At 41.7% G+C, this 286,856-nt stretch overlaps 3 protein-coding genes and 1 long non-coding RNA gene across 7 annotated transcripts; 1 reads left to right on the top strand and 3 right to left on the bottom strand.

Moving 5' to 3' along the window:
• Positions 1–16,968: 16,968 nt before the first annotated feature.
• Positions 16,969–29,658, bottom strand: rpl26 (ribosomal protein L26). The gene is made up of 4 exons (XM_063053551.1): positions 29,508–29,658; positions 28,980–29,152; positions 23,209–23,349; positions 16,969–17,140 (listed from the first exon to the last, which is right to left on the bottom strand). The coding sequence occupies exons 2-4, from the start codon at positions 29,145–29,147 to the stop codon at positions 17,012–17,014; spliced, it is 438 nt and encodes a 145-aa protein (XP_062909621.1). The 5' UTR covers positions 29,148–29,152; positions 29,508–29,658; the 3' UTR covers positions 16,969–17,011.
• Positions 29,659–32,465: 2,807 nt separating this feature from the next.
• LOC134348936 (securin-like) lies at positions 32,466–40,569 on the bottom strand. Of its 2 annotated transcripts, none has more exons than XM_063052742.1 (6): positions 40,420–40,569; positions 39,179–39,281; positions 34,927–35,117; positions 33,462–33,561; positions 32,769–32,927; positions 32,466–32,690 (listed from the first exon to the last, which is right to left on the bottom strand). In XM_063052742.1, the coding sequence occupies exons 2-6, from the start codon at positions 39,255–39,257 to the stop codon at positions 32,605–32,607; spliced, it is 615 nt and encodes a 204-aa protein (XP_062908812.1). In that variant the 5' UTR covers positions 39,258–39,281; positions 40,420–40,569; the 3' UTR covers positions 32,466–32,604. The 2 variants fall into 2 exon arrangements, with proteins under 2 accessions (XP_062908812.1, XP_062908811.1); XM_063052741.1 differs by having other exon boundaries at positions 34,927–35,120; positions 40,420–40,568.
• A 44,430-nt stretch (positions 40,570–84,999) lies between these two features.
• Positions 85,000–187,070, top strand: nsg2 (neuronal vesicle trafficking associated 2). 3 transcript variants are annotated; one of them, XM_063053548.1, is made up of 5 exons: positions 85,000–85,169; positions 86,198–86,363; positions 86,808–86,927; positions 175,984–176,094; positions 185,873–187,070. In XM_063053548.1, the coding sequence occupies exons 2-5, from the start codon at positions 86,235–86,237 to the stop codon at positions 186,074–186,076; spliced, it is 564 nt and encodes a 187-aa protein (XP_062909618.1). In that variant the 5' UTR covers positions 85,000–85,169; positions 86,198–86,234; the 3' UTR covers positions 186,077–187,070. The 3 variants fall into 3 exon arrangements, with proteins under 3 accessions (XP_062909618.1, XP_062909617.1, XP_062909619.1); XM_063053547.1 differs by having other exon boundaries at positions 85,002–85,187; XM_063053549.1 differs by lacking the exon at positions 85,000–85,169 and adding an exon at positions 85,411–85,526.
• Positions 87,123–282,862, bottom strand: LOC134349358 (uncharacterized). The gene is made up of 5 exons (XR_010018651.1): positions 282,639–282,862; positions 184,214–184,259; positions 136,472–136,555; positions 89,062–89,113; positions 87,123–88,676 (listed from the first exon to the last, which is right to left on the bottom strand). It is a non-coding gene; the product is annotated as an uncharacterized LOC134349358 (long non-coding RNA).
• Positions 282,863–286,856: the final 3,994 nt, after the last annotated feature.

Raw genomic sequence — 286,856 nt, 5'->3', positions numbered from 1 at the left:
GCTGGACAGTGTGCAAATACAAAAAGAAAAAATAACGAAAAGAAATAAGCAATAAATATCGAGAACATGAGATGAAGAGTCCTTGAAAGTGAGTCCACAGGTTGTGGGAACTTTTTGATGATGGGGGCAAGTGAAGTTGAGTGAAGTAATCTCCTTCAGTTCATGAGCCTAATGGTTGAGGTATAATGACTGTTCCCGTACCTGGTGGTGTGAGTCCTGAGGCTCCTGTACCTTCTTCCTGATGGCAGCAGCGAGAAGAAAGCATGACCTCAGAGGTGGGGGTCCCTGATGATGGATGCTGCTTTCTCGCAACAATGCTTCATGTTGACATATTCAATGGTTGGGAGGGCTTTAACCATGATGGTCTGGGCCGTATCCATTACTTTTTTGTAGAGGTACCGCTGTGCCTTCTTCATAATTGCACTTACGTGCTGGGCCCAGGACAGGTCCTCTTTAATGATAACACTGAGGAATTTAAAGTTGCTGACCACCTTCAGCTCAGATCCTCTGATGAGGACCTCCGGTTTCCTCTTTCTCAAGTCAATAACCAACTCCTTGGTCTTGGTGACATTGTTGCTCTGGCACCACTCAGCCAGATTTCCAATCTCCTCCCAATATGCCGATTTGCCACCACCTTTGATTCGGCCAACGACAGTGGTGTCATCAGCGAACTTGAATACGGTATTGGAGCTGTGCTTCTCCACACGGTCATAAGTGTAAAGCAATAGATCAGGGGGATAAGCACACAGCCTTGTGGTCACCTGTGTTGATGGAGATGTGGAGGAGATGTTGCCAATCCAAATTGACTGGGGTCTGCAAGTGAGGAAATTGAAGATCCAATTGCACGAGGAGTTATTGAGGCCAGGGCATTGAAGCTTATCGATTAGTTTTGAGAGGCTGATCCTATTGAACGCCAAGCTGTAGTTGATAAAGAGGCAGGTAGGGAAATTAGAATGGATCAAAGTTGCTTCTCGGGCTTGAGTTGATATGCTTTATAGGGCACTACAACACAGAAACAGGCCCTTCAGCCCATCTAGTCCATGTGTTACATTCACTGACTGATTCGCAGCTTGTTTACCTTTAAACCAAGGACACAGACAGTCAGAGATGAGAGAGAGAGAGAGGGAGATGGTGGGAGAGAGAGAGAGAGAGAGAGAAAGAGAGAGAGAGAGAGAGAGAGAGAGGAGCGAACCTGGAAAAGGGTAGCAGCTCCAGCTTGTTGAAGCTGGGGATTACTATTATTCTGCCTAGTCCTATTGAACTGCACATGGGCCATAGCCTTCAATGCTCCTCCCATCCATATACTTATCAAACTTCTCTTAAGTGTTGAAATCAAATCCACATCCACCACTTCCTCTGGCAGTTCTGTCCACAGTTCCTCTGAATGAAGTTCACCCTTATGTTCCTCTTAAACATTTCACTTATCATCCTTAACCCATGGCCTCTGGTTCTAATTTCATCCAACCTCAGAGGAAAAAGCTTACCTGGATTTACTCTTTCCATAATTTTGTTGACCTCTATCAAATCCTCTCTCATTCTCATACATTCCAGTAAATAAAGTCCTAACATATTCAAGTTTTCCCAATAACATTGCTGCTCAAGTCCCTACAAATGTCACTCCACACTTCAAGAAGGGAGAGAGGTAGAAGAAAGGAGACTATAGGCCAGTTAGTCTGACCTCAGTGGTTGGGAAGATGTTGGAGTCAATTGTTAAGGATGAGGTCTCAGGGTACTTGGAGGCACATGATAATTTAGACTGTAGTCAGGATTGTTTCCTCAAGGGAAAATCTTGCCTGACTAATCTGTTGGAATTCATTGAAGAAATAACAAGCAGGATGGACAAAGGAGAACTGGTTGATGTTTTGCACTTGGATTTTCAAAGGCACCTTCGACAAGTTGCCACACATGGGGCTGCTTGACAAGATACGAGCCCATGGTATTTCAGGAAAGATTCCAGCATAAATAAAGCAGTGGCTGATAGGTAGTAGGCAAAGAGAGGGAATAGAGGAAGCCTTTTCTGGTTGGCTGCTGGTGACTAGTGGTATTCCATGGGGGTCTGTGTTGGGACCCATTCTTTTTACATTATATGTCAATGATTTGGATGATGGAATTGAAGGCTTTGTTGCATAGTTTGCAGATGATATGAAGATAGCTGGAGGAGCAGGTAGTTTTGAGGAAGTAGAGAGCCACAGAAGGACTTGGGCGGATCTGGTGTTACGTACCCCGTAACTGGGTTGCCAAACCAGCAGAAATGGATCACTCAGTTGGAGTCTGGATTACTAGAACTAAGAAAGTTTTATTAAAGAAACAAGCAACACAGTAATCGAAAGGATAATAAATGCAACAGTTCAGCAATGATAAACACACATGTGCACTGAATTAAGATAACAGCAGCAATCAAGCTCTATCGTTGTCTAGGGATAAATGACCAATTTCAAAATGACACAAAAGTTCAGTCCAATTTAGTTCAGTTCGCAGTAATTGTTGCCATGGCGATGGACAACATGGGGGGAGGGAGAGAGAGAACGGGAACGACTGATCATTCAAACACGGCTTCCACTCACAGACCGACGATAATTGCTCACAAGCAGCTTTTGGGCAGGTCCTTGGTGATGTCACCTGAGGTCACCAACTGTGACCCCTCCTCCAGATGCGGTCGATCCTCTGCAGTGAACCCGGCACCCAAGCAAGGGTGGACACACACCGGGTTCCTGCTGATCGTACCTTTCCACCCTGTGCGTTGTCCGATACTTCCCACCGACTCGTGAGAGGCGCACCGCTTCCAGGGTCTCGTTACCTCGGGTGTCATGTGTGTCCTGCCTTAGCGAACCGGTCCCTTTTTATCCCCCTGCTGGGTTATCACCTGTCCATCACTTCAAACAGTTCAGGGTTCAAAGGGGGAGCCGCTCCAGACAGCTCTCTCTCTCCCATCCCTTCATTACACATCTCCAGATGCTGTTTCATTGTGTCCCTTATCTCTCTCTTGAAGACAGGTGGCAGACCAACTGCTGATCACACAGGACAGCTAACATCTTATCTATGTGTATTCTTGTCACACTGGATAATGGGCAAAGAAGTGGCAGATGGAATACAGTGTCGGGAAGTGAAAGGTCATGCACTTGAAGAAATAAAAGGGTTGACTATTTTCTAAATGGAGAGAAAATACAAAAGCTGAGGTGCAGAGTGACTTGGGAGTCCTTGTGTAGGATACCCTGAAGGATAATTTGCAGGTTGAGTCTGTAGTGAGGAAGGCAAATACAATGTTAGCATTCGTTTCAAGGGGACTAGAATGTAAAAGCCAGGGTGTAATGTTGAAACTTCATAAAGCCATGGTGAGGCCTCACTTGGAGTATTGTGAGCAGGATTGGGCCCCTCATCTTAGAAAGGATGTGCTGAAACTGGAGAGGGTTCAAAGGAGGTTCACGAAAATGATTCCAGGATTGAATGGCTTGTCATATGAAGAGCGTCTGATGGCTCTGGGCCTGTATTCACTAGAATTCAGAAGAATGAGGGGTGACCTCATTGAAACCTATCAAGTGGTGAAAGGCCTTGATAGAGTGGATGTAGAGAGGATGTTTCCTATGGTAGGAATAGAGGGATGTCCTTTTAGAACAGAGATGAGAAGGAGCAAGAGGGTGGTGAATCTGTGGAATTCTGTCACAGGCAGCTGTGGAGCCCAAGTTTTTATGTATATTTAAGGTAGGGGTTGATAGATTCTTGATTGGTGAGGGCATAAAGGGATATGGGAGAAGGCAGGAGACTGGGACTGAGAAGAAAATTGGATCAGCCATGATGTAATGGTGGAGCAAACTCAATGGACCAAATGTCTCCTACATCTTATGATCTTATGAACATCATTGTAAGTTTTAACTACTCTCTTTCAATCTTATTGATATCTTTCCTGTAGGTAGGCGACCAGAACTGCATACAATTAGGCCTCACCAACATCGTATACAACTTCAAAATAATATCCCATCTCTTGTACTCAGTAGTTTGATTTATGAAGTCCAATATGCCAAAAGCTCTCTTTATGACCCTATCTACCTGTGATGCCACTTTCAAGGAATTATGGATCTGTATTCCCAGATCCCTCTGCTCTACCATTCAATGTAGGTCCTATTCTAGTTAGTTCTCCCAGTGTTCAAAGTTCAGAGTGCAACATCGATTACTTTACTTGTCTGCATTAAATTCTGTCTGCCATTTTTCAAGCTCATTTTTCCAGCTAATCCAGATCCCACTGCAAGGTTTGATAGCCTTCCTTACTGTCTACTACACCTTCAATCTTGGTGTTATATGCATATCCACTAATAAGACTCTTGCATATTTCTATTGGTGTACTGTGGAGAGCAGTCTGACTGGTTGCATCACCACATGGTGTGGAGTCTCCAATGCACAGGGTCAAAAAATGCTGCATAGGGGTGTAAACTCAGCCAGCTCCATCGGGGCACTAGCCTCACCAACAATGAGAACATCTGCAAAAGGTGGTGCATCAAGATGATGTGATGAGAGTCCTTAATGATATATTTTCACCACACATGTCAGTGATAATAGAGCTGATTCCTATTTTCATGTATTTGTGATATGGGAGGAAATCATGTGGTGACAGGGAGAACATGCAAACTCCACACAAAACTGCCAAGAATAAGGATTGAAACTGAGTCGTACTAGCTGTGAGGCAGCGGCCTTGGAGCATTGCACGACTTGTAGAGGTTACAGAGATTGAAGAGTAAAACCACTGTGCAATTTGAAAGCAACGTTAAAAATTTTAACCAACAGTGTACTGCATCAGGAAACAATGTAGAACAAGGGCGTTGATAGTGTTGAATGTTTGAGTTTATGATAGGAAAATGTTGAATGCAGTGTTGAAATAGTCAAGTTTTAAGGTAACAGTGTATGTAATATTCATCGGCAAATGGCTGAGGCAAATGAAGCCACTATTGTAATTTGATAAAAGATGTTGATTTTTGAATATTTATTGATGAGTTATTTATTTGTTTAGTATAATCTTCAATAATTTAAGATCCTTTGGACCTTGCCAGTTCCCTGCAGAGGTTGAGCAACATTTAACTACGAAACAATGTTGGGATTTTCCATAACCTTGCTTGCCTATGAAATTTCACGCCTCTTGTTTGCCTTCTAATTGCTAGTTTAAGTAGCCTCCTCCTACACCCTGTACGCCCCTGCCATAAGATTCTATTTTCATCAAACCCTCAGTTCCCTTGAGAATAAAAAAAATACTAAAAATCTGAAATGGAAACAGAAAATGCTCAACACAGGTCAAACTCTGTGGAAAGAAATACACAAGAGAACAGACGTTATTCTCCAACTTATAAAACACTGGTCAGACTACAGCTGGTGTATAGTGTCCATTTCTGGTTATGCCCTGCATCTGGAAAGGTGTGGTAGTGCTGGAGAGGGTAGCGAGAAGAATGACGAAGATATTGCCTATGATAGAGTGGTTCAGTTATGAAGAGAGACCAGAGAAGCTAGGTCTATTCTGGAGGGGAGGGGGTTAAGAGGGAAGATGTTTGAAGTATATAAAATTATGAGAGGTATAGATAAGAAAGACTGCAGTAAACTATTCCCCAATCAAAGGTAGATAAAACTACAGGACTTGGGGTAAGGGGTAAGAGCTTTAGAGAGGATCTGAGGGGTGCCATTTTCATCCATTTGCTGTGATGAGAATGGGAGTATGATATTTTTACCATCAAGGTGAAAAGAAGGTAGAAGTGCAAGACAGTCCACTCATCGTTGCAGGGTATAGAATTGACAGGCAATACCAGTGTAAAACAGAAGGTACATTCCAGATTAATCTGAGTCTCCCACTATGGCAGAAGGCAGAGTGACCAGAACCTTTGCTTGTGTTGCATTTGTTTCATATTGCTCTTGTCCCACACCCTCTCCTGAATCAGACCAGATCAGAGTTGTCCTTCCATTTCATTGGTCTTTACATTCAGCAGGTCATCTTTCACAATTTCCACAAACACCAGTAAGATTCCACCTGGTTCTCCTTACCTTCCTATATTTCTAGGCTGTCTAGTCCACTCCTCCACCTACCACTCCTTGTTTCATAGCACTTTCCCATGCAGTCACAGGGGGTGTAACATGGCCCCATCACCACTTCCTTCCCATCGTCCAAGGATCCAAGTAGTTTTCTCATGTGATTCATTTTCAGTTCTGCCACTTTAGCATTGATGTTCACTTTGTGGTTCCTTTTGGAGTAGAGAAACCAAATGCAGACTCGGTGGTTGCTCTATGGGGAACTTGTGTTCTGCCTCCAGAATTATAGACACAATGAATTCAAATGGAGTCCAAGGTTTACACTTACAACAAACTTTCAAGTTGTCATCAATGGGAGAGTCACTCATCCTAGAACAAAGCTTCAACCTACTTTATTAGGTACACCTCGTTAATGCAAATATCTGATCAACGAATCATGTGGCAGCAACTCATTGCATAGAAGCACGCAGACATGGTCAAGAGGTTCAGTTGTCTTGTGGTTGGTGAGAAGGTATCTGGTCATTTACAGCAGCAGTATTTTTCCTTCTTGCCTGTCTTGACAGATGGTTCTAAAGACACAGTTAGTAATCTGATAGGCTCTGGGATATTCATCCACTGGTTTAATTTTTAGGTGAGGAAAAGGCTGACAGATGGGTTGTCTGTTTATACAGTACAGTAAAATTTATGGCCATTATCATTAATCTGCAATGGGTCGAACAAGTTAAGCCAAATAGAGTCATGATCTATTTAGATTCTGCCTCGGCACTGCAGAGTTTGGAATCGAGGTGTTGAAAGAGACCTGATCTGTTGATTGAAGTGTGTACTATAGTTTATATGTTCTGGCTGACAGTGGTGCGGGTCGTGAGGAGGCTGCTCGCATGATGATGGAGGCCCTGCGCACTGTCAGAGATGGAGGAAACTTCATTACTGCCCTAAGTGGCAGCAGTAAGTGACAGCACATGTGTGTGGCATGGTAGTGTAGCAGTTAGCATCTCGCTTTACCGTGCCAGTGACCAGTGTACAATTCTTGCTGCTATCTATAAGGAGTTTGTACGTTCTCTCTGTGACCATGTGAGTTTCCTCCAGTTGCTCTGCTTTCCTCCCACATTCTAAAGAACTAACCCAACCTCGTAAGTTAGGGTTAGTAAGTTGTGAGCATGCTATTGTTAGGGCGTATTCTGGAGTTAGGGTATATAATAAATATTACTTCACCAGCCAACCAATCTTCAGATCTGAACATGGATTGTAAATGTAGGGCTCTCAGTATATGAGGTGGACTGTTAACTGTTGATCACTTATTACCAAAATGTCTTCTCTGAAGTGTTATATTAAAATGGCTTCTCATAATGTTAACTGCTGAGCAAGGGGTTCTCTGTAAGTGCAATATTTGGGTTATACAGGGAGATAATGGAAATTGTATTCATTTGTTAGCCAATGGAAGTCATGTTCTGTTATCTTGTATATGTGTGCTGAGTTGAGGAGCGCGGGTTTTTTCGGGAGGCGAGCAGAGAGACAGACATGTGAGGAACAGACAGCGGTTCCTGGGCAGCGGACAGCGGACCTTGGGGGTTTGGAGGGTGGCCGGAGTCTCAGAAGGACGTTGTGGATGGAATCGGAGGCGTGAGCTCCAACGTGTTAAAATATTATGTGCACAAGACTGATAAGTTACTTATGTGGTGCCTTTTCTTGTAGTTGTTTCCACTAATCCAACATCAAAAATTTGCTATAAAGTATAATTCTTTACTCACACTTTGTATATTGTTTCATATTTGTGTCGTGGCTGATCATTGGGTGACTCACACCTTATCCGCAGCAAAGCAATTGCACTGTTTGGCGGAGTTGACTGCTATTCACCCTAGGCAATGGGGGGGGTGGTCAGTGGGGGCAAAGACCCTTACATAAATTAAATATAAAATGCAACCCTGAACAATTGTTTTTCTGGAGCTGCAGACTGGAGTTGATTGCCAACCAGACAATGCTGATTAACATTCATTTTGGGTGTCTGGAGTATGGTTATGCAGAAGGAGGTACGTGAAGACTATATGTAATTCAAAGGAAGCATTGTATAAAAACGTCATGTAATATTAGGTCGGGAGGCCTCTTCCTCTGAGAGGGTCTCATTCTGTTGAATAAAACTTTTCTGTATCCACTAGCTTCAGTGTTTCTCTGGTGACTTTGTTTATGTGACAACTCTATGTTGGCACTGGAAACATGGTGAAACTTGTGGGCTGCCCCCAGCATATCTCTGGACTGTGTTGGTGACTGACACAAGTGATGTATTTCGCTGTGTATTTGATGCTTATATGACACATAAAGCTCATCTAATCAACCAAGAGTGGTTGATCAGATTAACTGCCTAGGGGAAGAAACTTATAAGATGATGTGAAGTTTTTTGTTTTAGCTGACTTTAGGTGTTTTCCAGAAGGGAGTTGTTGGAAAAAGTCACTGGATTTATCTACTTGTTCTCAATGGCAAAAGTATTTAGATTAGATGACAACTCCTCACTCGATGTCAGCAAAACCAGGGATGATTGTTGACTATAGGAGGAAGTAGCTAGAGATCCATGAGCCAGTCCTCATTAGGGGATCTGAGGAGAAAAGGGTCATAATTTTAAACTCCTTGGCATTATCATATCAGCGAATCTGTTCTGAGATCAGCATGTAATTGTCATTACAAAGAAGTCACAACAACACTTCTGCCTTTTCATAAGTGTGCAGATTTGACATGTCACCTAAAACTTTTGACAAAGTTCTATAATAGACGACAGAGAGTATCTTGATTGGTTGCATGCCTAGTATGGAAACACCAATGCCCAAGAACAGAAAAGTGGACAAGAAGTGGTGGTTACAGCCCAGTCTATCATAGGCAAAGCCCTCCCTATGACCAACTACATCTACGAGGAGCACTGCCACGAGAAAGCAGCATTCATCATCAAGAATCCCGACATCCAGGTCATGCTCTCTTCTCACTGCTGCCATCGGGAAGGAGGTGCAGGAGCCTTAGATCCTGCAAGACCATGTTCGGGAAGTTATTACCCTTTAACCATCAGGCTTATGAACCAATGTGAATATCTGTGAACTTATTCCACAACCTATGGATTCACTTTTAAGGACTGTACAACTTAAGTTTTTTTTTTGTATTTGCATAGTTTGTTTTCTTTTTCACATTGGTTGTCAGTCTTCGTGTGTAGTTGTTTTATTCTATTATATTTCTCTATCCTATTGCAAATGTTTGTAAAAACTCAATCTTTCTTTTTAAATCTTTTTAGTAATTTTTCCAAAGTTATAAACAAAATAACAATGTTGATACAAAGAGATTGGAATAATTTTATTGTTAATAAACATATACAGAAAAGATTTCAGATAACAGAGGTATAATAGACTTCCAAATTCATGATGTAATTAATCATAGAGAAAAAAGAAATAAAAAGAAAAAAAATACAAAGAAAACCCCCCAAAAAGAACAAAATTAGTCTCATGGTAACATATATATGTACTTTGATAATATAATTACTTTGAACTTTAAAAAAACAGAAAAGCCATTGTCTGAGGTGATAAGATTTAGAAAAAAAGGTGTAACAAGAACCCAATGTCCTTGTCCATCACTCAAATAAGCATTGGATACAGCATACAGTTAAGAAGGCAAATGGTATACAGTATTGACCTTCATAATGAGGGAATTGAACACATAAACAGCAATGTTGTATTGCTATTGCACAGGACTTGATGAGGACACACGATTGAGTATTTTATGGAGCTTTGGTCTCCTTATTTGAGGAGTGATATACGTTTGTACATGTTGTGAAGAGGGGGCAGAGAAGTTTCATCCGACCAATTGGATTTACAATAGCATGTGTTTAATAGAATTAGAGCAGCCCTCAATGAATCTTACAAAATCTGGACTGGACAGACACAATACAGCAAAATTGTGGCTAATGATGGAGCTCAGGATTTGACAAGTGGGTCACAGCCTAAGGATATAGAGTAAGCCCTTTCAAACTAAAGGCTGAACTTACAGAATTCTCCACCGGGCCAAACCATTATAGTGACACAAGGTAAACATAGTTCTTCAAGCTCAGGAATATGGGGAGGAAGCAGAAACAAGTTTATTGAATTTGTATGGTCAGCCATAATTGTACAGAATAAGCTCATACGGCTGAATGATCTCTTTCTACTTTCATAATTTACCATAAATTTTAAGATTTTTTCATCGTGTTCCCAGAACTACTTTACAGTTCTCCTGATTCAGTATCGATAATGTGAATAGGCATAACAGTGACTGTGGAAAACATTATTGTATTGCAGAATCTAAAGCCTCAGCATACAGAATACCTCAAGAAAGCTTTCAAACTTTTATCTTTATTATGTCAAACATTAAATGCTTATGCTATTTTTAAAAACTTGTCTTTAAATGATCCAAATGTATCCTTCGCAATTTTCTTACATCATGCTTACATCATAATACCGTGGTCCGCATCATAATATCACATTCCATCAATTTCAATCAGCTGGATTTTTCATTCTTAGTCCTGACATGGAGGTGGAGGATAAGAATCAAGTTCAGCCACTACCCCAAGGGTCCCTGAAGCCACATAGGGAGTCACCAGGGAGCAAATCTGAGGCAAGTGCCAGCTGCAGTTCAGTCTCACCCAAAAGTGATGAGAGCCTGATTCGGGCATTGGTTGACTTAGTGACCACAGCAGCAACAACAGCTCAAAAAGCAAGAGAAAGTGAGAAGAAAGCGCAGCTTGCACTTAAATATTCTGAAGAAGTGCTTTCTTTTGCCAGTGATGTGACAGATAAAGCTGAGCAGACATTGTTAACGGCCAAAACTTTATCAGAGAGACTGGTCAGACATACTTCATATCTGGATTACCAACAGGTTTTCCGTTCTGTCACAGATCTTTCTATGGATTATGCAACATTTGCACAACTCCTGCATTTATCAAATGCTGGTGATGACGTTGGGAACTCACGTTTATTAAAGAAAGGGAAAGGACCCAGATATGGGAGAAGTGAATTAAAAAAGGACAGACCATGCTTTCTCTGTCACTCATTATCTCGCCGTGAAAATGATACTTTCTCTCAGAAACGACCCCAGATTGCATCACAGTTGGGCGATAATTACGAGGGTACTATTGAAGCAGATGATGAAAACACAGATGAAGAACTAGAACTTGGGAAGGATATATCTTGCAAACTTCAAAGCGGCATCAGTGCTGGGATAAATAGTTCTCATCACAAACAAGTGGAGGCAGTTCGAAAAGAGGAACACATGGGTGGGGCCTTTGTAATCAGAAGACGTAGATCACCACGCAGGTCACCTTCTGGTGGCCTTGATGGTCTTGTGTCACCATTAATTACTGAAGATGAACTAACAACATTAAAGCCATTGAGTCATTCCCCCTTACGCCAAGGATCAGTAAAGGTTGTTTACAAGATGATTCACCGAGACAAACCACAAGAGATTTCAGACAGTGATATTGAACACTTGGAGGAACCTGCTCAGGTTCATTTTTCCTGTGCAGAAAATAAAGGCTTAGATCCTACCAAAAACTCTTAGTAGTGACATCCCAATAGTATTTCTGTAAAAGTGATAAACCTTAAATAAAATACATTTTTGTATAGTTGAATTTTGATTAATGGGGATGGTTCTTTATTATTAACAATGTGCAATGTATCAACCACTGGTTACTGGTAGAAATGAAAATTCAAATATGGCAAATTTCAGGTTTATAAAGTAAAATTGAGTAAAGCATAAAATTGTACTTGTTTGTTGATCAAATACCAAAACTGAGAGAAAGCAAATTTATTTTTGATCATGTCGTGTGGATATTTTCCTAAATTAGTTGTTATCTGCGAATGTGAAAAATGTATGAACTTACAACATTATAGGGAAACCCCAGCTGGTGAGGCTGTGAGAAGCTAAGCAATTAAACAAACCCAATTAACAAGCATTAATAGGGGCAGAAGAATATACACTTATGGAAACAGAAGGAATAGGTTTAGCAGATTTTGAGTAGATCATCCTATTTAGGAGTTATGCTGCTCTATGTTTGCACACTAATCTCCTGTGTGGGACCTTGTCAAAAGCCTTTTAAAAATCCAAATGTACCACATCCACTGGTTCTCCCCTATCCACTCTGCTAGTTGCATCCTCAAAAAATTCTATGAGATTCGTCAGACATGATTTTCCTTTCACACATCCATGCTGACTTTGTCCGATGATTTCACCGCTTTCCAAATGTGCTGTTATCACATCTTTGATAACTGACTCTACCATTTTCCCCACCACCAATGTCAGGCTTACCGGTCTATAATTCCCCAGTTTCTCTCTTCCTCCTTTTTTAAAAAGTGGGGTTACATTAGCCACCCTCTAATCCTTAGGAACTAATCCAGAATCTAAAGAGTTTTGAAAAATTATCACTAATGCATCCACTATTTCTTGGGCTACTTCCTTAAGCACTCTGGGATGCAGACCATCTGGCCCTGGGGATTTATCTGTCTTCAATTTACCTAACACCACTTCCCTACTAACATGTGTTTCCCTCAGTTCCTCCATCTCACTAGACCCTCGGTCCCCTATTTCCGGAAGATTATTTATGTCCTCCTTAGTGAAGACAGAACCTAAGTAGTTATTCAATTGGTCAACCATGATCAATTCACCTGTTTCTGACTGTAAGGGACCTGCATTTGTCTTAACCAATCTTTTTCTTTTCACATATCTATAAAAGCTTTTATAAGCTTTTAAAAGCATCTGCTCTCAGGATGAGGCTTTTCATTCTAGGACGAGGGAGACTTCTTCCTTTTTTAAAGAAAGGGGCTTCCCTTCCTCCACTATCAACTCTGCTCTTAAACGCATCTCCCCCATTTCACGTACTTCTGCACTCACTCCATCCTCCCGCCACCCCACTAGGAATAGGGTTCCCCTAGTCCTCACCTACCACCCCACCAGCCTCCGGGTCCAACATATTATTCTCCGTAACTTCCGCCACCTCCAACGGGATCCTACCACTAAGCATATCTTTCCCTCCCCCCCCCGCCCTGCATTCCGCAGGGATCGCTCCCTACGCGACTCCCTTGTCCATTTGTCCCCCCCATCCCTCCCCACTGATCTCCCTCCTGGCACTTATCCTTGTAAGCGGAACAAGTGCTACACATGCCCTTACACTTCCTCCCTTACCACCATTCAGGGCCCCAAACAGTCCTTCCAGGTGAGGCAACACTTCACCTGTGAGTCGGCTGGGGTGATATACTGCGTCTGGTGCTCCCGATGTTGCCTTTTATATATTGGGGAGACCCGACGCAGACTGGGAGACCGCTTTGCTGAACACCTATGCTCTGTCCGCCGGAGAAAACAGGATCTCCCAGTGGCCACACATTTTAATTCCACAATTCATTCCCATTCTGACATGTCTATCTACGGCCTCCTCTACTGTAAAGATGAAGCCACACTCAAGTTGGAGGAACAACACCTTATATTCCGTCTGGGTAGCCTCCAACCTGATGGCATGAACATCGACTTCTCCAACTTCCGCTAATGCCCCACCTCCCCCTCATACCCCGTCTGTTACTTATTTTTATACACACATTCTTTCTCTCACTCTCCTTTTTCTCCCTCTGTCCCTCTGACCATACCCCTTGCCCATCCTCTGGGTCCCCCCCCCCTTGTCTTTCTTCCTGGACCTCCTGTCCCATGATCCTCTCGTATCCCCTTTTGCCTATCACCTGTCCAGCTCTTGGCTCCATCCCTCCGCCTCCTGTCTTCTCCTATCATTTTGGATCTCCCCCTCCAACTTGTAAATCCCTTACTCACTCTTCCTTCAGTTAGTCCTGACGAAGGGTCTCGGCCTGAAACGTCGACTGTACCTCTTTCTAGAGATGCTGCCTGGCCTGCTGCGTTCAGCAACTTTTATGTGTGTTGCTATAAAAGCTTTTAGTCAGTTTTTATGTTCCCTGCCAGCTTTCTCTCATAATCTTTTTCCCTTCCTAATTAAGCCCTTTGTCCTCCTCTGCTGGATTCTGAATTTCTCCATCCTCAGGTATGCTGCTTTTTCTGGCTAATTTATATGTTTCTTCTTCGTGCAGGTCAATGGGAGTAGGCAGTTTAAATGGCTCTGTATGGACTAAAGGGCCTGTTTCTTTCAAGTACATTTCTGTTGCTCTCCAAGTACAGTAATGTCTTTACCATATTAGCACATTAACTAGTGCATTGTGTTTTTTTAAAATGTTAGTTGCATGTTATAAGTTTTAATAGAACATCCAGCAGTGCAACCCTGGGCAGGCCATTTGGTCCACAGTATTGTGTAATTTTGCTGGCAAATTTATATTAATACAATCCTCCTGTGTACCAGCCGTGTCCCTCCATTCCCTTTATGTGTGTCTATATAAAAGCTTCCAGACTGGTTGCTTCTATTACTACCCCGAGTAACCTATTCCAGGGTAAATGCCACTTCCTACATTAAAAAAAAATTCATGTCATAAGACTTCCATTCTCTAGCCTTGAAGGTATGTTATCTGGTGCCTGATCTTTCTGTCCTGGGGAAACTATGCAGTGTACACAATCACTTTCTGAATCGCATTACAAAGTTCTTGCATTTTCACACAAATTCCACCCTTTGAGATCTCAGGGTAACTTCACATCTGTACCTTCTGCAAATTATGTCGGATAGCCAGTCTCCATTACTTGGCTCTGCCTTCACTTGCCTTGATGAATGGACTGCAGACAGGGTGGTGAAGGCAGTGTTTGGCACGCTGGGCCTTCATCAGTCTGCAGTTGGGATGTAATGTTAGTTACACACCGCTGAGGCTGCATTTGGAATATTGCACTTAGTATTGATCACCCCACTATGGAAGAGATGGCATGAAGCTGGAAAGAGTGCAGATGAGATTTAACAGGATGCTGCTTGACATATGGACAGAGGTCAAGGTTATTCCTATTCATTTTTGTACAATTTATGTATTTTGTAATCTATAACAATTTTATGTTTTTGCACTATACTGATGTCATAAAACAAACTTTATGTCATAAAGCAATGATGGAACATTTTTCATTGGTGCACAGGCGACCATATGTTAGTGTATATAATGTGGGGAACAGTTAGGGTGAATGCAATTTTCCAGTGCATTTCTCGCAGTGCTAGGGAAATCAAGAACTAGAGGACTTTGATTTAAGAGAGTAGAGACATTTAATTGAAACCTGCTGGGCAACATCTTCACCCAATGTTCAGCATATGGAAAGTTTTAGAAGCAGAAATTATAGCAAGGTTTCACAAGAAATTTCACAGCTACATGGCAGGCAAAGAACGTAGGGATACAGATCATGAATAGGAAGATGGTGAAAATTTAATTCGGCATCAAGGGCAACAGACATTTTGGGCCAAAGGGCCTTTTCTACTTTATGCATCTCTTAAATTTATTTTCCATAAATGGAAGTGTAATTAGTCTCATAGGCAATATTCAAGTCATCTTATCTGTGGTTAAGATTGACTGTCATGTTTGCCTTTTTATCATTACCATTCAATATAGAAAAACTGGCATGTATTGTAAATGATAACATTTTCTGTAATTGCTCATGTCCTACAAACATAAAATAAAAGCAGCTGTAAAAAGTGTGCAGATTTATCCCAGTCATACAGTACTTTTCAAGCCTTCAGGACATATACAGTATATAGCTAGGGTGCCTAAGACTTTCACTGTATCTTGAGTAGATTATTAGTAAGTGGAATGTTAGTGAGTACTGTTCATTTTTGTACATTCTCATTGTGGACCAAGTCATATTTAAAGTGGAGGTTAAAAAGTTCCAGGTTAGCCATAGTGCCGAAGGTTATGATGAAAAGGCAGGAGAATGGGGTTGAGAAGGATAATAAACCAGCCATGATGGAATTATGGAGGAAAACTGATGGACTGAATTCTACACCAAATGTCTTGTGCTCTGTTTTTGGCATACAAGATTTCCACTGTGAACTGATTTCAATGCTCAAGGGGCTATCTAGTTTTGCCTTCATCAACATCAATTGTCATGGTGGCAGTATGTTCAGATTTGTAAAATGGCATCATCTATAAACGCATCTAGGTCATCTGCATTACGCATTACTGCTAAGTACAGTATTCTAAAACACCAATACCAAAATACTCACTACACTAAACTTTAGAGAAGTGAATGCAAAGTAATTCACTTACTTGAAAAAGTAATGTTAGATAAATTTGTAGCTGATCTCAAAATAGGAGTCCAGAAGAACTCATCTAATCAGGATCAGCATGAAGAATCACATCTTAAACTTTTAATAATTTATGCACCATAGCATTCAATCTGAATGTGACCCGGAGACAGCATATTAAAAGAACTTTGTGTGAATCTAATTCTATACCAGAATACATCATTAAAGCACATTGTAATCAGAATTTGGGATTACATTAATAAATGGCAGATTTCAGTGAATACTTTGGTAATGAACACCAAACAGCACATGGGTTAATTACATGCAATTCTTAAACAATCTATTGACGTTTTTAGAAACCCAAGGCTTTCCCACAGATGGGAATGCCAACTTACTCACAATAGACAATAGGTGCAGGAGTAGGCCATTCGGCCCTTCGAGCCAGCACCGCCATTCACTGTGATCACGGCTGATCATCCACAATCAGTATTCAGTTCCTGCCTCATCCCCATAACCTTTGATTTCGCTATCTTTAAGAGCTCTATCCATCTCTTTCTTGAAAGCATCCAGAGACTTGGCCTCCACAGCCTGCTGGGCAGAGCATTCCATATATCCACCACTCACAGTTCATTAGTTGGGCTCATTATTTTACACACTGATGAGAATTCTTGATAAATTTCACACAAGAGAAATGGTACAAATATTTTCAATGGAAGATAAACCAAAACTGAATGTATGGTTTCTCAACACGTTATGTAAGATAGGGATTTTCTTTGTGTGCACCAAAAACAAAACAAATAGCTCAAAAATTTCCCTATATGTCTTTATTTAAAGTAGAAGCAGAACATAAGATTACTCCTGCATTTTTTCAATGGTCTCTTCCTTATATTTCCCCTTATCCTTGCCAACTTGGCGAGATTTGGCTTTGCGTTCCAGGATCTTCTTCCGATCCTTATCCAGCTTTAGCCTGGTAATCACCACCTGCAAGAGATAATAGATTGCAGGTAATTCTTCAGCATTGTTTAAAGATTAAATCACATACAAAGAAATTAAATCAGCAGCTGTTAAAAAAGTCATTATGACATTCAATGCACAAATTCATGTCAGTGCCAAGATGTCAGAAACCATTTCTTTCATCAGGAGTAAAAGTAGTACTTCATTGACAGAGCAGAGTCCTCAAAAGGGTAAGGGAAACCACACATTTCAAGGCAAATACAATGGATAAATGAGGTTGGAAAGAACATTTACGGAAAATAGTATATATACTAGCTATATACAACTATATTTGTGCCAACTGACTAATTATTGCAAACTTTGAATCAATTATTCTAGATCAATCTAATGAACATTCAGAAGTTCATCTTATTGTGAAGACGAACTAGATTTGGGGCCAAGTAATGTTAGTTATTGTTTTAAAGGAAGTGGCAAGTAGTTTCTGATACCAGAGTGATGAGAGGTGAACATGAAGAGCAGGGCAAATGCATGATATGTATTAGTCAACAGGGCAGCAAAAAACTGTAAACCAGGATATGTTGAGATATTTTTCTATTGGAACAGAAAGGCCCAAATGTGTTTTTTTTTCCAAATTAGACAGGGTTTTATCAACTTAAGGTGATTAAGTCCCAAGGGCCTGACAAAGTGACCCCTTGGACCTTGCAGGCTGGTGCAGAAAGTTCAGGGGTACTGGCAGACATATTTAAAATGTCTTTAACCACAGGCCAGAGGACTGGAGGATAGCTAATTTGTTCCATTGTTCAAGAACGGCTCTAAGAATAAGCCAGGAAATCAGCAGCAAATTATTGGAAAATACTCTAAGGGACAGGATATATACGTATTTGGATAGAACATAGATCAATATAGCACAGTACAGGCCGCGTGGTTACAATGTTGTGCTGACCTTTAACCTATTCGAAGATCAAACTAATGCTTCCCTCCCACATAGCCAACCATTTTTCTATCATCCACATGCCTATCTAAGTGCCTCTTAAATGCTAATGGATCTGCTTCTACCATTCACTCTTGGTAGTGCATTCCATGCACCCACCACTCAAGTAAAACCTTACCTCTGACACCTCACTACACTTTCCTCGAACCCTAAAATTAAGCCCCTTGTATTAGCCATTTCCATCCTCGGGAAAAGTCTCTGGCATCTACTTGATCTATTCCTCATATCATCTTGTAACAAACTGCTAAGAGTCCTGCCTTTTCACTAGGTATTCTACAAACAAAATTCAACTCCACACTTCTCCAGGTTGAACTCCAAATGCCACTTTACAGCCCAGCTTTGCATCTTATCAATGTCCCGTTGTAACCCTCAACCAACCTGTGTGTCACCTGCAAACTTACTAACCCACCTCATCCAAGTCAGTTTTAAGAATCAAAACAAGCAGGAGTCCCAGAACAGATGCTTGCAGAACTCCAACCAGACAGAAAATGCTCCATCTACAAACACCTTCTACGGGTAAGCCAATTCTGAATCCATTTTCCCTGAATCCCATGCCTCCTGACTTTCTGAATGAGCCTACCATGTCAAACACCTCCACATTTCCATTGTACGTTTCTGAATAGATATGTTCCCAAGTTCCTGCCTAATAGCTTAATTCCCCCTCCTCCAATTAAATACTTTCCAATACCACCTGAACCTCGCCTCTCCAAGGCTACGGTAATGATGTTGTGGCCACTGTTTCTGAAATGCTCACACACAGAGAAATCTGACACCTGACCAGGTTCTTTGGTTAGTATCAGATCCATTATGGCCTCGTCTAGTTGACCTGTCTACATAATGAGGCAGGAATCCATGTGGACACACCCAACAAATTCCACCCCATCTAAACTTTTTGCACTAAGGAAATGTCAATCAATATTATTAAAGCTGAAATCATCCATAACAACCGTTTTTTGCACCTTTCCAAAACCTGCCTCCCAATCTGTTCTTCAGTGTCTCTGTTGCTATTCAGGTGTGTGCGTGCGCGCGGGGCGGGGGTCTAAAAAATACCCCAAAAAGGGCCTCCTCCTGTTTGATTTCCATCCATTCTGACTCATTAGGCAACCCCCCAGGACGTCATCCCTTTCCGTAGCTGTGACATCACCCATGATTAACAATTCCACTTGCCCACTTCTTTTACCCCCCGTCCCTTTTGAACATTTAGTAGCCGTTTCTACCTTTGTTACAGCCAAATCTCTGTAATGGCCATAATGTCGTAGTTCCATGTACTGATCCATACCCAAAGCTCATCACCTTTGTTCCCGATACTTCTCATTAAAATAGACTGAAATATTCAAAGCATCCAACTGACTGCAATTTTGTCCCATCTTGTGCCTGTTCACCCTCACATTCTCTCTACACACAACAACTAACTGTACACCAACTGCTCCACTCTCTGACCTATCACCCAAGTTCCCATTCATCTGCCAAGCTAGATTACATCTTCCCAAACAACTCCTGCAAACTTGGCCACAAAGATAGGACCAGATTAGTGATATTTAATATGGCTTTGTGCCTGGTAGGTCATGTCGAACCAATCCCATAGACTTTTTGAGAATACCAGAAAAGTTGATGATGGAAAGGTAGTAAACTAGATGAGATATTGGTTTTGCAGAAACCAGTCGCAGTAAACAGTAGCTTCTCTGACTGGAGGCCTGCGACTAATGGTGTGCCGCAGGGATTGGTGCAAATCAATGATCTGGACGATAGGGTGATAAACTGGATCAGCAAATTTGCACATGACATCAAGATGAGGATGGGGGAAATAGAGGACAGCAAAACTGGACCAGTTGGAAAAATGGACAGGTGGAATTTAATGCAGACAAGCATGAGGTGTTAACAGTTTGAGAGGACAACAGGGTAGGAATTGTAGCGATCAGTAAGGCACTGAGAAGTGCAGTACAACAAAAGGATCTGGGAACACAGGTAGAAAGAATGAAAAAAAGTTTTTGCACATTTTTAATCAAGAATATTGAGTTGGGATATTATGTTGAAATTGTGTAAGATGTTGGTACGGCCAAATTTGGAGTATTGTGTTCAATTCTAGTCACCTACCCACAGGAACAATATCAATAAAATTAAGAGTACAGAGATAATTTGCAAGAATGCTGACAGGACTTCAGGACCTGAGTTATAGGGAAAGGCTAGACTTTTTTTTGGAGTATAGACAACTCCAGGGGGAGATCTGATAGGATGCAAAATTATGAGTGAGAAGTATAGACAGGGTAAATGCAAACAGGCATTTTCCACTGAGGTCATGAAGGATTGAAGCTGAAATATTTAAGAGGAACCTGAGGAAGAATTTCTTCACTTAGAGAATGGCGTGAATGTGGAATGAGCTGCCAGTAAAGTGGTGGACACAGGTTCAAGAGAAGTCTGGGTAAGTACATTAATGGGAGGGTATGGAGGGCTATGGTCTAGGTATGGGTCAATGGCACTGGGCAGTACAATTAGATGGCCAAAGGGCCTGTTTCTGTGCTGTACTGCTCTATGACACAGTGACCATGCTGATCAAAAGGGCATATTTCTCTATGCCCCTGAAAATATCAATTGTTATCAAAGTTAAAAACTATGCTTTATAATCTTTCTGTTGAGGTAATTAAGAAGTCATTGTGCGTAGAACCTTGAACAGCTGAAACAATACAAGCTCCAGGAATAGAATAGTATTAAATGTAATTAACCACCAGTCTCTACATTACTACAGCCTTTGGCCAAACTGCCCAAGCAGAACTCAATCCAATGTTTGTTAAAATCCAAAGTGGCAAGAATTACACAAAAACTAAACTAACTATAATAATATGCAGATATTAGTTTCAGAATTGCCTCATGGTATCAAAGCAGTGTTTATAGTCAGTAAACACAGTCAGCAGTTAATTTACAAGCAAAGCTCCATTAATGGCAATAGCATCTTATTCATGAGATAGTGACCAAAATTCCAACCTTGCTCCAACAGTACTATCTTTCTTGCTAATATCTACCCGAGACCCAAGTTTTATATTGCATTCATCAAAGTTGCTGGTGAACGCAGGTCAGGCAGCATCTCTAGGAAGAGGTACAGTCGACGTTTCAGACCGGGACCCTTCGTCAGGACTAACTGAAGGAAGAGTGAGTAAGGGATTTGAAAGTTGGAGGGGGAGGGGGAGATCCAAAATGATAGAAGACAGGAGGGGGAGGGATGGAGCCAAGAGCTGGACGGGTGATTGGCAAAGCGGATACGAGAGGATCATGGGACAGGAGGCCCAGGGAGAAGGAAAAGTGGGGGGGGGGGGGTAGAACCCAGAGGATGGGCAAGGGGTTTCATGAGGGGGACAGAGGGAGAAAAAGGAGAGTGAGAGAAAGTATGTGTGTATATAAATAACCGATGGGGTATGAGGGGGAGGTGGGGCATTAGCAGAAGTTAGAGAAGTCAATGTTCATGCCATCAGGTTGGAGGCTACCCAGACAGATAAGGTGTTGTTCCTCCAACCTGAGTGTGGCTTCATCTTTATAGTAGAGGAGACCGTGGATAGACATGTCAGAATGGGAATGGGAAGTGGAATTAAAATGTGTGGCCACTGGGAGATCCTGCTTTCTCTGGCGGACAGAGCATAGGTGTTCAGCAAAACGATCTCCCAGTCTGCGTCGGGTCTCGCCAATATATAGAAGGCCACATCGGGAGCACCGGATGCAGTATATCACCCCAGCTGACTCACAGGTGAAGTGTCGTCTCACCTGGAAGGACTTCTGGGGCCCTGAATGGTGGTAAGGGAGGAAGCGTAAGGGCAGGTGTAGCACTTGTTCCGCTTACAAGGATAAGTGCCAGGAGGGAGATCAGTGGGGAGGGATGGGGATGAATGGACAAGGGAGTTGCGTAGGGAGCGATCCCTGCGGAAAGCGGGGGGGGGGGGGGAGGGAAAGATGTGCTTAGTGGTGGGATCCTGTTGGAGGTGGCGGAAGTTACGGAGAATATGTTGGACCCGGAGGCTGATGGGGTGATAAGTGTGGACCGGGAAACCCTATTCCTAGTGGGGTGGCAGGAGGATGGAGTGAGAGCAGATGTGCGTGAAATGGGGGAGATGCATTTGAGAGCAGAGTTTAAAGCCTCTTCCTTTAAAAAAGGAGGACATCTCCCTCGTCCTGGAATGAAAAGCCCCATCCTGAGAGCAGATGCGGCGGAGACGGAGGAATTGCGAGGCGATGTGGCCTTCTATATATTGGCGAGACCTGACACAGACTGGGAGATCGTTTTGCTGAACACCTACGCTCTGTCCGTCAGAGAAAGCAGGATCTCCCAGTGGCCACACATTTTAATTCCACATCCCATTCTGACATGTCTATCCATGGCCTCCTCTACTGTAAAGATGAAGCCACACTCAGGTTGGAGGAACAACACCTTATATTCCGTCTGGGTAGCCTCCAACCTGATGGATTGAACATTTGACTTCTCTAACTTCCGCTAATGCCCCACCCCCCTCGTACCCCATCCGTTATTTATATACACACATTCTTTCTCCCACTCTTTTTCTCCCTGTTCCTTTGACTATACCACTTGCCCAGCCTCTGGGTTCCCCCCTCCCCCTTTTTCCTTCTCCTTGGGCCTTCTGTCCCACGATCCTCTCATATCCCTTTTGCCAATCACCTGTCCAGTTCTTGGCTCCATCCCTCCCCCTCCTGTCTTCTCCTATCATTTTGGATCTCCCCCTCCCCCTTTCAAATCTCTTACTAGCTCTTCCTTCAGTTAGTCCTGACGAAGGGTCCCGGCCTGAAACGTCGACTGTACCTCTTCCTAGAGGTGCTGCCTGACCTGCTGCGTTCACCAGCAACTTTGATGTGTGTTGCTTGAATTTCCAGCATCTGCAGAATTCCTCATGTTTGCGTCTTATATTGCATTAGAAGCTGGGTACTGGTGGCATAATAAACACTCAGCGATCTTGAAAAGTTAGTTTAAATGCTCCAATCTTTTACAGTTTGCTTAACCAAACTAGGAAGATGTTGGTTTAATGGTAGGAAGCCATCTCAAGTCATTCCAGTACCCATGTTACACCAAGACACGCTAAAATAAACCAGATTCTGTTGTAGTCCCTACCTTGCTGGGGTGAATGCCAACATGAACTGTGGTACCATTGGCTTTCTCACGCTGCACACGCTCAATATAGATTACATACTTCTTTCTGTACACTTGGACAACTTTGCCGATCTGCTGGCCCTTATAATGACCTCTGACGACCTGCATGCAAAAGAGCAAATATAAAATTCTTAAATTTAATATGAGTGCAACAAAAGTATCCTATACACATCGCATTGGTATTTGGATCCAGTAGCTTTTGACACACACCTTCTTCAAAAACCTGGCAATCGCACGCAGTAGCACTCTCCTCAAACATGAACATATCACAATAAAACCGAACCGCTGCACAATAAAATTGATTGGGAAAAAAACAATCAGTCTCAAAGTTCCAGTCACAGCATCCCCTTCATTTGCTGCCTGGCCTACTGCGTTCACCAGCAACTTTTATGTGTGTTGCTTGAATTTCCAGCATCTGCAGAATTCCTGTTGTTTCCTTACTCTTAATAATTTCTCCTTTGGCTCCTCCCATTTCCTCCAAACTAAAGGTGTAGCTATGGGCACCCGTATGGGTCCTAGCTATGCCTGCCTTTTTGTTGGGTTTGTGGAACAATCTATGTTCCGTGCCTATTCTGGTATCTGTCCCCCACTTTTCCTTCGCTACATCGACGACTGCATTGGCGCTGCTTCCTGCACGCATGCAGAACTCGTTGACTTTATTAACTTTGCGTCCAACTTTCACCCTGCCCTCAAGTTTATGGTCCATTTCCGACACCTCCCTCCCCTTTCTAGATCTTTCTGTCTCTGTCTCTGGAGACAGCTTATCCACTGATGTCTCCTATAAGCCTACTGACTCTCACAGCTATCTGGACTATTCCTCTTCTCACCCTGTCTCTTGCAAAAACGCCATCCCCTTCTCGCAATTCCTCCGTCTCCGCCGCATCTGCTCTCAGGATGAGGCTTTTCATTCTAGGACGAGGGAGATGTCTTCCTTTTTTAAAGAAAGGGGCTTCCCTTCCTCCACTATCAACTCTGCTCTTAAACGTATCTCCCCCATTTCACGTACATCTGCTCTCACTCCATCCTCCCACCACCCCACTAGGAATAGGGTTCCCCTGGTCCTCACCTACCACCCCACCAGCCTCCGGTCCAACATATTATTCTCCTTAACTTCCGCCACCTCCAACGGGATCCCACCACTAAGCACATCCTTTCCTTCCCTCCCCCGCCTCTGCATTCCGCAGGGATCGCTCCCTACACAACTCCCTTGTCCATTCGTCCCCCCCATCCCTTCCCACTGATCTCCCTCCTGGCACTTATCCGTGTAAGTGGAACAAGTGCTACACATGCCCTTACACTTCCTCCCTTACCACCATTCAGAGCCCCAAACAGTCCTTCCAGGTGAGGCATCACTTCACCTGTGAGTCGACTGGGGTGATATACTGCGTCCGGTGCTCCCGATGTGGCCTTTTATATATTGGTGAGACCCGACGCAGACTGGGAGACCGCTTTGCTGAACATCTACGCTCTGTCTGCCAGAGAAAGCAGGATCTCCCAGTGGCCACACATTTTAATTCCACATCCCATTCCCATTCTGACATGTCTGTCCACGGCCTCCTCTACTGTGGAGATGAAGCCACACTCAGGTTGGAGGAACAACACCTTATATTCCGTCTGGGTAGCCTCCAACCTGATGGCATGAACATCGACTTCTCTAACTTCCGCTAAGGCCCCATATCCCCCTCGTACCCCATCTGTTACTCATTTTTATGCACACATTCTTTCTCTCACTCTCCTTTTTCTCCCTCTGAATATACCTCTTGCCCATCCTCTGGGTCACCCCCCCCCCTTGTCTTTCTTCCCGGACCTCCTGTCCCATGATCCTCTCGTATCCCCTTTTGCCAATCACCTGTCCAGCTCTTGGCTCTATCCCTCCCCCTCCTGTCTTCTCCTATCATTTTGGATCTCCCCCTCCCACTTTCAAATCCCTTACTCACTCTTCCTTCAGTTAGTCCTGACGAAGGGTCTCGGCCTGAAACGTCGACTGCACCTCTTTCTATAGATGCTGCTTGGCCTGCTGCGTTCACCAGCAACTTTGATGTATGTTGCTTGAATTTCCAGCATCTGCAGAATTCCTGTTGTTTGCATTGAAACTATCCCCTTCACCTTAAATGCATGCCCTTTGGTATTAAGACATTTTCAACCCTGGGAAAGATACTGCCTCTCATAATCTTGTATACCTCTATCATATCTCCCCTCAGCCACTCCACTCCAGAGCAAACTACCCAAATTTGTCCAAACTCTTGTTCTAGTACACACCCTCCAATCCAGGCAAAATCCTGGTAAATCTCTTCCACATCCTCTCCAAAGCCTCGGCATCCTTCCTGTAATGGGACAACTTAACTGTAACTGTATGCACTACACAAATGCAGCCCAGCTAGCTTTATACAGCTGCAACATAACCTCCTGACTTTTGAAGGCAAATATGCCTTATGCCTTCCTAACTACCCTATTGAGCTGTATAACCACACATAGGAAATCATTTCAAAATACCTAAAAGAGAAGAAACCAATAGCTAAGAAAAATAACTAAAATCTTGGCTAAAGTTACTGAAGAATCAGAAAAGATAGAAAAAGAGGTGCCTTAAGATAAAATTCCTAAGTGTCCAACTACATGACTAATTTCACTGCCACAAATAGTGGTGAATGCCTACAGACCAGAAGAACTCCGATGTCAGAAGACTGTAGGAAAGGGGCAGTTTGGAATCCAATGCAATTTTAATCATAGTTCACGTCAGCTATTTGGGAATGAAGCTGACTTAAATTTAGGGCCTATGTGAGTCATAAAGTGGTAATGGACAAAGCAATTAAAATAGCAAAATGTAACTACTTTAAGCAAAGATGTACAATGACCAATGAAAATCCAGGAGTTTGGACCTATTGTCCTTAACAAGAGAAAATCAGCAGACGCTGGAAATCTGAGCAACACACACAAAATGCTGGAGGAACTCAGCAGGTAAGGCAGCATCAATGGAAAAAAAAAAGCAGTCAATGTTTTGGGCCAAAACACTTTGGCAGGACTGTGGGAAAAATGCTGAGGGGTAGATTGAAAAGGTGATGGTAGAGGGGGAGAGAAACATCAGGCGATAGGTGAAACCTGCAGGGGGAGGGACGAAGTAAATAGCTGGGAAGTTGATTGGTGAAAGAGACAGAAGGCCATGGAAGAAAGAGAAACAGGGGAGAAGCACCAGAGGTAGGCGATGGCAGGCGGAGAAAAGGTGAGAGGGAAAAGGGGATGTAAATTGGTGTGGGGGGGGGGGGGGGAGGAGTTACCGTAAGTTTGAGAAATCAATGTTCATGCCATCAGGTTGGAGGCTACCTAAACAGAAGATGTTCCTCCAACCTAAGTGTGGCCTCATCACAACAGAATAAGAACGGGAAGTAGAATTAAAATGGGTGGCCACTGGGAGAGCGCTTGTTTTGGCAGACAGAGTGTACATGCTCATCTCCCAACCTATGCTGGGTCCCACCGATATACAGGAGGCCACACCGTGAGTACCGAACACAATAAATGACCCCAACAAACTCACAGGTGAAGGCTCTGAATAGCATTGAGGGAGATGTGTAGGGGTAGGTGTGGCACTTGTACTGCTTGCAAGGATCAGTGCCAGGACAGAGATCAGTGGGGACGGACGAATGGATAAGGGAGTCCATCCCTGCGGAAAGCAGTAAGTGGGGAGTGAAAGATGTCCTTGGTGGTGGGATTCTGTTGGAGGTGGTGGAAGTTTTGGAGAATTATGTGCTGGACACAGAGGCTGGTGGGGTGGTAGGTGAGGACAAGAGGAACCCTATCCCTGGTAGGGTGGTGGGAGGATGGGGGTAAGAGCAGAGGTGCAATTCAAGAGATGAGGGCAGCATTGATGGTGGAGGGAGGGAAGTTCCTTTCTTTGAAAAAGGACATCTCCTTCGTTCTAGAATGAAAAACCTCATCCTGAGAGCAGATGTGATGGAGGAATTGAGAGAAGGGGATGGCATTTTTACAAATAGCAGGGTGGGATGAGGTATAGTCCAGGTAGCTGTGGGAGTCCGTGGATTTGTAACAGACATCGGTGGATAAGCTGTTCTCCGGAGATAGACAGTGAGATGGAGAAAGGGAAGGGAGATGTTGGGAATAGACCAGGTGAATTTGACGGCAGGGTGGAAGTTGGAGGCAAAGTGGAAGAAGTGGATGAGCCCAGTACGGATGCAGGAAGTAACACCACGCAGTCATCGATGTAGTGTAGGAAAAGCGGGGGACAATCACCAGCGTAGACTTGAAACATAGGCTGTTTTCTGTAACCGACAAACAGGCAGTCATAGCTGGGACCCAGGCGAGTGCCCATGGCTACCGCTTTTGCTTGAAGGAAGTGGGAGCAGCCAAAGCAGAAATTATTTCGATTGAGGACGTGTTCCGCCAGGCAGAGGAGAGTGGTGGTGGAGGGGAACTGGTTAAGTCTGGCGTCCAGAAAAAAATGGAGAGTGTTGAGGCCTTCCTGGTGAAGGATGGAGGTGTACAGGGACTGGATCCCAGAACGTGTTGCTGGGAAACGCCTTCCTGCCTGTTGGAGCAGCTCGTTTCCTCCATGCAGTCCACTGAATCCAGTAAAAATAAAATATGATGGGGGCCAGGGAACTTGAAATCCTTGAAAAGATCAAGAGCACTCAAAGTGTAGGCAGGAAGGGACTGAACCAGGGGTACCCAGTCAATAAGGTTGATGGTAGTGTGGGAGACGATGGCCTGGTGTAACTTAGTGGGGTCCTGATCGAGGGGTAAGTAAGAGGTGTCTGAGAGTTGGTGTTAGGCCTCAGCAAGGTAGAGGTCAGTACGCCAGACCATTACAGCACCTCCCTTGTCTGCGGATTTGAAGGTGAAGTTAGGATTGGTGTGGAGGGAGTGGAATGTCCTTAAGCTCTCTTCATACAACAAACTTGCCTGCCATCCATCCATCTGGTGGATCTTTGCTGCAATCCTCCTGACCGCAAGCATATCTTCCTTCAATATGAAGACCACACCTGTACATAATTCTTAAGCACCTTATATAATTAGAGCAAGTCTACTCTTCCCTCTTATACTGAACAAATGCCTACGTTTTGTTTAACTCTCTGTACAAAAATATTCAACTCCCAACAAACACTAATTCCATGAAACCTAACAACATAGGAGCAGAATTAGGCACTCAGCTGAAGTCTACTCCACCATGGTAGATATATTATTCATCTCAACCTCTCTCCTACGTTTTCCTCATCTGGTCTGCACTATGTCAGGCATAGCCTTCCTCTGCTTTATTTCCTCCACTACTCTGCAACTTGAGACAATTTTTATTTCTAACTTTTCCTAGCTCTGAGAAAATATCATCAATCTGATACAGCAACTCTCTCCACAGATGCAACATTGTATATTTACACCAGTTTTTCTGCATGGCTGAGTAGAAATGATTACCAGTGGGCCACTGAAGCCTCATTTTCCATCCTGGCAGTAACAGACACAAAAAAACACTTAAAATCTGAAATTGGAAGTGCTAATAATTCTCTCCGAAATGGATCTGAGAGCAGTTACAATGCAGTATATGTCTAAGGAAACGCTAACACCATCACCAGCTTTTGATTTGTCCACCCAGCTGATACAATTATTCACATTATTACAGCGTTATAACAAATCAAGAATTCGGACTACATCATACACATTGGGTGCAATCTCAGATAGAATCCCAGGTTAATTTTCAGAAGATAACTTTTCTTGTTCTCTTTCCATACCTGAACTTCATCATCTTTGCGTATGGGCATTGAGCGAACATTATATTTTTGCCTCAACTCCTTAGACAGCGGGGAGGACATGATTTTCCTGCGGATGTGAGACGGAGCATTGAAGTGCCTCTTGCGATTCTTCCTCCGGGAAGACGTTACAAATGGGTTGAATTTCATGTTGGCTACACGGAGAATAAATGCAGAGGTTTAAGCCGGTACGGGTCTAAAACCAAAAGCACAAAATGCTACCTTAACAGGCAGCAGAAATAATTGCTCTGCGTCAGTCGTGGAGCCAGAGCCAACCCAAGCCCGGTAACAGGGTGCAGTAAACGCCAAGCCCTCAGTCCACCGTCCCCGGCCCTTCTAACAGGCCCCGCGGGCTTCAACAGTTGCCTTGCCATTCCGCACACCATCTTTCCAAAAAATATTAACGCAAACATCAGGTGTATTGCTCCCCCAAATAATATCGGCAATTGATTGGCCCGGAAAAGCTCGCAAGCCATCGGATGTTGGCTGATATTAAAGAAGGACTCTTACCGCCCTCCCGGATTGCTTATGGCCGCCAGAAGAAAAGAGAGAACACGCATGCGCCGTGCCCGCTCGTCACTTTCCAATTCGCGCGAGATTCCAGAGGGGCTCCGATACCGAAGCACCGTACTGTACCAAGAGGAAGTCTTTCTTCAAGAGCAGGTTCTGGAAATCCGAGCAACACACGCACAGTGATGGAGGAACTCTGCAAGCCAGGCAGCATCTATGGGGGAGAAAAAAAAGTACAGTCGACGTTTCGGGCGGAAACCCTTCAGCAGGACCTTTCCCTCCTGTTTCACGGCTAATTTTCCCAAAGAAAATTGAAATATCAGATGGATTACTAATAAAACGTTGATCCGGCAGTTTATGAAATTGACACAGGAGTTTTGTTGATTGTCAAGTTTTGGGCTCAGTGTTTGGAGTAGAACTTGATTCGAAAGTGTTTTTAACTCATGTAAAAATGCCCCCCCCCAACCCTCGCATTAGGTTGGGAGATAAACAGTATAAAGTTCGCACTTTCATTAGGCACAAGAAAAACTTCAATATAAATGACTGAAAAGGATAGTTGTATGGGACAAAAAGGTGAGTGAGTATGTCTCAAGCGATGAGGACCACCTTGAGTGAGTGTATCGTGACTTTCGCGTGAGTTTGATTAGTAGGGAGAGTCTGCGCAGGTCATCAACTTTATACTTCATTGTTGGCAAACAATTGATACCAGAGCGTACAATCATCATAGCGATATTTGATTCTGTACTTTCCGCTCCCTGGATTACAAATCGATAGTAAATATTAAAAACTTAAATTATAAATCATGAATAGAAAATAGAAAAATGGAAACTAAGGTAGTGCAAAAAAACCGAGAAGCAGGTCGGGATATTTGGAGGGTACAGCCCAGATCCGGGTCAGGATTCGTTCAGCAGTCTTATCACAGTTGGAAAGAAGCTGTGCCCAAATCTGGCCATACAAGTCTTCAAGCTCCTGAGACTTCTCCCAGAGGGAAGAGGGACAAAAAGTGTGTTGGGTGGGTGGGTTGTGTCCTTGATTATCCTGACAGCACTGGAGGATAAAGTTATATAATCACAAACATATTATTTCCCATCTGGGCCCATCGTCTTCCTTGGATTTATCTTCGGAAGGCCCTTCTAACGTCCTCCTCGGTGACGATGAATCTTGATGCCACCAGGTCCGGTTCATCCGGCAGGAGCGGGACACTCCTGTTCGAATCTTGCGTAGAATACGTTAAGTTCATCAGGAAGAGAAGCGCCACAGTTATTTTATTTTCTCAACCTAGTCTATCTGGCTTAACCAGCAAGATGAAAGTCAAGGCGACTGCATAAAGGTCACGATGCAGTGGATGACTAGGGCAATCTATATGTCTTTCTCTGCTCTTTGCGTTCCAGAATGTGTGCTGGGGAACACCTTCCTGCCCATTGGAGCAGCTCGTTGTTTCCTCCACGCAGTCCACCAAATTGGGTAGACAAGCCCGAGGTCACCAAGGGTTCAAAAGCCCCGACAGCCTGTCAAAGCCATTGTCACATCCAACCAGCCAACTTGGAGCCACAGGTGAAGGACCTACCTTGGAAGGTGCGCCAGGTCTTCACACCAGAGGTGCTACCCCTCCCTAACACCCCACATTCTCCTATAGGGGCAGGTGTGTATGTAATGTATTAATAGTAGGCCAAAATATAACAAAGTCAAAAATAGCTCTTCAGTGTGAAATAAATATGAAAGCACAAATAGTTGGTTAGTTGTTGATATAAATAGTCAGGGGATTCTTAATGCTGGGGTGTCGAATCAGTACCCAAGTACTGAAGTACAAGTTTTTGAAGGAACCAACAAACATACACATCCCCCCCCCCACCCAACTTGGCAATGCCAGGCAGCATCCCAAGGGGTGAAAAAGGAGGGTGGGATTAAGCAAGAAGCTGGAAGGTGATGAGTGGAAGAGGTAACAGTCCAACAAGGACTGTGGACCATGGAAAAAGTGAAGATGCTGGGGCAGTGAGAAGGGGTGGGAGGGGAACCAGTAAAAGGGGAAAGGGGGAGAAATTAAAATTTTTGGAGAAACAATGCTCATGTCATCAAGTTAAGGCTATCCAGGTGGAATGAGGTTTTGCACCTGCAATCTGAGAACAGTCTCAGCATGGCATTAGAGAAGGCCAAGGACCAATGTGTTAGAATGGGCAGTAGAATTGAAATGGCTGGTCACCAGGAAATCCTGCCTTTTGTGGTAAACAGAGCAAACATGCTCAAAGCAGTTCCCCAGTGGGAGACCACACAGGGAGTACTTAGTACAGTCAAATGACTCTGAAAGACTCATAGGGGAAGTGTCACCTCACCTGGAAGGACTGTTTGTAGCCCTGAATGGTGGTGAGGAAGTTGTAGGGGCAGGTATAGTACTTGTCCTGCTTGCTGGGCAAAGGCCTGGACAGAGACCCTATTTTAATGGCCTGTTGACCACTCAAGTTATTACAGCTATTTAAATAGTAAAACATTAAAATGGATAAAAAGTTTTTAAGCAATTAAAGGTTGATAACTTGTCGGATTTAAAATAGTGACAGAAAGAAAACTAAGGGAAACAGAAGGATTCAAAAGCTGATGCAGGAAAATGTTAGTGCAAGAACATGCTCAAATCTTACAGCAGCAACAAACATAATTTGGACTTTATGAAAGATGATATGAATACAATTTTGGTTCTGCAGTTATTGGTAGAGTGGAACAGGCTCTGAGGCAGACTTGTTAAAGTAGTTAAGTATTTGTAAAGTAAACACTGGAAACACTTACTACAGAAAAACAGTGTTACAGATTTAAGACCCTTTGTCAGACAGGTTAAAGATGTTTACCCAGTCATTGCAAGAAAATTATTCCAAAATGAATCACAATTCAACTTTAGCAGGAATTTCAAAGGGTTATCATTTGACATCTCACCTAGATTGTAACAAAATACAAATACTAATTTTAATGCACAATAAGCCTTTATTAAAAGTTTGAATACACTGTATAAATAATGAAAATATCTTCAACATTCAGGGTCCATCTGAAAGGTAAATGAGCAATTACATACAAATTACAATAAACATAGCTGAAAGTTTCTGGTAATTGGCATTCAGAAGTCATATTCCATTGATGGTAATTCAATTTCGATTCCATCCAGGTCTGCCGATACACCAGTTTTATCGAAATCCAACAAATCTACAAGTTAAAAGATAGATATGTAGTTTCATCACCACAAAGAAAGCTCAGTTAAGTAAAAATAAAAACAGTACATACTGGATTCGTTTACAGGTGAAAGCTGTTTCATAGGTGAAGGGACTTTATTCAGCACTTTTTCCATTAAAGCTCCTTCCTTCTCAAGAAAAGAGAGTGGCAAGCCTGCCAGACAGTTGTGATCGAGCCTGTGTTCCTCTGGCAAATTAAAATCTTCAAAGTCTGCAAGTAAAGGTTAAAAGTTTAACTTTTCTAAACCTGAAATCCAGACCCGTTTTTCTTAACTGCATACAATTTGACAAGGCTTTTCATTCACTCAAGGAAACAAGATTGAACCTGCAGTTTCTACAGAAAGAGTACACATCTGGTGGGGGGGGGGGCGCAGGAAAAGAGGAGAAAGGAAACTTACAAAAATTTGTCTTGTGAAGATCTTTGTTACAAGAACTACCCTTTTTTTTGCTGCAAGTTTTTAAAAGATATTTTAAAAAGCTTGATTATAACACTAGTACTCTAGCAAATGCCCCCGGGTTCTCCAGAGGCAATTGTGCTTGAAATTGCTGGTTGAAAGTTATAGCAAACCATTTCCATTGTTAGATTCTTCAGGTAAGTCACTAACAGTTACTGAAAAATAGATACAACACAGGCAAAGAGATAGTTTCTGGTAAGTTACTTCCACTGATGCAATTTCAGTTCTTAAATCTTTCTTCATAACATTCTTCCCTTGAATGCATCCCACAGAAGTTTTCAGTCACTTACCAAAAGGATCAAATGGAATGAAAGCTTCAATTTCAGGATAGTCCTCAGGTTTCTCAGTGGGACATCTTGGAGGCTCTGAATTGGATGTCTTTTCTGCAGGCTGCAAATACATGCATTAATGATCAGAAAGGGTTAAAGAATATAGAGGTGCTGATCTAAGGTTAGCTTTCAGAATAAAACTATACACCTCTTCAGTTCTATGGTGCTACAGGTCTGAGGGGTGAAGGAAATATTTCTACTTCTATTTCTCATTTTGGAAAGCAAGAATTAAGCTCCTGATTTGAAAGATTAAAACAAAACAAACTATCACTCTGCAACAAAGCAGATTTAGCATTTAATGAATCAGAAGGAAGAGAAGTGAACAAAGCAAGGAGAGGGTGGGGAAGTGAAGTATTTAATCATTCAGGAAGGGGGTCAGATATTGGCTTCAGATGATATTGAATGCTCACTTTCCTTCTCAGAGGACAAAGTGCCATAGCTGCAACTTTGGAATCAACAGCACTACTTTATTCCTTACTATTGCTCAGCTTTAAAAGAGAACCATGAAGAAAATGTCGACCAAATCTTCAGCAAAGCATTTTGTCTTACATTCAGAACAGTAAGAAAACTGAATTATTTGCATTCAGCTCCCTGAAACCCACATTCTTTGAAGGAGGACATATCCTGGAAAAGAAAGCCTCATCAGCAAGTTTAAAAGCATCTTCATCTGCCCTCCCTCACCCACCCGGCTTCACCCATTCCTTCCAGCTCGAAATCCTTCCCCACCCACCCCCAACTTCTCCCTTCATCAAGACTGGAAGGGAAGGGTCTCAGCACAAAACAACAACTGTTTATTCATTTCCATAGATGCTGCCAGACCTGCTGAGTTCCTCAAGTATTGTGTTGCCCTGGACTTCCTGGCATATGATGAACCTCATGTTATGTTTCTTACTATCCAGTTTGTTAACATGAGAGTGTCCCTTGTTACATGCTCCAAATATACCCATTTTTATCTTGGGATGGAAGACAAAATTGAAATTAAATATTTGATCTGAGCTACTACCTGTTATTGCTACACATAATGGCAGTGATGCAGAAGTTGTGGGGGGGGGGGGAAGAGAAGAAAACACTGCAGATTAAACTCAGGTAATTTAATCAAGAAATGTGGGGCAAAATTGTAACTATATGTTATAATTATGTGGCTTTTGTTAGTTTTTAAGTCAGGTTGTCATGTGTTTCCGTGATATCATTCTGGGAAAACATTGTATCATTTCTTAATACATGCATTACTAAATGGCAATAAAAGAGGACTGCATGTCCTCACAATCTAATCTAATATTCATGAAATAATGGCTGAAAATAATAAAGACTGGGAAAAAAAAAGCTACCCAACACAGGAGTTTCCAATTAAACTATTCAGTTGGACATTTATTCAGCATTAAAAAAAGTTCCCTCCAAAAGGATAATGAGGATAGAATTTAAATACCTTGGTTGTTTTAAGTGTTTTTACATTACTGTGCAGTTTGCAGGCTTTTGCTTTTCCCTTTTTCTGAGTGTGATTAATCTTGATATCTGTACGCAAAAGACAGTTCACATCTCCCAGTGCCTTTCTTGCAGACTGCTGCAAGTGAGGTGTTACGGTTACTATCTTTCCAGCTTTGGGGGTCTGTAGTGGAGCTGCTTCAGATAAAAGTAGAGGAGAATTCACAAACAGACATTTCAAAATTCACGCAAACACAGATCAGTACTAGACATTTGTATTCAGGCAGAGTTCTTACTCCCTAGGTAGATTGGAGGGGGATACTGGTGGGGATGACAGCAGAACAGAGGTGGCAGAGATTTCAGGGAAAAGTTCACAAGGTACAGGATAGACATGTCCCACAGAAGAATGCCTTAAATGGCAACTGTGGCTGACAGGGGAAGTGGAGAACTATATGAAAGCCAAGGAAAGGGATACAAGGTAGCAAAAAGTTACTGGGAAGTTAGATGATTGGGAAGCATTTAAAATCCAACAAAAGGCAATTAATAAAGCTATAAAAGAGAAAATACAAAATGAGGGCAAACTAGCCAATAATATAAAGCAGGATACTAAAAGATTTCTCAGTTATATTTTACTTGAGACACAGATGGCAGAGGAACTGAATGCGTATTTTGCAACAGTCTTCACAGTGCAAGACATCTGCAGTATACCAGACATTCAAGAGTGTCAGGGAAGTGAAGTTTGTGCAGTGAAAATTACAACTGAAGGTGCTCAGGAAACTTAATGGTGGATAAATCTCCTGGACCTGATGGAATGCACCCTCAGATTCTTAAGGAAGTAGCTAGAGAGATTGCAGAGGCATTAACAATAATCTTTCAAGAATCAATAGATTCTGGCATTGTACCAGATGCTGGAAAATTGCAAATGTTACTCTGCTATTGAAGAAGGGTGGGAGGCAGCAGAAAGGAAGCAACAGACTAATTAGCCAGACATCAGTGGTTGGGAAGTTCTTGGAATTGGTTGTTAGGGATGAGATTACAGAGTACCTGGAGGCACATGAAAAGATAGACCAAAGCCAGAATGGTTTCCTGAAAGGAAAATCCTGCCTGACGAATCTACTGCAATTTTTTGAGGAAATTACAAGCAGGTAGACAAAGGAGATGCGGTAGATGTGGTCTACTTGGATTTTCAGAAGGCCTTTGACAAGGTGCCACACGAGGCTGCTTAGCAAGATAACAGCCCATGGAATTACAGGAAAGTTACTAGCATGGGTGAAGCATTGGCTGATCAGCAAATAACAGAATGGAAATAAGAGGATCCTATTCTGGCTGGCTGCCGGTACCAGTGGAGTTCCACAGCGGTTGGTGTTGGGACTGCTGCTTTTTACAATGCATGTCAATGATTTGGAGGATGGGATTAATGGTTTTGTGGCTAAATCTGCCGATGATACAAAGATAGGAGGAAGAGCGGGTAGTGTTGAGGAAACAGAGCCTGCAGAGAGACTGTTGGAAAGTTTATGGTCATGCACTTTTGTGGAAGAAATAAACAAGCAGACTATTATCTAGATGAGGAGAGAATTCAAAATGCAGAGATGCAAAGGGACTTGGGAGATGTAAAGGTTCACCTCCAGGTTGAGTCAGTGGTAAAGGCGGCAAATGCAATGTTGACATTCATTTCTAGAGGTATAGAATACAAGAGCAGGGATGTGATGTTGAGGCTCTATAAAGGCACTCGTGAGAACACACTGAGTATTGTGCAGTTTTGGGCTCCTTACTTTGGAAAGGACATACTGACATTAGAACGTTCAGAGAAGATTCAGTGAATGATTCCAGGAATGAAAGGGTTACCATATGAGGAACATCTGGCAGCTTTTGGGCTGTATTCCCTGGAGTCAGAAGAATGGGGTGGGGGGGGGGGTCTCATAGAAACATTCCAAATGTTCAAGGCCTGAACAGATTAGATATGGCAAAGTTGTTTCCCATGGTAGGGGAGTCTAGGATAACAAAGGCACGACTTCAGGATTGAAGGACACCCATTTAGAACAGAGATGTGGAGAAATTACTTTAGTCAGAGGGTGGTAAATCTGTGGTGTTTATTGCCAAGAGTGGCTGTGGAGGCCAAATCACTGGGTGTATTTAAGGCAGAGGTGGATAGGTTCTTGATTAGCAGGGCATCAAAGAATATGGGGAGAAGGCAGGGGAGTGGGGATGACTGGAAGAATTGGATCAGCCCATGATTGAATGGCAGAGCAGGCTTGGTGGGCTGAATGGCCTACTTCTGCTCCTATATCTTACGGTCTTAAAAAAAAAGGTGAGAGTTAGTAATGAACCACTGGAATGATGATGCTGCTGATGCAGTAATGGGGGACAAAGAAATGGCAGATGAACTGAATGGGTACTTGCATCATTCTTCACTGTGGAAGACACTAGCTGTATGCCAGAGGTCTGTGAGTGTCAGGGAACAGGAGTGAGTGGCATTGCTATTACAAAAGGCAAAGGTGCAATGCAAGCTCAAAGGTCTTAAGGTGGGTAAGTCACCTGGGCCAGATGGACTACATCCCAGATTCCTGAGAGGGGTTGCTGAAGAGATTTACAGATGCATAGGTCATATTTTTCAAGGATCACTTGATTATGGCATGGTCCCAGAGGACTGGAAGATTGCAACTATCACTCCATTCTTTAAGAAGGGAAGAAGGAAAAGAAAATTATAAGCCAGTTAGCCTAATCTCAGTGGTTGGGGAAGTATTCATTATTAAGGACGAGGTTTCGGGGTACATGGATACTAATGATAAAATAAGTCAAAGTCAGCATGGTTTCTGTAAAGGGAAATCTTGCCTGACAAATCTGTTAGAATTCTTTAAGGAAATAACAAGCAGGGTGGACAAAGGAGAGGCAGTGGATGTCATTTACTTGGATTTTCAAAAGGCATCTGAAAAGGTGACTCACATGAGGCTGCTGAACAAAATCCTGTGGTGTTACAGGCCAGATACTGGCATCGATAGAGGAATGGCTGACAGGCAGGAGGCAGCCAGTGGGAATAAGGGGGTCTTTTCTGGTTAGCTGCCAGTTCCTCAGGGGTCATTATTGGGACTGCTACTTTTCACATTGTTTGTCAGTGATATAGATAATGGAATTAACAGCTCTGTGGCAAAGTTTGCAGATTATACAAAGATAGGTGGAGAAGTAGGTAGTGTTGAGAAAGCAATGCAATTGCAGAAGGACTTAAATTGGAAAAATGGGCAAAAAAAAGTGGCAGATGGAATATAGTACTGGGAAATGTATAATAATGCACTTTGGTAAAAGGAACAACAGTGCAGACTATTAAACAGGAAGAAACTTCAAACACCAGAGGTGCAAAGGAACTTGGGAATCTTCACGCAAGACTCCAGGAAGGTTAATTTACAGGTCAAATCTGCGGTAAAGGAGGCAAATGCAAAGTTGGCATTTATTTCAAGAGGAATAGAAAAAAAACAAGCTTTGCAAGACACCAGTCAGGCTGCATTTGCAGTATTAACATTTTTGGGCCCCTTATCGCAGAAAGAATGTGTTATCACTGAGGAGAGCCCAGAGGATGTTCATGAATCTGGGAATGAAGGGGTTAACATATGAGGATCATTTGGCAGATTTGGGCTTGTACTTACTGGAATTTTGAAGAATGCGTGGGGATCTTATTGAAAGGACTAGATAGGGTGGATGTGGAGAGGATGTTTCCTATGATGGGGGTATCCAGAACTAGAGGGCACAGCCTCAAAATTGAGGGAAGACCTTTTAGAAGAGGAGGAGAATTTTTTTAGGGTAAAAATGAGTGGTGAACCTATGGAAAGCTCTGCCACAGACTGCAGTGGAGGCCAAGTCTACAGGTACATTTAAAGCAGAAGTTGATAAATTCCTGATTAGTTGGGGCATCAAGGGATTATAGTGAGAAGGCAGGTGTACGTATGGGGTTGAATGGGATCTGGGATCAGCCATGATGGAATGGCAGTGTGAACGCAATGGCCCAATTCTGCTCTGATGTCTTATGGTCTTAATATAGTCCACAAGTTAATAGCAGCTTTTCCCCCCCCCAAAATGCAAGTGTTTAAAAAGCCACTTCAGAGTAGACTCTACCCACGCCACTAAATTGGACTTCACTATTTTAATTGGAAAATGGATTTGGAAATAGAAAAATCATTGCAGTTCCTTTACTCAGTAGGTCAATTTCATGACAATAAACACCATTTTGTTAAGATAAGGTTATCAGTCCAGTCTATTATACTTACAAGGATGTAGCTTTGGGTGCCTTTTGGTGTGGGTACTTAAGAGTTCATTTTCTTTCTCCACAAATATTCTCAATGCCATTTCAATTATATATCACTGCACAAACTAAAACAAGTGTATTAGTCCACTTTAATGCAGAAAACCTACTGAATAAAAAGACAAAATACTAAAAAGGACACAAGATATTAACCACCATTTAATGCAGTATTATATACTGTTAGCCAAAATATTTCTGCACAGCAACAAATGTAACATCCATAGAATGAATTAGTCATCCCAAAGAAAAAACATTCTCCTTTGTCTTTAAGAAAAATAAAAACACAATCATCAATAAGTGAAAATATAGTAATATACAGGCATCCATTAGTCTCATGAGACCATGGATTTGCACCTTGGAAGGCTTCCAGGGTGCAGGCCTGGGCAAGGTTGTATGAAAGACCAGCAGTTGCCCATGCTGCAAGTCTCCCCTCTCCACACCCGCGATGTTGTCCAAGGGAAGGGCATTAGGTCCATTACAGCTTGGCACCAGTAGTGTCACAGAGCAATGTGTGGTTAAGTACCTCACTCAAGGACAAAACACACTGCCTCAGCTAAGACTCAAACTAGCAACCTTCAGATCACTAGACCAACACGGTAACCACTTGGCCACAAAAATAATCACCAAGTTACAGATGTTGGATATTCACTAAATAACACCTTAGTTTTGCCAAAATGTCTCCGATACCAAATATAAACTTGATTCTCTTTCCACAGATCTTCCCCAAACTGCAGAGTACTTCTAGTATTTCCCAATTGTATTCTTGAAGTTCCTTTTAAAACTTGTTATTAAAATAGTGGTTTGCCCAAAAAGTTAGGCCCAACTGTTTCCAACTAATCTATTAATTGGACAAGCTTATTTAGCATAAATAAAAGCTCCCTAGATCACGCAGTATCGACCACAATCTGTTGGTTAACTTAACGAGCCATACGCACTTTCCCTCTATGATCATAACTATACATTCTTTGCATCCTTGTTAACTTTGCATTCAGAGTCTAACTTTATCATTTGATGATGAGGTTAGCTTTGGAGGTCGTTTCGGAAACCAAACAGTTTAAAAACACCATTACTCCTTAAAATTAGTATAAGCAGATCACACCAACCAAATTTACACAAACGGCTTACAACACGGTACTACAACAGTCCAAAATTAAACGGCAATTCTACAGATTTAAGCATACAATGATTAAAAACAAGGTCACTCACACCAGCTCGTTAGTTGGAAGTAATCACAAACCATCTCAACGACGTCTCAACTTCATCGTTTTTAAATGACGCCGAGCGGCAACCTGCCCCGTGATTGGTTGGGTCAGGAAACTTCACTGGTCAACCCACGACAACAGCGACCCTACAGCCTGGCGGACGCATCTGCAGCCTGCGCTGGAAAGCGGAACTCGTTGATGCCTTGCCGTAAAGATCTTTACCCAATACATTTCTAAGCATTAAAATATTTATTATAAGAGCATATAGGATTGAATATATTTTCCAAAAACTGAATGGATTTGGCTTTTAGTTTCCACCCAGGAACATACTAATAATGGCTCATTTATTTGCAAGGGAAATAATTCGGGGATATTACCAACGTTCTACAGATTCCTTAAAGGTTGTTATGGAGTGGAAGTGGGCAAACGCTCCCACTGCCTCTTAAATGCTCCCAATGGCGTGCGCCTCAAATCGCCTCTGACAACCAGGTCCTGGTTTAGCTAAGCCCGGCGGAACCGTTTGTACTGACAGGAGAAGGGGCAAAAGGCGAGTTATTGGCTTCAAACCCAGTCGCTTCGGGCAGATGGGGCTCGTCAGCCGTGGTTTGCACTCATCTAGGAGAAGGAAAACTCCGACCTCAAACATCCGCCGCCTTGCGGCTATACCGTCCCAAAGGGAAGGCTTCAAGGAAAAATCCAGAGGTGGATTCCCTAAGGCAGTCCTACGTTGAGTTCAATGCTGACTGACAACTCCTGCGACACCGTTCGTGCAAACTGAATCAGTATCTCATAAACATGAGGAATTCTGCAGATGCTGGAAATTCAAGCAACACACATCAAAGTTGCTAGTGAACGCAGCATCTCCAGAAAGAAGTACAGTCGACGTCGCGTCTCGGCCTGAAACGTCGACTGTACCTCTTCCTAGAGATGCTGCCTGGCCTGCTGCGTTCACCAGCAACTTTGATGTGTGTTGCTCGGTATCTCATGTTCCTTTGGATCCATCAGCTGCTTGGGGGGTGGGGGGGAGGAGCCTGTTACCTGGGCAACAGCTTGCTCTTTGTATCGTACTGTCCTGGTTTAAACATAGAGACATAGAAAACCTACAGCACAATACAGGCCCTTCGGCCCACTAAGTTGTGTCCAATATGTCCTTATCTTAGATATTACCCAGGGTTACTCATTGCCCTCTATTTTTCTAAGTTCCATGCACCCATCGAGGAGTCTCTTAAAAGACCCTGTCATATCCGCCTTTATCACCATTGCCGGTAGCCCATTCCATGCATTCACCACTCTCTGCGTAAAAAACTTACCCCTGACATCTCCTCTGCACCTACTTCCAATCACCTTAAAACTGTGCCCTCTCGTGCTAGCCATTTCAGCCCTGGGAAAAAGCCTCTGACTATCCACACGATCAATGCCTCTCATTATCTTGTACACCTCTATCAGGTCACCTCTCATCCTCCTTCGCTCCAAGGAGAAAAGGTCGAGATCACTCAACCTATTCTTATAAGGAATGCTCCCCAATCCAAGTAACATCCTTGTAAATCTCCTTTGCACCCTTTCAATGGTTTCCACATCTTTCCTGTAGTGAGGTGACCAGAACTGAGCACAGTACTCCAAGTGGGGTCTGACCAGGGTCCTATACAGCTGCAACATTACCCCTCAGCTCCTAAACTCAATCCCACGATTGATGAAGGCCAACACACTGTATGCCCTCTTAACCACAGAGTCAACCTGCAGAGCAGCTTTGAGTGTCCTATGAACTCAGACCCCAAGATCCCTCTGATCCTCCACACTGCCAAGAGTCTTACCATTAATGCTATATTCTGCCATCACATTTGAACTACCAAAATGAACCACCTCACACTTATCTGGGTTGAATTCCATCAGCCACTTCTCAGCCCAGTTTTGCATCCTATCGATGTCCTGCTGTAACCTCTGTCAGCCCTCCACACTATCCACAACACCCCCAACCTTTGTGTCATCAGCAAATTTACTAACCCATCCCTCTACTTCCTCATCCAGGTCATTTATAAAAATCACTAAGAATAGGGGTCCCAGAACAGATCCCTGAGGCACACCACTGTTCACCAACCTCCATGCAGAATATGACCCGTCTACAACCACTCTTTGCCTTCTGTGGGCAAGCCATTTCTGGATCCACAAAGCAAGGTCCCCTTGGATCCCATGCCGCCTTACTTTCTCAATAAGCCTTGCATGGGGTACCTTATCAAATGCCTTGCTGAAATCCATATACACACATCTACTGCTCTATCTTGAGCGACGTGTTTAGTCACATCCTCAAAATTTCAATCAGGCTGGTAAGGCACGACCTGCCTTTGACAAAGCCATGCTGGCTATTCCTAATCATACTATGCCTCTCCAAATGTTCATAAATCCTGCCTCTCAGGATCTTCTCCATCAACTTACTAACCACTGATGTAAGACTCACTGGTCTGTAATTTCCTGGGCTATCTCTACTCCCTTTCTTGAATAAGGGAACAACATCCGCAACCCTCCAATCCTCCGGAATCTCTCCCGTCCCCATTGATGATGCAAAGATCATCACCAGAGGCTCCGCAATCTCCTCTCCTCAGTAGCCTCGGGTACATCTCATCTGGTCCCGGTGACTTATCCAACTTGATGCTTTCCAGAAGCTCCAGCATGTTGTGGTTTGCTTATGAAGTGGACAGCTGGGACATGGCATTAATGGTTGAACCTCAACTGACGGAGGTCCTCACCTTTATAGTGGAGATCTGAAGGCAACTGCAGTATAGAAACAACAGTATTCCTCGGCCCTTAATACAGTGCAGTGAAGGAATCAATTCTCTATCTGGAATTCATAAACTGAGCCTCCACAGCGCACTTGAACATAGAATTCCAAAGACTCATTATCCTATGGATGCAAACCGTTCTTCTCATCTCGGACCTGAATGGCTAATCCCTTACTCTGAGTTTGTGACCACCCCCCCCCGCCCGCAGTTCCAGACACACCAGGCAGAATCTATAACGATGGTACCTTAACATTTTAACACGATGCACTGAACAAGCACAGGACAATTAGAAAGTAATGGTACAATTGACATGAAAGGTAAATCATCTTTGACAAACTCGGTGTTTTTTTAAGTTGAATCTAGGAGATTGAACATAGAACATAGAACATAGAATAGTACAGCACATTACAGGCCCTTCGGCCCACAATGTTGTGCCAACCCTCAAACCCTGCCTCCCATATAACACCCCATCTTAAATTCCTCCATATACCTGTCTAGTAGTCTCTTAAACTTCACTAGTGTATCTGCCTCCACCACTGACTCAGGCAGTGCATTCCACACACCAACCACTCTCTGAGTAAAAAAGCCTTCCTCTAATATCCCCCTTGAACTTCCCACCCCTTACCTTAAAGCCATGTCGACTTGTATTGAGCAGTGGTGCCCTGGGGAAGAGGCGCTGGCTATCCATTCTATCTATTCCTCTTATAATCTTGTACACCTCTATCATGTCTCCTCCCATCCTCCTTCTCTCCAAAGAGTAAAGCCCTAGCTCCCTTAATCTCTGGTCATAATGCATACTCTCTAAACCAGCCAGACTGTCTTGCCTCCCTTTCTCTTCACCATTTACACCTCGGACTTCAACTACTGTGCAGAGTCTTGTCATCTTCAGAAGTTTTCGGATAACTCTGCCATAGTTGGATGCATCAGCAAGTGAGATGAGGCTGAGTACAGGGCTACGGTAGGAAACTTTGTCACATGGTGTGAGCAGAATTATCTGCAGCTTAATGTGAAAAACACTAAGGAGCTGGTGGTAGACCTGAGGAGAGCTAACGTACCGGTAACCCCTGTTTCCATCCAGGGGGTCAGTGTGGACATGGTGGAGGATTACAAATACCTGGGGATATGAATTAACAATAAACTGGACTGGTCTAAGAACACTGAGGCTGTCTACAAGAAGGGTCAGAGCCGTCTCTATTTCCTGAGGAGACTGAGGTCCTTTAACATCTGCCGGACGATGCTGAGGATGTTCTACGAGTCTGTGGTGGCCAGTGCTATCATGTTTGCTGTTGCGTGCTGGGGCAGCAGGCTGAGGGTAGCAGACACCAACAGAATCAACAAACTCATTCGTAAGGCCAGTGATGTTGTGGGGATGGAACTGGACTCTCTCATGGTGGTGTCTGAAAAGAGGATGCTGTCTAAGTTGCATCCCATTTTGGTCAATGTCTCCCATCCACTACATAATGGACTGGTTGGGCACAGGAGTACATCCAGCCAGAGACTCATTCCACCGAGATGCAGCACAGAGCGTCATAGGAAGTCATTCCTGCCTGTGGCCATCAAACTTTACAACTCCTCCCTTGGATGGTCAGACACCCTGAGCCGATAGGCTGGTCCTGGACATTTCATAATTTACTGGCATAGTATACATATTACTATTTAACTATTTATTACTATTTTCTATTACTATTCTATTACTATTTATTATTTCTATGACTATTACTATTTATTATTTATGGTGCAACTGTACGAAAACCAATTTCCCCCGGGATCAATAAAGTATGACTATGATTATGAGCATCTTGGTAAATCTCCTCTGTACCCTTTACAATGCTTCCACATCCTTCCTATAGTGAGGTGACCAGAACTGGACACAGTACTCCAAGTGTGGCCTAACCAGAGTTTTATAGAGCTGCATCATTACATCATGACTCTTAAACTCTATCCCTCAACTTACGAAAGCTAACACCCCATAAACTTTCTTAACTAGCCTATCTGCCTGTGAGGCAACTTTCAGGGATCTGTGGACATGTACCCCCAGATACCTCTGCTCTTCCACACTACCAAGTATCTTGCCACTTACTTTGTACTCTGCCTTGTCCTTCCAAAGTGTACCACATCACACTTCTCCAGGTTGAACTCCATCTGCCACTTCTCAGCCCACTTCTGCATCCTATCAATGTCTCTCTGCAATCTTCGACAATCCTCTACACTATCTACAACACCACCAAACTTTGTGTTGTCTGCAAACTTGCCAACCCACTCTTCTACCCCCACATCCAGGTCGTTAATAAAAATCACGAAAAGTAGAGGTTCCGGAACAGATCCTTGTGAGACACCAGTAGTCACAATCCTCCAATCTGAATGTACTCCCTCCACCACCACCCTCTGCCTTCTGCAGGCAAGCCAATTCTGAATCCACTTGGCCAAGCTTCTCTGGATCCCATGCCTTCTGACTTTCTGAATAAGCCTACCATGTGGAACCTTGTCAAATGCCTTACTAAAATCCACATAGATCACATCCACCACACTACCCTCATCTATATGCCTGGTCACCTCTTCAAAGAACTCTATCAGGCTTGTTAGACACGATCTGCCCTTCACAAAGCCATGCTGACTGTCCCTGATCAGCCCATGATTCTCTAAATGCCCATAGATCCTATCTCTAAGAATCTTTTCCAACAGCTTTCCCACCACAGACATAAGGCTCACTGGTCTATAATTACCCGGACTATCCCTACTACCTTTTTTGAACAAGGGGACAACATTCGCCTCCCTCCAATCCTCCGGTACCATTCCCGTAGACAATGAGGACATAAAGATCCTAGCCAGAGGCTCAGCAATCTCTTCCCTCACCTCGTGGAGCAGCCTGGGGAATATTCCGTCAGGTCCCAGGGACTTATCCATCCTAATGTATTTTAACAACTCCAACTCCTCCTCTCCCTTAATATCAAAATGCTTGGGATCAATAAAGTATGACTATGACTAGCATCAACCTCACTCATATTGTCCTCACCATCATCAAGTTCCCTCCCATTGGTGAAGACTGAAGAGAAGTATTCATTGAGGACCTCGCTCACTTCCACAGCCTCCAGGCACATCTTCCCACCTTTATCTCTAATCGGTCCTACCTTCACTCCTGTCATCCTTTTGTTCTTCACATAATTGAAGAATGCCTTGGGTGTTTCCTTTACCCTACTCGCCAAGGCCTTCTCATGCCCCCTTCTTGCTCTTCTCAGCCCCTTCTTAAGCTCCTTTCTTGCTTCCCTATATTCCTCAATAGACCCATCTGATCCTTGCTTCCTAAACCTCATTTATGCTGCCTTCTTCCTCCTGACTAGATTTTCCACCTCACTTGTCACCCATGGTTCCTTCACCCTACCATTCTTCATTTTCCTCACCGGGACAAAGTTATCCCTAACATCCTGCAAGAGATCTCTAAACATCGACCACATGTCCAAAGTACATTTCCCTGCAAAAGCATCATCCCAATTCACACCCGCAAGTTCTAGCCTTACAACCTCATAATTTGCCCTTCCCCAAATAAAAATTTTCCTGTCCTCTCTGATTCTATTCTTTTCCATGATAACGCTAAAGGCCAGGGAGCGGTGGTCACTGTTCCCAGATGCTCACTCACTGAGAGATCTGTTACCTGACCCGGTTCATTACCTAGCACTAGATCTAGTATGGCATTACCCCTAGTCGGCCTGTTCACATACCGTGACAGGAATCCATCCTGGACACACTTTACAAACTCTGCCCTATCTAAACCCTTGGAACCAATCAGGTGCCAATCAATAGTAGGGAAGTTAAAGTCACCCATGATAACAACCCTGTTATTTTTGCACCTTTCCAAAATCTGCCTCCCAGTCTGCTCCTCTGTATCTCTGCTGCTACCAGGGGGCCTATAGAATACCCCCAAGAGAATAACTGCTCCCTTCCTGTTCCTGACTTCCACCCATACTGACTCAAAAGAGGATCCTGCTACATTACCCACCCTTTCTGTAGCTGTAATAGTATTCCTGACCAGTAATACCACCCCTCCTCCCCTTTTTCCGCCCTCTCTATCCCTTTTAAAGCACTGAAATCCAGGAATATTGAGAATCCATTCCTGCCCTGGTGCCAGCCAAGTCTCTGTAATGGCCACTACATCATAATTCCATGTATGTATCCAAGCTCTCAGTTCATCTTTGTTCCTGATGCTTCTTGCATTGAGGTACACACACTTCAGCCCTTCCACCTTACTGTCTTTACACTGTTTATTCTGCTTCTCTTCCCTCAAAGCCTCTCTATATGTTAGATCTGGCTTTACTCTATCGCTCTGGGTCCCATCCCCCTCGCAAATTAGTTTAAACCCTCCCGAACCATGCTAGCAAACCTACTTGCAAGGATATTGCTCCCCCTCGAGTTCAGGTGCAACCCATCCAATCTGTACAGGTCCCACCTTCCCCAGAAGAGATCCCAATGATCCAAAAATCTAAAACTCTGCCCCCTGCACCAACTCCTCAGCCACGCATTCAACTGCCATCTCCTCCAATTTTTACCATCACTGTCACATAGCACTGGCAGCAATACTGAGAACGCCACTCTTGTGGTCCTGTTCTTTAGCCTTCTGCCTAGTTCCCGAAACTCACACTTCAGGACCTCATCCCTCTTCCTGCCTATGTCGTTGGTACCAACATGTATCACGACTTCTGGTTGCTTTCCCTCTCGTACCAGGATGTCGTGCACCCGGTCAGAGACATCCCGGACCTTGGCACCCGGGAGGCAGCAAACCATGCGGGTGTCCTTCTCACGTCCACAAAATCTCCTGTATGTTCGCCTGACTATAGAGTCTCCAATGACGACAGCTCTCCTCTTCTCCGTCCCACCCTTCTGCACCATCGGGTCAGACTCAGTGCCGGAGGCCCTGCCACTGTGGCTCACACCTGATTGGTCATCCCCGCCAACAGTATCCAGGATGGTAAACTTATTATTCAGGGGAATGACTACAAGGGTGCTCTGCACAACCTGTCTGCTCACCTTCGCTTTCCCCACTCTGACTGTCACCCAACAACCTGCTTCCGACAGCCTAGGTGTGACTACCTCCCTGTAGCTCTCATCTATGACTGCCTCATTCTCCCTTATGAGTCGAAGGTCATCCAGCTGTTGCTCCAGATTCCTTACATGGTCTTCCAGATCGCCCAGCCGTATGCACTTCTGGCAGATGTGACTCTGCAGGAGAGGGTCATTCCCCCAAGACTGCCACATCTCACATGAGAGGCACATGTTTGGATAACAGAGAAACCAGAGGATGAGATATAATTTGACGTTTAGAAAACTTTGAACCGTCCCACACAAAAGATTGTTAATTCAGTGGACTGGAGGTGATAAATTGTTGTAGATTGAGGGCTGATTACTGACACAAAACAATAGATGGATCAGTTTTGGCTGTCACTACTGAAGTGCCTCAGTACAAGTGCTGAAGCCCCATCTGTCTGTTACACATATCAGTGATATGGCTGATGATAGCGCAGTGGATTCTTGTTAATTGGGGCATATCGGGACCAGTACATTTTGGTCCCATTATGTGGCTACCCCAATCAGCCGAAGTTTCATGCAAATAGTTAAAAAGGTATAAAAGAAAGACAGACTACAAATTATGTACTTAAATGAAATACAGAATAAGTTAGAACATTACCAATACTACCGCAGTACCATAAAACTATGTATTTGTTTCTAATAGTCATCGATGGAGGAAGTCATCCACGTCGCGTTCTTTTGACTGTAAATGAACAAAATCAGCGCAGACACCTAGGGCAGATAATGGACTTCTTTCATACAATGCTATCAATGATTGCTTCGTCCAAATCTTCATTTTCATTGTAATGTTAAGGATCATTGTCAATACATTCAAATTCCTCACAGTTTCTAAATTGATGAAGTATTGAAATTTCAGCAGGCCAGGCAGCATCTCTAGGAAGAGGTACAGTCGAGTTTTGGGCCGAGACCCTTCGTCAGGACTAACTGAAAGAAAAGTTAGTAAGAGGTCTCTTACCAGCTCTTCTTTCCGTTAGTCCTGACAAAGGGTCTTGGCCCGAAACATCGACTGTACCTCTTCCTAGAGATGCTGCCTGGCCTGCTGTGTTCACCAGCAACTTTGATGTGTGTTGCTTGAATTTCCAGCATCTGCAGAATTCCTCGTGTTTGCAAGTATTGAAATTGTTCCTTTTTCACTCCCGACCATTTCTGACATCTCTAAGCCGGAATGCTTCAAACTGCAGCAAGCAAAACTGTTCTGAATTGTCTTACTGCTTATTTCTCGCCCACCATCAGTGAAACAATCGCTGTTTTTAAAAACACAAACGCACATACAACTGGTGCTAATTAAAAACTGTTTGCTCGAAGCACAGTGTTGTGGTTAATGGCTAGGCAAGTGCACATGACTGATCGCTAGTTAGAAACTGTTGGGCAAGTTTCCTGCCCCAATTAGAGTCCCAGATAAACAGAGGGAATCACGGTTATTGTATTAATTAGCTTTTGTTCTTTAAGAGTTGTCCCAAATAAGTGGCTGCCCCAATCATCCGATGGCCCACTCTATATCCAAGTTTATTTATGATACTAAGCTAGGTAATTGTGAGGAGAACACATTGAAGATTATTGAAGATATTAACACCTCAGTGAATGGATGGACAAGTGGCAGATGTTATATTTAGTGAAAAAGTGTAGGCTAATTTGAAAGAAAGAAAACCAAAAACAATTTAGTTTTTAAAATGAGAGATTGTGAGACATTACTATACAGAGGAAAGTGGGTTTCCTTGAGCACAAATCTTTCCATTTTTAACTCAATTGTCATTTGCACAATTACAGGTATGCACAGGTGCAAGTAAAAACACTTGCAGCAACATAGCAGGTACATAGACTCATATAAGCAGCATTTACAAGAAAAAAAACATAAATTAAACATAAATTTTACAAAGAACTCAATTGGAACCAAAAAACACCAAGGTCCATTTTAGTGCAAAGTGGTTATAGTAATAGAGTGCAAAAGGTGTTCACCAGATTGTTCTTGAGATGTGGTGGGAGGCTAGTTCATCTTTCAGGACAGATTAAGGAATTTAGACCTATAATGACTTTAGTTTAAATGGAAAGGGAGATCTAATTGAAATAAGCAAATTCTTATGGGCTTGATAGGACAGACCTAATAACTAAATGCCCAATCAATGCACACTACTTTAAGATGACACTATCTCTCTCTCCAGCATGTCTGCTTCTTCCTTCCATAAACTCATTCTGTCTCTGAGATCCACTTTCTTTTCTTTCAGCTTCTTATTTTCCATTACTAAGCTCAACCACTCTTTCCAGCCCATTTTTAAGCTTAATGTTATTGATGATGTTCTCTCCTCAGGCACTATCCTTCAAATCTGTCCCCACACCTCCTCTCAAGAACAATTATCTTTGACCCTATCATATCTACAAACTTCTGTTTCATCACCAAACTTTCCTCTCTAATGTACAGTACTTGATCATGTGACAGCTTCCTAGCTTTGTGTCCATCTTTGCCTGAACAGCACACTGAACTCTTCCATTCAGGGTACTTACAGTATAGAACTGTCTCTCTGTTGGCCTCTCTTGACCTATTTTCTGCAGCTCCTCTACAATATTTCAAGAAATCAGTGCTTTTCCAGTTCTGCCTCTTGAGTGCCTTCACCTTTGAAGAAACTGGTAAAAACTGTTGTCAAGTTTTGTCTGATATTGTTCATTTGAAAGCTGTTGCAATTTTGTTTTAGATGTGTCATAGAAGTACAAGGTTACATTGTTGTTGAAATCAAAATAAATACTTTTTAAGGATCCATGTATCATCACCTGTAAGAACAACTGTTGAGAAGGTGTTGGTGTCAACAAAGTAACATCTTTCTATTAATGTTTAGCTTTCTGAAAAACAGCTTGAAACAACAGATTGCTGAACGTTCAAATATCAGTGTAATCTCAGACAGTAGATCTTTAGAGCAATGGTGGTTCCATCTTTCGACCAGAAAGAACTATAATATTTATTTTTGATGATGTTGTACTGACCAACTTGTTAGGGTCTAGCTTTTTGTCATTAAAAAATGATAATCATATATTAGAACAATATTAGTAATTTCAAAATCCAATTTAAAATTGTCGTTGTTTATTTAAAGAAGGCAAATAGAATTAAAAATTCCGCCGAGTAAATCTTGAATCCAAATGTCAAACTTGAGTGGGTGCTGGTTTAAGGAGAGCGGTGCGCATGCGCTGGAGTTTGGGCGGGAATTATTGCTCGTGACGGTGTGTTGTCCGGCCGGTCGGGCGTCCGTCGGTTAGTGAATGGCGTGGGTGGAGGGGGCAAGTGGGAAAACGGGAAGGGGGAAAGGCTTCAGCGCCGTCTACGTTAATCGCTTCGGCAAACACGCATCCGGCTCGGTTATTGAGTTCGAAGGAAAGAGCCCGAGGAGAGAGAAACGGCGACGTCCCGCTGCCCGGGCGCAGGCTGCCGATCGCTCCCCGGGCGAAGGTGCATGTCTCGCTGCAGCTGGTGGCATCGAGCTGAGTCCAGAGGTCGGCCTGAAAACCCGCAGTCATTCGAAACGGAGCTCTTTCAACCCGCCGCCCCCTATTAAGAGCCCTAGGTTACCGCTGGAACAAGCGGAAACGAAGATACAAAGTGATGGGCTTTTAACTAAAACTGACGCCAACCCTAATACTAGTAAGAATACTAATCACGGTTGAGGGCAATTTTAAACTAATTCATACGTCGGCGTTAAATAATTCATCTTCTGAATGGGAGGTGGATTCGCGCTGTTTATAGTGGTGGAATTCACGGTTGAGGCTGGCGTTTATTGCCCTTGGGGCAGAGATGTGTTTGCATTGCTGGTGAAGGTACTTTCTGTGAGTTGTTTGGTTGGAAATTCTAGGGTTTGGAAGCAGCTGAAGAAACAAAAAGTGCTCAAATCAGCAGAGGATGCAGTCTGTAGTTGGGTGGATTTTCTCAAGCACCCGCTGCATTTATCTTACTGGTGATAGAAGTCATTAGTTTGGTAGGTTCAGTTGATATAGCCTTTGGCGTTTAGTAGATTGCCCATGTTGTGCTTCTGGTGTTTTGGTAGGAGACACAGAGAGTGTTTGGATTGATGGATGTGGCACTAAACAAGTGGGCCGCTTTGTCCAAGATGGTATCTTGCCAATTTGGGTAGAGAACTTGAACAAATATTTTGTAATTTTCATGGCAGGAAGTAAGGCAAGGGGAAAGGAGGAACTTAAAGCTGCCACTCCCCAGAGAAAGCAATACTAAACAATGAGACTAAAGGCCGAAAGGATTCCCGGACCTGACGATCTTAAAATTAATTACTGACTGCAAAGATGGTTGATGCATTGGATGCAATCTCACAGAATTCCCTGGATTCTGACGTGTGTGCCAGCAGGTTGAAAATCTACAGCTGTACCCTGGAAACGTATTTTGCAAGGCATTTGATAAAATACTTAAAAAAGCTTACTATCATGAAAGAGAGTAACTGATAGAAAATGGTGATGCATGAGTAAAGGAGTTATTTTCAGTTTGGCAAAGAACATTAGTAGGAGAAGAGTATAGAGCCCATGAAACTTGCTCGATTACTAAATATGACTATGGGGTTGATGGAATCTTGGCCTTGGCTCCAATGCATTTTGACTCCATTATAGACAACATGTCTGACTATATGCTTTGAACATATTCAGTGATTTAGCCTCCAGACCTCTGAGGTGGAGAAAGAGTTATAACCACCTCAACTCACCGTTTATAGGTGAGCCCCTTTTTCTGAAACCGTGCTTCCTTGGTTCAGATTTCCCAATGAGGAGAAATATACTCAACAAGTCAAGATAAACTTCATTACAATATGTCAAATCCTGAGGGCTCTTGACAGAGTGGATAGGAAGTGGATGCTTATTTTTGTGGGAGAATCTAGAATTGGAGGGTCACATTTTTAAAAAAAAAGTAAAAGTGGATCACCTATTTAAGACAACCATTAGATGATTTTTCTTTTGAGGGTTGTGTGGAAGCTGAGTATTTGAATATTTTTACTGCAGCAGTGAATGGATTTTTGATGAGGCTGAAAGGCTAGTGCATTATTGAGTAAGGGCCTAACCTGATCAAAGTTTACTGAGATGACTCCTCTACTCATAGCAAGTAGTTCAGAGAGGCTTCACTAAGTTGGCTGTTGAGCTAAAGGGGTAGGCCATTTAAGGTGAAAATGAAGAGTTTCTTTGGTCTGGAACTTTGAGAATTTTCTACTTTACAAAGTTGTGGAAGCTGTTATTGAATATATTCAAAGCTGATGTGTTTTTAGACTCTAGAGGGCTTGCTGGTATCAAAACGGATAGTGAAATGAAATTGTGACAAAACTCAAATCAGCCATGATCTAAGTGAGTGGTGACCTGCATCTATTTTGTGTTCTTTAGGATTATGATAGACTCTATTTAGAGCATCATCTGCAATAGACTCATTGGTTCACTGGTTAGTTAATAGCATGGGAACAGTTTGATAATGTTAAGTAGTCCAATTTATTTCTTCCCACGAACTGGTAAATTCTATTTTTTGCCCTGGTAAAGATCAACTTACACAGCTCAAATTGGAAATCAAATATGGCACTTATTTCTCCTAAGAGATATAGACTTAACTCTCCTATCAGATTCCTTCCTCTCCAGCCCTTTATCTCTCCTATTCACCTGATTTCGCATATCACCTTGCTATTCACCTTCCCCTCCCCCACCTTTTTATTCTGGCATCTTCTCCCTTCCTTTCCAGTCCTAAAGAAGGGCCTCGGCCCGAAGCATCGACTGTTTGTTCATTTCCATAGATGATGCCTGACCTGCTGAGTTCATCCAGCATTTGCAGAAGTTCATGTGTAAATATGGCACTTTCCTAGTCTGTATACTTAAAGAGTTTTGAAAATAAGCCTTGTTAAAAATTAGTTTGATTTTAAAATTTAGCTGGTATTGCTTTGTTTCAGTATCAAACAAAAAAACCTGAAAATGAAAATAATTATGTTTTAGTTTAAACACAAGTAATCTGAAAGCATTTTATATGGAAAAATTAAACTAAAAATTCAATTAGAAAGGTGTTGATGTCAGCTTGAAGGATTCCATTATAATGAAATAAAAATACATTTGAAATGCACAAGAACTCCAGCAATTAAAATATCATAAATAATACAGCAGCCATAATATTATTAACATTAATCATGTTCTAAAATGAAAACTACTATTCTAATTTTCATCATGAAAAGCAATAAAGGTTTGATTTTAACCAGTGTTTTAACAAGGATTAGACTATTCTTGTGCACTTCAGAGTATGATGTTAATGATTTAAAAAAAAGTTATTTATATCAAAGTATAGATTGTACTATTTTTCGTTAAATGTCAGCTGTGACTCGGAGGTAGAACATTTGACACTGAATCAGGTGACTTTGTCCCAATCCAAAATGTTAGACATGGAAATGTAGGATGATATTCCAGGGAATTACTGAGGAAGTATTGTAGAGGTGCTATCATTCTATGTTAAGCTACCCTGTTCCCTCTGAATTGAAGGCAAAAGATCCCATTTTAGTATATGGAAAAAAAAACTTGTATTGTCTTGGTTTTTGGTAATTGATAAATGTCTACCAATGAACAAAAATTAAAAGAATCTTGACATTATAACATTCTTGTGCATATTGAGCTTCCTTTGCATATATTGGCTGCTGCTTGTCCTACATCGTAAAAGCACAGCTGTCTTTGCAACAGAATAATGTATTGCCACAGAATAACATAATACATGTTGTCCTTATATGGACAGCAAACCTTTTTAAGATACTATTTCAACTGACTTAACTGGAGAAAATCTATTTCGAGTGCTGTTTGTATATGTGAAAATATAGAATTTCATATCTGAACTTTCATTTATCTTGTGAATAGTCTAAGTAATGTATTTTGAAATATATAAGGATTGCTTTAATATACTTGGGGTTCTTAATGTATATAATGCAAATGTTAATCACATAATACAGTAACTAGTGGAAATTATATTTACATTAAATATCAACCATTAATTTTGCACACAGTGCCCACAATCATTTTATTTCAATCTGCAATTTTGTCCTTAAAATTTAAACCTTGGAGAACCCCCACTGGAAAAAATATGCTAGACATACTACTGCTAACTTAAGTACACAAGAGCAGTTTAAATAATTTAAAAATTCTGCATGATCATTAATTTCCTCGTCCTGTGTTCAAAAGGTAATTTATTTTTGTGACAATATTAATTTATGACATTTGCACACGATGAATCACTTCACCAATGACAATCCCCTAGCATCCAGGCTTGTGACTTAGCAGATGCTGAATACATCTCACAGCTCGCTAGATCTTCTCTAGATGTATTTCTCTATGCTCATGAGGGAACGAGTAACTGATGAGGGGATAATGGTGCACCTGAGTGTGGTGTGACATTGGTAGCCCTACTGGAAGATTCTCGCTCTGGCCTGGGTGAATTTTGAAAAGCTGGAAGTTCGACTGATTTTTTTTTCACAATGAAGCACATGCTGGTTGCCAGTAGGGTGAAAAATCGATGAGAATGTCTACTGTTGCCATGTGAGCCCTGGTTAGGTCACTGATCAGGCTGAAAGAGTTGAGCACTTCTGCAATGCAGCACTGGAACCATTGTTGAAGAGATTTCCTCCCATGTAATTTCAATGATTGATATTTTCCATGTTGCATTTCATCAAAGACGATTTGCAGATTTAATACTGAAATTATGGGCACTTACTTTATGCTTCTGTGCCATTCTGTACAACATTTGTTTGCCTCTATCAGGATTGAAGGAAATACCATAATGATGTTCACGAGACTCCAATAAGCTCAGTGACTGTCAACTTGTGGTACTGTATGAAACAGCTCATTTCTTTGCCTACTGTTTATCTTTGGTCAGATAAACTGATAAAAGATGAACAGTAGCAATGCCTAAAAGAAAAATGTCTTTTAAAAAGCAGTTTATTTTCAAATATCACACTATATTAGCTTAGTTTTGCACAAATATATTTTGCTGATGCTCACATGAATATACAGAGGTGCTGACTTGTAAAATAGTAGTGCGAATGGTTCTACAGACGATCTTAAATCACAGATATATTTGTAGTTATATTCACTTTGTAAATTTTGGTCTGGATTGAATGGAGCATATAAATATAGTATTTTGCCATTAGCAAAGTGTCATTTTTCTTTTAGGCATTGCTATTGTTCATCTGAAGACTAGTTGTATATCTTGAACAACTTAGAAATAACAACATTGATGTCATTTTGAAAAGGGTTTGGTACTAAGTTTATCGATGTGGTTTATTTTTCGGAGATTTCAATGTGATAAACGGCTGGATGAATATTACCACAAGCTAATGTTCTGGCTTGAATTATTAGTTTAAACAGATTTTTTTTGCCAATTATACTGCTTTCTGTGTCAAGAAAGCAACTATGGCCAATATAGATTTCATACAAAACTGGTAATTGCTCCGTGTAAAGTATGTGTATTTATGCACTGCAGGACATGCTGACGTATTTAAATTTCCCATATCTGCAAACAGTGCTGCCACCAATGGAAAGAAGAACACTGGGAGGGTAAGTGTTGACTTAACTGTCTTCAACTTTTGTAAAAGACTTGCATTATATTGCACATGTTCTGCTTATTTTTGCAAGCAAGTGCAAAAATGGATTTCTCTCTCATAATGGCTGGAACAGAAATTTCACAACATTCATTTGCATGTGTGCCATCAGCAACCTGAACAATGATAATCTCTTAACATAGCTCTCATTTATGCATGTAAGCTTTTTTCTTTCAAAGCAATTGCTGTGAATTGGGACAGGATTTTTGAGACTTTTATACAATGCTATCACAATGGAACATTGACAGACTCTGCACCCTGCATCCTACAATTAAATAACTTTTTTAGATTTACTCTTTATATTCATTTTGTACTTATTCCCCCCCCCCGAATTTACAAGAATTACAGAAACTTTGTGGCTGTTTGAACTGCTGCACTGTGCTGTAAATAGGAGCATTTTCTTTATAACCTGGAGCTTCTAGTATTAGAAAACTGAAAAGTTTGGAAGGATTGTCTAATGAGTAAAGGGTTGGTCATGTCAAGCCTGCTACCATTGGAATTTTGAAATGTGAGAGGGGATTTAAATGAAACGTGAAATGCTGATGGGTCATGATAGGGTGGATGTGTTTAATTTTGAAGGAGAATCTAGAACTAGGGAGTGATATTCTACAATTAATGGGTCATTCATTTAAGGTATAGTTGAGACACAATTTTGTTTTCACTGAGTAATGAATCTTTGGAACACTGTTCCTCAAAGGGTAGTGGAAGCACAGACTTTGCATATTTTTAATCCAAGAAAGGGGCATTGTGAATGACCAGTAATTGTAAAAGTAAATTTAATGGTAATTTGGAACATAAAGTTGAAAGGTCTAAGTGATATGTAATGCAAAAGGATAGATATTAGTCCTGAGTCAAGCATTTTGTGTGGCATGTGTTATTTCCACTTTCTCCTCCTGGTCATGTGCACATACATACAAGTACACACCATGATTTTAACCTCAAAACCTTTATGCATACAGTAAAACTCCAATAATCCTCCATTTGACTATGAGACTGTTTGGACATCCTGATGAGTTAGGCAGATGACAAACCTTTACTCATGAATTTACTCTCATTGTGGCACTGTTACCTTGAATCTTACCACGTTCACTGGAAAATATTATTCTACTGTGTAACATCTAACAAATGTATGTTGGAGTATTAATTGAATATCATCCAATCATCTGCAGAATCTAGCGCTGCCAAAATCCGAGATGTACCTGATTAATGAAATTTTACTGTACTTTGAATTTGTTGCAGACTTAAATCCTTTTAGATATGAATTCAAATATAAACATATTAAATATTTATTTATATAGTCTGACAAGAAGAATGATGTTTTCAGAGTCATTTACAAAATGCTTCATGAGAATGAAAACTTCAGGATCCGATTGCTGAACACTAGCCACAAAAGCACTGTGGGTCTGTATCAACATATTTGAGCGTGCAAAACATTTGTAGATACAGTGTCTGGTAACTAATTGTCAAGGCAGGAAATATATATGATGTTTGTATTAAGATTGTAGGTTTAAAATCATGGAAGTCATCTTTAACCTAACTTTTGGGTGGTTAACCTACAGTTATTTTCAGAATTTTCCCTGTGAATCTTATGCATCCTATTTTGGCAAGATATTTAGGGTATTTTGGAGTGAGCTTCCATTGTTTTTTTTACTGGTTATGATCAATTATTTTAAAAAGATGTTTGTTTTATAAATACCTTAACTTCTTATTGTTTCCCTGCTTGAGAATATTTACTCGAGTATAGGATAGGACATTTTAGCAGAAACAGTAAAATGTCAGCTTGATTATATACAGCATGAATTACCAGAAATTCTGTTGTCTTCTTTGTATTGTTGACTTGATTCTCTATAACTGTAAATCATACTCTGAAATTAAACAAATGTGACAGTCTTTTTATAATTCCTGTCAGCAAGATTTCTCATTGTATTTGGACATTAGACTGAATACAAAATAGAGTTCTTGTCAGATGTGGGGTTGATAGGGAAGAAGTTTGGCTGCAGTGCATGAGAAAATGCATCAGATATTCATTTCAATTGAAATAACAGTTAATTATAGATACTACCACTGAATTATCTCACATGTTCCAACACTGACATTCAATACTCCCACATTGTGAAGGAGCAGAAAAATAATTACCAAATTTGGATTTTGTTATTGAACATATTACTCCCATGTTGATGTTTCCATGAGTTCAATTTTATAAATCATACTTCATAATGTCTGCATTATTCAGAGGTGAAACAATTGATTCAATTAGTGGTGGACCAATTGATTCGAAGAGAGAGAGCTTTGCACAGGTCGGGGAGAAAAGTTTAAAAAAGGAGCATTTTGTGGAGCTTGGTGCATTAGAATAGTGGGTATGACTGTGAGGCCAGTTCTCTGTCCTGGGTGTCATATGTAGGATGTTCGAGAGACTTCCAGCCTCCCTGATGGCCACATCTGTGACAGGTGCATTGAGCTGCAGCTCCTTAGAGACCGAGTTAGGGAACTGGAGCTGCAGCTTGATGACCTTCAGCTTGTTAGGGAGAGTAAGGAGGTACAGGTAGGTAGTCACCCTGGGGCCACAGGAGATAGGTAAGTGGGTGACTGTCAGGAAAGGAAAGGAAGTGTGTCAGATAGCGGAGAGCACCCCTATGGCTGTCCCCCTTAACAATAAGCACTCCATTTTGAGTGCTGTTGGGGGGTCAACATACCCAGGGGAAACAACAGTGGCTTCTGGTGCTAAGTCTGGCCCTGTGGCTCAGAAGGGTAGGGAATGGAAGATGAGGGCAGCGGTAATAGGGGATTCTATAATTAGGGGGACAGGTAGGTGATTCTGTTGACGCACGAAAGAAACAAGGATGGTAGTTTGCCTCCCAGGTGCCAGGTTTTGTGATGTTTCTGAGCGCGTCCACAATATCCTGAAATGGGAGAGTGAGCAGCCAGAGGTTGTGGGACATATTGGTACCAATGACATAGGTAGAAAAAAAGTGAAGATCCTGAAAGCAGACTACAGGGAGTTAAGAAGGAATCTCAGAAGCAGGACCTCAAAGGTAGTAATCTTGGGATTGCAGCTTGTGCCACGTGACAGTGAGTATAGGAATAGAAAGAGGTGGAGGATAAAATGCGTGGCTGAAGGATTGGAGCAGGCGGCAGGGGTTCAGATTTTTGGATCATTGAGATCTCTTCTGGGGCAGGTGTGACCTGTACAAAAAGGACGGGTTGCACTTGAATCCGAGGGGTACCAATATCCTGGCGGGGAGGTTTGCTAATGCAGCTGGGGAGGGTTTACACTAGATTTGCAGGGGGGGTGGGAACCGGTGAAAAGACAGGATGGGGAGGTTGGAGCACAAATAGAGAAAGTTTATAGGGAGTTTGTGAGGAAGGATAGGCAGATGGTAGAGCAAAGATGCACTTAACCTGATGGTTTGAGATGTGTCTATTTTAATGCAAGGAGTATCATAAACAAGGCGGATGAACTTAGAGCCTAGATCAATATGTGGAACTGTGAAGTTGTGACCATTACAGAGACTTGGATGTCTCAGGAGCAGGAATGGCTGCTGAGTGCACCAGGCTTTAGATGTTTCAAAAAGAACAGAGAGGGAGGCAAAAGAGGTGGGGGTGTAGCATTGCTAATTAGGGATGGTGTTGTGGCTGCAGAAAAGGAGGAAGTCAAAGAGGGATTGTCTACTGAGTCACTGTGGGTGGAAGTCAGAAACTGAAAAGGGGCAATAACTCAAGCAACACACACAAAATGCTGGTGGAACACAGCAGGCCAGACAGCATCCATAGGAAGAAGTACAGTCGACGTTTCGGGCCGATACCCTTTGTCAAGACTAACTGAAAGACGAGATAGTAAGAGATTTGAAAGTGGGAGGGGGAAATCCGAAATGATAGGAGAAGACAGGAGTGGGAGGGATAGAGCTAAGAGCTGGAAAGTTGATTGGCAAAAGGAATACAAGGCTGGAGAAGGGAGAGGATCATGGGACGGGAGGCTTAGGGAGAAAGAAAGGGGGAGGGGAGTGCCAGGGGAAGATGGAGAGCAGGCGAGGAGATCACAAGACAAAGGAGAAGAAGTAGGCCATTCGGCCCATCGAGTCTGCTCCGCAGCTCCCCCATGAGCTGAACTATTCACCCATCCAGTTCCATTTTCTGGCTTTTTCCCCATATTCATTGATACCCTGACTAATTAGATACCTGTCAATCTCCTCCTTAAACACCATCAACGATCGGGCCTCCACAGCCATATGTGGCAATGAATTCCACAAATCCACGACCCTCTGGCTAAAAAAAATATCTCGTCATCTCTGTTTTAACTGGGTACCCTCTAATTCTAAGACTATGGCCTCTTGTCCTGGACTCACCCACCAAGGGAAACAACCTTTCCACATCTATTCTGTCCATCTCTTTCAACATTCGAAACGTTTCTATGAGATCCCCTCTCATTCTTCTATACTCTAATGAATACAATCCAAGAGCCGACAGGCGCTCCTCATATGTTAGCCCCTGCATTCCAAGAATCATCCTCGTAAATCTTCTCTGAACTCTCTCCAACATCAGTATATCCTTTCTAAGATAGGGAGCCCAAAACTGCACACAGTATTCCAAATGAGGTCTCACTAATGCCCCATAGAGCCTCATCAACACCTCCTTACTCTTGTACAATATTCCTCTTGAAATGAATGCCAACATAGCATTCGCTTTCCTTATCGCCAATCCAACTTGGTGGTTAACCTTTAGGGTATCCTGCATGAGGACCTCCAAGTCCCTTTGCACTTCCGATTTTTGAATTTTCTCCCCATCTAAATAATAATCTGCCCGATTATTTTTTCTTTGGAAATGTACAACCGTACATTTGTCAACGTTGTATCTCATCTGCCATTTCTTTGCCCACCCATTGCTCCACCCATTTCAATATCTTTCCTATAATTCCATGGGCTCTCATCTTATTAAGCAGCCTCATATGCGGCACCTTATCGAAGGCCTTTTGAAAATCCAAATACACAACATCCACAGCCTCTCCCTTGTCAATCTTATTCGAGATTACCTCAAAAAATTCCAATAAGTTGGTAAGACCGGATCTTTGGTAATTACCAAAGTGGGGGGGAGGGAAGATGTGCTTAGTGGTGGGATCCCGTTGGAGGTGGCGGAAATTACGGAGAATTAGATTATGAGAACACTCAGTCCTCTTTTATTGTCATTTAGAAATGCCTACATGCTTTAAGAAATGATACAATGTTTCTCCAGTGTGATATCACAGAAAACAGGACAAACCAAAGACTAACACTGACAGAACCACATAATTATAACATATAGTTACAGCAGTGCAAAGCAATACCATAATTTGATGACGAACAAACCATGGGCACAGTAAAAAAAAGTCTCGAGTCCCCACGTTGATCGACTCCCGCGTCCCCGATAGCAGGTGGCAAAAGGGAGAAACTCCCTGCCATAAACCTCCAGGCACCGTCAACTTGCTGACGCCTTGGAAGCAGTGGACTACAGCCGACCCTGAGTACATCCGTCCGAAAAATTTGAGCCTCCGACCAGCCCCTCCAATACAGCCTCCCGAGCGCCTTTGACCTCACCCCGGCCGCTGAAACAAGCAAAGCCGAGGATTTCAGAGCCTTCTGTTCCGGAGATTCTGGTTACCATACGGTAGCAGCGGCAGCGAAGTGGGCATTTCAGAAGTTTTCCAGATGTTCCTCCGTACTCTCACGTCCGTCTCCATCAAATCAGAATTGTGCACGGTCCCCTACTTGACAGATAACAGATATTCATCACTGGAGAGGCCACGCGGGCTGCCATCGCGCTGCCATCTTCTCCTCCCCCTGTATGTTGGACCCGGAGGCTGGTGGGGTGGTAGGTGAGGACAAGGGGAATCCTATCCCTAGTGGAGTGGTGGGAGGATGGGGTGAGAGCAGATGTGCATGAAATGGGAGAGATCGTTTGAGAGCAGAGTTGATGGTAGAGGAAGGGAAGCCCCTTTCTTTAAAAAAGGAAGACATCTCCTTCGTTCTGGAATGAAAGGCCTCATCCTGAGCGCAGATGTGGTGGAGACGGAGGAATTGCGAGAAGGGGATGGCAGTTTGCCTGAAACGTCGACTGCGCCTCTTCCTATAGATGCTGCTTGGCCTGCTGCGTTCACCAGCAACTTTGATGTATGTTGTTGGGAAAAGGAATAGTTCAGGTAGCTGTGAGAGTCCGTAGGCTTATAGTAGACATCAGTAGGTAAGCTGTAACTCTACTGGGTGTTTTTTATAGGTGCCCCCCCCCCCAATAGTAACAGGGATATCAAGGAACAGATAGGGAGACAGATTCTGGAACAGTGCAATTATGATAGGGTTGTTGTGATGGGAGACATTAATTTTCCTAATATTGGCATCTCCTTAGTGCAAGAGGTTTAGATGGGGTGGGGCTTGTTAGGTGTGTTCAGGAAGGTTTCCTGATACAATATGTAGATAAGCCAACTGGAGGAGAGGCTGTACTTGATCTCGTATTGGGAAATGAGCCTGGTCAGGTGTCAGATCTCTCAGTGGGAGAGCATTTTGGAGGTGGTGACCACAATTCCTTCACCATAGCGCTGGAGAGGGATAGGAGCAGACAATCTGGGAAAACATTTAAGTGGGTGGGGGGAAATATGCTGTTGGGCAGGAACTTGGGAGCAGATGTTCTCAGGGAAATGCACTGCAGAAATGTGGCAAATGTTCAGGTAACACTTGCATGGAGTTCTGCAACGGTATGTTCCATTGAGGCAGGGAACGGATAGTAGGGTTAGAGAGCCATGGTGTACAAAGTATGTAGAAAATCTAGTTAAGAAGAAAAAAGCTTACAAAAGGTTCAAGAAACTAGGTAGTGTTAGAGCTCTAGAAAATTACAAGGTTGCTAGGAAGGAGCTTAAGAATGGAATTAGGAGAGCCAGAAGTGGCCATGAGAAGGCATTAGCGAGCAGGATTAAGGAAAACCCCAAGTTTCTACAAATATGTGAAGAGCAAGAGGATGAGCCGTGTGAGAAATGGAACAATCAAGTGCAATAGTGGGAATGTGTGCATGGAGTCGGAGGAGGTACTTAATGAATACTTTGCTTCAGTATTCACCAGGGAAAAAGACTTTGGCAATTGTGGGGATGACTTGCAGCGGACTGAAATGCTTGAGCATATAGACGTTAAGAAAGAGGATGTGCTGGAGCTTTTGAAATGCATTGTTAGATAAGTCACCGGGACCAGATGAGATATAGCCCAGGCTACCGTGGGAAGTGAGGGAGGAGATTGTTGAGCGTCTTGCGATGATCTTTGCTTCATCAATAGGGGTGGGAGAAGTATTGGAGGATTGAGGATTGTTCCCTTGTTCAAGAAAGGAAGTAGAGATAACTCAGGAAATTATAGACCAGTGAGTCTGACTTCAGTGGTGTGCAAGTTGTTGGAGAGATCCTGAGAGGCAGGATTTATGAGCGTTTGGGGAGACATAATCTGATGTTTTCTGAAACCGGCCATTAAAATCAATGTGAGAAAACTAAAAATTAATTTTCTGAGTTGATAAAAATCAGGTGTACAGAATCAATATACTGTAGTTTGCAGTAAAGATTCTAAGGCAAGGGTATATATTGAAGCTCAAAGCATTGATTAAAACAATAATCTAATTTTTAAAAGATAAAATATCACATAAAGACTTGATATTTAGATTGAAGGAACTAAGATATGAATACAATTTATAGTAATTTGTATTTTAATATTTACATTGTTATTCTGTGAGTAGATATTTAAGTTGAAATACTGTGATTTCAAAATATTTAATTTCTTCACTGTTTCCTTGTAGGTGCTGATATTACAAATAGGGTGAAGGGGTCTCCTAAAGCTCTGGTGAGTTTTCTGGGAGTCTTTAGGAATCTGATGTCCATCAATTTTTTTTTCCAGAACCATCTACAAAATAATCAATAATCAGTATCAGTTGGTTAATTTATTTAAGCATATTTTGTCTATGTACATTCCAGCACAAGTTAAAATGTTTTTCCATAGATACAAAAACTGGAATAGAGTTGACTCTGTTATAAAGATAACTTAATGGTTTTAAATTTAATGCTTGCTCCTGGAAGGGCATGATTGGCAAAGAGGGAGCACAGAAAGCTAATTCCAATGGAATCCATCGTCCTGTAAAATGCTTGAAGCACACTTTATCATTGTGTTGTTAGAGACAAAACCAGACCTATAGGCAGCACCCCTCTCTCCTTCCAGGTACTGGCAAATTATTTCAACTTCTGAGTGGAGCTTCAAGAATATCCTTATCTCCATTCCAGGACAAGTACTTGTGTTTATTAGAGTGGCCATTCCCTAATACACACTGTTGCCTCCAGTGGCTTAGTTCCAATCAAAATACAAGCTTTGATGTAAGCAAATCAGCAATGGGTTTTACAGCAATAATGGCTCTTTTCACAAACCAGGGAACCTAACCACCTCCTCAGTCAACTGAAAACAGAAAGTCCATATCATCCGAATTGCCCTCAAGTCCATTATAATTGGCAGCTAAAATGAAAAACTTGACTTCTCCAACAAAGCATGAGGATTGGCTTGATAAGAATGACTAGAAGTGAGTTAATGACATATACGCAATGTTCTTCTTGCATCGGAATTTCAATCCACTGAAAGGGAAAAGAAATGGGCACATGAATGTCAAACTGGTGACCTAAACATTAGATTGTACATAACAAGAGGTAGAAATACAGCAATTTACTGAGAGCTGTAAATTGTGCAGATTCTTCAGCACCGTCAAGGTTGTGTACAGCTCGAAACATCTAAACAAAGACCTTGCTGAAAATTGAGAATAGAGATAAATTTGTCAAGGATAAGTGGGTAACGTACGGCCATGGGCAGGAACACTTCAATATGTCTACAGCTGTGACTGTTCAACCTCTACTTGATGTGACAGCAAATTATCTGATCCAGCTAAATGCTGCTCTTGATTAACGGGGAGTCAAATATGCCATATGGTAGCTGAAAAATGAGAAGGTTTCTGGAACTGGTGGTAACCTTGCTGAAGTTTTAAAACACGGTGGTGACATTCACAACCTTTCTTCCCCACATCTGTACGGATGACATGCTAAAGGACCACAGAGAACAGTATAGCACAGGACATGCCCTTCGACTCATGATGTGTTGAACTAATTAACCCAATGACTCCTAATTAATATAATCCTTCTTCCTTGCATGTTGACCATATCATGTCCTTCTGTACATATTCACGTGCCTAAGAGTCTCAAGTCAGGTCAAGTTTGTTGTCATATGCATGAGTACTGAAAATGTATGCGTTGGTGCAATGAAAAACTTATTTACAGCAGTGTTACAGGCACATAGCATCATAAAAGTAGCATTCACAAGTAAAAACATAAATTATATACAGTTTTTATAAGTGTGAACACAATTAGAACAAAGATCCATTTTAGTGCAAAGTAATCAAACTATACTGTAGTGTTGCTAAACAGTAGTGATTAGGGTATTGGCAGTTGGTTCAAGTCAAGTCACTTCACTGTTTATTGTCATTTCGATCATAAAGTAAGTAGGAATAAGGAAACTTGGTTCTCAAGGGATATTGCATCTCTGATAAAGAAGAAGAGAGAGTTGTATGACATGTATAGGAAACAGGGAGTAAATAAGGTGCTTGAGGAGCATAAGAAGTGCAAGAAAATACTTAAGAAAGAAATCAGGAGGGGTAAAAGAAGACATGAGGTTGCCTTGGCAGTCAAAATGAAGGATAATCCAAAGAGCTTTTACAGGTATATTAAGAGTAAAAGAATTGTAAGGGATAAAATTGGTCCTCTTGAAGATCAGAGTGGTCGGCTATGTGCGGAACCAAAAGAAATGAGGGAGATCTTAAATGGGTTTTTTGCGTCTGTATTTACTAAGGAAACTGGCATGAAGTCTATGGAATTAAGGGAAACAAGTAGTGAGATCATGGAAACTGTACAGATTGAAAAGGAGGAGGTGCTTGCTATCTTGAGGCAAATTAAAGTGGATAAATCCCCAGGACTTGACAGGGTATTCCCTCAGACCTCGAAGGAGACCAGTGTTGAAATTGCAGGGGCCCTGGCAGATATATTTAAAATGTCGGTGTCTACGGGTGAGGTGCCGGAGGATTGGAGAGTAGTTCATGTTGTTCCGTTGTTTAAAAAAGGATCAAAAAGTAATCCGGGAAATTATAGGCTGGTAAGTTTGACGTCGGTAGTGGGTAAGTTATTGGAGGGAGTACTAAGAGACAGAATCTACAAGCATTTGGATAGATAGGGACTTATTAGGGAGAGTCAACATGGCTTTGTGCGTAGTAGGTCATGTTTGACCAATCTATTGGAGTTTTTCGAAGAGGTTACCAGGAAAGTGGATGAAGGGAAGGCAGTGGATGTTGTCTACATGGACTTCAGTAAGGCCTTTGACAAGGTCCCGCATGGGAGGTTAGTTAGGAAAATTCAGTCGCTAGGTATACATGGAGAGGTGGTAAATTGGATTAGACATTGGCTCAATGGAAGAAGCCAAAGAGTGGTAGTAGAGAATTGCTTCTCAGAGTGGAGGCCTGTGACTAGTGGTGTGCTACAGGGATCAGTGCTGGGTCCATTGTCATTTGTCATCTATATCAATGATCTGGGTGATAATGTGGTAAATTGGATCAACAAATTTGCTGATGATACAAAGATTGGAGGTGTAGTGGACAGTGAGGAAGGTTTTCAGAGCCTGCAGAGGGACTTGGACCAGCTGGAAAAATGGGCTGAAAAATGGCAGATGGAGTTTAATACAGATAAGTGTGAGGTATTGCACTTTGGTAGGACAAACTAAGGTAGAACATACAGGGTTAATGGTAAGGCACTGAGGAGTGCAGTAGAACAGAGGGATCTGGGAATACAGATACAAAATTCCCTAAAAGTGGCGTCACAGGTAGATAGGGTCATAAAGAGAGCTTTTGGTACATTGGCCTTTATTAATCAAAGTATTGAGTATAAGAGCTGGAATCTTATGATGAGGTTGTATAAGGCATTGGTGAGGCCGAATCTGGAGTATTGTGTTCAGTTTTGGTCACCAAATTACAGGAAGGATACTAATGAGGTTGAAAGAGTGCAGAGAAGGTTTACAAGGATGTTGCCGGAACTTGAGAAACTTAGTTACAGAGAAAGGTTGAATAGGTGAGGACTTTATTCCCTGGAGCGTAGAAGAATGAGGGGAGATTTGATAGAGGTATATAAAATTATGATGGGTATAGATAGAGTGAATGCAAGCAGGCTTTTTCCACTGAGGCAAGGGGAGAATAAAACCAGAGGACATGGGTTAAGGGTGAGGGGGGAAAAGTTTAAATGGAACATTAGGGGGGGCTTCTTCACACAGAGAGTGGTGGGAGTATGGAATGAGCTGCCAGACGAGGTGGTAAATGTGGGTTTTTTAATATTTAAGAATAAATTGGACCGATACATAGATGGGAGGTGTATGGAGGGATATGGTCTGTGTGCAGGTCAGTGGGACTAAGCAGAAAATAGTTCGGCATAGCCAAGAAGGGCCAAAAGGCCTGTTTTTGTGCTGTAGTTTTTCTGTGGTTTCTAAATGCTGGTACAGTACACAGTAAAAATGAGACAATGTTTTTCAGGACCATGATGCTACTTGAAACAATACAAAAACTACACTGGACTATGTAAAACAACACAAAAACTACATTAAACTACAGACCTACCCAAGACTACATCAAGTGCACAAAACAGTGCAGGCATTACAATAAATAAACAAGACAATAGGCACAGTAGAGGGCAGAAGGTTTGTGTCAGTCCAGGCTCTGGGTATTGAGGAGTCTGATGGCTTAGGGGAAGAAACTGTTACATAGTCTGGTCGTGAGAGCCCGAATGCTTCGGTGTCTTTTGCCAGATGGCAGGAGGGAGAAGTGTTTGTATGAGGGTGCATGGGGTCTTTCATAATGCTGTTTGTTTTACGGATGCAGCATAAGGTGTAGATGTCTGTAATGGTGGAAGAGAGACCCAGATGATCTTCTTAGCTGACCTTACTATCCGCTGCAGGGTCTTGCAATCTGAGATGGTGCAATTTCAGAACCAGGCTGTGATGCAGCTGCTCAAGATGCTCTCAATACAACCTCTGTAGAATGTAGTGAGGATGGGGGGTGGGAGATGGGCTTTTCTCAGCCTTCGCAGAAAGTAGAGACGCTGCTGGGCTTTCCTTGCTGTGGAGCTGGGGTTGAGGGACCAGGTGAGATTCTTCGCTAGGTGAACACCAAGAAATTTGGTGCTCTTAACGATCTCTTCAGAGGAGTCGTTGATGTTCAGCGGAGAGTGGTCGCTCCGTGTCCTGAAGTCAACAACCATCTCTTTTGTTCACATTCAGAGACAGGTTGTTGGCTCTGCACGAGTCCGTTAGCCGCTGCACCTCCTCTCTGTATGCTGACTCATTGTTCTTGCTGATGAGACCCACCACGGTTGTGTCATCGGCAAACTTGATGATGTGGCTCGAGCTGAATGGTCTATTAAATGCTCCTATGCAATTTGTCTCTACCATCACTCTGGGTAGTGCTTTCCACTCAAAAGAAAACATTGTCTTGCACATCTCCTTTGTACTTTTCCCCTTTTTCATCTTAAATACATACATTCTGGTACAAGACGTTTCAATCTGGGAAAGAGATGCTGGCTGCCAACTTTGTCTTGCATAATTTTATAAATGTCAAGCAAATTTTGCCTCAGCTTCCACTGCCCTAGAGGAAATGGTCTTAACTTGTCCAACCTATCCTCATAGCACATGTCCTCCAAACCAGGTGGCATCCTGGTTAACCTCATCTGCACTCTCTTTCACATCCTTCCTTTAATGAGGTGACCAGAGTTGAATGCAGTACTCAGAAAGGACCCTAAAGCTGTAATATAACTTCCTGGCTCTTGAACTCAGAGCTTTCTTTACCATACCGTCAATTTGTTCAGCCGCTTTTAGGGAGCCATGTACCTCTATCAAAGATCCATCTGTTTCTCAATGCTATTAAGAGACTCCCATTATCTGCGTACTTCCCCTTTATGTTGGATCTCCCAAAATAAAATGCCTCTCACTTGCCTGGATTAAACTCCATCTACCACTTACCTGTCCATATCTGCAACTGATCTACATTCCGCTGGTAATCTTCCATGTAAGACACAACACCATCATTCTTTGTGTGATCTGCAAACTTTTTCACCTATTCCAGCACAGTTTCATCCAATTCATTTTTATACAAACAACCTAGTTCTGATCCCTGTGAAACCCTACTGATTCCAGACCTCCATCTAGAATATGACCCATTTACCACTATCCTCTTCTCTTTGGGCATGTCAATTTTGGTTCCAGTCAACTAAGTCACTGTGGATCTTATGCATCCTATTTTTTTTAACCTTTAGGACCTTGTTGAACATCTTGCTAAAATCCTGTATACAATATCCATTGCTGTACCTTTATCAATCACCTTCATCACCACCTTGGTTAGACATGACCTGGCTGCATAAAGTCATGGCTGACTGTCCTTAATTAGACTATCCTTCTCTAAGTGCTTACATAGTAAATCCTGTCCCCAAGAATACTTTCCATTAGGTTCCACCATCTTCAAGGAAAAAGATAAATTCAGTTTTGGTAACCACAGAAGTGGTCTTCCTTTTGTATGACTTAGGGGAAAATCATTATCAGGATCCTTGTCAGCATACTCCACTCACTGGCCAAAGAGCTGCTCTCTTACTATGTCATAAGGGTAGAAGTGGGGATGTTCACTGATAATTGTACAATGGTCAATTTATTTACAACCCATCAACACAGTTGGTCTGTTCTTGATGCAGCAAGACCTAAAAAAAAATTCATGCATGGACTTTTAATATTTATGCCTCAAAAATGCTAAATGTTAACTACCTCCAGCAAAAGTGAGCATAGATACTCAGTGGGATTGCCATGGCTAAGTCCTCAATCGTTAATATCCTGGGGCTATCATTGACCACAAACTCAAATAGACCACCACATAAATACCATGGGGTTATATCATATCAGAGGCTGTGTATTCTGCAGTAAGTTATTTATCTCCTGATATGTAAATGATGGAATGGCCTTCACAAGGCACATGCATATCAGCAGCCAAATAGATTACCATCCAATTGCCTGGATGGTTGCAGCATCAGTAATTCCCATAGCCTGCTGCTTTTCAGGTTTAGCACATAAAAGCCAGCATAAACATAGGAAAGAGGCCAACACATGAAACTAACATTCATCTGTGGGTCCTGGCTTCAGTAGTCACCTCAGAATCCACAGAAATTGAATGGTTACAAGTCTCTCAACCTCAAGGGACTGCTTAATGAAAATAATGACCAGATAGGCAAATTAGATGCAATGATTGGAGATGTTTGTGGTGTAGTAAAGCTAATTGCCACCCTCTACATTAGGAACATGATTCAACTGAATGTCAATGAAATATTCAAGATCTATCTGAATTCTCCTGAGCATGTTTGGAACGTGGCTGGAACATGTTATGTTTTCATATAAAGGCAAGGATTTATCACAGCATACTCCACTCTGCTTTTACAAAAGCAAATTAATATGGGCTAAAATAAAAACAGATTGTTAGTTTTCAGTCGGATCTGGCATTATCTTAGTAATTATATAAGCTGTTTTACTTTCAAGTTGATGACCTTTAAAATGAAGGCGGAAATATTTTGAGATGTAACAGATTTTATACAGGTGGGCATAGAGGGTTGAAGGATAATAAAAATAAAGACTTAAGATCTTGAGATGTATTTTAAGGGAGAAATTATGAAATAAGAAACATGATGCAAATTAAACCCTCTTTTTGGACTCTGGCTGTTGATACTGTATGGCAAAGGAGGCTTTAGGACTAGGAAATTAAACAATCCCAAACTGGGGAGGGTGACACTTTGGAACGGTTAAGGACGTCCATGGGAACAATCTGGATAAAGAGGAGACCGAATGCCATGGAGACCAATTTTTGTTTCAGTCTGTTTCTATTCCTTGTTGATCTCCCGTAGAAGCATAAAATCCATTTGAAAGGACCAACTGCTTCTAACTTTCCACCGACACTGTTCTCTAACCATCTGTCAGAAGGGTAGCAACTTTGAGATAATAGAAGGAAAGGCAGAGTAAATGTCTGTTGCTGGGATTGGAAATGTCTGTAGCCTGTGCTTTTTCACTTGAGCTGTCAAATTAGAACTGGGGATGACGGTTAAGACTGACAAGCCTTAACAAAATATGAATGGTAAAATAAACTGGAAATGGATAGCAAACTGCCATTACCTACAGCTAAAGATGTATTGACTGCCGTGGGAAAATACCGAGTTAAATATCTGGTCAAGGATAATATAAAATTAAGTAATAAAATTATTATCAAAGGGCATTACAGTTCCTAATTTGGAGTTGACAGATGGTTATCACTGCGAGGCGGTGAATGTATTTGTGGTGATGCAGTACTGAATAGATATTCCATTTGATTAACTTTTTACATTAGGGATTGTTTATGCAAAATTTTCCCTTGGGACACTATGATCGAAGTTTTATGCTCTTCTGTTAATGTCAACTCTGGTGCTTATTCTGAATGATCTTTCATTGTTCCCAGGGGCCTTTGGGCCACTGCAGTATTTTAGACATATACCACTTCTTAATTCTCTTACAGATAGACACAATTTTAATGTGTTTTTTTTCAGAGCAAAGATAACTTCCTGAAATAATTTTTTGCTTTTTTTTTTATATAGGATGACACTCCTTTTGGATGGGTGTAGGGATTACCAAGCTTCAAATTTTCAAGAATTTGTCATTTGAGGAGTTGTTCATTTGACATAAAAACAAAAGGTTTTGTTTTGTAGTAATACATCTGTATAGGAACAGATGTTTTGTGATTGTAAATCCTTGAAATAGATTCAATAGAGTTTGTTAATGCTAAAAAAAAATATTTATAGTAATAAATTAAATGTATTTCATTTAGGCAATGTTTTGCAAGGAACGTACCTAAATATGCAGTAATTCCCTATTATTATAATACTTAATAAAATTATTAAAAGATCATTAAGTTTTGTTTTTCATTTCATGTAATATTTACTTAATGGAAGTAATAAAGGGTTTGATGTCCGTTTTTAATATCAATCCTTGTGCAGTAGCGTAGTATGTAAAGCGCAGTGGTTCAGGCGGCTTTTGCAGGCTGATTAAACAAGCTGCATGTAGATTGTAGTCCAAGAAACTAGCCATTATGTCCTTGCAGGTTTGTTCACAGCATCTAGATGGGCTTGATCATTGGTTTTCAAGTTTTTTTTTCCTGGTGATCCACTTTAACCAAATATCTCACCCATGTGATGAAGACCAATGAGTAGTTAACTATAAGTCTTATTGTAGATGCCATGAAACCACTTTAGTTAAATCTTACTAGGTACTGTCATAATAATAAATGCTATTTCAGGTATGTTTCACTGTTTTGCCCCTCTATTCTGGGTGACGTGCTGATTACATGCTGTTCCTTGCTTGATTTGTTTTGGCAACCCATTTTTGTAACATTTCAGGGTCATAAATCTCAGTTTGAAGATCACAGGATATACACAGTTAAGCCTCTCAATCATTATCTGCAATTGATGTAAATTATTAGTGAGCAATTTTAATCCCTAGACTGGTAGTTTGAGATCAAATAAACTTCTTAAAAGTCTTATGGTTGTATATAATAGACCTATAATAGCAAAAAGGCAGATACTCTTAAGTCTTAAGTTCCTTGGTGTTAACCTATCAGAGGATCTTTCCTGGGACTAGCACTTAAGTGTCATCACAAAGAAGGCATGACAGCACCTCCACTTTTTTGCGTAGACTTGGCAAGCTTTGACAAACTACTATAGATTTAGATTGAGAACATTCAGTCCTCTTTTATTGTCATTTAGAAATGCATACATGCATTAAGAAATGATACAATGTTCCTCCAGAGTGATATCACAGAAAACAGGACAAACCAAAGACTAACACTGACAGAACCACATAATTATAACATATAGTTACAGCAGTGCAAACCAATACCATAATTTGATGAAGAGCAGACCACGTGCACAGTAAAAAAAAAAGTCTTAAGTCCCGATCGACTCCCGAGTCCCCGATAGCAGGCGGCAAAAGGGAGAAACTCCTTGCCATAAACCTCCAAGGCACCGACAACTGCCGATGCCTTGGAAGCAGCCGACACCGAGTCCGTCCATCTGAAAACTTCGAGCCTCCAACCAGCCCCTCTGATACAGCCTCCCGAGCGCCATCCTCTGCCAAGCGCCTTCGACCTAGCCCTGGTCGCTGAAACAAGCAAAGCCGAGGATTCGGGGTCTTCTGCTCCGGAGATTCCATTTACAGGTGTCTCCCGCTTTTTGAATGTTGGCTTTACGAAACCTCACTGTTACGAAAGACCTACATTAGTACCCTGTTTTTGCTTTCAGAAGGTGTTTTCACTGTTATGAAGAAAGGAAGCGCGCGATAAAAGGCAGCACGCGCCCTGAGCAGCCGCTGTCCCCTGGATTCGGAATGGCATTGCTTAAACACGTTGTATTGAGCAGCTGTTAGCAAGATGAGTTCTAAGGTGTCAGAAAAGCCTGAAAGAGTAAGGGTGTTACACTTAGCGTAAAACTGGACTTAATTAAGCATTTCGATCATGGTGAACGAAGCAAGGACAAAGTGAGTTTGGCTTGTGGAAGCTGATGAAGATGATGTTGAAGAGGTTTTGGCATCCCATGACCAAGAACTGATAGATGAAGAGCTGATGCAATTGGAAGAGGAAAGGATAACAATCGAAACCGAGTGCAGTAGCAAAATGAACGTGAAGCAACTGCGTGAGATTTTTGCTGCAATGATAAAGTACGACTTTAATTTTGAAAGGGTATGTAGGTTTAGGGGATATTTGCAGGATGGTTTGAGTGCTTACAAACAACTGTATGATAGAAAAATGAGTGAGGCTCAGCAGTCAAGCAAGCCTTCCACATCAGCCATAGCAGATGACGAACCTCGACCTTTGACATCGAGGTGGGCAGTCATAGGAGAAGATGAGCTGCCTGCCCTGATTGACGATGAGATGACACCCCTGTGCCCCGACACCCCAATCCCCGGACAGATACTGTACCGATTTGCGGAGAATGCAGCGGTAGCCGGGAGGCACACAGCACATCTTTAAGAAAAAAGCCGAAATAAACATGCTAATTAATTGGGTGACGCCTAGCATGTAATTAATTAGCATATTTATTTCAGCTTTTTTCTTAAAGATGTACTGTGTGCCTCCCAGCTACCGCTGGACCCCTGCGTGCCTTGCGGCAATGTATCGCTTGGCGGCCCGGAGGGTGGGGGCCACTGCACCACCCAACCTGCGATGACTCAGCCTAACACACCATCATCAGTGTGCTCGGCGCTGTCTTCCGAATTCCCGTAAGTGATACTACACTGTACATACATTATTTCTACTTTATATAGGCTGTGCATTTTTACGTGTTATTTGGTAGATTTGGCAGCTTCATAGTTTAAAGGTTACTGGAGAGAGCGTTTATGCCAACAGCACTTGCGTGAGAATTTCGCTATGGAGATCTGTGCAGGCAATCATTGTAAAGAAGTATTTCTGCTTTATATAGGCTGTGTATTTATCATATCATTCCTGCTTTTACTATATGTTGCTGTTATTTTGGGTTTTATGTGTTATTTGGCATGATTTGGTAGGTTATTTTTGGGTCTGCGAACGCTCACAAAATTTTCCCATATAAATAAATGGTAATTGCTTCTTTGCTTTACGACATTTCGGCTTACGAACCGTTTCATAGGAACGCTGTACCTTCGGATGGCGGGGGAAACCTGTACCACACAGTAGCAGCGGCAGCGAAGTGGGCATTTCAGAAGTTTCTCCAGATGTTCCTCTGTACTCTCATGTCTGTCTCCATCAAATCAGAATTGTGCACGGTGCACTACTTGACAGATTACAGATATCATTCACCGGAGAGGCCGTGCGCGCTGTGTCGCATCACCATCTTTTCCTCCTTCTCCTCCTCCTCCTCAGAGTATCCCAACCGATTGCTTCATGGCTTGTCGTGGAAACACCAGTGGTCAGGAATGGAAATGGCTACAAACAGTGGTGGATACATCCAGACCATGCCCTCTCCTCGCTGCTACCATCAGGCTGGAGGTACCAGAAGCCTTAGGACCTGAACTACCATGCTCAGGAGCAGTTAGTGCCCTAAAACCATCAGGGTCCTGACCTGGTGTGGATAACTTCATTCACCACTACTCTGAACTGGTTCTGTGACCTACAGACTTCCTTTCAAGGACTCTTTACAACTCATGTTTGTCTATTATTTTCATTTACACAGTTTGTCTCCTTTTGCACATTTTGTTGTCAGTCTTAATCTGTTTATGCGTAGTTTTTCATAACATTCTATTGTATTTTTTTTCCCATAGATGCCTGCAAGAAAACAAATCTCAAGGTAGTATATGGTAACATAGTGCTTTGGTAATAAATTTACTTGGAACTTAGAAGTTTGATGATTTAGGGAACTGCTTTCTTTCCACCATCAGATTTCTGAGATGTCTGTAAACCCATGAACACTACCTCATTATTCCTTTTTTTTGCTCTATTAGTAATTTGTAGTAATTTTCATATCTATGCACAGTACTAAGAAAAACATGGTAACATACCTTAATGACTATTGCCCCATGGCTCTGCCATTCATCATGATGAAGTGCTTCAAGAGGCTAGTCATGGCACGCATTAACTGCAGCTCCCAGCCAACCTTGATCACTGCAGTCCGCCTACCACTGAAACAGGTCTATGCCAGATGCCACTTCCATGGTCTTACACTCATTTCTGGATCATCTGATAAGTAAAGACACTTATGCTAGACTATTGGTTATTGACTACAGCTCTTCCTTTGTTATTATAATTCTAAAAAACTCATATCCAAATTCCTAGACCTGGGACTTAGCACCTCCATTTACAACTGTATCCTTGATTTCCTGACCAACAGACTTCAATCAATAAGGATAGGTAGCAACACTTGTGCCATGATCATCTTCAATACTAGTGCACCTAAGGCTGTGTCCTTCACATCCTACTCCACTCCCTATACACTCATGTCTGTGTGAGCAGCTTTTATAACCATCTGCAAGTTTGCAAATGTTACTATCACAGCCAGAGATTGGTTGCTATGTGCTTTGTATTTGCTCAATGTCACTCATGGATATGTGTTGTCCTTGGATTGTTTATCTTTTGCGTCTAATTGTTTGTCTTTGCACTAGCCCAGGTTTTTCACTTTGTTTTGCAGGTGTCTCATTTGGGGTCATTGGGCATTGTTAAACTTTGTTCTCATGACTTACTGAATTTGGGATTATTAATGTGGTATTGTCAATGTCCAGAATTCCTACGTGCTCCAGAGTGTATTTCAAGGGGGCATGCCAACTCCTCTTTGTTGGGTCGTTGTGGTTCCTTGTTGAGTGAAACTCAAACCGAGTTCCTCTGTGTGACACAGTGACTTCTGTTCATCAAGATACTGTACAGTTAGCCTGAGCTTTTGTTGTTTTTTTTTCTAGTTATTTTATGTAATAAATCTTTTGTTCTATTTTAATTGCTGAAGTCTCTGTGATTCCTGCACTTGGATTTGCTAGTGATCATCACAGTTACTAACATAGTGGGCCATGTTTCAGTGATGGACCAGAGTACAGAAAGGAAAAGAGAGCCTAGTGACGTGGTATCGTGACAACGATTTTTCCCTCAATGTCAGCAAAACAAAAGAATTTTAGGAAAGGGGGCAGTTCTCACGTTCTTGTGTATATCAACAGCACTGGGGTTGAGAAGATTGAGAGCTTCAAGTTCTGAGGAGTGAATATCAACAATAGCCTGGCCTGGTACTGCCATGTTGACGCCATGGCCAAGGAAGTTCAAGAACACCTAGCAGGCTAAAGAAATTTTGTATACTCCCTTTGACCCTTACTACTTTTTATCACTACTTCTCATTATGTCACTGGGCAGCAGGGAAGGTCCTCCATCTCTGGCGGTGCTCAGGGCTTCCTTCACCATGTCAGTAACTTCCTCTTGGTATTCACTACTGTCAGTCATATAGTCCCTGGTGGAGTCCCAGAAATGCCATCACACTTGGATGTAGAAGGATTCTTCATTGCTGTTTCTGTAACAATTTTGTTTTACCAGTCAGGGTTGTTAGCTCTGATCTGAACCCCTGAATCTTGAGGTCAATTTTTATCAAGGCACCATAGAAAACATCCTATCTGGATGCATCATGGCTTGGCATGGCAATTACCCCATGATTGCAAAAAATTGCAGACACAGCTCAGTACATCACAAAAACCAGCTTCTCACCATGAATTCTGTCTACACTTCTTTCTGCCTTGTTAAAGATGCCAACAGAATTAGCAACCCCACCCAGTCAGACATTCTCTCTTCTCCTCCCTTCTATCAGCCAGAAGATACAAAAGCCTGATACATACTACCATGAGGCTCAAGCTGGTTCAAGCTTATTGAATGGTTTTCTGGTGTTATATGATGGACTCTTGACATTACAATGTACCTCAGTATGGCCTTGTCTACTTGCACTGGTCTTTACTTCTAATTGTAACTCTTTATTCTGCATTGTTTTTGTTTTACCCTGTACTATCTCAATGCTTTGTTGTAATGAATTGACTGTGCAAATAGCAAGTTTTTTTTAACTGTATCTTGGTACCTGCGGCAATAATAAATTTCACATCATGTAAGTGGGTGATAATTCTGATTTAAATATAATAAATATTAACCTGACTTCTGAGAGTATTATAATTAACCTGTTTTATTCTGACTGGCCGGATTTGGAGAAAAGCTATATGTCCTTACAGCAATTGTTGGCGAGGAGAAGCGGGTGTATTTTCTCCAGCTCAGCAAGCCATCAAGTATCACATTTTCAGAATGTCGGTACTAATCCTACCCCTAACAACAGGTTGACCGAAAGACCATATGAAATAGTAGTATTAAGCTATTCGATCCATTGAGTCTGCTCTGCCATTTGATCATGGCTGATTTATTTGCCCTTTCAAGATATTCAATCACTCAAGGTCTGGACCTCTCATTCTCCCCAATGTGGAATCAGGTCCTTAACAAGCATATTTGCACAACCTGTCCTGAAGGCTTTCAGGCTGGACAGAGTTCCCTTGAAGTAAATCTTAGAAACTGTAGATATTAGATTTGTGATATAGAGGCGGGACTAAAAACTAACCTTACACTCAGCCATTGCAGAGTCAGTACCTTACAATACTGTATACCTACCTTGTCTAGTGTGAGAAAGCAATACAAGTCTTATTTTCTGGTCTGAGTGCTGTAAATGTACTGGATGTCAAATGAAAAAAGTATTTCTTTGCTTCATCGGAAGGCTGGGAACTCTGTGTTGATGCTCCGAAGTAGCTGTTGTTAATGTAGATGTCTAAATGCCTGAATTTAAAGTTTTCTTTACAGGAAAAGGTTGGATTTGATTAATATGCCACATCATATTATCTTAGATGCACGTAAATTCCAAAAAGCTGATAGGATATTTTACCATACAACAGTTCGTCACAATATTAGCCACTTTGAGAGATGGTTATCAGTTTAGCTAGTTGTAGTCAGAGCTGTAATGTCTTTGGATGCTGAGGCGTTATCTACAAACGGTGGAATATATTAGGCATAATCTATATTATAAGATGTATTATAAAATGAATATCTCAAATGTTTATTTCAGGTGTCAAGATGGGAGTAGTTGTTAAGCACTGCATACTTAATGTAATATAACAATTAGATGCTTTGCTCATCCCAAATCCCACAGCTTTAAGGAATTGATGGATGTAGAGGAGAATGAAGCACTTAATTCTTTGAAACATGGATCTGGTACAGGTGGGAGAGGAGGTTTGTCATGCAGTGAGAAGAGAAGAAGGATAAAACTTCTAGCCATTGAGTTCAGTATTTGAAAGTTACTTTTAAAGATTCTGGCCACAAGGTGGCTCTGTATTAAAATACAGTATTACCAGTACAAACAACAGGAATTCTGCAGATGCTGGAAATTCAAGCAACACACATCAAAGTTGCTGGTGAACGCAGCAGGCCAGGCAGCATCTGTAGGAAGAGGTGCAGTCGACGTTTCAGGCCGAGACCCTTCGTCAGGACTAACTGAAGGAAGTTAACTAACTCTTCCTTCAGTTAGTCCTGACGAAGGGTCTCGGCCTGAAACGTCGACTGCACCTCTTCCTACAGATGCTGCCTGGCCTGCTGCGTTCACCAGCAACTTTGATGTGTGTTGCTTGAATTACCAGTACAACATTGGACCACTTACTAGACCTGATTCATTTCTGAAATTTTCTATTGCTTAGTTTTCTGCCACTTATAATTCTGGTTGGTATTACACTCACTTATTCTGCAAACCTAGATTTATGAAACTCTCAGCTACTGAACTGAAATATAGTGTAATATTTGCAGCCACTTAAGGTGTTAAATGTTAAAGAAAATGTGCACAATAATTGCAGCCTAAATGGAAATGTTACTGTTTATTTTCTATGCATTAATAAGGCACCTTATTGCTTATTTAAAAAAAGGTGAATTACTTTATTGAGAGAAAAATGTTCCTCCTTTGTCATATTCCATTGTCAGACAAGATTGCTGCATTTTGTGATCAGCTTGCAAGGTTACTTTGAACTAAAAAGTTAAGTGCTATATATTTCTTTATTCCTGGTGTAATATTATTAAGACATACTTTGATTAACAATTCCCTCAGTTTTGCTAGAAAGGATTAGTTTTGCACAAAACAAAATGCCCAATTTGAAAGAGAGTACTTGAATTATTCAACCTAATAGATTGCTTTTAGTTTTGGCTATTGTTTTATTAACTGTGTAGTTACAGGTCAACAAATGATTGTAAATGTAGAAAACAGTATATAAAATTAGACCCTGGGTCTCAGGTTAAAATCACAAAATTGTACGGTACTGATGACCAGCAAATTGTTTTAATAACATCAACAAGACTAGAAATAAAGGAAACCTAAGATATTATAGTTGAAAAAGGTGCTGTCCTTTGCACAGTTGGAAATAATATGGGAAGTTAATTAACACAAGTTCAGAGCCATATAATTTTGAAATTAGCCCAGAGTTAAAATTATCCCACAAACTCCTACATGATTTTTAATGAGCCCAATTTTACAAAGCAAAGCACTATTTTAACTAAATTAAATAAGGATGTGCACCTGGTGACAGAACCTTTCTGAGGTAAAATTATTGATTTGGAATTGACAGTTGGATCAGCTTGCAGGTTATACCTAACCACCTATAAAAAGGATTTATGTTGGTGGACAGGTTCTGTTATGTGATGGACTGATAATTGAAAAGTTCTATGTTGTTCAGGGCTTCACCAATACGATTGGAGCTGACTTCACTAAGAATCTGCTTAAGGTAATAGTTTGTAGAGTAGATAGGTTTAGCATCAACAAGAGCTATTCTGAAGAATTCTGGGCCATTATACTTTTTCCTTTTATAATACATAGTCATTGACTTTAAATGTTAATTTCATTTCTCTGTTCATGGATGCTAACTACACTGCTGAGTGTTTAGAAAATAAAACAGTCAATCCTTTAGCCAATGTTCTACAAATGCTTTTCCCTTTAAGAATTTGTCACAAAAGTCCCATCACATGACTTAGTCATTTTGTGGCCTATATAGCAACTGTTTCCATCCGTTACCAGTTGCTTTTGACCTCTGAAGCCAAAATACAGTAATGCCAGTTAAACACAGACTGAAACATTTATTTTACTGAAATCTTCTGTTTCAGTATTCAGATAAGTGTTTGTATCTTAGAAATATCTTTATCAGGGTAAAAACTGTAGAGTTCACATTGAATTTATGCATTTTAATCAATCACAATATGTATCTCAATCAATTCTTGATCCAGAAGGTCATTTGTGAAGAACTTAATTAAAAAAACAAGTTACATTTTAAACTGGAGTAGCCTACCCTCCAATTCAATAAGATCATGATTGATCTGATCTTTGACCATAACTCTTATTTTTTTGCTTGATTTCAAAGCCAGCCATTCCCCCATGGTCCAAAAATCTGCCTGACTTAATTGCTGAGTTCTTGAAGCACAATAAATATTTATTGTTGTGCTTGCCCCACTTATTACCAAAAGTTTTCATGGAAAAAAATTCCTTGCTCTTAAATTATATCACATCAATTGATCAAAAACAGAACCAGGGTGATGTAGATTTAGAAAATTATACAGGTTTGTTTGAATTCTTTCTACCTTATCTCTGCACTAGTGATAAAATTAGGAGCCTTATTTGTAAAACATTATAGTTGTATTTGAGGACAATGTTTTGTAAACTTAACATTTTAAATGTGTATTTTCTTGGGCTCAAAAATAGACTTGCATTAAAGTAGGAAAAGATTCCCTTAAATGTGAATTTATTTCTCTTTAATTGTTATTTTATACAGTCTGAGGAATTTGTTTCATCTTTTTGGCTTGGTTGTCTGCAATCCAAAAAGATTGTACCATTTGCTAATTTTTGGCTACAAACAAACTCATTTTTAGTAAAGATGACAACTATTGATGCCCTAAAATACACCACAACAAATTCAAGTACCTGTAGTTTTGAATTACTGATTGGAGTACGTGAGCTTCTTGTCCATATATATCAAATATTTAAATAATTTTTTGCCACTTGTAATCTTTTGAAATAAAGTGTTGATATTCAAAGGCATATTATCCTTTAAACATCAACATACTTCAAAAGCCAGGGATAAATTAATTACACCTTAGAATGGATATTCCATTGCGTTCATGATTTTTAAAATTCAGAGAAAAGAAAAATATCTGAATATGCTTTTTTTTAAAAGCTGTTTCTGTTATGGAAATATTGTAAATTCAATACTTTTGTAAATTCTTATGTTTGTTAAAGTGTGATCTGATATATATATATATAAATTGGTTCCTACAAATCTTGATGTCAGCTCTGTAGAGCTCCACCAGACTAACTGAGGGTATGGAAAATACTTTCAGCCCACATGTCTAAAGATAAACTAGCTCGTTTTTACTCCCATATAAATCCTATTTGTGATAGATGTCACTCTGAGGTGACTCCTTTGACTCATATGTTCTGGCCCTGCCCTCTTTTGGAAAAAATTTGGAAAGATATCTTTGACATCATTTCAACAGTTTTGCGCTTTGATTTACAACCCCATCCTATTACGGCAATTTTTGGTTTGCCAATGATGGAACATAGCTCTTTATCCTCTTCAGCTTGTCGGATGATCACATTTGTTACATTAAGGGCCAGAAGATCCATTTTATTGAATTGGAAAGAGACCAATCCCCCTACTATATTTTGATGGTTTTCCCAAACTATATCATGTTTAAATTTAGCAAAAATCAGAAGTGGCATTTTTGATCCTTCAGTTAAATTTGAAGAGACTTGGAAGCCATTTATTCAACATTTTCAAATGTTGTAATTTGACCTTTTCCGAATCCTTTTTATTAACTTAGAATACATGAATAGAGGAGCGGAGTTGACGACATTAATGAATATATTCAATCTACTATATTGGTTCAGCCCTGTTTTGTTCTGTTTGTTTTTTTTTTGGGTTTAGTAATTTAGCTTTTTTTTAAAGTTATTTTTTGGTTTTTTTGGGGTTTTTCTTTGTGATATCCTTTTCTTTTTATTTCTTTTCTCCATGATTAATTATATTAAGAGTCTGGAAGTCTATTACACTTGTACTATTTGTAGTTTCTCTTGTATATGTTTATTACCAATAATGTAATTCCAATCTCTTTGTATCACTATTGTTATTACATTTATGAAATTGAAAACTAATAAAAAGATTAAAAAAGAAAGGAAAATAGTTTCAGCATGCCATGACCTCCTTTTTACATTTCATGTGATACCATGGCTTTCGTTATGTGTGTGCTGCATGCAAGTGTGTATCTGATCCCTGTGGGGTAGTAAACCATATCATCAGCAAGTTACTCTTGTGTCTTGTTCTGAGCCTTTTGTTTGTAGTGATCGCTCAAATGCACGTGGCATAATCAATCACTACAGAATGAAGGCATTTTATCAGTTGTCAGGATAATGGGTATTAACCTGAATGAGTTGCCACCTTGTTTGCAGACCTGCTGAAAGTTATTTTTGGGTGCCTAGTTCAACATGAGAATGTGGTAGTGAACCACCTTCTAAAACTGCTGTCATTCTGGAAAATCAATGCCCCAAAATGCTGTTGGGTTAAGACATCTAGGATTTAGATCCAGCAATTTTGAAGGAAGTGTATTGTATTTCTAAGATAGTATGGTGTTCAGCATGAAAGGAATATGAAAGTGGTGGTCTTTCCAGGAACATTTGTTGCTCTCTTGATTAGAAGGGCACCACAGAAATCAGTGCTATAGTTCTGGTCACAATCAATATCAATGATACAGCTGCAGGGGTCAAATGTAACACCAGACTAAGTGGAGATATTAGTAGCAATAAGGATTCATGGAAGCTTCAAGTGGATATAGACAAGCTCATTGATTAGGCAAAAACATAGTAGATTGAATGCAATGTGGAAAAGTGATGTTTACCCATTGGTGGGAAAATCTAAAAGACTGAGTTTTTAAATGGTAAGAATTGGGAAGTATTGATGAATAAAGGGACCTAAAGGGCCATTATATAATGCACTGAAGAAAATAACATTAATGTGTAGCAGGCTTCTGGGAAAGAAATTCAGGTATTAGCCTTTATCTCAAGAATTTTTGAGAGCAAGTCTTAGCCTGTCAATTAAATGCTCTACTTGGTCCCAAATAGAGCAAAGCCTCTTGAGAGTTGTCATCCAAGTTAGCTAAGAAAGTTATATCAAGGCCCGTGCCTTGCAAATACATGGTGGAATGTGGATAGCTAAAAAGTAAAACTAGTTTAGATCTTAGTATTGACTGGGGTCCAAGTTTCTGGAATTCTCTTCAAACCCCGTAAGTTTCTATTTCATTTAAACTCAATTTTAAACATTCTACAACGGGTTAAGGCGCTGCTAATTAGTTTGGCCGAGTTCCTTTAATTTAAAGCAGTGAGAACTAACCAAGTAGCAATTCAATACGTAATGTTATTCTGTTTTAACAGGATGCGTTTGGTAGCAGAGTTTGCTGGGTAAATGCAGTAGGCGGCGTTGTTTGCACAATGCAGAGAGGAGCATCAAGGGTTCTGGGCTGGACGTCAGTGTCCCGCAGCGCACGGATTTTTCACTTTCAGCACCAAACCTGTTCAGTCTGCGGCAGGAGCGCTCTCTGGTCAGAATCTACTGCAAAATCTTCCCCTTACCAAACGCCATCTTGTGACATTAGGTGCTTTTATTGTAAAGGTAAAAACCACCTACACTGTAAGTATGCATCAAAGAGCATAACACCAAACTGTCATATTTTATCGAACGTAATTCGGACGGTCTGGATTTCAGCCGACGTCATTTAGCTCCAAAAAGGCAACATTCGACTGGCATTTCCAATATGTGAATTGTCTGACTAATATTAATTCGTGTCGAGTCAATATGAATGTAACGAAGTGCTAACCTTTTGCGGAACAATTACATTTTTTTTCTTTGTGATTTATCATGGTTGCGTTGAAAATTAGGCAGGTATAAATGATACACCGTGGACTCCAGATTAGTGCAGGTGCTGTGCTGTGGTGGGAGAGCTCGAAGGGCAGAGAAAATGGCAGTGGGGTACGGTCATCCACTACATGCGGGAATTATATTAAATACTTGTTAAAGTGCAAGCGTTCGTGTTTCGTCTTTCCTATCTGAAAAAGAATTCTTCTCCATAATCAAGTCGTAAGGAGTCTGTTCGCATAATGTACAAACCGACATATCGACAACAATGCAGTCATCGTTCGGAATGCAGATCCCCAGACGTGAAAACGCGAATTCTGCTCGTCTTTGTACTTAATAAATGTCACATAGGAATGGGAACAAGTTCAATTGTGCGGGCTTTTTGTTTCTGTGATCGGGATTGTATTTAGTCACGTACACAATTCTGATATGTATATGGCTGTAATGTTGCACGTTGCGTTGGCATTAACGAAGACTTTCTTTCGTACGCTGGCTGAAATTTGTCATCTTGGAGTCGAGGATCCTTGTGTGTTGTGATGGTTAAATTATATTATCTTATTTAACAGGACGCTTTATTAATCGCTTTGGGATTTATTACAGCATGAAAGAAATCAATTAGTATTCTAAGCTCGTGCCAATTCCTTTCTGAAAAGAAGATGGCATTGTACTGAATTCACGGTGTGGATTTAAAACGGAGATACGCGGAAAGGTTTTCTGTAAGAGTCTACTGTGTTCTTTCTGCTCCGTGTCAAAACATTGCTCCTCTCTTTCTCTTGTTTTCCCAGGATTTGGAAATACGTGAAGTAGCCGCCCTCGTGAATAATGGTGAAGCTGGGGAGTAACTTGAATGAAAAGAATGCCAAGCAGTCTTGTAGCGATGATAATTTTCACACCGTCCCTTTGATCACACCCTTGGATGTGAATCATCTGCAGTTCCCCGCTCCAGACAAGGTACTAAGCTTCTTCAGTCAACTCACCGCAGAGATGAACCACAATAATACAAACGAGCACAGCTTTTGAGTCATTTATGATTTATTGAATAATACTAATTAATTGCAACAGCATGAGGAAAGGGTAATATATTACCTGAGTCCATTTTGGATATGGCTATAATGGTCGAGTTCCAGGGGCTACTATCGGTCAATCAAAAGTTAGTAAAGACCGATGAAAATTGACCGAATACGCGCATTAGGTTATTTGGTGTTGACTCCGATGAATAAACACTGGGCCGAACAGCTGCGGAGGGGAATCGGGTGGGGCAGGAGTCTTGGGTTAAAAAATGCATCACAATTGCGGTGCATTTCTGCTATCGTTATGTTTATAATTTTCAATATTGGTTCAGAGTAGCTTTGCAGGTTAAAGAACCGGCACGCCCTGATTTTTCCTTTATTGTAGGTGGTGGTGAAAACGAGAACCGAATTCCAATCGGATCAAAAGAACAAAGGGAAACTGCGGGTACCCAAAATAGCTGAGTTCACCATCAGCTTCAACGACGGAGTGTCGGAAAGGCTCAAGGTAAAGGTTTCAATACTACTTCATTTTATCATAATGGAAACACATTTCAACATATCTTCGGTCCAGTGAAGTATTAGGTACATAACGAATGGAAAAATCCTGCATTAGAAAAAAATCATAATCAAAGAAAGATATTTGCAGTGGAATAAATGTGGAACCTTTTATATCTTTTCCAGAATTAAGCACATTGGTATATATATTTTTTAATAAAATTGAATGTGATTTAACACCAACTTTATTTCTCTAATTTTGAGAAATGTTCATATTTTTTCCTGAATCAAAGTACTTATGATTATACTGTATAGAGAATAATTTAAAGATCGTACCTGTCAGAGAAAACCATTTTATTTTAGATGGACTGAAAATGTTTCACATATCTCAGAGATATAGTGAATTTAAATGAGTGGAATATTTCACACACAGCTGGTCTCGATGAAATATATAATGAACATAGGAAAGTATTCACTTTTTAAATTAAGAATTATGATGTAGTACAAATTCTCAAGCACAAAGCAGATAGATGACACAATATATCCTTTGAAATAATCTAGTTATGCATGCAGACTAATGATTAAGGGGACTTGGCATCAATTGTTCATTTCAAAAGGCTGGAAATTACCCAGTTTACAGCAAGAGATCCACAAATAAATATTGTGGCCAAGTTGCTTGGCTAATAAAATACAAATGCTCAAACCAGTCAAAAATTGGTGAAAGGTCATCTCTGTGAAATGCTGACTTTGTTTCTTTCTTCACAGATGCTTCCTGACTTTTGAGTATTTCCAGGATTTTCAGTTTTTTTAAAATTTAGGTTTGCAGCTTCTGCAGTTTCCCCCCTGTTTTTAGGTAGTTCCTCAATTATGTGCAGGTTTGTTGCTGACTGTTTTGAAGATGAGATTGGTTGTTGAGAAATATCCTTCCTGTTTGCAATCTTAATGCAGTTTCGGTACTTTACAGGGAGTTGTACTGCAAAAGTAAGATATGCATCCTGACATCTAAGGTTCTAGTGATATTTCCTCTTGGTGTGCATGAAGAGGCAGTATGCAAAGAGGACCTGCCAGAAGAGTTGGAGGAAAAGAGCCTCAGCAGAATATTCATCAAGAGAGCATGGGAAGTAGTTCAACATGTATCTTGCAAGGAGCAATGTAGGAGTGCTCTACTTTAGAAGGGTGATGAAAGATAGTCGCAACTCATCTGCACCATTAATCAGAATTATGTTGCCAGTGGTTGTAAAGGCCAGGGCGAGCATCAATTTCAGTGTTTCTGCATCATTCCTGATGGGTCTCAGAGACATCTGAAATGCTTTTCTGTTTGTAGTATGTTCTTGCATTAGGAGACTATCTTACTTCTGGAGAATGGTATCCATTTCCTGTCATTGAAAGCTGTGAAATTTTGCAACAGCAAGAGTTTCCATTTTCCACATGTGCATTGATGACCTTTTTCAGTGGATTTTTATTGTCACTGCCTGATGCTAGATAGCAGCCACAATCTATTTATTTTATGACATTCCCTCCATCTTTCACTGTGGAGTGCCTTCCCATCAGCTAATTCTTGACTCCTGTCAGAACCACATACAGAGGGACATGGCAAAATTCAGAGTGAGTATAGTGCTGCTACAGGCAACCGCCGAGAATAGATTGTCATATCCATGCAATGCTTTCACTGCCTAATTTGCTCTGGTATAGGATGCACAATGAAACTGGATTCCAGGTTCTATGCTTCACACCTGTCAATTATCATCTTGCCAGTGACCTGAAGGTAGTAGGAGAATAGAAAGAAAGGAGGCAATGTTAGATCCATTTCATGCTGTCAGTGACCACATCTGAATTATCCAATTCACCACAGTTCCCATTTTACTGTCCACTTAAACACATTGAACAACAAAAGCCAACACCAAGTCAACAGTTCACACTTTTTTATCCAATCACAGCAAATGACTGAAATCAAAAGGAAATACTTTCACTGTTAGAAAGCAAAGGAAATTAGTGCTCAGTGGAATCACTACCTCCCCCTAGGGGATTGTAGCCCAGAAACCCTTGTAGTCTTTTGAAAGACTGGTTACTGGAATAGGGATGCATTTTCGAAGCTCTTTGAAATACTGCTGTACAGAGCCATAATAATAGCATTTAGTTCTTACCTGGCATTTTTTTGGTTGTTGACTTTAGCATGTAGTTTACTTGTGGCTTCTGCTGCAAATAGAAGATAGGAACTCACCATCAGATAGTGCATGAAATCTGGTCCATAACTGCTTTGCCTTTGTACTGGAAAGGATGGGTTCTAAGCTTTGTGTAGACCCCACTAGTCATAACTGGATTCCTTTGTGGTTCTCAGTGTTGCACGTGTGTTTTTCATCCAGTCCTCCAATCCATCAGGCATTTTCAGTGCATTCAGCCTCCTATGGGCTGCTCAGAAAAGTACGCTGAATGCATTGCTGTAATAAATGTCTGTACCTCTTGCTTCAGAAGTTTATACCGTTGCTACATTTTCCCTCTGCCCTTGCAACAGGCCATATGTACCTGGTAACACAATATGTGTGGGTACTGCTTCTCAGCTGACATCTACAATATACAAAATTGCCAGTAACTACTGGGAGTTGCATCTATCAGGTAGATTAATAGGGTGTCTTTTCCTCTGTTATTTTGCTGTTAAGTTGTCTCCTGTCCATGTTTTATTTTTGGCTAACTAAAAATGAAATGCCACTGCGTGGAGTTGTGGAGAGGAGGAAAGTGTTTGACACTATGTTTGTCTCTTAATCTAAACAGATTCTGGGGTGAGTGAGAACTGTGAATTAGCATTATATTTCATCATATCATCATTCTCAAAGTAAGGATTTGACCATTATCTCTGATGGCTTGTGTTTGTCCTCTAGGGTCGTTAGACATTGTAGCCTTGAATTTGCATTTCTTGTTTTGCTGCTGTGGCACCAGTTATGTGCCTCCCTGTTGTGCAAGTGGAAGTGTGTGGTATGATTCTCAGAGTTAAATCGGTGTGCATTCTGTGAAATAGGGTTGTGAAACTTAGAGTGGTGCTAGATGTGTAAGAGTGTACTTTGACATGTGAACATTAGGTTCAAACCATGATTTATGAAGACTATTGATAGCTGAGTGATGGGCCATGTGGTGCATTGAGCAGTGTGTGTATTTGTTTCCTCATAAGATGGAAAATATCATTCAAAAACCAGTTCCCTTCTCTTATGACCATTAAGATTGACACCACTATGTTGATGGCCTTGGTGCTGGACTCTCCCTGTTGCCCTTGCCAGCTACTTTTGGCTAGTAGTATTTGAGCATATACCTGGAGAGATTCTCTTCCTCTGAGTATCTCCTTCCATTTTAATTGTTAAGGCCTCCAGTGATTGGTCTAGCCTTGCGTTTCAAAAAGTTCCTAAGACCTCCACAATGACTTCCATTAAAAGTTTTTGCCACCAAACTCCTCTAAGTTAAGAAGTGGAGACTGTTTTTAATCATTTGAGACATCTTAAAATACTACTTCATAAAATTGATGCCCATGATCATGCTCCAAGTCAATCAATAATGTTGTAAATGTATTTGAAATCACAGTAATGATCAAGCAGTACAAAATTTGCTGCAGCAAGCCAAATGGACATGTCTTAGTTGTGCATTGTGGCCCCAGCTCCCGTCTTTCAATACTATCCAGTTTTTGATTCTACTGTATCTACTCAGACATCACAGTCATTTTGTCAAGATGAGTCCTCATTGCCTTGAAATAATTTTATTAATTGGATGAATATGATAAAATACCATCATGGCATTGTCAATAGAATTAATTTGATTATTGAAATAGCAAAAATGAGAACAGAAGAGCAGCCAATATAACAAAACTTAATACATTTTACAAAATGTAATAAGCAATGATGTGTTCCTTGCCAAGCGTATTTATTTAGATGTAAAATTAATAACAAACCATGAGACTAAAACAACATATTTTTGAAAGTAAAACCATGTAAAATATTTTCTAAACTTTGTTTACACCTCTGCCTCAGTAAACTGGATTGCTGCTGAGTTCTTTCATTACAATCTTTCTCTTAGTTCTCTGCATATATTTTGTTCAAATAGGTGAGATGGAAGATGTAGCTGCTAACTCAACTCCTGATATCAGATTGAACTTGAAATCTCCATCTAAATTTTTATTTGCTTATTTTTAAATGTTTCTAACATCACTAGGATAATAAAAAGGGTGGGATAATTTTTATTTTTAATATTTTATTTGCATTCTTGTGAAATGCAGAGCTGTAATAAATGAGTGACAGCACACACAGCTAAAATCTCTATGTGAATGTAAATTCCAAAGGTCAACAGAATACAGGGAAACAATTTATTATCTCCACATGGCAAAAATAAAACTTGTATATTGAATTTCACAAAATCCATACTCTCATTGACTTTGTAACACAGAGGCTTGTTTGGTAGAATTATGCATACATCTCAGTCCAGAGGCTTGGCACTACAATAACTCAGCAGTTAGTGCGACACCTGGGGCAATCCGGAGCTCAGAGTTTAATTCTGGCACTGTTCTGTAAGGAGGCTGTATGTCCTCCCCATGGAAAGTGTGCTTTTTCCCTGAGTGCACCTGTTTCCTCCCACGGTCCATAGACTTGCTGGGTGGGTGAATTGGTCATTGTAAGTTGTCCTGTGATTAGTGTAGGGTTAATCAGGTTTGTTGGGGGTTTCTGGGGCAACGTGGCTCAAAGGGCCAGAAGGGCTGACACTATACTATACCGCAAAATAAATATATATGTGGATTGACATTCCAGTTCACTACTGAGGTCCCATCTATTTGTCTATGAAATATTTTAGAGCAGGGATATTTTCTCATGGGCAGGATCTAGGTCTTAATCAAAATTACTTTGAAAAAGGTGGATTAATCATACTGCTGTTTGTGGAATTATGGTGCACCAGTGACTACCAGCTTCCCTGTATCACCATGGTGAATATATTTCACTACGTGAGGGATATTTGTGAGAGAACAGTATACGCAGATTAGTGGCCACCTTTCTCACAGTACCGTTAAAGGCGGTATTTCAGAAGGGTGTGAACTTCTTTAGGACATCCTCTTGCTCTGAAAAGCACTACATATATGTGGTTGTTGTATTTTATCTTGTTCACTTGAAATTGCAGCTCTCCTGATTCTCATTATCTGGCTCAACATACTTTGAGAAACATACAGATAGTGTTCTCTGTTTTTTACAGGGTTCTTAATGTTCGGAGTAGGATTTCTTTCTTCTGTTTGAGGCATAGTAGTAACATCATTGCTCCACTGTTAATCCAATTTGATAAGCTCTTAGTGGTGCTAGGTTGTGACATACTATCCTTTGATAGAAATAATGCTTTTGATAACCTCAGAATATTTGAAGTATGTCACAACCTGTGAAATAATTTTGAAATGTATTCACTATGGTGATCCAGGGAAGCTGGTTGTCATTGGTGCACAAAAGTTCCACAAACAGCAGTATGATTAATCAGATTAAGCACTATCCAAGACAATGGAGTAACTCTCATGAAGTTCTTGTCATGGTATTTTTAAATGTCTGGCAGAACCTTTCCAACAGTGCAACTAGCCATTGTATTCAGCTCTCTGGAATAATGGTTAGCACCATTAACAATAATCAACTTTAATATCAATCAGTATATCTTCAAAATACGCAATCTCTGCACATTCTGCATTACACTTATCACAGTAGCACAGGTTCATCGTGAATTAGTTTAAATTTCCTATTAGTATATTGTAGTCAAATTAAAAGTCAAAATAAGAAGATTCTACTTATCAATTACATAAAATAACCCAAATATAGTGCTACTTTCACAACTTTTTGTCTGTAGTTTGTACCCCTCAAGAGGAAATATATTTTCAACTATTGTTCTAACATGGTAGTGCTGAAAAATTAACCATTTCACAATAACATGATTAAAGCAAGTTTCTGTGTCTTAAAAAACTTCATTCATTTAAAAAAAATCTGGAATGTCCAGTTTCAATATCTTGGGTGCTTCGACTGCCTGAAAAATCCAGTAGCAAAAGGTTTTCACAATTGATTTGATTTAATTTTTTTTAATTAGTCAAAGTGGTAGAGGAAAAAAATTTTATAGCTTAAAGGTAGCAATAGATATTTATTTTAAGAGGATGTTAAGTGGAAAGGAAGGGAGAGAATAAAAAAGAACAGGTGAATATCACTGGATTTTTAATTTTTTAATTTTAATTATTTAGATACAGTGTGGAACAGGCCCTTCTGGCCCAACTTGCCACGCTGTCCAGCAACTCATCCATTTAACCTCAGCCTAATCAAAGGACAATTTACAATGACTAATCTATTAACCAGCACTACTTTGGATTATGTGAGGAAACTGAGAAAACTCATACAGTCATGGGGAGAACATACAAACTCCTTACAGATGGCACCAGAGTTGACCTCTAAACTCTGATGCTCTGAGCTGTGATAGTGTTGTGCTAACAGCTACGCTACTGTGGCACCCACAGCTTTGGCATAGATTTATAATACAATGTTCATCTTTTTTCTATCTTCAGTATCCAAAACCATCTACTTTTTCTCTGGAAGTATGGTTGTATATTTACATGAAGCATTATTTTCAGATGCATTGTTGAGAAAATGGAATCAAATTCTAGAACAGTACAGCACAGGAAAAGGCTAGTCAGCCCATGATGTTGTGTTGCAGTAACTAAACTAATGACACTTAATTAAACTAATTCCTTCTGTCTTCCATTCTCTGCATATTCATGTGTTTAAAAAAAAACCTCTTAAATGTCTCTATCATATCTGCCTCCTCCATCACATCTGGCACCTACCACTCCATGTGTAGTTGGAAAGGAATCTTGTTTTGCACATCTCATTTCAACATTCCCCCTTTCACATTAAATGCATGGCCTCTAGTATTAGACATTTAAAGCCTCGGGAAAAAGATAGTTGCTGCTTACTCTATCTACGCCTCTCATTAGTCTATAAACTTCTATTACGTATCCCTCAGGCTTCCACTGCTTAAGAGAAAACAACCCTGATTTATTCAACCTCTCCTTATAGCACATTCCCTCTAATTCAGGCAGCATCCTGGTAAACCTCTTCTGCATCCTTTTCAAAGCCTCCACGTGCTTCCTATAATGGTGCCAGCAGAATTGAATGCTGTACATCACTCCAGATGTGGCCTAACTTGAATCTGATTCTTGAACTCATTGCCTTGACTAGTAAAGTCAAGCTTCACTTGTGCCACCTTTACCACCCTGTCGACTTGTGTAGACTCTTTATGGAGAGTGAGTTTGAGAATGATGAGTGTGTTTGAGAATGTTTTAAGTTAAAGTTTCATGTAAAGTCACTTCAGCTTCAAATCGCTGTAGGTCTAGCCCCACACCATGCACTCATGCACTGAACTTATCTTCTGCAACCTGTCACCACAGCAGAGACAGAGTGGAGGCCGAGGGGAAAGTTGTGAGCAGAGTGCACCCAAGGGAGAGGGGAAGAACCTGTTCCTGAATCACTGAGTGTGTGCCTTTAGGCTTTTGTACCTCCTTGATGTTGCAATAAGAAGAGGGCAGGTCCTGGGTGATGGGGGTCCTTGGTGATGGACACTGGCTTTCGAGGCACCACTCCTTAAAGATGTACTGGATGCTATGGAGGCTAGTGCCAACGATAGACCTGACTAATTTTACCACCCTCTGCAGCTTACTTCGATCCTGTGCAGTAGACCCCCGTACAAAATGTTTGCCATGGTAAACATGCAGGAATTTGCGAGTGATTTTGGTGACATACCAAACCTCCTCAAACTCCTAATGAAGTATAGCCACTGTCTTGCCTTCATTATGGCTGCATTGATATATTGCATCTAGGTTAGGTCCTCGGACATCCAGGAACTTGAAATTGCTCATTCTCTCCACTTCTGATCTTTCTGAGGACTGGTGTGTTTTCCCTCATACTACCTTTTCTGAAGTCCACAATCAGTTCAGCGGTCTTACTGACGTTGTTGCTGCGACACCACTCAACTAGCTGGTATATTTCGCTCCTGTACGCCCTCATGTCACCATTCAGATTCTGCCAACAATAGTTGTATCGTCAGCAAATTTAAAGATGACATTTGAGCTATGCCTAGCCCCACAGTCATGGGTGTAGAGGGAGTTCAGCAGTGCACCAAGGACACATCTGAGGTGTGCCAATATTGATTGTCAGGGAGGAGATGTTACTTCCAAAGGATACAAAAGGCAATATTTTATGCTATTCTCACACTTAGTTGCAGTGGGATTTATGAAAGTGTTACCTTTCAATCAAGAAAACAGTCATCATTGCAAATTGACCCGAATATCTCTGTTTAAAACAGTAAATCTTATGGTTTGTATCTTAGGCTAGACACACAAATATCTACCTTTTGTTTCAGATTAAGTGTTGTGTGGTACAGTGTTTTATCCTTTGTAAGAAGAATGTTCTTTAACTTGGAATAACCTGACAAGTGTCATAGTATGAATAAACTTATTATAAGCGAAGATTTTGGTGGACTATAAAATTGACTGAATATTGGCACATAGCTCGCCCAGTTTCTATTCCATTAATTTCAGTGGACAAGAAAATCTAGCAGGAGATTTTACCAGTGGCTAATCCATCTATTTGATGGTCCCAACAAAGTTCCATCACAAGTATTTAAAAAATATTCTATGATTCAAAGTTTGATTGTTTAGTAATATACTGGTATAGCTTTCTATTAACTAAAGTGTTGAATGTGTTTTTCTATGACTAGAAATTCTATTATTTTGTACTGAAACCAACCAATTTCCAAGGAATAGGTTGTACAGTATTGTATTACATGTATTATTCCAGAGAAATAACTTTTGTTAGCCTCCAGCATTGATATTGGAAATGGCTTTTATTCTTCAGTATGTGATTAAAAAGGCAATGTTGCAAATAGCAAGTTATCCTTGCTTGTTCAGAAATGACACCTGTTGGTGACACATTTCTATAATAGGAATAAAAATTGGAAATACGAAGATTTTGCCAGAATGTATATTGGATGCATTAGGTCAGGAGTCAGCAACCTTTTTGCCTCTGTGGGCCGGATCGCGTATTAATGAGCGGACGGTGGGCCAGATAAATGCCATAAAAACTTGAAATATGGGAATTATCTATTTAAGTACATCCAGTTATATTTTGCCTCAAATTAATGAATAACGCATGCTAGAAAATCATTTGTGCTTAATGTTGCCTACCCCTGCATTAGGTATTCTTAACAAGAAATGCAGGGCAGCTATTTAGATCAAGTTCTCTGTTATGACTTACAAATCCAGAGCATGTGATCCTCCTTTAAATATATTGATGGACATCAAGTAGATAGAGTAATTTTGTCTTTCTGTTTTGGTTACTGTTACACTTTATGCCATGTATCATATTACTTTGGGGGGTAATCTTTGCTTCCTATGTTTGCTGTATGTTGCATCATTACTGATTTAGACCTATCTGTCTGCTCCATTTTTTTTTACAGGTATTTCACACTTGGTACGAGTCTTTAAACAGAATATTTACTTTGACCTTTCAGAAAACCAAACTAATCCTCTCTTTATTTCCCTTTTCATCTCTTGTGCATTGGAACCCAGCAGTCTTATAAATACGTTATTCTACAACTGTACTTTGCCTCTTCATTTATACATGTAATGGTCAGGATACCAGAATGTTCAATGAAATTTTGTTCCACTCTTTCCAACATGGAATTTTCATGTGACTGTTGTTTCTTTCATCAAATGCAAATTCAATCTGCTAATTTTACTGCGTAATTCTATTGATTTGTTGACGGTCAGTTTGTGGCTAACCCACATCAACATACATTAAGTCCCTGGATGGATTTTCCTTTGACTATTCATTCTGATCATTAGGTAAGACATACTTTTTCTAGCTTGATATTGATTGGCTCATATAAATCAGCTTTCATTTCTTTGGCATAAGGCTTCATTAGATGTGAAGCAAGCATTTTGTCATATATTGTATATTAATCCTTAGTACAATCTCCTATGATAGACAACTCATTTCTGTATTTATTCCAAATAGTTTTCTTTTTCCTTTGTTTAATATCATTACAATGGGTCCATTGTATGAATACATACCTTTTTTGAGATTTTGCATGAAAGTGCAGAATGGAAGACATTTTTTGTATAACAGTAACAGCTAAACGAGAAAGTTTATTGCATTCCTCATTAGATATTAGTTTTATTTTATAATACTGTTTTAGATTCTTTCACATTATTTACTATATTTGAAAGCTTTGATGTTTTGATCCAAAATCAATTATGCATAAAGAGCTTTGAGGTTAATGCCGTGTATTTCCATAATTATGGGATAGATTATTAGAAGAATATCTGTAGAAAAATATGATTTGAGTCAAACTATATTTTGCAATAGTAACTCTTTTTAGCTGTACCTAATTTTTTTGCACACATAATTAGTTATCTGTTCTTTCTGTTTAATTATGTAAACCTCAGAGAACTGTGAAGGTTCAGTGGAAACTAAAGTCTCCACCATACATTGATAATATCAGCGCATAAATATGTTTTCACTTCTGTTCTAGATTGTTGTGATTTAATGATGCCATTCTAAATTACAATGACAGTTTTAAGCAGTATGTCCAGAGTCTCTAATGATCTTAACAGGCTTCCATAGTGTGGTATGTCTGTGCACGAGATAGGGCATTGTATCAGTTTACTTTGTCTGGGTGGACTTGGCTAAACATTCCATATAGCATGATTTAAGAAGCTTCCAATCTCTGGTTCTTGAGTAGAATGAAGACAGTGCAGTGAACTTACTGGCCTGGAGCTTTCAGCTCATTTTTAGAATGGTGGGTGCCTGGAATGTGCCCCCTGGGCTGGTGCTGGAGGCAAGTACGAGAGAGGCTGTTAGATAAGCACATGAATTTGCATGAAATGAAAGGATATGGACATTGTGTGGGAAGAAGAGATTAGTTTGGCATTTGATGACAAATTTAATGAGATGGCACATCATTGTGGACTGCCTGTTCCTTTGCTGTTTGAGGTTCTATATTGCCCTTCTATATTCTATGAAGTGGGCATGGTCTGCACAGGTGATACCTGCTTAGTGGAGAGAATAAACCTGTGAGTGAGCCAAAGCAGTCAGTTATCATTTGCTATTTTGTAACCTTGCTTATTACTTACAGTTAGGCTAAATTCAACTCAGTAACCTTTCCCCCCAAAAAAGTGTGATTGACCTCCACATTGCCTTGTTGCCATTTTGGGAGATAAACTTCCCTGTCCATTAGGTTCGCTGCTGAGCTAGTTAAGGAATAAATGCATTCTAATATCCTGCTGTTTAGGTTATTAGCTGCTCCATGGACCCCAGCTTTATATTCTATTCTCTCTGTTAACAGGTACTGCTGCTGCCTCTCTGATTCTTTCTTAAATATTGATGTGGTGATTTCTTTTCTCACTGAACCATGCGTGAGCTTGCTGAGTATGTGGAGGCATGGGCATTCGAATTAAACATATGCCTCTGTTGCTGACATAAGGCAGTCTGTGTCCTGATCTCCTTTTCCAAACTGGTTGTAGAACAAATACCAGCAGCTTGCATAAAAGAAAAAGGCACTGCAAAATAAATGGATAGAAATTCATTTGCACATAAAACCATGCATGAGTTTGATGTTGTGCAGAGTATCCATTGCAATGACATTAGCAAAATATTTTCATTGTCAGGTATTGTGCAAAGCTTCATCCCTGAAATTGGTATAATTCACAATTTTGTTTTTTTTTCAGGATTATATAGTTACGTATCTTTATTTTGGGATTTGAAGGCAGTACAGTAAGTAAACCTGAACTGTCACATGTAAAGGCTGAAACTCCTAAAGCACAACAATCAACTATAGCTGTGTTGTGAAAAATGCTGAGACATATAGAAGTGGACAGTTTGGTTTTCTGCCTTTGACTTTGGGATTGTGCAGATGTGAGCATCTATACTGATTGTTCTCTACCCCTTTCAACAAAAGGCCGCATTGTCCATGACTGAACCAAAACATCTTACTGTGTTTGCAGCTCAGCTGAGTTCAGCGTGAAGCAGAGTGCGGTGGTTGATTCAAGTGTGCAGTATGTGATCCTTGGACTACACTGTGATATATTCAGGCAGCTCCAGGCATTCCACTAGGAGGGAACAATATGATCAATAATTTCAGGGTGTACTTGCACCACAATTATCTTGTAGCATAAGATAATTGTAATGCAAGTCTAAGATGATTGCAATTATCTTATAGCATGGAAGTGCACCCTACCCCTATAAACTACATTTTTATCCATTCAAGTACATACCCAATTTAATTAAAATAAGCCTGCTAGTACTCCCCTTTCAGTCAATGCATTCAAGGTCAGATGACAAAAATGTAATGGCTGAATGATAACTAGGGACAGGTAGGAATGTCAATTTAAGGAGGAAATTGGATCAACTATGAGCTTTTTGAGTGGTGGAGTAGAAAGAAGTGGCCTGCTGATGTTCTTAATACCTATGTTTGCATTACACTATGTACGGATATTCATCTTTAAAAGGAAAGAATTGTATGTAATCTCCAAGAGCACTATGTGTAACAATCACTATTTTTCCATTGCTGGATAAATCAACTGATATTGTTCTACAATTTACTGCTATCATATTTGTTACGATTGCTTTTTTGGACACTGATACTTGGTTGAAACTTGCAGCTAAATATTAGCCTATTTCTTTCTAATTTTGTTGCTACTTTGAATTTGTCGACAATGTAATGATTTTGTTAGCCCAGTAATATTCTACATTTTACAAGGCTGCTGTCGTAGTCAGCGCCCCAATAATCAACAAATGTGTTAGTTGATAATAGTTGATAGTGGAAGGTTGGAATTAAGTAAGTTAATGTTCAGGAATAAGTCTGCTCTTAACTAGCAGAAACTCTGTAATCACTGCTCTAAAGATCATTGAGTTTCAGCAGAGATAATCCTAATAATAAGTGCCTTGGCTACTAACCATTCTTTGAAATACAATATTTTTGTTTGCCGATCTGTTTTGGGTTCTCTTCCCCTGCTCCCTCTGAGCTGATTGTGGAGAGGCTACTGCAGATGGTTGATTGGAAAAGGGAACAAGAATTAATTTTTAAAAATATTTTAAATTTTAAGTATTCCATGTAATTCATTACTAAACGTGGGATGTGATGGATCCCACTTAGGAAGAATTCCAAAAATTTGGCTTCTGTGCGGCATTAGATATTGAGCAGTAGTTCTTACTGGCTAATCTCAATGAAGTTATCCCTGAAGAGGCTGCAGTGGAACTACCCCGTACACCAGGTGAAATGTACATTGCCTTTATTTGAATAGAGTAGTAACCACACCAGTACATTTTTATCTATTGGCCTGTCTGTTGTTATAATCCATAACATCAGCAACAGGTGGGACTCTTTTGATGCTAAACTGTTTACAGTAGTCATTGTGGGCATATACAATCCCTTAAAGTTAGGTTGTCACTTACACTGAATCATGTTTGCTCTGATCATAAGAATAAGGAGGTCTTGCTTTGCATCAAGAGCAGTGGTTCCTTTCAGTTCCCTTTTCACTTTGGCAGGTTTAACTCCTTTTGTGAAAAGAAGGCCACTGTAGCTGTGGAAGGACTTTAATATTGCCTATTAAATAAACATCTACATCTGACACATGGAGCTACCTGCATTTGCAGGCTGTAAGTGGTAGAGGGAGTGAAAGTCTACAAGCAAATAGCTTGTAGACAGCTTGGAGACAGTTTATCCACTGATGTTTACCTGGTCCATTTCCGACACCTCTCTCCCCTTTCTAGATCTTTCTGTCTCTGTCTCTGGAGACAGCTTATCCACTGATGTCTACTATAAGCCTACTGACTCTCACAGCTATCTGGGCTATTCCTCTTCTCACCCTGTCTCTTGCAAAAACGCCATCCCCTTCTCGCAATTCTTCCGTCTCCGCCGCATCTGCTCTCAGGATGAGGCTTTTCATTCTAGGACGAGGGAGATGTCTTCCTTTTTTAAAGAAAGGGGCTTCCCTTCCTCCACTATCAACTCTGCTCTTAAACGCATCTCCCCCATTTCACGTACATCTGCTCTCACTCCATCCTCCCACCACCCCACTAGAAATAGGGTTCCCCTGGTCTTCACCTACCACCCCACCAGCCTCCGGGTCCAACATATTATTCTCCGTAACTTCCGCCACCTCCAACGGGATCCCACCACTAAGCACATCTTTCCCTCCTCCCCTATCTCTGCATTCCGCAGGGATCGCTCCCTACACAACTCCCTTGTCCATTTGTCCCCCCCATCCCTCCCCACTGATCTCCCTCCTGGCACTTATCCGTGTAAGCGGAACAAGTGCTACACATGCCCTTACACTTCCTCCCTTATCACCATTCAGGGCCCCAAACAGTCCTTCCAGGTGAGGCAACACTTCACCTGTGAGTCGACTGGGGTGATATACTGCGTCCGGTGCTCCCGATGTGGCCTTTTATATATTGGCGAGACCTGACACAGACTGGGAGACCGCTTTGCTGAATATCTACGCTCTGTCCGCCAGAGAAAGCAGGATCTCCCAGTGGCCACACATTTTAATTCCACATCCCATTCCCATTCTGACATGTCTATCCACGGCCTCCTCTACTGTAAAGATGAAGCCACACTCAGGTTGGAGAAACAACACCTTATATTCTGTCTGGGTAGCCTCCAACCTGATGGCATGAACATCGACTTCTCTAACTTCCGCTAAGGCCCCACCTCCCCCTCGTACCCCATCTGTTACTCATTTTTATGCACACATTCTTTCTCTCACTCTCCTTTTTCTCCCTCTGTCCCTCTGAATATACCTCTTGCCCATCCTCTGGGTCCCCCCCCCCCTTGTCTTTCTTCCCGGACCTCCTGCCCATGATCCTCTCGTATCCCCTTTTGCCTATCACCTGTCCAGCTCTCGGCTCCATCCCTCCCCCTCCTGTCTTCTCCTATCATTTTGGATCTCCCCCTCCCACTCCAACTTTCAAATCCCTTACTCACTCTTCCTTCAGTTAGTCCTGACGAAGGGTCTCGGCCTGAAACGTCGACTGCACCTCTTCCTACAGATGCTGCTTGGCCTGCTGCGTTCACCAGCAACTTTGATGTGTGTTGCTTGAATTTCCAGCATCTGCAGAATTCCTACTGTTTGCAAGCAAATAGCTCTCCTTATTTGTCAGGAATTTTGTGATTGATATGTTAATTATTTTTGTATGGCAGCAGCACTGAATTTTTATAATATCACTCCACTATATGCCAGGTTACTGATAATCTGGTAACCACTAATGGTGATATTACTACATTAAATGGAATTGGGTCTGATTTCTGCATGTGGAAATGGACTAATATCCTAACACGAAGGTTTGCTAGTGCTACATGGGGTGGGGGTAAACGAGAGTTGCAGGGGGATGGGAACCAGAGTGCCAGAACAGATAATGGAGAGGTTGTGGAGACGTTAAGACTTCAGACAAAGTCAAGAATCAAGATATTGAGCATGGTGCGACTAATGTTCTGAGCTCCATATATTTCAATGCAAGAAGTATTGTAGGAAAGGCAGATGAGCTCAGGGCATGGATCAACACATGGAATTATGAAATTGTAGCCAATAGTGAGACTTGGTTGCAGGAGGGACAGGACTGGCAGCTGATTATTCTGGGGTTCTGCTGTTTTGGATGTGATAGAATGGGAGGGATAAAAGGCGGGGAGGGGTTGGGTTACCAGCTAGGGAAAATGTCATGGCAGCCCTCAGTTAGGGAAGACTGAGAAACTTCTAGTGATGCTTTATGGGTGGAACTGAGGAATAAGAAAGGTATAACCACATCAATGGGGCTATAGTATAGACTACCAACAGTCTGCGGGATTTAGAGAAACATTTCTGTAGAGAGATCACAGACTGTCGCAGGAATCATAAGGTTGTTATTTTAACTTTCCACATATTGACTGGGACTCCCATACTGTAAAACGACTAGATGGGATAGTGTTTGTCCAATGTGTTCAGGAAAGTTTCCTTCATCAGTGCATAGAAGTCCCAACATGAGAGCGTGTCTCTTATTAGGGAATGTGACAAGACGAGTGACAGAAGTTTGTGTAGGGGGACACTTTGCATCTAGTGAGCATAATGCCATTAGTTTCAAAGTGAATATGGAAAAAGATGGGTTTGGTCTGTGGATTGAGATTCTAAATTGGCGAAAGCCCGATTTTGATGGTATCAGAAAAGATCTGGAAAATGTGGATTGGGACAGCCTGTTTTCTGGCAAAGATGTACTTGGTAAGTGGGAGGCCTTCAGAAATGACATTTTGAGACTACAAAGCTTGTATGTACCTGCAAAAATAAAATGTAAAGGTGACAGGTTTAGGGAACCTTAATTTTCAAGCGATAGTGAGGTCCTAGTTAAGAAAAAGAAAAGGAGGTTCACAATGGGTATAGACAGTTAGGAGCAAATGAGGTATTTATGGAGTATAAGAAATGCAAGAGAACACTTGAGAAGGAAATCGGAGGGTTAATAGGAGGCATGAGGTTACCCTAGGAGACCAGCTGAAGGAGAATCTGAATACAGATATGTTAAGAGCAAAAGGATTGTAAGGAACAAAATTGGTCCTCTGGAAGATCAGAATGGTAATCTCTGCTTGGAGCCAAAAGAGATGGGGGTGACCTTAAATGGATTTTTTTCATTTGTGTTTACTTGGGAGACGAACACATAGAATATAGAAGTGAGGCAAAGCAGCAGTGAGGTCATGGACCCTACACAGATTACCGAGGAGGAGGTGTTTGCTGTGTTGAGGAAAATTAGGGTGGATAAATCCTCAGAACCTGACAAGCTGTTCCCTCAGACCCTATGGGAGGCAAGTGCAGAAATTGCAGGGGCCTTAGCAGAGATATTTAAATCATTCTTAGCAACACATGAGGTACTGGAAGATTGGAGGATAGCTAATGTTGTTCCACTGTTTAAGAAAGGATCTAAAAATAAATAAGGAAGTTATAATCCAGTGAGCATGACATCAGTTATGGTAAAGTTATTGGAAGATATTCTAAGGGACTGGATATATGAGTATTTAGATAGACATAGACTGATTAGGGATAGTCATCATGGCTTTGTGCATGTTAGTTGTGCCTAATCCATTTTATAGAGTTTTCTAAAGAAGTTACCAGAAAAGTTGAAGAAGGCAAAGCAGTAGATGTTATCTACAAGGCATTTGATAAGATCCCGCATGGGAGGTTGGTCAAGAAGGTTCAGTCCCTTGTCATTCAAGATGGTTTAATAAATTGGAATAGATATTGGCTTGTGAGAGAAGCCAAAGAGTGGCAGTTGACGGTTGCCTGTCTGACTGGAGGCCGGTGGCTAGTGGAGTGCTGGGTCATTGTTGTTTGTTGTCTATGTATATCAATGATCTGGATGATAATGCAGTTAACTGGGTTAGAAAATTTGCAGATGACGCCAAGAATGGGTGTGTAGTGGACAGCATGGAAGTCAATTGGAGCTTGCTGTGAGATCTGGGCCAGCTGAAAAAATGGGCTGAAAAATGTCAGATGTAATTCAATGTGGATGCATGTGAGGTGTTGCACTTGGGAAGGACCAACCAGCATAGGTCTTACACAGTGAACGGTAGGGCACTGAGGTGTGCAGTGGAACAAAGAGATCTGGGGATACAGATACATAATTTATGATGACATCACAAGTAGATTGTTTCATAAAGAAAACTTCTGATCAAAGTATTCAGTACAGGAGATGGGATGTTATGTTGACGTTCTCTAAGACATTGAAACCTAATTTGGAGTATTGTGCGGCAGTTTTGGTCACCTACCTACAGGAGGATGTAAATAAGGTTGAAAGAGTACAGAGAAAATTCAGCAGGATGTTGCTGGGACTAGAGGACCTGTGTTATAAGGAAAGATTGTATAGGTTAGGACTCCTCTACTGTAAAGATGAAGCCACACTCCGGTTGGAGGAACAACACCTTATATTCCGTCTGGGTAGCCTCCAACCTGATGGCATGAACATCGACTTCTCTAACTTCCGCTAATGCCCCAACTCCCCCTCGTACCCCATCCGTTATTTATTTTTATACACACATTCTTTCTCTCTTTCTCCTTTTTCTCCCTCTGTCCCTCTAACTATACCCCTTGCCCATCCTCTGGGTTCCCCCCCCCCTTGTCTTTCTCCCCATACCTCCTGTCCCATGATCCTCTCATATTCTCTTTGCCAATCACCTGTCCAGCTCTTGGCTCCATCCCTCCCCCTCCTGTCTTCTCCTATCATTTTGGATCTCCCCCTCCCCCTCCCACTTTCAAATCTCTTACTCACTCTTCCTTCAGTTAGTCCTGACGAAGGGTCTCGGCCTGAAACGTCGACTGTACCTCTTCCTAGAGATGCTGCCTGGCCTGCTGCGTTCACCAGCAACTTTGATATAGGTTAGGACTTTATTGTTTGAAACATAGAATATTGAGGGGATATTTGATAAAGGTATACAAAATTAGGAGGAGTATAGATAGGGTAAATGCAAGCAGACTTTTTTCACTGCTGTTGAGTGGGGCTATAAGTAGAGCTCATGGGTTAAGGGTGAAAGATGAAAAGTTTAAGGAGAATTTGAGGGGGAACTACTTCACTTAGAGCAGTGAGAGTCTGGAATGAGATGCCAGTGCAAGTGGTGCATGCAAGCTCAATTTCAAGGTTTAAGAGAAATTTGGATAGGTACATGGATGGCAGGGATATGGAGGGCTATGGTCCGTCCCAATGCAGGTTGATGGGAGTAGGCAATTTAAATGATTGATGATGGGCTAGATGGACTGAAGGGCCTGTTTTTGTGGTGTACTTTTTTATGATATCTGTATTTTTTGGTAATGTTTTGAAGAGGTCAGAGGTTTCCAGTACTTTTGGACTTTTCACATACCAGAATGGAGGCTCGCTTTCAGAATGACTTAACATAATACTGCAAGATTCTTAATCAACACATTAGGTTTAATAACAGACTCAAATAAGTCATGGGAGCATTGGAATTTTGGTTCACCATTGAGCAGTAATGTAATGTTTGACCAGGTGATTTTGATCTGTCAGGATGCTGTTTGTGCCTGTACTGGGGACGTCACCCATTACAGCAGGTAGCCAGCACTGATGCTCCTTGGTACAGAACTAGAAGATCCACATGGAAATGCTGTACAAAATATTTTGAGGTTATGCAGGAAATGATGTATTCAAATTTTTGGAATATCCTTGTCCATTTTTCTTTTCAAGGTTTAAAGATAAGTCGGCATGGAATCCTGATGTTCCTTTACCTGTTGAGTGTATATTTTTCTAATTTCCTGATTTCCAGGATATTGCAGAGGGTCACCAGAGAGAGAGAAATGATAATATTTTACTAATCTCTGGCTTTGGCATCCTATCATTGAACAGTGACTATCTGATCTATTACTGTAAGAGGGAGAGAGAATTAATTATCTGGTTAGATTGTACACAAAAGCCCAGCAAGTTTTCAGTTCATAACTCAGTTGCACCTATCCTTTGGTGAGAAACATATTAACAAGTAAAGACAAACTTCCCTTTTTCATGGCTGCTTTGCGGGGATCCTTGAATCAACTGCCCATTTATAAAATCTAACCCTCAAATGTAGGAGTTGCTAGTTCAGACAGTAGCTATAAATGATATAAAACCTTTCAATTTATTGGGCATGTCTTACCCTAGACTTGGATGGAACCAAAAACCGTAGCCTTCTGAGTCAGGTGAGAGCATTACCATTTAGCCAATGTATTTTCCTATTGGACTAATATCCAGTGATGAATGGAGAATACTAAATGAAGAAATTAACATTGCAATCTATTCGGGCCATCTTTATTCCTTCTTTAGGGAATATCCCAAAATAGATAATCATCACTCATATTATTTGGAGCCTCACATAATTTTTTTAATATATCTGATTATTTGCACTTGTTGCCGAATGAACTTTTGCATTATATAGCATTGGAGATTGAAAAGGATTTGCATTTTATTATCACCGGCATATGTTGTGAAATTTGTTGTTTTGTGGGTACAAATGAGAGGAAATCAGTTTGTTTACTGAATTGCTTCATAAATAGTAGCAACATCAGTGAGCAATTAGATTTTAAGTCTCTAGTTGGTTTAAGGATAAACGAACACCAGGAGAATGTCCCTGCTCATTAAATAATGAGGCCATCTTTTATGAGCAGCTGAGAGGGGAGCCAGGATATAGATTGGTGTTTCATCTTAGTGCTGCTTGACTTCACCTAATGTATGGTTTTCCAAAATATTTAATCAGTTTCTTCGACCTTAATAATTTACAGAAGTTCTTTTATGTCAAAAATAATGAAGAAAGCACTGGAAGTTCAATATATATTTTTGCTAAGGTTTATAACCTAGTAATGAACACTAGTTATGAATGCCAAAGCATTATTGATATATAATTTTGCATTAAAATAAAATCTTGTAACGGGTCCCTCATTATTCTGCCATGAAAAATTACCTAATCTTAGCAAACACATCTCTGCTTGGTTAAGGGAATTCCAAGGAGATGTGTGGGGCAAGCTCTTCAAAAGAGTGGTAATTGCCAGGGCTGCTGGTGGAGGCAAATACAACAGAGTTTAAAAGGCTCTTGGCTCATTGCTTGAATGTGCAAAGAATGGACGGATATAAACATTGTGTAGGCAGAAGGGATTAGTTTCGTTAGACATATAATTACTAGTTCAATTAATTCAGCACAATAACATAGGCTGAAGGGCCTGTTCCTGTGTTCTATTGTCTTCTGAGTGAAAACTAAATGCACTGTGTGAGTTAAGAGCTTGTTTATTTGGCGTATATTCTCATGTAGTGTCATTGTTAATGTCACTATTTATTGCACGTCCCTAATTGACCTAAAGGAAAGTGGTAGTGATCCAACGTCTTAGACGGCTGCTTGTCTTCCAGTGAAGGCATTTGCAATATATTCTCAAATTGGGATAGTGTAATTTGCAGGGATACTGCAGGTGAGGCATTTCCAAGTACTTGCAGTCTTTTCTTTTGTTAGATGTCCTGGATTTGGATGAGGCTCTTGGAGCAACCTTGGCAAATAATTGTAGATTTGAACGAGTGAATACTTAGGGTAATGAATGACGTAGCAGGCTTCTTCAGTGGTTGGACCTGAACTCGCCTATGTATCTGCAGAGCACATATTCTGAATTTGGTTGCATAATTGTTTTCAGAATGCTCCCAACTATTAGAGGACACTTTCATCCCATCTACCTGGACTGAGTTTGAATGGAAATCCTAGTGGTAAATATTCTTAGCATGCCATTATGCAGAGGCTGAGCTTAGCTACAAGAGATGCATTATAATCTTCCAAACTAAAACACTTAGAACTTTTAAAACAATATGCAGCTTTGAAATGACTGGTTGTGTTTCCTTTATTGCAGATAAAAAAAATTACAAAATATTTTAATTTCAACACGGTGGAAGAAGGAAGCATCTAGAACTGCATTTAACAAGAAATAACAAGATTTTGTATCAAATATCTTCGGAATTAAAGTGGTAGTGATAATTTAATTATTTCTAATGTACAAAATACAAATTAACTCAGAATTAAAAATGAAAAATAATTATTTGAAAAGTCTGACAGTAGACTGTTATGATTCTCTCACTACACAGGGTGTAGTTTTGTTATAGTTTGGAAAAAAAACATATTTAACCACTTACAAAATCTTCAGGTAGAAGTTCATTGGAAAAAGATGTCACATTACTTCTGTTCTTTTACTCCTTTAGCTATGTCTTGACGTCTTCTCCATTTCAAGTAAACATCGTATTTTCTTTTACCATTGGGAAAATAATTTATATAATTCTACCTAGTACTTAGAGGGCAGATAGATATTTGGCTCAGTGCAAACCATGCAGGTTTTAATGCTTCACTCTAACCTCACCCCACCTATCTTCTCATCCTTTCTATTTATTTCTTCTTCCTGGGTTTATCTGCATTCCCTTTAAATAGATCATACTTCTTGTATCAGCTACTTCTCATGTCAGTAAGATTCACGTTCTTGCCCCTCTTGGGATAAAGAAGTTCCTCATGAATTCCCTATTAGATATGAGTGTTTATCGTATATTTTTAGTTTTTCTTTTTGTTGATCTACTGTCAAATCTTAGACCACACTGCTCTCTTTTTCTATAAACAGAATATAATATCATAAGACATAGGAGCAGAATTAGGCCATTCAGCCCATCAAGTACGCTCCACCATTCTATCATGGCTGGTCCCAGATCCCACTCAAACCCATACACTTGCATTCTCGCCATATCTTTTGATGCCCTGGCTGATCCGGAAACTATCAACTTCTGCCTTAAATATACCCACAGACTTGGCCTCCACCGCAGTCTGTGGCAGAGCATTCCACAGATGCACCACTCTCTGGCTAAAAGTATTCCTCCTTACCTCTGTTCTAAAAGGTCGCCCCTCAGTATTGAGTTGTACCCTCTGATGGTTATCCCCACAATAGGAAACTTCCCCTCCACATCCATTGGAGAAAATGTGAAAAAGGTTTAGTGAAATGGTTCTATAAATACAGTGAACATGATTGAGGAAATGTTGAAGAAGATAAGACAATTTCTCAACATTTAACTCAGCAAATCACTTCACGATTTTATAGATTTCCTCAGAACTGTCTTTATTATTACTGAAGAAAATAAACCCATTTTCTTCTCCACCGTGCCCCAAGGTATAACTGTATATGTTGGTTGGTTGTTGGAGCTCTGTACTTCAATTTATATTGAAATGGACAGAAATAAGGGATTTATGATAACTGACATTATTAGATGTGTGTCATTTATGCTCATATGAATAGCACACAGACTACTGCCCATTTTGATAATCGACATGATTTCATGCCAAAATGATCTCAAATGCAGTATAAAATAAAAACATAATTTGCTTCTCTGCAATGCCAATCTGGTTTCTAAATGTTAATATGACTCATGGGAACTCTCTAATGGAAGGCTGATCCATAGCTATTAATTTAGGTATTTTATCAATAGAATGATGGCTATAGCACTTGAACTAGATGTAAACGCAGTTCAGGAGTAATGCTTCATCATGAGATCCAGTCACTCTAACATACTTCAAAGATCAAAGTAAATTTATTATCGAAGTTCTTGTATGTCACTATATACAACCCCGAGATTCATTTTCAGTGGGCATACTCAATAAATCCAATAATAATAATAGAATCAATGAAAAAGTGCACCAATGGGGTGTATAATCAGTGTGCAAGAGATAACAAACTGCACAAACACAAAAAAGGAAGTAATAATAAATAAATAAGCAATGAATATTGAGAACATGAAATGAAGAATCATTGAAAATGAGTCCAGAGGTTGTGGGAACAACTCAGTGATTGGATAAGTGAAGTCATCCTCTCTGGTTCAAGAACCTGATGGTTGAGGGGTAATAACTGTTCTTGAACTTGGTGGTGTGAGTCCTATGGCTCCTGTACCATCTTCCTGATGGCAGCAGCAAGAAGAGAGCATGTTTCGGCTGGTGTGGATCCCTGGTGATGGATGCTGGTTTCCTGTGACAATGTTCTGTGTAGATGTGCTCAGTGGTGGGGAAGGCTTTACCTGTGATGAACTGTTCTGTATCTACTACTTTTTATAGAATTTTCCATTCAAGGGCATGAGTGTTTGCATACCAGGATGTGATGCAGTCAGTCAATATACTCTCTACACATCTATAGAAGTTTGTCAAAGTTGAAACTAGTTTCAAGTTTTCTGTATGCCAGCTTAACTATATACTTGGTAATTTTATAAAATATACATTTCAAGACTATTCAGAAAGCATTTCTTACTGAAGTATAAAGCTAACTAAAAATGATTTAAAAAAAAAAAGAAATTGTAGATTGCACACAAACTGTACTTATGTTCTGGGTTTTGCAAAATAGTTTAGTTTTTTAAGAAGGCAGATAGCATTGTGAATAGAATACAACAGAAAAAAAAAATCTTTTTCTTTGTTTTAATACTCCAAGGCCCAGAAAATTCGGAGCCTATCCAGTCCCCACTAATGGTTCAATGAGTGGTTGAAGTGTATACATTAGTATTTTCATGTATTTGATGTAGTAGTTTCTTCAACATATGGCTGCTTAAATGAGCTTAATACTTCTGGGGACAAAATTAGAATACTTAGAATAAGTTTTACTCCAGATGTAAATTCTATGTAGAGTTATGGGAATATTGGTGGTTAGGAAATCAGAAGGATTGGGTTTCCCAGAAGTCCTGTGAATATGAATGCAGCATGATTGATAAATGAGAAGATTTTTGAGTAGGCAATCTCCTTCTGAACACGACGAGAGCAGAAACACAGGAGTGAGGGAGAGAATTGGAGTGGGGGCTTGGTTGGGGTGGTTGCATTTGCAGTGGAGACAAAGCTTTGAAGCCAAGAGGGTGAGGGGTTATATCCTGTGATCAGAAAATCAGAATCAGGTTTATTATCAGGCATATGATGTGAAATTTGTTAACTTAGCAGCAGCAGTTCAATGCAATACATAATCTAGCAGAGAGAAAAATAATAATAAATAAAATAAAAATAATAAACAAGTAATAGATTTTTTAAAAATCTGCAAAAACAGAAATACTGTATATTTAAAAATAAGTGAGGTAGTGTCCAAAGATTCAATGTCCATTTAGGAATCAGATGGCAGAGAGGAAGAAGTTGTTCCTGAATCGCTGAGTGTGTGCCTTCAGGCTTCTGTACCTCCTACCTGATGGTAAAAAGGAAAGGTATGTCGCATCCAGAGTTTCTCTGGTTAGCGGACAATTTCCCTCCACACCTCTCTGATGTAGTGGGGAAACCGCGTATGAGGCAAGTTACAGCAGTGGTTTGCCAATGCCTTCTGCTGGGTGAGTTTCCAAAGAGATCACCAGCTCGTAACCCAGCACCGATGGAAAGCGTACAGGGGAGCTGGCTGGCTGGATTCAAACCCGGGACTTTTCGTCCCGAAGTCCGACGCTGATGCCATTACGCCACCAGATGGTAACATTGAGAAAAGGACATGCCCTGGGTGCTGGAAGTCCTTAATAATGGACGTTGCCTTTCTGAGACACCGCTCCCTAAAGATGTCCTGGGTACTTTGTAAGTTAGTGCCCAAGATGGAGCTGACTAGATTTACAACCTTCTGCAGCTGCTTTCAGTCTTGTGAAGTAGCCCCTCCATACCAGACAGTTATGCAGCCTGTCAGAATGCTCTCCACGGTACAGCTATAGAAGTTTTTGAATGTATTTGTTGACATGCCAATTCTCTTCAAACTCCTAATAAAGTATAGCCTCTATCTTTCCTTCTTTATAACTACATCAATATGTTGGGACCAGATTAGATCCTCAGAAACCTTGACACCCAGGATCTTGAAGCTACTCACTCTCTCCACTTCTGATCCCTCTATGAGGATTGGTATGTGTTCCTTTGCCTTACCCTTCCTGAAGTCCACAATCAGCTCTTTCATCTTACTGACGTTGAGTGCCAGGTTGTTCCTGCGGCACCACTCCACTGGTTGGCATATCTCACTCCTGTATGCCCTCTCGTCACCATCTCAAATTTTACCAGCGATGGTTGTATTGTCAGCAAATTTATGGATGGTATTTGAGCTATGCCTAGCCATACAGTCATGTGTATATAGAGAGTAGAGCAGTGGGCTAAGCACACAACCCTGAGGTGTGCCAGTGTTGATCGTCAGCGAGGAGGATATGTTATCAGCGATCCACACAGACTGTGGTCTTCCAGTTGGGAAGTCAATCCAATTGCAAAGAGAGGGACAGAGGCCCAGGCTCTGCAATTTCTCAATCAGGATTGTGGGAACAACGGTATTAAATGCTGAGCTATAGTCGATGAACAGATCCTGACGTAGGTGTTTGTGTTGTCCAGATGTTTTGAGGTTTAATAGTGGTCGATGGGACAGACAGATTGTGGAAAAAACTCGAATCAGATTAATTATCAGTGACATGTGACATATGACATCGCATTTGTTGTTTTGCAGCAGCAGGACAGCGTAAAGACACATTTAGTTTTAGATTCAGATTTAGTTATCACATGTACATCAAAACATATAGTGAAATTACAATAATATATAGAAGTAAATAATGCAACAAGAAAAGTATAAGAGAGTGTTCATTTACCACTCAGAAATAAATAATTGTGTAGAATTTGATCACTGTCTTTCTCCTGGTGTACATAAGTGACTCCATGCTCATTTGATTGTCAAACATCACGTCCACTGGCTGCTCTGCTCCCACCTCTCTAGTAGCACAACACCACACTACCTTTGATCATCTAAAACCACTCTCAGAAAAGCCTCTTCATCCAACCTCCCCACTTTCGCTACATGATATCACAGCCCCATACCTATCTATCAATCATCTGACTTTTTGCCTGCACAACACATGACCCCATACCCAGAATGATTTAGCCGCTGTATTAATGACTGCAGCCACTTCCAGGTTCTTCCTTGTTGGCAGGCAGTTCTCATCCAGACCCTTTTATCCCACCACCAGTCTTCACATAGTATTTTTTGGGCAGTCTTTCAAGTAACTCCCAGATCATCCATGGCCATTGGATTCCTTTGTGCTTTGTTGCAGTGTGCAAGGCCATTACTCCCTGGGGTGCTATTACAGGTGTGAAAATTCTGAGCTCATTACTGGTAAAATTTCATAATAATGTTTAAATGATTAATCCACTTCTCACTGCTGGATTATCCTTCTGCTGTGTCTTCCTTCATTAAAACTGGTAGTTAAAAGATTCATTTTTTTGTTCCAGGGCTGATGGAATTTCAGTTAAGTGAAAAGCAGGTGATTATACTTGGCCTTCTGCAAAATCTCTCATTCTAAAAGCCAGGTTCCAGCTAATTTTGTTTACTGCTTATAATGCTCAGAATCATTTGAATGTGCTGGTCTTGAGGAAGGTTAAAAGAGCATTGTGATGGTGATGCTCACTACAGCAAAGCAAGCCAAGCAATTCCAGAGCAACACTAACAGTGGTGGTGACTCACAATATGGGACAATTCTCTGCTGTCCAGAAAAAAATAATCAAAACCAATCAAATGTCATCAATGATCACAGTCCTAATTGTCAGTAAATTATGGAAGAAGTAGTTACCAGCACTATGAAATGGAACAAACTATTGATAATCTGTTCAGTGATGTCTAGTTTTGGTTCTAGAATTTCAGAAGATAAATTCTGAAGGAGAATTGAAAGGACCTCCCCTTGAGCTCCAATGGTATTCGATCAAGTATGACACTCAGGAATAATAGCAGATGTGTGATAGAACACAAACTACTTTTCTACATCACTGAAGCCTTCAGCTAGAACCATTGACTTCACCATTCATAACCACAATCATCTCTCTTTGTGTCAGGTATAATTTAAGCCACTGGGACCTTTCATCTTGATCACTGGTGACTCTGATTTTGCTGTGGCTTTTTGATGCCATACTGGATCACCTGTGCTTTGATGTTAAGACAGCAATACTTGCAGTTACATAGCATTTTTGATAACCTTAGGGCATTTTTTAAGATATAGTCACTGAGAGATGTGGCAGCCAACTGGGACATGTTGAAGCTTCAATGAACAGATTATTGCCTGGAACTTGGATTGTGCTAAACAGGAACACCTTGCTTTGTATGTTGTGGGTAGAGTTAAGAAACTGCAAGGATAATAAGTCCCTGATGGGAATTATATACAGACCTCCAAACAGTAGGCATGACATGGGAAACAAATTACAATGGGGGATAGAAAAGGCATGTAAAAAGGGCAATGCTATAATGTTTATGGGAGATTTCAATATGTAGGTAGATTGGGGAAAATCTGGTTGGTGCTAGATTCGAAGAGAGGGAGTTTGTAGAATGCCTATGAGATGGTCTTTGAGAGCAGTTTGTGCTCGAGCCCACTGGGGGAAAGGCAATTTTGTATTGAGTGTTGTGTAATGAACTGGATTTGATTAGGGAGCTTAGGTAAAGGTGGCAGTGGTCATAATATGATAGATTCACCCTACAGTTTGAGAGGGAGAAGATAAAGTCAGATGTATCAGTATTAAATGGAATTACAGTGGCTTGAGAGAGGAGCTGGCCAAAGTTGATTGGAAGGGGATGGCAGAACACCAATGGCTGGAGTTTCTGGGTCAATTCAGAATGCGCAGGATAGATATATCCCAAAGATGAAGTATTCTGAAGGGATAATGAGGCAACTGTGGCTGACATAGGAAGTCAAAGACAATATAAAAGGAAAAGGGAGGGCATATAATATAGCAAAAATTGGTGCGAAGTGAGAGGATTGGGAAGCTTTTTAAAAAAACCAACAGAAGGTAACTAAAAAGGCCATGAGGATAGAAAAGATGAAATATGAAGATAAGCTAATGTGTAATGTAAATGAGGATACCAAACATGTTTTGAGGTGCATAAAGAATAAAAGAAAATCGAGAATGGACATTGGATTGCTGGAAAATTGCACCGGTGAGGTAGTAATAGAGGGGGCGGCAAAGAAATGGTAGATGAACTTGAATATTTTGCGTCATTCATGACTGTGGAAGACACTAGCAATATAACAGAAATTTGAGAGTGTCAGGGGGTAAAAGTGAGTGTAATTGCTATTACTAAGGAGAAGGTGCTTGGGAAGCTGGGAAACTGAAATGGCTGAAGGTAGCTAAGTCACTGGGACCAGATGGACTACACCCTAGGGTTTTGAAAGAAGTAGCTGAAGAGATTGTGGAGGCATTATTAGTGATCATTCAAGAATCATTAGATTCAGCAATGGTTCTGGAGGACTGGGAAATTCCAAATGCCACTTCACTGTTTAAGAAGGGAAGGAGGCAGAAGAAAGGAAATTATAGACCAGTTAGCCTGACTTCAGGAGTTGGGAAGATCTTGGAGTCTGTTATTAAGGATGAGGTTTGGGGTACTTGGAGGCACATGATAAAATAGGCCGAAGTCAGCATAGTTTCCTAAAGGGGAAATCTTGCCTGACAATGATGTTGGAATTCTTTGAGGAAGTAACAGGCAGGAGGGTTAGTGGATGTTCTTTACTTGGATTTTAGAGGGCGTTTGCCAATCTGTTGCACATGAGGCTGCTTAACATGATAAGAGTGCATAGTATTACAGGAAAGGTACTCGCATAGATAGAAGACTGGCTGAATGGCAGGAGATAAAGAGTGTGAATAAAGGGGGCCTTTTCTGGTTGGCTGCCAGTGACTTGTAGTTTTCCGCAAAGGTCAATGCTGGGACCACTTACATGTTATGTCAAAGATTTGGATGATGTATTAGATTAGATTAGAATATGAGGACACTAAGTCCTTGTTTATTGTCATTTAGAAATGCATGCATTAAAAAATGATACAACGTTCCTCCAGAATGATATCACAAGAAAAACAGGACAAACGAAGACAAACTGACAAAACCAGATAATTATAATATATAGTTACAACAGTGCAAAGCAATACTGTAATTTGATAAAGAGCAGACCATGGGCACAGTTTAAAAAAAAAGTCTCAAAGTCCCGATAGCCTCATCATCTCACGCAGACGTTAGAAGGGAGGAACTGTCCCTGCCATGAACCTCCAAGTGCTGCAAACTTGCTGATGCAGCACCATTGGAAGCACCCGACCGCAGCAGACTCTCAGTCCTTCTGAAAACTTCGAGTGTCTGACCAGCCCTTTGACACAGCCTCTCTGAGCACTATCGTCTGCCAAGCGCTTCAACCCCGCCCTGGCCACTGAGCAACAAACAAAGGCGAGGACTCGGGGCCTTCTCCTCTGGAGATTTTGGACCACACAGTAGCAGCAGCAGCGAAGCAGGCATTTCAGAAGTCTCACCAGATGTTCCTCCGTGCTCTCACGTCTGTCTCCATCAAATCAGGATCGTGCACGGCACCCTACTTGACAAATAACAGACATCACCACTGGAGTGGCCGCTGCGAGCTGCGTCGTGCCATCGTTTTCTCCTCTCCTCTCTTTAGATGTCTTTGTGGACTATATGAAGTTAGGTGGAGGGGTAGGTAGTGTTGAGGAAGCAGGGAGTCTGCAGAAGGATTTGTACAGATTGGAAGAATGGACAAAGAAGTGGCAGATGGAATATAGTGAAGGAAAGTATATGGTCACGCACTTTGGTAGAAGGAATAAAGGTATAGACTATTTTCTAATTGGGGAGAAAATTCAAAAATCAAAGGTGTAAAGAACTTGTGAGTCCTTGGGCTGGGTTTCCAACTTTTTCTATGCTGTGGACCAATAACATTAAGTAAGGGGTCTGTGGGCCCCAGGTTGGGAACCCCTGCCCTAAACATTAACTTGCAGGCTTAGAGTCGATGGTAAAGAAGGCAAATGCAAAGTTGGCATTCATTTCAAGAGGACTAGAATATAAAAGCATGGACGTCATGCTGAGGCATAATAAAGCATTGGTCAGACCGCAAGAATATTGTGACCAGGTTTTGACTCCTTATCTAAAAAGAATATGCTGGCATTGGAGAGAGTCCAGAGAAAATTCACAAGAACGATTCCGGAGATGAACTTAACATATGAAGAGCATTTGAAGGCTCTGGGTCTATACTCACTGGAGTTTAGAGGCCTAGGTAGTGGATGTGGAGAGGATGTTTCCTATAGTGGATGAGTTTCAGACCAGAGGGCATAGCCTTAGAATAGAAAGAAGTCCAGTTGAGAAACTTATTTAGCCATATGGTATTGAATCTATGGAGTTCATTGCTGCAGACAGCTGTGGAGGGCAAGTCATTGAGTATATTTAAAGCAGAGATTGATAGTTCTTGATTAGTCGGTGTATCAAATGTTACAGGGAGTGGGCAAGAGGATGGGATGAAGTGGGGTAATAAATCAGCCACAGTGGAATGGTGGAGCAGACTCGATGGACCAAATGACCTACAGTACTGTGCAAAAAAAATCTTAGGCAGCTGCAAAAAAAATTCAGTAAAGTGAAGCAAATGAAATAAGTTCCTATAGTAAATATCAGAAAATTTGCTGTAAAGAGCAGTAAACAGTAAAAAAAAATTAATTTGGTGTGACCACTCTTTACCTTTAAAACGGAATCATTTTTCTTGTGTACACTGTTCTGTTTTTTAAGAAAATTGGCTAGTAGGTTGTTCCAAGCATCTGGAAGAACTTGCCACAGTTCTGTAGACTTTGGCTGTCTTGCTTGATTCTGTCTCTCCAGTTAATCCTAGACAGCTTCAATGATGTTGAGATCGGGTCTGTGGAGGCCATAACATCGCTTTTAGAACTTGTTCTTCTTTTCACTGAAGATAGTTCTTTCTGACCTTGGGCATCTGTTATTGTAGTCATTGTCCTGCTGCAAAATCTTCCTTGACGGTATTGTGTGATGGATGAGAATCTAATTGTACTTTTCTCAGCATTCAGGATTTCATTAATTTTGACTAGATCACCAGCACGGAGTGTAAGAAATAAAGTGGATGAGCTTGAGGCTCAGTTGGAAATTGGTAAGTATGATGTTGTGGGAATAACAGAGACATGACTTCAAGTGGACAGGGCCTGGGAAATGAATATTCAAGGATATATGTCCCATCGAAAGAACAGACTGATGGGCAGGGGGGTGGGGTGGCTCTGTTGGTGAGGAATGATATTCAGTCTCTTGCGAGGGGGGACATAGAAACAGGAGACGTAGAGTCAGTATGGATAGAACTGAGAAATTCTAAGGGTAGAAAGACCCTAATGGGAGTTATCTACAGGCCCCCAAACAGTAGTCTGGATGTAGGGTGTAAGTTGAATCAAGAGTTAAAATTGGCATGTGGCAAAGGTAATGCTACAGTTGTTATGGGGGACTTCAACATGCAGGTGGACTGGAGGAATCAGGTTGGTACTGGACCCCAAGAAAGGGAGTTTGTGGAGTCCCTCTGAGATGGATTCTTAGAACAGCTTGTACTGGAGCCAGAGAGAACGCAATTCTAGATTTAGTGTTGTGCAATGAACTGGATTTGATCAGGGACCATGAGGTAAAGGAGCTATTAGGAGGTAGTGACCATAATATGATAAGTTTCAATCTACAATTTGAGAGGGAGAAGGGAAACTCGGAAGTGTCAGTATTACAGTTGAACAGAGGGAACTATGGTGCCATGAGGGAGGAGCTGGTCAAAGTTCAATGGAACAATACCCTAGCAGGGATGACAGTGGAACAGCAATGGCAAGTGTTTTCTGGGAATAATGCGGAAGGTGCAGGATCAGTTTGTTCCAAAGAGGAAGAAAGATCCTAAGGGGAGTAAGGGGAGGCCATGGCTGACAAGGGAAGTAATGGACAGTATAAAAATAAAAGAGAAGAAGTATAACATAGCAAAGACGAGTGGGAAGCTGGAGGATTGCGAGACTTTTAAAGAGCAACAGAAGGTAACTAAAAAGGCAATTCGTGGAGAAAAAATGAGGTACGAAGGTAAACTAGCCAAGAATATAAAGGAGGATAGTAAAAGCTTCTTTAGGTATGTGAAAAGGAAGAAAATAGTTAAGACCAAAATTGGGCCCTTGAAGACAGAAACGGGTGAACTTATTATGGGGAACAAGGAAGTGGCAGATGAGTTGAACAGGTACTTTGGATCTGTCTTCACTAGGGAAGACACAAACAATCTCCCAGATGTAATAGTGGTCAAAGGACCTAGGATAATGGATGAATTGAAGGGAATTTATATTAGGCAGGAAATGGTGTTGGATAAGCTGTTGAGTCTGAAGGCTGATAAGTCCCTGGGACCTGATGATCTGCATCCCAGAGTACTTAAGGAGGTGGCTTTAGAAATTGTAGATGCATTGGTAATCATTTTCCAATGTTCTGTAGATTCAGGTTCAGTTCCTGTGGATTGGAGGGTGGCTAATATTGTCCCTCTCTTCAAGAAGGGAGGAAGAGAGAAAACAGGGAATTATAGACCGGTTAGCCTGACGTCAGTGGTGGGAAAGATGCTGGAGTCAATTATAAAAGATGAAATTACGACACACTTGGATAGTAGTAACAGGATCGGTCCGAGTCAGCATGGATATACAAAGGGGAAATCGTGCTTGACTACTCTTCTGGAATTTTTTTGAGGATGTAACTATGAAAATGGACAAGGGAGAGCCAGTGGATGTAGTGTACCTGGACTTTCAGAAAGCCTTTGATAAAGTCCCACATAGGAGATTAGTGGGCAAAATTAGGGCACATGGTATTGGGGGCAGAGTACTGACATGGATTGAAAATTGGCTGGCTGACAGAAAACAAAGAGTAGCAATTAATGGGTCCCTTTCGGAATGGCAGGCGGTGACCAGTGGGGTACCGCAGGGTTCAGTGCTGGGACCGCAGATGTTTACAATATATATTAATGATTTAGATGAGGGAATTAAAAGTAACATTAGCAAATTTGCTGATGACACATAGCTGGGTGGCAGTGTGAAATGTGAGGAGGATGTTATGAGAATGCAGGGTGACTTGGACAGGCTGGGTGAGTGGGCAGATGCATGGCAGATGCAGTTTAATGTGGATAAATGTGAGGTTATCCACTTTGGTGGTAAGAACGGGAAGGCAGATTATTATCTAAATGGAGTCAAGTTAGGAAAAGGGGAAGCACAATGAGATCTAGGTGTTCTTGTACATCAGTCACTGAAAGCAAGCATGCAAGTACAGCAGGCTGTGAAGAAAGCTAATGGCATGCTGGCCTTCATAACAAGGGGAATTGAGTACAAGAGCAAAGAGGTCCTTCTGCAGCTGTACGGGGCTCTGGTGAGACGACACCTGGAGTACTGTGTGCAGTTTTGGTCTCCAAATTTGAGGAAGGACATTCTTGCTATTGAGGGAATACAGTGTAGGTTCACAAGGTTAATTCCCGGGATGGTGGGACTGTCATATGTCGAAAAATTGGAGCGACTGGGCTTGTAAACTCTGGAATTTAGAAGGCTGAGAGGGGATCTTATTGAAACATTTAAGATTATTAAGGGATTGGACACGCTGCAGGCAGGAAGCATGTTCCCGCTGATGGGTGAGTCCAGAACCAGAGGCCACAGTTTAAGAATTAGGGGTAGGCCATTTAGAACGGAGTTGAGGAAAAACTTTTTCACCCAGAGAGTGGTGGATATATGGAATGCTCTGCCCCAGAAGGCTGTGGAGGCCAAGTCTCTGGACGCTTTCAAAAAAGAGATGGATAGCGCTCTTAAAGATAGTGGAATCAAAGGTTATGGAGATAAGGCAGGAACTGGATTCTGATTGTGGATGATCAGCCATGATCACAGTGAATGGTGGTGCTGGCTCGAAGGGCTGAATGGCCTACTCCTGCACCTATTGTCTATTGTCAGCTCTATACCTGCAGGGACACTGAGCTGTGCTTCACTCCTGGCTGCAGACACACATCGATGTAGTGCTCTTCAGCTCTTCTATAAACAGACTGCTTTCTGTTTGAGCTAAAAATGTCAAATTTTGATTCGTCAGTCCAGAGCACTGCTGCCATTGTTCAGCACCTTTGTCCTTGTGTTTTTGTGTGTAGGTGAGTCCTGGCTTTGTTTCCAATTTGGAGGAATGGCTTTTTAGCAGCACTCTTCCCTGAAGACTACTTCTGACAAGACTTATCTGGATTGTAGGGGGTATATTTGGAATCCAGTGGTTTTTGTGAGATTTGAGCTGATAACAGTGCTGGACTTTAGCCAGTTTAGAAGGAATATTAGGTTGATGTATTTCTTCTCTGCTGCACTCTGTTCACTGTCCACTATTGCTGTTCACTGCATTTCTGTTCCTCAACTTTGCCCATTTCATGTGCTTCTTCAGAAGAACTTGGACAGCACATCTCGAAACTCCTGTCTTCAGCGAAATTTCTGCTTGGGAGAGACCTTGCTAATGCAGGATGACCACTTGTGTCTTGTTGCTGTGCTCGCTCTTGCCATGGTGTAAGAACTGATGATTTGAAGGTTAAACTTGCACATTTGCCACACCTTCACCTTTTAGTTTGGTTGTCCTTCGCCTAGTTTGATTCCTTCTACACCAGTTTCTGTTGATAATCATTTTAGTCCATTCAGCTCATTATGTCATTGATTATGAGCATCCTGTTTGCTAGCTTTGTTTAATCAAGCACTGGGCGAAACACCTACAAAGTAATCAAGTTTTTATTTGAAAGTGGTTTATTACGTAATACGTTGCTTTCTTTAATGAAATACAAAAAATTCTCTAACATTCAAGTTTTTGGAAAATGAATGTTTGGAAATCTTAAATTTGCTTTTTTCTAATGACACACAAATGCAGAAGACAAAATGTAAACATTTAAAACAAAACATGTATAAAAAATCTAGGCTGCCTAGGACTTTTGCACAGTACTGTAATTCTGCTCCTATGTCTTATAGTTCCCAGCATTTGGAATGCTAATCGCAGGCTTCCATGATACTTGATGCAGTAGAGAACAATTAGTTCTTTAAATCAGTGCCACTTCATTGAGTCAGAGAGAAGTACAGAACAGAGTCAGGTCTTTTGGCCCATCTAATACATGCCAAAACCATTTAAACTGCCTACTTCCATCAACCTGCTTGAGGACCATAGCCCTCCATGTCTCTACCTTCCATGTACTTATCGAAAATTCTTTCAAATGTTGAAATTGAGCTTGCTCGCACCACTTCTGCTGGCTGGTCATTATCTCGCATCATGTTTCCTTTAAACTTCTCACCTTTCACCTTTAACCCATGAAGTCTATTTGTAGTTCACGTGCCAATTGATGTCTATGTTCCAGCCCTTAAAAAGATGTTCTTCACATGACTAAGTATCACTCACAACACGCTGGAGGAACTCAGCAGGTCGGGCAGCATCCGTGGAAAAGATCGGTTGATGTTTCGGGCCGGAACCCTTCGTCAGGACTGTAGGGGGGAAGGGGCAGAGGCCCTATAAAGAAGGTGAGGGGAGGGTGGGAAGGAGAAGGCTGGTAGGTTCCAGGTGAAAAACCAGTAAGGGGAAAGATAAAGGGCTGGGGGAAGGGAAGCAGGGAGGTGATAGGCAGGAAAGGTGAAGAAAGAATAGGGGAAAACACAATGGATAGTAGAAGGAGGCGGAACCAAGAGGGAGGTGGTAGGCAGCTGGGGGAGGGAGCAGAGTGAAACTGGGATGGGGGAAGGGAGGGGGAGGGAATTACCGGAAGTTGGAGAATTCTATGTTCATACCAAGGGGCTGGAGACTACCTAGACGGTATATGAGGTGTTGCTCCTCCAATCTGAGTTTAGCCTCATCATGGCAGTAGAGGAGGCTATGTATGGACATATCTGAATGGGAGTGGGAAGCAGAGTTGAAGTGGATGGCTACTGGGAGATCCTGTCTGTTTAGGCAGACGGAGTGGAGGTGCTCAACGAAGCAGTCCCCCAATCTGCATCGGGTTTCACCGATGTAGAGGAGGCTGCACGGGGAGCACCGGATGCAATAGATGACCCCAACAGACTCACAAGTGAAGTGTTGCCTCACTTGGAAGAACTGTTTGGGGCCCTGAATGATTGCAAGAGAGGAGGTGTAGGGACAGGTGTAGCACTTGCGCTTACAGGAATAAGTGCCAGGTGGGAGATCCGTGGGGAGGGATGTGTTGGAGTCGCGGAGGGACTGATCCCTGCGGAAGGCGGAGAGGGCTGGAGAGGGAAAGATGTGCTTAGTGGTGGGGTCCTGTTGAAGGTGGCGGAAGCTGCAGAGGATAATGTGTTGGATCCGGAGGCTAGTGGGGTGGTAGGTAGTCTCCAGCCCCTTGGTATGAACATAGAATGCTCCAACTTCCGGTAATTCACTCCCCCTCCCTTCCCCTATCCCTATGTCACCCTTCCCCCTCCCCCAGCTGCCTACCACCTCCCTCTCGGTTCTGCCTCCTTCTACTACCCATTGTGTTTTCCCCTATTCTTCCTTCACCTTTCCTACCCATCACCTCCCTGCTTCCCTTCCCCCAGCCCTTTATCTTTCCCCTTACTGGTTTTTCACCTGGAACCTACCAGCCTTCTCCTTCCCACCCTTCCCCCCCACCTTCTTTATAGGGCCTCTGCCCCTTCCCTCTTCAGTCCTGATGAAGGGTTCTGGCCCGAAACGTCGACCGATCTTTTCCACGGATGCTGCCCGACCTGCTGAGTTCCTCCAGCGTGTTGTGAGTGTTGCTTTGACCTCAGCATCTGCAGATTATTTTGTGTTTACATGACAAAGTATGTTTGCTGCATTTGCTGCTTTTTGTTAGATATCAAATAGTTGCAAGAAATGAGCTGTTCGTTTCACAGACCGTGGTTTAATCTTTCAGTTTGAGAAGGTAGGGTACAGGAGGCAAGTCTTCTGTAACAGAGAAGTTGATTGTCTCCCCAGAGCAGGTATGATGAACAGATGACGTGGATTGGCTATAGGAATAATCTCAAGGAGTGAATCATCACACAGGTGGGAACAATGTTGCAAGAAATTCAATTTCCTGACAAGTTATGTGAAGGTATATGTCCTGACTATTAGAATTGTGTTATGGCATTCACTTATGCTACCTTAAAACTCATCCCTCAGTCCTTTACTAATACTCACAGATCTATATCCCATATTTTCTCCAGTGACATTCTCGGAGTTATTCTCAGCAACATGTATATCCATGCACAACCATGTGCACATAGAGTGCATCAACTAGGGAAAACAAGTTATTTGTAGCATTTTGAAAATCCTCCTCACCTCATCTTCCAGGATAACAATGTAGAGAGTAAACAAATCCAGTAACAAACCAGAGGCAAACACTTCTCAACACAGCCACTCACCAAGTTGAAGGATTTGGCCCTCCTGATTGGTATAATGTTAATTTAGTCTATAGTTCATGGTATGGCTGAGGTTATTTTGGGTGACCCAGGGAGAAAATAGCTTTTATCGTGTATTCTTCCCTCATAACAAAGTCTCTGAGTGTTCACATGAGATGCTAGAGGAACCTAGTGGGTCTGGCAGCATCAATTGAGAAAACAAGCAGTAAGTGGTTTTGATTGATCAGGTCCAGATCAAGAACCTCAATCTGGAACATCGACAGCTCATTTATCTCTGTGGGTGCTGCCTGAACCCCTGATTTCCTCCAACATCTCGTGCTTTGCTCCAGATTCTAGAATATGTAGTCTCCTGTGTCAATGTTCTGTGTGTGTATTCATTTGCGCTGGATATTCTGCTTAAATACATCACATGCTCTCCATGACCATGCTCATCTTTGTCTTTTATCATAGCATATTCTCTGGACATAGCCCCTGTCCAACTGCTCTTCACGTCTACTTCCACCTTTGACCTAACAACAGGTCCCAGAGGAGGAGCCTTACACCACAAATCAACAGATCAGTACTGCCCAGAGGACTCTGATAAAAGAACATACTGTATGTGAACAGATGCATGTCTGCTGATAAGGTATAGAAAATATAAGAGCATTGGGCACTCTCTCAGTTGTCTGTGTAGGTACAAAAGTGCATCATTTCCACTTAAGTTTTGAGCCTGTCAGTATGAGATGTTGTTTACACTTCCATTTGGCAGCATTTAATGGGGCATGTTTCTTTGTTCATGGAGGCACAAGTGGCCATCCAAAGCTTCAGGGCTTTAATGGATTCTTAGGCCTTTTGTGTCAGGTCTCCATTTGATGTCATATGGAGCTGGAATGATGTCACCTAGGAGCAGATATTTGTTCTTTGAGGCTGACTACTGGAAGCACATTGTTGCCAGCAGGGACCAGAATGTCCAATCCAGTTGGTTTGGTCTGGTGGTTTTGATGGCAGCTGCACATACTGGGCCATTCTTGCTGCCTGCCTGCCTGCCTGACTCCACCACAACTGTAGAGTTTGAAGGTGCTTTCCTGTCTGAGGTTGTCAGTATTTCTTTGTCCATCACTGGATTTCGAGTAGTGCTCTTACTTGCATCCCACAGTTAATTCTTTATACTGAGAAGACTCAGGCTGCTCTGTCAACTGTCCAGATAAAAGGAAGTAGGATTCCACTAACTTAGCTGCAGTCAATGACTTCATAGAAGCTTTAGGTACTAAGCCATGTTGAAAGGCACACAGAAAAGAAAAAAACATACTTATTATCAGTGCATGTGTAAGTTTTCTTCAATGTTTGTTGAACTTATTGTCATTAAAACATTTGAAGTTTTACATTTTTCTGCAGCACATTTGATCGCAGCAGGTGAACTAAGGGTGCTAGTGTTCTTTTTAAACATTTTTTATGATTTCAAAATCCTGCTAGACATTAAGAACTTAAAGTGCTGCAGGTCTACCCCATCAGTGAGTTGATTCTGCTTGTGTCAGAGAGGCTTTGGAGGAGTCGGTGTGCAAATGAGATGTGGTCTAATAGCAAGTGCCAGTCTTGGTTGCTTTTGTGTGATCACAAGACCCTTTTGGACATCATTAATGTGGGATGCTGCCAGTCTGATTCACTGACTTATTAGCAGATGGCGGGGGAGCTGCGAACAAGGGCCTTGAGCCACGGTGTCAACTGTTTTCAGCTGCCAGGAGAGAGACATCAGAGCCGGTGTGCAACACTGGGTCGGTGTGGTGCAGCGTGGAGTTTGTACGTTCTCCCCGTGACTGCATTGGTTTCCTCCGGGTGCTCAGGTTTTCTCCCACAGTCCAAAGATGTTCCAGTTGGTAGGTTAATTGGTCATTGTAAATTGTCCCATGATAAGGCTAGTATTAAGTTGTGGGATTGCTGGGTGGCGTGGCTTGAAGGGCTGGAAGGCCCAATCTCGATCAACCAATCAATAAATAAAGGATGTTCTGGCATTGGCAAGGGTACAGAAAAGTTCACAAGAATGATTCTGGGAATGAAAGGGTTAATGTATGAGGAGAGTTTAATGGCTCTGGGCCTATACTTGCTGGAGTTTAAAAGAATGAGTGGGGATCTCATTGAAACCTATCAAATATTGAAAGGTGTGGATGGAGTGGATGTGGAGAGGATGTTTCCAGGAGTGAGTGATTCTAGGATCAGAGGGGACAGTCTCAGAATAGAGGGATGCCCATTTAGAAATAGAGGTAATGGGGAATTTCTTTAGTCAGGAATTTCTTTACTCTGTGGAAAGTCACTGAGTATATTTAAAGCAGAGGTTGATAGGTTCTTGATTAGTCAGGGCATCATGGGTAACAGGGAGAAAGCAGGAGAATGCGGTTGAGAGGGATTATAAATCAGCCATGATGGTATGGTGGAGGAGACATAATGTGCTGAATAGCCTAATTCTGCTCCTATGTCTTGTCTAATTCAATTGGAATGAATGATTTATTTTTGTTCTTTGACAAGTCGTCATGTATATGCTAAAGTGTGTTAAAGCATCCTCTCGATGAATCTTCAGTAGGATCAGGATGAGAATCAGAAACTCCTTGCGTGGGTAGGTAAGTAGGCACTAAAATCTGGTTATAAACACAACAGATTCTGCAGATGCTGGAAAGCCAGAGCAACACACAAAATGTTGGAGGAACTCAAGCTAAATTTCAAGTTCATTCAATTGTCATTCAACTGTACACATGTATACCACCAAACAAAACAACGTTCCTCTGGACCAAGGTGCACAACACAGTACTCACACGTATAACTCACACACATGAAGCAATGTTGCACTAGTAAATTAACAAACAATAAGGTGCATTTATGACACATTTTGAAAGTAATGCTACTGGCGCTTTATGCGTGGTGAAACCTGGATGGTGGCTGTGAGTTTAGTAGTCTTCCAGCCTGGGGAAAGAAGCTGTTCCCCATCTTAACCTAACTCGGCATATTAGGCAGCATTTACAGGGGGGAATCAGCTGTTGATATTTTGGCCAGCATATCATGGATATCAGTGGATTTCTACTGCTGTTCTTCAGAGAAAGATGACCAGCTGGTGTGCCCAGTTTTCTTTTAGTGTAGTCCATAAGACATAGCAAAATTAGCCCATCTGGCCCATCAAGTTTGCTCTGCCATTCAATCATGGCTGACCCTTATTTTTTGTATCTCCTCCTCAACCCCAGTTCCCAGCCTTATCCCTGTAATCTTTGATGCAGACATCCCACCTCTCCCGGAGTCTCCCACATATTAATAGTGGCTCCCTGATACCCGCAAATTATATACAATGTCCCGGAAATCAATTTTTTTGAGAGCGAGCAAGTGAGAGAGAGAGAGTGCTACAGAGAATGAGAGACCGACCACGAGAGAGAGAGAGAGAGAAAGAGAGATGAAGAGAGTGAGCGCGCGAGAGAGAGAGAGCGCGCGCCATGGCAGAGTGTTCCGAAAAAAGGAAATATAAAATGTACGTCACCACAGACTGCTCTAAAGTGTACCCCTGCCTAATAAGGGTCAAAAATAATGACAGTGTTGCTCACTGCACTGTTTGCAACAGTGACTTCTATTGCCCATGGTGGGTTAAGACTGTAAAAGACATGTTGAGGTGAGTTGAACAGGTGTCATTTGTTCATTAGCATAGCTGACGTTATTTAAAGTAGCCGGCTAGCTGCTAAGGAGCTACTCTATTGCAGACATCCCACCTCTCCTGGAAGTTCCGGGAGTCTCCCGCAAATTGATGGTGCCACCTCCCTGAAATGAGTTTTTGCAGCGTGGGATGTCTGTTGATGCCATGTCCAATCAAGAACCTGTCAATCTCTGCCTTAAATATGGCCAATGACCTGCCCGCCACAGCTGTATGTGGCAACAAATTACACAAATTCACCACCTTTTGGCTAAAGAAATTTCTCTGCATCTCTGTTTTGGAAGGGCGCCCCTCTATCCTGAGGCTGTGCCCTCTTGTTAAAGCCTAGTCACTGGTAAAGCCTTCAAAAGCATTAGTAAGTTACACTAAAATAAAATTTCAAGTACAAATCAATTTATAAGAAAGAGCAGCCCTTTAAAAATCACGCTTCTGTGGTGAATAGGCTGTTGTCATGCTCCTTAGTGATTGACCAGTGACTTTAGTGAAGTAGAACAGTATGATCTAATTTTACCTCGCAGTGACGTAAATGGCGAATGATGTCAGCTTGTATCATGCATACTAAATGCCTGGCCTGTTCTGGCGCACATTTTGATAGGAAGGTCAGGTCCAGTTTTCCTAGTCTTTGATCAGGGCTGGATATTTGAACTTTACATATAAAAGTACTGATATCCAGTTGCACTTTAGTACATGATCCAACCTTAAGGCACTTGTGTTTTAGGTGTCACTTGAGAGTTAACTCCAGGACACCAGAACTTCCCTTGAAATTTAGAGGATGGTATATAGTGTGGACCCGACAGGCATCAGTTAAACGTGCCAAGCACAAGAACACACCTGCCATAATGTAACACTCACTCAGTACTGAAGTGCCAACCAGCAGCATGATTTATATCTGACACAAAGCTGTGTGATTGTAAAAGATGCTAACTGCTGCATTTCCATTTCTAAGTGGTTAGTGTTAAGGGCTTTACTCAGAAGCATGGGTCCTATCACTGAGCTTAGGCTGACAGTAGACAATGGCATTCATTCTTTGAGCATTCAGCTCCTACAGGTCATGTTTATATCAATCTGTGATGAGGCTTGTTAGTGAGTAATTTTCACAGTAGCTGAACAGTGTAGGTTATTCTTCAGTAGGTGTTTATTGATGAAAGCATTGGTTTCAATCTATATGTTGTGATCAGATATACAAACTGACATCATTATAAAGTTGTAACTTAATAACAAATATTGAGCTTGCATTTATAAAGTACTCCTGTATCACTGTCAGTCACTTTGATTGTTACTCCAAGCTACCGATAATCTCTGTCCTTATGGCACCAATATGTTTTCTATAACATATTGGGTATAAATTTCATTGAGGTTGCTTTATTTGTTTTCTGTGTGTGTGTGGGGTTTTTGTACTTCCTCAATGGTACATAAAATATTTGGCAGTGTTTGTTTAACTTGCTCAGGTAGCAAATTTTATAAAATAAAAGTGACCAGGGTAGTCAGTCTTTTCCCTTGAAATTTTGCAGGAAATTCTGGTGGGTTGAGAGAATTAAAAGGAGATTTATAAGGAATGAATTTATTTTTAAAAGAGTGGTTTATTGCTTCAAGGGCAGTGATGGAAGTGGATATGATGTTTGAGGCATTTGGACAGGCAGATGAATGAATAAAGAATAGAGCAATACAGCCCTTGGGCAGGCAGGTGGGATTAGTTAGGCATAGACATTGTGGGCTGAAGGGTCAGTTTCTGCGTTATCTAATCGAATGGAAATTAGTACAATAGAAGGTGTTGGTCCTCTGTTGTTCTGATCCATAGGATTCTTCTGGGGGTCTAGAAATAGGAGTTTTATTTTTTATTGATCATTTATTTTAAAGTTTAAACAAACATACAAATACTAAGCAAACTAAGTAAAGAGCCGAGGAGCAGAGCTCCAATGAAAAACAAAGATGGGGAGGGTGAAAACATTTAAAAAAAAGATGCTGCATCTGTAAAATCAGCTTTATGATCAAGTTAAGAGAACTTCCTTGGATAAGAATAAACCAATCAATGATTGCATATTTACATCACTTGGGAATGTGCTAACACGTAGCCAATGAACAATGAGAAAGATGATACACCATTATGCAACAGCTATACTGCTTTCTGCCAGTAAGTGGGGATGCATCACCACTTACTGTGGAAAATACATGGGTTTGTTAAAAAAGTACACATGATTAAACTACGACTTTAGTCTTGCATTAATTCATCTCATATAAAAATTATTTAAAAAAAAGTGGATCCCAAGAGAGGTGCATATGGAAAGCCATAATAGATGGAATTTAATTCTGAGAAAAATGAGAATGCATTTTGGAAGGTCTAGTAAAGATAGGATATTCTTAATGTATGGTAGGACACTAGGAACACAGATCTTGGTGTATCTCTGCAGCAATCCCTAAAAGCACGGGTAGATAAGGTGGTTAAGAATGCACTCAGATAATTTTGTTTATTAGCCCCAACACTGAGGAAAACAGTAAGGAAGTTATTTTACAACTAGGTAAAATATAAGTTAGACCACATTAGTTTTGGTCACTACACTGTGGAAGGAGTGTAATCTAACTCAGTGGTGTGCGGAAACTTACCAGGATGTTGCCTAGAATGGATTGTTTCAACTATGAGGAGAGACTGAAGAGGTGATGTCTATTTTCATTTGAACAGAGGAGGGCAAAGGAAGATCTGATTGGGTTATTCAAAACTATTGTGGAGCGGTAGGGAAAAGGGAGATTAAATGGCAAAAAGTGTTTTCCCCTTAGCAGAGATCACTCTCCTCCCTATCAGATTCCTTCCTCTTCAGTCCTTTACCTTTCCCACCCATCTGGCTTCACCTATCACCTTCAAGCTATCCTGCATCTCCTCCTCCCACCTTTTTTATTCTGGTGTTATCTCCTCCTCCCACCTTTTTATTCTGGGTTATCTCCCTTCCTTTCCAGTCCTGAAGAAGGGAGGATCTCGCTCTGAAACTTTGACTGTTCATTTTCATGGATGATGACTGACCTGCCGATTTGCTCTAGCATTTTGTGTGTGTGTGTGCGCGTGTCCCTGAGCAGAATTGTCTATGTTTAGTGGATGCATGTTTAAGTTAAAATGTAGGAGTTGAAATCTGGAATGTATTACCTGAGGGGCTGATAGAGGCAGATACCCTTGCAACATTTAAGTATTTAGATTGAACACTGAAAAGGCAATGGCATAGAAGTTTATGAACTGAATACTAGAAAATGTGATTATTCTAGATGGTTATTTCATGGCCAGTGAGCCAAAGGGATTGTTTTTGGGCTGTATGATCTTACGGTACTGAAACAGAGAAAACTGAGCAAAGTTTAAAATGGCAGCTTTTCTCCTTTTCTTGCTTTACTTTTCATTTTCCATAAAAAGTGGGAGCAAAATGCATGACTTTTTCATAAATCTACTCTGGTTATTAAGGATATTAATGAGCTTTCAGTAAAAGATGCCTCAGTATTCCTCTGGGTGCTATTAAAATTGCCTAATGCTGGAAGCTCATCCACTGACTGGTATTAATTCAATGATAGAGCAGTTAATCTCTTTGCAGCATCTTTTTAATATGCATTTTACTCTTGCTATTGGTTCAGTGTTGATATTATTTGGTGAGGACTGCTTGGGGGTATTGACTTTCACCAGCGACAAAGGACCCTACCAATTGCTTGGGTGCTAACTGCCATTTTAATCAGTGGAACAGTACTATGGCTAGGGGATTTTTTTAAATGCATGATTGATCAACTGTTTGTAAGTTTATCAGGCTACATTCCTTATGTTACTTTTCCATCATGAGGAATTAGAATCGTGGTTTAAAAAAATCAATATAACACTGTTCTGTCAATATTTAAAACAAAATGAAAATTGATATTGTTTGGTGTTCTGAGAGTGAAATGTGACTGCAACCATTTCTGAGTTATTTTGCCTCTCTCCAGAAATGTGAATGGCCACACCACGATGTGAGTCAGTCTTGGGCTCCCTACGTTATTTCCATTTCAGTCTTGGTAGTATGATGCAGTTCCACATTAAATGCCCTTTCAGTCAAAACCAGATTTATTATCGCTGAAAAATGCATGAAATTTGTTGTTTTCCAACAGCAGTACAGTGCAAAGACATAAAAATCCATAAACAAAAAAGTGCATAAAAATAAGGAATAATAAGGTAGTGTTCATGGGTTCAATATGGGGGAAGTCAGACCGAGGTGTCCTGGGAGCCAACACTAGTCGTATTCAGGAAAACAATGTCTTGCTAGCAAAGTGGATTTGCTTTCTTATATAGCCATAATCCATCAGCTTCTCTACCACTACACTCCCCTTCCAAACCTACAACCTCTGTACCCTGAACCCATGCCTTCAATCTTCCATTCACCTTGTCTTCCAAAGCCCAACTCATTCTCTGATCGACTACCTTCTCAGACATCCCACCTGTCCTGGAAGTTCCGGGAGTCTCCCGCATATTAATAGTGGCTCCCTGATGCCCGCAAATTATATAGAATATCCTGGAAATCAATTTTTTTGAGAGAGAGAGAGAGAGCAAGAGAGAGTGCAAGAGCGACCACGAGAGAGAGAGCACGCGAGAGAGAAAGCAAGCAAGAGCGGCCACGAGAAAGAGAGAGAGAGAGCACACCATGGCAGAGTGTTCCAAAAAAAGAAAATATAAAACGTAGGTCACCCCAGACTACCCTAAAGTGTACCCCTGCCTAATAGGGGTCAAAATAATGACAGTGTTGCTCGCTGCACTGTTTGCAGCAGTGACTTTTCTATTGCCCATGGTGGGTTAAGACTGTAAAAGACATGTTGAGGCGGGCTTAACAGGTGTCATTTGTTTATTAGCAGAGCTAACGTTATTTAAACTAGCTGGCTAACTGCTCAGGAGCTACTCTGTTGCAGACATTCCACCTCTCCCAGAAATTGATGGTGCTACCCCCCTGAAATGAGTTTTTGCAGGGTGGGATGTCTGCCTTCTGTTGTCCTGACCCACTGCCCAACCCATTATTTCAAGGCCTCTCTGACCCCTCTGATCATCCCTTTGACCCTGATTCTATGACCTTCTGATCCTTGTCTTTGAGACCCAATTTGGAGTATTGTGTGCAGTTCTGGTCAACTAACTGTAGGAAAGGATATCAACAAGATTGAAAAAGTACAGAGAAAATGTACAAGGATGTTGCTGGACCTTGAGGACCCGAGTTATAGGGAAAGGTTGACTAGGTTAGGAATTAATTCCTTGGAGTGTAATTAATTACTTAGGAAAATGAGGGTAGATTTGATAGAGATTTATAATATTATGAGGGGCATATATAGGGCAAGTGCAAGCAGGCTTTCTCCACTGAGGTTGGGTGAGACTAGAATAAGTCATAGTTAAAGGTGAAAGGTGAAATATTTAAGAAGAACCTGAGGGGGAACTATAGAGGATACTGCTACCAGGGGAGCTGGATCTGGGTTCGACTGTAGCATTTAGGAGAAGTTTTGATATGTGCATGGATAGGAGGGTTATTGAGAACTATGGTCCAGGTGTGGGTCAATGAGATTAAGGAAATATAACAGTGAGGTATGGACTACATAGGCCAAAGAGCCTGTTTCTGTGCTGTAGAACGCTATGACTCTTTGACTCTTGATTCAGCTAGCGGATAAATTTGATTTATCCAATGTACACTTTTTTAGATATTTATAAATTAGGAATTTTCTACATACTTTGCTTCCAAGTTATCCCTCCGCTTATCTATCTAATATAATAGGTACCCTCTTCCAGGTTAAACCACTCCAAAAAGGATTAATAGCTACAATTTATAAATGGCTATTAACTTTACGAATGATATCTAACGATAAAATTAAAGCTGCCTGGGAATTGGAATTTCAAGAGTTACTTTCAGATAATCAATGAAGTAAAATTTTTCATCTGGTAAATACTTCATCTATTTGTGCCCGTCATTCCTTGATACAGTTCAGGGTAGTGCATCGAGCACATATGTCAAAGTATAAATTTAGCCCGTATTTTTCCCAGTGTGAATCCTATTTGTGATAGATGTAATGCTCAGGTGGCTACTTTAACTCACATGTTTTGGTCTTGCAAAAAGTTGGAGAATTTTTGGAAGGATGTTTTTAAAACCTTATCAGGAGTGCTAGATCTGGATTTACAACCAAACTTATTTACAGCTATTCTTGGGATTATTCCATTGGAAGCAGGATGTACTCCTGCTTCCGCTCAGCGGATGATAGCCTTTTCAACTCTATTGGCTAGGAAAGCCATTTTACTTAAATGGAAGGACCCTAACCCTCTTTCCGCCTTTTATTGGCTTTTCTCTGTCATGTCGAGGGAAAATAAGAAGTCGGGCTTTGGATGCATCCTTTAAATTTGAAGAAATCTGACGAGCTTTTATTTAATATTTTCATATGATCTGATTTTTGTATTGATTCTCTTCCAGCTATTTTTTCAGAACCTTGGATTTGATCAGAGAGTCTCTCTTCTCTTGGTTTTTCTGTCAGGATGGACTGCTCAGTCCTTTTTCTCTGTTTAGAATAGTTTTTTCTTTTTTTAATATATAAAAATTTCTAATAGTCCTTCCTTTCTACATAAATTGATAAGAGGAGAATGAATTACTTTTTTTCTGTATTATACATTCTATATCAAATTTATACTTTGTAGATCAACACTATGTGTGATTCTGATATTGTTTATTTCACCTTCTGTACTACTGTTACTGACATATATACAGAGATATTCTCCTCTTGTTTGTATACACACTTTTGTTTTAAATCAATAAAAAAATTGGAAAAAGAAAGGAAGACTCTTGATTCAGTATCAAGTTTCCCCCAATCTACCATCTATTCATTTACATACCTTCCTAATGGACCCACCATAATTTGTTATCTCTGATCCTTTGCTCCTGACCTTAATCCCAAATGGCCCACTTTCCATTGTGCAAAGTATATAACACCCTTGCATGAGCGCCTGAAGCCTTGATCCTACAGTTGCTGCACTGCTACAAAGCCCATATAGTCTACCTCTTTTGATGTACTGTAATTTTCTAATTCATGGGCACAATTATTTAACCTCAAATGTCTTGGGAAATAATGAATAAAGTATTTGCAACAATTATTTTAGTGTCCTTGGGGGAAGCCATCATGAGCTGGACAATATTAATCCCATTAATTTTAATAATTTCTATGATAGTCATTCTACCCTGTAATTTTTTTTCCACATTGTATTCTAAGCATTTTTGGCACAATCCATTTATTTCGCAAACTGAAAACTACCCTCTTCTACACAAAATTAGTTTTGGCCATCTCACACAGGCAGGTTTGGGTCAGGTAGGAGTTTAAAATATTGAAAATGTAATACTGGAAACCCAGCCTGAACTTTAGAGGAGAAGGGTCAGGGGAGGGATGGCCAATCAGCTCCCAAAGGCTCGATTGTCAGTAAGGTCTCTTGAGGACTGTCCTCCATTTTAACTGAGGACTGAATTCCATTTACTTTTATCTAATGAAGTGCTAGCCGTTGAAAGAACATCTATTTGTTGGCCCAGAGAGGTAGGGGCATTTCTTCTCAGTTCATCATCTTTACGTAATCTGGAATTTCTCATTCACTGGAACCCTATTTACTTCTATCTGCTTTTCAACATCTTACCCTTGCATTTGAAACAAGACCTGTCAACCTGTCTGGTTGTCAAGTGAGGAACCCGCTTGAGAATATATAGAAAGGATTCTTCTGCTAATTACTGCAAATGTGTAGAAAAAGCACAGACTTTTAGATTACTTATTTGGAAAACTATTTAGATCTCTTCAGTCCCAATCACTGCCCACCCCCTTCCACATCCACACCCATACACATACATTCACACAATCAAATCCTAAATCAGTATTGGTATCTATGATTCCTTCAATATATAATGCTTGAGTCGTGCTTAGTTTGGAGTCAAGTGTTTGTTACATAAAACACCTTAAGACTAAACTGTGCTTAAGTTTGAATTATATTCAGAATTGTAAGACCTTCCACTATGGAAATCTACCAGAATGCTAGAAGGAATAAATGTATAGTTATACAAGAAAAAATTAAGTACTTTTTCAATTGCAGCAAACTCTGAGAATGTTTAATAAGGCTTTTAAAGTTAGAGCTTTGAGTTGGTGAATAGGGAAATGCTGTCGATGACAGGTTATCAATTTATACTTACCTTCATACAGAGGGCATGGAGAACTTTATCTGTTGTCATTATCACAGCCAACATTTCAACTTTCATGAAAAATTCATTAAGTATCTGAAGTAAAATAAGATGCAGTGTTTCAGTGAGAGAATAGAGGAATGAATTGCTCTAGCAAAGAGATAACTGTGACCTAATACGATGAATAGCTTCTATGGTTCTACTCTGTTAATTTCCATTGAATCAGATTTCTTGGAAAAGTATAATTTGTTGGCAAAACTATTCTGCGTCTTACTACTTTTGTACCTATTCAACAAGGCAGATATAATGTCATATTCAAGCCTTCTAAATGGAAATAACTTTATGATTCCTATCAAAAGGATTACATTTTTTAGTTAACAAAATATTGCAAACTCTCAAGAACTTGGTGCTAATATTCTGGTAGACTTACTGGACCAGTTCCGGAAGTATGCCATTCTTCAATATCACTCAAGTAGAGCATGAATACAAAGACTAAACAGTAAAATCATTTAATTTGAATTCCATTAGCATCCGGTTAAAATTGCTTAAGTTTGTAGAGACCTGGTGAAGAAGATTTTTTCCAAAGTGGCTAGTCAGTAGTTCAGAGTAAGTTCTGTTTCTGTCTGTGACAGCAGTGGTAGAGGAAGAGCGCCTATTTGCCTACCCTCTCATGTCAAGACAGCATGTGCTGTAGTAACACTCCAGTCATCTCAGGCTTGTTCTGGGTACAAACTGCCTCAGGACATTCTAAAAGATCTGAAACTAGTCATTGCTTTACAGCGCCAGTGATCACCAATTGGGGTTCAATTCCTGCTGGTGTTTGTAAGAAGTTTGTATGTTCTCCCTGGGACTGCGCGTGTTTCCTTTTCAGCGCTCTGGTTTTCTCCCACATTTCCAAAGACAAATGGCGAGTTGTGGGCATTCTATGTTGGTGCCAGAAGCATAACGGTACTTGAGGGCTGAACCAGCACACTTCTAGGACTGTGCTGGTTGTTAACACAGACGAAGCCTTTCACTGTATGTTTCGATGTACATGGAAGAAATAAAACTAATCATGTAACCTTGAATATGTTTGCTATTAAAGCAATTACTACTTTTTATGTTTGTACAGAATGTCCCTGATATGTTCATTGAGAAGCAAAGATGAAAAGTATTTGGGCATTCTCTTCAGACTTGAGAATTTGTGGAGTTCTAATTTTCTGTGCCATTACTGAAGTAGAGGCCCCTGAAGTACCCTTCAGTAAACCACCCTATCTATGCAGAATGTTATGTCCTTGGTTTAAAGAAATTTGTAGTTGAGTGTTGCAATGCCTCTTAGATCATTATATTTGAATGATCATAATCTAGCTATTTTAAACATTTCTTTCCTTTCATAATCCTAATGACTGATCAGCTTGCATATTAAACAATATGAACTGCTGAATTTATATTGATTTGCTGGGCTATTCTTGAAATTTCAACTTTCTTATTAGGAATGCTAAGATCCCATGAGAAATCACAAATTGCAATTGTGCTGAACCTTTGGGAGCAATGCAATCATAGATTAAAGTTTCATACACTTTGGAAAACAAGATAATTATTAGGAAACTAATTTCAAGAACTGAAATTTGGAGGATAAGGGACGATGGAGAAATAAAGTCATATTGAAATGTTCGGCTGTTCCTGGATGAATAATACAGCTTTGGACCAGACAACCATTGCACTCCCCTTCACCCTGTGGCCTTGCTGCCATGATTATCAGTGCCTATTTTTCTAATTAGCTGCCTTCAAGCTTCCTGGAAGAGAAAGCTTTATGCCTCTTTTACAAATCAGATGCTTATCTCAAATCCCTTTCCACTCAAAGGTTTGAAAATGTTCTGTTGTCAAATTTTTGTTCATCTTTTCCACAATGTGCAATACCAAAGTGGCTCTTGTCAAGATCACGAATTACTTCCTAAATGACTATGCAAAATTTAAAATGTCCTTTCTTATTTTTGATGTATCAATGATTTTGACATGGTTTTTGACATGATTTTTACAATACTCATTGATCTACTTGGGTGATTTTGTTCTGAGTGATCCAATGGAATCAGTATGTTTGACACATGCTCAGTGTTCTTACAGTCTTTGGAACTTCCTATCTGCAGCTGAGTTGAAGGCCTGAATGCAGATCCTGGTCAATTTCCTGAGCTGGGCCAAGTAAGTTACCATATGGTAGGTTAAGAGAGAACACCAGAGAAATGTGGGGTGGGCACTCAAGCAGAAAGGGGCAGTGAGTGATGGAATATAGGGGAAATGAGTGAAAGATTAAAGGGAAGTAAATCTGACTTTTTTCCAGTTAAATGTTGGGAATTCCAAAGCAAATTTTCCTCTGATCCCTGTGCAAATATGATCTCCCACTGCTATTTCTGTTGCTCCTTCCAGCTCTTTAACATTACCTAAATAACTCCTTCCCTTGACTTATCTCCTGCTGAAAATCAATCCATTGTGTACGTTTTGTAAATACGAGATTCTGCAGGTGTTGGAAATCCAGAGTAACACACACAAAATGCTGGAGGGACTTAGCTGGTCATGCAGCATCTGTGGAGAGCAATGAACAGTTGACATTTCAGATTAAGACCCCTCATCAGTCCTGATGAATAAATACTTTGCATGCATTTGTAGCCTTTGGAGTTTATATTCCAACAAACTCCTGTCTGTTTTCCAGATACAGTGGTGCTAGAAAGTTTGAGAACCCTGTAGAATTTTCTTTAATTCTGCATAAATATTACCTAAAATGTGATCAGATCTTCATGCAAGTCCTAAAACTAGATACATAGAACCCAATGAAATAAATAACAAACATTATACTCGTTCCTCTATTTATTGAGAAAAATTATCCAATATTATATGTATTTGTTGGAAAAAGTATGTGAACTCCTGGGGTAATATCTTCTGCAAAAGCTATTTGGAGTCAGGTGTTTACATTAATGAAATGAGATTAGAGGTGTGAGTTGTAGAGGTGCCCCACCCTATAAAACACACACACAGACACATAGAGACAGTCAGGTTACTGGCAGAGCCTGCTCTCCTCAAGAAAGATCTGTTTATGTGCACCATGCCTCCATCAAAACATCTTTCAGAGAACCTTAGAAGAAGAATTGTAGAGGTGCATGAAGCTGGAAAAGGCTTCAAAAACATTTCTAAAGACCTGAGTGTTCATCAGTCCACTGTAAGAGAAAGTGTCTACAAATGAGGGAAACTCAGTACTGTTGCAACTCTCCCTAGGAGTTGACATATTGCAAAGATCACACCAAGAGCACAATGTGCAATGCTGAAGGAGGTGAAAAGGAACCCAAGGGTAACAGCAAAAGGCCTGCAGAAATCTCTAGAACTTACCAAAGCTTCTGTTCATGTGTCCACTATAAGAAAAACACTGAACAAGAATGGTGTTCATGGAAGAAAACCACAGAAGAAACAACTGCTCTCCAAAAAAACATTGTAGCACATCTCAAGTTTGCTAAAGATCACCTGGATGTTCTACAACACTTCTGGGACAATGTTCTGTGGACAAATGAGACAAAACTTTTAACTTTTTGGCAGAAATGCACATTTGTATGTTTGGAGAAAAACGGACACTACACATCAACACCAAAACCTCATCCCATTTCTGAAGCATGGTGGAAGGAGCATCGTGGTTTGGGGCTGCTTTGCTGCCTCAGGGCCTGGATAGTTTGCAGTTGTTGGGGAACAATGAATTCAAAATTGTAGCAAGATATTTTACAGGAGAATGTCAGGATAACAGGCCATCACCTGAAGCTTAATAGAAGTTAGATAATGCAACAAGACAATGACCCAAAAGGCAAAAGTAAATTAACAACAGAATGCTTTAAAAAGAGAAAAATTTGTGGTCTGAATGGCCGAGGCAAAGTCCTGACCTTAATCAGATAGAAGTGTTATGGAAGGACCTGAAGCAAGCAGTTCATGCAGCGAAGCCCAGCAACATCTCAGAGTTGAATCAGCTTTGTAAGGAATGGCCTAAAATTCCTCCAAACCGACATGCAGGATTGATCAACAGTTATCGGAAGCTTTTGGTTGAAGTTATTGCTGTGCAAAGGGTGGGGGGAGGGATGTCACACCAGTTACTGAAAGTAAAGGTTCACATACTTATTGTAACAAATACATGCAATATTGGATCATTTTTCTCAATAAATAAATAAACAAGTATAATATTTTTTGTGTTATTTATTTAATTGGGTTCTCTTTATCTAGTTTTAGGACTTGCGTGAAGATCTGATCACATTTTAGGTCATTTATGCAGAAATACCAGAAAATTCTACAGAGTTCATAAACTTTCAAGCACCCCTGTACCGTCTTTCCAGACACTGCTATTATTTTTTGACTTACACGAAGGTCTGTACATCCATCAACACTATACTGGCTGACCTATATTGTGTTTCTTTTGCGCAGTGTATCAGTATTAAAATCCCCAGCTTTGTTGATATTAATATCCTCCAGGTCTGTGAATCTCTGCCAATTCTAGCCTCTTGAGCTAACACTGGCAACTTTACTACCAACATTTTCAATAGCATTTTGTAAACCATTTACTATCAAGTTGTCATAAGAAAGTATGCATGGTCAACTTTGTATTGAAAATGTACAGTATCCAAGGGTAATGTAGAACATGTACAGTATGTTGTCTAGATTTCAGAAACGTTTTTAATATTATTCCATATAACATGTTAATGAATGAGGTCAGAGTATGTGGAATTGGGGATTGAGGAGCAGAATGGATAGTTGGCTGTGTTCAAGAGAAACATCGGAAAATAGCAGTGAAGAGTAAATATTTATCATAATAGAAGGTACCACATGAGGTTGCAGATGGATTGGTGCTGGGATCACAGTCCACAATTTATATTAGTAATTTAAATTTTGTGGTCAAAACTGCAAATATCTAGAGCATTATTTGGGGATATAGTTAACTCTGAGGAGAAGTGCAATGGCTCATTCTTCATTAAGAAGATACCAATAAACTTTTAGAATGAATGATGAAAAATGTACTTCAGGATTTATGACTGAAGTAAAAAAGAAAGCTTGAATATTAGAAAGCATGAATTCAAACTTGGAGAGAAAAACAAAGGCATATCACAAAAAATGGAAGCGCCAATAAGTAAGGATATAAAAGGCAAAACCACGCAAGCCCTGAGATTTTAGTTTTGATATGCATTAATTTTCATGGTAGATGGCTAAACATTATCAAAGCAGTTTCCTGCTAATTACCCATCCCCTACTCCTAAATTCAGACTGAGGAGCCCCAGTTGGTGGTTATTATTTCAGAGTTCTGATTATGTTATGTCTGAGAGTGTATGTTTCATTGAATGTCCAGTTGCTTGAAGGTGAATCAGTTGTGTATTTAATGTTTAAGTAGTAGTTGAGTAATATTGTAAAAATATTTTGTTAAGTATTCTTGTTTAAATAATTCATTATGAGTTATATGTAAGAATACTTGAATTGTATATGTTGTCATGTCACCACTTAATAACCGTGTGCTTCTCTTAAAGTAAAAACGAAACTAAGACAAGTTCTCCTGGGCTCCTGTCTTTTTGCTTTCAGTAAGTTTTATGTTTTGGAGTTACAAGACATAGCGGTGGTGAGGAAGTTTTAAATGAACCTGAGATGAGTATGTACATGTTGAAGCTCAGCACGATATACGAATTTTTAAAAAATGTGTATTGAGAAATGGTTGAGTACTGAAAACAGTGCAGTACAAGCTTCTTCAGAAAAGAAAACAGACACAGTCAAGTTGGAAAAAAGGCAGAAAATGGACAAATTAATGAGTTCATAAACAGTGAGTAATGGGTGATAAATTTTTAAAAATGGCAGAAATGGCTGGCTACATTGGAAAGATTGACAAGTTTGATTGCACAAGAGATAACTTGGTATTGTTTACTAAACAAATTGAGCAGTATTTTGAAACAAATGAAATGAATGTCAATTTTGCTGAGTGTATTGGATTTAAAGGCATACTGTTTGCTTGTGTAACACTCGTTGCATCTAGTGGCATGATCTTGGAGGTGGTGCCTCCTCCCCGACCAAACTTTAGCACTCTTGTTTGGGTGAATGCTACATATTGTGTCCCCTGTGTAACATCAGTACCCCGAAATAACATTCAGCCCACAATGTGTGGTTAAACGATTAAGATTTTATATTTAAGTATGGGGTTAGTAGAGAAACAAAAGAAAAGGAAAACAAATAAAAGGCACCAATAATCTCATCAACGTGTCCAGTGCACAAATATTGGAGCTCATGGATTCCCTTTTGCTGATCCTCCTTTGCTTGTCGTCGACCGCTGGGCTCCCACCCCGAGCCCAGGCCCAGCGGGTCTGTCAACCTTCTCCTCAAGCCACGTCTTCTCTCTTGATCCTGTTCACGCCTTCTCCTCCAGGCCCACACAAGCTAACAGCTTTCACACAGACAGAAAGAATAACATCTATCCCATTTGGTTAGCAAATGAATACAAGTCCTGTTATCACTAATTATAACCCAAACATTCTGCTATAGGTAACCACTGCCTCAGCAGTTAACAGTACAGAGAAGCCATTTTATTCGCCTTTGCAGTAACATAAAAGAGGAAACCTTCACACTTGGAAGGCCAACTGCTGTAACCAAACCTGCTGAAACGAGCTTCGCTGATATCTTGGAAGAAATGCAGAAAATGCAAGAAAGTAGGACACATATGTAACAAGGAGCATGTCATCCAGACAAAAATAAATGGGCTGCGCAGAGAAGATAAAAAGTCAAGTTACAATTTCAAAAAGAGTACTAGTTTGCATGCTGTTGATAAAAAAAATCTGATGATTGAGTGTGAACACAGGAATGGGTAGCCTTGAAATTTCTAATGTGAAAGGTAACAAGAGACAGACAACATGCTTACCCCCGAAGTAAATCGCGAATTAATTAAGATGGTATTGGACTACTTGCTGGTGGCAAATAAAATAAGGAAAAAGACTAAGTACTTAATTAATGACACTTTTTCTGGTAAATGATCACTGTAAGCAATAACCTGTAAGTTCCCCGTCAGAGTTGAGCTTTTGAACCACCTGTATGACCTGGCATTTTTCCAGCGTGAACTGAAATCTCAAAGGTGCAGGAAGGTTGCGGCAAAGCACGTACGGGCTGAATCAAGGTGGTGGGATTCGGGCCGGAGAGCGGATAATGAGCCAATGTTCAGCCATTGCGGGAGTGGACTGCCAAGCAATTTGATGAGGCAAAACTGAAGTGAGGTAAGCAGAGGCGAGGCAGAGTTCGTGCCAGAGATTAAGGAAAGACCTGAGGTTTGATTGGTTTAAGTACCGAGCTGAATTGGAAAGGTTGGGTAAGGGCCAAATAGAGGTGTAGAGGCTTGGGCCTATGAGCGTATCGAAGCGGCAGGGCTCGGGTCCGAGAGTGCGGAACAACCCAGGTTTGGATGGTTTAAGCACCGGGCCAGGTTGAAAAGGTCAGGGTGTCGAGGCTGGAGGCAAGGGTTCAGCTTGCTACTCTGTGAGGTTTACTTGTCTCTGCACTGATCTGAGGCTGTGGCCTGTAACTAACGGACTTCTGTGGACTCACTGTTGTGAACTTTAGTTCTGAATGCTATTTACTTAACTTTTATATTTTGCATGATTTTGTTTTTTTTCCCTCCGTACATTTAGTGTTCGGTCTTTTTTGTTTTCATGGGTTCTATTGGGATTTTTTCGTTTTGTGGCTGCTGGTAAGGATTTGAATCTCAAGGTTGTATAAAGGATACATACTTTGATCATAAATGTACTTTGAACTTTGATTTTTGGAGTAATATCTGCACCTGCACTCTGGCAGAAAGGTATGGACCAGGTACTGCAAGGCTGCCCGGGCACTGAGTGTTATTAAGATGACAACATTGTTACTGGTAAGAATGACAAGGGACATCTCCAAAATCTCAAGAGAGTATTAAAAAGATTAGAAGATTTTGGGCTCAGAGCATGATGCAACAAGTGTGAATTCTTCAAACCAAGTATCAGTTACTGTGGTCACACCATTGATGCACAAGTATTACACAAGTGTGCTGAGAAAATTCAAGCACTTGTGCGGAAGCCATAGTATGTGTCACAGTTGCGATTCTTTTTGGGAATTGTCAATTACTATAATGGGTTCCTTCCAAACCCAGCTACTGTGCTCCACTCCTTGAAATCACTACTACAGAGCAGGAAGAAATGGCAATGGATAAAGCAGTGTGAGGTGGATTTCCAAAAGATAAAGGAAATAGTGACATAGACACTGTACTTACACATTATGTTCCACATCATTCAGTGAAGCTTGCAATAAACTGTTTGGGATGCCAACATATCCAGAAAAAAGGTATCCATAGCTGTCAGAACCAGTTCCTGCAGTCCCAGTGTCACCTCCTGCGACGCTCATGGTGGATGTCCCAGAAACTGAGATTATTGTACAGCCACATACCTCACCTGCCAAACTGAGTGATACCACACCCCACCCCCGCGCCATTGACACTTTTCAGGAAAGACGTTATCCCACAGAGTAAGAAATTCTCTACGGTGATTAAATCTTTAGGCTTGAGTGGGACAGTTTAAAATTTACTATGCTGTGGATGTGTATATAGTAGTGTAACGCGCTGTAAGGTTTCACTGCTAATGTAATGGTTTTTTTGTAATGTTCACTGCTGAAGTAACAGTTTCTCTGTAGCAGCAATGTTTGGGTTATGGCTGGAGATAACAGGATTGTGGTTGCATATTAGCCAATCAGGATTTTGTTGCCCTGTCAGGTGAATCTGGAAGCAGTTGATTTCGTGGGGAGGGCGGGAGGGGGAGAGGGGGAGAGGGAGAGAGATGTCTCCCTCTCGCTCTCTCTATGAAGAGAGAAGACGCGAATGGAGAGATTTGGTAGACCGCTGGATGGGGTGGACTTGCCCTTACTTCTCTGGCAAATAAATGGAAAAATCAGATTCAAAGTCCCAGCTATGGCAGGCTCCGCCTATTCTCTGGAATAATGCCCACCCCTAAAGGGAAGGAGTATGAGACATGGGCGGAATGGACCTCTCAGTTGTTAGATGAATGGCAGTGCACGGATGATGAAAAGCGACAGAGATTGGTTGAAAGTTTGAATGGGCGGGCTGCTGACGTTGTGAGAGCTGTCAGGTTGAAATCTCCCCGTAGCGACAGCTGTCAATTATCTGCAAGCACTGGACAATGCTTTTGGTCCGACTGGAAGCCCCAATGGAGCTCATGGTGGGGTTTCAGAACATGCGTCAGGAGAAGGGGAAGAAGCTTTCTGCTTTTATTTTTCGACTGGAGAGGCAGCTAAATTGCTTGCAGTGCAGAGGGATCATTCAGGCGGCTGAGGTGGATCAGTTAAGAATGGACCAGATAGCCAGGGGTGCCCAGTCCCATGACTGGATTTTGTGGGGTCTCCGACAGTCTCGTAAGATGTGCTCCCCTCCATCTTTTGGAGAGGTAGATCAGAGAGGTATGGAAAGAGGAGAACGCGGCGGAGGCACGGGAGGACTCCATCGGCAGGGTACAGTCCTCGGTAGTAGTCCCCTGCGGTGAAGTGACCATGGATAACCTACCCAAGGGGAGCAGTAGAGGAGATTGTGGCAGAGTTGAGAACGGAGATATGCCGGCTGTTATCAGCGGGTGTGACCACCCCCCCCCCCATATGATGGAGCTGATGGGGGGGGGCAGATTCCCCAAGGGGACGAACAGTGTGGAGGGCTGCTGGCAGCAGGTGTCACGTCAGAAGGAGAGTGAGCCCCTGGGTACCTAAGCAGGGAGAGTCATTGGGAAAACTTAGAGGAGATCTAGTGAGGGAACATCCTGGTGTCTCTGGGAGAAAACGTTCCCAGCAATGTACCAAAAAACTCTCAAAAGCAAAGGACACTATTCCTGAAGGCCTAGTGGGACCACGCTCCAGTGTGTTGCTACGAATAGATGGTATTTACGCTAAAGGCATACTTAATGCCGGGTCGCAGGTCACGTTACTGTACTGTTGGTTTTACAACCGGTATCTGAAGTATTTACCCTTTTCACCATTCAATGCACTGGAGATTTGGGGTCTCAGTGCTGGTGATTATCCATACAATGGTTATCTGTCAGTGATACTGGAGTTCTCAGAGGCCGATGTGGGAGTGTCTGAGGTTCTTTATACAGTGGTGCTGGTTTGTCCAGACCCTGTTGAAAAGGGTGACATTTCAATTCTGGTGGGGACCAACACCCCTCTTGTGAGGAGGCTGTAAGGAGAAGGCGGGTGAGAGCTTTTTGGAGACGTCTATGCACCCAGTGTTTCGAGCTGCTTTTGAGGAAGTGCGCGGCAACATAGGGCTGGATACTGAATTTAAACGAGCGACTGTGTGGTTCACCCAGTTGAAGCCAATGGTGGTACGGCCTGGGGAAGTAGCAAGAATGATAGGGACCCCCAAGTTTCCCGGATGCCTGAGGGCGAAGCCCTCTTAAGTGGGCGCTCTGGAAGACCACGAGGGGGAGTTGGGATTTCCTGCTGGCTGCTGGTGAGGCCTGAATTGGAGAAGCCCTCGGTTGTACAGGCGAGCAGGATGGCAGTAATCGTCAGGAACACTGGGGGAGAGTTGACCGCTGAGTCGTTCAACTTTGGGGACTCCCCGGTGCCACTGGGTTGGAAAAGGAGGCTGGTAGAGAAGATGTTGAAGCTGGAAGGTATCTTTTCCATTGGCGAGTTTGATGTGGGTTGTTCCAAGAGCACTCGCCACACTGTCCGGGTGACCGAGGACACCCCGTTGAGAGAGAGGTCGCGGCGACTGGCCCCGGCAGACGTGGAAGACGTGCGGCAGCATTTGTGTAAGTTGAAGGAAGCTGGGATCATCACTGAGTCCCGAAGCCCCTATGCATCCCCAATACTAGTGGCCCGGAAGAAGAATGGGAAGGTACATATGTGTGTGTGGATTATAGCAGCGGTCCCCAACCACCGGGCCGCAAAGCATGCGCTACCGGGCTGCAAGGAAACGATATGATTTGGCGATATGAGTCAGCTGCACCTTTCCTCATTCCCTGACACGCCCACAGTTGAGCTCGAACACACGCGAGGTCATTACCCGCGCGTCATCCATGTCAGTGCGGGAAGGAGATCAACTCCTCGAGCTTGCAAATGGTGGTGGGCTGAAAAGCATATTTGACATAACATCTCTGCCGGCATTCTGGATCAAAGTCAAGGCTAAATATCCTGAGGTAGCCACGAAAGCACTGAAAACGTTGCTTCCATTTCCAACATATCTCTGCAATGAATGCAACGAAAACTAAATTGCGGAATAGACTGGACAGAAGGAGCCCTGTTCAAGTATCGCTGTCTCCCATCACCCCTTGATGGCACCGTCTTGTTGCGGGGAAACAAGCCCAGGTCTCCCACTGATTCAGTGATATTGGTGTGTTGCAATGATTTTATACGTTCATGCGGGGAAAATATGTGCTGTGTGTTTAATATCCAAACGTTACTTGAAATGTTATGATGCTATTGACTTATATAACCATATTACAATTACAGCAAGGAAACAGGCCATCTCTTCCCTTTTAGTCCATGCCAAACGCTACTCTCACCTAGTCCCACCGACCTGCTCCAGCCCATAACCCTCCATTCCTTTCCTGTCCATATACCTATCCAATTTTTCTTTAAATGATAATACCAAACCTGCTTCTGCCACTTCTACTGGAAGATCGTTCAACACTTACTTCAGGTTCCCCTGATAATTGACTTATTGCTATATTCATACGAGGAAAATATGTGCTGTGTGTTTAATATTAAATTCGTTAGATAAACCATCTTAGAAACAAAATTGAGTGTATTAGCCGCTTATCACCTACATTGCGTTCGTGATTAACACCCCCCCGAACAGAATCGCCAAAAACGATTTGTAGAAAAAATTGGTACACGCATACGCACTGGTGCCCGCGCAAGGTTTCATGGTCGTTGTAGTCTTTCTGGGGGTAAACCCAACGTGTTTGACTGCTACTCTTGTTCGTTGGCAACCCTACCACCCACCCCCCCCCCCACGGTCGGCCGGTCCGCATGAATATTGTCAATATGAAACCGGTCCGCAGTGCGAGAAAGGTTGGGGACCCCTGGATTATAGGACTCTGAACAGGTGCACCGTCCTTGACCAGTATACGGTCCTGAGGGTCGAAGATGCACTGGCCTGTCTGAATGTTGCAAAGTGATTTAGTGTGCTGGATTTGAGGAGTGGATATTACCAGATCCCGATGAGTGAGGCCGACAAAGAGAAGACGGCATTTATATGTCCCCTGGGATTCTTCCAGTTCGAAAGGATGCCCCAGGGCATATCGGGAGCCCCTGCAACCTTCCAGTGGGTCATGGAGAAGACAGTGGGGGATATGAACTCGCTTGAGGTGTTGGTGTATTTGGATGACCTCATAGTATTTGGATCCACCTTGGAAGAACATGAAGCAAGGCTACTGAAGGTGCTCAGCTGCCTGAAAGCTGAAGGGTTAAAACTTTCCCTGGACAAGTGCCAGTTTTGCAAATAGTCTATTAGCTATGTCGGACATGTAATCTCATGGAATGGAGTAGTTACAGACCCGGCTAAGATAGAAGCGATGACCACTTGGCCAAGGCCCCAGACTGTGAGCGTTCAGCGCTCATTCCTTGAGTTCTGTAGTTATTAACAGAGATTCGTGAAGGGCTATGCCAAAGTGAGTCACCCCTTGAATCAGCTTCTGTGTGGTTACCCTCCCTTGGGGAAGAAAGGGAGAGGGAGAAAAGGACAGGAGGGTGGACAATATCTAAACCCATTGGAGCCCTTTGGACCAAGGTGGGATGTAAAACGTGAGGAGGCTTTTCAGTTGCTGAAGGAGCTGCTGACCCAGGCGCCGGTGCTGGCTTTTGTGGACTCCCGATTGCCGTATGTACTGCACACAGATGCCAGCCGAGAGGGTTTAGGGGGCATCCTGTATCAGGATCAGGGCACTGGGTTGAGGCCTGTGGCGTTTGTCAGCCAGAGTTTGTTGCCCTCCGAGAGAAACTATCCCACGCACAAGTTGGAATTCCTGGTGTTGAACTGGGCGGTAGTGGATAAGCTGAGTGGCTATCTCTACGGGGCCAAGTTTGAGGTGAGGCCGGACAACAACCCCTTATATCCTGACCTCGGCGAAACTGGATGCCACAGGCTATCGGTGGTTGGTGGTGTTGTCTGCCTATGATTTCATCCTGAAGTACCGGCCAGGAAGCTGGAATATTGACGTGGATGCTTTGTCCCGATGGGTGCATGAGGAACTGGACAGGGACAAGGAGTGGGAGAGCGTTCCTGCCCCTGGGGTGAAGGTCATGTGTCAGTTTGCCATCACCGTGAAGGCAGAGGAAAAGGAGAGGCAGGATTGAGCAGAGGATCTATTGGCGGCTTCTGATGACGCCATACCTCAAGTTTACTGGAACCTAACTGCTCTGAAGACCAATCAGCTGCTGGAATTGAGTTTTGGGGAAGTGGCAGCTGCTCAGTGAGATGATCCAGGCACTGGCAGCAGTCGAAAAGGGAGACATGGCTCAGGCGGAGAAGACGAAACACGCTTCGGTGCCTCCATTACTGAAAGAATGGCTTCAGTTGGAGTTGAAGAACCAGATCTTATACCGGGTCATGTCACCCCTGGACCGACCGCGGCGTTGCCTGCTGATTCAGCCCGAGAAGTATCGGAGGATTGCATTGAAGTCACTTCATGATGATTCTGGACATTTGGGGGTGGAAAAGATCTATGGATTGCTCAGAGACCTGTTTTACTGGCCCCAAATGAAGTCGGAGGTTGAAGAATACTGCAAGTCGTGCATTCGCTGCATATGGCGGAAGACACTGCCTACGCGGTCAGCTACTTTGTCCCACTTGCAGAGTGCAGGGCCCCTGGACCCGGTGTGCATGGATTTCCTGTCCATAAAACCCGATGCCAGCAACACAGCAAATGTCTTAGTCATCACGGACCACTACACCAGATATGCTCAGGCTTTTCCTACCAAGGACCAGAGGGCAACTGCAGTGGCAAAAGTGTTATGGGAGAAGTACTTTGTTTATTATGGCCTTCCCAGGCAGATACATAGTGACCAAGGACGGGACTTTGAGAGCAGACTCATCTATGAGTTACTGGACATGCTTGGAGTTGAGAAGTCGAGGACCACGTCCTGTCACCCGCAGAGCGATCCCCAGCCTGAGAGGTTTAATCAGACCTTGTTAGACATGCTCGGGACCCTGGTGATCAGCAAGAAGAGCAGGAAGGGTTGGTGAGCTATCTCAATGTCATGAGGACATGACTAAATTTGGTGGGGGGGAGAGTGTAACGCGCTGTAAGGTTTCACTGCTAATATAATGGTTTTTTTGTAATGTTCACTGCTGAAGTAATGGTTTTTCTGTAGCAGCAATGTTTGGGTTATGGCTGGAGATAACAGGACTGTGGATGCATATTAGCCAATCAGGATTTTGTTGCCCTGTCAGGTGAATTTGGAAGCAGTTGATTTCGTGGGGAGGGAGGGAGGGGGAGAGGGAGAGAGATGTCTCTCTCTCGCTCTCTCTATGAAGAGAGAAGACGCGAATGGAGAGATTTGGTAGACCGCTGGATGGGGTGGACTTGGAGAGAGGGTCTGAAGGGCAGTGACAATCGGCCTATGTGTGAGCTCCAACTTTGTGCACAGACTGTTTACTAAGATTTGGGCCCTTTTAAAAAAAATATATATATTTCATTTCTCTACTAACCATATAGTCAAAGTAAGAGTTATAAAGTTTAATTGCATATCATGTACTGTTTGTTATCTCGGGGTACTGATTTGTAACAGGTATCGCGTAGCATCCACCCAAACGAGATTTCTTAAGTTTTGCCGGGCAGAGTGTTATCACCCCCTATATTAAGTCACTAGGCGAAGCGAATATTACTGTAGTTGTATTACTGTTATGTACTATATTATTGTTGAGTGCCATCAAGCATACTATACCTATGGATAGCATAGTTTTCCATGGGGTTTTCGTGGCAAGTTACAGAAGTAGAATGCCAGTCCTTTCTTCCGTACAGATACTGCTGCTGCCCAGATTGAGACCCAGCTGGGTTCAAACTCAGAACCATCTGCCTTGCAGGCCAGTGTTGAGGCCAGTATGTCACCGGTTGGGCCCATATATACTAGATATATAGAGAGATGTATTCTGTATTGAGTTGGATTTTATAGTTAAGCAGGGAGGAGTGTTGTGTATTTAATATTTCAGTAATATTGTAAATGTATTGTTTGATTAAGCATTCTTTGTTGTTTAATTCATTACGGGTTAAATGTAAAAATCTGTGAATTGCATACATTATACCACCATGTCACGAGTGCATGCCTCGCTTAAAGTAAAAATGAAACTAAGTCAGGTCCTCCTGGGCTCCCACATTTTCACTTTCATGCTTTGGAGTTACAAAGCATAACAAAATGTAACCATATTCCTGTATATTTTGTGGAGTCCACATGTTCCATCTTCTCTCTGCAGAGTTTGATGTACGGTGCCCTAATTTTTGAGGTGAACTTCCTGTTGCAAATGTCTGAGGTGGATTGGGAAGTGTTTAAGATGGAGGTAAATACATTTTTGAAAGAAGAGGGAATTGAGGGTTATGGGGAAATAGCACAAAAGAGGAGTTGAGGCTAATGTAGATCAGCCATGATCATACTAAATTGCAGGGCTGGACTGAGCACGTGGTGGCCATTTGTTCTTATTGCTTTGTATTTTTCTTGTGTCCAGGTACAGCTGGTTAAAGCAAAAGATTTTGTCTGTACTGAAAGTCCTATGTCATCAGAATTGATAAATTGACTTCTTATTGCCACATGTACTGAGGTACAGTGAAAATCTTGTCTTGCAGAAAACTATGGAACAGGTGCTGCAAAGTACATTGAGGATCATCATGTACTCACACGTTATGAGCCACATCATTCAGTAAAGCTTGCAATGCACTATTTGGGATGCCAACATATCCAGAAAAAGGGTATCCGACATAGCTGTCAATTCATTGCAACAGTATACAGAGGTAGTACAAGGGAAAACAATAGCAGAGTGCAGAATCAAGTGTTACAGTTACAGAGCACAGTGCAGGCAGACAATAAAGAGCAAGGTGATAACGAGATAGATTTTGAGGTCAGGAGTCCCATTTTTATCATACTACAGAATCGTTAATAGTCTGATAACAGCAGGATCAAAGCTGTCTTTGAGCCTGCCTTCAAGCTTTTGTATCTTCTGCTCGATGGGAGTGGAGAAGTGAGAACTTCTGGAGTTGGTAGGATCTTTAATTATGTTGGCTGCTTTACCAAGGCAACAAGAAGTGTAAGGAGAGTCCATTATAGGGTTGGGTGGGTTGGGGGGTGGGTGGAGGCTTCTGGGTCCGTAATTCTCTGCTGCTTAAAGATTAGCTTTATTTATCAATTGTACTTCAAAGCATGCAAAGAAAAGTGTCATTTTTGCATCAACATCACAGTCCAGGGATTGTGCTGGGGGCAGCCTACAGGTGTTGCCACTCTTTCAGCAGCAACACAGCATGCCCACAACTCACAAACCTTAACCATACATCTTTGGAATGGGGGAGAAGGGCGAACCACCAGCGCAGACCCACACGGTCATGGGGAGAACGTACAAATTCCGTACAGACAGTGGCAGGAATCGACCACTGATCAGTGATCACTGTTGCTGTAAAGTGATTGCGCTAACTGCTTTGCCCCTTGTTGCAGTCTCAGGCAGAGCATTTGCCATACCAGGCCATGATGTATCTAGATAGCAACACAGATAAAAGTTGCTGGTGAACGCAGCAGGCCAGGCAGCATCTCTAGGAAGAGGTGCTGCCTGGCCTGCTGTGTTCACCAGCAACTTTTATGTGTGTTGCTTGAATTTCCAGCATCTGCAGAATTCCTGTTGTTTATGTATCTCGATAGGATGCCTTTCTGCGGTGCATAGATAAAAATTGGTGATGGTCAAAGCAGACATGCCAAATTTACTTACTGACTGCCCGTTATACTGCTGGCATTTTGGGCAGCAATGAAGGTCTTCCATCTCTGTCTGTCCATACTGTTGCCCACAGATATAGCAGGATTCTTCATTGCTGCTTCCATAACAACTTTGTTTTAACAGCCAGGGTTGTTAGCCCTGAGCTAAACCCCAAAAACCTGATGGACCACGCTTAGTCTGGCCTCTACCCTGTGACCCTACCAAGAATCAAAGCATAAAGCCCTGATTCTAGCCAACATAGCTGTCCAGGTCATTGAGGCACAAAAGCTTCCAAACCCTACGACAAGGTTATGGTCCTCTTTAAGGCTGTCAAATCTCTTTAGCTGAATTTCTGAAGTTGTAGCCTAGTCGAACACCAGTATTAAGGATAATTTTGGAAGAGAGTATGCTGTCTATCATTTTTGATGGCTGTCTGTTGATCAGGAAGTCAAGGATCTAGTTGAAAGTGGAGGCTTTGAGTCCCAGGTATAGGAATTTGGATGATTTTGCTTGGAATTATAGTATTGAAGGAGAAATGTACAGTCAATAAACAATTGCTAAAGTAGGCATCTTCACTGTCCAGATATTCCAGAGATGAGTGTAGGGCCAGGGAGATGGCATCCAGCATAGATCTGTTTTAGAAGTAGGCGAATTGTGGTGGGTCAGGATTATCTGGGAGGCTTGAGTTAATGTGTGACATGACCAGCCTCTTGAAGCATTTCATGATGGTGACTGTTAGAGTCACAGGGCGGGAGTCATTGAGGAACATTACCTTGAGTACTGGGATCATCATCATCATCAGGTGCTGTGCCCAGTTTGAGCTTTGACTGCCATGGCCCACACACTCCTGTTTCGGGTCAAGTGGATCAATTCATTGGTATTCATTTCCAGTTCTCTGGCTGCTGTCTCCATCATCATTTGTCTTTGTCTTCCTTTTTCTTTCTTCCCTTCAATCTTTCCCATAATTACCGTGCATTCTAACTCCTCTTTCCTAATCACATGTCCAATGAAGTTATGTTGCCTTTTCATGATCTCATATATTATTTCTCTTTTGGTGTTTGCTCTGTTCACGACATCCTCATTAAATATTTGTTTCATCTATGATATTCTTTGCATCCTCCTCAAAAACCACATCTCTGCTGCTTCAATTTGTTTCTTCATGTTACTAGATATTGTCCAACATTCTGAGCCATATAACGTAACTGGATAAACGTAACATTTCAGTACTCTGAGGCGGGTTGTCATATCTAGTTTAGTATTGGTCAGTATATTCTTCATTCTTGTAAAGGTGTCTTTTGCCATCCCTATTCTTCTTTTGATGTCCATGTCGCACCTGCCATCTGATGTCACCCGGCTTCCTAAGTAGCAAAAGTTCTGTACTTGTTTTATGTCTTCCCTGTTTATTCTGGGATGATAATGGTCTTAAAGCAGGTGGGAACCCCAGATTGAAGCAAAGAGGTTAAAATTGCTTGCAAATACACCTGCTATCTGATCGACACAGGATCTAAGGACATGGCTGGGAACACCATCTGGGCCCAATGCTTTCTGAAGGTTTACTCTCCGGGAGACTAGTCTTACATCTGCACTGGTGACTGTGGATTCGGCTGCATTGGAGGCTGTCTAGAATGGTGATGAAATTCCAATCCTTTTCTGTTCAAAATATGTATAGAATGTATTTTGTTCATTAGGAAGGGGTGCACTCTTGTTGGCAATGCTGTCTAACTTATTCTAGTAGCCAATTATAGCATGTGAGCCCTGCCAGAACTGACAGCTAATCTGAGACTTTATATTGTCTCTTGGTGTCCCTGATAGCTTTTTACAGAAGTTGTATCTCAATTTCTGGTAAAGGTTAAGGTCCCCCATTCCAAACGTTGCAGTCCTGTATTTCAGGAGGGAGTGGATCTCCTGGTTCATCCATTATTTCCAGTTTTGGAGTACCTGTTTTGTCCTCTTTGGTGTATGGTTTGCTGATAGTTTGTGATAGTGGTGACATACTCATCTAGACTGGCAGCTGAGTCTTTGAACATTTACCAGTCTACCAACTCAAAGCAGTCAAACCTGGAACATGCTGTATAAGCAATGTGCTTATCTATGGCATTCACAGAAAGCCTCAGTTGTAGAGTGTTTTTATTCTGGGCAAAAACGATTCCTTGAGATGTTGCCTGATGCATTAATTTATAATTATAATAAAACTTTTCAAATTGATTTTAAAAATTACTAAAATTTACAAATTAATTTTAAAATCCTTACAGGATTGATTTGGGACATCTTATTGTATATAAGAAATCCAAATAAAAGTCTGAAAAGCAATAAAATATATTTGCACTAGAACTTTTTGAGGATCTGCTGAGCTGCAGGCCTGTGTTTATTGTTTCCCAGCTGCTGCCAGAATCAGATTGCTCTTTGTGTACTAAGACCCAACACTGATTGCACCAGAAATGCAACTAGCAGGATTTTTACATGTGATTCCATCTGCCAACTCTTTCCTCTTAAAGATCTTAGTATTTTCTTCTAATAGATTTTGTACTTGCTGAATTAAAGAGACTGTACTCAGACACCCCACCTCTCCTGGAAGATCCGGGAGTCTCCCGCATATCGATAGTGGCTCCCTGATGCCTGGAAATTATATACAATATCCCAGACATAGATTTTTTTGAGAGGGAGAGGGTGAGCGAGCATCCTGATTGGTCTCTCTTCGTGCTAAGAGTGGTCCCCAACCACTGGGCCGTGAGGAAACAATATGATTTGGCGATATGAGTCATTTGCACCTTTCCTCATTCCCTGTCACGCACTGTTGAACTTGAACGCATGCGAGGTCATTACCCACACGTCATCCATGTCAGCGCGGGAAGGAGATCAACTCCTCGAGCTTGCAAATGACGGCGGGCTGAAAAGTATGTTTGACATAACATCTCTGCTGGCATTCTGGATTAAAGTCAAGGCTAAATATCCTGAGATAGCCACGAAAGCACTGAAAACGTTGCTTCCATTTCCAACATCATATCGCTGCGAAGCGGAGTTTTCTGCAACGAAAACTAAATTGTGGAATAGACTGGACATAAGGAACCCCCTTCGAGTATCGCTGTCTCCCATCACCCCTCGATGGGACCCTCTTGTTGCAGGAAAACAAGCCCAGGGCTTGCACTGATTCAACGATATTGGTGTGTTGCAATGATTTTATATGTTCATACAGGGAAAATATGCGCTGTGTGTTTAATATCCAAACGTTACTTAAAATGTTATGATGCTATTGACTTATCACCTATATTCCGGTCGTGATTAACACCCCCCGGTCAGCTGGTTCGCAAGAATATTGTCAATATTAAACCGGTCTGTGGTGCAAAAAATGCTGGGGACCCCTGCTAAGTAGACCTATCAGTTTTCTCTGTGGGCGGGCTTTACAGTCGACCTCAAAAATAATGACAGTGTTGCTCGCTGCACTGTTTGCAACAGTGACTTTTCTATTGCCCATGGTGGGTTAAAATGTAAAAGACATGTTGAGGTGAGTTTAACGGGTGTCATTCGTTCATTAGTGTAGCTAACGTTATTTAAACTAGCTGGCTAGCTGCTAAGGAGCTATGCTATTGATATCCTACTTGATGAGGCCAAACTCCCTGTAGACTTGCTTGATGTTGTAATAGAATAAATATGATAATATAATATAAGTACATATTTTAATGTCACAGTTGCTGCATATACCCAACTTGGTTTACAGATTAGCCAAAATCACTAAACAAAGTATTACATACACCCTTGGAGGTCGACGGCGGGGGGGGGGGGGTGGGGGGTGCTGCTACCTCCCTGAAATGAGTTTCCCTGAAATGAGTTTTTGCAGGGTGGGATGTCTGCTGTACTAAGCAGTAAAAAATAAACAGAATGTACTCAAGGTACTCTGCAGGTCAGGTTGTGTCTGGAGGACAAAACAGGGTTAATGTTTAAAATCAGATTAAGGCAAGTTAGAGAACAAACATGTTTTATACTGCAGAGAAAAAGAAGGGGTGGGGAGAACAAGAAGAATGTCTGTGATGGGTTGGAAACTCAGATGGATTGAATGCTGGTGGTGTCAGCTGAGAGAGGGTCTGCCTGGATGAGATTTAAATAAAAGTGGATGAAAGTGGACAGAGAAGAAAAAAATCTAAATACTGGAACAGTGAGTTACTGAACATTGAGGCTGTTGTAAATCCGAAACTGGGAATGCCAGGCAGCATCTTTGGAGAGAGAAAATAGAGTTAATGTTACAGGTTGATATCTTTTTAGTCCTTAGCCATTGAGCAACAGTCCAATCTATGAGACTGAAGATTTCAATTGTAGTTTCAAAGATACCAAAATCATTCTTTGCGATGATTTCTCAAAAACATATACTGCATGTAATTTATAATTACTTAAATGATTTTTGATATAATTACAGGATTTATCATAATATAGAGTATTTTGTCATTCAAATTCTGTGTGAAAATGTACCTAGTAATTTACTTACAATGTTTGTAGAATATAGATTAACAGATTTAATGTATTTAAGATGTCTAATACAGTAACAGAGAGTACACTGCTAATGACAAGACCCTTAATTGTGCAAAAGGATCTTGGGGCTCAAGTCACTGCCTCCCTGAAAGCGGCTGGACAGGTTGATAGAGTGGTAAAGAAGGCACATGGCATGCTTGCCTTTATTAGTTGATGAACTGAGTTCGAGTTGGAAAGTTATGTTGCAACTTTATAAAACATAAAGGCAACATGTTAGGCAACATCTTGAGTATTGCAATCAATTCTGGTTACCAGTTATAGGAAGGATGTGGAGGATTTTTAGAGGGTGTGGAAGAGGTTTACCAGGATGCTGCCTGGATTGGAAGTGATGTGATATGAGGAGAGGCTGGACAAGCTTGGGTTGTTTTCTGTGGAGTGGCAGAGGCTGAGAGAAGATCTGACAGAGGTTTAGAAGATAATGAGAAGTATGGATAGACAATCAGTATCCTTTGCCCAAGGTTGAAATGTGGAATACCAGAGGGCATGCGTTTAACGTAATGAGGGGTAAGCTCAAAGGAGATGTGCTGGCTAAGTTTTTTTTACATAGAGTGATGGGTGCCTGAAATGCACTGTCTGGGTTGGTGGTGGAGGCAAATACAACAAAGTCATTCAAGGAGTTCTTAATAAGTGCATGAATGTGCAGGAAGTGTAAGGATATGGACATTCATTTAGGCAATTGGGTGTTTGTTTACTAATTTACTTAAGTCCAACATAACATTGTGGGCCACAAGGCCTGCTCCTGTGCTGTCCTGATCTATATATAAAAACAGGGAGTAAATCCACAGGCACATCTTCTGGGATATGAACTAAACATGAATATTATTAAAGCATTCACCCTTGGTCGACTTATTATGCAGTCAAATAAGGTTGGTTAAATATCTTGCCTAGAAGATGTGCCTTTTTGTTCTTATTATATTCTTTAGGGAAAAAGGTCTTCCAGTAGTAACAGTAAATATCCTATAATAGACCCAGATCAACTTTTACCTTGCTTCCAGTATTCTGCTCCATTAATTGCTCTGGTGGTATGTGTGTTTACATCAGGGACCGATTATCTAGCAATTGACCTGGCATTTTCTAGCTTATTTCTTTTATTTCTATTTTGACAGCCAAAGGCTGTTTGAATCTTTGGGGTTTCTTGTTTTCAGTAATGATATACTTAGGTGAACTGAAAAAGTTGATTGAAATTAATAATATTTTGAAATGGAAAACGTTGAATATTGTGCTAATAAAATTACTTGTTTGCATTTAACCTCTCAACTGTTAACAGTTCCTGTAATCCACATGGAAGAGTTGACTACTGGCTTTTTCCATATAGGTGTGTTTCTAGTAGCCAGTATCTTACCCTCACAATTGATAGTAATGAGCTACTGTTGCATAAAAAACACATTTTGAATTAGGATTGTGGTAATTTGAAGCATCAGTTGACATAGCACATTTTTATCTTCATTCTGAAGAACAATGCTTTGAAAGTTGTTCATATCTGAAATTTCAGTATGTTTAATCTAAAATGGGAAGCAAATCTTGGACGATGTGAATCTGCATCAGCATTTCCTGCCTTGTATTTCCACTTGCGTATAAAAGCATGACGAGCTTACGAATTGCAATGATTTCCTCAGCTCCAATGCTGCAAGAATTTAACTTTGAAAGGCTTGGTCATTGTTATGTTTTGTTATTCCAAAACTAATTTAAAAAAACACACCAGAGTCCAGGGATAAAACATGACTACTTTGTTCTTTACTGAGGTGTCCATATGTGATGTGGTACTGTAATGAAATATGCTGTTCACATGCTCCTTACATATAACCCTTAATGTACGATGTAAACAACAAAGAATTCTTAATCAAATCATATATTTACAATATAACTCAAATATTACTGAAATATTAAATAGACTATACTCTTCCCTGCTTAGCTATAAATTTGAACTCAATATAGAATGTATTTCAACACACACACACACGCACGCATGATATATAATCGCTGTGGAGAATTTCTTACTCTTGTGGGATAACATCTTTCCTGACAAAGGGATCACTCTGTTTGGCAGGTGAGACTTGTGGCTGTGAAACAATCTCAGATTCTGGTGCCGCCTCTATGGTGGTTGTAGGAGTTGATTCTGGAACTGCAGCAAGTCGTTCTGACAGTTCTGGACAACTTTGCTCTCTAACAATTGACTGCTCTCCTCGACTGATCAATGTGCTGTCTCCAAGTCACATTAGACACCATCTCCACTGTGTAGCAGAGTGGTCCAGTTCTGTCCTTGGTCTTTCCAAGTACCCATTTTGATCACTTATATAGTTTCTCCCCAGGGCCGCTTGTCCAGGAGTGAAACATCGAACCTTCTTGTGCGAGGAGCCCTCAATTTGTCTTAGCCATTTGTCCTTGTCCTACATACTCCTTCTGAGATTGGGTTTAAGGAGATCCAAGCAGGAACACAAGAGATGATCCAAGAACAGTATAGATTGGTTGTAGAGTATGTTGCATTGTGTTATGTAAGCAGGAAATTGGTGAGCTTCTGATTCAATGTCAGTGTAGTGTGTTGTACTGACATGGCCTGCAGTGCATTCCTTAAACTCTGGGCAAATCTTTCCACCCAGTCACTTGTAGCTGGGTGGTACAGTGTAGATGTAATATGTCTTATTCCATTCATTTTCAGGACTGACAGAAATTGTGGTTCATTGTTGCTGACTAAGAGTTGTGGAATGCCAGTCCTTGAGAAGAGGCTTTTCAACACATTGACAGTGTGTGACGCTTTAGTGGAGGCGATTAGGAGCACTTCCAGCCGCTTTGTAGGTGAATCCACAACTACCAAGAAATTAGTGCCCATGAATGGTCCAGAAAAATCCACATTTATCATTTGCCAGGGCAATGCAGGCTATTCCCAGGGATGGAGCGGCCTTCTCTCGGCATCTTTTTGGATTAGTCATTATCACAAGGCGAGCTGCTCAATTGGCTGATCTATCCCAGGCCACCAGACAAAGCTTTGAGCCAATATTTTCATTTTGACCATACTTAGATGACCGACATGCAGCTCCTCCAACACTTTAGCTTTCACCTTGGATAGTACAACATCTCTCAATCCCCACATAAGGCAAGCCCTGTCAAAAGAAAGTTCATCCCTGTGCAGGTAAAAATGGGGGAACTGGAGTTTCTTCTGCACATTCCAGCCATTTTGGATGGCTATGTAGAATTGAGACAGAGTGAGGTCTTTTCTGGTTTCCTTTTTGATTATCTTTGCTGTATTACAGGGACTTCCAATATACAATGGGGAGAATATGTCAAGAGGAGTGATCTCTTCTGTAAATTTTTCCCGTATTTGCTTTTCCAAGGATAAAAGGAACAAACCATTAGCATGTCCATGATTAGTTTATGAGAACACTCAGTCCTTTTTTATTGTCATTTAGAAATGCATACATGCATTAAGAGATTAGTTGGCCTCTTGAATTTGATCTCATATTTGTGTTCTCCAAGGAACAGAGCCTGTCTCTCCATTCATGCTACTGTTAGTGGAACACCCTTCTGTGGATTGAAGATGGACACTAGTGGTTGATGATCAGGGACAGGGGTAAACTCTCTCCCATATAAGTACTGTGTGAATTTTCTCAGCACAGTTGTGTAGTCCTTGTGCATCGGTTGAGTGACCACAGTAAGTGATGCTTGGTTTAAAGAATTCACGGTCTGAGCTCATAATCTTCTGATCTTTTTAATACCATCTTGAGATTTTGGAGATGTTCCTTGTCATCCTTACCAGTAACAATGATGTCATCCAGGTAACACTGAGTGCCCTGGCAGCTTTGTAGGGCCTGGTCCACAGCTTTCTGTCAGCCTGCAGGTGCAGATGCTATTCCAAAAATAAGCTTATTATAGCGATAAAGCCCTTTTGAGTGTTTATGGTTAGAAACACTTTGGACTCTTATTCCATCTCTGTCTGTAGGTAGTTCTCAGCTACGTCCACTTTGCTGATGTATTTCTCTTCAGAAAGGTTTGCAAATATATCGTCTATCCTGGGCAGAGGTTATTGACAAAAACAACAGGAATTCTGCAGATGCTGGAAATTCAAGCAACACACATCAAAGTTGCTGGTGAACGCAGCAGGCCAGGCAGCATCTGTAGGAAGAGGTGCAGTCGATGTTTCAGGCCGAGACCCTTCGTCAGGACTAACTGAAGGAAGAGTGAGTAAGGGATTTGAAAGTTGGAGGGGGAGGGGGAGATCCAAAATGATAGGAGAAGACAGGAGGGGGAGGGATAGAGCCAAGAGCTGGACAGGTGATAGGCAAAAGGGATACGAGAGGATCATGGGACAGGAGGTCCGGGAAGAAAGACAAGGGAGGGGGGGGACCCAGAGGATGGGCAAGAGGTATATTCAGAGGGACAGAGGGAGAAAAAGGAGAGTGAGAGAAAGAATGTGTGCATAAAAATAAGTAACAGATGGGGTACGAGGGGGAGGTGGGGCCTTAGCGGAAGTTAGAGAAGTCGATGTTCATGCCATCAGATTGGAGGCTACCCAGACGGAATATAAGGTGTTGTTCCTCCAACCTGAGTGTGGCTTCATCTTTACAGTAGAGGAGGCCGTGGATAGACATGTCAGACTGGGAATGGGATGTGAAATTAAAATGTGTGGCCACTGGGAGATCCTGCTTTCTCTGGCAGACAGAGCGTAGATGTTCAGCAAAGCGGTCTCCCAGTCTGCGTCGGGTCTCACCAATATATGAAAGGCCACATCGGGAGCACCGGACGCAGTATCACCCCAGTCGACTCACAGGTGAAGGGTTGCCTCACCTGGAAGGACTGTTTGGGGCCCTGAATGGTGGTAAGGGAGGAAGTGTAAGGGCATGTGTAGCACTTGTTCCGCTTACACGGATAAGTGCCAGGAGGGAGATCAGTGGGGAGGGATGGGGGGGGACGAATGGACAAGGGAGTCGCGTAGGGAGCGGAATGCAGAGCGGGGGGGGAGGGAAAGATGTGCTTAGTGGTGGGATCCCGTTGGAGGTGGCGGAAGTTATGGAGAATAATATGTTGGACCCGGAGGCTGGTGGGGTGGTAGGTGAGGACCAGGGGAACCCTATTCCTAGTGGGGTGGCGGGAGGATGGAGTGAGAGCAGATGTACGTGAAATGGGGGAGATGTCTCTTGCAAAAACGCCATCCCCTTCTCGCAATTCTTCCGTCTCCGCCGCATCTGTTCTCAGGATGAGGCTTTTCATTCTAGGACGAGGGAGATGTCTTCCTTTTTTAAAGAAAAGGGCTTCCCTTCCTCCACTATCAACTCTGCTCTTAAACGTATGTTCCGTGCCTACTCTGGTATCTGTCCCCCATTTTTCCTTCGCTACATCGACGACTGCATTGGCGCTGCTTCCTGCACGCATGCAGAACTCGTTGACTTTATTAACTTTGCCTTCAACTTTCACCCTGCCCTCAAGTTTACCTGGTCCATTTCTGACACCTCCCTCCCCTTTCTAGATCTTTCTGTCTCTGTCTCAGGAGACAGCTTATCCACTGATGTCTACTATAAGCCTACTGACTCTCACAGCTATCTGGACTATTCCTCTTCTCACCCTGTCTCTTGCAAAAATGCCATCTCCTTCTCACAATTCCTCCGTCTCTGCCGCATCTGCTCTCAGGATGAGGCTTTTCATTCTAGGACGAGGGAGATGTCTTCCTTTTTTAAAGAAAGGGGCTTCCCTTCCTCCACTATCAACTCTGCTCTTAAACGTATCTCCCCCATTTCACGTACATCTGCTCTCACTCCATCCTCCCGCCACCCCACTAGGAATAGGGTTCCCCTGGTCCTCACCTACCACCCCACCAGCATCCGGGTCCAACATATTATTCAACGTAACTTCCGCCACCTCCAATGGGATCCCACCACTAAGCACATCTTTCCCTCCCCCCCCCCCTGCATTCTGCAGGGATTGCTCCCTACACAACTCCCTTGTCCATTCGTCCCCCCCATCCCTCCCCACTGATCTCACTCCTGGCACTTATCCGTGTAAGCGGAACAAGTGCTACACATGCCCTTACACTTCTTCCCTTACCACCATTCAGGGCCCCAAACAGTCCTTCCAGGTGAGGCAACACTTCACCTGTGAGTCGGCTGGGGTGATACACTGCGTCCGGTGCTCCCGATGTGGCCTTTTATATATTGGCGAGACCCGACGCAGACTGGGAGACCGCTTTGCTGAACATCTACGCTCTGTCCGCCAGAGAAAGCAGGATCTCCCAGTGGCCACACATTTTAATTCCACATCCCATTCCCATTCTGACATGTCTATCCACGGCCTCCTCTACTGTAAAGATGAAGCCACACTCAGGTTGGAGGAACAACACCTTATATTCCGTCTGGGTAGCCTCCAACCTGATGGCATGAACATCGACTTCTCTAACTTCCGCTAAGGCCCCACCTCCCCCTTGTACCCCATCTGTTACTTATTTTTATGCACACATTCTTTCTCTCACTCTCCTTTTTCTCCCTCTGTCCCTCTGAATATACCTCTTGTCCATCCTCTGGGTCGCCTCCCGCCTTGTCTTTCTTCCCAGACCTCCTGTCCCATGATCCTCTCGTATCCCTTTTGCCTATCACCTGTCCAGCTCTTGGCTCTATCCCTCCCCCTCCTGTCTTCTCCTATCATTTTGGATCTCCCCCTCCCCCTCCAACTTTCAAATCCCTTACTCACTCTTCCTTCAGTTAGTCCTGACGAAGGGTCTCGGCCCGAAATGTCGACTGCACCTCTTCCTACAGATGCTGCCTGGCCTGCTGCGTTCACCAGCAACTTTGATGTGTGTTGCAGAGGTTATTGATCTACTTTTAGAACTGGTTTGATGGTGATCGTAAAATCACCACAGATCCATTCTTCTTGGTTACTGGGGCTACTGGCATTGCCCATGGGCTCCACTCAACATTGGAAAGAATTTCTCCAGCTTCCATGCAGTCTCGCTCACTGGCTGCTTTATGATGGATGGTAAAAGGAACTGGATAGACTTGATAAAACATAAATGTGGCATTTTTATTTAATACTATTTTATCCTTGATTTGTTTGAGTTTTCCAATGCTGTCCTTGATCACTGCTGTGGTATCATCCAATATCTTCCTTAATTTGCTTTCGGTTGACTTTATTGCAGGGGATATGGCATGCAAATGGTGGATGGATCTCCTAGTTGTCTCAGCCATTTGCATCCCCACTATGCTGACCCTCCTATTTTTACCACATACAAGCCCAATGTGGCTTGTTGGTTGTTGTATTTCATTTTTACAAATGTCATTTCCACAGGAGGTACCTTTTCTCCAGTAAAGGTTTTTAGTTGGATATCTGCAGGTTTCAGTTTTGTATCTTTGAAGTGCTGTTCAAACTCGTTTTGTGGAATGATGTCCGATTCCATTTGAATTAATTTGCCGTTCACTTCTGATGTAAGCTATATTGCTTGACAATTGTTAGTTTTCACATTATAAATCTCAAGCCTCAGTCCTGTTTCACTCTTATCACCACATATTTCATCAACATCAGTGCTCTTTTCGAAACTGCAAATCGACTTTTTATCTTTTTCTCTTCACTGTGGTTGCTTGCTTACTTTACTACCTGTTACGCACTGGTGCTTAGGGCAGCAGTGAAGGCCTCCAAGTTCATTGCTGTTTCTGTAACAATTCTTTTGACCAGTCATGGTTGTTAGTCCTGAGCTGAACCCCTGTACCTGGAGGACCTGTGGACCACTCTTCATCTGGCCTCTACCCTTTCATCTGTTTGGTATGGGTGATCCGGGTCATTGAGGCACACGAGCCTCCCTACCCTACGACAAGGTTGTGGTCCTCTCAGTAGTCTTCCTTTTGTAGTCCATTTATTTTTGTCTGCCTGGCATGCTCTCTGTATATGTCCTACTTTGTTGCATTCTCTGCAAGTTTCGCCTTTAAACCTGGATTGGTTTGGTTTACCCAGCACACCATGCCATAGTGTAAAGTGATTCCATTAAGGTTTAATGTGTGTTTCAGTTTGTATATAGAGAAGCTTCATAATTTAAGGTTTAAATGTTAATCTATGTTAAGCGCTATTTAAAATCATGAGGTGAAAATCTTTCTTAACTTGGTTTTTATGCTTGCCATTTCTGTAATGTAAATGAAAGAGTGTTGGTTCTATTTAATGAGTGAAGAACCACTTTAAACTGTTGGAATGAGTTTCCACTTTGCAATTCAGATCTAAATTGTCCCCAGAACTTTGGATGCATTGAGTAGAATTATGCACTCTCTAATTACTCTTCAAACACATGCACATTGTTGAATCCAAAATATGACATAAACATCTGCTTCAGACAGTTTTGGAAAGTAATTTTTGGAAATAAGTGCATTTAGATTTAGAAAACATGTTCCTTGTTATGGTTGAGTGGCAACCTTGCATGGTTCCCATAATATAGCTTAAAATGTATTTGTCACTAAAAAAAGTGACCGAGTGTGAGCCACCAGATTTTTGTAAAACTGGAAGAGGTGTGTTTAAAAATAAATTGGCATAAACAGTCCTTCCAGGTAAGGCAACACATCTGATGGGGTCATCTATGTGTCCAGTGCTCTCAATATGGCCTCCTCTACATCGGCGAGACCCATTGTAAATTGGGGGACTGCTTTTTTTGCCAAAAGCAGAACTTCCTGGTGGTCAAGTTTGCTTAATGAATGAAACTCCTACAGTCTATAACATTCTGAGGTAATGGTATTCTTCTAAGTCTCGTTTCCTGCTTATTCTTAGTGGTAGTTTGAAACAGAACTGAAAAGGCTGGAAATCCTTAGCAGTTTGGTTAATGTCCATCAAGAGAGAAACAGAGGAAATATTTTGGTTTTATAAAATCAGAAAATGGACAGTCAGATGGCCAGGCAGCATCTTTAGAAAGAAAAAGTTAATATTTCAATTGGTAATCAAATGGCCAACTAATCTTTACTGCCTACACAATGTCTATATCCTTTAATTTTCCTCACATTCACATGCCTATCTAAATGTCTTTTAAAAGTCTCTAATACATCTGCCTCTACCACCACCCAGGCAGTGCATTCCAGGTACTCGTCACTCTCTGTGTGAGATAAAAAAAAATCTTCAAAATGACCCTTTCTCATCTTAAGTGTATGCCCTTTGGTATTAGATATTTCAAAAACATGAGAAAATCTGCAGAAATCCAAAGTAACACACACAAAATACTGGGGGAGCTCAGCAGGTCAGGCAGCATCTATGGAAATGAATAAACAGTCAATGTTTCGTGCAAGATCTTTCTTCAGGATTGGAAAGGAAGGGGGAAGATGCCAGAATAAAAAGGTTGGGGAGGGGAGGGAGGTTATATAAGTGTTAGGTCGAGCTAGGTGGGCAGGAAAGATAAGACAGGAGAGGAAGGAATCTGATAGAAGAGGAGAGTGGATCATAGGAGAAAGGGAAGGAAGAAGGGACCCAGAGGAAGGTGATAGGTGAGAAGAAATGAGGCCAGAGTGGGGAATAGAAGAAGAGCACATAAGGAGGGAATTTTTTTTTACTGCAAGGAGAAATCGATATTCTTTCCATCAGATTGAAGGCTACCAGATAGAATATAAAGTATTGCTGCTCCACCCTGAGGGTGGGCTCATCTTGTCAGAAGAGGGGAGGCCATGTACTGACATGTCAGAATGGGAATTGGAATTACGATGTTTGCCTGCTGGGATGTCTTGCTTTTGGTGGATGAAGAGATCTCCCGATTTACAATGGGTCTCACTGATGTAGAGGGGGAGGCCATATTGGGAGCACTGGACACAGTAGATGACCCCATCAGGTTTGTTGCCTCACCTGGAAGGACAGTTTGGGGCCCTGAAAGGAGATGAGTGGGCAGTTAGAGCCTTTGGAAGTGCTGGGAGGGACAAATGGACAAGGGAATGACAGAGGGATGATTCCTGTGGGAAGTGGGGTGGTGGTGGGGGGGGGGTGGGGAAGGTAAAGATATGTTTGGTGGTAGGATCCCTTCCCTTTTGGAGATGGCGAAAGGTATGACAAGTGATATGTTGTGTGTAGAGGGTTCTGGGATGGTTTGGGATATTTCAATCCTGGGAAAAAGATATTGTCTGTCTACTCTTATCTGTGCCTCTCATAATTTTATGAACCTCTGTCTGCCCTCAGCCTTCTCTGTTTCAGAGAGAACAACCTGAGTTTGTCCAACCTCTTGTTACAGCGCAAGCTCTCGAATGCTGGTAGCATCCTAGTAACCATTTTCTGTACTCTCTGCAGAGCCTTGGCGATCCTCCTGTAACAGGGCAGTCAAAACTGTATGCAGTACTCCAGATGTGGCCTAACTGGAGTTTATAAAGCTGCAACAAAACTTCCTGACTTCTGAAATCAATGCCTCGACTGATAGTCAGACATGCCATATGCCTTCTTAAGCACCCCATCAACTTTTGTAACCACTTTTAGGAAGCTAGGAACTTGGACCCCAAGATCCCTCTGTTCATCCACACTGTTAAGGATCCTTATCTATAGCTATCTCAAAACCTAGAGTTGTGGTCATTGTTTCCACTGAAAGGTCGATCCCTGGCCAGGCTCATTACCCAGCAGCAGGTCCAGTATTGGTTCTCCTCTTGTTGGACGATCTACGTATTGATTTTTAAAAAAATCCTCCTGGATGCCCCTAACAAATTCTGCCAGATTTAGACCTCTTCCATTAAAAGGTTCCCAGCTTATATTAGGGAAGTTGAAGTCCCCCGTGACAACAACCCTATTGATTTTACACTCTTCCTTTATTTGCCTGAATATCTGTTTCTCAATGTCCTGTTGGCTATTGGGAGTCTATAGTACAATCCCATCAGAATGATTGCACCCTTCCTATTTTTGTTTTCTACCCATATAGACTCATTATGTGCCCTCTGAGTGCAGTTGTGATATTGTCTCTGATTAGTAGTGCAACTTTCCCTTTCCCCTCTTTTACCTTCCTCTTTATGTTTTATAAAACATCAGAATTTTAGGACATTAAGTGCCCATTCCTGTCTCTCTATCAACCAAGTCTCTGTGATGGCCAGAACATCATAGTTCTAGCATTAAACTATACACACTTCAAACTGTATGACCTTTCTTTGCTCCTGTCTGGTTTTACTGGCCCTGACATCTATACCTTCCCTTCTATCCTCCATTTTCTGACCTGGTGCTTTGGTTTCATCCCTCTGCCAAAACTAGTTTATCCCCTCTCAAGCAGCACTAGTGAACCTCCTAGCCAGGATACTGGTTCCCCTCCAGTTGAGGTGCAACCCGCCCGAGAGAGCAAAAGTAGCAAATCGTAAACATGAGATTCTGCAGATGCTGGAATTCCAGAGTAACACATGAAATGCAGGAGGGACTCAGTAGGTCAGGCGCCATCTATGGAAAGGAATAAAGAATCAATGATTCAGGGCCAGACCCTTCATCAAGACTGGAAAGAAAGGGGGAAGAAGCCAGAATAAGTAGGTGGGGAGGGGGTGTGGAGGGGGAGTACGAGCTAGAAGGTGATGGGTAGAGCCATGTGAGGAAAAGGCAGATGGGTGGTGGAGGAGAGGTTGAAGCGAGAAGCTGGCAGGTGATAGGTGGAAAAGGTAAAGGGCTGAAGAAGGAACCTGATAGGAAAGAAGAGCGGACCATGGGAGAAAGGGAAGTGGAGGGACACCACAGAGACAATAGGCAGGTGAAGAGAAGTGGTGAGAGGGGAGCCAGAATGGGGAATGGAAGAAGAGAGAAGGGGTAGGGGGGAGAAATTACTAGAAGTTAGAGAGATTGATGTTCATACCATCAGGTTAGAGGCTACCCAGATGCAATATGAGATGTTGCTCCTGTGGCCTTGTTTTGGCAGTAGAGGAGGCCACAGCATAACATATGGGAACGGTGATTGGACTTAAAATGGTTGGTCACTGGGAAACCCTGCTTGTTGCGGTCTGAACAAAGATGTTTGACAAAGCAGTCTCCCAATCCACATTAGGTCTCACCAATGTAAAGAAGTCCTCCATGGGAGCACCAGGTACAATAGATGACCCTGACAGACTCGCAGATGAAGTGTCACCTCACCTGGAAGGACTGTTTGGAATCCTGAAAGGTGATGAGGGAGGAGGTGAATCGGCAGGTGTAGCACTTCTACCACTGGCAGGGATAAGTGCCAGGAAGGAGATCAGTGAGGAGAGATGAATGGACAAGGGAATCATGGAGGGAACGATCCCTGTAGAAAGCAGAGAGTGAGGGTGTAAGAAGTCCAATCACAAACAAGAGAAAATCTGCAGATGCTGGAAATCCAAGGAACACATAAAATGCTAGAGGAACTTGGCAAGCCAGGCAGCATCTATGGAAAAGAATACTGTCAACGTTATGGGCCGAAACCTTCCATCTTGACTCAAAAAAAAGATGAGGAGTCAGTAAGAAAGTAGTGGGAGGGGAAGAGGAACCACCTGGTGATAGGTGAAATCAGGAGGGGTGAAGTAAAGAGCTGGGAAGTTGATTGGTGAAAGAGGTACAGGGCAGGAAAGTGGGAATCTGATGGGAGAGGATAGAAGGCCATGGAAGAAAGAAAAGGGAGAGGAGCACCAGAGGGAGGTTATAGGCAGGTAAAGAGGTAAGGTGAGTGAGGGAAGTGGGAATGGTGAAGGGGGTCATTTCTGGAAGTTGGAGAAATCGATTTTCATGCCATCAAGTTGGAGGCTACCTAGATGGAATAGAGTGTGTTGCTCCTCCAACCTGAATGTGGTCTTAACACGATGGTAGAGGAGATCATGCACTGATATGTCAGAATGGGAATGGGAAGTGGAATTAAAATGGGTGGCTGCTGGGAGATCGCGCATTTTCTGGCGGATGGAACATAGGTCCTTGGTGAAGAGGTCTCCCAATCTGCTTCAGGTTTCATTGGTATACAGGAGGCCACACCGGGAGCATCAGATGCAGTAGATGACTCCAATAGGGTGAGAACAAGTTCAGCCGGTATGAATGTGGTGGCGGAGGATCTGGTTAAGTCACTGTTCAGGAAGGACTGAGTGCCCCTTTGGCCATCCTGTCATCTTGCTTTGAGAAGGATTACAATGTTAAAGCATTATGTAGAACCTGAGCAGTATCCACTACCAGCAGGAATCATCTACCTCTGACACATACAGTAAAAGGAAACCGTTCATTGATTAATTATTTTGCCTGGTAACATTTTTCACTTCACCAGTCACTTCACCTTTCTTTTGATCTGTTTAAGCTGGCTGCAGAATTGGCAGATAGTTAACAGTGAAATAAAAATTGGATGTTTGTGCATTCATACTTAAATTCTCTCTGGATAGAAGAACTTTGTCAATTCCTCAAGCAATGAGATGAAGAGGGGTCTTACTAATTTCTGTGTCAGGTAGCCATATTTAAATGATTCTACAAGGATTGCTTCAAAGGACATGACTTTATTAATGGATGCAAAGGCACTGGAAGCGAATGGCTTTGGTCTCATTTGATAAATTGTTATGTCCCTGTCAAAAATATAGACCAGCAGCACAGAATTCTCTTCTTAGCACTACTGTGCATGTTGGTTGACAGCTTGGATGAACTGTTCTAAATGTCATCACTGTTAGCTGGTAATTCTTGAAGGTCCGGACCTTGTAGCTCTTTGCTGCTGACCTTTCATTGCTACAGTTAAATAGATGGGAAAACAGTCTGAGGTGCACTGGCTTTATCACACTATAGAAAGTGACATTTGCAGTGTGTAATTGATGTGCTTCTTTCATTCTCTCAGTTACTGTCCAAAGCCTATGTCAGGGAAAATCCATTTATATATTGGAAACTGCATGCCTACAAAATCGCCTTCCAAAAATTACGGTGTCACAGATGTTTCTGTTGTTATTTTGGTAGAAAAGTACTTAACCCTTACTATGCTAATGAGGGTTACTTCAAAAACAATTAAGAGCAATTCAGTTTTGAAGTTCTAATTAACATAAACTACAAATTAAAATCAAATATTGCATAAAGGAATTGTTTGCTGTTGTACGAACATTTATGTTTGCTAATGAGCAAGGAAAAACCCAAGAGAGAGCATTTTGCAGTTCCACGCAGATACTCCATTTGTCCAAGTGTTACATATAAAACATGCAGGTAGGTTGTCAAAGTACTTATAGCTTCAGACAGGCAAATAATTGTTTCATTTTCTATTTGTGAATAACAGTATCTCATATTCATCAAGAGTTATGTGCTGGTCCTCTAAGTGGTATTTTACATTCAGTCTTTTTGTTTTTGGAGGTTAATAGCAGAAAGAAAATAGGCAATGCAAAGAGGAAGCAGAAGCTGAAAAAGTAGGGCATTTTCTGTAACATAGTTTTTCAGGCTGTAGCCTTTTGCAAGTTGCTTAAACTCAAAATACAGATTCAGTTTTGAGCTCTGCAAAGAGATCTAGAATGTATCCGCTGTGTAGATGCAAATTTACATTGAAACCCAGCTTGCTCATGGATTGTTTTTCCCACTCCCATCAGAGAGGAGGCTACGTAGCATCCACAGCAGGACCACCAGACTCAAAAACAGTTACTTTCCCCAAACAGTAAGGCAAATCAACACCTCCACCCACTAAGTCATCCCTCCATGCCCCCAATCACCACTACTTTATTTCTTTTCAGTCACCTTGTGTACTGACACTCCAGTGCCCAGTGTTGCTTTATGGATATGTAATCAATCTATGTATATTAACTATCTTATATATTTATATTTATTGGGGGTTTGATTATTGTGTTCTTTATCTTACTGTGTTTTTTGTGCTGTATTGGATGTGGAGCAACAATTCTTTCATTCTTCTTTATACTTGTGTTCTGGAAATGACATTAAACAATTTGAATCTTGAAAATCTTGTAATTTCTTTAAGTACAGGTAATTTTTTTTTCATTGCTGGCTTTGTAATTACTAGTTTTACATTTTTTCCTGTTTTCTTTAACCTGTTCAGACTGGAATGGTCTGTAAGAAACCAAGGGTTCTCTGTCTTAAGCATCCCTTTGTATTGCTTTCTATTCTGATGACAATGCTTCATTTAAACTCCCTGTTTCCATTTTAATGTGAGACTTAGAAAGTCAAAATGTATGTGCAGGCAGGCACTTGGAGTACTGTGTACAGTTTTGGTCACCCTGTCAATAAGAAAAGCATTGTCAAGCTGGAGAGGGTGCTGAAGAGATTTACGAGGATGCTGTCTGGACTAGAGGACCTGGGTTATAGGGGTATGCTGGATCTTTATTCCTTGGAGCACAGGAGAATGAAGGATGACATCATAAAAAATTATAAAATCATGGCAGATAGGGATCAGGTGGACTGTCCAGGCCATTCACTCAGTACTGGGGAGTCCAGAACTAGAGGGCACAGACACAAGATGAGAAGGGAGAGAATCAAAAGACATAACTTCTTTACTCAGAATAGTGAGTACCCGCAGCAAGTTTCCACAGGAAGTAGTCAAGGTGTGTACAGTTGCAACATATATAAGACTTTTGGATAGGAACACGGGGTAGATGAGTTTTGAGGGTTATGGACTGAACATGGACAACTGTGACAAGTAGAGAGGATGTTGTAGTTGGCGTGGACCAGTTGGGTTGAAGGGCGTGCTTCCGTGCTGTATTACACTACGACTCACTGAAAGGCAAAGGTTGTGTCTGATTGAGGAGATTTTTACATAAGGTTCTGATTAGTGAACATACATCACACAGAAGCAGGCTTATAAGAGGGCAAAAAAAAAGTCAATTACTTTTTTTTGTGACTAATGCGAGTGCTTCTGTGAGTTGAGCTTGTAGCTAACTGTAGATTGTGGATTGTCTGTAAACTTTGGCCTCATTTTCCTTTTATACTGAGCTGCATAATCACCTGGTGAAAGGTACCCAGGCACTAATAAGTCAAGCGATAACCATACATAAAATTGTGAGATAATATTAGATGTGATCCACGTTTTCTAAAAATGTTATTACTAAAAGTGTGCATGCTTTAATGAATAAGCAAGTCCTGCTGGGGTGAAAATATAAAGAGCACGTCTTCAGTTAAGTAATGTAAATTCTTTACATGCTTTGCAGTAAATTTCATTTACAAGATATAATCCTCTTATGAGAAATTCTTGATGACATTGTATGTTGCTTACTAATGTACTCAGGACTCGATAAAATTATTCAATATTGTAGTAAAAGTTGAAGTTCTTAGCAGCCTGCCATTGGGCATGATTGAATGACAGTAAATATTAGCAATGGAATATTTCTTCAGGAAGCCTCAGATTAATGTTAGATTGTTATTTGGCACTCGGGCATCTTTTTATTGAACACACCATAATGAAGGTCCTCAATGAATACTTCTCTTCGGTATTCACCAATGAGAGGGAACTTGATGATGGTGAGGACAATATGAGTGAGGTTGATGTTCTGGAGCATGCTGATATTAAGGGAGAGGAGGTGTTGGAGTTGTTAAAATACATTAGGACAGATAAGTCCCTGGGGCCTGATGGAATATTCCCCAGGCTGCTCCACGAGGCGAGAGAAGAGATTGCTGAGCCTCTGGCTAGGATCTTTATGTCCTCTTTGTCCACGGGAATAGTACCGGAGGATTGGAGGGAGGCGAATGTTGTTCCCTTGTTCAAAAAAGGTAGTAGGGATAGTCCGGGTAATTATAGACCAGTGAGCCTTACGCCTGTGGTGGGAAAGCTGTTGGAAAAGATTCTTAGGGATAGGATCTATAGGCACTTAGAGAATCATGGTCTGATCAGGGACAGTCAGCATGGCTTTGTGAAGGGCAGATCGTGTCTAACAAGCCTGATAGAGTTCTTTGAGGAGGTGACCAGGCATATAGATGAGGGTAGTGCAGTGGATGTGATCTACATGGATTTTAGTAAGGCATTTGACAAGGTTCCACACGGTAGGCTTATTCAGAAAGTTTGAAGGCATGGGATCCAGGGAAGTTTGGCCAGGTGGATTCAGAATTGGCTTGCCTACAGAAGGCAGAGGGTGGTGGTGGAGGGAGTACATTCAGATTGGAAGATTGTGACTAGTGGTGTCCCACAAGGATCTGTTCTGGGACCTCTACTTTTCGTGATTTTTATTAACGACCTGGATGTGAAGGTAGAAGGGTGGGTTGGCAAGTTTGCAGACGACACAAAGGTTGGTGGTGTTGTAGATAGTGTAGAGGATTGTCAAAGATTGCAGAGAGACATTGATAGGATGCAGAAGTGGGCTGAGAAGTGGCTGATGGAATTCAACCTGGAGAAGTGTGAGGTTGTACACTTTGGAAGGACAAACTCCAAGGCAGAGTACAAAGTAAATGGCAGGATACTTGGTAGTGTGGAGAAGCAGAGGGATCTCAGGGTACATGTCCACAGATCCCTGAAAGTTGCCTCACAGGTGGATAGGGTAGTTAAGAAAGCTTATGGGGTGTTAGCTTTCATAAGTCGAGGGACAGAGTTTAAGAGTTGCGATGTAATGATGCAGCTCTATAAAACTCTGGTTAGGCCACACTTGGAGAATTGGGTCCAGTTCTGGTCACCTCACTATAGGAAGGATGTGGAAGCATTGGAAAGGGTACAGAGGAGATTTACCAGGTTGGTTTAGAGAGTATGCATTATGATCAGAGATTACGGGAGCTAGGGCTTTACTCTTTGGAGAGAAGGAGGATGAGAGGAGACATGATAGAGGTGTACAAGATAATAAGAGGAATAGATAGAGTGGATAGCCAGCGCTTCTTCCCCAGGGCACCACTGCTCAATACAAGAGGACATGGCTTTAAGGTAAGGGGTGGGAAGTTCAAGCGGGATATTAGAGGAAGGTTTTTTACTCAGAGAGTGGTTGGTGTGTGGAATGCACTGCCTGAGTCAGTGGTGGAGGCAGATACAGTAGTGAAGTTTAAGAGACTACTAGACAGGTATATGGAGGAATCTAAGCTGGGGGCTTATATGGGAGGCAGGATTTGAGGGTCAGCACAACATTGTGGGCGGAAGGGCCTGTACTGTGTTGTACTATTCTATGTTCTATGTTCTATAAAATATGAATACAAGAGTCATGAAAATTGTTAAAGCAGTAAATTCCATTTTAAGATGCTAATGAACATACTAAGAATTTCGAAGTTAACATTTGGCTGTCACTTTTTCTATGTGTTACAGGTTACCATACTCATTTTTCTTGCTCTTGCATTTCTTGCCTGCATTGTATTTCTCGTGGTATACAAAGCCTTCACCTACGATCACAGTTGCCCAGATGGATTTGTGTATAAGGTATGGCTACAGTTTGTGGAAAATAACTCGTAGATTTTTGGAGTCATCAGCAATGACTGTCATCTGTCATTTTTCATTGAGTTACATCATATATTGTGTGTAATAATACAAAATATTTATTGATTTATTAATGCATCTTGTATTACAAAATTAATTATTATGCATGGGGAAGATTCTGGGTAAGAATATATTACTTTTATTAGAAGTAAGATTATATTTGCATGTTTCTTCTCATAAAGAAGATTCAAATGTAACATAAGAAGTAGAAGCCATTTGACTCCATGACACAGTACTGCTGTTCAATTTATTGATGATCTTCTACCTGGGATCCAATTTCCTCCACTATCCCCATATCCTTTGCTTCAAACAAATTCAATGACTGAGCTTTCCAGGTAGAAAATTTCAAAAATTCACCACCATTTGTGTGAAAGTATTCCTCATAATCTCTGTCCTTAACTGCCTATCCCTTTATTCTGGGAGCATAGCCATTTATTCTAGACTTCTCAGCCTGGGGAGTCACTGTTCCTGCATCCAATCTGTTGAATAGTGAAAGAGAAGGTGGAATTGATGTTTAAAGTTATATTTGAACATAAGTTCAAAGTAACTTTATTATCAAAGTACATGTATGTCACCATATACAAACCATTTTTTCTTTGTAATTACACTTAGGTTTTGTGCCCAAGGTAAATCCTCTGAATGATAACACTGAGGAGTTTAATACTTGCTGACCCTCTCCACTTCTGATCCTCCGATATGGACTTGCTCATGGACCTCTAGTTTCCTCCTCCTGAAGTCAATAATCAACACCTCGCTCTTTCTGACATTGAGTGAGACATTATTGTCGTGACACCACTCAGCCAGATTTTCAATCTCCCTCCTGTATGCTGATTTGTCACCATCTTTAATTTGACCAACGACAATGGTGTGATCAATAAGCGTAACAAGTTACTGAAAGCCAGCCTGCAGATGTATCAAGCAAGGCTTATAAACTCTAGAGAATAAAAGGCTCACCTATTCAATTTCTCCTTGTATGACAAATCTGCCATCCCTGAAACTGAATCGTAGGTTGATTGACTCTTCCCTGAATCTGAATGGTAGGCAGATTGACTCTCTAATTGCTTGTTTTCCTGTTATGCACTAAAGAGATGATTTCACATTCTTCTGTCTTATATTTTTCTGTGTCCTTGCTCATTATTTCAGCTTGTCAACATCCCCTCAATCTCTACATCATCCTCCCTAGTTACATATTAGCTTCAGTATTGGTAATTTAGTATTATCAGCAAATTTGGAACTTGATACCTCAGTCCCATCATTGGTATAGATGGTGACTAGCTGGGGCCCAGATGTTGATCCCTGTGACACCCCACTGATCAAAGCTTGCCAACCAGTGAAAGATCTGTTTATTTCCACTGTTTGCTTTCTGCTCAATAACTAATTCTCGATTCCTACTTACAGTATATATTATCCTCAACACCACATTGTGGAACAATCCCCCTATGTGCAGCCATATGGAAAGCTTACTGAAAATCCAAACACAACAAGCCCATTTGTGGTTCCTGATTTATTCTTTCAGTCATATCCTTGAAGAACACCAGCAGATTAGTCATACGTATTTTCCTTTTTTAAAACCATGGAGACTTCACTCAATCCTATTACTTATTTCAATATGTTCTAATATTGCATCATCCATTATACAGTAAATTGCACATTTTCCCACCCATTGATATTAGGCTTAACATTGTTCGTTCACAGTCTTTTGTTTTCCACCTCTCTTAAATTGTGGGGTTAGATTTGCTACTTTCAAACCAAAAGAATAATTTGAGAATCTGTAGAACTTTGGAAGCTGATAATTAGAGGATTCACTGTCTTATTAATCCCAAGGAGCTTGTGATGTACGTCCTTCCTGTATCTAAACACTGGGATGTAAATCACCAGGTACCTGGGATTTGTAAATCTCTAGCTTGCTAATTTCTCTGGCAGTGGTTTTTGACTGATGCTTACTCTTCAATTCTCTCGTTCTTGCCTGAACTCTGATTCTTCAATATTTCAGGCAGCTATTTGTGTTGCCTTTATTGATAACTGATCCATTGTTTAACTTTGCTGTCATTTCCTTTATGTTCATTATAAATTCTCCCATCCCTGATTAAAAATGCCCACATTTTCTCTTATTTGTCTTTTTCTTTTTATATATCTGTAGAAGCACATACAGCTTTACATGAGCTAAGGCTTGTTTGTCTGAAGTGGGGGTCTCATCAGAAATCAACCAGTTGTCATAGCACTGAGAATGAATCTTATCAGCTGGGGACTTTGTACCTTGAAAAAAGTCAGGAAGAAGTGGACAAAGGCTGTTTAAATAGTATCCTGTATCTGTAGTGACACTACTGAGAGTAACGTAGAACAGTACAGAACAGGTCTTTTGGAATCTATAGCTAACTCCATTCGCATATTCATGCTCAATATCCCTCAATTCTCTGTCTATACATCTGTCAAAGAGAAAATGAAATAGCTAGCTACAGCAATTGATAGGAAAACACATTTATCTTCACTAAAGTTGAATGTACCTCAGTCCAGTTCATAGAAGCGGGTGGGGTTGCTAAAAAGAAAGTCATCCAATGCACAGCATATTTCTTATGAAGGTTGCGGCAATGGCTGAGTAGGAAGCTGAAGAGCAGGATACTCTCCGTATCCTTGCCTTGCTGCATAGCTGGTCAATGAAAGAATTTTTGTTGTTTAAACATTTATTGATGGTGTTGATACTGGGATGCACAATGACACATGGAATCATTTACCCCTGTAATCATAGGAACCTGGCAACTTTGAGAAATGTAATGCTTCTTTCAATCATTTAAGCCAAAGCACCATTGATGAATGTTTATAACTGAAATTATACTCCATCCAAGTCAACAATGTGTTTTCCATAATGTATGCTGCGTTTGGTAATTTTGACTGAGATATTTTTACTTCAGCTATACACCCTATAGGTATTCCTGTGCAATTCTTTCCATGAGCAATGCAGATTGTAGGACGAAGCTTTGAGAATAAAGTTGATGATGGAGCTTGGTGGAGGAACACTTGATCCTAATTTTGCCTTTTGTATGTATCTGGCATCCAGTGAGGTTTATGGGTTCTACTTTAATGAGGCTTGAAACAGCTGTGCTACGGCAGTAGAGGTGGAATGTACTTGGAGGTGTCAAACATTTGTGCCAGCATTTGACAAGTTAGGTCCATTCCAACCCAGGAATTTTCCAGCCCTGCTATTTCTCAGTGCTAAGTTCATAAAATTAGAGTTATGTGCTTTCACAATATATATATTCAACACTTAACTATGTCATTTATCAAAGCTGTGATGTACAATTGAAAACTTTGTCACATTAACATCCAAGAATAGAATCACACCACAATTTATGCATGATTTGTACCTTGGTTGGCTTACAATTTGCTGTGTATATGTGAAGTGATTAACAGCATTATCTTAAAATATACTCATGTAAAGCTAGCCAAGACATGATTCTAGCCACAGTCCTGACATGGGAAAAATATTTTGGATAAATACAAGGAATTAAGACATCTTTGATGTGATTCGGTTGACCAAGAACCTATTTGGGCGATAACAGTAGATTCCTACAGCTCACCTCAAATTTCATAGGTTCTTACAAGAATTGATTTTCCCTTAGGTTTTGGAGGACAAGTCATTTTCAGGGTAAGCTGATTAATACATTTCTGATTGATTAAGCAAAAACATAAATTCCCTGCGATAAAACATTCTGGGTATTTGTTTCTAACCTAACCTCAGGATTTTTCAAGCATATTCCCTTTTCTAGTTGTACCCATTTGTCAATGATGCAAAAATAAAATCTTATCTGTTTTTATTAAACAGAGTATGAGTAAATTACAGAGTATGAGCAATTGGGCCAATGGAGGGTTCTGGGGCTGGATGAATAGTCAATGTTAAAGTGTCACAAGTTAAAATGTGAAATATTCTGAACAGAAACTTAGCATCCCTCTGTATACCCATACCCAAGTTGGGTTTGTAGTGAAAATGTAACGTGTATTTAAAAGCATTGCCAAGTAATTTCCAATTCACACACAAGACAAGTGATACAAAATGTCTGGTTGTGTTTTTACTAATAATCTATATATGTGAGGACTGAACTTCAAAGCGACAGATTTTCCTAGTGGGAGACGGGCATCGGGGTGAGGACTGGGCCTCAAAGCCATGATATCACCTAGCGGGCATTGGGGGCCAGTCGACATATGATATCGGTGGGCTGGTGGGGGGGTTGGACTCGTATATTCTACATTGTTGTATTTTTACTGATACCTGTATGGGTTTGTTGACTTGTATGCTTCAAGCCACGACATCGTCTGGGGTGGGTGGGGGTAAGGGGGCTTGGGGGGGGGGTGGGCGGTTATTACATGATTGTGATCTTGTGTGTTCTTACTGTGTTTGACTGTTGGTAATGTGTCTTTGCACCTTGTCTCATTTGGCTGCATTCATAAGTATTCATGTATGAAATGAGAATTAAACTTGAATTGAATTGACAAATAATGCTTATTTAAATATTATAATAAAACTGCTTTGCTTTCTTTTACCAAGTCAGACAATTTTTTTTAAAAACCATGGACAGTTGGGTTTCACAGACCTTGGAAAAATTTGCAGTTGAAAACAAGTTCAACTTTAATTGTCATTCAACCATACACAGCTAAACAAAGCATTGTTCCTCTGGGGCAAAGGTGCAAAACATAATGCATGTGGTCGAAAAAATAATATTAGCCCAAGTCCCTGAGTGGCATGACCTGAATATTGATGGTGCATGGGATGTTGTCATGGAAGCCACGTTTCTGCAAGAACAAGCATATAGCAGTTCCTTATCATACAGCTGCAGAAAAATGCAATTCAGCTTGTCTTCCACCAAGCGAACACTGGAGAGCAGCACTGACAGGAAGGCCAGCCCCTAAACCAGCATGGGCTCCAGTGTGTCCACTGTACCTCTGCTCTCTGTCATACTGCCTCTGACACCTTGTTCTCTGGGTGGCTGGAAAAGGTGACACCATGGCTTGAGGGCATGCAGCTCCCCCCTTCCCACTCACTGATCTCACCAGTAAACTAGGCTTATAGTATTCTACATTTCCAATGTTCAACAGGGTCTTGCAATCACAAGAAAAATGACCCAGACAATCACTTGCACCATTTGTTGTGCCGCACATCTCCTCTGATGTCACCTTCCCTGGGTGGCTGTAGCAGGTGATGACACACTATGGCCCAAAGCCTCAGTATTCAGTTCATCATGTTCGTGGGGCAATTCACCACAAAGTTCACAGACACATATCACAACAGCTGGAGGCAATCTCGCAGCCTCAACGTCACATTTAATCAATGGAGTCAGCGCATTTTATCATTGGTGTTGTCAACATGCTGGTACCTTTTTTATCCAGTTGAGGAGTGGTGTTGGTGGAAGTTCAGGATCTATCACCCCTCCCTAATTGCCTTGAAAGAAAGGTATTGACCAGTTCCTAATGAAAGTAGTTCCACACTGCTTTCGGGAAGTGAGTTCCAGGATTTAGACATATTGATAATGAAGGAATGCTCATGTACATCCAAGTCAAGATGTTGTGCGACTTGGAGAAGGTCTTGGACCTTGGACCTTGGACCTCATGTTTTTGCCATTCCTTATGGCAGTGGCTACTATTTTGCAGCTATGTTAGACTGGATGAAGAACTGTCATGGACTTTGCAGATGGTGTACACTGTGTTAGCAAGGAGTTGAAGGTCTAGGATGGTGGTTGCTTTGTCTTAAATGATAGTCAATTTCTTTAGTGCTGTCAGAACTACACTCATTTACACAATTGTAGAGTATTCCCTCGCATTTCTGACATGTGCCTTTTTAATATTGGAATAGCTCTTGTGTGTCAAAATGTGAGTCACAGGTACCTAACCTGTAGCCTGCTGATGTAAGCACAATATTGATTCTGGTAGACCTATTGAGTTTCTGATCATTGAAACCCCAGTGATGGTGTGAGACTCAACTTGTAAGTGTTCAGTCCCTTCCTAGTTGTAGATGGACTTTGTCTGGCCCTTCTGTGATATTAAACTTAATGGCCACTTATCAGAGTGAGTTGAAAGCTGTTAGGTCTTGATGCATGCAGGAGTGGACTGCAGAGGAGCTGGACACTGTGGCTTTGATGAAGCTATGGAAGGATGGTTACTATTGAACCAGATGATGATGATGTCTTGTGCAGAGGTGACTGGTTTCCAACAGACAACATTATTATTCTTTGTATGAGGTATGCCTCCAGCCATTGGCCTACCTCTGCATTGATGTGATATTGACTTCAGTTTTACCAGGTATCTTTGATGCCATACTCTGTCAACTCCTGCTTTGGTGTCACAGGCAGTAACCCTTATCTCACTTCTTGAATTCAGCTCTTTGATCCTTGTTTAGACCAGGGTTTTGATAAATTCTGAAGCCGTATGATGCTGGGAAAAACCCGGACATCAATAGGTTAGCAAAGAAAAGGGACTGCTTGATTACACTGTTGACAATGTCTCCCATTGATTTATAGATGAGAGAAAGTAGATTGATTGGACTGTAAGTAACTTAATTGGATTTATACTTCTTTTGTAAAGAGAGCAACCCAGAAAATTTTACACAGTGTATAGCAGATGCCAGCATTGTAACTGAATTGGGACAATTTGGCCTGAGGTTTATTGAGTTCCACTGCAGGTTTCTGAACGACAGCCAGGATGCTGTTTCATTCCATCCCCTTTGCTGTGACCAGTACTCTGCTGCATCTTGATATCATGAGAAGTGGTTCAAGTTCGCTGAGGTCTGGTTTTAGTGACATTGGGGATTTCAAGTGGATGCAGAGATGGATCACCTGCCTGGTACTCCTGGCTGAACGTGGTTGCAAATATTTCACACATGCTCAGCCCTGCCAGCATTGCAGAGGAGCACATTCCTGGAACTTTCACCTGCCATCAATTGTTTAATTGTCCAGTATAATTGATGGCAGAATGTGGAGGAGCTGCAGATCCTGGACCTGGCCCTTTGATTTTGAGATTCTTAGCTCAGTCTGTTGAGTTGATCTTCAGCACACCTGTAATCCTCTGTTTCAGTTTCATTAAGTTGACTCATTTTTTTGGTTCGTCTGGTACTGCTTCTGACACACCTTTCTTCTCTTCAGGATTGATCCCCTGTCCTGATTGTAATGGCCAGAATGAGGGATGTGCTGGCCATGAACATTCAGGTTATGGTAGTGTACATCTCTACTGCTGATAGTCTACAGCACCTTCTAGATATCTTTGTTTTGCATCCATCTCCTTTAGCATTATTGCAGTCATATAGGTGCAGAGTATCCTCAGTATGAAGATGGAATTCTGTCTTCCTGAGGTTAGTGATCACTTCTCCAACTGATGTAAAGGAGAGGTGCAGCAGGTTAATTAATGAGGATGACATTTATCTCTCATGCTGGATCACCCGCTATTGCCCCAGACAATAATGTCCTGCAGCTCAGTCATTGGTGGTGCTACCAAGTCACTCATCATGATAGATATCCTCAGAGAGTACATTAACTTTTGGCGCTTCAGTGCGGTTTCCTTGGAATAGAAGGTGGGAGACAAAGAAATGAGGGTAGAAAGATAAGAAAAGGAATAAAGCGAATTGTAGGAGGAAGAGTAAGGGGAATGAGGAAGGTGGATGGAAGTAAGGGGGGGGGTGGTAGCTTGGTACCTGCTAAGGGTCCTGACAGGTACTAATCTGTATGAATGAGAAACCATTGAACAGCATTTCCTACAATTCAAAAGGAATGCCTGTATGAGATTGATATGGGCGCTCCTAAGGTGCCCATCTTCCAGCACTATTACTGGTCATCCATCAGACTCGGCTCCATTTCTTTTCCTCCCTTGACAACTGTCCGGTATTACCCAGTTCATCATGATCTGGGCGACACTTCTCTGTTACTCATTCACCTCAGGCTTCCACAGGCTTTGCCCTTAAAGGCTTTCTGACTGCTTCTGTCAATCAAATTCTTTTGTGGACCAAGAACCCCACTTATAAAACCATGCCATTAAATGCTGCAGAGAATTCAAGAAACCTGCATTCTAATCTTCTGACACTTACCTATACAGAATTTGTCTTTATCCTAAAGTCCAGGCTGAAACCCCACCTTGAAGGAGAGAAAAATGACAATTACATTTAATTTTTCACAAGAAATTGAAAGAAAAATTAAGAGTAAACTCCTACCAGCTTAATTGTTGTTTTTCTTTGGTTCAACTGCAAGTAAATTTGACCAGCAGTTTTAGTTTGCATGCTTTGCTTTTCCAAAGTGCTTTGTCCATGGTGGTCTTATGTACTTTTAGCAGCAAGTAGCTTGCTATATCTGGAGTCAGATATAAGATCTGAGCATCAAGTTTTGAGCAGAAGTGATGGAAAATTACAATTTGGGGGTTTGCAGTGCTCATGTAAAAAGTCTAAATGTCAAAGATCAAGAGTTACGGTATGGTGCAATGTTACATTAAATTAGTGGTACCAAATAAATATGGGGCACATTACATTGTAATTTTATGAATTGTTTCTATTTGACTAAACATAAATATAAAAGATTGTGACATTCTGATTTGTTAAAAATAACGTAGTTGATTCAGGTATTGTTTAATTGGACATTTTCTAAATAGACTAAAATGATTTTTTAATTCAATAGTTTACCTTGTGCTGATTCCAAGCAATTACATGCTGTATTTCCCATATGTGTAATCACATCTAATTCTTGTTGATTTTACATCATTGAATTATGTCATTTCAAATTAAACTAGGTTGGCATTTCTACTGTGTTATTTAGCTAAGGGAAATGGTGTTGTCACTGTTAATAGCCACTGGGAATATATTGGAAGAATGAAAAAAATACTCTAAAATATGCACAGTTTCTATTTGTGTAAGTCAAAATGTGTAAACAAAGCTATACAAATTTTCTATTCCTGTGTGAAATTAACTGATTGAACATTCTGTTGTTTTTCTTTGATCAGCAACAGGATGCTATAATTTTTGTCTGCCAAACTACTAAAGAAAAACAATTTTGTGTCTTATCTACCAAGAGCTCAGAGCTGTAAAGGCTTTTTAGTTGAAGCCCTTTGATCAGTAAGTTCAAACCCAACTGTGGTGAATTATGAAACCAGATTAAATAAGCCTGCTAAATTTAAGGTAGGTGCCAAAACGATATCATGAAAGCAGGCAGAATATTATAAAATCTATGAGGGTAAACCAACATTCTTCAGTGAATGTGTTCTACTGCCCCTGCTCCTATAATTCTAAGACCTGACACCATTGGGATACCTTTGCAAAAACCACATCATCACAATAATTGCTATACTTTAAGGAAAAAAATTCACTGTGCATTTCAAGGCACTTTGGAAAAGTGCAATACAAATGGTCTTATCATTGTGACCCACATTCTGAAAGCAAATTTCAAAAAGGATTGGAAATCATAATTGTATCAGCCGATTCTATTGAAATTCAACATATGGTATCACACCAGTTTTGTTTTTGGTTTTCAGTATTACACTTGGTACAGGTTCTGTCAACTAGAACCATTATTTAGACTTTACTCATGCAAAACCATGTAATTTTGACAAAACATTAGAATACTTTTACGCTGTTTGTAGTTGTGCAAGAAATTCTCTGCTGGAAAATAAATAAATTTTATTTAAATTAGTTTTATATTATGGCAAAACTAATATGCAAAACTATCCAAGAAATGCTAATTATGTTTTTTCCTCCTGGCAGCATAAACGCTGTATACCAGCATCTCTTGAAGCCTACTACTCAGCACAAGATTCAACTTCCCGAGGGCGGTTCTACACAGTCATCAGCCATTACAGCCTGGCTAAACAGACCACCTCCCGATCAGTTTCTCCATGGCTGCCTGCTACATCAGCTGAGAAGCCAGCAGAACATGATTCAAAATCCTCAACCAGTGACAGTCACTGAGCAACTTCCCCTATGGTGATGGTTTTTTTTAAAACATAAAACCAAGTGAAAGATGTTAACATTGCTAATAATGGGACTGTTGTTGCAGTTCCAAAATGAAGCAGTATTTGGAACATACAATAGTTGTTTCTTTTGTCCCTTGTCTTTGTTGATTTGTAATTGATTCTGAAGTTCTTTTGTACAAAGGCATGTTTGGTGTTGCTGCAGTTCATATTATAAACTCATTTTTAAATAGGTAACTTGAAGGAACATTTCGTCAATAACTTCTTATTGTTTGATTGAATTTCAAGAATAATCTCACCAAGTGTCCAGTGAGCCTCTCTGCTGAAGACTTAGGCAGTGCACACTTAATCATATTTTGGAATAGAGCATTTCCCGCATGAACAGTTTATGTGCATGAAATTTTGCACGTTTAGCTAACGTGTACACTTATAATCATATAATGTTTCACCTTCATGGCTGCACTTTTCTCGGAGTAAAAGAGATAAGATAAGCTTATGTAACACAGCCTTTGGTTGATGAGCAGTTGATAACATATTTCTCCTTCACCTGCAGTCACATAGGTGTTCTGCAGTTCCTGCGTTCTATAACAATGCTAATGCTTGGAAAAGGATAAAGTGTTGTACATATGAATCCTTAATATTAAGGGGTGCAGTGTGAGGATTTAAGCATTAGATTTTACATGAATTATCAGATTTGTAGCTGAAGCTTGGTAGAGAATTGTAATTAGTATTTAACACAAGTGCAGTATCATTTTATGTTTTTACATGTAATATATCATTGTCAATAGTGTTGATTTTCAGCTAATGTTAAAAAGAGGAATAATTTATAACTCCTTGTGGTGTATTTTTGTCACTATTTAGCAGAAACTAAAGTATTTTTGGTTGTGTTTCTTGGGATTTTTCCGATGAAGAAATAAAGCTAGGTGTGTCTGACATTTCAATCTTTTTCTGTTGGATTTTCCGCTGTTCACAAATAAAACAAATTGAGCAAATATTTTATCATTCACTACTATTAACTATGACTTCACTGATCTCATGTCCATTTCTGCACTGCCATATTTATATTAAACTTTCCTTAACTACAGTTATACCAAAGCATTGAATTCCCCTGCATCAAACCCTATCATGGAGAAAGCAGAATAATACAGCAGTGTCAAAGAACAAGCAACTGATTTGTTCTTAATTTCCACCAAGTTAGTTTCTCATCTAAGAATACTGTGGATAAGGCTATGCAAGCATCCTTGACAAACTCCTAATAAATCTCTTTTCTCGGTAAAGATGATAACATACTTTTAGAGCCTGATAAAATCTACTTACTTAACTCATAGAAATAGTAAATTCCAGATATACTGTATAAAAATCTACCACTCCCCACCAGCCTATAATTTTTGCCCAAAATTTTAAATCTGCGATCCTCTCATCACCCATGAATGAAACAGCACTCTCAATTTACCACATGTAAATCAGTCATGGTCTTGCATATTCCAATTAAATCTCCTCAAGGTCTCCTTTATTCCCAAGAGAATGAATTCCAGTCATGTGTTTGAAATCCTCATCTCTGGAATCAATCTAATAAATCCTTTCTGCTTCTGCTTCCTAAAGATAGATGACCAGAATTGGATGTGAATGCACCAGTTATATTTTCTACAGGTTCAACGTAACTTTCCTGCATTGTACTCTTAGTCTCACTTCAGAACCTCAGGATCCAATATGCTTCATTAATAACACATTCAAAATGCACTTCCATTTTCAGTCCCTCTATTGCTGCACATTATTAGTTTATATTGGAGCAGACTGTTACCTGTTCTAGGCCCGCTGTTTGTTCCAGTTGTCCCTGTCTCTCCAGAGCTTGGCCTTTAGAACATGGCTGAATACAGCACAGAGGCTGTCCTCGTGCGGGCACTCAGCAGTGCTTGCAAAATGGCTGACAGTTATCAATGCCTTTTTCCTAGACTCACTGGTTATTTGACATTCACAGCCAGTTACGTGTTAAAAGCTGATGTTATATTTACCTCAAAATGCATCATTCATGAGTACATTAAAACTAATAACTAATAAAATAAACTTTCTACTAGTTCAGCCAGTGCTGTCTCCCATTCATTGTCTGGGGACTACTGGAGTGTCATGTTTAAAGTGGTGCTGACGCTTTTGGCCAGCTTCCCAGTCTGCAAGCTGAAAAGCATGCAGGAAAGCAGGCTGCCTTGTTAGGCTCAGTGAGGAGACTGGCAAAGCAGCAGAGGGGAGCAGGGTGAAACATACCTGAGGTCAAAGCAGGTGTTTGGAATGGGGGTGTTTGTGATGATTTTCATGTCAGTATAAAAAAAATGTCAAAAATGAGGATCTGCCCTGCTGACTCCTTATTCTTTCTACACATATATATCACTTAAAGCTTCTCTATATTAAATTCTGGTAGCAGTCTACCCAGGTCATCCATATCCTTTTGCATTCTAATTTATATTACTTGCAAATTTATAATTTTTGCCTTACGTGCATATATCTAAGTAACTGATAGTCATACTTTATTGATCCCGGAGGAAATTGGTTTTCGTTACAGTTGCACCATAAATAATAAATAGTAATAGAAATAGTAATACTACTATTAGTAAATAGTAATAGTCATGGAAATAATAAATAGTAATAGAAAAATAGTAATAAACAGTTAAATAGTAATATGTAAATTATGCCAGTAAATTATGAAATGTCCAGGACCAGCCAATCAGTTCAGGGTGTCTGACCCTCCAAGGGAGGAGTTGTAAAGTTTGATGGCCACAGGCAGGAATGACTTCCTATGACGCTCTGTGCTGCATCTCGGAGGAATGAGTCTCTGGCTGAATGTACTCCTGTGCCCACCCAGTACATTAAGTAGTGGATGGGAGACATTGACCAAGATGGCATGCAATTTAGACAGCATCCTCTTTTCAGTCACCACCGTGAGAGAGTCCAGTTCCATCCTCACAACATCACTGGCCTTACGAATGAGTTTGTTGATTCTGTTGGTGTCTGCTCAGCCTGCTGCCCCAGCACACAACAGCAAACATGATAGCACTGGCCACCACAGACTCGTAGAACATCCTCAGTATCGTCCGGCAGATGTTAAAGGACCTCAGTCTCCTCAGGAAATAGAGATGGCTCTGACCCTTCTTGTAGACGGCCTCAGTGTTCTTAAACATGACACCGTTAATTTGTGTAAGGGCGCAGCACAAAACAGGCCCTTCTGGCCCAACGAGCCACGTCACCCAGCAACCCACCTATTTAACCCTAGCCTAATCACAGGACAATTTACAATGACCAATTAACTTACTGACTAGTATGTCTTTGTGGGAGGAAACCACATGATGGGGAAAATGTACAGATTCCTTACAGATGGTGCTGGAATTGAACACTGAACTCCGACACCCTGAGCTGTAATCGTGCTGTGCTAACCGCTACTCTACATGGCACCCAATCTTGCAGATAACTCAGATTGTTAGCCAGGACTGTCCCTGCTTTCTGTGTTTGAGCCAATTTCCTATCCTTTCTATTGAATATACTATTTTAATAATTTACTAAAAAATTCATATATATTAATAGTGTACAATTTAAAATTTTAAGTACTAAAAATATAAAGAATGGAAGCCCTGCTAAACCAATGTGCTTGTATTTTCGACATATGCACTTCAAATTTATGTCTCTCCACACTGGTGATGAGAGACAGCTGGTGGAATGTTCAGGCATTATTTTGCATTTTCTATTCTGTTTTTTGCCCCATTGTGTTCAAAATTTCTTAAATCACCGAGTGTCTGCTGACACTATTTTTTTCTTTTGGACTGACAAAGTTGTAAGTTTTCCTGATTCCAATTACGATATTCATCATGCAAGCAATTTCTTCCTCACTGCTCTCAGTGGGGAGTTGCAGGATGTAAAACAGTCAAAAAATAGCTTCTGTGTTATGAAGAACATCTCCAATTAGTCGTGCAGCTCTGAATCCAAAAACGTATCATCATCAACATTTGCTTTTGTTATAGGGAGTTTCATTAAGTGGATATCTCTCTGACTCGATTGTTAAATTTACACCCAATTTTTGTTAACAACTTACTGCACGTACATTTCACTGTGCTTTTTCCACACATAAAATGGGAGCAGTGTAAGATGTGCAAGAAATAGGAGAAAAGTTCATCAGAACAGGCTGGTCTGGCATGTTGGTAAAGAAAGTGGCCAATGCAATCAGTACAATGGGTTAAATTGGCAAAGATACTGACTGTATTGGTAAGAACTGTGGTACTTTCACACCTGAATGGTCAACAGGCTGTGTGTGTAGCTTCAGCAATCCAAATTTAGTTCTGACCACTGGTGCTGTCTGAGTGACGTATGGTGTTGTTCCTTTGGCTAGATAGGGTTATCCCCACGTGCTGCAGTTTCCTCCCAAATCCTAAAGATATGTAGCTAAATTAGTTGGTCAGTTTAATTGCTCCTCGCTCGCTTTAAGTTGCATTTGGAAATTCCAGTTGGTGGACGATTTCCCTCCACACCGCTCTGACATATTGGGAAATCATGTACTCGGCAGGTCAGACTTCACACACTGGAATAGGCAGATCCCCTACCTCACCGAGGGTCGAAGACCCGTCGGCTACCCTCACCTGGTTTGGTCTGTCTGCCGAGATGGTTTACCGGGGCATGTGCTACAGCTACTTGGAGCCACAGGTGAGAGCTGAGCGCCAGGTGGGGACCAAAGGTGGACGAGCTGCCTTGAAAAGGGCACGGCAGGCCCCCCACCAGACGTGCTACCCCTCCCTAGACACCCCATACACCCCAATTGCTCCTAGTGTAGGTGAAACAGGAGAAAGTTGATGAGCATACAGGAAAGAACATGTCACGTGACAAGACGCCCTAAGAGACGTATAGACCTAATTGATTAAAAGACCTCTTCCAGGTTGTAAGAAAATATGAGAAAGTACATGGAAATTGTTTTGGAGAAAAGAGATACTCATTTATTAAGGTGGGGATGACAGTACAAAAAAAAGTAATATATGGTGCACACAAAAGATTTGATTTTAATTTAGGAATTTCATTTTATAAAGGTAAGCATTTCAGTTGGTGAAAGGAAGAACCTTATAGCGCAAGACAAATATCCAAGTAATAATGTATCAAAGTTCATCCCTGACTGGAATTATGGGTGCAATTATTGACTGTCTCATTTCATCCATTAAAAATTTTTTAACACAGTTCATTATAGTGGCCTGTAATGGTTGAGCACCGAATGGCGCTGAGTTTAGTTGTGAATAACATTGATTTGAAGTTAGAAATTAATTACAGAGAATGGAATCTGGCAGATTAACTATTTAAATAAAAGCAAATTACCTGATTGGTCTTGCCAAAAGCAATATTAAATTGTTGGGGTGGTTTCACCAGGTGGGTGAGGTAAAGGCTGTGTTTCTTATGGCTCCCTGTATATGTGTAGCTATATACAAATTGCAAGGGTCATCATTCCTTGAACATCTAACTGCAGTATTATAGTAGGATTCCGGACGGGTAGAAGGGTTGTTGTCACTGCATTGTTATCCAAAGCTCTGCCTTATCTATTTCAAGATGTGAGTTCAAATCCCATCATTGGAGAATTAAACTTTAAGTAACTAAATTCAGCTGGAGTTAATATTAATAATGGCTAACTACAAATACACAGACAGTTGTAAAAAGAAAACATATTTGGTTTATTTATGTCTTTCGAAGAAGAAAATCTGTCCTTAATTGATGTGACTGATATCTGTATCCAGACCCTTTGAAATAGTTAACTCCTAACTTCCTTGTAAAATTCAGTAGTTCTAGGGATGGACAATATATACCCAACCTGTCAATAATGGACGTTTTCTGTGAATAAATGAATGAATAAAGGATCACATTGATGCTTGGACAGATAGACAGATCGGTGGACTCCAAGGGAGACAACAGTGATGGGGAACAGACAGAAAAGTGGAGCTGAAGTCAAAATTAGATCGGCCATGATCTTAATGAATAGTGGAGCAGACTTCAAGGCTGTGCTACCCAATCTGGTTTCTATTTCCTATGTCAGAATCAGAATCAGAATCAAAATCAGGTTTATTATCACCGGCATGTGACGTGAAATTCGTTAACTTAGCAGCAGCAGTTCAATGCAATACATAATCTAGCAGAGAGAACAAAAATAAAATAAAAATAATAACAAATAAGCAAGTAAATCAATTACACATATTGAATAGACTTAAAAAACGTGCAAAAACAGAAATACTGTATATTAAAAAAAAGAGAGGTAGTGTCCATGGGTTCAATGTCCATTTAGGAATTGGATGGCAGAGGGGCAGGAGCTGTTCCTGAATCGCTGAGTGTATGCCTTCAGGCTTCTGTACCTCCTACCTGATGGTAACAGTGAGAAAAGGGCATGCCGTGAGTGCTGGAGGACCTTAATAATAGACGCTGCCTTTCTGAGACACTGGTCCCTAAAGATGTCCTGGGTACTTTGTAGGCTAGCACCCAACATGGAGCTGACTAGATTCACAACGTTCTGCAGCTTCTCTTGGTCCTGTTCAGTAGCCCCTCCATACCAGACAGTGATGCAGCCTGTCAGAATGCTTTCCACGGTACAGCTGTAGCAGTTTTTGAGTGTATTTGTTGACATGCCAAATCTCTTCAAACTCTTAATAAAGTATAGCTGCTCCTGCAGTGCCCACTACATATAGGCCCCTCTGCTACACCAAAGCTAGCAACAGGGGAACAAGGGCCCTTCCCTCTATTCTTGCTCCTCAGCTGCTCAGCCCAAGACCGCAAGAATTTACAGAGTGATGTTAACGCATCCCAGTCCATCACACTAACCAGTTTCCCCTCATTTGATTCCATCTACAGTTCCCACTGCCTTGGCCAGGGAACAAACATAATCAAGGATCCTTCCCTTCCTGGTCATTCTGTCTTTTCCCTTCACCCTTTGCACAGAAGATACAAAAACACGGGAGCACGAACTATTAGACTCAAGGACAACTGCTAACCCACTGTTATTAAACTCTTTTATACAAAAACAGATGAACTCCTGACTTCTAAATCAACCTTATTGTAGCCCTTTCACTTCATTTGTCTATCTTCTGTAACTATAACTATAACACTATAACTCTGTAACTATAACGCTATAATCTGCAACCTGTTTTCTTTCTAACACCTCAGTGTAGTAATGCATGACAATGAATTAGCTGAATGGGACACATAAGCTTTTCACTGTATCTTGGTTAATGTGACAATAATAAGCCAAAAAGAATACTTTAAACTCCTCTTAATGCGTTTACGGGCTTCTTGCTTGAATCTCATGTTTAGTAGATAAAGATACGTCACTTCAACAAGGACGCAATGTGAACATATTGTTGACCTTGAACCATCAGCTTTCATTTGTTCTTGTCTCCCACGTGTTGAGACTGCAGTTGTATCTTGAGCTATATTCAAACTTGCCTTTGGAATGCCAGAGAGAGCTTTTTCACTAATTTACATAAATATCAGAGGTTATTAGCAGTAGAGTGTAATTACAAGTATGCAAAAAGAGTACACATGCAATCAGATTAATCCTGAATTGGTGTTGGTTCAAAGTAAGCACATTCCAACTTGTAGTGAATGTCCTAATGTGCATTAATTGCTTCTAACAGAAGGTATGTACAGACTTCAGTGAAAAAGCAGATTTGGACTTCTATTTACAGAGGTGACAATTGATTGATCAAAGAGTGATAAATGGGAATTTATTTCATGAGGGTAATTTGCTAGATTAAAAAAATCAGAACAGACAGTTTCAAATGAATGTAATTAAAAATATGACAGTTATATTAAAAATGGCACCATGTATATTGGTCCAGACTAATTTTATTAGCCTGGAAAATACAGTGGGAAATATTATGACACCAACATTTTTCAAATAAGCAAACTAATACCACATTTTAGGTAGCAGATAATATATAGTTCTGCGCGCATGCGCGCGCACACACACACACATTCACCTGGATAATATTGCTATTGGTAACTTTTAGGTTACATTAAATTCCTTTATAAAAATGGGGAATATTTATAAAGCATTTGCTAACTATCAAGTATTAAAATACTGACTCATGTATGAAGCAACTTGAAGCAAATTAAAACAAAGTAGATACATCTTCTTAAACTCAGTGCACTGACAAACAGAGAATTGGAAATAAAACTGCCCATGAAAATAAACACAAATCTGTTTGTTCCAGTGCTATTATTTCTCGCATCTTATCTGTATCTCCAATTTTTGCTAGATAAGTACTAAAGAGTATTTAGTGTATTGCTCTGCTCCTTAAATTACTTTATATGCTGGTTATTTACAAGGCTGCATGCTTCTAACAAACGAATTAATGCCTTTATGTCCTGAAGTGGAGGTGAGTATTGAAGATATTCCTTTCCAAAGGCCATTGGCCATCTTAAAAGACCATAAGACCATAAGACGTAGGAGCAGAATTAGGCCATTTTGCCCATCGAGTATGCTCCACCATTCAATCACGGCTATTCCTTTTTTCCCCTTCTCAGCCCCACTCCCCAGCCTTCTCCCTGTAACCTTTGATGCCATGTCCAGTCAAGTTGTGCCTTAAATACACTCAACAACCTGGCCTCCACAGCTGCCAGTGGTGATAAATTCCACAAATTCACCACCTTCTGGCTAAAGAAATTTCTCTGCATTTCTGTTTTAAATAGATGACCCTCTATCCTGAAGCTATGCCCTCTTGTCCTAGCCTCCCCCACCATGGAAATAGTCCTTCCCACATCTACTCTGTCTAGGCCTTCCAACATTTGAAAGGTTTCAACGAGATCCTTCCCCATCCTTCTAAATTCCAGCGAGTCCAGACACAGAACAATCAAGCATTCCTCGTAGGATAACCCTTTCATTCCCGAAATCACCCTTGTGACCTCTGAATCTTCTCCAATGCCAACACATCTTTTCTTAGATGAGGAACCCGGAACTGTTCACAATACTCAAGGTGAGGCCTCACCAGTGCCTTATAAAGTCCTAGCATTACATCTCTGCTCTTGCATTCTAGACCTCTTGAAATGAAAGCTAACATTGTATTTGCCTTTCTCACCACCAACTCAACTGGCAAATTTGCCATTAGGGTGTTCTGCGCAAGGACTCCCCAAGCTCCTTTGCATCTCAGATTTTAGGATTTTCTCCCCATTAAAAAATGGTCTTCATATTTATTTCTACTACCAAAATGCATGACCATGCATTTTCCAACATTGTATTTCATTTCCGCTCTCTCACCATTCTCCTAATCTGTCTAAGTCCTTTTGCAGCCTACCTGTATCCTCAACATTAACTGCCCCCCTCTAATCTTCATATCATCTGCAAACTTGACAACAAAGGAATCTACTCCATCATCTAAATCATTGGTATACAGCATAAAAAGAAGCAGTCCCAACATCGACCCCTGTGGAACACCACTAGTCACTGGCAGCCAACCAGAAAAGGATCCTATTATTCCCACTCAGTGTCTCCTGCCCATCAGCCAATGCTCTAACCATGCTAGTAACTTTCCTGTGATACCATGGTCTCTAAACTTTTATCTATCCTACCTGTAATCTCCTCAAAGAATCCCAACAGGTTCGTCAGGCAAAATTTTCCCAGAAGGAAACCATGCAGACTTTGTCCTATCTTGTCCTGTGTCACCAAGTACTCCATAACCTCATCCTTAACAATTGACTCCAAACTCTTCCCAAAAAAGCACTATAGAATTGCAGCAGAACAGAGTATACACTGTAAGTTGAGCGGGTTGTCCAGAGAGTGTGGTGTCATACATGGAGGCTGAGGATACCAAAGTCAAGATTAATCGACATAAAAGAGGTAAAGTCCAAATGGAGGAGATTGGTAATAATCAAAGGGATGATCTGAAGATCTGGTCCCAATGCGAGGAAAAGTGTGGAGACCTCATTCTTCTGGTCTGCTTAGTGGAAGCAGGAGGAAATTCTATCAGTCATCAGCTGCATTATTACACTCACTCATTTTGCAGTAGTTCAAAATTTATAATTTAATCTTGCAGCCTATTCACTCTCCAACTACCCAGCAATGCCAGGGATATCACACATACACATTTTAACAGGACATATGGACAATTTTCCCTTTATTTTGATAGGAAATCATTGTAGGGACAAATAATTGAACACCCTGCTCCTTCCACTTCCTTTCTTCATATGACATGGCTAATGTCAATCTGATAGTAATTTCAGGGGATCTGAGCAGCTACCAAAACATTGATTCAGAGTTGTTCAGCAATGAAGTCGGCCATCCAGCCCACCTGCTGACTGGTATTGAATTGAAGAACAAATAAAAGACAACCACAAAAATTGATACCAGAGGACTCAGGGATCACCAACACTGTAATGTTCATTGTGTTGGTGTGTGGCCAAGTGGTTAAGGCATCGGTCTAGTGATCTGAAGGTCACTAGTTCGAGCCTCAGCTGAGACAGCGTGTTGTGTCCTTGAGCAAGGCACTTAACCACACATTGCTCTGCGACAACACCGGTGCCAAGCTGTATCAGCCCTAGTGCCCTTCCCTTGGACAACATCGGTGGCGTGGAGAGGGGAGACTTGCAGCATGGGCAACTACCAGTCTTCCATAAAACCTGGCCCAGGCCTGTGCCCTGGAAACCTTCCAAGGCACAAATCCATGGTCACACGAGACTAACAGATGCCTGATGTTCGTTAAGGGTGGAGGGGATTAACAGAGTAATTACTAGTCAGTAAACTTGAGCTGGGAAAAGTTTTGCAATCAATTCAGAGAAATTAATTTGGAAAGTCATAAACTATTATTATGATTATGATTATGAGGACACGCAGTCCCCTTTTATTATCATTTAGTAAAGCATGCATTAAGAAATGATAAAATGTTTTTCCAGAATGATATCACGAAAACACATGACAAACCGACTTAAAAACTAACAAAAACCACATAATTATAACACATAGTTACAACAGTGCAAAGCAATACTGTAATTTGATAAGAACAGACCATGGCACAGTAAAAGTCTCAAAGTCTCTCCAAAGTCCCATCATCTCACGCAGACAGTGAACCTCCAGCGCCGCCAACTTGCCGATGCAGCATCCTGGAAGCATCCGACCACAGTCCAACTCCGAGTCCGTCTGAAAAACTCCGAGCCTCCGACAACCTATTCGACATCGAGCACTGAGCACCATCTCTGCTGAGTGCTTCGACCCCGGCCCCAGCAACAGGTGATAGGCAAAGCTGAGGATTTGGGGCCTTCCCCTCCGGAGGTTCTCGATCGCACAGCAGCAGCGGCAACGAAGCAGGCATTTCAGAAGTTACTCCAGATGTTCCTCTGCACTTCTCACGGCTGTCTCCATCAAATCTGGATTCTGCACGGCCCCTAGTTACGCATAAGATATCATTCGGAATATCGCGCACTGCCATCTTCTCCTCCCTCCTTCTCACTAAGCAAGGTTCATGGATTTGAGAGGAGCAGCTTCTGTCTAAATAGGTGAGCATTTTTGAGGAGATAACAAGGAGAGATGATGAAGTCAGTTCATTTGGTGTAATCTACACAACATGAATAATAACAAGGTTTTGGACAAAGCCAGTCAGAAAATAGATGCCAATGTGAATCTTTGAGAATTCCACATTGAATCGTAAGCTAGGAGAATGTCAGGAAGCAAAGGGTAATTGTGGATGGGTGTTTTTGTGATGGAAAATCTGTCTCCAGTGGGGTTCCACAGGATGCGGTACTCAGTCCTTTACTTACTGAATTCTATGTTAATGATTTTGACTTAAATGCAGGTGTCATTGCAAATTTACTTGCATAACATACAACGAATAGTCATGTGATTATCACTCAGAAGGAAAACTTTAGAATGCAGGAAGTTGGAGATGGCCTTCTCCATTGGGAAGAAAAATGGCAAATGAAATTTAATCCAGAGAATTGTGTGGGAATGCTTTTGGGAAGAATTAAGAAGGTAAGAAAATATAAAATAAATGAATGCACTGTGTGGCTAAGCACAACTCAAATGCCATCTATAAATTCACAGGTGACATCACTATTACTGGTAAGATCACAAGATGGCAATGAGGAGGCGGACAGGAGTGAGATTGGCTGGTTAAGTGTGTTATGTATTTAATATTTCTGTAATAATTGAGAAATATTGTAAATATATTATTTTATTCAGCATTCTTTATTGTTTACATAGTCCACTGCTGGTTATATATAAAAGCAAGTGAATGGCATACGTCATCACGACACCACGCCATGCATGTACGCCTCACTTAAACTAAAAGCAAAGTTAGACACATTATTCCCAGCTCCGTGTTTTCATTTCAATTAGTTTTTATGTTTTGGAGTTATAAAACATAATGAAGTTGTGTTGTAACAATAACAAAACCAAAGAATTGATTGTGGACTTCAGGAAGAAGAAGTTGGGAGAACACACACCATGCCCTTGTTGAGGGGTTAGCAATGGATAAGGTGAGCAGCTTTCAGTTCCTGGGTGTCAACATCTCAGAGGATCTATCCTCGGTCCAACACATTGATGCAGTCATGGGAAAAGCATGCCAGGGGCTCTACTTTGTTATGAGTTTGAGGAGATTTAGTATGTCACTAAAGAATCTTATGAATTTCTGTAGATGCACTGTAGAGAGCATTGTGAATGGTTGTATCACAGCCTTAATAGGATCACGAGAGATAGCAGAGGGTTGTAATCTCAGGCAGCTCCATCACCGGACAACCCTCCCCACCATGAAGGACATCTTCAAGAGGCAGTGCCTCAGGAATGGGGCATCCGAAACTAAGGACGCTCATCATCCAGAACATGCCCTCTTCTTGCTATAACCACCAGCGAGGAGATGCTGGAGCCTGAAGACCCACAGTAACTGATTCAGAAGCAGACTTTTCCCCTCCATCATTAGATTTCTGAATGGTCCATAAACACACACTACCCTGTTGTTCTTCTTATTTGCACTATTTATTTACTTTGTAATTTGTAGTAGTTTTATTCTTTGTACTGCTGCTGCAATACAACAAATGGTGGCACCGTAGCGTAGCGGTTAGCGCTGCACTTTACAGTATCAGCGACCTGGGTTCAATTCCCACCTCTACCCGTAAGGAATTTGCACATTCTTCCTGTGACCGCATGGGTTTCCTCCGGGTGCTTTGGTTTTCTCCCACTGTACAAAGACCTACCAGTTTGTGGGTTCACTTGTCATTGCAAACTGTTCAGTGGTTAGGCTAGGGTTAAATCAAGGGGTTGCTGGGCGGTGTGGCTTGGAGGACTGGAAGGGTCTATTCCACGCTATATCTCAATACATCAATAAATAAGTAAATAGCAAATAAATCAATCAATCAATAAATGCCACATCATGTACGAGAGTGGTAATAGATCAGATTCTGATATTGAGAAGAATGGAGAAACTGAGGGAGCTTGGACTGCATGTCCACATTTGCTTAAAGTTATCAAGCCAGGTCAAAGGGTACATAGGATGACTTCCATTGGAACATAAGAACAGGAGTGTGATGCTAAAACATCACAACGCCAGCTCACAGTTTGAATGCTGAGTACGTTCTAATGGCTCTAATTCCTTGTTAGAGGAAAGATAAGTTTGCAATGGACAGGTCCAGAGGATATTACCAAAACTGGAAAATGTTAGTGTGAAATAGTGTGGATACGATGGGGATGTGTTATTTGGGATAGAGGACCGAAGGGAGAATTAGTTCAGGTGTTATATTAGAGAAGGATTATTAGGTGGAGAGAGTACTTAGGAAAGTCTGTTTCCCTAGATAGAGAGATCAAAAACCCAAGATAAGTTTAAACTAATTGGTGTGAGGATATAGAGGAGAAGGAAAATCACACCGGAGGTGGGTCTGGAACTTACTGCCTCAAAGGCTGTTAAAGACAGACACCCCCATCACATTTTAAAAAGTACTGGAGAGCACACTTGAAGAGCCCTGCAGGGCCACAGACTTCATGGTGAAGATAGGATTTAGCTGGCCACGGTTTTTTTGAATGGCCTGGCATTATTAGAAATCGTAGTGACCTTCACCTTTCCAAACAGATCTGCTCAGGGCCGATTGTGTCGTTAGATCTCTGTCGACAGAATCTGACAGGATTCTGACTACACTTACAGAGAAAACCTTAGCCCCTGGATAGAAGGAGAACAAAGTGTCGCCCTTTGAATTTTCTTGAGGGTGGGCTCCTTCTCTTGCTCCTCTGAAACCTTTGGCCCCTTTCTGCATGCTCCTGGTCACTCTAAAACGGTCAACTCCTTTCTGGGTCCAGTGAAAGTCCCTCTCAAAGCTCTATTCAGCCCTCCACATACCTGAGCACAGTTATTCCGTCTCTCCAACTAACCTGCATGTTATTGTATGATCCCTTGAAACAACATGGATGTTCAGCTTGACTTGTTTGTTCACATCTACTTACCAATGTGTGCCTGGATGATACGATTACATGTAAATCAATTTAATGGATTTAAGACAACTCATCATTGCAAGACCATGGACACTACATCTCCCAGGCACACCGCATGGTTAACCATATATTTATTAAGTTTCTGGAGGTGTGTATTCAAAGGTTGTACCAAAGGTTATGACCACTACAAAGTTTAATAATAGTGATTTTAACATTTCAAGTTGCCATCTCTCATATTAGTTCCAAAAAAATCTGAACCATAAAAATATTTCTTATTTCGTTTTGGATGAGTTAGCTCGCAGTTTAATCCAGGTTTAATTGAGCTCATATCCTTACTGCTTCTGTAAACCAAGATTTTCCATCTTGCTTGATATTTCATACTATCAGTAATTTATCAGTTATTTTACATATTTCTTCCTATTGAATGAATGATGTCAAATTAGTTGTGCAAATTACTAATACTTTTTACCATTACCTTTTATTCAATATTATTTAAATATTGCAAAAACTTGATGATTTGTTTGAAGAGCAATCTTCCAAAAGGAAACAAATATTAAGAGAAAACAGGATAAGGCTAATTAAAAAAAAAATGACTGAGCCAGATGAGTTTCTAGCACTGCCTAAAAAGCCCAATTAAAAGTTTTTGGTGATTCTGTTTTTTTTCAGGGTTTTTTTCTTTGAGTTGAATAAAATCTGACATTGTTCAACCTTGCACAAGGTCAAGAGAGGTGAGGGTTATTGGGGTGGGGTGGGGGGAGTGTGATGTAACTGCCTGGATGCAATATTGATAGGTGACTCAATAGTGAGGGAAGGGTCAGATCTAGAGTCGTTCAGAGTCACGAGTCCAGTATGGTATGTTGCCTCCCTAATGCCAGGCTCAAGGATATCAAAGAAAGGGGAGGGTAAACAGCTAGAAGCCGCCTGTAAAACCAGATGTCTTCAGTGATGTGATATTGCCTGGGAATGAACAAATTAGTTCTTTAACTTTTCCTTACTCAGCCTTCTAGTTCTTGAACATAATGGGTTAGGATACAGGCTGGTAGTCTAGTTAGGTTTAGTCTTTTGTTCAAAGTTCAAAGAAACATTTATTAGCAGAGGATATACATGTCACCACATATAAACCGGAGATTCTTTCTCTGTGGGCATACTTGGCAAATCTATACAACAGTAACTGTAAACAGGATCTCTAAACTGTAAACATCAGGAACTGTAAACTGTAAACAGACTGTGCAAATAAAGATAATAAGTAAATAGCAACAAAATAACAAGCGTGAACTAAAAGAGTCCTTAAATGAGTGTAGTTATCCCCTTTTGTTCAAGAGTCTGACAGTTGAATCCCTGAATCTGGTGTTGTAAGTCCTGAGGCTCCTGTACCTTCTACCTGACGGCAGCAGCGAGAAAAGAGCATGGCCTGGGTGATGACGATGGATGCTACTTTCCTACAGCAATGTTTCATGTACAAACGTTTGTAGATGTGCTCAATGGTTGGAAGAGTTTTACCCATGATGTACTGGGCTAAATCCACTACCTTTTGTAGGATTTTCTGCTCAAAGGCATTGGTGTTCCCATACCAGGCCATGATGCAGCCAGTCAGCGCACTTTCCACCACACAGCTATAGAAATTTGCCAAGGTTTTTGATCACAGACCAAACTTCCGCAGACTCCTCAGGAAGTAGAGGCACTGTTGTGCTTTTTTAGCAATACTATTTATATGATGGGTCCAGGACAGATTCTCTGAAATAGCAACACCGAGGAATTTAAAGTTACTGACCCTGTCTAGCTCTGATCCTTCGGTGATTACTGGCTCATGGACCTCTGATTTTCCTCTTCTGAAGTCTACAATCAGTTCCTTGGTCTTACTGACATTGAGTGAGAGGCTGGTGTTATGACACCACTCAGCCAGGTTTTCAATCGCCCTCTTGTATGCTGATTCATCACCCTCTTTGATATGGCCCACAACAGTGGTGTCATCAGCAACCTTGTACATGGTTTCACCTATGACTGTGCTCCTGTACATGGTTCTAACTCCATAATCAAGTTCACAGACGACACCATGGCAGTTGGCCTGATCAGAGGGGATGACGAGACGGCCTACAGGGACGAGGTCCAGCACCTGGCCACGTGGTGTGCCGACAACAATCTGGCCCTTAACACCCAGAAGACAAGGAGATTATTGTGGATTTCAGGCATGCTAGGAGCCACACTAGATTAGATTCAACTTTATTGTCATTGGGCCAAGTACAGGTACAAAACCATTGAAATGCAATTAGCATCTGACCAGAAGTGCAAAGAATAGTGTTATTTACAAAATAACTGCTGATAAAAAGTAAGTGCCACAGCATACAAATATAGAAGTACTGAGACAGTACAATACGGATGCAATACTGCTTAGCGCTGCGATGTGAGGTTCAGCAGGGTCACAGCCTCAAGGAAGAAGCTCTTCCTGTGCCTGCTGGTGTGGGAGCGGAGGCTCCTGTAGCCCCTACCGGATGGGAGGAGAGTAAAAAGTCCATGGTTAGGGTGAGATACATCCTTGATAATGCGTTTCACCCTGCCCAGGCAGCGTTTATGGTAGATATTCTCAATGATGGGCAACTGCGTGCTGATAATTCACCACCTGCTGGAGTGCTTTGCAGTCTGATATGGGAAAATTGCCATACCACACTGAGATGCAGTTGGTGAGTATGCTCTCAATGGTACAGCGGTAAAAGTGACAAAGCGGACAGAGGTGAGCTTTCTTGATGCTCCGCAGGAAATAAAGGTGCTGTTGCACCTTTTTGATCAGGATGGAGGAGTTCAGGGACCAGGTGAGATCATTGGAAATGTGGACACCAAGGAATTTGAAGCTTGATACAAGCTCCACTACAGCTCCGTTGATGTAGATGGGGACGTGAGTGTGGCTCCTAGCATGCCTGAAATCCACAATAATCTCCTTGTCTTCTGGGTTTTGAGGGCCAGGTTGTTATCGGCACACTGCATGGCCAGGTGCTGGACCTCATCCCTGTAGGCCGTCTCGTCATCCCCTCTGATCAGGCCAACTGCCGTGGTGTCATCTGTGAACTTGATTATGGAGTTAGAACCATGTACAGGAACGCAGTCATAGGTGAAAAGGGAGTACAGAAGAGGGCTCAGCACACAGCCTTGAGGCACGCCGGTGTTCAGGGTGAGAATGGAGGAGGAGAGATTGTGGTCTGTTCGTCAGAAAGTCCAAAGTCCAATTGCAGAGGGATGAGCTGATACCAAGCTGGCGAAGTTTGGCGATCAGCTTGGAGGGGATCACAGTATTGAATGCCGAACTAAAGTCAATGAACAGCATTCTGACATAAGAGTTGGGGCTGTCCAGGTGGCTCAGGGCAGAGTGAAGTGCCGTGGAGATGGCATCCTCTGTTGACCTGTTGGTGTGATGGGCAAATTGATGGGGGTCCAGGGTAGTGGGCAGACAGGATTTCAGACGTGATAGAACCAGTCTCTCAAAGCTCTTTGCAATGATGGGGGTGATTGCAACTGGGTGGAAGTCATTCAGGCCCGTGGCAGTGGAATGCTTCGGCACTGGCATGATGATGGCGATCTTGAAGCTTGTGGGGACAATTGCCTGGGCCAGGGACAGATTGAAAATGTCCGTGAAGGCTCTGGCCAACTGCCCTGCAAAGGCTTTGAGCACACGGCCAGGTATTCCATCTGGATCAGCTGCCTTCCGTACATTCACCCTGCTCAGGGTGGCGCAAACATCAGAGATGGAACTGCCTCACAGAGGCAGTTCACCAGGTAGGAGATCTGCTTTGAGGGTGACCTCCTTGTTCCCTCCTTGTTTTGGAGCCATACGTGGCCACATAGTCATGGGTGTAAAGTGAGTAGAGCAGGGAACTAAGCACACATCCCTGTGGTGCATCAGTGCTGATGGAGATCATGGAGGAGATGTTTTTGCCAATCAGGTCTGCCTGGGGTCTACAAGTGAGGAAATCCAGGATCCAATTGCATAAGGGGGTATTGAGGCTCATGTCTTGGAGTTTACTGTTTTGTCTGAATAAGTTGGCAATGCGAAAATAAATTATCTGTTCCAAGCCTCCCCTTCACATATATCTTTGTATCTGCTCTCAATGGGCACATTCCGGCCACTTTTTAAGGTAATTCCAGAAATCTTAGAGTAATATGATAAGGTTGGAGACACAGCATTATACACTTTTTTATATTTCACTTTATATGCAAAACTAAGCATCCCTAAGTCCAGACCAAAGTTAAAACTCTCCATCTCCATTTTTGCTGATGGAGGATGAATGTAGACTTTGGCAGGTGTCGTCCTCCAAGTGACAGGATGCTGTGAAGCTCTTATAGTCATAGTCGTAGTCATATTCACAGTCGTAGTCATATTCACAGTCATAGTCATAGTCATACTTTATTTATCCCGCGGGAAATTGGTTTTCGTTACAGTTGCACCATAAATAATAAATAGTAATAGAACCATAAATAGTTAAATAGTAATATGTAAATTATGCCAGTAAATTATGAAATAAGTCCAGGACCAGCCTATCGGCTCAGGGTGTCTGACCCTCCAAGGGAAGAGTCGTAAAGTTTGATGGCCACAGGCAGGAATGACTTCCTATGACGCTCTGTGTTGCATCTCGGTGGAATGAGTCTCTGGCTGGATGTACTCCTGTGCCCACCCAGTACATTATGTAGTGGATGGGAGACATTGACCAAAATGGGATGCAACTTAGACAGCATCCTCTTTTCAGACACCACCGTGAGAGAGTCCAGTTCCATCCCCACAACATCACTGGCCTTACGAATGAGTTTGTTGATTCTGTTGGTGTCTGCTACCCTCAGCCTGCTGCCCCAGCACACAACAGCAAACATGATCTCACTGGCCACCACGAACTCGTAGAACATCCTCAGCATCTTCCGGCAGATGTTAAAGGACCTCAGTCTCCTCAGGAAATAAAGACAGCTCTGACCCTTTTTGTAGACAGCCTCAGTGTTCTTTGACCAGTCCAGTTTATTGTCAATTGGTATCCCCAGGTATTTGTAATCCTCCACCATGTCCACACTGACCCTCTGGATGGAAACAGGGGTCACCGGTACCTTAGCTCTCCTCAGGTCTACCACCAGCTCCTTAGTGTTTTTCACATTAAGCTGCAGATAATTCTGCTCACACCATGTGACAAAGTTTCCTACCGTAGCCTTGTACTCAGCCTCATCTCCCTTGCTGATGCAACCAACTATGGCAGAGTCATCAGAAAACTTCTGAAGATGACAAGACTCTGTGCAGTAGTTGAAGTCTGAGGTGTAAATGGTGAAGAGAAAGGGAGACAAGACAGTCCCCTGTAGAGCCCCAGTGCTGCTGATCACTCTGTCGGACACACAGTGTTGCAAGCACACGTACTGTGGTCTGCCAGTCAGGTAATCAAGAATCCATGATACCAGGGAAGCATCCACCTGCATCACTGTCAGTTTCTCCCCCAGCAGAGCAGGGCGGATAGTGTTGAATGCACTGGAGAAGTCAAAAAACATGACCCTCACAGTGCTCGCTGGCTTGTCCAGGTGGGCGTAGACACGGTTCAGCAGGTAGACGATGGCATCCTCAACTCCTAGTTGGGGCTGGTAGGGATCTAAGTGTGGCCCGACCATAGGCCGGAGCAGCTCCAGAACAAGTCTTTCCAGGGTCTTCATGATGTGGGAGGTCAATACCACAGGTCTGTAGTCATTGAGGTTGCTGGGGTGCGGCATCTTCGGCACAGAGACGAGGCAGGACGTCTTCCACAGTACAGGAACCCTCCGGAGCCTCAGGCTCAGGTTGAATACATGGCGAAGTACTCCACATAGCTGAGGGGCACAGGCTTTGAGTACCCTGGTACTGACTGGAATGAGCTCAACTGGCTTCTGTTTCTTCCAAGTGTCATCACCATCATCAATAGAACACCAGTTGATTGATGTCTTTGAGTTTAGAGATGAAGTTTAAAATTCAAAAGGTGGTAAAATTAGAGGACATAGTTTTAGAGGAAGGGATAAGAAATTCAGAGGATATCTTCACCTCGAGATTAGTGAGCACCTGAAGTAAACTACATGAGAGAGTGGTGGAAACAGAGTCACTGAGGCTAAAGAGCAAAGCTCCAGAGATTAGGACAACAAAGAGGTGGTCATGGGAGGCAGAGGAGCGGTTATGGGATTGCTTCAAGGTGGTGGACTGAGCTGTGTTCCAGGATTCATCTGTGGACCTGTATGAATACACCATGGTTGTCACGGGCTTTATTAAAAGAGTTGTAGATGAGTGCGTCCCCACAAAATCATTCAGAATGTTTTCCAATCATAAATCCTGGATGAACCAAAAATTGGCAATCTGCCAAAGGCCAAATCAGAAGCTTTCAAATTTGGTGACCAAGAAAGTCACGAGAAGACCAATGCAATCACCAGAAATCCACCTCACAGCTGAGTGGCAATCCTGCATGAAAATTTAATCAATGAAGGATGCTTGACAGTTGTGGCAGGGCTTGAATACTATCACCTCTTATAAAGTTAAATCAAGTGGCATAGGCGACAACAGGGATTTGCTTCCAGATGAGCTTAATGCCATCAATGCTAGCCTTCACTGTCAAAACTTGGAGGAACCATCACAAACTCCCACAGGCCTCAATGATCCTGTGATTTCAGTCTCTGAGGCCAACATGTGAGCCGTATTCAGAAGGGTGAACCCACATAAAGCATCCAGCATAGACAGGGTACCTAGCCAAGTACTGAATACCCGTGCTGATCAAATGGTTGGAATATTCATTGAAATCTTTAACCTCTCGCTTCGGCAATCTGTGGTACTCACCTGCTTCAAGCAGTCTCCAACTGTGGTTACGTGCTTCAATGACTACCATCCAGTAGCACTTACATCCACAGTGATGAAGTATTTTGAGAGGTTAATCATGACACATATCAACTCCTGCCTGAGAACTGAATTGGATCCACTCCAGTTTGCCTACCGGAGGAACAAGTCCACAGCAGATTCCATCTCACTGACTCTTCACTCAACCCTGGAACATCTGGACAGCAAAGATGCACACATCAACTACAGTTCAGCATTTAATACCATAATGCCCTCAAAACTAATTGATAAACTTAAAGACCTGGGCTTCAGTACCTCTTTGCGGAACTGGATCCTGGAATTCTTCACTTGCAGACTCCAGTCAGTTTGGATTGGCAACAGCCTCTCCTCCATGATCTCTATCAACAGAGGTGCACCACAAGGCTGTGTGCTTATGACTTTGGGACCAAACACAGTTCCAATGCCATATTCAAGTTTGCTGACAACACCACTGCCGTAGGTCAAATCAAAGGTGGTGACAAATCAACATATAGGAGGGGGGCTTGAAAATCTGGCTGAGTGGAGCATTAACAACCCCTCTTACTTAACGTCAGCATGACCAAGGACCTGATCATTGACCTCAGGAACAGCAAACCAGAGGGCCAAGAGCCAGTTCTCATTAGAGAATTAGAGGTGGAGAGAGTCAGAAACTTTAAATTCCTTGGTGTTGTTATTCTGTCAGACCTGTTTTGGGCTTGACATGTCAGTGCAATTACAAAGAAAGCAAGGCAGCACTTCAGAAGCTTGTGAAACTAGCTGTATCAAAGCCTAGTATGGAAACACCAATGCTCTTGAATGGAAAATGCTACAAAGAGTAGTGGATACAGACCAGAGCACCATGGGTAAAACCCTCCCCACTATTGAGCACGTCTACACAGAGCATTGCTGCGGGAAAGCAGCATCCATTATCAGGGACCCTCATACTCTCTTCTCACTGCTGCCATTAGGAAGAAGGTACAAGATTATTTACTCACACAACCAGGTTCAGGAACAGTTAATACCCCTCAACTATTAGGCTCTTGAAGCAAAGAGAACAAATTTCCAGAATGAACCAGAGGTGATTAGAGAGATTGAGGTGAAGGGACCCTTAGGAGGCAGTGATCATAACATGATCGTGAAATTTGAGAAAGAGAAGCCGAAATCCGATGTGTCAGTATTTCAGTGGAGTAAAGGAAATTACAGTGGCATGAGAACGGAACTGGCCAAAGTTGACTGGAAAGAGACACTGGCGGGAAGGACAGCAGAGCAGCAGTGGCTGGAGTTTATGCGAGAAGTGAGGAAGGTGCAAGACAGGTATATTCCAAAAAAAAGCAATTTTCGAATGGAAAAAGGATGCAACCATGGCTGACAAGAGAAGTCAAAGCCAAAGTTAAAGCATAGGAGAGGGCATACAAGGAAGCAAAAATTAGTAGGAAGACAGAGGATTGGGAAGTTTTTAAAAGCTTACAAAAGGAAACTAAGAAGATCATCAAGAGGGAAAATATAAACTATGAAAAGAAGCTAGAAAATAATGTCAAAGAGGATACTAAAAGCTTTTTCAAGTATATAAAGAGGCAAAAGACAGGTGAGAGTAGATATAGGACTGATAGAAAATGATGCTGGAGAAATTGAATTGGGAGATAAGGAGATGGCGGAGGAACTGAATGAGTATTTTGCATCAGTCTTCACTGAGGAAGACATCAGCAGTATACCGGACACTCAAGGGTGTCAGGGAAGAGAAGTGTGCACAGTCACAATTACGACAGAGAAAGTACTCAGAAAGCTGAATAGTCTAAGGGTAGATAAATCTCCTGGACCAGATGGAATGCACCCGTATGTTCTGAAGGAAGTAGCTGTGGAGATTGCAGAGGCATTAGCAACGTTCTTTCAAAAGTCAATAGATTCTGGCATGGTTCCGGAGGACTGGAAGATTGCAAATGTCACTCCGCTATTTAAGAAGGGGGCAAGGAAGTAAAAAGGAAATTATAGACCGGTTAGCTTGACATCGGTGGTTGGGAAGTTGTTGGAGTCGATTGTCAAGGGTGAGGTTACAGAGTACCTGGAAGCATATGACAAGATTGGCAGAACGCAACATGGTTTCCTTAAAGGAAAATCCTGCCTGACAAACCTGTTACAATTTTTTGAGGAAATTATCAGTAGGCTAGACAAGGGAGATGCAGTGGATGTTGTATATTTGGATTTTCAGAAGGCCTTTGACAAGGGGCCACACATGAGGCTACTTAACAAGATATGAGCCCATGGAATTATGGGAAAGTTACATATGTGGATAGAGTGTTGGCTGATTGGCAGGAAACAGAGAGTGGGAATAAAGGGGTCCTATTCTGGTTGTCTGCCGGTTACCAGTGGTGTTCCACAAGGGTCTGTGTTGGGGCCGCTTCTTTTTAAATTGTACATCAACGATTTGGATTATGGAATAGATGGCTTTGTGGCTAAGTTTGCTGACGATACGAAGATAGGTGGAGGGGCCGGTAGTGCTGAGGAAACGGAGAGCCTGCAGAGAGACTTGGATAGATTGGAAGAATGGGCAAAGAAGTGGCAAATGAAATACAATGTTGGAAAGTGTATGGTTATGCACTTTAGCAGCAGAAATAAACGGGCAGACTATTATTTAAATGGGGAAAGAATTCAAAGTTCTGAAGTGCAACGGGACTTGGGAGTCCTCACACAGGATACCCTTAAGGTTAACCTTCAGGTTGAGTCGGTAGTGAAGAAGGCGAATGCAATGCTGGCATTCATTTCTAGAGTATAGGAGCAGGGATGTGATGTTGAGGCTCTATAAGGCGCTAGTGAGACCTCACTTGGAGTACTGTGGGCAGTTTTGGTCTCCTTATTTAAGAAAGGATGTGCTGACGTTGGAGAGGGTACAGAGAAGATTCACTAGAATGATTCCGGGAATGAGAGGGTTAACATATGAGGAACGTTTGTCCGCTCTTGGACTGTATTCCTTGGAGTTTAGAAGAATGAGGGGAGACCTCATAGAAACATATTGAATGTTGAAAGGCATGGACAGAGTGGATGTGGCAAAGTTGTTTCCCATGATGGGGGAGTCTAGTACGAGAGGGCATGACTTAAGGATTGAAGGGCGCCCATTCAGAACAGAAATGGGAAGAAATTTTTTTGGTCAGAGGGTGGTGAATCTATGGAATTTGTTGCCACGGGCAGCAGTGGAGGCCAAGTCATTGGGTGTATTTAAGGCAGAGATTGATAGGTATCTGAGTAGCCAGGGCATCAAAGGTTATGGTGAGAAGGCGGGGGAGTGGGACTAAATGGGAGAATGGATCAGCTCATGATAAAATGGCGGAGCAGACCCGATGGGGTGAATGGCTGACTTCTGCTCCTTTGTCTTATGGTCTTATGGTCTAAATTCACTCAACTTCACTAGTCCCATTATTGAAATGTTCCCACAAGCAATAGACTCACTTTCAAGGATACTTCCTCTCATGTTCTCGATATTTATTGCTTCTTTAATATTATTATTTCTTTTTCTATTTGTGCAGTTTGTTGTCTTTTACACACTGGTTGAACGCCCAAATGGTGCAGTCTTTCATTGATTCTTTTACGGTTATTATGGTGAAATGAATGTCAGGGTTGGATATGATAACATATATGTACTTTGATAATAAATTTACTTTGAACTTTAGATGAGCATTTGAATTTCCTAGGCATTGAAGACTACGGGCCAAGTACTAGGAGGTGGAATTAATATGGGTATTTGCCCACTTGATGTTGTGGATGTGGTGAGCTGAATGACTTGTTTCTAAGCTGTGTTTCACAGTGACTCTGTAGGATAATGTAATGGGTGACAGATGACACATATTGTTCGTAATAGAATCTGTTTACATAATTCACAAACACTGGCATTGACTTGTGTTCTCTTTAAGAGACGGGGTCTGATGTAATGAGGTCAGTGTGAGGTGATTGCTTTTGGTTTGTTCGTAATGGAATTAAAGGGCTGAGGCTCTTGTTAAGAACATAAAATGACTCGCAGGTTCATTCATAAATCACAGCATTGAGTATAGGAGTTGGGATGTAATGTTGAAATTGTACAAGGCATTGGTGAGGCCACATTTGGGGTATTGTGTACAGTTTTGGTCACCGAATTATAGGAAAGATGTCAATAAAATAGAGAGAGTACAGAAAAGATTTACGAGTATGTTACCTGGGTTTCATCACCTAAGTTACAGAGAAAGGTTGAACAAGTTGGGTCTTTATTCTTTGGAATGTAGAAGTTTGAGGAGTGTACTTGATAGAGGTATTTAAAATTATGAGGGGGATAGATAGAGTTGACGTGGATAGGCTTTTTCCATTGAGAATGGGGGTGATTCAAACAAGAGGACATGAGTTGAGAGTTAAAGGGCAAAAGTTTAGGGGTAACATGAGGGGGAACTTCTTTACTCAGAGAGTGGTAGCTGTGTGGAACGAGTTTCCAGCAGAAGTGGTTGAGGCAGGTTCGATGTTGTCGTTTGAAGTTAAATTGGATAGATATATGGACAGGAAAGGAATGGAGGGTTATGGGCTGAGTGCAGGTCGGTGGGACTAGATGAGAGTAAGAGTTTGGCACAGACTAGAAGGGCCAAGGTGGCCTGTTTCCGTGCTGTAATTGTTATATGGTTATATATTTTTATTCACAAAATCATGCATTGGTAACCCCGACGCTCTCGAATGATTCGAGAATTACTCAGTGATATTTTGACTAATGCAGTTGCTTCGAAGCAGTGCATGTTTTGGGAGCAACATGCTACCACATGGCTTGTACAGGCGGAAGCCCAGTCTGCACTCTCAGAGATCACCGTGGGCAATACTAAATTTTACTACGTCATAGCATCGCTAAGTTGTTCCGTTGTAGGAAGTGGTGAGTCTGCTGGAAGACCCCCTACATATGATAAATATGTCCCTCTAAAAGCTCACCTATTACAGACTTTTCCACTGTCTGAGTCTGATCGCAACGAACGGTTGCTGTCTTTGCCTGGCCCCGGTGATGTTACGCCTTCAGAAGTAAGAGACACATGCTATCTCTTCTGGGATATCACTATCCTTGGTTTACTTTAAAGAACTCTTTATAGAACAAACGCTTGATCAAGTTCACGGAGCCCTTGCTAATACTCCCATGAAAGACTATACTGTAAGAGCTTGCTAAAATGGCTGATCGTCTGTACTCAGCCATTCAGAGATGCATTGTTCCTCTTCCTTTCCCTGTCTCAATGAGCCCTGTCAGCAGACTTACACCCGTGGCTCTGAACCAGACAACGGTAGGTTTACGTTTTTACCACGCATGGATGGGTACAAATGCCCAAGAAGTGCCGACTGCCATGCAGCTTTGCCGGTGCCAGTGCTTCGGGACATTGGGGGTCTGCGAACACCGTGGGTTCCAGCCGCCAGGGTTTCTATTCTTCACTACAGACATGAGTGTGCTCCAGCATTGCTGACTGATTACAGGGCAGAGAGCGATGGACCCTCACTAGAGGCTGCCAACGGCAGCAGGTTCCAAACTTACTGGACATGACGGGTTCAGTGGAAGATGCACACTGGACTACACATCTGTCTTAGTTAAAGTTGCTAGACCTCCGCTCGGCACAGATTTCCTGTGTGATAAAGGACTGCCATTAGACCTTGGGAACTGCTAGCTTGTGGACACAGAGGAATTTGGGTTATTACCCTGTACCCCCAGTAAGTTCCCCATGATGTCTCTTGTCAAGTGCATGCACCACCATACTACAGTCACAAAGCATGGGGTCAAGCTCCACATCTCCATAACCAGCTCACTGGTCCACACCCATGGAAATAGACTGGACTGAGAAAATCTGGCCAGCGTGAAGGCTGAGTTTGCTAACGTGGAAATGCTTGGCATTGTAGACGGGTCAAATAGCCCTTGGGGGTCACCCCTCCACATGGTCCCTAAGCCTGATGGCGGTTGTCATGGCAATTACCATAATTACCACAATTACCAACACCATAAAGAGGCCACCACATCCCCTGAGTGTTACCCGGTCCCATATATTCAAGACTTTTTGGCATGTTTAGTCGGAAAGATAATTTTCTCTAAAGTGGACCTAGTTAGGGGCTACCATTAGGTGCCTGTGTGCACGGAGGACATATCCAAAACTGCTGTTATAACCCCGTTTGGCCTATTTGAGTTTCTGCACATATTGTCCAGGCTGAAAATGCATTAGACTTTCCAGACTAATGGACTCTGTGTTAAAGGGCTTAGAGGTTCTTTTTGCTTACCTGGACGATGAACGTGTCACCAGCGCATCCAAAACCGACCACTAATTGCATCTCTGCACACTTTTCAAGTGCTTAAACTAACATGGGCTGATTTTTAACCTCACTAAATGTCAGTACGGGCTGTCTACTATTGACTTGGTTGGCCACCATATCTCCGCAAAGGTATGACACCTGAGGTCAAAGGTCATTACTATGATGGAGTTTGCACTGCCCCACACTACCAAAGGACCCTCTCATTCCTGGAATCATTCTTGTGAATCTTCTCTGAACCCTGTCCAACGTCAGCACATCCTTTCTTAAATAAGGAGCCCAAAATTGCCCACAGTACTCCAAGTGAGGTCTTACCAGCACATTATAGACCTTAAGCATATCCTGCACAAGGACTCCCGAGTCCTGTTGCATCTCAGAACTTTGAATTCTTTCCCTATTTAAATAATAGTCTGCCCATTTATTTCTTCTGCCAAAGTGCATAACCATACACTTTCCAACATTGTATTTCATTTGTCACTTCTTTGCCCCTTCTTCCAATCTATCCAAGTCTCTGCAGACTCTCTGTTTCCTCAGCAATACCCAGCCCCTCCACCTATCTTTGTATCATCATCAAACTTAGCCACAAAGCCATCTATTCCATAATCCAAATCGCTGATGTACAATGTAAAAAGAAGCGGCCCCAACACGGACCACTGCAGAACACCACTGGTAACCGGCAGACAACCAGAATAGGATCCCTTTATTCCCACTCTCTGTTTCCTGCCAATCAGCCAACGCTCTATCCACGTATGTAACTTTCCCGTAATTTCATGGGCTCTTATCTTGTTAAGCAGCCTCATGTGTGGCAACTTGTCAAAGGCCTTCTGAAAATCCAACTATACAACATCCACTGCATCTCCCTTGACTAGCCTGCTTGTAATTTCCTCCAAAAATTGCAATAGGTTTGTCAGGCAGGATTTTCCTTTAAGGAAACCATGCTGAGTTCTGCCTATCTTGTCATATGCCTCCAGGTACTCCATAACCTCATCCTTGACAATTGACTCCAACAACTTCCCAATCACTGTTGTCAAGCTAACAGGTCTATAATTTCCTTTTTGCTTCCTTGCCTCCTTCTTAAATGGCGGAATGACATTTGCAATCTTCCAGTCCTCCGGAACCATGCCAGAATCTATCGACTGTACTTTTTCCATAGATGCTGCCTGGACTGCTGAGTTCCTCCAGCATTTTGTATGTGTTGCGATGACACCAAATGAGCTCTTTCAAACGTAACCCTGCTGGTGCACCCACTCCCCTTCACACCTATAACCATCACTACTGATGCCTCGGTCTATGCTATGGGTATTGTGCACAAACAGTTGTTTGGAGGTGTGTAGCAGGCGCTGTCCTTCTTGGCCAGCAGATCTGCCCCCGTCCCCCCGAGAGGAAGTACAGTACATTTGACCACAAGCCTCTAAGTTTCTATATGGCCATCTGCCATTTTCATTTTCTACTGGATAGTCAGCATTTTACAGCGTTCATTGTCCACAAACCCCTTGTACATGTGATGGCCAAAACGTCAGACCCTTGGTCTGCTAGGTAGCAACACCACCTGCCTACATTTTGGAATTCATGAATGACATACAGCACATCGAAGGATAAACTAATGCCATGTCTGATTGCCTCTCATGGCCTGCCATCAATGGGGGTGACTATGCTGGCATGGCATGCCTCCTTGACGGACAAGTGTTGGTATGGTAGTCCCCCATGGGTCCTGCTGGGGTTCAGAACAGTTTTGAAAGAGAACCAGCAATCCTCTGCAGTTAGGTTGGTGTACGGGCAGCCACTACGGGTACCAGGTGATATTATTCCTGATACCATGACTGCCTGGTCAACGGCTGAGCAACGTTCCACCCTCCTCAGTAACTCAATTCTTTCACACCTACTGTATTCCTACCTCCCATACAGCACTCCTGGGCTCCAGTTGATATACATTCTACCTCATTTGTTTTTGCCCCGCATTAACACCTTCTTAAGCCCCCTTATGATGCCTGTTCCATGTTTTGGAATGGGTGAAAAGACTTTTATTGTAGACAGGAAGGGTAAACCTGAATATATTCCTGTAGATTGCCTCAAACAGCACACCAATGCCTAGACGGTTCCAGTACCGTACTCCCTGCATGACGACATGACCACGTGACTGTCAGTACACCCCTGGACAAGCCAGATGCTCCTGCTGTTACTCCAGCTTAGGCACTTGGGACCCAAGCCAGGCAGTTTGTATGAGCTCCGGACAGACTCACAATGCTGGTTTAGATGGATTCTGGGGGGTCCTGTGTAGGGTAATGTAATGGGTGACAGATGACACATATTTTTCATAGTAGAAACAGTTCTACATAATTCACAAACACTGTCGCTGAGTTGTGTTCACTTTAAGTGATGGTGTCTGATGTAATTTCATCAGTGTAAGACAACGGTTTTGCTTTTGTTGGTAATGGAAGTAAAGGGCTTTGGCTTTTGTTAAGCACAGAAAGGACTCTCACATGTTTTACTCACAATATCTTGAAACTTTGTGTATACAACATAATTAAACATGGGGAACTAAGGAGACAATGTCTTACCAAAATAGGTTAAACAGGTTGGGCCTCTATTCTTTGAAGTTTAGGAGAATGAAGAATAATCTTATTGAAACATATGAGATCATATAGGGGCAGGCCAAAGTAGATGTTGATGTTTCCATGAGTGCAAGAGACTTGAATGAGCAGACAGTTTAAAGAGAAGGGCGGTTAGTCAATTAAACTGAGGTAATTTAATTTTTTTTCTCACAGAAGGTGATGAATCTCTGGAATCCTTCACACAAGAAAATTATGGAGGCTGAATCATTTAATGTGGAGATAAATAAACATTTGAAAAGTTGGAAGGTGGGACGTGGGGATCTAGCACAGAAAGGGATTTTAGGCCTAGGCTGGGTCAGCAATGGTAATAGTGAATGACATGGCAGGCTTCAGGCACCAGACAGGCTGCTCCTAATCCAATTTTCTTTCATTCCTGTTTAAGGCAGTTGGATTTGATAGAGTCATAGAAAAGTACACCGCCTAGTTCATGCCGAATTCATTTAAACTGCCTACTCCCATCGAACTGCACCGGGACCATAGCCCTCCACACTCCTATCATCCATACCCCTATCATCCATGCATCTATCCAACGTCTCTTAAATGTTGAATTTGAGCTTTCATGCACCACTTGTGCTGGCAGCTCATTTCACACTCTCACGACCCTCTGATTGAAGATGTTTCCACTCATGTTCCCCTTAAGTATTTCACCTTTCACCCATAACCTAGGAACTCTGGTTGTAGTCCCACCCAACTACAGTGGAAAAATCCTGCTTGCATTTACCCTATCTTTACCCCGCATAATTTTGTATAATTCTATCAAATATCCTCTCAGTCTTCTACATTCTAAGGAATAAAGTACTATCCTAGTCAATCTTTCCTTATAACTCAGGTCCTTCAGAACCATCAACATCCTTGTAAATTTTCTCTGTGCTCTTTCAACCTTATTTACATCCTTTCTATAGACAGGTGACCAAAACTGCATGCAATACTCTAAATTAGGCCTCACCAATGTCTTATACAATTTCAACATAACATCTCATCTCCTGTATTCAATACTTTGATTATGAAGGCCAATATGCCAAAAGATTTCTTCACGATCCTATTTACCTGTGATGCCACTTCCAATTAATTATGGAACTATATTCTTAGAGCCCTTTGTTCTACTCTTCAGTGCCCTGCGGTTCACTGTGTAACACCTACCCTGGTTGATCCTACTGAAGTGTAACACCTCACACTTGTCTGCTTTAAATTCCATCTGCCATTTTTCAGCCCATTTTTCCAGCTGATCCAGATCCCACTGCAGGCCATGATAGTCTTCCTCACTGTTCACTACACCCCAAATCTTGGTGTCATCCGCAAATTACTCACTCAATTTGCCACATTATCATCCACGTCGTTGATATAGATGACAAACAATCATGGACCCAGCACCAATCCCTGTAACACCCTATTAGTTGTAGGCCTCCAGTCCAAGAGGCAACCAATCACTACCACACTCTGGCTTCTTCCACAAATCCAATGTCTAATCCAATTTACTAGCTCATCTTGAATGGTGAGTGACTGAACCTTCATCCATGCAGGACCTTGTCAAATGTCTTGCTAGTGTCCATGTATACAACATCCACTGCCTTATCTTCATGCTCTTTCCTGGTAACTTCCTTGAAAAACTCTATAAGATCGGTTAGACATGACCTACCACGCATTAAGCCACGCTGACTATCATTAATTAGACCAAATCCATCCAGATATGTATATATCTGGACCTTTAAAATATTTTCCAATAACTTTCCCACAACTGATGTCAGACTCACCGGTCTATAATTTCCTGATTTATGTTTAGAGCCTTTCTTACAACTGGAACAACATTCCAATCCTTTGGTTCCACTCCTGTCACTAAGGATGATTTAAATGTCTCTGCTAAGACCCTGGCAATTTCCACACCTGCCTCCCACAGGGTCCGTGGGAACACTTTGTCAGGTCCTTGGGATTTATCCATCCTGGTTTGCCTCAGGACAGCAAACATCTCTTCTTCCATAATCTGTATTTGGTCCATGAAGTTGATGCCGCTTTGCCTCACTTCTATAATCTCCATGTCTATCTCCTGAGTAAATATGATGCAAAAAAATAATTTAATATCTCCCCCATCTCTTGGATTACCATTCTGATCTTCCAGAGGACCAATTTTGTCCCTTGCAATCCTTTCCTCTTAACATATCTGTAGAATCCCTTAGGATTCTGGTTTAAGATGGGGCTGCCAAAGACATGTGACAGCTAACTTGTGGTTCAAAAGCAAAGGAATTTGATTTAAAACATTATTACTAACACTTTTTTCGAAGTAACTTGTGGTAAACTATCACCACAGACATCGAAGAGTTGAGTGAGGGCAAAGCAAACTCAAGAGAGTTACCCTGCTGGTGCACTGCAAAATTGAAGCATTTAGGATTGGAGCCATGCTGATTGGAGTAGACGATTCAGAGGGGAAAAGACGAGCCGGAGGAATTCTGATGTCAGTCCAATTCATCCAAGTGTGAGAGTGGATCGCTCTATGCACCGAGCCAATTCGATGAGGTTGAGAACGGCCTCTTTGGCAGGGAAATCCAGGTATGAAGTGAATCACTGGGCAGCATGTTCAAAGTCTGTTAAGCAAACAAATCTCAAGGCTTGTATAATGTATACATTCATTGATAATAAATGCATTTTGAATCTTGAATCTTTGAATCTTTGATTCTCCTTCACCTCATCTGCTCGTCCAACTTCATGCCTTCTTTTAGCCCTCCTGATTTCTTTCTTTCTTTTTTTTTGGGCATGTGCCTGCATGCGTGTGAGTCTGTGCATGTGTGTCTGCGTGTGTGTGCGTGTGTCCGTGATGATGTCTTTTTCATGGCTTTTACAAGGTGCAGAGCGAAACAGAGACTGTGTGGCGCGCCACTCTTCACACGGACACTTTCGCAGTATTTTCCCCTTTATTTTACGAGGTCGAGTTGCGATCTCGACACTCAACCCAGCACGGATGGAAAGCGTACTCAGGAGTGGACCCGACTGGTTTCAAACCCAGGAACCTCCGCTCCCGGGTCCGGCGCTGATGTCATTGCGCCACCAGCCGGCCCCTGATTTCTTTCTTAAGTGTTCTCTTGCATTTTTATACTCCATAAGCACCTATTTGTTCCTTTCTGCCTATACCCACTACGCACCTCCTTTTTTTTTACGTAACCAGGGCCTCAATATCTCTCAGAAACCAAAATTTCACTTTCGAAGGCCTCCGAGTACATCTTTGCCTGAAATCAGCCTGCCTCAATCCACACTTGCCAGATCATTTCTGATATCATCAAAATTGGCATTTTTCCGGTTTAAAATTTCAACCCATGGACCAGACCTCCCTCTTTGCATATTTACTTTGAAACTAATGGCATTGTGATCACTGGATGCAAAGTGTTTCCCTGCACAAACTTCTGTCTCTCGCCCTGTCTCGTTCCCTAATAGCAGATCAAGTATCACACACTCCCTCATTGGGACTTCTATGTTTCTTGAACACATTTGACAAACTATATTCCATCTAGTCCTTTTACAGTATGGAAGTCCCAGTCAATATGTGGAAAGTTAAAATCGGCTACCATCACAACCTTATGTTTCATGCAACAGCCTGCGATTTCTCAACAAATTTGTTCCTCTAAATCCCTCGGACTGTGGGTGGTCTATAATATAGCCCCATTAATATGGTCATACCTTCCTTATTGCTCAGTTCGACCCATAATGCCTCACTAAAAAAGTCCTCCGTCTGTTCTGATGGAGCACTGACTCTGACTCGTAACGCCACCCTGCCCCCTCTGATTCCCTGCTGTGTGGCATCAAAAACAACAGAACCCAGGAATATTGAGCTGCCAGTCCTGCTACTCCTGCAGTCCTGTTCCCCTAATTGCTATAATAGCCAGGTGTTGATATATGCCCTGAGCTCATCTGCTTTTCCTACAGTACTTCTTGCATTGAAATATATACAGCTTAAGATACGAGTAGCACCAGCTCATTCTTTTGATTCCTGACTTTGTCTGAGGTCTTACCAACATCTATCTTCACAACCTCTCCACTAACTGTTCCGGCACTCTGGTTCCCATCCCCCTGCAACTCTAGTTGAAAGCCCATCATGCAGCATGAGCAAACCTGCCCACTAGAATATTAGTTCCCTTCCAGTTCAGGTGCAAACTGTCTCCTCTGTACAGGTCCCACCTTCCCTGGAAGAGAGCCCACTGTTCCAAAAATCTTATCCCCTCTCTCCTACACCAACTCCTTAGCCATGTGTTAAACTGTATAATCTTCCTCGTTCTGGCCTCACTAAGACGTAGCATGGGTAGCAATTCTGAGATTACAACCCTGAAGGTCCTTCCCTTTAAGTCAGCACCTAACTCCCCGAACTCCCTATGCAGAGCCTCTTTACTCCTTCTACCCATGTCATTGGTGCCTACATGGACCACAGCCTCTGGCTGGTCATTCTCAACACCGAGGAAAGCTGAGGACTCAGACTGAGACATCCCAGACCCTGGCACCCAGGAGGCAACATACCATCCAGGAATCTTGTTCTCATCCACAGAACCTCTTTTCTGTTCCCCTAACTAATGAACCTCTGTCAGCACGGTTCGCTCTTCTGCCCCCTTCATTTCTGAATTGCAGAGTCAGATTCAGTGCCAGAGACCTGACGACTGTAATTTTCTTCTTCTTGGTCACCCCTTCCCCAACAGTATCCAAAGTGAAATACCTGTTGTTGAGGTGGATGGTCTCAGGGGCACTGTCTGTTTAACTGCTTTCCCTTCCTCTCTGTTTCCCAGTTTCCTGTGCCCTGCACCTTGGGTGTAACTACCTCTCTGTATGACCTATCTATCACTGCTTCAGCCTCCAGAGTGATCTGGAGCTCATCCAGTTCCAGCCCCTACTCCTTAACATGGATTGTCAGAAGCTGCTACTGGATGCACTATCGCAGTTGTAGTTGTCAAGGACATTTGAGGTCTCCCTGTCTTCCCACATACTGCAAGAGGAGCATTCCACTACCCTGCCTGGCATCTCTACTGTTCTAACTGAGCAGATATAAAGAAGGGGAAAACAAGCTCTGCCTGTAGTTTTTTTTTACCTTCTCTGAATGAAGTCTCTTTTTGCTGAAGGCTCAAAGATCTAAACCTTAAAATCTCCCACTCTGACTCTGCCCACTCCGAGAATGGCCACTCCACGTGTCCCTGCCTGTCTTCAATCTGTTTTTGCTGTCGATCAGTTTAGGAGAACAGAATGAGCACAGACATGGTGAATCAAAATATCTGATTTCAGAGGTAGAAATGCTGCCAGGTGAGCTCAGCTCTTGGTCACTAAGACTTAGATGCAATACTTATTCCTCTTTTTAAACATATTCTTACAGTAAGTTATTGAGTTTCACTTGTAACTCAGCTCATTGCAGTTTTGTCTTGGAGTCAAAAAATTGTGTTGAAAAGCAGGGCAGAATCCAGAAAACAGAAAGTCTGGTCTAACACTCCAGTAATGTGCGTTTGGAGTCAGACTTTGGGACAAGGTACTAAATATGACTGCTTTCCAGAAGATGCAAGGGAAACCACCGCACTAGTTCAATGAAGAGAAAGGGAACTATTCTTGGTGCCCAGTCCAATAGTTGCCCTCTGTCAACATTTCCAACTCAAAAATATTTCCTACATGTACAAATGACTTCTTTGACAGTAAAGTGTTTTAAGATGATGTGGAAAAAGTGTATTACCTTCTAATCTTCTTTAAATTTCAACGCATTGTGGGATAGTTCAGGTTTTGCTATGTTGATGCCAGGAGCATGATTAGACGTGCGAGCTACCCAACACAATTCTTGCTGCTTTGATTTGATGCAAGTGACACATTTCAATGCATGCTTCAATGTCCTTGTGACAAATTAAGTCAATCTTAATCGTTTTCTTTTTATGAATGCAGTACAAAGCTGGCCACAAGTCTTTACGGGCAAAAGAATATCTCATACGAAGCAGACTGTTTGTTCTTTTCTATTGAATGCAGGTGCATTAGCTTGTATAGGTTTACTGTTGAGAATTACCATTTACCGACCATGAAATAGCTACTCATGATTAGGGAATTCGTTGGAGATATATTCCACCAGTCCTTTGCTCATTTTTTGCGCACTGTTATTCCCATTTTGAAGTGATAAAGAAAAATTACGTATAGCTGCCTAAGTATCACTTGTAACAGTACATGATTTTATAACCATTCTATTGATTTCCTTCTGTTCCCTTTCCTCACTCAGATAAACAATATGTGGAAATATTAAATGCTGTGTTCCATGTGTAAAATTAAATAAAGAGATTAGTACTAAAATTGCAACATGACAGGATTGTTTGCATGTTGGTGCAGATCTGCTTGAAGAACAGCTGGCACTACTGAAAAAAGTGCTTCACTTATTTCCGCTCAGTCAACTGCAGTCTCACCCAGTTTGCACATTGACAGTATCCGTATATTGCTACTCAAAGAAACAAATAAGATTGAAATGTCGAATGTGTAGAAACTGCCTCCCACCTTCTAAGTTCTTAAATTCATAAGACTGAAGTCAAGATGCTCAGATCTCTAATCCCTGCTTCGCACTGTGGAATAGCAATGTTGGGCATTGGCAGCCAAACTACACCATTGGCATGGCACTGAACTACCTACTGCCCATTACGTACCATTGCACTCAGACATAGAAAGGTTCTTCATTGCTGTTTCCACAACAGTTTATTTTTACCACTCAAGGTTGTTAGACTTGAGCTGAATCCCTGAACCTGGAGGACCACAGTGCCTCTTAAAGTTGAAACTATTTTCAACTTAAATGAATTTGGCCACTACTAAATCTTCAAAAGGTGAGTGATGAATATCATTAACATCTGATCAGTGTGCTTCAATCAGAAATCCTGGTCTAACAAATAAGCCAATTAAATTTAGTCTGTTCTAAAGTGAGTTCAACTTTAGACTGCATGCTGGTAAAGTGACTCAGAGAGAGCCACTTTGCAGTGAACATAGCCAATATAAATGTTTTTAGCTTATCACAATCTGTCGGAATATTTTGAGATATCACAGACAGCAGACCAATGACTGAGATGTACAAATAGTGCATATTCAGAAAAAAAAAACTGTAGATTTTGGACTTGAATCCTGATGCTTATTAGAGATACAGTAGCTTTGATTAGCTTCTATTTATTTAAATCAAAAGCAGCAAATGGTTTATAGTAAATGGAGCTGTACATTCAAATTTGTTTAATATCTATCCATTTTTCCAGGTAAGTTCAAGAGTCTTATCAATAATAAATTCAGAAAAATAACAAAAAGGGGAACAAATATGGGGAGAGAACCAGGTCTGTTATCAACTGGAAAAATAGAAAAGAAAATTGTGAATTGCTTGTTATTCCTTCAAATACTCCATATGTCTGCAGCCTTTCGAAAAAGTCAGCAAGTTATTTTGCCTTTTTACTAAACTCTGGTTAGGTTGCATCTAGACAGTGTTTCCAAACGTGTTTCAGCCCATTGCCCCCCAAAGCATTTTCCTACTTGTCAGTACCCCCCTAAAGCACTTTCATACTTTTCAATGCCCCTCATAAGCACAATATACTTTCCAGCGCCCCCTCAGTGTAAAAACATGTCTACTATATGCTAACATGAGAAAAATGATTCTGCTTTAAATTTTCACCTGTCTTTAAACCTAGCTTAGACAGTACCTGTGCGCTGTGCAGCAGCTTCAATATCAACGTGATGCTTGAGCTTGATGGTTTTAGCTAGGGTTGAAATATCTGATTCAAGTTGTGACAGCAAAAGCCTTAAGTCCCCATGCATAACAATGTTCAAGCGGTTTTTGTTTCTTGTGAGTATGTCACTCACTGCACTGAAGTCTCTTTCAACAAGGTAGGAAGATGGATGTGCAATGAAGAGCAGTTTGGCTCTTTTCCAAAGACCAGGAAACTTAGGGCAGTGCAGTCAATTACCACAAAAGCTGAAATTTGTGAAAGGCATTCATTCTGAATTTCGATAAATTCTTCTTGCAAGCTCTCTTCCTGTTCTTCCACCTTGCAAAGAAATAGATTAATTCCCAATTCAGAATTTCCAGATCATTCAATTCCTTGAATCGATTCTGAAAATCCTTCTTCAGTGACTACAGGTGTAAGCAGTACTCTGCAAATCACTGTCTGTGAAACTGTGAGAACATTCTTCTCCCAATGTTTTGCCTATATATTTCCAATTTTCCAATAAAAGTGGACACTGCACTTTTTGCCTGGATTAAACTGAAAGTCTGACCCTGCAGTTTCATATTTAGAATGTTCATTTTGTTATACAGATTGGCTAGGTATGCTACATCTCCGAGCAGAATTTCAATCTTGTTTCCCAGACTCTTGTTAACTTTAAACAAAAGTTCAACCACAGTGTCAAAAAGATCAAAGAAGCTTTTTAAGCAGTAGCCTTTTGACAGTCAACGCACTTCGGTGTGAAGAAGCAAGTGTTCCAACTCTTCATTGTTATCTTGGCATATCTGGCAAAATATTCTGCTGTTTAATGAATGAGCTTTAATTTTGTTGATTGTAGATATCGCAAGAGTCATGCTTTAAAAAAGTCACTTGCTGAGGTTTTTGTCTGCAAGATGTTGATGATGAATTACACCATGGATTGCAAACAGACTTGGAATTTCTTTTCTCATAAATACTACTAAACCAGTATGGTGACCTGTCGTATACGGTGCTCCATCTGTTGCACAAGAAATCATGTTCCTAATTGGAATACTTTTATCCTCAATAAACAATTTGAGCTCATTGTAGATTGATTCTCCATTGATACTTGTTCTTAAATTTTTACAAAAGGGAATCTCTTCATAAACTTTTCCATTTTGATAAACCACCCATATGTCATTAGCAATACCTCAATTGTCTCGCCCTTCCTTGTACGCACGGGGGTGAAGCAGGGGTGTGTACTAGCGCCAGTGCTCTTTAACATCTTCCTCTTGTGTCTTACCAAGCTTCTCCACAACGAGATTGAAGACAGCAGCAGTGTGGCAGTGGACGTCAGATTAGATGGCAACCTCTTTGACATCAGGAGGCACCATGTAACCACCAAACTCCATAGAGAGCGGGTCCTGCTGCAGTATGCAGACGACTGTGCTCTTGTGGCCCATACTCCGGAGGATCTTCAGACTGTCTTTGCTGTGGCAGTGAGAGCGTACAGCAGGATGGGGCTGACTGTCAATACCACCAAGACAGAAGTGGTTTACCAGTGGAGTACCAGTGTCCCACCCACTCTATCTGCCTTCACTGTTCATGATGAAAAGCTGTCAGTAGTGCCATCTTTCAAATATCTGGGGAGCATTCTCTCTGAGGATAGCGGCATTGACAATGACATCCAGAGCCGCATTAAACAGGCATCAGCTGCCTTTGGAAGACTTCAGTGTAGAGTCTTTCAGAACAGGAGCCTTCGTCCCTCCACTAGGGTCACCGTATACCAAGCGGTCTATGTCACCACCCTCCTTTAAAGCTGTGAAGCTTGGGTAACCTACAGCCATCACATCAAGTCCTTGGAGCGCTTCCACATAAGCTGCCTCCAGCGCATCCTGGGAATTACCTGGCATGAGCGGGTACCTCACACTGAAATACTTGTAAAGACCAACTGCAGAAGTATTGAGGCTATGGTCACCCAGCGTCAGCTGCAGTGGCTGGGGCACGTGATAAGGATGCCCCCATGTTGGCTACCCCACAGAGTGTTATACGGCCAGCTACGTCATGGTCGGTGCTCAGCTGGAGGTCCGAAGAAGCACTATAAGGATCAGATAAAGAATGCTTTAAGGAAGTGCAAGATCAGACGTGAGGACCTGGAGGAGGTTGCTGCTGACCGTACAACTTGGCGACAGCTGTGGAGGGACGGGGTTCGTATTCTGGAGATGGAAAGGACAACCAGAAGACAGCAGAAGAGAGCCAGGAGAAATGTAGCCATGGTTGCCACCACTACCACATATACATGTCCCACCTGCAATAGAGCTTGTGGGTCCAGGATAGGACTATATAGTCATCAAAGATCTCACGTTAAAGGAGTGGACATCATCATCTGATTTCGATGGACAACCGAAGAAGAACAATTGTCTCGCACAGTTGATTCATCCAGTTGTATCCCAAATTCTGTTTTTTGTAGCTCTGTGCATAGTTGATATTCAATATCTTTATTCATTTTGTCATTACGACGAGCTACAGAGCTATTACTCAGAGAATTGATTTTAAAATACTGGTATCCATTTTGAGAACAGTGGTGAGCACTTCTAATACTACAGGCACTTGTATGAGATTTTACACACTTTGCTATCATTTTGGAATTGTTATAAGAAGCAATGAGACCACTATCAAAGTCATTTTTAGCTTCCTTGGCAAATTACTTGCGTGTGCAACACTTTTCAAATGCTTCTTTCATCTTCTGGAACTGAGTAATACCATAAGTAGCCTTTTCATGGTCTCTTTTACAGGAGTGTTCCTGCAACCTTGATAGTTTCATGGCTTCACTAGACAGTACAGTATTACAAATAAGACACATGAGGTGTCACTGACCTGACAGGAACAGAATAAAACCATACTCCAGATATGTAACATCGTATTGACACACTTTCTGTAGTTCCTGTTTCTTAGCAGGATTAGAATTCAAGGCTTCACTGCCTTCAGACTCATAGAGTACGTATTTATTCATCATTAATGGGGCTAAGTTAAAATAAAAAATTAACACAAACTGGGAATGTCTATTGAATGTTGACAATGACAGTGAGTTGACACGGATGGAACGATGGTAGCAGCACGCACAGGAATGGTGAAGTGAAGATGAAGACAATCACAACAGTGAAAATTACATTGACAAGGATTCAGACTGGAATCTGAATGTTAGTTGGTAAAGAGCTGGTATTTGGCAAGCTACCTTTATACTGTTCCAGTTAGTAAAATTGTCCATAATATGTAAGGTCTCATAATTCCAAAGATGGTTCTTGACCGCACATATGAAACCGAGGTCACTTTGAACATCTCAAGAGGAATCCTCGGGGTTGACAGGTTCACTGATTGGTACCATTTAACTGTTTGGTTCCAGCCAGTGCTGTATTGTTCCTTAGATCAGTCGAGAACTGCTAAATTCCACGAACTCGTTCCATGCCAGGAGTCAAGGGGAACTGCTGGGCACCCTGGTTGCTAATTTATGAATCCCCAATAATGTCCATTTGGTTGGTAAGATTGGATGAGAATGCCGAGTTCCAGACATGTGACAATGAGTGTTCACTGCCTGGAGAGCTATTGTTCTTCCCCTGTTCCAGAGCCTCATCTGTTTTTGTTTTGGAAGTGTCTGCTCTACTAGTGGTCAGTCAGGTCTCATACTTCAAGTCAGGGTGTCACTTACTGCACCCCCCAGAATCTTGAACACCACCCAATGACTTCTATTTCCCCTAACACCCCCTTAGGACATGTAACTGTTGGCAATCACTGGGTTTGAGTATTCCATTCAATCTGGTTGTCCCATTATGTGGAGGATGTGGAGACTTTGGAGAGGGTGCAGGAGTGTTTTGCAGGATTCTGCCTGCACTCGAGTGCATGTGCTACAAGGAGAGATTGGCCTACAGTACTTGGGTTGTTTGCTCTGGAGAAGTGGAGGCTGAGGGCGAGAAATGATAGGAACTTATAAGATTGCGAGAGGCACAGATAGAGCTGACAGCTGATATCTTTTCCCAGGGTTGAAATGTCTAATACTATTTCAGGTGAGAACGGATAAGTTCAAAGGATGTATGCAGCACGGAGTTTTTTGTTTTGCACAGTGTACAGGGCGTCTGGAAAGCACTGCCTGGGGTTGAAATGGAGGGAGGTACAACAGAGAGCTTTAAGCGGTGTTTTGGAGAGGCACATGAATGCACAGCAAATGGAGAGATATCGACCGTGTGGAAAAGAGGGATTAGTTTATATGGGTGGTTAATTACTAGTTTAATTAGTGCAGCATACTGTTATAGGCTAAGGGCCTGTTCTATGTGATATTGTTCTATGTTTTAAAGTGAAGGCCAACTAGAAACTAACACATTATGAAAATTATTAAAACAACAGATCAATGAAAGCAGGGAGCAGCAAGGCAATGTGAATAGATTGCTATGGAAAATAACTCTGTTGATAAGTAGGGATCATGAATGTCACTGGATATGAAATGATCATTCTATGAGAAGCTTTCTGCTAGGCAACTGAGGACGAAGTGTCTATGATAGACTCTGGTGTAACTAGCATTAAAGGTCAGTGCTTAGTTTGCTGATTTTCAGTGCTAATGTAATAAATCTCCACATCATTTTCACTTTTTACCAACCCTGTAATCTCCACCATCTACAGTTCTCAGATATCATGCTCCTTTACTTCTGCAATTTAATTACTCCACTGTCAGTAGTTGTTGCTGTCGGGCCCAAACCTTAGAAATTTATTAACTTCTCTATCTCTTAACCTGTCCCTTTATGTTCCTTGAGAAAACTTGGTCAGTGCCATTGAATTATCAGAGTCAAGGTTATAGAGAGCACGGAAAAAGCCTCCCAGGCCACTGAGCCTGTACTGACCACTTAAGCACCGATTTACGCCAATCCTACCCCAATCTATTTTTGCTACCTATAATTCCGTCAATTGCCACTTCCCCAGACAATACTCACTAGAGCTGATTTACACCGGCCAGTTAACATACCAGCTTACACACATTTACAATGGGGGAAGAAACCGGAGACCTAGAGAAAGTTCATGTGGTCATAGAGACAACGTACAGGTAACAATGGAAATCAGGACTGCTGGAATTGTGAGTTACATTCCCTCACATGTTCCCTCACAAAATGATCATTTGTGGCCATGCAGCAACTGAGTAGTGGGCATCAAAGACATTTATTGGTTCTGTCCTTCCTAAATGCCACCTTCTTTAATGGCAGGTTATACACAATAAATGGTTGATCCTTATATCATTATGATAAGAGAGTTGCTAACCGGCATCCAACTCCATACAATAAGCTCAACATTTTGATTCCATAATCAACGTATACTTTGGTGTCCTACCCTTTGTGAAGACTGGAGAGACTGTAGTCATGCAGCAGTTAATGCTGCCTCACAGGTTAAGAGACCGGGCTTCAATCTTAAACTTACTAACCCATTTTCCTAGTGACTCATCCCAGAGCTCTGGACTCCAAATGTGGGCAGGTTAGTAGGTTAACTAGCTACCATAAATTGCTTCTCATGTAACTGCGTAGTAATTGACTAGTAGAAGTCTGCGGTGGTGCTGTGAGATGCTGGTAACGTCAGGGACAGAAATAATAGGATTATTGTCGATGGGTGCTTGACGGTCAGTGTGGATACAGGGCGTGAAATGCCTGTTCTGGTACCGTATTACCCCTTAATTTGTAGCAGACTTGGGGAGTTAATGGACAAAACTGTTATAATACAGTTACAACACAGGTATCTCTCATAACTTTCCTCAGCTACACTACACTTGGCCTCTAGGTAATGCAGTAATTATTACAAAAATGATTTATGCTCAGCAAACTACAGCCTCTTAATAAACCTTCAGCGGCAGTTCTGATGTATTAAGTAATTTTAGTTTTGCGCACTGATGTCCATATCGTGAACTTATTACTTGAAAATTCTGCTTATCTTGGCACAGCTCACTGTTGTTAATTATTGGTCAAGAAAGAAACCCTGGTCTGTAACTCAGAATAAATAAAACTCAAGAAATATTTGTTGCACATTCTGGGTTTATATGATTCTGAGAGAAAAACATCCTCACAAATCCCTTCATATTTATAAATAGCAAGCTCTTGCCAACCCATGCTCATCGAACTGCAGATCTGTTATGTGTTATTTGACTCTATAGCCAAGCCACAGCAGCTATTATAATGTCATAGAGGTTGTACTGCAAGAATTAACAGTTTATATACTGTAGCAAATTTGCAAAAGTGTAATAAAATGTCATCAATAATAGCTGCATGACAAGGAACAAATTAAGCTATTGACAATCATATTGAAGCTTTCAAGCTTCTTTTCCATCACTCATTTCCTGGAGGTGATCCTATTTGTGTAATAATAATTCCTCTAATTTGACAATAAATCTGTATCTCTAACATTTTTTTAATGGTGTCCCTTCTCCCTTCTTTTAATGACTGTTATCTGACCTATCCATTTGCCTATCAACTGGCTTTGAAGAACCCATTGTCCAGCATGTTATTCTCATCTGGAAATCATTTCTTTCTTTAATTTCAATAGTTGGACTTTGTAGTCGCCATAAAATAATGGTGCTTAACCACTGGCCTTAACAAAAGTTGCCCATTTCAGCAACCTCAGAGGCAAAGTACTCTCCTTTTCCAATATTGGTTGCCATCAGGCACCATTTCAAAGGGATAGCTGGTTTCAGCTGCAAAGATCTCATTAAACCTGCAGAGCAGGCAATTACATTGAATAATTCTCACAGATGACAAACCAGGAAGAGAAAAAACAATTCATTTCAAACAGCATAAAATGGCACACACGTAAGTGACTGAGATGGAAACTAAAATGTCATAAACAATCACAATCAAAAATAAAAGGTCTAGTACAAAATTTAGTTATAGGCCATCATTTCAGAGTGCAATTATCACTTTGAACAAGACTGAGTACTTATTTACTCTGATTTTCTGGGTATTTTGGAGGCTGGTCTGTAAATACTTGACCTTTTCATCAAATCATTCATTTCCCCTGATTACGTAGGAAAAGGTTTCAAAACAGCACAGCCAGAAGAGCAGCACTGAATCGCTATCATAAGATGTGGGATTTTGTTGTTGATCTGTGCACAAACAAAATTCCCAATACTGTCTGTAGTGGATTGCCAATGTGCATGACAGTTCAGTCATCGTTACCTAAGTAAAGTCCAGGCTAATCTCATATGCTCTGTTCCAGTTAATTAAACATCTAATGACTTACAATAATTCCTAGCTCAATCACACCTCTTCATAAACTACAGTACAGATTTTGGTGATACGTATGTAAAATCAGGGCTCCATTGGACCATGGTACAAGAAAATGCATTCCAGTAACTAATTATCATTTCAAAAGTTAAAGACCAAATCTGTGCATGATGCTGATGTGCTGTTTGGGTTCCTTGAGGAAACATGGCTGGCCAGCAGCTCATGAAGAGTAGAATAAAATCCTGCAGCTACTGACAAAATACTAGAGAGTTGAACATACTTTCCTCAAGCCTCATTTGAATAATGAAGTTTAGGGAATTCAAAGGGAAAGTGAATCAAAGTTCAAAGTACATGTATGTCACCATATACAAACCCAAAATTCATTTTTCTTGCTTGCGTACTCAGTAAATCCAAGACACATAACAGAATCAATGAAAGACTGCACCCGACAGGATGGGCAAGCGATCAATGTGCAAAAGACAACAAACGCTGCAAATAAAAAAGAACAACAAATAACAATAATAATAATAAGCAAGCAATAAATATTGAGAACATGAGATGAAGAGTTCTTGAAAGTGAGTCCATAGGTTGTAGGAACAGTTCAGTGAAGTTGGGTGAAGTTGGGTGGGTTTAAGAGCCTGATGGTTGGAGGGTAACTGTTCCTGAACCTGGTGATGAATCAGCTACTGGAGCTCCTGATGGCAGCAGTGAGAGAGAGCATGGCCTGGATGGTGGGGGTCCTTGATAATGGATGCTGCTTTCCTGTGACAACGCTTCGTGTAGATGTGCTCATTAGTGGGGAGGACTTTACCCGTGATGGACTGGGCTGTATCCACTATTTTTTGTAGGATTTTCCATTCAAGGGTTTTGGTATTTCTATATCAGGTTGTGGTGCAACCGGTCAATATACTCTCTACTGCACATCTATAGAAATTTGTCAAAATTTTAGAAGTCATGCCAAATCCTTGTAAACCTCAAAGGAAGTAGAGGTACGCTGTGCTTTATTCATAATTGAACTTGCTGTACATGCTACCCAGGATAAGTCCTCCGAAACGGTAACACCGAGGAATTTAACATTGCTGACCCTCTCTACCTCTGATCCTCTGGTGAGGAGAGGCGCATGGACCTCCGATTTCCGCCTCCTGAAGTTAATAACCTGCTCCTTGGTCTTGCTGACATTGAGTAAGAGATTGTTGTTGTGGCACCACTTAGCCAGATTTTCAACCTCCTTCCTTTATGCTGATTCATCACCACCTTTGATTCTACCATCGACATCAGCAAGCTTAATATACGGTGTTGCAGCTATGCTGAGCCTCTCAGTCATAAGTACAAAGTGAGAAGATCAGGGGGCTAGGGACATAGTCTTGTGTTGCAGCTGTGCGGATGGAGAACATGGTGCTGACATTGTTGTCAATCCGAACTGAATGGAGTGTGCAAGTGAGGGAATCGGGGATCCAGTTGCACAAGGAGGTATTGAAGCCTAGGATTGGAGGCTAATTGAATAGTTTTGAGGGGATAATCTTACTGAATGCCGAGCCGTAGTCAATAAGCAGCCTGCTGATGTATATACCTTTGCGGTCTAGATGTTCCGGGTTTGAGTGAAGAGCCAATTAAGTGGCACTGTTGGGGAACCTGTTGTGCCACTAGGGGAACTGGAGTGAATCCAAGTCACCTTTCAGGCAGGAGTTGATATATTTCATCGCCAGCCTCTCAGAGCACTTCATCACAGTGGATGTAAGTGTTACTGGATGAGTCTTTGAGGCAGGTCACCACATTCTTCTTAGGCCGTGATATGATTGAAGCCCGCCTAAAGCAGGTGGATACCTCAGACTGCCAAAGTGAGAGGTTAAAAATATCGGTGAACACTCCAGCCAGTTGATCAACACAGGTCTTTAGTACTTGACTAGGTACCCTGGTTGGGCCATGTGCTTTCCATGTGCTCATCCTCCTGAAGGATGCTCTCATGTCAGCCTCAGAGACTGAAATGACAGGGTCATCAGGGGCTGTGGAAGTTTGTGAATATTATTCCATGCTCTAATGGTCAAAGCGAGGATAGAAGGCATTGATCTCATTTGGGAGAGAAACCCTGTTGTCTCTGATGTTGCTTGGTTTCATTCTGTAAGTGGTAATAGCAGTCAAGGCCTACCACAGCTGTCGTGCGTCCCTCAGTGAAGCAAGTTCAGTCTGGCATTACTGCTTCACCCATGAGATGGCTTTCTAGAGATTGTATCTGGATATACTGTATCTTACTTGGTTGCCAGACCTGAATGCCGCTGATCTGTCTCTCACCAGACTGCAGATCTCATGGTTCATCCAGGGCTTCTGGCGGGGGAAGACTCTGAAGGACTTTGTGAGGACACACTCTTCTATGACTGTTTTTATAAAGCAGGTGGGTACCTCAGACTGCTCAAATGAGAGGTTAAAGGTATCAGTGAATACTTCATCCAGATGATCAGCACAGGTCTTTAGTACTTAGCCAGCTACCCTGTCTGGGCCATGTGTTTTCCATGTGTTCACCCTCCGGAAGGATACAACTGTGCTCTATTCGTCCAGATCCTCTGATGAGCCCAGTCCACCAATTTGATGCAATCCCACAACCGCTCATCTACCTCCTGCAACCACCTCTTTGTTGTCCTTGTCTCTGGAGCCTTGCTCTTTAACCTCTGCCTGTCTGCAGGTAGGAGGAGGACAGCCAAGTTATGAGATTTCCCAAAACGCGGCCTAGGCAAGGAATGGTATACCATAGTATAGATGTGGCCTAGTGTGTTGGGATCCCTGGTGCTGCAGCTCATGGTAATGGGCAGATATTTCTTCTAACAGCCTGACTGAAGTGCCTTCTATGACTTTAAATGTGTCAGGGTGGGCTGTTTCTTGTTACTTCCTGAATATTAGTTCCTGAAGAGATGCTTTCTCTATTATTTATTCTTTGTCTGGGATCAATGTTTTGTTAACAAGGCCTGCATTTATTGCACATCCCTAATTGCCCTTGATAAGGTGCTGGTGAGCTGCAGTCCTTCTGTTGAAAGTGAACCGTACGCTGTTGCGATTGCGAAATGCAGAAGTTAGATCCAGAGGCAATGAAAGAATAATGATGTAGTTACAAATTGGAAAGGTGTGTAATCTAAAGAGGAACATCTACAGTGCTGTGCTCCGTTCCCTCTAACATAACGAACTCGTAAGCGAGGCTTTCGATCTACTCCGGGCTGCTCCAGGGTTTGGATCTGAGGACTCAATTTGGTTCGGAATGCTGTTGTTCTCTTCAATTGTTAGCATGATTTTTGCTTTTTTTCTTCTACACATTGGGTGTTGGTCTTTAATTTATTTTTCTTTAATTATGTTCTTTTGGGTTTCCCGATCTGTGGTACTTGTAAGCAAACAAATCTCAAGGTTGTATAATTCATGCATTCTTTGATAATAAATGTACTTTGAATCTTGAGCGTAGGTGGTGGATAACAGTGGTGTCATCTGTAGATGTTAAACACTTCTCCCTCTCCGCTCCTTCTCTTCTTGGAGAAATATGCTGACATTGATGAGTGGAAATAATTGGGACATTTTCAGGGAAAAGACCAGTAGTGGACTATAGGGATCAGTGTATGTGCCCCTTCAAGAGTAAATGCATGATATGGGATAGAGAGGTCAAGAAATTGGCAGATGGAATAAGGTTCGTCCATCGTCATCGATAAAGACCTCGACACCATTAGTTGCTAACTCGACACTCAACCCAGCATAGATGGAAAGCATGCCCGGGAATGGCTCGACTGGATTCGAACTCGGGAACCTTCGCTCCCGGCGTCCGGCGCTGAAGTCCACCAGCCGGCTATGATGGTGTTGAGACTAGCGCTTGATTTGGATTTAAGTGAGGGAGAGTTGTGCAGTGTCAGCCTCACTCTCTCTTCCCAATTCCCATCTGGATCCAGTGACAAGACAAGAGTCGAGATGGCTGGAGATGGGACCGGGATGTTTTCTGTGTCTTGTCATGCTCTACGCATTCCACGACACTTGCAGAGACCGCCTTCTTGACCGTTGGACCTTCCATTGGTCTCGTCCGCTCAATCCGCAGAGTCTGTCTTCACATGCTGGGATATACAACTCTCTATCTCACCGAGGGTTTGAGAGCTGTCGGCTACCCTCACCTGGTTTAGCCGGCTTGTCAAAGCTGTTGCCCAGGGTGTGGTCATTGTCGCATGCAAACAGCTACGGGGAGCCACAGGTGAGAGCTGAGTGCCAGGTGGGGACCAAAGGTGGACAAACTGCCCTGAAAAAGATGCAACATGCTCCCCCACCAGAGGTGCTACCCCTCCCTGATGCCCCATACACCCTGGCAGATGGCATACAATGCAGGAAAATGTGAAACTGTCCACTTTGGTGAATATAACAAAAAGTATGTTTAATGGTGAGAGACTGGGAAATCTTGACATTCAAGATGAACTGAATGGGGATGGTGTACAAGTCACTTGAGATCAACATGCAGTAATAGATTAAGAGGTCTGTTGAATGGTTTACTAAGCTTTGCATATATAAGGTTTCATTATACAAGTAAGAAAGTTGTATTGCAGTTATATAGGACCATGATGAGACCTGGAATATTGTGGTCAGCTTTGGTCTCTTTACCTAAAAAAGAAAGTAATTTTCATTAAGGCCCTGCAGCGAATGTTCAAGGAGAATGGATTTGAGAAAAGAGGAAAGATTGAGTAGATTGACAGGATGGATGGAGATATGATGTCAACTGGACTGGGGACTTTGTTGAGGAATAAGTAGTAAGTTCCTTAGAACTGATAAAAAGAAGAATTTCTTCACTCAGTGAGGTTGCATTTTTGAAATTCTCTATCCTGTAGAGCTGTGGATGCTCACTTGTTATGTTCATTCAGGATATATTTCTGAATATTAGAGGAATCAAAAGATATGGAGACAATGCAGAAATATGGTGCTGAGGTGGAAGATCTGCCAGGAGGAAGCCCTATTGTCTGGATAGCCTCTTCCTGCTCCTAATTCTTACGTGCTTGCTGCCAAGGTTTGACCCAGGACCTCTTTGTGCTCTGGTTAGCCTGATGGGCAATTTACTTGTTCACTGGCCGAGGTTTAATTAGAATATGTAAAATGACTCCTATGCTTCCATTCAGGGAAGGATTTCAATCAGCCACTGAACTCACCGTCACGCACCACTCCCAGCCTGCTCCCCCTCCTTAGGCATTGCCTGACTTTGTGAGCATTTCAACATTCTCTCAAGAGGCTGCTGGAGAACAGGAAATGGAATTCATGTACGTAGTGATTGGGCAGAGGCCACAAATTCTTTGCTAAAATGAGTACACCAATGAAAAAAAAAGGATGGAATTGATTGCTACTTTCCGGCTCTCCTGAATCTGCCTTCCTCAGACATTCATGTGTCACTATGGAGACAGCAAAAGCACTCTCATCCTCCTAGCATTTTCAGGTTATACTATTACTGCAGCAATAATTGGCAAGACCTAAGGAAGCTGTGACTTAACAGTCTGTTGGTTCAGTAATAATGCAGAAGCAAAAAGCAGATTACAGCGTATGAAATGCCCAACATAAATTCACTTACAAAAATAATTATGTGCATACAAACAGAAATTTAAATAATATCCATCTTGATTCACATCACCTTCTAAATGAGATCAGAGTTGTTTGTCAATTATTATGAGGACTGGCATTTAGCCTGGGTTAGTTCCTACTCCAACCCGCGAGGTTTACTTTGGGAAATAATTTGCCTAAATTTACAATGTTAATGAGGCTCCTGGAAGCCTGCAGTGCAACCTCATTCAGTCCTTCAAATCTGTCTATTGAAAAATTGGCTGTAATGATAGATCAGGCATGGGAGGTCACAGCCATACTTCCTCATCCACATCTGTTACTGCCTGTGCTCTCCTCTCAGTCGATCTGTATGAGATGGCCTTGTGTTCCACTTGGAAAAAAAATGCCTTAACACCATTCTTGTTACAAAATCATCATGTTATATAGGACATTCAGCGAGCCTGCACGAGGCTGCGGTGTCAGCCTTTCTGTTTATTCAGTGGGCCATTTATTGAATTGCACTGAACTCAGTATCTTTTATCTGGAAATTTTGGGTCAGATTCTTAAGATGAATTAGCACCAACCACAGTTGGTGAATTGATCCAATAGCTGCTCACAATCGAATCTGCTGGTCTCTAAGGACTTTCTTTAAAGCACACAGCTCAGCAGATAATATACTTAGCTCTGTATATTCATATTTAGGAGCTAGCATTCATGATAAAACCTAACATCAGTTTATTTGTTCAAAATATGACATTTTACTGAAAGCAACCTTCATAAATCCAATGCTACTATACTACAATTGTCACTACAGACAAATGGTGGAACGGTGGCTCAGCCAGTCGGCACATAACTCATTGACCCGGGTTCAGTCCTGATCCCCAGTGCTGACTTGTGTGATGTTTGTGCATCTCCGTGGCCATGTGCGTTTCCTCCGGGTGCTCTGTTTTCATTCCTCATCCCAACGATGTGAAGGTTGGTAGGGTAATTGGTTACTGCCAAGGGCCCCTAATGTGTAGGTCATTGATAGAATTTGGGGAGAAATTGGTGGAAACATGGAAAGAATAAAATGGATTATTTTTAATGAATGGTGCTTGATAGTGTGGATTCAATGGGCTGAAGGGTCTGTTTTTGTGTTGTATGACTCTAAACATTTCATTCAAATGTTACTCACATAACAGTGACTTGAAAATGTAACTGGCTCAAATTCTACCGAATTCAAACATCTGAGATCATTTTAATTAAAAGAGTGAAATCTTCGTCTTTGACCATCAATGCTAAAATTGTCATTTAACCATTGTATACTTTTTCCATGTCCAAGTCCTTTGGCTTTAATAGAGTGCAGTTTGGGTAAACAACAGCTGATCCTCATTCCCATGTCTTTGATTCTAATCTGAGACAAGTTTCTCTCTACAAGGAACACTATAGTTCATTTTGTTGGAAACATACGATTCTCTTGAACCATTACCTTTCAATGCCTCTCAAGTAGTTGTCTGCTATAACTGGAATGAACATAAAGTTCAGGTGTAAAATCTTCTGAAGATTATCTAATATGGCAGATCTTTTTAGATGGTTTGAGGGGTGGTAGGAGGGACCTTTATGACAGACTGTGGTTTCTGGTAGGAAAACATTGATTTTGATTCATTTATCAAGGCCATGATGAGTTAAGTTAGTGAGCATCAATAACACTACCTGTGAATGGTTGGAACTAGATGTAAGGGAAGAAAAATCTTAAGGATCGGTGGAAAGAAGATCTACTCAAGTAAAGTAAGTCCCAGACTTGCATGCAGAGTCCAGAAATTAATGACAGATTTGGAGATTAGGTTGGGAAGCCTCTGGACCAATACAGAGGATCAGCTTAACTGGGATACACCAATATTAAACTGGGAAAACTGCCATTGGATCCTGGGTCAGAAAAGACCTGGTGAAAATCCAGAAGTGTTTTGAGTTACTGCACCTTTGGGTAAAACAGGTAATACAGGTTATTTTTCTAAATATTGTTTTAATTTTAAGTTTTTAATTATTCTGGTTATGTATTTTAATTAGATTGATGTTTCTAATTTTCAAGATTTTTAATGCATTTTTAAATTATGTACCATAATTGTAACAGTTTTAAATATTGGAGGCATGTTGAAACTCTTAAACTGATTTGATAGTTTGAGAGATCATTGCTCCAGTGGGAGAATCTAAAACTTGGGGTCATACTCAAGATTGCCCATTTAGAACAGAGTGCTAGATAAATTTCTAGCAATCCTCCACTTCAGAAACCAGTTGATGCTCAGTCTGAAGTCTGGTGGACACAAATGGAATCAGGTAGGCAAGTGTCCGAAGTGAATTAATCTATTGGAGTGGCCAAGTAGATTCAATGGGCTGTATGGTGTTGTTCTGCTCATATTTCTCGTGTTCTTGTTGCACATTCCCAATTGCTCTTGAAGTGAATGTCTTTCTGGGTGATTTCAGAGGTCAGTAATAGCCAATCAGATTCCTTCAGCTGTGGGATCCCATAGCAAATTGGCCAAGCTAAGATTTTCTTCCCTAATTGACATTAATGAATCAGATGCTATTTTATTGGTACTTTGGTTATCATTACTAATAGCATCTTTTTAAATTCCAAGTTTTCATTTAATACGTTAACTGACTGAAAATGACCTAGTTGCTATGGTGGTACTTGAACCCACATGTCCAGAGCTTAACAAACAATACTGGTTCCCCTTACACTGCCATCTATGTACACTGCCAGACTCAGGTACTGCCTGCTTCATCACATACCATCATTGATCCAACAGCAGTCTTTGTATATCAAGGCCTTATTAATGTTAATATGTTGACTGTGCCTTCCTCCAATTTGAATGACTGCAAGACTCAGACCACGCTTCACAGCTTACACACACTGCAGGGTATTCAACTACAAAACTCTCATCACTCACGCTCATCGACAAACTTCTCACACAGGCAGCCAAGTGAGCGGCATCCAGCAAGGCCACATGTTCTTATCCTCAGGGACGAGACCACGTTGTCATGGTAATGACAGAGCTGAAATCATCAAAAATGATAACTTCCTGCTCAGAACACGAGAGATTCTGCAGATGCTGGAAATGGACACACAGAAGGCTGGAGGAACTCAGCAGGTCAGACAGCATCTATAGAGAGGAATAAAGAGCCAACATTTTGTGCTGAGTCTTCTCACAGACCTGATGAAGGGTCTTGGCCAGAAATGTTTGCTCCTTATTTCTCTCCATAGATGCTGCCTGACTGCTGAGTTCCTCCAGCATCTTGTGTGTGCTACCTTCCTGGTCAGTCCTCTTTTCTCCATTCCACCGCCCCCTCAAGTCACTCTCTCTTCTGAGTTACAAACTGCAGATGGTGCAACTCCTCCAGTCTTCGCCCCAGTTTCTGTTACTTCATCCCTGCCCTTAGGTCCTTCTCGTTTGCAATGCACATGAGCTTCTGTCTTGTCAAGAGTGCAGGGAAGCATCAGGAGAGCGACAATGAAGCCACACCATCATTCAATCTTACACTCACAGACAGTGCAAATATTGATAGAAATCTTCTGCATAATTTCAAGACAAGAAAGCATTTGTCCTGCGTGGTTCTGCCCTCCATGTTTTATGAATTTGCTTGAGATATCGGATACATCTAGTCTGGTGCAGGAACTGAGACAAAGTGTCAACTTCTTGGAAGATTTTAATGCGGGAGGATTCAGATTAAAAAATTCAGTGGGGCAGCTTGAGGACTGAGGATGAGTTTGGTGCCACGGTAACGTAGCGGTTAGTACGGCGTATTGCAGCTCGGGCGATCCGGAGTTTGGAGTTCAATTCTGGCGCCACCTGTACGGAGTTTGTACATTCTCCCCGTGAACGGTGTGGGTTTTGTGTGGGTGCTCCAGTTTCCTCCCACAGTCCAAAGACGTTAGAATGTTAATTGGTCATTGTAAATTGCCCATTGCTTAGGCTAGCGTTAAGTAGGTGGATTGCTAGGTGGTGCGGCTCATTGGGGGAAGGGTCTGTACTGTATCTCTAAACAAATAAATAAACAATGAAATGCCATGAGAAGCCTACCAGCAAAGTTGTTTGCACAGAAGCTGCTGGAGTCCAGCTCCAGTGTGATCCAGAGCTGAACAGGGTTTGGAAGCTCTTGCTTTCTGCACAGAATTGGGAATCGCGAATCTAATGGCGATCAGCAACAGTTGACGATGTCTGTGTTTCCACTCTATCATGGACGGCAGCACCCAAGGGAATTATTCTGGCTCTTGTGGACTGCAAGCTGCTGTTCTCTCCTGGGATGAGAGCAAACCTCCAGCTACACACTGATGTTGGTTAGCAAACCCACAGTGGATCTCCCCAGGCTGAGATGGTGTAAACTGAAGCAGTCCTTTTTGTTTTCAGAGCTCTTTAAGGCCATTCACCAAGTCCCTGCAGATCTCTCACATTGTCAGCAACCTTTCACCCGACATTCTGCAATCACTGATCTAGCTGAACAGACAAAGCAAGGGGGCAGGGGCTATTGCCAAGGTTGATTCATGTAAGGAAGAGACCAAACTTTAACATATACATTTGGACTGAAGTCAGAGATGAGATGGAGGCCAGACACTGGCAAATCTGCTTTCTACTGCATTGCTGGGCTTGGCATTGTATCCAGGGGCAGAGAAAATAATACAGAGTTGAGGAACCTTGTACACCTCGGCATCACAGTTTAAAACAGGTGTGGCTGGCCTAAGTGACTTTATCCTACTTAATGTGCAGAATCACCACCCTGAAATTTTTTGCGAGGAAGTGGTAGAACAAATTGATAAAGGCAGAGCGTGGTTGTGGTGTATGTGGATCTTAGGAAGGCATTTGACAAAGTTCCCCATAAATAGAAACTTGGCTGTGTGGATTTGGAATTGGCTTGCCCACGAAAAGTCAAAGGTGGAGGCCAGCAGACAGTGGTGTTCCTGTAATGAACTCTTCAGGCCTGTGTGGGATGCCAAAGAGTGTTGGGCTCTAAGGTTTTTATAACATCTGAATTTGTTAGTTGTCATTTAGCGAGTCATTAATTGTTTGGAGTTCCTTGTATTTTTCTTAAGCAGCTCACTCTTTGTAACGGGGTCTCCTGGTACTTTCTATTTAAGCTTGTCAAGTTTATCTTGATCGGGTTAGAAATTCTGTGTTACTTGTGTTATTTAAGCGGATGCCCGATTAGTGTTATTGTGGGGCCCTAGTGTTGAAAGTGTTACTTCTCAGAGTGTTGCTTGGCCGAGCCACTGATGTCCTTTTGGAATGATTATGAATAAACTCTCATCACCGTCTCTACATCAGAGTCTGTCTTTCCTCTGCATTTAGATTCTGATATTGCTAGCGCACATTGTGATAGAAGGAACCCACCAAGCAATGGACCCAGTGGAGGGTGAACAGCAGTGCTTTGACATTGGTCAGGTTTAGGTGAGAATATCATCTATTTTTAAGATCTCATTCTGAGTTTCTCAAGTTTATGTTCTGAGTCTCCCTAGTCTATGTTTTGAGTTTCTCAAATTTATGTTCCGAGTCTCTCTAGTCTATGTGCTGAGTTTCCCAAGTCCTCATTCTGACCTCCTCTAATGTACGTTCTCAGTTTCTCTTCTGACCTTTTCAACTGGCTTCCAGTTTTGGGGTCCCATGGCTCAGCCCTGCATTATAATTAGCACTTCAAGCAAGCTTATCAATAAAGTTAGTTTGATTCAACAAATCAGCATTCAAGTCAATAGAGCAAATTTTGGAAGAAGTTGCCCTTTCCTGTTGTTATGCCTTGCAAGTAACGGTATGCTTTTGTTAAGGTCAAGTCAATGTTCGGAAGGATGCTATTGGGAATAATTGAAATAAGCTTGCATGGCAACTACTCCAGTAGGATGGACTAACCTTTTACACAATATAATTCCCTTTTGTCTGTTCTGATGACTGATGCTAATGGTAGCAAGTGTTCCAATGTACAGTAATTTGAGTTTGCAATGCTGAAGAGCCCTACTTCAAAAGCTGATCCCTAGCTGGAGTGCACAAACACACAAGTAAAGTAACTGTATCAAATTAAATCAAGTTCAATCGTTATTCAAGCCATACATGGATACAGCCGAATGAGACATCGTTCCTCTGGGGCCAAGATGCAAAAACATACATGTGCATACAAACGAGAGAGGGAAACAAGAGAGCATAGTCACATAAGAAAACTAATTTTCAGTCTTAGCCCCTGAGAGATAAGTCCTGCAAATTGATGGTTCCCGGAAATCCAGCCCGTAATTCCATCAAACCACCACTGGAGGACAACACCAATAGGGGAGCCACCACCAAACCGAGCCCGGAGGCCATGCTACAATGCAAACCAGAGGACTGAGGTCTAGTACTAGCTACAACCTTGACGACAGTGGTGGCTTGCCACCTGTCTCACCACCAAACAAGGGAAGTAGGCCTGTGGAAATCAATGTCCAACAGGGTCTTGTGATTGCAACAGAAACGTCCAAGACGGTCACTCATAGTTTCACTGCACACCACCTCCATGCCAACTTGAAGGCACCAACTACAGTGCCTCTGAATAGCAGGTAACAGCATGGTCTCCACCCAGGTCAGCTTTTCTGAACCTGATCCGGTTTCTCCTGCGGCTTGATGGCCCAGTTCGAATCCCTCGGCCCAATGGCCTGGCTTGAATCCCTCGGCACGACGTCCTGGCTCGAATCCCTCGGCCTGATGGCCTGGCTCGAATCCCTCGGCCCGATGGCCTGGCTTGAATCCCTCGACCTTGCAGCCTGGCTTGAATCCCTCAGCCCAAAGGCCTGATGACCTGCTTCAAGTCTCTCGGCCTGATGGCCCAACTCAAAACCCCCAGCCAGATGGTCCGGCTTGAATTCCCAGGCTCAAAGGCCTGGCTCTAATCCCCTTGCCTGACAGCTCGGCTTGAATCCCCCAGCCCAATGGGCTGACGACCTTCCTCAAATCCCTCAGCCCGATGGCCTGGCTCTAATCCCCTTGCCTGATAGCTCGGCTTGAATCCCCCAGCCCAATGGCCTGACGACCTGCCTCAAATCCCCCGGCCCGATGGCCTGGCTCGAATCCCCCGACCTGGCAGCCCAGCTTGAATCCCTCAGCCCAAAGGCCTGATGACCTGCCTCAAATCTCTCAGTCCGACGGCCCAGCTCAAGACCCCTGGCTAGATCTCCCAGGCTCAAAGGCCTGGCTCGAATCTCCTTGCCTGACAGCCCGGCTTGAATTCCCAGGCCCAAAGGCCTGGCTCAAATCCACAGGCCTGGTGGCCCGTCTCATCATCTCCAGCTTGACGGCCCAACTCGACATTCCAGGCCTGACAGGTTGACTCGCCTTCTCTGAACCACTGGCCAGCTCTTACAACAGCCTGGTCAGCTTATCTGAACAATGAGCAGCTCACTGATGCGGTGGACCTGCTGTACAGGTAGTTATTGGAGTAAAGAATAGTCTAGTATGTATAAATTTTAACAAGGAAAATAGCACCTTTGGTTGGCCCCTGAGAGGCTGCTGCATGAATACAGTATGCACTGCCATCTTACTGCAAGGTTATTTAACCTCTTGATGAAAACTGAACTTTCATATAAGAAATGAAGCAAATCTACAGAGAGCCAGCTAGCTCGGCAATAAGAAAAGCCTGTCTATGCTGTCTCAGTTTGTAAAATTGGGAGTACAGCTTTCTGTATTTTAATTGCCTTTGGAAAAATAGTGAAGGGTCAAACACTGTGAGCAAGGTCCTTCCAGGATCCTTCTCTAGATTTCAAGTTTCATGTTTTCAAGGACTCAGTTTTCCGGGTCTCAAGATTTTTCCTGGTTCTCAGTGTCCCAGTCTAAATGTCCAAGGTTCTCAAGTCTCTCCAGGTTGTCAAGTTTCTCCAGGTCACTGATGGTCCTCCAGGTCATCCACGGACTTCCAGGTTGCTCATGGCCCTCCAGGTTACCAGGGACCTCTGGGTTTCCCAGAACTTCAAAGTGTCCCAGGGTCTCAAGGTTTCCAAGGACTTTTCAATGTTCTTCCCATCATGAGAACTCCAAAGTCTGTCTCAAGGAATTCCAGGTCTCCCTCTCAAGGTTTCGCTCGAGGTTCCCTTGCCCTGCTCAAGGTTCCCCTCCAGTTTCCTTGGTCTCTCTGTCTCTTGAGGTTCTCAAGTTTCCCCACTGTGGCCCTCTCCAGATTTTCCCAGACCTCTCTTGAGGTTTTCCAGGCCTCCCTCTTGAGGTCTCCCAGGGCCCCCTCTTGAGTGCCCAAGCTCTTTTAAGTCATCCCTGGATCTCAAGTTTTCAGGTCTCCCTAGCCATCAGGTGCCGACCATAGAGAGGTGGGTACTGCAATGAGCTCTTTGGGCCTGTGTGGGGCACTGGACAGCATTGGGCTCCAAGGTCTTTAAGAGCACCTGAATTAGTTAATTGTTGTTTAACTAGAGTTATCAATAATTTCGATTCCCTTGTGTTTTTCTTGAGCAATTTGCTCTTTGTAATATAGTCTCCTGCTGCTTTCTGCTTAAGCTTGCTAAGTTTAATTTGATAGGCTTCCCGAGATTCTGTGTTATTTGTAAGTGGATCCCTGATTAGCACGATTACAGGGTCCTAGCTTTGAGAATTTTACTTCTTGTGGTGTTGCTTGGCCGAGTCATCGATGTTCTTTTGGAATCATTATGAATAAACTCTATCACTGTCTCTACGTTGGAGTCTACCTTTCCTCCACACTTGCGTTCCGATTTTGCCAGCCCACATCCAGAGGGATCTGATCTGGAAACTCTGCTCTTTGTGATTTTTATAAATAACTTGGATGAGGAGGTGGAGGGATGTTTGCAGATGATACAAAGTTTAGTGTTATTGTGGATGGTGTAGAAGGTTATCATAGGTTATAATGGATATAGTCAGAATGCAGAGCTGGGCTGAGAAGTGATAGATGGAGATGACTCTAGAAAAATGATACACTTTGTTAGATCGACCTTGAAGGTGGAACACAAGGTTAAGGACAGGATTGTTAACAGTGTGGAGGAACAAAGGGATCTTGGGGTCCATGAACACAAATCCCTGAAAGTTGCCACACAGGTTGATAGGGTGGATAAGAAGGCTTATTGTATGCTGGCCTTCATTAGTCAAAGGCTGGTGATCAAGATCAAGACCTGCAATGTAATATTGCAGCTCTATGTACAGTAACTCTGCTTAGGCCACATTTAGCTTAACGTGTGCAGTTCTGGTCGTGTCATTATAGGAAGGCCGTGAGGGGCTGCAGGAGGAGATTGACCAGGTTGATGCCTGGATTAGAGAACATATTTTATGAGGAAAGGTTCAGTGAGCCAGGAGTGACCAAAGATAAGATATGACCGAATAGGACTAGATAATGAGAGGCATGTTTAAGAGACTCGTAGATAGGTACATGGAGCTTAGAAAAATAGAGGGTATGCAGTAGGGTAATTCTAGACAGTTTCTAGAGTAGGTTACATGGTTGGCACAACATTGTGGGCCGAAGGGCCTGTAATGTGCTGTAGAATTCCATGTTCTATCTTCTATGTTCTAGGCATACATAGAATGGATAACCAGCATCTTTTTCCCAGGCCAACAGTGACCAAAACCAGAGGACATCTTTTCAAGGTGAATGGAGGAAAGTTTAGGGGAGATATCAGAGGTAGTTTCCTTTTCACACAGAGTCTTAGGTGGCTAGAACACACTGTTGGGATGGAGGAGGAGGCTACTTCAATAGGGACATTTAAAGGACTCTTAGATAGGCATATGTATGCAAAAAAAATAGAGTTATGGGCTGTTTAGGAGGGATTCCCTGTGGTGTAGGTTTACACAGGTTGTTACACATCATGGTCCAAAGGGCCTGTAAGATGCTGTAATGTTATAAGATCTATAAAGTTAGCTCCAGGTAAGTAGTTGGTTTTTTAAAAAAAATTGCTAGATCTTAATGTTTTAAATTAATAGACATTTAAAAATAAAGGGGCTGGCTGGTGGTGCAATGACATCGGTGCCGGACCCAGGAGTGGAGGTTCCTGGGCTCGAAACCAGTCGGGTCCACTCCCGAGTACGCTTTCCATCCGTGCTGGGTTGAGTGTCGAGATCGCAGCTCGACCTCGTAAAATAAAGGGAAAATACTGTGAAAATGTCTGTGGGGAGTGGCGCGCCACACGGTCTCTCTCTCGCTCCACGCCTTGTAAAGAGCCATGAAAAAGACATCATTACAGACGCATGCACACACACGCAGACGCATACTCACAGACTCGCACGCACGCAGGCACACGCCAAAAAAAAACCATTCAAAAATATTAACATACTGAGTGTTCTCACATTATTTTTATTTTTCCTAATTATTTTAATCTGCCTGAAACTTCTTCAAAGCCTCTCTGATGATGGGAAACATTAGCCCTTGCAGCTGGTGGGAGCAGGTGGAGATGTCTCAACATTCGGATATTGAGATCTGGCGGAACGACTTAGCCTGTTCCACCTTGGCGGATGGAATAGCACCCATGCAACAGTTGTGCCTCAAGCCGATTGGTTCTGCAGAGCTGGACAGTAATGGGCAAAGCTTAGGGTGATCAAGCACAATACAACTCATTGTTGTGAAGTTATACTTTAAAACCATCAATAACTTTACTGGACTCATACTTGGCTCCTCTCTGCTGCCCAGCAGCCCGCTTGCTTTCTCTTTCGGTTCTTGTTATTATCTCGTTTTTCATAAGACCATTGTAAACCTTTATAAATGTGAATTTTCAGACAATATTACTTTCATGAATAGATTTTTGCAAAAATTGAATATACCTAAAATTCCTATCCAAGGTATGAATATATTAGATGCACCTATTAAACAAGAGGAAATAGCAAGGGTTATATCCTCTTCCCAACCAGGTAAGGCTCCGGGACCAGATGGATATAAGACATTCACTGAAATACTTACACCTGATTTATGTCAAATTTTCACTGATTCTATATCCTCTGGGAATCTCCCAAAAACTTTTTATGAAGCATCAATCTCATTAATTCCTAGAAAAGAAAAAGATTTATCTGAATGTGCTTCCTATAGACCAATCTCTCCACTGAATGTGGATTTAAAAATTCTTTCTAAGATCTTGGCTAACAGACTTGTGAGTATTTTACCTAGTGTTACTTCCAATGATCAAACTGGATTTATTAAAAATAGATATTCACATTTTAACATTCGAAGATTATTAAACATTATTCACTCTTCTCCATCTGAAGAATCTGAATGTGTTGCTTCTCTTGATACAGAGAAAGCCTTTGATAGGGTGGAGTGGTCTTGCTTATTTGAGGTTCTGGAAAGATTTAATTTTGGTCCGGAATTTATTTCCTGGATCAAATTGATCTATCAAGCCCCTATGGATGCGGTTATAACTAATAATCAAAAATCTCCTTACTTTAGATTATATAGAGGTACTCAGCAGGGATGTCCTCTTAGCCCTTTATTATTTAACTTGGCTTTAGAACCCCTTGCTATTGCTCTTAGAGATTCCAATACTGTTCAGGGTATTAAGAGAGGGAACAAAGTACACAAGGTTTCATTGAATGCAGATGACCTGTTGGTTTATATTTCAGATCCTAGGAAATCTATTCCTTCTATGTTATCTATATTTTCTGAATTCAGTGGTTTTTCTGGATATAAATTAAAAATGAGTTATTTCCCATTAATAGTTACTCGGATCAATATCATCAAGTACCTTCCAGTTTTGCTAAAAATTACTTTACTTATCTTGGTATTAAAATTACTGAAAATTTTAAGGACCTGTATAAATATAATTTTCTCCCATTAATTGATTACACCCAACAAATGCTTTCTAAATGGCCACCTACGACATTATCATTAATAGGTTGAATTAATGCTATTAAAATGATAGTTCTACCAAAATTCTTATATATATTTCAGGCAGTTCCTTCCCTTGTTCCTAAAACATTTTTTGACAGAATAGACTCTATAATCTTATCTTATACTTGTAATAATAAAAATCCTAGATTGAGTAAACCCTTACTGCAGAAATTAAAAAAGGACGGTGGTATGGCTTTGCCAAATTTTAGAATGTATTATTGGGCAATTAATATTCGATATATTACTTTTTGGATTCATTATTCAGACGTACGTGAATGTTGGATTTGGAGGAAAACTCGGTGAAGGGGTTCTCTTTGGCCTCTTTCCCTGGGAGCTCCTTTTCCCTTTTTGTTTTCTAAGATGAGTAGATATGACTTTAATCTCATTATTAAAGATGCATTAAGAATTTGGTTTCAGTTTCGTAGATTTTTTGAGTTAAATAATTTTGTTCTTTCTAGTAATATCCATTTCAATTATTTTTTTAAACCATCAATTTTGGATAAGGCCTTTTTAATTTGGAAAACCAAGGGAATAACAACTTCTTCTGATTTGTTTTTAGGGGATTGTTTAATGTCTTTTTCTCAGTTAGTGGATAAATATGATTTATCTAATGTACACTTTTTTAGCTATTTACAGATTAGGAATTTTTTACATAGTTTGCTGCCAAATTACCCTTCTGCTTATCCACCTAATATGACAGATGCTCTCTTTCAGCTTAAACCACTTCAAAAAGGGTTGATAGCTATAATTTATAAATGGTTATTGAATTTACGAATGATATCTAACAATAAAATTAAAGGTGCTTGGGAATTGGAATTTCAAGAGTCATTTTCAGATAATCAATGGAGTAAAATTTTTCATTTGGTTAATAACTCATCTATTTGTGCCCATCATTCCTTGATACAGTTCAAGGTAATGCATCGGGCCCATATGTCAAAGTATAAACTAACATGTAGTTTTTCCAACATTAATCCTATTTCTGACAGATGTAATATTGAGGTGGCACTTTAACTCATATGTTTTGGTCTTGCATAAAGCTAGACAGTTTTTGGAGATAGGTTTTTAAAACGCTGTCAAAAGTCTTGGATCTGGACCTACAACCTAATTTGCTTATGACAATCTTTGGGATTATCCCACCGGAAGCAGGAAAAATTCCTGTTTCCTCTCAACGTATGATAGCTTTTTCAACTTTATTAGCAAGGAGAGCCATTTTATTGAAGTGGAAGGATTCTAATCTACCTACAGTCTTTTATTGGCTCTCCTCCATTATGTCCTGTTTAAGTTTAGAGAAAATAAGAAGTTGGACATTTGATACATCCTTTAAATTTCAGCAAATCTGGCAACCTTTTAATCAATATTTTTGTTTGATTTGATTTATTACTCTTCCAATTTTTTTCTCGAAGTTTTAGATTTGATCTGAAAGTCTTTCCATTTTTTTGGTCGTATCCTCAGAATGGACTGCCCAGTCCCTCTTTTTTTTCTCCTTTTTTCATGTAGTGTAGTGGGTTTTTTTCCTTCTCATTTTAAAAATTTAAAGTTTTTTTTCTCTCTCTATGAATTGTTAAGAGGAGAATTAGCTGTCTTCTTTATTATTATATACTACATATTAGCTTAATACTATATATGATTTTGATAGTATCTATTTCACTTTCTGTTTGTATTGTTATTAATATATATATATTTGAGATAATTCTCCTCTTGTTTGTATATATGCTCTTTTTAAATCAATAGAAAGAAAGAAAGAACCATTGTGGGAGAAGAAACAGCCCAGAGCTCAGTTGACAGTAATTTGTAATTAGATCCTGTTTTTAGAAAATATTACATCATGCTTAAAGAATACAGTCGGCCAATGGTGTAGTGGCATTGGCACCAGACCTAGAGGCAAATGGTCCCGAGTTCGAATCTGGTCGTCTCCTTGCACACTTTCCAACCAATGCTGGGTTGAGCGTTGAGCTAGCAGCTCGACCTCGTAAAAAAAAAGTCAGATGCTACGGAAATGGCAAAAAATGCTGCCCCAACATCATGCTCAAAAACATTATGTTCTATGATTATTATTTCTGTAATTTATTTTGGTTGTGAGACAAAAGGCATAATTTCACAGAATAGCATGGTAACATTTTGAAGAGCAGAGAATTACTCCAATTTCTGGTTGACATTTATACCTCACACAGCAATACTATATCCAGTTATCTGACCATTATCATGGTGTCATTTGTGGGATGGTTTGCACATTGGCTATTATATTTCCAACATTACAACAGTGACCAAAATATAAACATGCTTCACTAACTATGAAGTGCTTTGGGACATCTTGCAAATCTTCTTGATGGAGAAATAAATACAAGCCTATCTTTCATTTTTATTACTGTCTATACACAATTTCTTAAGGTCATATTTGAAATGTGTGGACAGATTGTGATACTTTGCATAATGCACAGAATCAGTGCAGAATGCAAAACAATTTAATGCACAAGTGATTTTGCAAATGTTGGAAGCCCAGAGAAATGCACACAAAATGCAGGAGGAACTCAGCAGGTCAGGCAGCATCTATGAAAATGAATAAACAGTCAATGTTTCAGGCTGAGATTCTTCATTAGGACTGGGAAATGTGGGGAGTAGGGAAGGAGGTCTTGTCAGAAGGTGACAGATGAAGCCAGGTGACTGGGAAAGATAAAGGGCTGGAGAAGAAAAATTCTGATAAGAGAGGAGTGTTGACCATGGGAGAAAGGGAAGAAGGAGAGGCACCAGGAGGAGATGATAGGCAGGTGAGGAGAAGAGGTAAGAGGCCAGAGTGGGGAATAGAAGAAGAAGGGAGGGAAGGGGAAAAAAAGAATAATCAATAAAATTACTGGAAGGAGAAATCGATGTTCATGCTGTCAGGTTGCCACCAGGTTAGATGGAATATGAGATGTTACTATGTTACTTCTTCATCCTGAGAGTGGCCTCATTATGGCAGAAGAGGAAGTCATTGACCAAAATGTCAGAATGGGAATGCAGATAGGAAATAAATTGGCTCATCTGAAGGATTTGTGCTTAGCCCACTGCTCTACTCTTTCTACACCCATACCTGTGTGGCTAGGCACAGCTCAAATGCCATCTATAATATGCTGATGACACAACTATTGTTGGCAGACTTGCGGATGGTGACGAGAAGGCGTACTGTAGTGAAGTAGATCAGCTGGTTGAGTACTGTTGCAGCAACAACCTCCCACTCAATGTCAGTAAGACCGGGGAATTGATTGTGAATTTCAGAAAGAGCAAGACGGGGGAAACACACACCAGTCCTCATAGTGGGATCAGAGGTAGAAAGAGTGAGCAATTTCACGTTCCTGGGTGTCAATATCTCTGGGGATCGATCCTGAGCCCAATATATCGATGCAGTTACAAAGAAGGCACGACAGCGACAATAGATTTCTACAGATTTACTGTGGAGAGCATTCTGAGTGGCTGTACCACCATCTGGTATGTTGGGGTGGGGGAGTGGGGAGCGGAACTGCACAGGATCGAAATAAGGCTGCAGAAAGTTGTAAACTCAGTCTCCTCCATCATGGGCACCAGCCTCCCTGGCATCCAGGACATCGTCAAGGACTGAAACCTCAAAAAGGCAAGCATCCATCATTGAAGACTCTCATCACCCAGGATGTGCCATCTTCTTATTGCTACCAGCAGGGAAGAGGTACAGGAGCCTGGAGGCACGCACTCAGTGAATCAGGAATTGCTTCTCCTCTCTGCCATCAGATTTCCAAATGGACATTGAATCCATGAACACTATCTCACTACTTCTTGTTCTCATTTTGCTCTACTTATTTAATTTAACTTTAAAAACAGATATACTTATTACTGTAATTTACAGTTTTTATATACTGCTGCCTCATAGCAACAAATTCACAACATATGTCCGTGATATTAAACCTGATTCTTAAATTCCACCAGGAAATTCTGTTTTGCTAGGTGGAGCAGAGGTGCTTGACAAAGTGGTCCTCCATTTACATTCGGTCTCATCAAAGTAGACGAGGCTGCTTTGGGAGAAATAGATACAACAGTTGACCCCAACAGATTCAAAGGTGAAGTATTGCTTCACCTGGAAGGACTGTTGGGGATGAATGGAGGTGAGGGAGGATGTGAATGGCAGGTGTAGCATTTCCGTCATTTGCAGGGATATGTGCCAGGAGGGAGATTAATTGGAAGGGATGAATAGACAAGGGAATTATGGAGGGAGTGAAATTCCATTCTTTGAAGAAAGAGGACCACTCTCATGTTCTGGAAAAGAAAGCCTCATCCTGGGAACAGATATGGCAGAGACGAAGGAACTGAGAAAATGGAATAACATTTTTATAGGAGACAGGGTGGGAAGAGAAATAGTCAAGATGGTTGTGGGAACTCATAGGTTTATAAAAGATGTTGGTAGACAGTTTGTCTCCTGAGATGGAAACAGAGAGATGGAGAAAGGGGAGATGAGGTGTTAGAAAGGGACCAAGTGAATTTAAGGGCAGGGTGGAAGTTAGAGGCAAAGTTGATGAAATTACCAAGCTCAGTCATCAGTGTAGTGCAGAAAGAGTTGTAGAGCATTAGCAGGGAAGGCAAGCATAGCTGGGGCCCATACAGGTACCCATGGCTACACTTTGAGTTTGAAGAAAGTTGGAGGAGCCAAAGGGGAAATTGGAAGGGGTGAGCAGCTTCAAGTTCCTAATTGTCAACATCTTGGACCATAACACATAGGGGCAGTATTACATCATTCAGTCTATTAAGTTTGCTCCACCTTCCATCATGACTGATTTATTATCCCTCTCAACCACATTCTCCTGCCTTCTCTCTGAATCCTCTGATGCTCTGAATAATCAAGAACCTATTAACCTTAGCCTCCACAGCTCTCTGAGGCAATGAATTCCACAGCTCGCCACCCTCTGTTGAGAGAAATTCTTCCTTATCTCTTTCTAAATGGATGTCCCTCTATTCTGAGGCTGTGCCCTGAAGTCCTAGACTTCCCCACATCCTTTCCACATGCACTCTATCTAGGCCTTTCAATATTCTAAATGTTTCAATGAGATCCCCCCTCATTCTTCCAAACTCTAGTGAGTACAGGCCCAGAGCCATCAAACAGTCCTTAAACATTAATCCTTTCATTCCCAGGATCATTCTCATGAACCTCCTCCAGACTCTCTCTAATACTAGCTCATCTTTTAGTAGATAAGGGGCCTAAAACTGCTCACAATACTGCAAGAGCAGTCTGACCAATGCCTTATGTTAGCATTACATCCCTGTTTTTCTATTCTAGTCTTTTCTAAATGCATGCCAACTTTCTATTACCTTATCTGCCTTACCACCAACTCAACTTGCAAGTTAGCTTTTAGGGAATCTCCCAAGTTCCTTTGCACCTCTGATTTTCTAATTTTCTCCCTGTTTAGAAAATAGTCTACACTTCTATTCCTCCTGCCCAAGTGCATGACCATACACTTCCCTACACCATGTTGCATCTGCCACTTTGCCCATTCACCCAACCTAAGTTCTTCTGCAGACTTCCTGTTTCTTCAACACTATTTGCCCCTCCACCTATCTTCTTATCATCCACAAGCTTGGCAGAAAACCATTAATTCCATCATCCAAATCATTGACACAAATGAAGTCATCCCAATACTGACCTCTGCGAAACACCATGGGTCACTGGCAGCCAACCAGAAAATGACCCCTTTATTGGACAGTCAGCCAATCTTCTATCTAAGTTAGTGTTTCTTTCATGTAACTTTTATCGTGTTTAGGAGCCTCGTGTGCTACACCTTGTCAAAGACTTTCTGAAAGGCCAAGCGGGATATATCCTGGTTCCAGCAAATTGGAATCACATGGAAGGCTCTCCAGCAGCTCAACTTTGTTAGGAGTTTGAGGAGGTTTGGTTTGCTGGCAAAAACATCTAGAAATTCCATAGATGGGTGGGTGAGGGCATTCAGTCTAGTTGCATTATAGCCTGCGACAGACCTCCAATGCACAGGGTCACAAAAGGCTGCAGAATGTTACAGACTCAGTCAGCTTCATCATTTACAAGAGGCAGGGCTTCAAGAAGGTAGCATCCATCATTAATAACCCTGACCATCTGGAATACCTCTTCTTGTTACTACGAACAAGAAGTACAGGAGTCTGTATTCCCTGATGTCTATACGGGAATCTCACGGCCCATACTCAGTTATTCAGCAACAGCTTCTTCCTCTCCACCATCAGACTCCTGACTGATACACAAACCCATGAACACTACCTCATTCAACCAACACACATCAAAGTTGCTGGTGAACGCAGGAGGCCAGGCAGCATCTCTAGGAAGAGGTACAGTCGATGTTTCGGGCCGAGACCCTTCGTCAGGACTAACACTACCTCATCATTTCTTTTCTTACGCACTATCTATTCATTTTTAAATTTATGGTTTTTAATGTCTTTACACTGAACTGCTACCGCAAAACAACAGATTTCATGTCCTATGTCAGTGACCATAAATTTGATTCTGATTCTGAACTGTCTCAGTGAACTGCCTGCTGAGCGACCTCCCAGACTGCTGTAGATTCCAGGATTTCGATACTGCAGTTACGGAACAGCAGTGATTTTTTTTGAAATCAGGATGGTGTACGATTTTGAGAGAATATTGTGAGTGACAGATCCAAATAAGCTACTACCCTTGACCTTAAAGGAAAGGTTTGGCAGATCAGAGAGCTGCAAGTGGAGGCTTTGATGAAGGACTGCAATGCCTTTAGAGATGGTACACACTGTACTATTGTACACCTTTGCTGTGGATGTTGCTGATCTTGTGATTTGTTGGAACTGAAATTGTGTTGTACTAAATAGAGTAAGTTTTCCATCACACTCCTGTGTCTTCTTATAGAAGTTGTAGCGGCTATGGGGAAATCAAGAAGGAAGTAAATTACTTCACAATAGCCAACTCTTGTTATTGCAGATTTTTGTTTACTTATATAGCTGGTCTAAAAATATTTCTGGTCAATTTGATTGGATCTGCACTTTAATGTAATGGATTAAATGTGGATGATGTATCATAATAGAATATCAGTGGGGCGGGGTGGGGAATGGTGTTGTTTACTGTTTTTTTTATGGTAGATCGTTGACTGGAACTTTTGATGACATAAAATGAGTGGTCACTTTATTCAGTACCCCAGCACACCTGTACATCTGCTCATTACTGCAAATATCTAATCAGCCAATCCTGTGGCAACTCAATGCATAAAAGCATGCAGGCATAGTCAAGAGGTTTGGTTGTTGATCAGACCAGATGTCAGAATGGGGAAGAAATGTGATCTAAGTGAGCTGACCTTGGAATGATTGCTGGTGTGATGGGGTGGTTTGAGTACCTCAGAAGCTGCTATCTCCTGAGATTTTCATTAACAACATTTTGTAGTGTTTACAGAGAATGATGTGAAAAACAAAATAAAATACAGTGAATGGCAGTTCTGTTGGTGGAAACACCATAGTTAATGAGAGAGATCAGAGGAGAAATACTTGACTGGTTCAAGCTGACAGGAAAATGGTAGTATCTCAGATAGCCACACATTACAACAGTGGTGTGCAGAAGAGCATCCCCTGAACGCAAAACACATCAAACCTTGGAATGGGCCATAGCAGCAGAAGACCATAAACGTACCCTCAGTAACCAGTTTACTAGGTACAAGAAGCACCCAATAAGGTGGTTTCTGAGTGTAAGTGACAAGTAACATTCATCAGCCAATATCCCAAAACTGTCTTGTGTTATGCATTTGAGCGTAGACTGCTTGATCAATTGAGGAGTGGCAGGTGAAACAGATGTGTATGAACAACAGTGAATATCCCCATAGCTCACAAAATACTGGAGGGAAAGTCAGTGCAGAAAGAGATGAAGATTTTGTGCCAAGGAAACTTCTGCAGTGATGTCCTGAGGCTCTCATGATTGATTCTGAATGAGCTCAGTTTTCTTCCGCTTGATTCGGATTTACTGGGGCAACCTGACGCAAGATACTGCCAAATGCTGGTTTGATGTTCAAGTTGATTAATCTTGTCTCACCTCAGGAACGCAGCTCTCTGGTGGGCCAAGTGTTTGGACCAAGGTTGTGCTGAAGTCTGCAGAAGAGTTTTGTTTTGGCAGGAAATCAGACTGGGCATTGGGAAAAAACACTGACATAATCTATGTTTCATAAGAATCTGACACTCATATTTTTTTACTTTTAGTGCTAGAACTCTGGATTCGGTGCTGTTGCAGGCAATATGGATCAAATGATGGCTTCAGCTCGATTTGTAATCCATATTCCATAGAAAAAGATGACTGGAATATGTGATGTCATTGTGGGTCTTGGAATGTCTGTGTCATTCAGCCAGAATGAAAGAGGGGTGTGAAGGTATGTTTGCCCTCCCCATCTGGCTCAATAAATATTTTTGACAATAAGCTATGTCAAGAAAATCAGTAACATCAGAAAGGCTCGAAGGCAGGCCATGTTCTTTACTGCAATTAATCATTGTGTGAAAGTAAATGCTAATTTTGAAGTGATTTGGTCTACTGAATGTCAATATAGCACAATACAGTGGTTATCTCCCTACCATCTCCACTGCAGTTTCTAAGATTAGAATCTTAGATTGGGCAAAAACTTTATTTGTTTCTGTTATTGGACATGGTAGAAGGAAGTTCTTCAGCAGACCAGGATGAAAGGTTTCGCAGTGTTATGCTTTGTGCAGATGGTTTTGCTGAGTTGTGTGCATATTCATGTGATTGTAGTTCTAACGGTGAATAAGCAGTATCAACTGAAAGTTGGTCTTGGCAAGCAGTTTAAGTTCCCTGACTTCATCTCATCATCATCTCTGAGGCCTGACATGGTCATTCTGTCAGAAACCTTGAAGCAGGTGGTCATGGTAGAACTGACAATGCCTTGGGAAGATTGGATTAAGGAGGCGTTTGAACATAAGAAAGTCAAATACCAGGAGCTAGTTGAGCAGTAACAGAGACGGGGGTGGAGGGCATGTTCTGAGCCTGTAGATGTGGTGTGTACAGGTTTTGCTTGCTCTGCAGAACCTACTCTCTCCTTGGCTTTACGGGGACTGCAAAGAAAAGAACCATCAGGACTGTCACAGAAGCTGCTGAGCCTCCAGATGGCGATGGACCAAGAGGTGTGAGCTGTGGACCAATGCTGATGGGACAGAAGCCAGGACCTGATCAACCCTGGCTGGGTCGCCTGAGTGAGAGTGTCTGATGTTGAAAGACTTCAAACACCCGATGACCCAAGGTTACATTACTGGCGATGTTTCCCAGCACACCCTAGGACATATCTCAGTAACACTTATGTCTTGTCTCCCTTTATCTTTGTGAATAGTTCTCTGTTTATGCCCCTCTCTGTATAACCCTTGCTCTATTTCTTTCTGCATGTGATTCTCTCTCTCTTCTCATTTTTTCCTCGACATATCTCAGTGTACATTGCGCTGACAGTTTCTTCCTTACTTTTACTCTTGCTTTGTGTCTCTTGCTCTTTTTTTTGTATCTTTTCTCTTTAAATCTTCTTTCTCTCTCTTTGTGACTGTCTGTGAAAGTGTCTTTCCCAGTGTGTCTGTGCATCACACTTTGACTCTTCTAGTTTCAGTCTTTCATGCTTTCTTTTGGTGTCTTTTCCTGCATCTTACCATTTGACACTTCTCAACTTTGTGCTCTTTATTTTGAAGTTTTATTTTTCCTTCATTTTTCTCTTGCACTCAGACCAAATCTTGGAATTCTGGTCTTAACACCTCTTCCTTTAACTCTGCATCCATGATCCCCTATTCTCTGCAATACCCTTTGGGATGTTTTTCTCTGCTAATAAATGTTGTAAAAATGAAGACTGGTTTGCAATCTCCACATTTCTGTATATCTCTGTTATCTGTACTGTAAGGTAACCTCAGCTGTTGTTTGACGGGGCTGACAGTTGGAATCAGAGTGATGCAGAGCTGAGGCTAAAAATGGCACCCTAGTTGACACCATTTCCATTTTTAAATAAAGTTGTAAACTGGTAATCCTGCAGTTAAGGCCGGGTGACCATATTTTCCAAACCAAATCTGGAAACACACAGACAGAACCAAAAAAAACCCAGTCAGGTGAAGAAATATTGATGAAGTGTCACAGTGACATGCAAAAGTTTGGGCACTCCTGGTCAAAATTTCTGTTACTGTGAATAGCTAAGCGAATAAAAGATGAACTGATTTCCAGAAGGCATAAAGTTAAAGATGACACATCTCTTTAACATTTTAAGCAAGAAAACTTTTTTATTTCCATCTTTTACAGTTTCAAAATTACAAAAAAGGAAAAGGGTCCGAAGCAAACTTTGGGCACCCTATATGGCAGTACTTAGTAACACCCCCTTTGGCAAGTATCACAGCTTGTAAACGCTTTCTGAAGCCAGCTAAGAGTCTTTCAATTCTTGTTTGGGGGATTGTCACCCATTCTTCCTTGCAAAAGGCTTCTAGTTCTGTAAAATTCTTGGGCTGTCTTGCATGCACTGCTCTTTTGAGGTCTATCCACAGATTCTCGATGATGTTTAGGTCAGGGGACTGTGAGGGCCATGCCTTCAGCTTGCACCTCTTGAGGTAGTCCATTGTGGATTTTGAGGTATGATTAGGATCATTATCCTGTTGTAGAAGCCATCCTCTCTTCATCTTTGGTTTTTTTACAGAAGGTGTGATGTTTGCTTCCAGAATTTGCTGGTATTTAATTGAATTAATTCTTCCCTCTACCAGTAAATGTTCCTCGTGCCACTGGCTGCAACACAAGCCCAAAGCATGATCGATCCATCCTCGTGCTTAACAGTTGGAAAGGGGTTCTTTTCACGTAATTCTGCACCCTTTTTTCTCCAAACATACCTTTGCTCATTGCGACCAAAAAGTTCTATTCAAAAGGTTCAAAGGAACATCTAAACAAGCCTGATGCATTTTGGAAACAAGTCCTGTGGACTGATGAAGTTAAAATAGAACTTTTTAGTAGCGTTGTTACTAAGTACTGCCATGCAGGGTGCCCAAACTTTTGCTTTGGGCCCTTTTCCTTTTTTGTTATTTTGAAACTGTAAAAGATGGAAATAAAAAAGTTTTCTTGCTTAAACTATTAAAGAAATGTGTCATCTTTAACTTCATGCCTTTTGGAAATCAGTTCATCTTTTACTCAATTAGCTATTCACAGTAACAGGAATTTTGACCAGGAGTGCCCAAACTTTTGCATGCCACTGTATATGTGTTTGGCAGCCCGTATTTTATTAATGGGATATATGCATTACAATACAAAAGGCACATGACATTAACATAGATATAACATTGCACTGCTGTGGCTCAATCAATGCTTCTGTATTAATAATGCAACATCACAGTTCTGACTCCCACTGTCCACTGACAAATGGTACTGGGTATACAGTCTGAGTATTCCGCTTGCAAACAGGCTACATGCTCAAATGCTTTCTTAGCTTTTTTTTTTACCTCTTGTGTGCCTCCAATCATCTCCTTTCAGTGTCCAATCTTCAGTTTTGTTCTCTAATCCCTTATATTCTCCTGTCTCTGATCGGCCTGCTTTCTGATGCATCCAATCTGTTTGCCAAACAGATTTCACTGACGCCTTTTGGTAGAGCCTCCTGTAAATTTGTTCAGATTCATCTTCTGCTTCCCTATGTTTTCTTCTGCTAGGTTACCTTCTGGCTGATTACTGCTCAATTCCTTTCACGTCTGAACATTAGATTCTGATACTGGGATGCTTGACTAGCCTCTGTCCATCCACCAACTAAATAACACTCGAGCCTTTTTGGTTTGAAAACTGTGACCATGCTGATAACTTCATATGTTAGGTGAAACCATGGTCATCTTTGTACCATTCGCAAATATGGATGCCTTCCACTTAGTCCCCTCGCACAAACTATTTTAGATTGTGGACATCTGGGTTCCAGCATTCATCCCAATAGTCCTGATCTGAAAATGATCCATTTATTTTTTCAGTCTGTTTTCATCCATTGATCTGCCCTCAGTCTGTGTCTGTATATTTCCCCAATATTACTTGATACATCTCTTTTCTAATGTTTTATTGACTGATTTTGCCACAGTGGTATCACCTATTAGTTACAATCTCCACAACTCTTCTATTGAGCAGCACAACATGGATACAGGCTCTTTTGACCCAATGAATCCATGACAACCACAATGCCACCCAGCTTGTCCCAATTTCCTGCATTCGGCCCATATCCCTCTTAGCCCTACCCCTGCAAGTACCTATCCAAATGCTTCTTAAGTGATGTTATCATACCTCCCTGAATCACCTCCTCTGGCAACTCATTCCAGATACATATTGCCCTCTGTATGAAAAAGGTCTCCTTAACTTGCTTTAAAATCTTACCCCCTCAGTCTAATCAGGTGTTCCCAACCTGGGGCCCACGAACCCTTCTGTTAATGGTAGGGGTCCGTGCCCTAAAAAGGGATGGGAACCCCTGCTCTGAATTTATACATCCTAGTTTTGGACTCCTCTTCCCCATGGAAAGCCTGCTACTGTCCACCTTATCTATGCCCCTCATGATTTTTATAAATCTCACTCTCCTACGTTCCAGGGAGTTTTGAGCTAGCCGAGTCAGCCTCTCCCTATAGCTCAGGCCCCCTCGTTCTGGCAACATCCTCGTGAAAAGCTTCTGCAGTCTTTCCAGTTGAACCAAGTCTTTTCTATAACAGGGTGACCAGAATTGTACACAGAAATCCAAGTGTGAACTCACTAATGAATTATACAACTGCAGTATAATGACCCAACGTCTATACTCAGTGGCACTGAGTGTAAAAGTTGGGACATTATATAATGAAGGCCAGTGTGCTAAATGCCCTTTTCACCACTCTGACTACCTATGATGCCACTTTCAACAAACTATGCACCTACTCCTAGGTCCCTCTGTTCCATAACACTCCCTGGTGCCCTACCATTTGGAGTATAAGTTAAACACTGGTTTGACCTTCCAAAATGTCACATTCATTTGGATCGAAATCCATTTGCCACTCCTCAGTCCACTTACCTAACTGATATTAGTAAGATCACCTGTAACTTACAATAACGTCCTTTCAACACCACTTCCTAATTTTGTGTCATGTGTGATTACTGGTCAATTCTTGTGCATATGCATCCAAATTCATTACTATAAATAACCAATAACAAGGTCTGACATGGACCCCTTGGCACCAGCCTCTATTCCAAATAACAACCTTCAACCACCACCTTTTACTTCCTACTTCCTAAGCAGTTTGGAATCCACCTTACCAGCTCTCCCTGGATTCCATGGGATCTAATCTCCCAGACCAACCTACCATGGAGACCTTGTCGAAGGGCTCATTAAAGTGCAAACAGGTAACATCCATTGCCCTAAGCTCATCTGCCTTTTTGGTTACCTCTTTAAAAATCTCTCAATGACTTTCCACAAATTGAGATGCACTGGGTGTTTATTTTCTGCACAGCGAGTCTTATTGTAACAGGGGAACTTTCAATGGTCTATATAATCAGGGTGTGTTCTCCCTCTATTGGATCATTTCAAGCGGCAGAGAACTGTTGAGAAGCAGACTGAACGACATGGGTTCATTTCACACAATAGTTAATGAAACCGTGTGCCATACTATGTACTTCAGCCTCTCTGAAGTCAAGAGCTCCCAGCAAGGACATAGCATGACTCCTTACCACCTGAAATGGACTTAATTTAAATTCCTTGTTTGGATTGCTCCGATGCTACATAAGACCATAGGAAGAGTCGCAGGCCATGGCACACCATCCTCATGATATTTCGTCAGTCATTGTTTGATGTTTCCATTCATCTGTCCAACTTGTCCTGATGATGCTGGATGACGTGGACAATGAAAAACATCCAATATTCATCAGTTGACAGAATTCCTGTCCCAGTGAAATGTGCTGCTTGGTTAAATTTGATGTGATATGGCAATCCTCATATAGGGACAAATTACTTGATCAGAGTTTTTGCTGTGTGTAGCAGTAGCTTTCCCTGCTGGAATAGCTTCCACCCATATGGAAAACTTGTCTCCTCTTACCATAAGACCGGAAGATGTAGGAGCAGAATTAGGTCATTTGGCCATTCAAGCCTGCTCTGCCATTTCATCATGGCTGATCCACTTTACCTCTCACGCCCAATCTCCTGCTGGTGGCAATATATTCCACAGATTCACCACTCTCTAGTTAAAGAAATACCTCCTCATATCTGTTCTAAAAGGACGCCCCTTTATTAAGAGGTTGCGTCCTCTGGTCTTAGAGTCCCCCACCATATGAGACATCCTCTGCACATCCACTCTATCGAGGCATTTCAACAATCAATAGGTTTCAATGAGGTCCCCCCTCATTTTTCTGAGTTCCAGTGAGTGTAGGCCCAGAGCCGTCAAACACTCCTCATATGACAAGCCTCTCAATCCTGGAATCATTTTCATGAACCTCCTTTGAAACCAATCCAATGTTTGTAAATTTGAGTATACCAGACACTTTGACAAAGTAACGTAGTCCACAAAGCAACATAGTCCACTTGTAAGTGTAAAACCAGACCAGGTGGGAAGGAACACTTAACTGTGGGAGCGTTTCCGCTGCTGCAAGATTCATTTCCTGGCATGTCACGCATCTTTCGAATCTTTGTTGAGCTTGTGTCCTGAACTTTGAATTTCACCGCCACTGGAAGAACCTGTTGATCATCTTTTCCACTCATATGTGCCCAAGGAAGCGTATCTGCTATGTCAGATACACTTCCTTGGGCACATATGAGTGGAAAAGGCTGAGGGTAGCAGACACCAACAGAATCAACAAACTCATTCGTAAGGCCAGTGATGTTGTGCAGATGGAACTGGACTCTCTGACGGTGGTGTCTGAAAAGAGGATGCTGTCCAAGTTGCATACCATCTTGGTCAATGTCTCCCGTCCACTACATAATGTACTGGTTGGGCACAGGAGTACATTCAGCCAGAGACTCATTCCACCGAGATGCAGCACAGAGCGTCATAGGAAGCCATTCCTGCCTGTGGCCATCAAACTTTACAACTCCTCCCTTGGAGGGTCAGACACCCTGAGCCAATAGGCTGGTCCTGGACTTATTTCCTGGCGTAATTTACATATTACTATTTAACTATTTATGGTTTTATTACTATTTATTATTTATGGAGCAACTGTAACGAAAACCAATTTCCCCCGGGATCAATAAAGTATGCCTATGCCTATGACTACGAGATAAGGAAGTAACATAGTTGGAGCTACTTGTCTATGACTAGAGCTATAGTTCCATACTCCATCCAGAATCACATTTCCCGTTTTGAACATTGAGATTGCGTTCGGACGTTCTGGAGGCCCAATCAGCAGTGGGAGCAGAGCACAGCAATGAGGTTTCTCGCATATCAGTGACACTTGTTTAAAAGGAGAGCTTCGTGGGCGCTTGGACATTCCAGAGGCTCAATCAGCGGCAGGAGCAGAGCACAGCAATGAGGTTTCTCGCAGGTCAGCAACGCTTGTTTAAAAGGAGCGCTTCGCGGGCATTCAGACATTCTGGAAGCACAATCAGCAGCGGGAGCAGAGCACAGCGAATTTAATAAAAGTACAGAAGCAACAAGCGGGGTGGCCATTGTCAGGGGGGCTATTGTTTGGAGCAGGCTAGTGCTGAGACTAGGAGTGTCAGGCTTCGACTCAAAGGAGACTTCAGCTCGGGAGGGGCGCTGACTCTGGGTAAGCTCCTGTTAAGGTTCCCTTTTTTTCTCTTTTGCTGTACCTAGTGTAGGATGGTTGTTGTGTGTTCTTCATGTTGGATGTTGGAGTACTGGGAGCCCCAGAGTCTCCTAGGGAGCTGCGTCTGTACGAAATGCATCCGGCTACAGCTCCTTGAAGACCATATTAAGGATCTGGAGCAGCAGTTATATGACCTTCGGCTTATAAGGGAGAGTGAGAAGATAATTGATTCGAGTGACAGGAAAGTAGTCACCCCGAAATTGCAGGAGGTGAGTAGCTGGGTGACTGTCAGGAGAAATGGAAATGCGAATAAGCAGTTAGCGCAGAGCACCCCTGTGGCCATTCCCCTCAAAAATAAGTATACAGTTTTGGAAACTGTTGTGGGGGTGACCTTCCAGGGGAATGCCATGGAGGTCAGGTTAATGGCACTGAGCATGGGTCTGTGGCGCAGGAGGTAAAGAGAGAGAAGAGGAGAGTGGTAGTGATAGGGGACTCAATAGTCAGAGGAACAGTCAGGAGATTCTGGGGCATGAACGGGACACCTGGATGGTATGTTGCCTCCCAGGTGCCAGGGTCAGGGACATCTCGGATCACGTCCACAGCATTTTAGAGAGAGAGGGAGAGCAGCCAGATGTCTTGGTATATATTGGTACCAATGACACCGGAAGGAAAAGCAAAGAGGCTCTGAAGAGAGAACTTAGAGAGCTACTCAGAAAGCTGAGAAGCAGGACCTCTAGGATAATAATTTCTGGATTGCTGCCTGTGCCAGGTGCTAGTGAGGGTAGAAACAGGATGATTTGGCAGACAAGTACGTGGCTGAGAAGCTGGTGCAGGAGGCAAGGCTTCAGGTTCTTGGATCATTGGAATCTCTTCTGGGGAAGGTATCACCTTTACAAAAGGAACAGGTTGTATCTGAACCCGAGGGGGACCAATATTCTCATGGTCAGGTTTGTTAGAGCTGTTGGGGAGGGTTTAAACTAATTTGACAGGGGGTTGGAACTGGAATGAAGAGACTCAGAATAGGACAGATGGTAAAAAAGCAAAGATAGCTTGCAGTCAGACTGTCAGGAAGGGTAGGCAGTTGATAGGATAGAATTGCAGCCAGCAGGTTGAGCATCAGTGCATTAGGGATGCAAAATTAAGAAGAGTAGCAAATACAGCACTCAAAGTGTTATATCTCAATGCACGGAGTATAAGAAATAAGGTGGATGATCTTGTTGCACTATTACTGATTGTCAGGTATGATGTTTTGGCCATCACTGAATCATGGCTGAAGGGAGCCGAATGTCTAAGATTAGACGTTGTATCGGAGGGATCGGAAGGTAGGTAGAGAGCGCGGCACGGCTCTGCTGGTAAAGAATGGCATTAAATTAGTAGAAAGATATGACATAGGACTGGAAGATATTAAATCTTTGTGGGTTGAATTAAGAAAGTACAAGTGTAAAAGTACTCTGATGGTAGTTATATATCAGCCTCCAAACAGTGGCTGGGGTGTGGACCACAGATTACAACAGGAAATAGAAAAGACATGTCCGAAGGCCAATGTAATGATAGTCATGGGAGATGTTAACATGCAGGTCAACTGGGAAAATCTGGTTGGTAATGGATCTCAAGAGAGTGAGTTTGTTGAATACCTATGAGATGGCTTTTTAGACCAGTTGGTCGTTGAGCCTACCAGGGGATCAGCTATTCTGGATTGAGTGTTATGTAATGAACTGGAGGTGATTGGGGAGCTTAAGGTAAAAGAGCCCTTAGGAGCCAGGGATCACAATATGATTGAGTTCAACTTGAAATTTGATGGAGAGAAAGTAAAGTCTGACATAGCAGTATTTCAGTGGGGTAAAGAAAATTGCAGTGGTATGAGAGAGGAGTTGGCCAAAGTAAATTGGAAGGAGCTGTTGGCAGGGATGTCAGCAGAGCAGCAATGGAGTGAGTTTCTGGGAAAAATGAGGAAGGTACAGGACAGATATATTCGAAAAACAAAGAAATACTCAAGTGGCAAAATAGAACAATCGTGGCTGACAAGGGAAATCAAAGCTAGTGTAAAAACAAAAGAGAGAGCATACAACAAAGTGAAAATTAGCAAGAAGGATTGGGAAGCTTTAAAAACCCACAGAGAGCAACTAGAAGAATCATTAGAAAGGAAAAGATGAAATATGAAAGCAAAGTAACAAACAATATTGAAGTGGATAGTAAAAGCTTTTTCAAGTATGTAAAAAATAAAAGATGAGAGTGGATATATGACGTTAGAAAATGAGGCTAGAAATAATAATGAGGGACACGGAGATGGCAGATGGACAAAATGAGTATTTTGCATCAGTCTTCACTGTGGAAGACACCAGCCATGTGCCAGGTGTTGTAGGGTGTGAAGGAAGAGAAGCAAGTGCAGTTACTATTTCAAGGGAGAACGTGCTCAAAAAGTTGAAAGAATTCAGGGTACATAAATCACCCAGACCAGATGAACTGCACCCTAGAGTTCTGAAAGAGGTAGCATTAGAGATTGTGGAGGCATTAGCAATGATCTTTCAAAAATCATTGGACTCTGCCATGGTGCCAAAGGACTGGAAAATTGCAAATGTCACTCCACTCTTTAAGAAAGGAGGAAGGGAGCAGAAAGGAAATTATAGACCAGTTAGCCTGACCTCAGTGGTAGGGAAGATGTTGGAGTCAATTGTTAAGGATGAGGTTGGGAAGTACTTGGTGACACAGGGCAAGATAGGACAAAATCAGTGTGGTTTCCTTAAGGGAAAATCTTACCTGATGAACCTGTTGGAATTCTTTGAGGAGATTACACATAGGATAGATAAAGGGAATGCAGTCAATGTTGTAGATTTGAACTTCAGAAGGCCTTTGACAAGTTTCCATACATGAGGTGGTTACCAAGTTAAGAGTCAATGGTATTACAGGACAGTTACTAACATGGTTAGAGCATTGGGTGACTGGTAGGAGGCAGTGATTCGGACTAAAAGCATCCTTATCTGGTTGACTGCTGGTGACTAGTGGTGTGCTGTAGGGGTCAGTGTTAGGACCACTTCTTTTTATGCTGTATATTAATGATTTAGATGATGGAATAAACAGGAAGGCTGCAGAAGGATTAGACAGATTAGGAGAATGGATAAGAAAGTGGCAAATAAAATATATTGTTGGAAAACGCATGGTCATGCATTTTGGTAGTAGAAATAAATGTGCAGACTATTTTCTAAACAGGGAGAAAATCCAAAAATCTGAGATGCAAAGGGACTTGGGAGTTCTTGTGCAGAACTTGCAGGTTGAGTTGGTGGTGAGGAAGGCAAATACAGTGTTAGCATTCATTTCAAAAGGTCTACAACACAAGAACAGGGATGTAATGCTGAGGATTTATAAGGCACTGGTGAGACCTCACCTCGAGTATTGTCAACAGTTTTGGGCTCCTCATCTAAGAAAAGATGTGCTGGCAATGGAGAGGGTTCAGAGGAGGTTCACAAGGATGAAAGTGTTAATATATGAAGAACAGAGATGGCTCTGGGTCTGTACTCACTGAAATTTAAAAGGATGAGGGGGATCTCATTGAAACCCTTTGAATGTTGAAAGGCGTAGACAGAGTAGATCTGATAAAGGATGTCTCCTACGGTGGGGGATTCTAGGACAAGGGGATGCAGCCTTAGGATAAAGGGGCATCCATTTAAAACAGAGATGTGGAGAAATTTTTTTTGCCCGAGGGTGGTGAATTTGTGGAATTTGTTACCACATGCAACTGTGGAGGCCAGGTCATTGGGTATATTTTAGGCAGAGATTGATAGGTTCTTGATTGGACATGGCATCAAATGTTACAGGGAGAAGGCCGGGGAGTGAGGTTGAGGAGGGAAGGAAAGGATCAGCCATGATTGAATGGCGGAGCAGACTCGATGGGCCAAATGACCTAATTCTGCTCCAATGTCTTCTGGTCTTACCTCTCAAATATCTTGTAAGTCCGTCTGCAAAACAGAATTCAACTTGGTTTCCATAATCCCAGTTGCTGAGTTCACTGCATAACTCCCTGGTACCTTCTTTACTTCTTTTCCCCATTCCCATGTTGCCCTTTTTGAAATTTCATCTGCGAATGCATTTCCACGACTTTCTGTGTAGTCATTTTGGAGTGGTTTTTACATTTTAATATAGCAATTTCTGACAACTGTTGGCCATTCTTGATTTGAGTTTCTCCAGCCGTAAGAAATCCCCTTTGTTTTCATAAGTTTACAAAATCACGAACAATTCCAAAAGCATTTAGAATCAGCGTAGCTGTTAGCTGATTTTTCTTCTGCCACCTTACAGGCTTCGATCACAGTGTTTGGTTCTGTCTGTTGTGCAAAGGTGCCAGGAACCATATGCTTCGTCATGCGAACAGTTCAGTTTCAGAATCCACTCATTCAAATTCCCTTCTCAATCATTGAGGAGCTATCAGTGTACAGAATTAGATTTGGGTTCAGTAGAGGCATTTCTGTTGCATTTTCATGGCATATTATTGTTTTTACACAGTCAAGGCACAAGGCACAGTCATCATCGTCTTCCATGTCTGATGGTAACAGTGTAACTGGACTCACTGGACTCGCTGACTGACTGATTAGATTAGATGCCTCTAGAACTGTAGACCACGTGCACCATCAAGCATCTGTTATTTGAGAGTCTCTCTTCATAGTCAATAAAGTGTGTACAGAGTGTGGATAACAAACATTTAAACTTTGAAGAATGATACTAGAAACAGCCTCCACTGCCAGATAGGTTGACTGCACTGCCTGTAAACATGGAGCCCATCCTAATGCTACTTTATCCAATTTAGCAGAGTAATAACAAACAGGGCACTGTAGGTCTCCATGTTGTTGAGGTAAGACTGTCATCATGTAGACATGTTTCTTGTTCACATACAGGGTAAATGGTTTACCTCTATCGGGGGCTCCTGATGTAGGAGCAATGCACAATGCTGCCTTTAAAGTGTGAAACACTTTCAGTTGTTCTTCATGAAGAGTTACAGGGTCATTTCACTGCTTACTGCCCTTCAGCAGATTGATGAATGGTGGAACAATTTCACCTTATGAATCGACCCATGCTCTGTTGTAATTTTACAAACCCAGAAATGATCAGAGCTGCTGAACTATTGTAGGCAGCTTTTCTAACTCAATGGCTTTTGCACATTCCTCAGTGATTTCCCGCTTACCTTGGGACATTTTCTGCCCCAAGTAAATTGCTTCTTCTTGTTGCAATTGTGCCTTGTCCATATTTGCATTGTGACCTTTGGAGGATTGATATTCAATGCAAATAAAGCACACCGTGGTCTACAGCTTCGGATGCAAACAGGAATTCATCCATTCATTGTATGATTGTTGAAACAATGGCTAGTAAGTCCCTCAGATGTTGTCTCAAGTCAATGTGATAGACAATGGGACTGTTGTGGAGCCCTTGTACGTCTGTATTGTTGACCGCTAAGTGTGAAAGCCAAACTTGATTGACATTCAGGCATCAGAGGTACAGATCAGAATTCATTGGCTATATCAATAACTGTAAACCACTTGTGCGATGACTTCAGGGCATTGAAATAGTTGGTGAATCTGCCACTAGTGCAGTTAGCCTGTCTCATTCCAGGCTTTTTCTTTCCCTCTGGCATTCTCTGGATCTAATCACATGCCACCTTAATAGATTTAACATTATTGGCATATTTCATCTGGATTTTTTTCATTAATTTTATCAAGCGGATGTTTTATTCAGATAAGAGCTTGGTTTCATGACTTTTACCACTGTATTGATTCGATCTCATGTAACAGTTAATTTGTATGTACCCTTTATTACTTCGACAATGATCTTGACATATTATTATATTGCAATTTTAATAGGTTGTCTTGCAACCAAAGTTCTCTCAGGTGTTCCACTACCTTGCACATATTGTACCCCATCACTTCAGGTACTCACATAATTTTTTGGCATTTCACCAGCCTGCATGTATTTAATTTTTTTCTCTCTAGCTCTGCCAACGTGCACATGTTTAATTTTTACAGACAAGGGAAAATCAGCAGATGCTGGAAATCTCGAAACGTCGACTGTACTCTTTTCCTAGATGCTGCCTGGCCTGCTGAGTTCCTCCAGCATTTTGTGTGTGTTGCTTTAATTTTTACAGATCTGTTTTTTCAAAATAACAACGTAGTAGTTTCCTCACTCTTACTTCCATCCGATGATGTATTGAAGGCAGAAATAGTTGATTCACTGGGAAAATTTTGCGTTAGGAGAAGTTCTTACCTCCTTTGGCACCAAAAATTTCCACGTCCTTAAATCTTCACATCCATCATTTGCCAACTACACCAGATTGTTGGATTCTGATGTTTTTGATCCACATTACTTTTGGATGACAGAAAAGAGGCAAAAACTTTGTTGCTTCATGATTGTTTTATTAAGTGCTAACTGAACAAAGAAAACTGGAAATGGACATGAACAAAGGTCTAGTAAGGGGAGGGAGAGAAGAAGCAAAGATGGTGGCACAATGTGGTCAGATCTTTTTATATCAGAGATAGGAAAACAGTCCATTCAAATTTGTAGATAAGATTCAACTAATCAGAAAGACCCTATTCAAATAATGCAACATCAGGGAAGCTTCTAGAACTTTCCAGAATGATACAAAGAGCTGTAACCACTAGGGGATGTACGGTACAACCACATATACAGTTTCAAGGAAAAGTTTGTGAACTCTGCAGTTACCTGTTTTTTTGCATTAATTACTCATAAAATGTGGTCCGTCCTTCATATAAATCACAATAATAGATGAAGGATGCTCAACAGTTGTGGCAGGGCTTGAATACTAACACCTCTTATAAAGTTAAATCAAGTGACATAGGTGACAGCAGGGTGCTTCCAGATGAGCTCAATGCCTTCTATGCTCACTTTGCCTGGCAACGCATGGAGGAAGCTTCGTGTGATCCTACAGCTCCTGATTATCCTAGAATTTCAGTCTCTGAAGCTGACACGTGATCAGCCTTCAAAAGGGTGAGCCCATGAAAAGCATCTGGTTCAGACGGGGTACTTGGGCAAGTACTAAAATCCTGTGCTGATCCCCAGTCTGGAGTGCTCACTGGGATCCTTAAACACTCGCCTTGGCAGTCTGAGGTACCCACCTGCTTCAAGCAGACTTCAATTATACCGGTGCCTAAGAAGAACGTGGCAACCTGCCTCTATTACTATCGTCCAGTTGTACTTACATCCACTGTGAGGAAGTGTTTTGAGAGGTTGTTGATGAAACATATCAACTCCTGCCCGAGAAGTGACTTGGATCCACTCCAGTTTACCTACTGGAGCAACAAGTCCACAGCAGATGCTACCTCACTGACTCTTCACTCAACATTGGAACATCTGGACAGCAAAGATACATGCATCAGGATGCTCTTTATCGACTACAGCTCAGCATTCAAAATCATCATCCTCTCAAAACTAATCAATAAGCTTCAGGACTTGGCCTGAGTACCTCCTTGAGCAAATGGATCCTAGATTTCCTCAATTACAAACCCCAGTCAGTTTGGATGGGCATCAACATCTCCTCCATGATCTCTATTAGCACAGGTGTACCACAGGGCTGTGTGCTTGGCCCCTAGCTCTACTCGCTTTACACATATGATTGTGTGGCTAAGCACAGCTCTAAAGCCATATTCATGTTTGCTAACGACACCACTGCTCTCTTCTCACTGCAGTTACCACCCCTCAACCCTCAGGCTCTTGAACCAAAGAGGAAAACTTCACTCAACTTCACCTGCTCCAACACTAAAATGTTCCCACAAACTATGGACTCACTTTCAAGGATTCTTCATCGCATGTTCTCAATATTTATTGCTTATTTATTTATTATTATTAATTCTTTTTGTCCTTGCACAATTTGTTGTCTTTTGCACACTGGTTGAAATCTCAATTAGGTGCAGTCTGTCATTGATTGCACTATGGTTATTATTCTATTATGGATTTATTGTGTATGCCTGCAAGACCATGAATCTTAGGGTTGTATATGGTGACATATATGTACTTTGAAAATAAATTTACTTTTATCTTTGAATTTTAATACATTGAATTCCAGGCATCTTCCTGGTGAACTTTTTCTGCAGCCTCATTAAAAAACATTCTTTTTGTAATGTGGTAACCAGAATTGAAGGCAATACTCCAAATGTGTTCCACGTCATATACAGCTGCAACCTGACATCCTTACTTTTATACTCAACACCCTGACCTATGAAGACATGTATGCCATATGATTTTTTACGACCCCGTTTATTTGTGTTGCCAACTTCACTCGTATGTTCACAATGTACGAAAATTCTAAAATGCAATTATTCAAAATAAATAAACAAATGAGACAGGTAAACCTGCCCAAATCAAATGAAATCAAATCGCCTGAGCAGTAAGAATATGCAATAAGCTACGTATTTCAACAAAAGACTGGACATTACTTAGTGACTTAATTGTAAACATTATCAGTAGAGTTATTCAGATATGAAAAGTGCATCTCTCAACATGGCCCAATGGTAACAAATATTTTCACGTAACACAGAAAAATATAAAACGTACTGCATGGTAGGACTAACAAAAGATATAAGGTCATTGACCAGATTTAACTCAGTTCTTCTTGCACACATACTGCTTGACCTGACCCCTGCATTTTCTACTTTTGCTCACAAGGATTTATTGTATTTACCTCAAATTTAGCTGAAAGCTTATTTGAAAAGGAACAGTTATCAATTTCACAAGCTATCTAAAAGGGTGTTAGTTAAAGGTTGGCTTTACTTTTTACAAATTGAATGATATTGTCTCCTCTTGAGTCAGCAAGCCCTGGTTTCATGCACCACTACAGAAACTAGAGAACAGAAAAAAAAACTTTACTGCTGTATTGCTGAGGGAAGGACATGTTGCCCGTGATGATGTCTTTCAGATTAGACATGAAACAAGGCCTTCTCACCCTGTCTGGTAGACAAAAACAATCCATTTCTTTGGTGTGAAACTGCGGAAGAGTGCAAGAACTATTTATTTGTCAGTCAACATCACAACGGCAAATTATTCAGTGTTGGTATTTGCAGGAGCCTGCAGATTGTACCATTCAGAGGAAAGGTAATAGTCACTTATTTTTCAATCGATGCGTTTGAACATTGTCTAACAGCCAATGTGATTGGCTTTCTGTGTAATTGGAATGAGTCTTAATTTAGACAGTGTTGATTTTAAGGCAGACATATGATTTTAAAATTAATTATTGAAAGTTCTTTTGAGGTCATGTGGAGATTTTAAATTCATTTAGGCAGACAGTTTTGAGCAGTCTCCATAGCAACCAGCATTGCTGGCTACACTTTTGTTTGGCCAGTTAATTTGATGGCATGGTATCTGGCACATTGATATGATCATGGTTCTACCTAGCTATAGCTTGATTTAAATTGAACTCACAAACTGTAGCATTTTTATACAAATTTAAAGGCAGATTTATGGAGCCTGGTTATTCTAAAGAGGCTATCCTGATACTAAATCATTTATGGCCTCTCATCCACAGAAAGGACCTATAATATTTGCAGAGAGATCCACATTAATAATAGCAGGCAACAGGGCACAGAATAAGAGTCTTGAGGTTGTCAGTTGCTCAAATAAATAAATGTAGTGTGATCTTTATCAGTCTACAGATGATAATTCAAAGTCAGTTTCTGTATTAAATAAAACTTGAAACGGGGGGATTGGAGAAGCGACGTGGAAGATTGTAACATTGGAACAGTTAGGTGCTGGTCTCCGCTCTCATGGTTGCAGGAGTGACCTCTCTCCCCCTTGCTGGAGGTGGAGAGAGAGGTGGGGGAAGACAGAGAGAGAGAGAGAGAGAGAGAGAGAGAGAGAGAGACAGACAGACAGAGAGAGAGGGAGAGAGAGACAGAGACAGACAGAGAGGGAGAGAGAGAGAGGGAGACAGACAGACAGACAGAGAGAGAGAGAGCGAGAGAGAGAGAGAGAGAGAGGGACTGAAGTGCTGGTTTGAGAACTGTCGTTTGATGGACTCTGGTGCTCCTGCTGCTGTTTGCATGCCGGGGGCTGGGGTAGGGGTGGGGGGGGGGTGTCTGTGCTTTCTCTGCTGCATGTGGGAAGGGCGAGGGGAGTTTCGATGCTTTTGATGCTGCTTGTGCGAAGGGAGGGAGTGTCTTCGGGATTTTGATGTTTCTATTGTTCCATGAGGTTCATTTGTTTTTCTATGCAGAGGATGAATTTCAGGTTGTGTCCTGTATACATACTCTGATATTAAATCTGCTTTGAATTAGCTAAAATTTTGAATTAAAGGCACAAAGAGCAATAAATTGTCTTTTTTCTGTGCTAAGAAATCTGACGTAGAATCCTGTTTAGTAAAAGTGTTTCTTCATCAAAGCAACAATGAGATGGCTCCACCAAACATGAAGATCCCAGTAACTATCCTCGCTTTTAATTTGTAACTACATTATATTCATGTGTACTGTGTATATTCAAACTACAAAAAAATCACGAGATTAAATGAAAGATATTTTTTGAAATCAAATGCGTATGGTTCCAAATACTACAAATACTGAAGATGAAAGGATGACTTTAATCATAGAATCAGAGGATGAGAAAGCGCAGAGGGTGAACATTTAGGCATCCGAACGTTTTTCAGTGCTTGTACCTTCTTTTGATAATATGGATATCTGAACAATATTCTAAATATAGCCTGACTAGATATACTTTTGACATAACTTCATTGCTTTGAAGTTCCATGCCCTGAGAAATAAATTGCATAATGCACAGCAAATTCCACTGGTATTAAAAGCATTACGATTGAAATTTCTTCACAAAGTCTTGTGTATGTTCCACTAATGGCTATGAGGCAGTGCACAAGATAATGTTTCAAAAATGTAATTTTTATTAAAATAGCTTTAAAAATCCATTTAATAAACATGAGGCAAATGACTTGCTACTTTTTAATTAATTACAACAGCATAAACAGTTTAATTATATCATCTGATCTATTGCTTTTCCTCTCCTAACTTTGACAGAAGTAGCTCAACAAAATAGTTAAGACTATTTGCTGGTGCACATCAGCTTTAACGTTCATAATGTGTAGATAAATTCAAATGAACACAAGTAAGACTATGGCAGAATGCAAACAAAAATCATGCAATTGTCAAATGGGTCTGATGTGATTTTGTGAGAGAGTATCATTCAGTAGGAAGAACAAGGATGCCTCAAAATCCCTGAAAGAAGATCTAAGTATCTGGATTGAACAAGGAAAAGAGATGCACAGATTACTAAAGCAGCTAAACAGGTTAATAAAGAGGTTTGAAAAACAAACAACACACTGAATTTATTCTTAGAATGAAGGATTGAATAGATTAGTATTTTATTAGCTGGAGTGTAGGAGAATGATGGGAAATTTGTTTGAGGTAGATACAGTTATGAGGATATAGATAGGGTGAATGCAAGCAGGCTTTTTCCACTGAGGTCCGGTGAGACTAGCACTAGAAGTCATAGGTTAAGAGTGAAAGGTGCAATGTTTCAGTAATGAGGGGTCATTTCTTCACTCAGAGGGTGGTGTGAGTGTGGAATGAGCTGCCATTGGAAGTGGTGGAGGTGGATGCAGGTTTGATTTCAACATTTGAAAGATGGTTGGGTAAGTACATGAATGGCAGGAGTGTGGAGGGCTATGGTCCAGGTTCAGGTCAATGGGATGAGGCAGATGGAACTAATAATTTACTTGGAACTGTCAACTTTGAAAGAGTCAGTTTCTGCCCTTTAGTGCTCCATGACACTATGAAAGGTAAAGTTTTTATGTTCAACTTGTGTAAAACCTGGCCTCACTTGCATTTTGACCAGCATGAACATTTTTGGTATCCAGGTTGTTGACAGGATATAGATATGTCAGAGAATATGGCAAGCGGTTTCTTGGAATGATATGACTGCTGAGCAGTTTAACTTACTGGGAAAGATTAAGTTTCTAGCAAAGAGAAGACTAAGAAGTACTCTCATTGATTTCTTTGTATGCCATCCTAACTTAATAGTCACACAAAATGCTGGAGGAACTACAGCACCTATGGGAAAGAATAAACAGTTGACATTTTGGGCTGAGACCCTTCATCAGGAATGGAAAAAAGAGATTAGAAGTCAGAGAAAGAAAGTGATGGGGGGGGGGGGAGGAGAGGAAGAGGTTTAAAGTAGTAGCTGATAGGTGAAACCTGGAGAGGGGAAGAGATAAAGTAAAAAGCTGGGAAGTCAACTGGTGAAAGCGATAAAGGGCTGGGTAACCATGTGCTCACTCAGACCCGCTACCACAGCCACATTTCCTTCCTGGGAACATGTCTTTGCCGCCATCTTGTACCACATGGCTTTCAGTTTAGTTTTCAGGTTTCTGAATTTGGACCCTCCGAAGACCCAGCTACTCACATTCAATTGACTGCTTCTCCTACTATTTCTCCTGCTGCATTCTACATGTCACACTTTCCAGCATGAGGAAGTACCCGGGGACCCTACCCCAGTCGCTTCCACAACTCTGGGATTCTCTCTCTGCCACCCGCAATGGAGCTGTCCAAGACTTAATCCTCCACCGGATCCACCCTTTCAATTGCCTTTCTCATGTCCAGCAAGGATCGGAAGATCGCCCTTTTACAGACGATAGAACCTGCCGTCTCCAGCATCCGCAGCCAAGACTGCAATCCCTGCTGCCGACCTCAACAGTTCGAACAATTCTGAGCAGATTCAGAATCTGGACTCCACTGCCATCAATCTAGGTTCCAACGACCCTGGATAACTTCAAAGAGCCTATTGCGCACCCTCTAATTCTGACTTGACCAATGCATGGACATTGACCAGCAGCACCTCCAGGCTGCATCGTTACGTGCTGCCACTGTAACCCCAGTACTCCTTTCCCCCCACCACCACCCTGTGATCCCATGTCTCTCTGGTCCCACTGCCAGATCTTGGTCCTCAGAGACTCCACCTTCCTCACCTTCCCTGAATACCCCAATCCTTCCCTCTGCTGTGACACTAACAACCCCCTCCCCCCTTTGATCCAGCTCTCATCTATGCCAGGTCTTCAACTTCCCCTCTGACCTTCCCCTCTCCGAGGCAGGGGCAGAAAGCTCTGTCCTCAGTAAGGGCCTCATCTTGGTCCCCCTGCACCCACACCTCTATGAGTTCCCCGATCGCCATGAAGCTGAGTTCTTCTTCTGCCGCCTCTGTCTCCATGTCTATTTCTTTGGCTAGGGCTCCCCACCCCAACCTGATGATCCCTTCTACCATCTCCAACCCTCCTCCTCTTCTCGGATAACTGCTCTGTTCTTCTGCCTGCTCTGGATCTTTTCATTGCTAACTGCCGATGAGACAACAAATGGTCTTGACTTAACTACTCCTCTCTCCAATTCAAACTTCACTCCTTCTGAATGCACTGCTCTGCACTAATCCAAATCTTACCATCAAACCCAGAGATAAGGAGGGTACTGTAGTAGTCTGGCGGACTGACCTCTACTTTGCCGAGGCCTGATGACAACTCTCAGATGCGTCCTCTTACTTGCCCCTTGAACAGAACCCCACTAAGAAGCATCAGGTCATTGTCACCCACACCATCACTGACCTGACTAAGCCTAGGGATCTCCCATCCACTGGCACCAACCTTATCGTTCCCTTACCCCACACCTCCCATTTCTATATCCTTCTGAAGATCTATGAACCTGCCTTGTCAGGTAGAGCTATTGCTTCTGCTTGTTCCTGCCTCACCAAACATATCTATCTGCATACCTTCCTCAGTTTTATCCCCACTGGTTCAATCCCTTCCTACCTACTTCACACACTCTTGATCTTTTCAGTGACTTCAAGTTCCCTGGCCCTGGTTGTCTCATTTTCACTGTGGATGTCCAGTCCCTACACACTTCCATCTCCCATCAGGAAGACCACAAAGCTGTCCGCTTCTTTCTGGACACCAGAGCCAACCTTTTCCCTTCCACCACTACTCACCTCCATCTGATGCTCATTCTCAATAATTTCTTCATTGGCTCCTCCCACTTCCTTCAAATAAAAGGTGTCGCCGTGGGCACTTGCATGGGTCCCAGCTACGCTTGCCTTTTTGTCAGCTATATGAAAATGTCTGTGTTCCAAGCCTACACTAGTATCACTCCCGAACTTTTCCTACGCTGCATCGATGACTGCATTGGTGCTGCTTCCTGCACCCATGCTGAGCTTGTCAACTTCATCAACTTTGTCTCCAACTTCCACCCTGCCCTCAAATTTACCTGGTCCATTTCCAACACCACTTTCCCCTTTCTCGATCTCTCTGTCACTGTCTCTGGAGGTAGTTTGTTTACTGATATCTTTTACAAATCCATTGATTCTCTTAACTGCATGGGCTATACTTCTACCCACCCAGTTGCTTGAAAAAATGCCATCTCCTTATCTCAACTCCTCTGTCTCCACCACATCTGTTTTCAGCATGAAGCTTTTCATTCCAAAACTAATGAGATATCCTCCTTCTTCAAAGAAAGGGACCTTCCTGCCTCCACCATCAACGCTGCTCTCAACTGCATCTTTTTCATTTCATGCACATCTGCCCTCACCCCATGCTCCTGCCACCCTACTAAGGAAAGAGTTCCTTATGTCCTCACCTACCACCCCATCAGCCTTCACTTCCAGCACATAATTCTCCATAACTTCTGCCATCTCCAACGTGAACCCACCACCAAACACATCTTTCCCTCCTCCCTACTTTCTGCAGGGATCGCACCCTTCGTGACTCCCGTGTCTATTCATCCCTCCCTACTGATCTTCCTTCTGGCTCTTATTCTTGCAAGTGGAATGAGCGCCACACCTGCGCCTACACCTCCTCCATCTGCACCATTCAGGATCCCAACCAGTCCTTCCAGGTGAGGCAACACTTCACTCGCGAGTCTGTTGGATCATTTACTGTATCTGGTGATCCCATTGTGGCCTCCTGTATATCGGTGAGACGTGATGTAGATTGAGAGACTGCTTTTCAGAGCACCTACTTTCCATCCACCAGTAAAAGCAGGATCTCCCAGTGGCCATCCATTTCAATTCTAATTCCCATTCCCATCCGACATATCAGTTCTTAGCCTCTACAACTGCCATGATGAGGCCACAATAAGGTTTAATGACACCTTATGTTCCGTCCGGGTAGCCTCCAACCTGATTGTGTCAACACCAATTTCTCAAACTTCTGGTAATTGCCTCCCCCTCACCATTCCCCATTCCCATTTCCCACTCTCACCTTATCTCCTTACCTACCCATCACCTCCCTCTGGTGTTCCATACCCTTCCCTTTCTTCCATGACCTTCTGTCCTCCCCTAGCAGATTCCCCCTTTTCCAGTCCTGTATCTCCTTCACCAGTTGACTTCCCAGCTCTTTACTTCATCCCATCCCCATCCCAGTTTCACCAATCACCTACTACCTGTACTTCTTCCTCTCCTCTCCCGCGTTATTACTCTGACCTCTAATCTCTTCTTGCCAGTCCTGGTGAAGGGCCTCAGCCTGAAATGTTGACTGCTTACTGTTTTTCATGGATGCTGCTTGGCCTGCTGAGTTCCTCCAGCATTTTGTGTGTGTTACACAGATTTTCTCTTGTTTATATTCACTTTTATCCTTAGCAAAACTGGTCTTATGTTTTACCTAGTGTAATTAACATTCAACCACCTCAGGTCTTATAGGTGAAGTCCGGGGGTGCAAAGTACATATTGCTATTGCCATCAGTAGTAATTCTCCATAATACAGTACAGCACTTTTGGTGATTGTTGCATTGTTCTAATAAAGAAAATGGAAGTGAGTCACACTGTCCTATTGTGATTAATCTGTAAAACAAAAGTCCCGCTGACACTGTATTTGTGTAGCTTTGTGAAAGTGGCAATTTAGTTCTTGTATTCTCCCATTTACCTTTGATCATGTAACTTAAGACCCATTGAAATGCAATATTTAAGATGGCCTGTTGTCTACCTTAATTTCTCTACGATCATTTGAATGATCTTACCCAAGATGTAGACTGGTCCCTGCCCTCTTGCATTCAATGCAGATATCATGTTCATTACTTGCTTGAAAACATGATAATCAGTACTTTGCATCTATATTGGGAATATTTTTTCATTACCCACTTATGAAATGAATTGTTTGCAGTCAGAGGCAATTGTTATCCTAAGGTTTTATTCTCATTACTTGCTTGTGGTGAAAGGTAGGTTTTATCTGTTTAATATCAGTGCCAGAATTGATCGCAGAAGGCTGACTTGGTGAAAGCTGCCTTCCTTGAAAGGAAAAGAACAATATGAAATGCTGGAGATGAGATTTTGCTGATAGAAATAAAGGCTGCATAACTATGCAATGTAACAATTGGCTTGGTAGAATGAAATATAAAATACATCTGCTGCAGTAATAAAGCAATGAATTTTTGTGTAATCAGTACCTTAATGAATAATTAATCAGTGATTTTTTAAAACAAGTGATGAGAAACATTGCTTTGCCTGCCTTTTATAATATAAATATCCCCATTAAGCTTTAGAAACTAGATCCATTAGCAACCATCTTTTCTTGAGAAAAATGCTCATAAAAATTATTTTGTTTAGTTTTGATAATTTCGATAAATCTGTACCCATTGTGAAATGGCCGAGGCATTTCCCTGTGCAATTCACATTGACACAGTTGATAATTCTTGGGAACATGCTGACACTGAATGATATTAAAAGTTGTGTGCTGTACATTTCTTCCGTTTTCAACATCGTAAGAGTGGGTGTGGTCTAAGCCCCTCATTCAACATCAAAAAATCACTAGGACACAATGGCTGGGATTGGCAATGGGTTATCCAACACGAGACCTGCACTGTGTAGGTAATGTCTTGCACAGAGTATCTGCTAGTCTCAGTTTTCACTGCACAGTATAATGAAAGACTCTCCACTTGCATCCTTTCGCTGCCTGTACCCTTTTTATACCTAACATGTCAGTGCAGCGTGCAGGTCTGCCCACGCATAGCACAGGATCCATTCAGGGAAGACCATCACGTGTGGTTGCTTTGTGGAACAGAAGATCACTGTATCTCCTTTCCCTGCAGTTCTCCTCATCTCACTACAGTGACCACTTCAAGAAACCACCTATGGGATCTGCGCAGATGACGTTGTGCTGCTTCATTCTTAATGCGGATGGCCACAGTACTTTTTCTAGCGTACCAGTGCCCGGTTTTTCCATCTTTGCAGTGGAACTGACTAGGTGTCGATGCTATAAACAGCATGTGTTTATTGCACTAAGTGGGGGGGGGGTGGAAATCTTATCTCCAGGCAAGCAACCTTTACGTTGTTAGTAGAAAGTTAGAAATTCTAATCAACAGTGGTCTTAGAAGGAACAATTCAGTAATGCACCACAGATGGCTGTATCTTTCTACGGACATTTTAACAGCATCCTTTTACTCTCATCACCATGTAATGTAACCAACCATCATTTCATAAATTATTGTCCACTTTAACGCTTGTCTAATCAAACTCATTCTTTCTTGATGGAACACATATTGATCATTCTTGTGGTTACCTCCCTTGTTCCTGAACCCTGGACACAGTGAAATGGGATATTTGCTGCTTTAGTCTCTACACAAATCGTAGAAATGTTACAGTACAGAAGGAGAATGGTGAATAGATTTTTTATCAGCACCGAGAAGAGAGTTCTCTTGACTCCATTCCTTCTCCTATAGAGAGGAAAAAAATCAAACTCCTCTTTATGGCAGTATTCTAAAATCCCTTTCCAGCTAAACAATATCTGGCTTTTTATTCTTCCTACTAAAGCAAGTAATCTTATATCTTGCCGCAATTTTTGCTAACAGACATAAAATATCCATTTTGCAGTCTCCTAACAAATTTCCTTCTCAATTGTCTTTGCACTGTCTGCAAATTTGATCATGATACTCTCAGTCTCTTCATCTTTGGCATTGATAAATATGGTAAAGACTTCCAGCTTCAGCTGTAATCCCAATGACACATGACTAGTTCGATCTTACCAACCTTAAGATGACATATTTACCTCAGCTCTCTGTTACTTAGTTGTTCCTCTATCCATCCAAACATATTACATCAATGACATGAGCTCTGCTCTCCTCAGCTGGGTTATAACTGACAAAGGGCTCTATCTATCATATTCATTTATCTTTTTACTTCAGATTTTAAAGATGTGTTTCTAGTGAAGCCACTTTTTACTGCGTGTCTCTGGAAATGCGGCTTATTAGTCCTTTGCTAACAGCCACTGGACGCTGCGGTGATAAACCCATCTTTCTCAGGCTCTGTACATCTAGAGTGTATACGACTTTGGTCCCACCAAACTCGTGAGGCTGGACTGTCTTGCCCACCTAAGTCCTGGTTTGTGTGACTACTGTGTGATTCCCCCCCCCCACCCTACTATCGTCTATTGTCAAGAAATAACAGATCATACACGGCTTACAATTATGAAGCCAGTTTATTTATGAATGTTAACTTAACCGAAGAGTTATTGAAGAAAAGAAAGAAAAAAACAAAGAGTCCCATTATAATTAAACAGTCAACTGTGCATATAAGTTGGAGCTCACCTTGAACTTGTCTGTCACTCATACGCTGGACCCTCGGTCTACGTGAAAGCACACACCATCTTCTGGATGTCACTCGAGATCCATCTCGAACAAAGCAGTCTCCCAAAGGAATATTGGTCCTTCCTCTTGAAGCCGTTCATCTGCACAAAGCACCTTGTGCAACAGGGACAGGAGCCTCAGCCATCTTTCTTCCGGTCTTCTTCCAGCTTCCCCCAAAAAAGACCTTGGCCCACATCAGTGTCCCTCACAAAACTTCTCCTCCCAGCATTCTCTAGGACCTTCTCTTAATTCCACCATCCTGATTGGCTGATACAACATTCCTAAGTTGAACAACAAAGCCCTTTATCTGAGCTCAAACCCAAACAAGCTGAAAACAGAACAGACTGCTTTTATAGAACTGCTAAAATTAAATACCTAAGCATAGCAGTAAAAGTATTAACCAGGGCATTACACTAGTACAGGTTAAGTACCCCTTATCTGAAATGCTTGGGGCCAGAAGTGTTCTGGATTTTGGATTTTGGAATATATAGTGAGATAGCTTGGGATCGCTATCATTTCTGACTCTGGATTTATGTCATTACTCATATGTACTGATTCAGCCATTCAGCATGTTAGATTCTCATCAGCGACGATCTTAGCAAGCTCATCAATAAATTTCTCTTCTGCTTTGTGATCAGCAGATGCTCAGCACAAATTTTTAAAAACTTAATCATGTGCCTTTTCTTAAATTTCTGCAAACAGCCTGATAAATAGTCACAATTACCTTCAATTTTCAGTTCATCATGAAAGATCTTTGCTTGTTTCATGATCAGCATACTGTTACGTACCCTGTAACTGGGTTGCCAAACCAGCAGAAATGGATCACTCAGTTGGAGTCTGGATTACTAGAACTAAGAAAGTTTTATTAAAGAAACAAGCAACACAGTAATCGAAAGGATAATAAATGCACCAGTTCAGCAATGATAAACATACATGTACACAGAATTAAGATAACAGGGTCAATCAAGCTCTATCGTTGTCTAGGGGTAAATGACCAGTTTCAAAGTGATGCAAAGTTCAGTTCAATTTAGTTCAGTTCAGTTCGCAGTAATCGCTGCCGTGGGAGATGGACAGTGGGGGGGGGGGGGAAGGAGAGAGAGAGCAAAAACGAATGAATATTCAAAACGGCTTCCATACAGACCTTCGCAGTCAGCTTTCAGGCGAGCCCTTTGTGATGTCATCTGAGGTCACCGACCGTGACCCCTCCATTTGCAGATACGATCGTTTCCCTGCGGTGAACCCGGCACCCAGGCAAGGGTGGACACACACCAGGTTCCCACCGATCGTGCCTTTCCACCCTGAGCGTCTATGGCTTGATCCCACGACCAGCCATCCAAAAGCTTCCCACCAACTTGTGAGAGGCGCATCGCTTCCTGGGTCTCGTTACCTCGGGTGTCGTGTGTGTCCTGCCTTAGCGAACCTGTCCCTTTTTATCCCCCTGCTGGGGTATCGCCTGTCCATCACTTCAAACAGTTCAGGGTTCAAAGGGGGAGCCGAACTTGACAGCTCTCTCCTTCTGTTACTCTCTCTCCCGTCCGTTCATTACACATCTCCAAATGCTGCTCCATTGTTTTCCATATCTCTCTCTCTCCTGAAGACAGGTGGCAGACCAACTGCTGATCCCACTGGTGCCAGCACAGGACAGCTACATCTTAATCTATGTGTATTCTTGTCACAATACCATTAATTGGCACATGTTCACTCCGATGCTGATGAATCCACTCTTTCAAAACATATGCGAGATCTTCATTTTTTCCCTTCATGCGGTGTTTTTCTATTTAACTTCTGTTTCATTACATATGCACGGTCACTTCTCAGAACTGCCTATGGGGTGCAGAGACTTGTGGATCGCTAGGAAACTTTCCCAGTGCCTTGTGGAATTCTCCATTTGTGACATCATGTCAGCGCTCAAAAAAGTTTTGGATTTTAGGGGTTTTCGGATTTTGGAATTTTGGATAAGGGGTAATCAATCTGTACTTCAAACTTGAAGAAACCGTGGAATATGCCCTCAAACTCATTATAAGGAACAAATTAAAACCTCGGTATTGAAATAAATACTCTGGGAATGTTAAGGACATTGAGTGATCTTTTTCTGAAGCAGTTATTTCTTCAGTATGGACTCGTTGGTACTCTATGTTATTTATGACTCAGCAGTCTGATCAGCGTGAGAGACATCTCTTAATTCTGAAATGATGCTTGGTCTCTTTCTTCTTTGTTGTGGTTGCAGTCAGTTTTCACCATGAGCTCACTGGGTGAGTGCATTAATGGAACTCTCATTATTGGCTCATGTTGTCAGCCGATTCATAAAAAGCATGCAAAAACAACTACCTTTTGTTCAAGATGATGCTTATTGGCATTGAGGCAGTTTATTTCAATGTATGAACCGAGCATAAGATGATAAGCTATCTGCTGAAACAAATTGCCAGTTGAATATGAAGTAATAAAAATTAATTTTAAAATCCTCATCGCTTATTCCATGTGAGCTATATTTTGCTTGTAACAGTGTAAGAGAATAATTATTCCTCTGACCTCACCTTTCATGATAAAATAAGATAACAATGGTACTGTTTAATTCAATTCATAGCATAAGGCAATATACAAATTCGGAGCCCATTTTGTACTATTGGTGAAGATGCAACATTATCTGTTACAAGTCCTTGTTGCTTGGGAGCACTTTTGTTGTAAAATAATGCTTTGTGTGAATCAAGTGTGGCAGATTTCTAATTTCAGAAATGGAATTTTAAGTTAAAAGAAGGCCAGTGAATTCTGTTGAATGTAAACAAAACAATCGCCAGAAGTGCTGGAAATGTACAGGTACGCTGAATTAAGAAGGTAAATTAATGTGACTGATATAACCCTTCATCAAAACTGAATTCCATCTGAGACCTTAGCCTATTTTTCTGACACTAATGGATCTACTAAGTATTTTTTACTTCTCACTTGCTGAGCATATTTATCACAAATTGTCAAAACTAATTTATCATTCCAGTTACTTCCAACTGCTGTCATTTACTTCAATTTGTTTCAAACATGCATGTGATTTTAGTCTAAAGTAGAAAATTCAATACAAGTAGATGTACAGTGGATTCTGGTTAATTGGGCCATCAGATAATTGGGGCAGCCACTTATTGGGGACAACTTCTAAAGAACAAAAACAAATCGGGACTATAGCTGGGATTCCCTTTGTTTTTTGGGACACTATGCTGAATACTTTCTAATTAACGTCAGTCACGTGTGCCTCGTGTGGCCATTAGGTTTTTGTCACTAATAGTTGGTGAGAAATAAACAGTAAGACAATTCAGAATTGTTTTGTTCACAGTGGTTTCAAGCATTCAAACTTGGAGACGTCAGAAACAGCCAGGTGTGAAAAAGAAACATTTTTCACTATTTTAACAAGTTAGGAAATATGAAGAATTTGAAGGTATTGCTAATCATCTTGAATGTTACAATAAAAATGAAACTTCAAGGCCTTGGCATCAATGCCTCATTGTACAATTGGGTCCTTAATTTCCTCACTTGCAGGCCCTAATCTCCATCAGCACAAATTTGCCGCAAGGTTGTGTGCTCTACCCACTTTACACTTATGACTGTGTGCCTAATCACAGCTCCAAAGCCATATTCAAGTTTGCTGATGACACAACTGTCATAGGCTAAATCCAAGATGGTGACGAATCAACGAATAGGAGGGAAATTGAAAATCTGGCTGAATGGTGCCATAACAACAACCTCTTACTCAATGTCAGCAAGACCAAGGAGTTGATTATTGACTTCAAGAGAAGGGAACCAAAGATCCAAGAGAGAGTCCTCATTGGAGGATCAGGGGTGGAGAGGGTCAGCAACTTTAAATTCCTCGGTGTTATCACTTCGGAGGACCTGTACTGGACCCAGCACATAAGGGAAATTATGAAGAAAGCACAGCAGTGCCTCTACTTCCTTAGTGGTTTGTGAAGATTCAGCATGACATCTAATACTTTGACAAACTTGTGTGGTGGAGAATATATTAAGGGGTTACATCAGAGCCTAGTATGGAAAGACCAGTGTCCTTGAATGGAAAATCCTACAAAAATAGTTAATATAGCTCAATCCATCATGGGTAAAGACCCCCCCCCTCCCCGCCGCCTCCACTGAGCACATCTGCACAGAACAATGTTTTTGGGATAAAGGAAGAAACAGGACTTC

The sequence above is a fragment of the Mobula hypostoma genome, chromosome 7 (genome assembly GCF_963921235.1).
Source record: "Mobula hypostoma chromosome 7, sMobHyp1.1, whole genome shotgun sequence".
In the NCBI taxonomy this organism is placed as follows: domain Eukaryota; kingdom Metazoa; phylum Chordata; class Chondrichthyes; order Myliobatiformes; family Myliobatidae; genus Mobula; species Mobula hypostoma.
The sequence above is the reverse complement of the archived record's forward strand: the minus strand, read 5'-3'. Positions and strand labels throughout refer to the sequence as shown.

What these genes read in the sequence shown, in the direction of transcription:
- rpl26 (XM_063053551.1), bottom strand. Translation starts at nt 29,147, where the DNA reads ATGAAATTCAACCCATTTGTAACGTCTTCCCGGAGGAAGAATCGCAAG. An exon ending in GCAAAGATGATGAAGTTCAG is followed by an intron (nt 23,350 to 28,979) that starts GTATGGAAAGAG and finishes TTTTGCATGCAG; the next exon opens with GTCGTCAGAGGTCATTATAA. An exon ending in TTGGCATTCACCCCAGCAAG is followed by an intron (nt 17,141 to 23,208) that starts GTAGGGACTACA and finishes TATCTCTTGCAG; the next exon opens with GTGGTGATTACCAGGCTAAA.
- LOC134348936 (XM_063052741.1), bottom strand. Translation starts at nt 39,257, where the DNA reads ATGGCATTGAGAATATTTGTGGAGAAAGAAAATGAACTCTTAAGTACC. An exon ending in GCACCCAAAGCTACATCCTT is followed by an intron (nt 35,121 to 39,178) that starts GTAAGTATAATA and finishes TTTTATCTGAAG; the next exon opens with CAGCTCCACTACAGACCCCC. An exon ending in TTCACCTGTAAACGAATCCA is followed by an intron (nt 32,691 to 32,768) that starts GTATGTACTGTT and finishes TTTAACTTGTAG; the next exon opens with ATTTGTTGGATTTCGATAAA.
- nsg2 (XM_063053548.1), top strand. Translation starts at nt 86,235, where the DNA reads ATGGTGAAGCTGGGGAGTAACTTGAATGAAAAGAATGCCAAGCAGTCT. An exon ending in AGTTCCCCGCTCCAGACAAG is followed by an intron (nt 86,364 to 86,807) that starts GTACTAAGCTTC and finishes CCTTTATTGTAG; the next exon opens with GTGGTGGTGAAAACGAGAAC. An exon ending in GAGTGTCGGAAAGGCTCAAG is followed by an intron (nt 86,928 to 175,983) that starts GTAAAGGTTTCA and finishes TATGTGTTACAG; the next exon opens with GTTACCATACTCATTTTTCT.